This window comes from Cucumis melo, chromosome 8 (assembly GCF_025177605.1).
Source record: "Cucumis melo cultivar AY chromosome 8, USDA_Cmelo_AY_1.0, whole genome shotgun sequence".
In the NCBI taxonomy this organism is placed as follows: Eukaryota; Viridiplantae; Streptophyta; class Magnoliopsida; order Cucurbitales; family Cucurbitaceae; genus Cucumis; species Cucumis melo.
In genome coordinates, this window is record NC_066864.1 from 29,484,337 (window position 1) to 29,772,694 (window position 288,358).

General features: G+C 33.9%; 13 protein-coding genes and 2 long non-coding RNA genes across 16 annotated transcripts; 9 read left to right on the top strand and 6 right to left on the bottom strand.

Annotated features, from left to right (window-relative positions):
- Positions 1–28,206: 28,206 nt before the first annotated feature.
- On the top strand, positions 28,207–33,025 carry LOC103502448 (glycerol-3-phosphate dehydrogenase [NAD(+)] GPDHC1, cytosolic). Its single transcript, XM_008466383.3, has 5 exons — positions 28,207–29,927; positions 30,470–30,691; positions 31,260–31,507; positions 32,339–32,478; positions 32,718–33,025. The coding sequence occupies exons 1-5, from the start codon at positions 29,294–29,296 to the stop codon at positions 32,839–32,841; spliced, it is 1,368 nt and encodes a 455-aa protein (XP_008464605.2). The 5' UTR covers positions 28,207–29,293; the 3' UTR covers positions 32,842–33,025.
- A 12,329-nt stretch (positions 33,026–45,354) lies between these two features.
- On the bottom strand, positions 45,355–46,031 carry LOC107992083 (uncharacterized mitochondrial protein AtMg00810-like). Its single transcript, XM_017047733.2, has 2 exons — positions 45,914–46,031; positions 45,355–45,755 (listed from the first exon to the last, which is right to left on the bottom strand). The coding sequence occupies exons 1-2, from the start codon at positions 46,029–46,031 to the stop codon at positions 45,355–45,357; spliced, it is 519 nt and encodes a 172-aa protein (XP_016903222.2).
- A 3,808-nt stretch (positions 46,032–49,839) lies between these two features.
- On the top strand, positions 49,840–55,310 carry LOC103502459 (uncharacterized). Its single transcript, XM_051089226.1, has 11 exons — positions 49,840–50,120; positions 50,215–50,384; positions 50,482–50,763; positions 50,835–50,981; positions 51,090–51,321; positions 51,378–51,537; positions 52,006–52,294; positions 53,235–53,284; positions 53,379–53,699; positions 53,886–54,080; positions 55,224–55,310. The coding sequence occupies exons 1-11, from the start codon at positions 49,840–49,842 to the stop codon at positions 55,308–55,310; spliced, it is 2,214 nt and encodes a 737-aa protein (XP_050945183.1).
- A 3,818-nt stretch (positions 55,311–59,128) lies between these two features.
- Positions 59,129–68,748, top strand: LOC103502447 (S-formylglutathione hydrolase). The gene is made up of 7 exons (XM_008466381.3): positions 59,129–59,468; positions 59,802–59,919; positions 60,686–60,733; positions 61,717–61,913; positions 67,480–67,578; positions 67,661–67,726; positions 68,389–68,748. The coding sequence occupies exons 1-7, from the start codon at positions 59,322–59,324 to the stop codon at positions 68,569–68,571; spliced, it is 858 nt and encodes a 285-aa protein (XP_008464603.1). The 5' UTR covers positions 59,129–59,321; the 3' UTR covers positions 68,572–68,748.
- Positions 68,749–72,206: 3,458 nt separating this feature from the next.
- LOC103502446 (chromatin-remodeling ATPase INO80) lies at positions 72,207–87,158 on the bottom strand. The gene is made up of 23 exons (XM_008466380.3): positions 86,816–87,158; positions 86,428–86,515; positions 85,929–86,325; positions 85,414–85,846; positions 85,101–85,301; positions 84,869–84,979; positions 83,663–84,078; positions 83,451–83,559; positions 83,283–83,363; positions 83,028–83,200; positions 78,637–78,762; positions 78,027–78,188; positions 77,884–77,941; positions 76,881–77,108; positions 76,648–76,794; positions 75,250–75,801; positions 74,843–75,100; positions 74,639–74,746; positions 74,102–74,196; positions 73,814–73,970; positions 73,414–73,611; positions 73,172–73,324; positions 72,207–72,919 (listed from the first exon to the last, which is right to left on the bottom strand). The coding sequence occupies exons 1-23, from the start codon at positions 86,870–86,872 to the stop codon at positions 72,686–72,688; spliced, it is 4,542 nt and encodes a 1,513-aa protein (XP_008464602.3). The 5' UTR covers positions 86,873–87,158; the 3' UTR covers positions 72,207–72,685.
- Positions 87,159–98,960: 11,802 nt separating this feature from the next.
- Positions 98,961–101,963, top strand: LOC103502445 (probable calcium-binding protein CML49). The gene is made up of 5 exons (XM_008466379.2): positions 98,961–99,539; positions 100,547–100,593; positions 100,680–100,855; positions 100,991–101,009; positions 101,659–101,963. Exons 1-5 carry the CDS (start codon positions 99,011–99,013, stop codon positions 101,761–101,763), a joined length of 876 nt encoding a protein of 291 aa, XP_008464601.1. The 5' UTR covers positions 98,961–99,010; the 3' UTR covers positions 101,764–101,963.
- A 19,354-nt stretch (positions 101,964–121,317) lies between these two features.
- On the top strand, positions 121,318–168,840 carry LOC103502458 (uncharacterized). The gene is made up of 7 exons (XM_051089227.1): positions 121,318–121,646; positions 164,616–164,840; positions 165,714–165,783; positions 165,935–165,970; positions 167,845–167,973; positions 168,093–168,138; positions 168,288–168,840. The coding sequence occupies exons 1-6, from the start codon at positions 121,318–121,320 to the stop codon at positions 168,123–168,125; spliced, it is 822 nt and encodes a 273-aa protein (XP_050945184.1). The 3' UTR covers positions 168,126–168,138; positions 168,288–168,840.
- Positions 168,841–198,600: 29,760 nt separating this feature from the next.
- On the top strand, positions 198,601–202,482 carry LOC127150467 (uncharacterized). Of its 2 annotated transcripts, XM_051088260.1 has the most exons (9): positions 198,601–198,742; positions 198,912–199,608; positions 199,688–199,834; positions 199,901–200,332; positions 200,530–200,657; positions 200,749–200,974; positions 201,048–201,455; positions 201,657–201,752; positions 201,840–202,482. In XM_051088260.1, exons 2-9 carry the CDS (start codon positions 198,913–198,915, stop codon positions 202,428–202,430), a joined length of 2,724 nt encoding a protein of 907 aa, XP_050944217.1. In that variant the 5' UTR covers positions 198,601–198,742; position 198,912; the 3' UTR covers positions 202,431–202,482. The 2 variants fall into 2 exon arrangements, with proteins under 2 accessions (XP_050944217.1, XP_050944218.1); XM_051088261.1 differs by lacking the exon at positions 198,601–198,742 and having other exon boundaries at positions 198,911–199,608; positions 201,066–201,455.
- Positions 202,483–203,025: 543 nt separating this feature from the next.
- Positions 203,026–204,830, bottom strand: LOC127150468 (uncharacterized). Its single transcript, XM_051088262.1, has 5 exons — positions 204,509–204,830; positions 204,355–204,420; positions 203,887–204,276; positions 203,704–203,799; positions 203,026–203,612 (listed from the first exon to the last, which is right to left on the bottom strand). The coding sequence occupies exons 1-5, from the start codon at positions 204,809–204,811 to the stop codon at positions 203,055–203,057; spliced, it is 1,413 nt and encodes a 470-aa protein (XP_050944219.1). The 5' UTR covers positions 204,812–204,830; the 3' UTR covers positions 203,026–203,054.
- Positions 204,826–206,439, bottom strand: LOC127150469 (uncharacterized). The gene is made up of 2 exons (XM_051088263.1): positions 205,335–206,439; positions 204,826–205,071 (listed from the first exon to the last, which is right to left on the bottom strand). The coding sequence occupies exons 1-2, from the start codon at positions 206,046–206,048 to the stop codon at positions 204,910–204,912; spliced, it is 876 nt and encodes a 291-aa protein (XP_050944220.1). The 5' UTR covers positions 206,049–206,439; the 3' UTR covers positions 204,826–204,909.
- A 17,107-nt stretch (positions 206,440–223,546) lies between these two features.
- LOC127150470 (uncharacterized) lies at positions 223,547–226,387 on the top strand. Its single transcript, XR_007822811.1, has 3 exons — positions 223,547–223,752; positions 225,534–226,047; positions 226,151–226,387. It is a non-coding gene; the product is annotated as an uncharacterized LOC127150470 (long non-coding RNA).
- Positions 226,388–232,128: 5,741 nt separating this feature from the next.
- LOC103502443 (eukaryotic translation initiation factor 3 subunit E) lies at positions 232,129–236,165 on the top strand. The gene is made up of 8 exons (XM_008466376.3): positions 232,129–232,488; positions 232,577–232,731; positions 232,962–233,189; positions 233,280–233,401; positions 234,147–234,366; positions 234,594–234,736; positions 235,426–235,563; positions 235,834–236,165. The coding sequence occupies exons 1-8, from the start codon at positions 232,281–232,283 to the stop codon at positions 235,931–235,933; spliced, it is 1,314 nt and encodes a 437-aa protein (XP_008464598.1). The 5' UTR covers positions 232,129–232,280; the 3' UTR covers positions 235,934–236,165.
- Positions 236,166–240,437: 4,272 nt separating this feature from the next.
- LOC103502442 (uncharacterized) lies at positions 240,438–242,249 on the top strand. The gene is made up of 3 exons (XR_540551.3): positions 240,438–241,058; positions 241,156–241,223; positions 242,002–242,249. It is a non-coding gene; the product is annotated as an uncharacterized LOC103502442 (long non-coding RNA).
- An 11,875-nt stretch (positions 242,250–254,124) lies between these two features.
- LOC103502440 (uncharacterized) lies at positions 254,125–263,786 on the bottom strand. The gene is made up of 11 exons (XM_017047734.2): positions 261,115–263,786; positions 260,762–261,001; positions 259,461–259,590; positions 258,759–258,911; positions 258,341–258,576; positions 258,180–258,249; positions 257,237–257,443; positions 256,195–256,415; positions 255,854–255,932; positions 255,605–255,742; positions 254,125–254,978 (listed from the first exon to the last, which is right to left on the bottom strand). The coding sequence occupies exons 1-11, from the start codon at positions 263,559–263,561 to the stop codon at positions 254,778–254,780; spliced, it is 4,122 nt and encodes a 1,373-aa protein (XP_016903223.2). The 5' UTR covers positions 263,562–263,786; the 3' UTR covers positions 254,125–254,777.
- Positions 263,787–275,623: 11,837 nt separating this feature from the next.
- On the bottom strand, positions 275,624–277,947 carry LOC103502439 (cytokinin dehydrogenase 1). Its single transcript, XM_008466372.3, has 5 exons — positions 277,296–277,947; positions 276,844–276,971; positions 276,487–276,747; positions 276,137–276,399; positions 275,624–276,047 (listed from the first exon to the last, which is right to left on the bottom strand). Exons 1-5 carry the CDS (start codon positions 277,945–277,947, stop codon positions 275,723–275,725), a joined length of 1,629 nt encoding a protein of 542 aa, XP_008464594.1. The 3' UTR covers positions 275,624–275,722.
- Between the last annotated feature and the right edge of the window lie 10,411 nt (positions 277,948–288,358).

Here is a 288,358-nt window from a genome sequence, read left to right on the forward strand (position 1 = left end):
TTGAACTAAATAACAATTTGGAAAAAAAAGAAAAAGAGGAAGATAAGAAATACGATGAAAAGAAAAATAATAATCGCAAAGGAGGAAGAGAAGAAAGACAATGAAAGGAAAAACAAACCTGGAATATTTTAAATAAATGGTCACCTTCATAGACTTTTTCATTTTGTTACATCACCATAAATATTTTGTTGGTTTGCTATATTTATGAAAATTTTCCAATCTTAAAATTATATGAAAATAATTATGTTAATTAATTAATGGACTAAATATGAGAGTTTTATTGTAAATAATAAATCTGCAGTAAAATATTTATGACAATAAATTAGATATATTTTCGAAAATATATAATATTTAAACTTAATGTGAAAGACAAATTAGTCAATAAAAATCTCGAAATCTTATTAATGAAAATAAATGAGATTTTATGACATTTGTGTAAAATCATAGCCAAATTAGGTGTTTTCTCTGATTCCTTTTTTTTTTTTAAATATAAGCTATCTTTTTTCTTCCTGAATAAGTCTTGACATCTCTTATAATTTTCTTTTTGGATTATTTTTTAAGAAGTTGAGTTTTAGTACAAAATGGGATATGAAAAGTAAAAAATATCCCATACGAAAATTTTCTCCCTTTTTTTCCCTTCTTTTTACCTAAAAAAACATTAGAAAAATCTTTTTCCCCCCACATTTTCTCTCAAGTTCTCTTGTTATTTTTTAGAATTTTAAACACGATTAAATCTTAAATGGATAGCTCAAAATTAATTTTATAATTATTATAAGTGATTTATAGTTGTTGAATACATATTTAACAACTTTTTTTTGTTTTTTTGTTTCATCTCGCAAATATCTTTCAACTTCCAAACTTCAAAGATCCAATCTCAAATAAACCACGTACTTGTTTTATGTAATTTATGGTGATTTTAGACCTATTTTAGGAAGTTTTTAGTTACTATATTTGCATGTCACAAACATTTCGCAATGTCTAAGTTTAAAATACTCAAATTTAAATCAATTATATACTTGTTTTAGGTGATTTATTGTCATTTTATAACATGTTTGAGAAGTTTGCTTAGCTATTTTTAATCTCGCAACTTGAAAAATAAAAATACCAAACTTATCCAAATCCATTATATACTTATTTTAGACAATTTAGAGTGATTCTTAACATGTTTTAGCACATTCCTAAATACAATATATATATATATTTTATTTTACAACCATCTTGAACCTATCTCACAACTATTTTGCAACTCTCAAAATTAAAATTTTATTGTTTAGTTACAAATTGTTATCGTGCAAGCATCTCGCAACCTTGAAAATTGAAAATTTTAACCCCAAATAAATTTTATGTGTGCGTTTTAGGTGATTTAAAGATATTTTGGATATTGCGAGATGTCTACAAGATGCTTGCGAGAAGTTTGCGAAATTAAAAAAATTAACTAAAACATGTTCATAATGAAAGTAGAGGTTACAAGTTTTTGTGTTGGAAGATAAAAAAAAAAAAAAAAGTAACCTATAAAACCTCAAGCATCTCGCTGTATTGAATTAGTTTTGAAGTTGGACAAAAGTTCACCTAATTTTTCATATTCCACTATATAATGAACAAAATTTCAATCATAGGTCATCCTTAGATTATTATGAGGTTTGCAATATGAAAATCAATATATACTTTCAAATTACTGTTACACTCCGATATCACTTATTCTAGAAAAAACGATTTATCTAATGAATGAAGATTTTAATCCACTATTGTTATACATCAAAAGGCTCACATGAATGATGATCCAGCGCCATACTGGGACAGTTCATTAAAATGTTACGATCTTTTCACTAAGTGAATTAGAAACAACTGAAGAGTTCTAATTCTTTGTGCTCTAACAACAAGCAACCCACCACTTCGTGATGTGAAGTTTTTGTGAGGATCTTGTGTCAAATAGAACGTTGAAGGAACAACCTTGGGAGAAGAAACTTGAGTTCAGAGCAGCAATGTTGCTATATGATACTAAAATATATAAAAAATAAATATCATTGTGTTTTTATATGTGGCTTGTAAACCAACCACATTGACTACTTCAACAGGTTTTCACAAATGACTCATGAGAGATAATAAGGGTAGTAAGAGGGCATCTAATCCTCACATACACCACCTAACCTCAGTAAAACAACAACCAACGCTCATCTCCAAAAAAAAGGCGACTAAAATCTTGATTTGTGACCAAAATTCTAACTTTTTTCGCTCACATACTATGATAGCTCAAAATTAATATCAGCACACGAAGGATGGAGAATTTCAGTTTTTGTTGTCAAAATACAATTTGAAAATTCTAATTGAATGACTTGTAGAAATAAAAACCAGAGGAAAAAAACAGTTGAAATTATATGCTAAAACACCCTCAAAATGATCCAATACACTGTTTGAACACGTTTTCAAAGAAGTTCTATGCCGTACAATAGAGTACTCTATATGTCAAAATATGAATCAAATACATACTTAAATAATTACAGTCTAAAAGTAAAGAGTAAACCAGTTAAGTAATTCTATAACAAGTTTACAATTTTTTTTTTTTTTTTGTAGGATCTAACCATAATAGCTATGACACTACAAATTGTGATGTGCTAGCAATAAGAACTATGCACACTGAGAATAATTGAGAAACCTCAAATGACTTATGGCTACATATGGAAGTTGAAAAGTAATAGATAGAGAGCATGAAAAACTTACCCTTATTGGATGGAGGATATCTTATTTGTTGAAGGTCTTAGCATGTGCTGAGGACGAATTCCCCATTGGGTAATTGATGTACTTCCATAAGGTATAATGGCCATACTGAAACCATGTTAAGTGATGCAGGATCTAATATGAAAAGGTTACTTACTCTTGATTGGATTCCGCAATTTAATAACCTAACCATGAAATCTTCCACCAACCATAAGACCCTTCACACTGAACCCAATGCAAAAGACAGTTTTCTTTTCCAATGGACAAGTTACCAAACATTTTGTTACTTGTAACAAGTTCCAATAGGATCACAAGATTTAAGAAAAAGCTTAACTAGCAAAAAACTCTTGAAGCAACTAATCATCGATACCATTCTAGGTCTCTAACACCAAAGTTTCATGGTAGTCAAAAGCACTAAATAACATCAAAAATGAACTCTATTAACATTCCTAGTCTCATATAACACAGCGAATAAATACAAATAGTTTGGAGGGGAGGGGGGAACTCAGAAAAAGAAGTGAAGAGTAGTAACGAAACTTTATCGCAGCATCACATTCTCTTCCTTTTGTTGTTGCACTTCGGTCTTCAATGCAAAAAATCATCCAAGTCCGACAAATAGTGGTGAAAGAAACGAGGCAACAACTGAATGTATTGTTAAAAGGAATAGAGACTGCAAAACAGAAACTGAATTAGTGAAAGGCTGAGTCGCGGAACACGCTCTCTTTAAGATGTTTCGCGGCTCTACTCTGAATCGTGCAAATGGAATTATGCCTCGTTGTCCCCAGGATAAAACAGCCATTTTTCGTCAATTAGTTTTTCACAGAAACTAATTGGAACCGAAATATTAAAAAAAAACACAGCTCGAGAAACTTTGTAAGAAATGAGAAGAATGTTTGTTGTGTGTTTTGAGAATGAGAGTGAGGGATCTATTTATAGTGTGGGCGGATTACCAACTGTCATATTCACAACGGTCACAAATTAATTTTGTAAACGGTCAATTTAATTCTTAACGGTCAAACGGTCAAAAAATTAATTTGTAATAAACGTTAATACGTTTCATAATTCCTTACAAATTTTTCATCCAATAATCCCCCACTTGAAATTTTTTTACTATCGGTCCCCCACTTGAAAATTTTTAAAAACATTTTCATCAAGTAGTGTCTGTCTCTATAATGTTGTGCTTAAATAAAGGTGTCTGATGACTTGAACCTTTATGTAGTGACAAAAGATTAGAGTATTGTAAAGTAACTCGTAGTTTTGAACTTTACTTCTAACGCTATCACACACACAAGATTATTTGAGTGAAGTTCTAAAATAGCCCGTGCTTTATGGCCTTGCACGTATATCCTAGTTTAGTGAATGCTTTAGGAATCTGCCCATAATTTCATAGAAAGCGACTCTCGTTTCCACATTCACAAAGGTGAATCTATCAAGAGTACTTCTGTAGCTAGGTAACCTACTTGATATCAAGTATAAATTTCATTAAGAACAAAGTTTAGCTTCATCATACGCTTCAGGATGTCATGCTAATCACTAAAACATAAGAATAAGACTTTTAAATATTTAGCATGATTCTCATCATCTTACTTGTGATCAGTTATTACCCATTGAACTTGTTTCTTGGGATCTCCAGTCTTTCAAGTTAGGTTTACCTCCCAGTAATTTAAATTTTAATAGGCTTGAGTCCCATTCTTTTTGAGGTTTTAAAAACCTTTTCTCTAGCGAGTCCTTTCATCAAAGGATCAACCAAGTTATCATCAGACCGTACATAATCCACTATCACTGCACCAGTAGTGAGTAATTCTCTAGTGGTACTATCACAATGGATTGGTATGGCTAAGTAATAACTGATCACAATGGATTAGTATGGCTGGTATCGGTCTTTCCCATGTGGGAATCTTTGATAGCAAGCTTCAAAGCCAGCTTGGTTCTTCACTAACAGTAGCTAATGCTATCATCTCTGACTCCATCGTTGATTGGGCTAAGATTGTCTGTTTCTTGGATTTCCAAGCCATAGCTCCTCTTGCTATATTAAAGATATAGCCACTTGTAGCCTTTGAGTCATTTGAGGGGGAGTTCCAATCAGTATCGCTGTAACCTTTAAGTACAGCGGAAAACTTGTTATAATGTAATCCTAGGTTTTGGGTTTTCTTAAGGTATCTCATTATTCTCTCTATCACATTCCAATGTTCTAGATTGGTCTGCTGGTAAACCTACATAGTAATCCTACGACATAAGCTATGTCTGGTCTAGTGCAATCAACAGCATACCTCAAACTATCTATGATACTAGCGTACTCGGATTGGTTAACACTGTCGCCAATGTTCTTGAATAATTTCACACTCATAAGGTGTATAAGCTAGTTTACTATCAAAGTAGTTGTACTTCTTTAGAATCTTTTCTATGTAATGAGATTGATATAAGAAAATTCTATTTTCAGTTCTTGTAATTTTGATGCCTAAGATTACATCAACTTCACCTAAGTCTTTCATGTCAAAGTTTGCACTCAACATAGATTTTACATCATTTATGACGTGCAAGTTTGATCCAAAGATTAACATGTCATCTATGTATAGGCATATGATAATACATAGCCTACCTTCAGTCTTATAGTAGATACATTTGTCACTTTCATTTACTTTGAATCCTTTTGACATGAGTAAGTTGTCAAACTTTTCGTGCCATTGTTTGGGAGCTTGTTTTAGGCCATAGAGGAATTTATCTAGTTTGCAAACTTTGGATTCTTGACCGTGAACTATGAAACCTTTAGATTGTTCCATATAAATCTCTTCTTCTAAATTACAATTTAGGAAAGCAGTTTTAACATCCATCTGATGAATTAAAAGATTGTTCAGGGCAGCTATAGATATCGACACTCTAATAGAGATGATTCTAGTAACTGGGGAAAAAGTATCAAAAAATCTATGTTCTCCTTCTGCCTAAATCCTTTTGCTACTAATCTTGCCTTATACTTATCTACTGATCATCAGGTTTGAGTTTCTTCCTTAAAACCCATTTGCAGCCTATAGCTTTACATCCAGGGGGTAAGTCAACGAGGTGTCAAGTTCTATTGGATTCAAGAGAGTCTATTTCATCATTGATAGCTTCTTGCCATAAATTGGCATCTACTGAGGATAAGGCTTGTCACACCCCTCCCGGACCATCTGCTGTCTTAGCCCGAAAGACGGCGTAAGCCAATAGACATCGTCTCCTCTAACGATCCTTGTTGACCCTACTGAAACATTAAACCTAATAAACATACTAATCTTAGATATAGAATATTCAACATGGAACACCACACGACGGAATCCACGGAAACCTTCCCAACATACACGAGATGCAGTCCTGACATCACTTGGTTTGTAAAATAACCTCATATAAATATCACGACCAAAACCTATACAACTAGAGTTTTACGACCACGACCTCTAGGACGATATTATACAAACCTTACAAAACATTTCAACATGAACAGACTCAAAATACAACTCCAACCACGTACTGGAGTTTGATCCGGAACTTTGAGCAGACGTTGGCAGTCTATCAGGCACTGGAAGCTCGATCTCTACCTGAAAAGTGGAAAACATTTTGAAAAGAATGAGCTATGAGGCCCAGTGAGTGACTAAATTTAAAACTCTAAATACGGACGTCAAAACATGTGATAAACCTTTAGACGTATAAATATGCTCAATCAAAGAATTTAACATAAACGTGTAATAAATAAGGCTTTCTAAAATATCTTCCAAGTTCATCATAAAAAATCTAGCAAGGCATAACAAGTACATCAAACGTTTTAACTAACATGACCGATCTACGTGGTGTAGGACACGCCCAGCACAACCAACGTTTACTAGTCCTACGATGTAGTGGGGCCTGCCTGACACTCCCATCGTCTTTGTCGTAGTGTAGCCCACCCAGCACTCACGACAGCATCGTTGTCACGGAGTACACTCAACGTCGACAACAAAAATATAACCTATGTGCATACAGTACCATATAGCCTCAGGCTCAATATCTCAGTCATGTAGTCAATGGAAATCTCCACGAAGTCACATGAAAACATTTAAACATGCCTGTTTATCGTTATCTTTTGTAAAACTCGAGTTTATTCAGCTTGCTCGTGAAAAACTTTAAATCATTATACAATATTTGCTAACCCATGCTTTACTTTAAAAGATATCATTTCAACTACTTTTCATAAAGCTATTAGCCACGTGCTCGAATATAACCCTCATTAAAAAATCTAAGCTCAAAACTCATGTTTGAAACCGTTCACAAAAACCATGTATCATTCATAGAAAAACATGTAAAATATATAATTATGAACAACTGTTTAATAACATTTTAGAAATTTGTTTTGTCACTCACAATCTTATCTAGTTCCCCGGTTTGTAGACTCGACCTATTTCCTCTTGGCCTGTCAACAACCAAAACCGAGCATTAGAACCATAGATAGCTTTGTCTTTCCATGCTCATGAATCTCTAAACAATTAGATTAAGAATCACATTACATCCCACTTTCCAGATTTTCCAGATTCGATATCCTAACTTCCAATACCCATAACTTCCTCAAAACTTAACAAAAAGTAATGAAATATATATAAAACTCTTCATTTTCGAATACTCTACAACTTACCTGAAGAAATGAAAACGAGATTCTCAACCAATTCGTTCACTATTGCCCCGAACACAGACAATACAGAATTTGAGGTTCTCTACCACTCTTTATCTATCTCCTGCAATTAACCCTACTTAAAGTCATTTTTGGCTCACAAAATCTTCATGAAAGTTGTAGGATATTGAATAAGCTTTCCAACTATACCTAGAGCTTCTGATTTGACTTGTGCACTTCCTGAACACTCAAAGCATCAGAGAACACTAGAAATCCTCCTGGTTTACTCGAAAATTCTGTGCTCTGTTTTCCATTTCAAAAACCATTAACTTCTCATACTATTCAACTCAAGCTTCCTTCATGAAATTTGTTGGAAAATGAACTAACTTTCAAGAAAATCAAACCTCACCTCTTAGTTCCTTCTGGATAGCTCAAACCCAACAAAACAAACCAGAAGTTAACAGTTGCACCCAGATTCTGCAATGGCTGGCTTTGCATGAACTTTTTCCTATTTTCTTCAACCTCAAACCACGAAATTCTTCTTCTTCTTCCTTCACTCTCTCCTCAGAGTGCTCTAAAAGTTTGGATGGAAAATGATGGAGGAATGAAATGAAATTGCGCTGAAAAATGAGCTTGTAGGTGGTGGGCTTTGTGCTGTCCAATTCCACTTCCTTTCTTTTCTTTTCTTTATTCTTTTAACTTAGTAATCCCAACAATAGATGACAAGAGAAAATGATCCTAGCGAAATCTTGGGTTTACAAGGCTTCTGTTAGATCTTTTGGATCTTCTACGTTGTACATTTCGAAGTCTTCTCAAAAGTCTTTTACTATTCTAGCTCTCTTGCTTCTTCTAGGTTTAGGATTTACTTTCTTGTCTTGGGTTTGGATCGTAATTGAAGGTAGACTATTGGAATTTGAGCCCCCACTAGTTTGACTATTTAGGCCCCCACTATTTCTAGATTTAAAAGGAAACCTATCCTCGAAAAAATCTACATCATTCGATTTTATGACTACTTTGTTTTCTAAATCATAAAACCTATAGGCTTTACTGTTTTCAGCATATCTTATGAAGACACGTTCACAAGCTCTACTTACTAATTTCCTTCTTTTTAGATCAGGTATTCTAACATAAGTTAGACAACCCCGAGTTCTAAGATAAGACAAATTTGGTGTTTTATGTTTAAAGACTTCGTATGGTGAAGTTTTACTATTTGATTTAGGAATTCTGTTAAGGACATAATTAATAGTCTTAATTATTTCACCCTACCAAGATGGTGCTGCTCCTAACTCAAGTAAGATAACAACTACTAACTTAGTTAGAGTTCTATTCTTTCTTTCTACTTTTCCATTCATTTTAGGAGAATAAGGAGTTATAAAACTCATTAAAGGCAACTGAATCATATTCAGTTCCTCTATTACTTCGAAGTCTCTTAATTCTTTTGTTAAACTGGTTCTGTATTTCAGTTACAAAAACTTTGAACATGTCATAGGCATCACTTTTATTTTTAAGCAGATAAATAAAAGTGTAGTCAGAATAGTCATCTATAAAGGTAATTACATACCTTTTACTGTTTGTAGAGATAACTTAGGTATAAGATTTAACTTACTCATGTTACTAATTAATCTTTTATTAACATGAAAAAGTCTAGCATGCCAAACATAAAAGAAGTCAACATGTAAGCAGAAGATGCAATCTTATTAATTTCCAGATTTAATTTGAACATGCCATCAGTAGCGTAACCCTTCTTCACAAATACATTGTTTTTAGTTAAAGTAAACAAGTCTGATCCTATGGTTTGTGTGAATCCAGCCTTGTTGAGGAGATATCTGGAGACCAAATTCTTTCGAATTTTTGGAGTATGCAGAACTTCCTTCAACACAAGCATCTTGTCGAATGTGAATTTCAGTTCTACTTCTCCAATATCGATCACCTTGGTTGTGTGATGATCTCCTAGAAGGATATTCTTATCCTTAACTTCATTATATTTTCTAAAAAGACTAAGGTCATGACAGACATGGGGGAATGCACCAGTGTCTAGCCACCAACCTTCAAACCCCCAATCATATTAACTTCAAATATCATAGCTACTAATTCATTTTCTATCAGGTTCGCCTGCGCAACAGGATGACTCCTGTTTCTACAATTTCTAGCTAAATGACCAAGCTTATTACAGTTATAACAAACAATTTGTACCGTACTTTTGGACTGTGGGTTGTTTTGTTTGTTGGATCCTCGTTTCATCTTGTTTCCTTTCGGCTTCAAGTCTGATTTCAGAACTACAGTGGGCTTCTTTTTGGGGATAGCGTTCACCTCTTCTTTTTTATCATGCTTCCTTACTTCCTCCTCTATTATCATTAGCCTCGTGATTAGGCTTTCCAGTAAGAACTCTTTGGTTTTGTGCCTTAGAGTGTTCTTGAAATCCTTCCATAGTGGAGGTAGTTTATCAATAATAACAGCAACTTGAAATTGATCATCGAGTGGCATACCTTCACTGATAATCTCGTGAGCTATTTTTTGGATTTCATGTGATTGTGCCTCCACAAATTTGTCATCAGTCATTTGATATCTCAGGTATTGGCTGATAGCGTACTTCTTCAACCTTGCTTCCTCGGTATCGTACTTCTTTTGTAGCGTGTCTCACACTTCTTTTGCAGTAGTCATGGTTTTGTAATAATCATATAGTTCATCTGTAAGACCTTAAAAATTAGGTTCTTACAGATGAAGTCAGTTTCTGTCCAGGTGGCGAGGTTCTTTAGTTGTTCATCTAAAGGATCTTTTTTTGAAACCTTCGGCTTTTCAATAGTACAAGTAGTGGCCACCTTCTTCAGTGTGAGGAAAAATAATATCCACCTTTTGAAGTGTGCTCCTTCAAAATGGAATGGACGGTTGAGATCAGAAGATATCAAGTCGGATTAGATTTGTTCAGCCATCACAGCAGAAAAGGAATCGTCTTAAAATTGTTGTTGCACTTCGGTCTTCAATGCAAAAAATCGTCCAAGTCCTACAAATAGTGGTGAAAGAAACGAGGCAGCAACTGAACGGATTGTTAAAAGGAATAGAGACTACAAAATAGAAATTGGATTAGTGAAAAGCTAAGTCGTGGAACACGATCTCTTTAAGACATTTCACGGCTCTACTCTGAATCGTGCAAACGGAATTATGCCTCGTCGTCCCCAGGATAAAACAACATTTTTCGTCAATTAGTTTTTCACAGAAACTAATTGGAACCGAAACACGAAAAAAAGAACACAACTTGGGAAACTTTGTAAGAAATGAGAAGAATGTTTGTTGTGTGTTTTGAGAATGAGAGCGAGGGGTCTATTTATAGTGTGGGCGGATGACCAACGGTCATATTCACAACGGTCACAAATTAATTTTGTAAACGGTCAATTCAATTCTTAACAGTCAAACGGTCAAAAAATTAATTTCGTAACGGTCAAAAAATTAATTTGTAATAAACATTAAAACGTTTCATAATTCCTTACAAATTTTTCATCCAATACCTTTCAACTACATTTTCTCTCTTGTAGATGTATTTCTTTCTTTCTCCCCTCCACGAAAAAGAAATGGGAAATTTTGAGAAATAGCACCTTTTTGGTTTTACATTTCAAAAGTAGCACACTTTGAGAAAACTCATAATTTTGTTTGTCTTGATCAATCTCAGTCGAGCTCGACCCCAAGATCATTCACAAATTTTGAAAAACACTTTGAACGAAATTTCTCAATTCTTTTCGACTGAGTTTTTCATCGAGATTGTGCATTTTTTATTAAAAATTTGAAAATAAAGTGATATATCAAATGACCAAAACACTCTTAGTACCCAAAACGTTACATATTTTTCTAAAACACTAAAAGCCAAACATTGTAGCCATTTTGGTGGAGAAGTGAACGATTTTGCCCCTAAATTTGAACGACTTTCGGTGATTTTTCCCTAGGAAACTTTTTAAACTCATCTGTCGATTTCATAATTCAGGGTTTAGTTTTTAGTTTGAAAGCTGAGGCGGATGGGAAACTTTGTCTCTGGTGGTCTGATGTAGTTAGATGTACAACATTAGTTTAAGTTAATGCATATGGTCTCCTTCAATGAATCTCGATGATTTCATTAATCCGGGGTCGTGCAGATGAAGAATCTTAGCCGAGATCTATTAAAATGTCTCGTGATTCATTAAAGGAGTTCCGAGATCTGATGCGTTTCACATGCATTCTATGGGGTAATCTCGGGGTCGATTTCGATTGAGATGGATCAAGATTTCCTTACAAATGCATGTGAAACTCCTATCTCGTAACACCTGGAACAATGTTTGCTGGGTTTAATAATTGTCATTTCATGTGGTTCTCGATCGAGTTTGCCTTTAGATTAACTAGGGTTTTAACACATAATACTTATTTTTGGTCAAATATGTAACTTTTGTGTTTTGCAGATGCCTCTTGTGACCAAAATCAACACTAAGGACTTCTTCCTTGCAAACTTGACATGTTGTTCACATTTATTGAAGATCGTGTCAAGTATAAAAAATAAGTTAGCCCCAAGACAACTTCAAATGTTTATGAAAATCATCTTTGGACACTTATTGGACGTAAAGTTGGTGTTCAATGAACCTCTCTACCATTACATTTTGTTGAGAGAGGTCAAGGAGGAGCGAGATAACACAATTAGTTTTAAGTTATTAGGTGAGAGGTTTTCTTTAGGCGGAAGAACTTGACATAATAATGGAGTTGAGATATAGGCTTAGATGAGAGGTCCAATTTGAACAAGATAAGGCCCGTTAATTAAGAAGGTTATATTTGGGGGATAGGATAAGCATGAATGGGTTTGAGTACGAGAAGGATTACCCAACCCTTCGATTTTGAAAATGGCGAGGATGTGGTGAAGATGTCGACATTCTACTTCATCGAGATTGGGATGATGGGTCAGGAGAGGAGGCAACACATGGATTGGATGATGTTGGGCCTACTTAACGAATGAGAGGACTTTATCATCTACAATTGGGGTAAGTTGGTATGGTATTATAAGACCATTGCTAGTTTGAAAGGGGCACTTCATGGAACAGTGACCTTGCACAAGAAGAAACCTGTGAATAACAAGTCTTTGGAGTCGTATAGCATCTACAGATTTGATGAGACCTATGATTGAAATGCAAGGGTCATTTTGGAATAAGAATTTTAAATGAAGGATTTTTGAAGAAGGCGTTTTGAGGGGTGGTTCACTTTGAAGCAAGGTAACATGAGAAAGGAAACTGTGAGCAAGATACAGTAGGTGATTTGAGGGCCAACCACGAGTTGAGACTAGGCATTGGAGAGTTAGGAAAATGCTGGAAAATTTCCTCATTGTACTTAATTACTGGGCCACATGTAAGAACTTAAGCTAAGCATGGTCATGAGAAATATTAAGATTACATGTGTAGCACTTAAGTAGGAGCTGGCGAGCTTAAGGGAAGTTATGGATGACTGATTCGATTTTGAAATAGTTAAATAGAGGTGAAAAATCCATAGAAATGAGAGTTATGCTGATGAAATTCTTAAAGTTACTCTGTTGAAAAGAAGAATCACTAGGCGAGAAGAAAATCTTTGGTGGACTAGGCGTTTTGAAGGAAATAGTGTTGTGAGTGATTTGTTCTAAAAGTTGTTTAACGATTTAAAGACTTTCCTTCAAAGTTCATGTTATTATGTAAAGTTGCTTTACACGTAAAAGTTAATGAAATAATTGATTTCTAAAGAAAGTTTGTATTATGTTTCAAGTAAAGTTTTACATGTGATGAATGTATGCTATGTTTGTGTGTAAACCATTAGTCTTATTCCTATCAATGAACTATATTATGTGCACTAAGGAGTAAAGGCAGCCATGTAGAAAAGGATTGCATAGTGGAGTGAAGCTAGCCAATGCGTAAAGGAGCGTATTGAGCTTATAGGCCTAAGGAATGAGAAATGAACTAGGAAATTCTCCAAGGGATGCTATTGATGAGAAGGACATTACAGTAGTGTATGCGTGGAAATGGTTCATGTTCTTGGAAGGAAGGAATATGAAAGGCTAATGAGAAATTTATGTTTTACGAAATAAGGCGAGGAAAGCCATGTTTATGAAAATAGATTTCATATATTGTATGCCCAAAAAGGTTTCAAAAACTATCACTCACTAAACTTTGACTTATGGTGTTAAGTTTTCCTCCCCGAGGTCACCATGCATTAAGGCCTAGTTAGGATAAGAAAGGCGAGCTATCATACATTGAAGCTATGCAAGACGTTTAAAGCTTAATGTTATAATTCATGTACTTGAAGGAAGCATATAATATGTATATTTGAAACACATATTATTAAGGAATAAAAGAAGTCTTTATTATTGATATCTTGCATTGTACATTTTCTTATCACTTAGTAGCTTAAGGTGTTAAGTTGAACTGGGCGATAAGGTCAATTATCTAGGACTTAAGTTGAGCATTCTGACGTTTCATCTTGAGTCGTCAGGGCTGCTTAAGTCGCATCACGTGCCACATAGCGAGGTTTAAGGTGCATGTGGGGCAGGACGTGACATACTTCCCTTCGCCTTTCAGGTTTGTGATTATATGCTCATTGTGTTCATTTTTCATTAGTTATATGTTTGTGTTAACGCTATCATTGTATTTGTAGGTTTGGGCCTATAAGATAGTGTCATCCATTAATGGGCAGGTTGCCCATAGGGAGTCATCATCTGTGATACCACGCATCATGCGATGGAGTTGCACACACTTACATGGGTTGAAGGTGATTGAGTCCCAAGTCCTTAGGTCGTAAATGACACGTTAAGATTTGTTTTTTTCCTCCACATTCACTATAGTATTATAGGGTTTTGTCTCTTAATTAGCATATGTTGATGTTCCACATTAAGGTTTAGAAACACGAGATTCAACTTATAGATGATGAGCTTGCTTACCTTGATCAAAGTTTTAAAATTCCGACGACAGAAGGTTATGAGAAAGGCCCGCATGAGCCCTCTCCTCAATACGTCGAGCATGGTTCACCACGCACTCATGTCGAACATCCCTCTCTTCCTCCTCACATCGAACATCCCCTTCTTCCTCCTCTTGTCCAACATCCCTATTCACCTCCTAGGGACGATGGTTGCCCTATGCATCTATAGAGCAACCTATTCAGACTGATAGACCTCAAGAGATATATGATTGTAGCCAACATGTACGTCGCCTGGAAATGAGATTAGATTTAATAGACAACTTCATACAATGAATGCAATCATTTGTGTCAGTCGAGTTATAGTTATAAAGGAGCTTCTAATGGAATTGGTTAAGGCATTATTATTCGCCCGAAACTTTTTATTGTTTTTGTCTTTACTTATGTTTCTTCTGCTTCGTTAATAGGGCAAGGAAATTAACTCCCAACCATGTTATGACAGTGGTGAAGTTACATCATTCAATATACCCGAGGTTGAGACTTTGGTTGGTGATATATTCGTAGATGTTTCTGTTCTAATCATTGATGACTATCCTGCTGACATGGAGACCAGAACATCTATCAGTGACGACCCTGAAGATGGAATCATGCCGATCAATGTAACATTGAAGGGTGAGGATGTGCTACCACCGCCTCCCCAACCCATATTAGAGTCGAAAGATGAGATAAATGGTTTCAGACTTTGCATTTCTTTATATGGTGATTTTAGTAATAATAAAACTAAGCAATATATGAATTACGAATTGTGCATCCCATCGTGTTTGACGTGAAGGTCATCTCACCTTCGATTCTTTCGGATGTTAGACCTAAGGAAAGGGTAAAAGGAAGAGAGGTATACCCTGGAAATTGCAGTCCCTAATTATCAAACAAGGACAATAGGCTAAGAGAAGAAAGAAGGTGTGCCTCACAATCTTGTTTGCAAAATTCCCATGAAGTTCGATAAATAATTCTCAACATACCTCTGGAACCTTGAGAGAGAGAAGGAGTTGTGGAAGATAGTTAGATCCTCGAGGGTGCTTCTGTGATTTCTGAACCTCCTAACCCCGCAGACATGCATGAATGATAATGTATGTACTTCCAATTTGGTACGTTTTCCATTGTGTATGTCATCATTTGACACTAATTAGGTGTTTCCCACCGTTTGCAAATGATCCAAACATTATTCCTGGTCACCCAGAAGAAGTTATAGGTCAATGCCGATCCCTTTCACTTGAAGAAATGATTCACTACGGCTGATCGTGCCATCACAGTATGTTTAAACAACTTTCAGTTCAATTGCTATTCTCAACTTCTTAATACTGTGTGTCTAGTAGGCATCGCCCAGGTCTATACGAGGACATCCAGAGGGGCACTCACCCGATTGACATTGGGTACATCTGGATTAAAGATGCTACTATATTAAAATACATGATGGGCAAGTTACCAGATTATGACAAGACATGGATGGACGTCAACTTCATATACATGCCTTACAACATCAAGGGATGCCACTGTGTTTTGATTATGCTTCACATGGTCGAGGGAAAAATCAACGTGTGGGATTCATTTATTGATTTGACGTTGGATCTAGACCTTGATAAAGAACTCGACAACATGAGGTGCGTTGTCTCTATTCTATTGCACCGTGGTGACGTGTTCACGATGAAGCCCAATCTACGTTCGATACCATGATGGTATATCATTATGGAATGCACCCTAAAAAATGGTGGTGGATAATTGTGGCATTTATTTGTTATAAATTTTTTGAATACGATGTAACTCGCACCTCCTTACTAATTCTAAACTCAGAAAACATCTTACTATTTCGTCGACAACTAACAATATAACAATAAAGCCTTCTTATAATTAAAAATACAATTAATTGATTTTTTATTGTTGCCTATCTTTGTGGTTTCTTAGAGAAATTGTAATGAGATTCACAAAATTATTTCAATATATTGAAATCATGTAAGTTTCTGGAACTTCTAATGAGATTAACAAAATTATGTATATATTGAAATTATGTAACTTGAATGATTTAAAAATTGAGGTTAATTGTTTTTGCGGACATCATGGCCCCGAAATGCACCAAGCTGAAAACATAAGCACTTATGTTAATGATCTTGGGCCAAAGTTACCTTGAAATCGGGTTTAGGGTTTAAGGCCAAAGTTCCTTCAAGAGCTCTTGAGATGAAAAATAGAAGCATTACGTTAAATGATCTGAAGTCAAAGTTCCCCCAAGTTTAAAAAAAAAAAGCATTTATGTTAAAAATCTTGGGTCAAGGTTGTCCTAAGATGCCCCCAGGTTGAAAAGCAGAAACATTGGATTAAAAATCTCGGGTTAGGTTTCCCCAAGATGTCCTCGAGTTGAAAAATAGAAGCATTAGATTCTAAATCTCGGGCTAAATCCTCTCCGAGTTGCACCGAGACACCCAATATATCTTTCTTTATCAATCATGTATAGGTCTCAATTTAATTTCCTTATTGTTTATGTACAAATGTAAAGCGTACTGAATGATAGCTTCATTGCACTCTTGTGTATGAAAATGAATTGAAAAAGAAAATGAGAGTTTTGATGCATTCTCCTGTATGAAAAAGAAATACATAAGTATGATATTAACTTCATTCATAAATTCAAAAGTAACAAAATACAACAACAAAAATGTATTATTGCTCAACAAGTTTGGTTCACATCTCTTTCTATTGTGACCTACGATTTTGAACCAAGAACACCGCTGAATCTTTTTCTTTATTTCACCGCTTGACCCGCGTATGGTTTACTAATGATAGTTATTCATGGTGGTAAGATGACTCTATTCACAAACCTTTCGTAGTTTTTCATTCGGAGACATGACATAACATGAAGATAGGTTTGGCATAACAGAGCAACCAAGATGTGACGTAGTAGGCACGAGAGCATAGTGTGTATAAATTGATGTCCCTCATCCTACAAGTAACGAGTGCTTGCGAATAGATAAATTCATAATAACTGAACTCGTCGCACATGCAGGTTTTATCGTGTAAATTGACACGAGGATTTATATGAACGTCCATAATCTCCAACTCATGGTGGTTTATTGGCCACACTATGTACCTTCTAGACCTTAAATCAACCAACTTCAATAGGGACTCGCCATGGTCAAATAATATAGTTTCTCGGCTTGATGTTATCTTCTTACGTTTGATGAGCCATACCTGGTGCATAGATTTGATGTGGTCCAAAAAAGCGGTTATCGGTAGTGCCCGTGTGTTCTTCAAAATCACATTGACACATTTTGCGATATTGGTCATCATTTGATCATATCGCATGCCCCCTAATATACACAGGCCCACCTTGAAAAATTCACTTTGGTTAGATACTTTTGCACTCTTTGGTAGCATGCCAACTTGTTCCAATGATACTGAAATATGTGACTCCCGATATGCTTTGGCAACTAGCATGAAAATCACACACATGTTGTCATTATTGAACTTCGTTGTTAGGTTCAATCTCAAATGATAAATATAGTGCGTGGAACTTATCGAGGAAGACCTGTGCAATGGACTTGGCTCTTATGTCGATCGGATGTGAACACTAGCCCATTCACATTATTGATAGTTGTTCGTAACCTTGTCATGAACCAGGTCCACAATTCGTCATTCTCTTTGTCAACCAACCCACTATTCAATTGGGCCCATTTACTTATTAGTGTCCATTGACATTGTCATGAGCAGAATACCCTTATACTTCTCCTTGCAATGAACTATATCAACCACCAAAACTGACCTTATACAATTCAACAAACCTTGGATGGATGCACCTAGTGCCAATACACATACCTGAAATGACCATTGAGATCCACCTCCAAATCACAATGAGTCCCTAAATTGGCAATCTTCAACGATTCTCCATAACGAGCCTATAAAGCGTAAGATTCTCTAAAGGCCAGACCCCCTTACCATTGGAAGTGCGGCCTCTTTCTCGTACAATAGATCAATGGCAAACTCCTTTCAAAAATCTTGAATTATTTCTTTAGATCTATAACCTCAACCAACATCTTCGTACTTTGACTAAATCAGTTCGACTATAACCCAACTCTTAGCTTGTTTATGCTCTTGTTTACTCAGAACTTTTTGGCACGTGTACATACTCTCATACTTAGAAGCCTTAAACATATCATAAATTGATCTGTTGTACGAGAGAGAGGCCGCACTTCCAATGGTAAGGGGGTCTGGCCTTTAGAGAAACTTAATCTTTATTTGCTCGTTATGGAAAATCATTGAAGATTGCCAATTTAGGGACTCATTATGATTTGGAGGTGGATCTCAATGGTCATTTCAGGTATGTGTATTGGCACTAGGTGCATCCATCCAAGGTTTGTTGAATTGTATAAGGTTAGTTTTGGTGGTCGATACAGTTCATTACAAGGAGAAGTACAAGGGTATTCTGCTCATGGCAGTATAAACTTGTACTTCTCTTTATTCAAAAATAAATAACTAAACTTGCACGTCTTCCAGGTTTGACTTGACTGATAAAATACTGTGTTCCAACAACTTTTTCATACACTTTCATTTTTTGTTGCAATTGATGGAAGTAATTCTTCTTCGTCACTTTCCACTTGATCGTCCTCAAGTAGTCACTGTGAAGGAAAAACAACAAAAAACATGTTGTAGCGGAAATTAAAGGATCATGCTTTACTCTATATGCATCTAAACGATTTAGAAGGCAACATACACATGCTATGCGATGGACCTAAACGAAGTGCTTAAAAGGTAAACGAAGAATTTACCTTTTATTGTTCTGTACTTCTTCTTCCCAAATCCTTTTTCTTCTCTACCTGAAAATCACGAACAAGGACAACCACCAAGTTGACCTATTATGCTCAGGACCAAGAACTGAGTTGTGGGACTCGGTTTTGTGAAGTAAAGCTTTAAGAGAGAAAAGATTGTGAATCATTTAGGTGGTTTTCAGTAGAACATCATCTCTTCTCATTCTGTAATGAGAAATGTTTTATATGAAATCTTCATGCAAATCACATGCAAATTATTTCATATATATTCAACACCTCATTAATCCATTAATTCTTAATGGAATTAGTGGCTTCAAATTCACAATAACTTGCCACATTTCCCATTAACCGTTAATTAATAGAATAATTAGTCAAAGGGGAATTATGGTCATTTGACCAATTAAGTTAAAGCCAAACTTTGACTTTTCATAGTCAAAAGTTAACTTTTTGACTTTTTTACTATTTTTCCCGTCTTGACTAATTCTAACCTCCCGAGTATGAATCCACATTCATTTTTCTAAAATTCAAATCAATTTTTAAATATAAATCCGATCAAAGTTTTGTTTCTTAAAGTTAAAAATCAACAAGTTGACTTTTACAACTTTAACCTTTTCAAAACTTTTCAAGCTTTTAAATATGAATCTATATTTATTTAAATCATATTTAAACACAAAGCTTTTATTTCTACCGACTTATATCTTATATAATTGTCGGTTTCTCTCTCTTTATTTTTAATTCAAACAATTCGAATTACTTCAACATACTTGTTCTTAGTTGAATATCCATATGAGCTAATAGGGGAACCTAATGGACCTATAGATCATGGGCTCCAACTATTCGAGATTAACTGACTAAACTCTTTTAGACCAAGCGTAATCAACATTCGTTAACTAAAGAGTCATTCCACTAAAAACTCTTAGTTGCACTCCCCTCACTATAGATATATTTCTGTCCACCTCATATAACCATGATAAGTAAGTTGATCCTTCACAGATTGTTCGTAATCTCGGTTAGGTCAAAATATCATGTTACCCCCGAGATTACATATTGTTCCTTAAAACCCACTGATCTACTATTGAACAATTGGTTTAAGGTTCAACCTATAAACCTGAATCCTTCTTGGACCAATGAGAAGGTGGGGCCCCTTGTTCAAGACTTGGCTTCAGTCCTTAAGGGAACAACATATCTACTATCCCAGAAATGGGTAGAAGTGAATTCCGTCTTGCACCCTATGTCCCTAGCTATCCACTCGATCTTATCCCTGAAATGGGAGGCTTATTAGGCCAGCGATGATGAGCTGCCCTCACCTATGTAGATCTAAGAATACTACTGAATGAACAAAAGTTCATAGTTAGCTCAGGATTAAGATCAAGTTACCTAGGTCATCATAAATGAAATAGTTAGTTTATAGTTTACGGTGTTATAACAAAAATGATAATTTCGTGGTTCCAGTCTTATGCAAACCATTTACATAGGATGCCCCCACTCTCATATCTCTACATGAACGATTCAGGATTACATCGTTTGTACTAACTACGGAGCGGGCCACATCCATAGTGTTTATTCAGAATAAGGCGCGACCTTATCCATACACTATGTTTCCATCTCAAAAGTTCTTCGTGGGTCTGTCTGTAGTTTAGAAGTTCCTTGCATTTTTGTTTTTCCTGGGTTTCCAATTTATCCTAGATCTACTGATTTGATTGAGAAGTTTTCTTAGCAAACTCAAGTTTGTGATAACCTTGAGTTTGAGGGAGGGTATTAACATAATTAGAGTATTTTTGGGAAATATTTTTTTTAGGAAATATTATTCTTGGAAATATTATTCTTATATATTCTTTCCTTTAGTATCTTTTAATATGGTTATATATACAGTTGTAATCTTTCATTATTATCAATGAGATACCAATATTCTATACAAACTAACAACTTGTATTCCTAATACATAAATTCACAATTTGATCTTCGAATATCTAAATTTCAAACTTCACCACCTAGGAACGTAAATTCACAAATTCTTAACTTAGAACCAATAATGCATACACATATTCCATAAAAAATGGGGTACTACAATGTTTAGCCTTCCAAAACTCAACAAGTTCAACCCTAGAAACTTGAAAGCTCTTGCTCGCTGAGCTCGTTCTTGCTAATCCCCCTTCCTAGTAGGATAGATATCCAAGTTTTGCAACAAATTTCAATACATACGGGTGTTCGTTCATAATTGGATGTATTTATATTATATGTATTAGTTAGTTGATATACTAATTACATGATTTTCATTTCTTTTTCAAATTTTATGTAGTATTATTAAGTATATGAACGATATAACTTAGTGTATCATTACAAAATATATTAACAATATATTATTAAAGTATATCAGCATATTAGTAAAATGAATCATTATTATCAGGTATTTCAATCAAGTTTACAAGTGTATATTAATAGTGTATCAATTGTATCAGTAGGACTTCAAACATATCAAGTGTATTTAATCAATCAAGTGTATCAATGAAGAATACTAAGTGTATCTGCAGTACATTAAGTATATCAAACATATCATATGTATTAAGCGTATCAAATTTGTTGAGTATACTAAGGAAGCATAACAAATTTATTAGCAGCGCATCAAGTGTATTAAATTTATCAGTGAAACATAAGTGTATCAAAGTCGAAAGGGTATCAAGAGTATCAAGAAAAATCAAGTGTAACAATAAGTATTAGGTGTATCAAAGGGTATCGAGTATATCAAAGAGTATCATGGTTCATCAAGTGTATCATGGTCCAAAGGTTGTCAAGAAGTATCAAATGTATATCAAGTGTATTAAGGAGTATCAGGTGTATCAATGAATATTAGGTGTATCAAGTGTATCAGGCGTATCAAATGTGTCTCAGTAACGAGGGGATTTGTGACATTTTACATTTTGTATATCTGAGTTGGGCTTTGTTTTTGCCATTTTTGTAAATTAAATAAATGTGTGTGCTATGGACTTAATTATTATAACTAATGAGTATTAGGTGTATCAAGGTGTTTTAGGTGTATTAAAGGGTATCGAGTATATCAAAGAGTATCATTGTTCATCAAATGTATCAAGGTCCAAAGGTTATCAAGAAGTACCAAATGTATATCAAATGTATCAAGGAGTATCAGGTGTATCGACAGATATTAGGTGTATCAAGTATATCGGCGTATCAAATGTGTATTAGTAACAAGGGCATTTGTGACATTTTATATCTTGTATATCTAGGCTGGAATTTTTTTTAAAAAATAAATGTATGTACTATGGACTTAAATTACTGTAACTTGTTTTGTCTATTTCGCAAGTGCCTCTATTCATATACTATAGATTGTTTAGGCTATATATTCAAACTTTATGTCTCTACATAAAGTTCAAGTTTACTCAAGATAGTTTTGGGACCTTAGTTTATTGAATTCAAGATTATAGTATTCAATTTCATTAATAACAACTTTATTGAATAGAATATGATTTTAAACTACAAACTACGAGTTTTAGAACATAAATTTCAACATTTAGATTGTATGATGATCACACAGTTCTGCAAGAATTCAATTCCTTTTGAGTCTAATATTTTAAACTACAAACTTTGAATGATGTACATCAATGCCTTGGGCTATCCAGTAGATTTCCTTTCGAATATTGTTAGCTCCTGCAGCATGAAACAATTTTTTTTCGAGAACTGCTTCTTCAACCCAATCCACATTGGGATTGATTTAGAAGGCTGACAACAAAAGCAATCTTTGATTTTGTCCTTCAGTGAAATAGGAAAGGGTCCTTATACTCCATTGTTCTTTGATAACTCCATGCAACCCCATACCATCACAACTTGCATACAAGTCCTTCAATTATTTGTAGGGTCCTCCCTAGCATTCCCCTTTGAAAATAGGCAGTAAATGGATAGATCCTAACTTCAGCTCAAATGGAACAGTGGTCTTCAAATAGAGAATGCACAACGGTTGTTGTGCCATGTCGGGCTCAACCAACTACATTAACATTCTTTAATGTTAATTGGTATTTGTCCCATGTCAACTTCAAGCCCTTCTTCTTCTTGAGTTTTTCTTAACCATTGGCTCATAGCTATAAATGAAGAAAATGTACCACAGAAAGAACTAATATATAAACCATCACCAAAAGGACACTATGCTAGTGGAACTAAATGAGCTTAAGCTTAAGTATATAAAGTTTATGGTATTGTGGATAGGTACAAAATACAGTTGGTTGCAAGGGCTATAGTCTAAGAAGGAGTTGATTTACTTGATACATTTTTTCTAGTAGCCAGGATTGTTACTAATTTTTAATATAGTTTAAGTAATAATTAATTTGGTTAATATTATACTCAATAGAAATGAAATATGTTTATAAATATTATTTCTATTAAAATTTTGATCCTTCTCTAATGTAGTTTGACATTTCATCCCTAAAATCCAAAATGATCATTTTGCACACAAAATTCAAATCCATTTCTACAAGTAAATCCACCAAACAAATGTTAGTTTAAACTATTCAATTCAATAAGTATGAAAATAAGACCAAAAATAATAATAAAGTAATAGTTGTAAATATAGCGATTTATTCAAAATATTAGCATATATATCAACATTTTAAAATATTGCAAATACAATTTATCCGTAAAAATCTATTAATAATAGAAGTCTATCACTAATAGACAATTTTACAAATATTGGTATATCACCGATAGATATAAGAATTTATTAGTGATAAAAGTCTATCACTAATTGACTTTGCTAGGGGTGTAAGAATAACTGAATAACCTGACAACCTGGACTATCAAACCCATATAGAGTTAGTTTAAAGGGCTGATAAGAAGAATGACAAAATAGGAGATTCACTTTGAATAAATGACAAAATAGGAGATTCACTTGGATAAATGACAAATTTATTTTTAAATTGATAAAATAACAAAACAAAACAATTTGAAAAAAAAATTGGAGAGTAATGCCTTAAATGTTCCTACCTAAATGACAAACTTGATTCCTAAATACAGTTTATTCAATAAACCCTAAATACCCTATAATTAAATAAATTTCTCCACCCACAATTAAAGCCTATGAAGATTCTACTTTCCCCCAAAACTAAAAAATAACACATCTCCTTCAATTTGTAAGATTTTCACATCTCCTTCAATTTGTGCAAGCATTCCACCCTTTCAAATTCCCACTTATTTCACGTTTGGAAATACTAGGAGATTTTGAAAGAGTTTCACACCATTTTGAACTCCAATCTTTTGTTCGTTCTTTACAAGCCTTCATACCTTGAGCGTTCCTTTCAAAATTTCATCCCTTCAGTGTTTGTTCCTTCAGTGCTCTCTGCAAGATTTCGTCCCTTCAACATTCATTTAGCGTTCATTCAACATTCCTTCGTTCCTTCGTCCCTTCCATTGCTTCCATCGAAATCTGCAACCCTAACAGAAAAATCGTGCTTTTCGAAATAATTAATTGAAAATTATTATCCTAAAATATTATTAAATTAGCAAAGATTTTAGGAGAATGATAAGAAATTTAAAAAGTATGAAATAAAAATAAATTCAAAATTGTTATCCTAAATTATTATTAAATCAGCACAATTTTAGGAGAATAAAGAGGACGTAAATTCAAATCATTATTTTTAGCATCATTTTAGAGATAATGTATAACATTTGAATTCAAAATAACGCTTACGTACATGTATTATTTATGAAATTATTATTAAATTGGCACAATTTTGGGGAATAAAGATGTCGTAAATTAAGTTTGTTATCTTTAGCATCATTTTAGTGATGATACATAAAATCTAAACTCAAATTTTTAATAAATCTCAAATATGTATTATGTATTATTTATGAAATTAATCAACACAATTTTAAGCGAATGAACATCTCGTAAACTAAGCTAGTTATCTTTAGCATCATTTTAGGAATGAGGTATAAAATTTGAATTCAAACTAACGATTTTAGGTGAGATATATATAAAATCTAAACTCAAATCGTTAATAAATATCAATTATGTGTTATGTATTATTTATGTCTACTTTTTATAAATAGTTTGAAGAATAAAAAATGCGAAATAGTTGAATTTATCTTTGGCATAATTTTAGAAATATGAGATAAAATTTAAATTCAAATGGACGATTTTAGGGAATGATATAAAATCTAAATTCAAATTGTTATTAAAAATATGTGTTATGTATTATGTAATAAAGTTTTGATAAATAAAATTCGAAGGTATTGAATTTATATTTGCTATTATTTAAGGAGTATTATCTAAAATTTGAAATCAAAACGTTATAAAACATATGTATTATGAATTATAGAAATATAAAAAAAATTAATTAATGTATTTAAATCCTAATAATTCGTAAATCCTGTGAAACTAGAACCATATTTTTTTGGTGATGTTGGTGCAATTTTTTCCAGCAAGAAAATATTATGTTTAGTTAAGATTGACATAAAAAATGTTGTTTACAAATATACTATATTCGTAATCTATGATATTCTGCCTCATTTTTTGACTTATAGAAATACTGTCTATTTCTATGAGAGGAATTGTCCTCTGTAAATGGGCATAATCGGGTAAAAAAAAGTAAACAAAAATCTCCAACAGGCAATTTTGCTATAAATCAAATTATTTTTTAAATTTTCTATTTTTCAGTTTGCTATCTATTATTTTGTTATTTATACGTTCTCTCTAGTTTAAAATGTGGGTTGACTTGAGTTTGAAAATTTTAATTTTTTTCGAGTTGAGTTGGGTCTCAGGTTGGAGGGTTGAAAAATTCGGGTCAACCCAACCCAACTCAAATTAATATATATATATATATATATATATATATATATAACAAAGTAGCAAAATATTTATATTGTATAGAACGATTTCAAAAACGGAAAAAGCCCACAAGCCTATAATGAAAAATACCAAAAATGTTTCGTCAACCACGTTGTCAACAACGCGTGTAATATATTTGGTACACGATCGTTTAGATATGACTATTGTTTGGTACACAATTATTTAGATTTGATCGTTTAGATTTGGATAGTCAACCTAAACAATTTTCTTTTTCAAGATTCTCTATACACGATCGTTTAGATTTGATCGTTTAAATTTAGATAACCAAATCAACCAAATCTAAAGGATTTTTTTTCAACATTCTTTAGTACATGATCGTTTAGATTTTGCTAAACGATTTTTTTCGAGATTCTTTTGTTGCAAGATCGTTTGAATTGGGTTACTTTAATCTAAATGATTTTTTTAAGATTCTTTGATAGACTATTGTTTTGATTTGGTTATTTCTTGTACACGAATCATTTAATTTGATTTAGGGTAGCTAAATCTAAACGACATTCTTTTCAAGATTTGTTATATTTACTACACCATCTTGAACAACCAAATAACAGTTTGAAAAAAAATATATCTTTTATATTTGATACATGATCTTGAACCAAATAACAGTTTAGACAAAAAAAGAAAAAGAGGAAGAGAAGAAAGACGATGGAAAAAAAATGAGTCGCATAGGAAGAGGAGAAGAAAGACGACAAAAGGGAAGACAAACCTAGAATATTTTAAAGAAATGGCCAACTTAATAGATTTTTTCATTTTGTTACATGAACCATAAATATTTCACACGTTTATTAGATTCATGAAAATTTCTCATATATATCATATCTATATATATGCTCGAAATTTTGAATTAATGGATGTTTGAAATTTTGAATATACACCAATTTTGAACTTTTTTTTAAGGAATAATTTTGAACTTTACAAACACTAGAATTTAATAACGAAAAAAAATAATACAATCCAACAACCCAACTCAATCCATATTTTACGGGTTGGGTTGGTTTGAAAACTTAATCCGGGTTGCCAACCCAACCCAATCAGAAAATATGAGTTGGGTTGAGAATGTCTTCCAACCCAACCCAACCCATTTACACCCCTAAACTTCACTATATTTACAATTTTTTTTTTTAAATATTGCTATAAATTTAATTATTATTCCTAAATGGTATGTATGATTATCTAAAAATAAATTACATACCAAACATGCCTAAATTATTTCTTGATCTGTGTAGATATAAGCTTAGGTTGCTCCATCTACTATAGAGGCATTTTAGAGTTTGGCTTGTCCAAGAAGCAATTTGTCAACTGAACAAGGCCGGCGTTATTAACCACCATTACTAATAACATATCGAAATTGACTTTCAAGATGTTTAACAAATACTTTTAGGTTAGAAAAGAAAGTGTTTTTAAGTATCCTTATTAGTGCCACCGGTAGTTCATAGACACACATTCAAAATTTAATTTGAAGTGAAACATTGGTGTACAAAATAGTTTACTAACATTCATTGAGATGGTTACCGAAAAGATAGAATTAAACCATTATAAGTTGATTATAATTTACTAGAAAAGTAATGTTAAAAATTCAAATGAACTCGACATATAATAATATTAAGTATGTACATGGACACTTGTTGACCGATAATTATAAATATGGTTAATGAATGATAAGTTTAGTATAGTATAACCTATATACTTTATATTTGATATATCAATCAAAACCCATGAATAATTCCAAATGCAATAACAATGGTTGACAAATAAATATGATATATAATTTTTATGTTTTACATTTGGTATATTATTAATAAGTTGAAATACCAAATTATAAATTATATCAATTAACGGATATATCAAATATAAGGTACATATACTTATATACATGTTGAACCACTGATTAAAAGAAATTTGGAATAAAGTGTAAATTAAGTAGGATTTTTTTTTCTATATTTGCAAATATTGTCGAAAAGGTAAAGTGGAATTTGTAATTTATTTGTTTTTAAAACTCGCAACACAATTGAGAAATTTTTGAAACGTAAAATTTATGATTTATTGAAAATATGATAATTAAGATTGATAAATCAAAATTAAATAAATTGAAAGTAGATAGATTAGGTTAATATTAACTCATTATAATTTACTAAATCTACCTTATTCTATTGGGGGATTTTATTTGATAGGATGTTATTAAATTAACGAATATTTGTCCAAAAAAAGAAAAAGGATGTGACGTTAGGGTTGGATAAATTTTTCATAAAACTACAACTAACCATAGACGCAATCCGAAAAGTGTTTCAACCATATTTGTAATTCACCATTTAGCATTTACTATTTAGTAGGTCTAAATAATTTGTTTCAAGGAAAAGAGACTCGACTAAAATTAAAATTACGAAATGGCCCTTAAACCTTAATCCAATTAGGGATCTTAGTAGTTATTAGAAGCATATGCATTTGCTTGTTGGGAAGTTGGCCCCTCTTCAGTTAATGCTGTTTTTGTGTACAGATAGATAGAGCAGCCTAAGGCCTTGACTCCAACATACCGTCATCAATGCCTCCTCCTCCTCCTCCTCCTCCTCCTTCTTCTTCTTCTCTTTTCCTCTTTACATTCTTCATCTGTGATAAAGACCCATATCTTACATCCATTTTTCACGGCTTCAATCGCCACTATTTTTGGCTTTTTTCTCTTCTCCTTCAAATGGCCTTTTCTCCCTTTCTTGTTCTCTTTAATTTGCTGTCTTTGTCTGATGGGTCTGTGAGATCTTGTGCTGTCCTCCATTAATCCTGGGGCTGTGGGATCTTCGAATTTTTTAGGTGGGTGTCGTTGTTTTGAATAGTTTCTTCTTGCGATTTCGAATTTAAACACCCCTTCCCTTGTAGTTTCCGTCGAGCTGAAGATTAGACCCACTTAATTGACTTTTTTTTTTTGGTTCCTTTTCACACTTACTGGGCTTTGATTTTTTTTTTTCTTTCTGTTTTCGTTATTTTAATTGCGTTTTGTTGTTGGGTGGGGGTAGATGAACGAACTCTGTCGGAAAGAGCAATGCAGCATTTAAATATTTCGATTTTTTTGAAGTTCATGATTTTTCATATGGTGGTTGGATGAAGTTTTTAGAAACTGGTGGAATTTGAAAAACCCTTTTCTTCTTTCGCTTTTCTTTAACGGTGATTAGAAGAAAGCAGAGCATTCTTGTCTGAGAATTGGAGTGAAGAATTGGCCAACAAGCTTGTCAACCAATCTAAAACTCTTGACATCTCTGATTTGGTTTAGATATTAGTTCCAACTACTTGATCTGTATGCTGTAAATTATTTGAACAACCCACAGAAGTATAAGCTTCTTGAAGAATTGCATAATTTAGAGTCTTCATCTTCTTCTCCTGGGGTTGTTTCTTTTCTTTTGTTTCTCTGGGACTGGTTTTTCTTCGTTGAGTGAGACAATGAGTCCCTCACATACAAATGGTTCAACTCATAACTGCAATGGATTGGAAGATAAGCTTGATGAACTCAGAAGGCTTATAGGTAAGTCTGATGGTGATCCATTGAGGATCGTTGGTGTGGGAGCTGGAGCATGGGGGAGTGTTTTTGCAGCTCTGCTTCAGGATAGCTACGGTCAATTTCGAGAGAAGGTTCAAATCCGGATATGGAGAAGAGCAGGAAGAGTTGTGGATAAAGTCACAGCAGAACACCTCTTTGAAGTGATCAATTCAAGGGAAGATGTGCTGAGGAGGCTGATTAGGCGATGCGCTTATCTAAAGTACGTCGAAGCAAGGCTAGGTGATCGGGTGCTGTATGCAGATGAGATTTTGAAAGATGGATTTTGCTTGAACATGATTGACACACCACTTTGCCCTTTGAAGGTGGTTACTAACTTGCAGGAGGCTGTTTGGGATGCTGACATTGTGGTCAATGGCTTACCCTCCACTGAAACCAGGGAGATTTTTGAAGAGATAAGTAAATATTGGAAAGAGAGAATTACAGTGCCTATTATCATCTCTTTGGCAAAGGGTATAGAAGCTGCTCTGCAACCTGTACCCCACATAATAACTCCTACTCTGATGATAAATCGTGCAAGTAAGATATTCTGACCAAGTTTAGCATTTCATCTGCTCTATTTTCGCTTATTCATTGGCATAACATGATCCTTAAATATGGGGATTATTTTCTTTGTTTGTATGTTAAAATTCAAAATGAAAATAAACAGACAAGAACGTTGCTACCTAGTGGAAAATGAGTGAATCTCTGTCTGAGTTTGAGTTTTTAGCAGGGGAAAGCATATTATCTCACAACGATTCTACTGAGACACTCGATTATTGAGGAAGTTTAAATTATGAAGTATGCATCTCATTGTGAGTTCAGTGAGTTTTGTGTTTGTGAAATTACGAACATAAGAGTTATACTTTAATACTGGAGTTAGAAACATTTTGTGCTCTATCTGGAATCTTTTTAGGTAATAATTTGTTACAGTCTCCCAATCCTTAGTTAAATGTTACCAAGTTGTTAATGATGGTAAATATTGGATGAAACAAAAAGATTTCTTCTTATTATCCCTCTCTTTTCTTCCTTTACATCTATCTGTACAACCACATCTTAACTTTGACATGTATTTCTCCCAGCTGGAGTGCCTATAGAGAATATATTGTATCTTGGTGGACCAAATATTGCCTCGGAGATTTATAACAAGGAATATGCAAATGCTCGAATTTGCGGAGCTGAGAAGTGGAGGAAACCCCTTGCAAACTTTTTGAGGCAACCTCAGTTTATTGTCTGGGACAATAGTGACCTTGTGACACACGAAGTCATGGGTGGTCTGAAAAATGTCTACGCTATTGGAGCAGGCAAGTGGTAGATACTTTCTAGTTAATTATCTCAATGGTGATGGAATTACCTCTCTCTATTCTTTGTTTTGGAACTGTGATTTTATATTTCTGATAATAAAAAATCACTTTTGATTGAGAAGGAGCTTGGTCATCTCTTTATACTCCAGGGGTATTTAGAATTTTGAAATAACATGCTATCTCAATCCTTACGAAAATAATCGATAACAAATTGACAACCAGTTTGGTTGAAATGGACGTGAAAAAGAACTAAAGCAATTGCTACAACAAATTGAAATGTGAAATATTTAAATAACTGTTTTTAGTAGCACTCTGGTGTAGTTGTTTTGACTGGATTCTGTTTTGCAATCGCCTAGCTTGAATAGTCGAATCCTTTTCAATGTTAAAGCAAATTCTTTTACAAATGTCTATCTGCCTATCTACAACTTTCCTTGCGGTCCAGTCTAGCATTTCAATCATTATCATCGTACACTCTCTCTCTCTCTCTCTCTCAAAATGGTGGTTTTCTTTGTGATTCAATTTTGTAAGTTTTGTACCATACTCATTGCTTTCCATTTTGATCTTTCAGGAATGGTGGCAGCCCTTACCAATGAGAGTGCTACCAGCAAATCAGTATATTTTGCTCATTGTACCTCAGAGATGATATTCATTACTTACTTGCTAGCTGAAGAACCCGAGAAGCTAGCTGGGCCTTTGCTCGCTGACACGTATGTGACCTTGTTGAAAGGTCGTAATGCCTGGTATGGGCAAATGCTGGCCAAGGGTGCACTTAACCTAGATATGGGTGATAGCATTAGTGGCAAAGGGATGATTCAGGTAAAATAACTGCATTTGTTTCTTGCGCCATTATGATTTCATGTGAGGATCATTTGCATTTTCTTGGTTAAAGCTTCACCAACTGCGTTTGGAACTTTGAAGCGCTAATTTCTGAGAGAAATGCCCCTATATTCAGTAATGATCCCCTCGAGAAAACTGATTTTTGTGGATGCACCGCACACACGTGTGCACACACACCTCTATGGTCTTCACAACCCACCTTGTGGGGGGAGATGGGTGATTTTTTATGGCTCTGTGCTATTATGGGTTTTGCGGGGTGAAAGGAAGGTTTTTCAAGGGAGGGAAGGGATTCTTTTGGGGTACTGGGTGAGAATTGAAGTTGTGAACTCTAAGGAATTAGGAGGCATAGTTTTAAGAGTTAATAAGGTATAAAATTGACATTTTTTAGTAGTAGGACCTACAAACTCCTTTGGCCTAAGACCCCTTTTGAGATTTGGTCCCTTGTTTGTTCCATGTTTCTTTTTTAGGCTTCAATTTCGAAGGCCTTTTGTAATTACTCTATGGTGTTATTTTGCATATTTGGACTCCCTTCTTTTAAACAGAGCTCCCTTCTGTGGATTTGTACTTTCTTATGCTTTGGGATTCTTTCATTTTCTCTCCATGAAAGTTGTTTTCATTGGAAAAAAACACACTCATCTATGCAAGCGCACACGCTAACACACATACACATGCACCCATGCATGCACACATACAAACTCACTAAAATACATCTGTATCCATGTACACACACGATCTCACTAAAATTCATACGAATTTAGGTACATATATACACTATATAGTGGTGAAAAGATCCTTTTTTCTGTTTTGCAGGGAGTTTCTGCTGTTAGTGCTTTCTATGAAATTCTGAGTCAGTCGAGCCTTAATGTGTTGCATCCTGAAGACAACAAACCTGTTGCTCCTGTGCAACTTTGTCCCATCTTAAAGACATTATATAAAATACTGATTAAAAGGTAATTCCCTTAAAAAACTTCAAAATGCTTATACAATACATAGTTGCTATATATTATAATTTGCACATCATTGTATTCCATTTCTTTTCTAAATAAAGAAAAATTTGCACGTCATATTCTGAAAATAACTAGCCTGCAGATATTGGTATGAGCTTTACTTCGTGCTCAATTAAACCTAATCCAAACCCTAAGTTTTTTGCAATGATCGTTTCCCTTTTCTCCGTGTTTTGGGTCATTAGGGATGGAACACCTCAAGCTATACTTGAAGCATTGCGAGATGAGACTTTGAATGATCCCCGAGACCGCATCGAGCTAGCACAAAGCCATGCTTTCTATAGGCCTTCACTTCTTGGTCAACCTTGAGTTGTAGATTCTATGAAAAAACTTAGAACTCAGTAAACTTGTGAACTGTTTAGTAATGTATAGTCTATAGGTTTCTTTCTTAGTCCTATAGACAATAGTTATATATCACATGGAGAAAGTTGTAATATCTTAATGCAGAATTTTATTCACCCATTTACTGATGTTTCACCATTGATGATTCAAATTATTTCTTGTGACACTCACTTTTGGTACCCTTTTCTTCCTCTTAAATATGCAAGAATTTTTACACATAGTTTGTTGGAAGGAAGTTGGGGTCAAAGTTCTCTCCCATGTATCTATAGTGTTGATAAGTGCTTGAGACGCATAAAAGTTTTGAAAAGAGATTCAAACTTACAATGAAACGAGTTTAAAACAAGGAAAAAAATTATATGCAAATAAAGAGTTTATCAATGATAATCGAGTAAAAAAATGAATGATCGGGAAATTCATTCAGACAAAATGAACTATTTCAAATCTTACTACTCAAATAAAATGTTCCTTTAATAAAATCTTTGAAGGAAATGGTGTTAGGCTAAGTTTGGTTTTCTTGAAGAGCTAAAGATAGCATTTCTTAAATAACTAAAATATATTAAGATTAAATTATTAAATTTGCTCCTATAATTTGAACATAAGGCAATTCCTTTAATCCTTGAATAAAAGAAAATTAATACCCCATTGTATAATGTTTCGATCAAAGAAAAGCAAGATTAGAATAGGTTATCTTTTAGGCAAGATTTGAAAATCTTATTCTAAATTGACTCATTTCACAATCAATTTTGACAAGATTGAATGATTTAGATACATTCTATCTAAAAATTGCAAGTAAAACTTGAAAAGTGCAATAGTCGATGTACAAATTTTTAAGACAAAAAGTCTAGAGCTCAAATTTGATAATAAAAACCTTTGATTATAAGTGAAATGATAGAAAACTTTGTTTAGCCTTAAAAGGGCGTAATTTGATCAAAATAAGTACAAAGTCAAAATAAAATATTAAAGAAAAAAGTGATCGTCTCAACCTCCATTTTTTCAACTGTCATCTTTAATGCATCTCCATTAAAAAAAGCATCGTCCATCTTTTCGACCAACATCTTTAATACATGTCCATTATAGTTATATATATATATATATATATATATATATATATATATATATATATGTATGTATCATCTTTCCGACCACAATTTTTAATACCTATTTTTTAAAAAAAGAAAAAATGACTAAACAAAAAAAAGAAAAGAAACTTGAATTATAAAGAAAAAAAAAGAATGTTATGAGAACTAATGAAACAAATAGGTTATCAAAATGCTTGGACTTGGTCTTCATGATTCTTTATCAACTTAGGTTTATCAATGACAACTGGGTCATGATTTATATTATAATTTTAATTTGAACTTTAGATGTTTAATTTTTCTTTTGTACAATGTAATAATTCTTATGGTTCTAAAAATTTCCATTCAACATCTATAGCTAATTATACTTCACAAATTGTCCATCAACCTTTTTCTCACACGAAAAACCTACTTTCTTGTATATATATTTTAGGGTTTAGTACAATCAACTAATCAAATCATTATCCTCTCAAAGAAAAGAAAACTAATTCATCCATTATCTCACTAAAAAGTTGTATCAGTATGATAATGGAACATGATATACATGTTTACATAAATCATTACAAAGATTGAGATCAAATCATTAAAAAATGAGAATGATTTTTGACGATACGAAAGTAATCAAATATATAACTTTGAGGTCGATATTACAGACATTATGACTTAGTGTTTTAAAAATAAGAAACACAATTTCAAGATTATGATAATGATTCTATAAAAAAAGAATATATAGACCATTTCTTTGTGTTAGGACGAAACAAATTGAGATTAAATTTATAAAAAAATGATTAATTAAACTTATGAAAGATCATCTCTCTTCGATTTTTACAGTTTTTTAGATTAGATATTGTTTTAAAATAGTTTTTAATTGAAAAATGGTTAGAAATAGCACAAAAAGTAAAACTATTCACAGAATATATCAAAAGAATTTAAATAAATGGAAGAAAGATGAATTTTACCCTATTTGGCTTTTATCTTTTAAATTTTCTATTTGATTCAGTTTTATCTTTTAAATTATCTATTTGATTCAATTTTATCTTTTAAATTTTCTATTTGATTCAGTTTTATCTTTTAAATTTTCTATTTGGTCAACTAATCAAATGATTCAAATATATCTTCTAATTAAGTTTAAAATTATATATGTCCTCTAATTTTCATGAGTGGAATGCATCCAATTTTTTATTAAAAAATTATACTGTATTAATTTCTTTCGAATAAAATTAATTCTCTTAATATTTAAAAATTAATCTTAAACAAACAAAATATATCAGGGTAAACAAAGAGAAAATTATAGATTATAAAGATTAGAATTTAATAATAGATCCATTTAGTTATTATATCTAAAATCAAACACTTTAGTATTTATTTACCAAATTATTTCAAGGTAAATTGTTGTAAATGGTAAATTTATTGATAGCACTGAAACGCCCAATCACGTAGGAGGATCTAAAAAGGACATGTGTCAAGCTATGTGTAACGACCCAACTTTTCCGGACTAAGCTGAGGTCACTACCAAATACCAAAACCCGACCATTCAACATAAAATTTAAAACGGACCAGATACGATTCATTAAAACGTTATAAACCTTACAAAAGACAGTTTCGGGCCCTATTTTAAATAATTCAAAAAAATCACAAAATAAAAAGTCACAAGATAAAATGTCAAGTCACCAGTCCAAAAATCACAATCAAAATATTCTGACAAAATACATAGCGGAAGCGAAAAGAAAACCAGACGTGTCCATATGGCCTTCACGCATCCTTCCTGCCTCTCGTCGGTCTGCCCCTCGCTGTACCCCTACCTGAAAAGTTAAAGAAGGGAAAGGGTGAGTATAAACATACCCAGTAAGGGACCCACTACTGGGCCCGTTAGGGAACAACAGTTAACTTCCTATTCGGGGGTACCCTACATAACAGTCTAGTGGTTCCGTAGAACGCACATATCAGTCTAGTGCTCCCGAAGGATGCACATATCAGTCTAGTGCTCCCGAAGGATGCACATATCAGTCTAGTGCTCCCGAAGGATACACATATCAGTCTAGTGCTCCCGAAGGATACACATATCAGTCTAGTGCTCCCGAAGGATGCACATATCAGTCTAGTGCTCCCGAAGGATACACATATCAGTCTAGTGCTCCCGAAGGATACACATATCAGTCTAGTGCTCCCGAAGGATGCACACATCCGTAAGGCACACTACCCCATAGATGAAGCTAACCGTTACCCCTCAGTCCAAACTAAACTGTCTACATCAGCCACATCCCAACAGCATTCATATTACAGTCCCGCCATAGGCTTTGTCAGTCAGATAGTATAGGTTTAAACATCTACACCCTCAGTTGCTATATGCATTACCGATTCGTACACCAATAGGGAAACCCTAGGTCCAATCGACTAACCAACCAAAACCGGACTCACTGTCCTTCCCCGTCCAAACTCCATGAACCACATCCAGACCAGTGTTTAATACATACTAAACCGTAACTTTAAGGTCCATCAACATATAATTTCGATCCACAAATAGCAGTCACAGTATATTTTCATCAGACAAAATATAATATCAGTACTTAACAGTCAACACGCATACAGATATTCAGTACAGTCACTAACGTGTAATCCCCTGTGGATTACTACGGTTTTAGCCTGGACTCGGGGTCCAGTAGTAGGAAAACCCTTACCTGAAACTCGGTTATGCCCCTCGATCGAAAACCACGCTCGACAGATCTACCTAACGAAACACGAAAGTTTAGTTGATGACTTTAGTAGCAGTTGTTTTAAAAGGTCAGAAGCGCTAACCGTTGACTTACCCAAGGAAAGGAAACTATCTCCAACCAGGCCTGCCGCGGAACCCGAGAACTTAAGCGTCAACCCTGTACTACCTTCAAGGGAGAAAAGTAGGGCCACATCTTAATCCAACATTCAAACTCGAATCGGACAAGGTAACATTAGGGAATTCATCAAAACAATCCTTACCGAAGACTCACCGTGAACCGAAGTGGAGGAAAGAAGGCTTAGGTGGCTTGGCGAAACAAGGAGCTCGACTCGGCTCGGCTCGGCTTGGTCTCGGCTCGGCTCGGCTCCACCTCGGCTCGGCTCGGCTTGGTCTCGGCTCGGCTCGGCTTGTGGCTCGGCTCGGCTCGGCTTGGCTTGGTCTCGACTCGGCTCGGCTTGTGGCTCGGCTCGGCTTACTCAGCTCGCGGCTCGGCTCACTCGGCTCGCGGCTCGGCTTGGTTCGGCTGGCGACTCGGCTCACTCGGCTCGCGGCTCGACTCACTCGGCTCGCGGCTCGGCTCACTCGGCTCGCTCGGCTCGGCTCACGCGGCTCGCTCGGCTCGGCTCACGCGGCTCGCTCGGCTGGCACTGGAAGCGGTTTCGGGTCGGGTCAGCACTGGAACCGGGTCGGGTTGGACGAAACGGGTAGCACGGTTTTGAGGGCTTTCTCTCTTCCGGCGACGGCGGCGGTGGCGAAACGACGCTGGGAGGCGTTCGACGACCGGAACGGAGGAGAGGAGAGGGACGGTGGCGGAGACGAAGGCGGAAGAGAATCGGAGTGATGCGGCGACGTCGGGCGAATGAAGCCGAGAGGGGATCCGAAACGATGGGGAGCCGCGGCGGACGACGGTGGCCGAGGCAGACGACGACCACACGGACGGAGATGGAGGAACCGGCGGCGGTGCAGAAACGAGGAAGAAAGCGATGGAGGAAGAAAAGGAAATGGATGGGGCTCGGGTTATCGGTGCCGCGGCGTCGGGGAGAGGAAGAAACGGAAGAGAGAGAAGAAAAATTTTTCGATGGGGGGGGGGGGGGGGGGCGGCGCGAATTAGGGTTTTTGATTTTTTAAAAAAATTTATTATATATATATATATATAAATCTTAATAAATATATAATATTAATAATTTAAATAATAATATATATATAAAAATATAAATAATAATAATAATAATAAAGTAATAATAATAATATATTTATAATATTAATATTAGATAAATAATAATTTATTTTATTGTTTTAGAATTATCACTATTTCTATAATATTAATTTATAATAATATTTATAATATTAATATTATAACAATTAAAATAAATATTAATAATAATAATAAAATCAATATTATATCATTATTATATCAATTTGCACTTTAAATAAAACGAGAAAAAAATTTTACCTTAAAAATTTCGGAACGTTACACTATGATACTACAAAGTGGAAGGAATCCAACCATTCACGAGCCAGACCCAAAATGTAGACCTTCTACTTTTAGGCCTAACGCCATGAATGAACAACCCACAAGTACTAATTCTAATCCCTTCGTATTCTTTAACTAATAATTCTTCTTCCTTGCAAAATCACGATGTTCAGAAAAACAAGAAAGTGGAGACTTCCAAATGAGATGCAGGACACAGAGAGACGTCAAAGCAGGCGTTATCTTCTAATCAATTGTCACTTCTACCATTCCTGATCATCTGAAAAAGAAAGGTGACGAATTACAATTTAACAAATTTCTGAACGTGTTGAAGCAACTTCACATTAACACTCCTGATGCGTTAGAGCAAATGCCTTCATATGTTGACTTTTTTAAGGATATATTTGCCAAGAAGCGAAGGATAAATGAATATAAGACAAATAGCTCTAACACTAGCAACAAGTGATGTATTCAAGAATGGGGATCCAAAGAAGATGACAAATCTTGGAAGCTTCACTATACCCTGCTATATAGGCAGTATGGATCTTGGTCGCGCACTATGCGACCTTAGAGCAAGTATCAACCTGAGGTTGCTCTTTGTTTTCAAGAACTTGGGGATTGGGAAGGTAAAACCTACTACAGTTGCGCTCCACTTGGTTGACATATCCATTGTGCAGCCTAAGGGAAGGATTGAGAATGCGTTAGTTAAGGTGGACAAGTTCATATTTCCCACAGACTTCATCATTTTGGACTATGAAGCTGATCGGGAGGTACTCATAGTTTTAGGACGACCATTATTCCCTACATGTTGAACCCTAATTGATGTCCACTAAGGAGAATTGACGATGTGGGTTAACAACCAAGAAGTAACATTTAAAGTCATTGACGCGTTGAAATTTCCCCAAAGATATAGAGAAATGCAGTTCAATTGAATCCTTAGGATGAGATAATTGTAAGGAAGAAGTCATTGTTGAGTTATTTAGCTCTGAAGAATTCATCAAAGAGTGCCCTAAAGATATTTTGGAGGAAGTGAACGTCGTGTCTGACGTGAGAAAGTTCGAGCCTCTCAATCTGCAAAATAAAGGTGATAAAAAGATAAAGCCATCATTTGAGAAGCAACCAGAATTTGAGCTCAAGCCATTACCAACCAACCTGAAATATGCATATTTGGGGAGAATGACACTTTTATTATCACCTTTTCCCACTTGAATGTCGAAGAATAGAAGACTTATGAAAATACTACAATGCCACAAGAAGATGATAGGATGGACCTTTGTGGACATTCAAGGAATAAACCCATCCTATTGCATGCAAAAGGTTAAGTTGGAAGAGGGGGACCCTGGTGTCACTCAATATCAAAGGCGATGAAAGAGGTAATTGTAAAGAAAGAAATCATTAACTAGCTGAATGCAGGGGTGATTTATCTAATCGCCGATAGTGAATGGGTCAGTCTAGTCTAATATGTGCCCGAGAAAGGTAGGATAACTGTTATTACTAATGAAGACAATAAATTGATTCTAATGAGAACAACCACAGGGTGGAGAATATGTATGGACTACCGCAAGTTGAATGTGGTAACAAAGAAGGACCACTTCCTCCTGTCTTTCATTGATCAAATGTTGGGTAGGCTTACAAGAATTAGGTACTAGTACTTTCTAGATGACTATTTTGGGTATAACCAGATAACAATTACTTCGAAAGATCAACACAAGACAACATTTACTTGTCTCTATGGCACATTTGCTTTTCGTTGCATGCTCTTTGGGATGTGCAACGTGCCAAGGACATTTTAAAGATACATGATAGCTATATTTTCAAACTTTCTGGAGAAATCAGCTAAGATATTTATGGATGACTTCTCAATTTTTAGAGCCTCCTACAATGAATGTCTGAATAGTCTAGAGGCAAAGTTAAAGAGACACGACTGGTGACTGGTGTTGAATTTGGAGAAGTATCACTTCATGTTTACTGAGGGAATTGTGCTAGGGCACAAGATCTCCAATACGGGCCTAGAAGTGGACCCTGTGAAGGTTGATGTGGTGAGCAAAATTGCCATTGCCTTTTGATATCGAGCTATTGTAGAGTTTTTTGAGACATGCAGGATTCTATAGCAGATTCATCAAAGAATTCTCTTAAATCGTCAAGCCGCTAAGAAACTTACTTAGTGCCAATTCACGCTATGTTTTTATGAGAAATTTAACCAAGCGTTCCAGACCTTACAAGACGTGTTGACTCAGCGCCTATCCTCATCACTTCTGACTAGTTGCAGCCTTTTGAACTAATTTTGTGGTTAACGAGGTCACAATAGAAGAAAATGTCATTTGCTACAAGGACAAGCACTAGGTAATTAAGAAATTGTGTACTTAAATTTCTTTTTATGCGTACCAAGTGGTTCGATAAACTTATTTTATATAATTAATTATGTAGCGGTTTTTTGTTGTACCTAGTTTTTTACTTTGTAATTAATATTGTCTATGTAGATTATGAGTTTAAACCCAAAATCGATTGATCCTAATGTTCTGTATGATCAATCTTTTTATCGATCTTTAATTGTATAGGACGATAGAACGATAGGTGAGTTGGGTTATATATGTAGAGAGGCGGTAGTCCAATGCAATATCCTACTTCACCATAACATATTGCCTCTACTTCAAGCTTCAGGATTTTATAGGGTGGCTAGATTGTGTTTCCTTCAGTTAAATTAGCACTTTATTACTGCACTCATTAGGAGATGGAGACTGGAGACACATACGTTTCATATGTCTACTAGAGTGTGCACTATCACCTCGCAAGAATTTCCAAGACTTAATGATGATGCAAAAAATGAAAGCATCATCAGATATGCAAGAGCATACATTCTACAATTAATGGGTGAAATTTTATTTTCTCATAAATTAGGTCATTGTGCATCTGATGTTCCTACCATTATTAGACGATTTACATGAGGCGAGTCGATACTCATGGCTAAGCAAGCTTAGCATGGTTGTATAGACCAACTATGCAAAGCATCAAAGTGAGATGTTCGTGAAATTGTTGGTCTCTTGATACTTCTTAAAATATGGGCTTGGGAACAATATCCCACAATGGCTCCACAACTTAGGCATACAAACAATCATCTACTACCTGGACGAGCACACTGTTCATGATATACTTTTTTATTTTAATTTAGGCCAGAAAGTAGTTTAATACTAGTTTAGTGATATAATTAATTTAAAATTAAAATATTAGTTTATTAATACAGATGGAGAGACTAATTTTGTGTAACCAGATCAACTACTCATGTAGTTAGTCAGTATAGCTACATGATTGACCTTCTTCAGCATGATCGGGTACGTTAATACTGAAACTTCAATCCTTTTATACATTAGTATACATATATTTATTTACTTCTAATGTGGTGTTTGATGTTTCAAATTATTTGAGGGCCTTACAAAAATGTAAATGATAATTTATCAATTTTTGTAGAAATGATCAAGATATATGGCGATGTTGGGTTTTATGTCCTAAAACTCGTAGATAGTAAATATAATCCATTGACTGTTATTAATAAAGTGTTTTATTATTATAATTTCAATAAGTGTTATTGATTATATTATTAGTTTTGTCTTACTAACCTAAATCCAATAAACTAACATCCTAAGCTATTTGATGAGTCTTGAATAGTATGTAGAGACATACGGGGATCAATGTTCAAGATCAGCTTAAAGGATCTATAGTATAAGGTTAAGGTTAGGTACCTTATCCTGGTAACACTATTGATATGGCTCACTTTGTATTTGATACAAATACATTGATCCAATGCGTTCATGTATGCGACATGCGAGTGAAGATATCCTATGCAATGAGTTTGCATAAGACCGAACCACGAAATAGTAATCATTAGATGTAACTCCGTTAACTAGTTGAGTTTCTATTTCATTAGGATGACCTAGGTAACTTAGTCTTAATCCTGAGTGTATTATGAACTCCTGTTTGTGAGGGATTGTCCTTTGATTTGTACGGATGAGAGTGGCCAGATTGCCGACTCAATATGCTTATCATTTTGGGGACAAGACTGAGTGGAGAGCTGGAACCTCACACAAGATGAAATTCACTCCTTCCTGACTTTAGGGTAAGTAGATAAGTGTTCCCTTAAATGGTGTCTACGATACTTGAACAAAGGGCTCTACCCTCTCTATGGCACGAGAGAGATTTCTGTTTAGTGGTTGGATCATAAACAGGTTGTTCATTAGAGGAGCACTGGTATTTAAGGACTAAAAGTAATCTAGGGGTAAAACAGTAATTTGACTCAGCTAGTGTTACAAACACTTGTGAATGACTAACTTACTGATAATTGGTCTATATTCGTGGACATAGAAATATATCTACAGTGAGAAGAGTTCAGCTGTGAGTCTTTAGTGGAGTGTACACACGGTTAACGAATAATGATTAATGTAGTTAATGAGTTTAGCCAATTAATCTCATATCGTTGTAGCTTATGATCTGTAGGTCTATTACGCCCCCTTCCTAGCTCATAAAAGGTAATGAGATTTATTTATATTGGTTGTAATTTGAAATGTTCAAATTTACTTTGGAAATTAATATAATGTATAGTGATACATTATAATATAAAGTTTATATTTTAATTAGACTTTAATATATAAATTTAATTTTGGATATGATTCAAAATTAATTTATGAGAGAATAAAATATTTGAATAAGTTCAATTATTAATTTAATGTGAATTAGATTCATACTAAAACTATAGGTTAAAATTTAATGTGTATATGATACATATTAAAGTTATAGGTTATGAGAGAAATTCATATTTGAATATGATTCAAATTTGGATTAAATTAAATATAATTAATTCATATCAAAATTAATTAAATTAATTAATTATTTTAATATTAATATTAATTAAATATTTATTTATTAAATTAATAGGGAACGTGGGTGGTTTTCCCACGTTTCCACTTTTCTCTCAACTTCCCTCTTCTTCAGTTACTAGTACAATACGCAGAAGCGAATTCTGTGAATTTTTTCGTACCTCCCATTCTCTCCGAATTTTTTTTCTCTCTGAAAAATTTCCTCTTCCAATTTGGTTCCCACAAACCATCTCAATCCAAAGAATATGAAGGTTTCCAAATGGTGGTGCTTCAAATTGGTGTTTAGTAGATTCAGAGACATCAATGATCATAAGTTCTTCCCAGTATTTTTTTCTTGAAAACATGTTTAGCCATAATTAATTTAAATCTTATTGATATTTTTAGGTTCCAATTAAAATTAGGTTAAGGTCTATGTAATTGTTCCGTTGTGCAAAGGGCTTTCATCCCTTCAGGCAGACCATTAATCCTCTCATATGTTTTTTCTATTGGTGAGTGACACTATCCTGATAGGGTGTTTAAAATTCGGTTTAAACAAGATATCGCATCAGAATGCAATATTGAGCCACTTCTGTACAATATTGACTTGAGAGCTATGGATTAGTTAGACAAGGTTGCACATTAGGTAGTGTGATGACAATCTCATAAAAGATTTATCACAGAGATCAAACAACAGAATACTTCGTGATGTTGTAGATGATCCACAACAAGTCTTTGATGTGTGTAGTAATAATGACACGTACATGGAGGTGATGTGTTATATCTTTGATATACTTATTGTACCTCCACCAGTTCATAGAGGGCATGTTCAAATGGAAGAAGCTGAACTCGATGAAGTTTAACACATTGTAGAAAAAGTGTCTCATGTGACACAAACACAGACACAAAGCCACATAGGATATGGTAGTCCAATGATGATGATGCTAACATTTTGAGTAGGATATTGTGATTCTAAGGTCGATACAGGATATTATGATTTAGGGGTCGAACCATCTTCTTCGTACATGGATGCCAGTCCATCAACTTCTTACATGCATGGACATGGGGCATGATCGTGGAGAATATGAAGAATATTTGTACTATGAAGCACCTGAAGAGGTATCAGATCCATAAGAGTACCAACAAAAACCAGAGAATTAAAAGGAGTCGGGACAACGGAGTTTAGAGTCGACGACGATAACTAGCTCGAAATCGACAACGTCCGAGTTGTGGAACACATTGATTTTCTTTTATCCTTTAAATGAATGTAATTTTTTTATTAAAAAAATATTTTAATTTACCTTTAATTTTTTCAATTACTGGTCAATATAAAAAAAAAGGTTCAACAATAATATAATTGTAAAATTTCATAAACTTAGTGACAAATAAATGAAAGACAAAATACATAATCTATAAAAGAATTGAAATTTCAATATGGTTTGATGTAAAAGATTCTCTAATTATTTAAGTCTACATATTAAAAAAAGAAGACAATGTCTTTGGTTTGGAAACAAGTAAGATTGGGGTTTCCAACCGAAGACCTTGGAGAAAAAAAAAGGCAAAACCACTCTAAATCTCTAATTATTTCCAAAACTACAATATTTGTCTAATTATTTTAAAAAACAACATTATTCATAAAAACTGGAAAAAAAAAAAAAAAAAACCTTTTTAACACTATGATTTTCTTGATTATTTGTTTATTCTCATTGATATTTTACCAAATATTCAAGTCTACATATACACAAAGAAATAACCATAAAAGGAAAGAATATGCAGATTGATTATAAGAATAAGATAAGAATAATATCAAATATAATATCTCTAATTACAGTAATTAGAGATAAACAGCTTAAGAATAATACTTTAATTACAGTAATACCCTCCCTCAAACTCAAGGTGTTAGAGTAGAGACCACTTTGAGTTTGTGAAGTAACTGAGTGAAACAAGGAGAATAAACAGCTTTGGTGAAGATACCTGCTGGTTGGTCAGTGGTGGAGATAGATTGGAGATGGAGAGTGTTGCTCTGAAGATGATGGCGAACAAAATAGCAATCATTCTCAATGTGCTTTATTTGGTCATGAAATACATCACTATGTGCAATCTAAATAGCACTACAGTTATAACAATGAAGAATAGTGGGTGACCTTTGTGGGACCCCATATCAATAAAAAGCCAATGAAGCCATAGTAATTCTAAAGTGGCATCAGCCAAAGCACGATATTTAGACTCTATGCTGAACGGGAAACAATGAATTGTTTCTTATTGTGCCAAAAGATAATAACATCACCTAAATAGAAGTAATAACCAGTGGTGGACCTTCTATCAATAGATCACCCACCCAATAAAGAGAACTGTAGACCATAACCTAAAATACCATTAATATAATGCAATATGAAGGAAAACAGTGAAGTGAATAGTACGAGGAGCAACCATGAATTGACTAACAATGTGAACTACATATGTAATATTTAGGCGGGTCACAGTTAAGTAAATCAGGCTGTCAACAAGTTTCCGATACAAAGTGGAATCGTCAAGAAGAACACCATCAAAAGGAGTGAGTCGCACATTTGGATCCAGAGGTGTTGAGGATGTGATAGAGTCAGTAATACTAGATCGACTAAGGAGGTCAGATGCATATTTTGCTTGAGATAAGTAGTAGTCATTAGACGAGGATAAGATCTCAAGACCAAGAAAATAGTTTAGGGTGCCTAGATCCTTCTTCTCAAAGTGCTTACTCAGGTAACATTGCAAATCAGATATGGTTTGAGGGTTATCCCCTATAATAATCATGTCATCAAACATAAAAGAAGAAGAACAATACCACTAAATATCTGGCGAGTAAATAAGGCCGAATCGTGAGAGCTAGAGGTGAACCTAAGTTAGGTAATAGTGAAACTAAACGTCACAAACATAGCTCGAGGAGCCTATTTGAGACCGTAGAGAGCATGAGGAAGAAGACATACTTTCTGAGCTGGCAGAGTAGTACCAGGTGGTGGTTTCATATAGGCTTCTTCATATAGGGTTCCATTGAGGAACACATTTTTAAGATCCATTTGAAGGAGGGGTCATCGTTTTGCAGTTGCGATGGCTAAAAGACTGCGAACAAGTGTCATTCGAGCTACTAGAGCAAACTTTCTTCATAATAATGTCATTTTCCTGAGAATATAACATTTGGCCACAAGTCGTGCTTTGTATCGTTTAATAGAGCCATCAAGACGCGTTTTGATTTTAAAAATCCACTTGAAACCTATAGGTTTCTTTCTAAGAGGTAAATTAACATAGTCCTAAGTATAAATCTTTTCTAAGGCTTGAAGTTCTTCATCCATTGCTTGTTGCCACAAGGGGTTAGTACTGGCTTCCTTATATGAGGAAGATTCAACCAAATACATCTGAAAAAAAATGGTAATCTTTAAAATGAGGAGGTGTTTCTCTTACCTAGGTGGATTATCGGGCAAGTGTAAATTCAAGTTCCTCGCAAGAGGCAGATGAGAGATTTGGGAGCGTAGAGGTAATATTAGATTGAGTGAGCTCTGATATGGGTAGAGAACAAGTTGTAGTGTCGGGTGGTGAGTCAGAAGTAGGGAATAGGTCGATAGAAGGATCAATGAAGAATGGATGAGGACTAGATACAGATGCATGAAATGAAGAAAGACCAGAAAACATACGATGTTCCCAAAAGTTATATGGCGAGATAGACGTAATCGTTGAGAGATGGGATCCTAACAACGAAACCCTTTATGTTTAGTACCATAACCCAAGAAACAATAGAGACGAGTATGATGTTCAAGTTTGTTATGTTCATGAGGATGTAATAACATAAAACATGCACAACCAATAAGTTTAAGATTAGAGTAAGGGAGAAGTACCGTATAGTCGTTCAAAGGGGGAAACTTTGTGAATAACCCGAGAAGGAAGACATTTGATGACATAAATAGAGGTGAGGGCAGCCTCTCCCCAAAATTTTTCAGGACAGGAAGTGGAGAGAAGTTGAGCAGAAACAGAGTCTAGAATGTGACGATGTTTGCATTTTGCTCTTCCTTTTTATTGGGAGGTGTGTGGACATGAGTGTTGAATCAAAGTGCTTTGTTGGGCAATAAAGGAAAGAAGGTGAGAGTCCTTATATTTCATCGCATTATCGGTTCGAAGAATTTTAATTTTGCTAGAGAATTGTGTGTGAACCATATTTACAAAATCAACGTAGATTTGATATAGTGTAACGCCCCAAGTTTTCAAGGCATATTCTCAAAATATTTACCTTATGTTATGAAAATTTTATTTATTTTTAATGGGTGTTATATTTTTGGATTGGTAAGAAAAAGGAAAAGAAAATGAAAATGGAGGATATAAGATTTATAATAAGACAATATAATATAATATGATATAAAAAAATATGATATAAATTATATTATTATTATTATTGTTATTATTTCTTATTTTTTTAAAAAAAACCTAAATTCATCTTCTTATTCCTCTTCCCAGCCGACACCTCCCCCTCAACTCTTATCTTCAATATCTTCTCTTCTCTTCTTTGTCTGTCGCTACAGCCGTCGATTTCATATCTTCTCCTTGTGAGTCGTTCGACGAAGGCTAGTCACCACCACCGAGCATCTCCTCGTCCGTCGACTAGTTTTGTCTCTGTTTGTGAAGTTCGACAGCCGCATGGTGGAGCGATTTACGTCGCGTCTACGGTCTTCCTCTATCTTTCGACCATCGTCCATCTCAATCCCTCTCTGTCCTTCGTCCATCGCATCCTTGCAAGTCCCACCCACCGCTTCTGTCTTTATTCGATCCGACCCAAACCATCCCATCTTCCCAACCGAGCCACATTGTTTCTCCCTTGCTCAACATAGTTTGAACTTAGTGTTCTGCCACTTTTGTCTCATTGTAAGTTTCGAGGTAAGGACAAAATTATGAGTTTGGTAGTTGTTTCCTTAGCCATTTTAAGCGTAAAGGTCGGATTAAAATGTTGGATTAATTGGTTGAACTACAATTAAATCTTTGAAGGTGTTAGCGCTCGAATCCCTATGAATTCCGGCAAGCTTGAATTGGAGTCGTTTTGACCATTTACTTGGATAAACTTGTGAATGTACGTTGATGTGCTTTAGATGAAAGGATTGGTTTATGAGAGTAATTGATTTAATGCTTGAACTCGTCATGTTATGTTAGGTTGGTTCATTGGATCTTAGTATTGGTTAAGGAGCGTAGCTAAATATAAGGTAAGGCCTACTACTACTGCACTAAAAAACGAGATTTAAACATAATAAATGAAATGAAAGAATGTTTTAAAGGCTAAATTAGATTAAAAGTTATGTGTTCATGTAAAAAATGAGTAATGATATGCTCTTGACTGGTTTTGAAGGACACAATTGCTAATTGTAGTTTAATTTACATTGATGGGTCATGTTGTTGACTTATTATTAATGATGAGGAATTGATTGTTATTCGTAACTTGGGTTACCGTTGGTTTGTGTTATCATTGATTAGTGTTATCTGGATGTTCTGTGTAATCCATGCATACTGTTGAGCTGTATTATGCATGGACGATGGATTTTGGAACCGTTACGTGTAGGTTGTGTATTTATTGATGAACGGTGCTACAAGACTGAATATAGACTTTAGGTAAGATTTAGATCACTTGTAGTTCATGTTGTGGAATTGTTAGGTGTAAATTGCATAGTGATTTTTTGTGTTGTTGATTGGATTTAGGTAGCATGACTGTTCGGTGTGATTTGACTGTATGTAGGCTACAGAAAATACTGTTGATTTACTTAGACTGTTTGACCGATTATTCTTAGAGTCAGGACTGTTAATTGAGCTATATTGTGATGTGATTGTTGTAGACTATTGAGACTGAACTTAGGGAATAACTATTACCCTTATCTATGGGGTAGCGTACTATGTAGGCACAGTGTCCTACAAGATCACCTCATGTTGTGTATCCTTCGGGACCACTAGACTGATATGTGGATCCGACGAGACCACTAAACTGATATGTGTATCCCATAGGATCACGAGACTGTTATGTTGCAAGGTACCCCTTATTAGGAAGCTAACCGATGTTTTCCTTAATGGGACCAGTAGTGGGTCCCTTACTGGGTATATTTTTATCCTCACCCTTTTGCTTAACGTTTCAGGTAAAGGCATCGTACGAGACAAACCGGCGATGGGCAAGAGGGATGCGTGAAGGTCATACAGGAATGTCAAGTTTTATTGCTTCCGCTAAATGTTGTTATTTTTCTTTTGAGGATTTTAAATTTAAGTTTTGGTTAGAACATTCATTCATTTGTTTCGTTTGAAATTTCGTATACTATGTTTTGAAACTTTTGAAATTTATTGAAAATAGGGCCCCCGAAGACAATTTTTATTATATCTTGAGTTTTATTGAATCTTGAACAGGGTCTTTATTGAGTTTTTATGATTAGATGTCGTGTCTTAATAGTAAGTAATGACCTCAGCTTAGACTGAAAAGTTGGGTCGTTACAGTTGGCATCAGAGCTTAAGTTTTAGGTTCTGTAGACTGACTTATGATGTAAGTCTATGTTTTTGTGTCTCTATGGCTAGAACGATCATTTGCCGCTCGTCAAGTACACTTTCATGAATTATATGTATAACTTTATATGTATTACCTTGCCTAAGTTAAACTGCGAAGTGAATTATTGTTTGAGACTAAAGGAGTCACTGATGGTTATTAGGAAAATGTTGTCAAGAAGAGGTGCTTGCAGGGGAGGCCGTGGAGGTCAAGGAAGGGGAGTAAGACGTGTTCAACTCGAAGTGCAGCCTATAGCTCAAGCTACCAATCTTGTTGCACTGGTCACCCATGTGGACCTCGCTGCTATGGAGTAGAGGTTTCGGGACTTAATTATGCAGACGCGGGCACCGCAGCAGCCTGCCTCTCCCTCTCCAGCTCTTGCTCACGCATCAGCCGAACCCTATAGCGTGCCAGACCAGCTCTCAGCAGAGGCTAAACATTTGCGGGATTTCAGAAAATACAATCTTAAGTCATTCGGTAGGTCTTTGGAAGACCCCATCAAGGCTCAGATGTGGTTGTCTTCTATGGACACCATATTTCGGTATATGAAGTTTCCTGACAATCAGAAGGTGCAATGCACCGTATTTATGTTGACAAACAGAGGCACCGTCTGGTGGGAGACGACAGAGAGGATGTTAGGGGTGATGTGAATCGGATCACCTAGGAGCAGTTCAAGAGAGTTTCTATGCGAAATTCTTCTCTGTCAGCGTAAAGTATGCCAAACAGCAAGAGTTTCTGAACCTGGAGCAAGGTGATATGATGGTGGAGCAGTACGATGTAGAGTTTGGTATGCTGTCTCGTTTTGCCCCTGATGTGATAAGAAATGAGACTGCTAGGACTGAAAAGTTTGTTAGAGGCCTCAGACTAGATATCCAGTGTCTCATTCAAGCCTTCCGACCAACCACCCGCTGATGCATTGCGCCTGAAAGTGGATATCAGTTTACAGTAGAGGGTTAATTTGTCCAAGTTAGCAGGGAAAGGGTCGACCTCAGAACAGAAGAGGAAGGCTGAGCAGCATCCTATTACAATTCCACAAAGGAATTCAAGATCAGATGGCGATCTTCGTCGTTTTCAGCAGAAACCTTTTGAGGCAGTGCAAGTTGCCAGAGAGAAACCTTTATGTACAACCTGTGGGAAGCACCATCTGGGTCATTGTTTGTTTGGGAATAGGACTTGCTTCAAGTGTAAGCAAGAGGGGCATACAACTGATAGATGTTCTATTAGGCTTACTGGGATTGCACAGAACCAGGGAGCGGGTGCACCACATTAGGATAATGTCTTTGCTACAAATAAGTCTGAGGCTGAGAAAGCAGGTACTATTGTGCAGGTACGCTTCCACTGTTGGGGCATTATGCCTTAGTTCTGTTTGATTCTGGTTCATCACATTCCTTCTCTTCTGTATTCGTATCACATGCATGCTCAGAAGTAGAACCCCTAGAACATGTTTTATCTGTGTCTACTCCATCTGAGGAAAGTATATTGTCAAAAGAAAGAATGAAAGCATGCCAGATTGAGATAGTGAGTCACGTAATAGATGTAACGTTGTTAGTTCTGGATATGCATGATTTTGATGTGATTCTAGGTATGGATTGGCTAGCTGCTAATCATGCTAGTATAGATTGTTCCCGTAGAGAAGTGCTGTTTAATCCTCCTACAGGGACGAGTTTTAAGTTTAAAGGGGTAAGAACGGTAGCATTACCCAAAGTGATCTCAACTATGAAAGCCAGCAAACTACTCAACGAGGACACTTGGAGTATCTTGGCCAGTGTGGTGGATACTAGAGAGGCTGATTTTCTTTGTCATCGAAACCTGTGGTGAGGGATTATCTAGATGTTTTTCCTGAAGAACTTCCAGGATTACCCCCTCATAGGGAGATTGATTTTGCTATCGAGCTAGAACTTGGTACTGTTCCTATATCTAAAGCTCCTTACAAAATGGCCCTAGCAGAGTTGAAAGAGTTGAAAGTGCAGTTGCAGGAGTTGCTTGACAAAGGCTTCATTCGACTGAATGCGTCACCTTGGGGTGCACCAGTCTTTTTTGTTAAAAAGAAGGATGGGTCGATGCGCCTGTGTATTGACTATAGGGAGTTGAATAAGGTAACTGTTAAGAACAAGTATCCTTTTCCCAGGATTGATGATCTATTTGACCAGTTGCAGGGAGCTACAGTGTTCTCTAAGATCGAACTTCGATCAAGATATCATCAGTTGAGGATCAAGGATAGTTATATACCGAAGATAGCCTTTCATTCGAGATGTGGGCATTATGAGTTCATTGTGATGTCCTTCGGATTGAAGAATGCTTTAGCAGTGTTTATGAATTTGATGAACAGAGTGTTTAAAGATTTCTTAGACACTTTCGTGATTGTATTCATTGATGATATCTTGGTGTTTTCCAGAATAGAGGCAGAGCATGAGGAGCATTTACGCATGGTTCTAGAGACCCTTCGAGCCAATAAACTATATGAAAAGTTTTCAATATGTGAGTTTTGGTTGAAGCAGGTATCTTTTCTGGGTCATGTGGTTTCTAAAGATGGTGTTTCTATTGATCCAACTAAGATAGAAGTTGTTACCAGTTGGCCCCGACCTTCCACAGTTAATGAAGTTTGTAGCTTTCTGGGTTTAGCGGGCTATTACCAACGGTTTGTGGAGGATTTTTCTCGTATAGCTACTCCTCTCACTCAGTTGACCAGGAAAAGAGCTCCATTTGTTTGGATCAAAGCATGTGAGGATAGTTTTCATAACCTTAAACAGAGGCTCGTTACTGCATCAATTCATACCGTAGCTGATGGTTCAGGGAGTTTTGTGATCTACAGTGATGCTTCTAAGAAAGGTTTGGGTTGTGTTCTGATGCAGCAAGGTAAGGTAGTCGCTTATGCTTCTCTTCAGTTGAAGAGTCATGAGCAGAATTACCCTACCCATGATTTAGAGTTGGTAGCAATAGTTTTTACAGTGAAGATATAGAGACATTACTTGTATGGTGAGAAGATACAGATCTTTACGGACCTTAAAAGCTTGAACTACTTCTTCACTCAGAATGAGTTGAATATGAGACAGCGAAGATGGCTTGAATTAGTAAAAGATTATGATTGTGAGATATTGTATCATCCAGGTAAGGCGAATGTGGTAGTTGATACTCTTAGTAGGAAGGTATCACATTCAGCAGTGCTCATCACCAAACAAGCCCCTTTGCATCGAGACCTGGAGAAAGCTGAGATTGCAGTGTTAGTGGGTGCAGTCACCTCACAGTTAGCTATGTTGTCAGTGCAGCCGACCTTGAGATAAAAGATTATTGTTGCACAGCGTAATGATCCTTATATAGTTGAGAAGCGTCACATAGTTGAAACAAGGCAAGGTGATAAGTTCTCCTTATCCTCTAACGATGGGCTTTTATTTGAAAGTCGTTTGTGTGTGCCAGCAGACAGTGCAGTTAAAACAGAATTGTTGATCGAGGCTCATAATTCTCCATTTTCTATGCACCCAAGTAGTACGAAGATGTATCAGGATCTGAAACGAGTTTATTGTTGGCGTAATATGAAGAGAGAGGTGGTAGAATTTGTTAGTAAATGCTTAGTGTGTCAATAGGTTAAAGCACCACGACAGAAACCAATAAGTTTATTACAACCTTTGAGCATGCCAGAATGGAAGTGGGAGAATGTGTCTATGGATTTCATTACAAGATTGCCTAGCACTTTGAAGGGTTTTACTGTGATTTGGGTTGTTGTTGACAGACTTACGAAATCAGCACACTTTATCCTGGGGAAATCCACTTGTACTACTAGTAAGTGGGCACATTTATACTTGTCGAGATTGTGAGATTGCATGGGGTGCCCGTATCGATTGTTTCTGACAGAGATACCTGTTTCACTTTCAAGTTTTGGAAGAGACTTCATGCTACCATGGGCATGAGGTTAGATTTCAGTACAACTTTTCACCCTCAGACTAATGGTCAAATTGAGCGTTTGAACCAAATTTTAGAGGATATGTTGCGAGCTTGTGCATTGGAGTTTCCAGGTAGTTCGGATTCTCACTTGCATTTGATGGAGTTTTCTTATAACAACAGTTTTCAGGCTACCATTGGCATGACACCGTTTAAGGCTTTGTATGGAAAATGTTGCAGATCCCCTATTTGTTGGGATGAAGTTGGTGAGCAGAGATTGATGGGTCCTGAGTTAGTTCAGTCTACTAATAAAGCAGTACATAAAATTAGAGCACGTATGCAAGCAGCACAGAGTAGGTAGAAAAGTTATACTAATGTTAGACGGAAAGATCTTGAGTTTGAGGTGGGAGATAAAGTATTTTTGAAAGTGGCACCTATGAAAGGTGTTTTACGATTTGAAAAGAAAGAAAAGTTAAGTCCTCATTTTGTTGGACCGTTTAAGATTCTGGAGCAAATTGGCTTTGTGGCGTATCGTTTAGCATTGCCACCATCCCTCTCTACAGTTCATGACGTATTCCATGTTTCGATGTTAAGAAAGTACGTGACAGATCCATCTCATGTAGTGGATTACAAGCTTTTAGAGATGGATGAAAATTTGAGCTATGCAGAACAACCAGTTGAGATTTTGGCTAGAGAGGTAAAGATGCTGATAAATAGAGAAATTCCTTTAGTTAAAGTCTTATGGCAGAATCATAAGGTTGAAGCGGCAACGTAGGAAAAAGAAGACGACATAAGAGCTCGTTACTCAGAGTTGTTCGAGGATTAGAACTTTCGAGGACGAAAGTTTCTTAAGGAAGGGAGAATGTAACGCCCCAAGTTTTCAAGTTATGTCCTCAAAATATTAACCTTATGTTATGGAAATTTTATTTATTTTTGTTGGGTGTGTTATATTTTTGGGTTGGTAAGAAAAAAGAAAAGATGAAAAGGGAGGATATAAGATTTATAATAAGACAATATAATATAATATGATATAAAATAATATAATATAAATGATATTATTATATATTATTATTATTATTATTATTATTATTATTATTATTTCTTCTTTTTTTTAAAAAAAAAAACCTAAATTTATCTTCTTCCTCTTCTCAGCCGACGCCTCCCCCTAACTCTCATCTTCAATCTCTTCTCTTCTCTTCTCCATCTGCCGCCACCGTCGTCGAGTCCCTGTCTTCTTCCCGTGTGTCATTCGACGAAGGCCAGTTGACACCGCCACGCATCTCCTCGTCCGTCGGCCAATTTTATTTCTTTTTGCAAAGTCTGACAGTCGCGTGGTGGAGCGATTTGCGTCGCGTCTCCGGTCTTCCTCTATCTATCGACCACTGGCCATCTCAGTCCCTCTCCGTCCTTCGTCTGTCGCGTCCTCGCAAGACCCAACCACCGCTTATGTCTTTATCCAACCCAACCAGAACCATCCCTTTTTGCTAGTTGAGCCACATTGTTTCTCCCTTGCTCAACATAGTTGAATCACTTAGTGTTCTGCCACTTTTGTCTCATTGTAAGTTTCGAGGTAAGGACAAAATTACGAGTTTGGTAGTTGTTTCCTTAGCCGTTTTAAGCATAATGGTCGAATTAAAATGTTGGATTAATTGGTTGAACTACTATTAAATCCTTGAAGGTGTTAGCGCTCGAATCCCTAGGAATTCTGGCAAGCTTGAATTGGAGTTTGTTTCGCCATTTACTTGGATAAGCTTGTGAATGTACGTTGATGTGATTTAGATGAAAGGATTGGTTCAGGAGAGTAATTGATTTAATGCTAGAATCTGTCATGTTATGTTAGGTTGGTTCGTTGGATAGGTATTGGTTAAGGAGCATAGCTAAATCTAAGGTAAGGGCTACTGCTACTAGACTCAAAAACGAGATTTAAACATAATAAATGATATGAAAGCATGGTTTAGAGGCTACATTAGATTAAGGGTTATGTGTTCATGTAAAAAGTAGTAATGATATGCTCTTCACTGATTTTGAACGACACAATTGCTAAGTGTAGTTTGATTTACATTGATGGGTCGTGTTGTTGACTTATTATTAATGATGAGGAATTGACTGTTATTCGTAACTTGGGTTACCGTTGGTTTGTGCTGTCATTGATTGGTGTTATTTGGATGTTCTGTGTAATCCATGCATACTGTTGAGCTGTATTGTGCATGGACGATGGATTTCAGAACCGTTACGTGTAGGTTGTGTATTTATTGATGAACGGTGCTGCAGACTGAATATAGACTTTAGGTAAGGTTTAGATCACTTGTAGTTCATGTTGTTGCTTGGGCTGAGATGTTGGAATTGTTAGGTGTAAATTGCATAGTGATGTTTTGTGTTGTTGATTGGATTTGGTTAGCATGTCTGTTCAGTGTGATTTGAATGTATGTAGGCTGACAGAGAATACTGTTGACTGACCTAGACTGTTTGATCGATTATGCTTAGAGTCAGGACTGTTAATTGAGTTATATTGTGATGTGACTGTTGTAAACTGTTGAGACTGAACTTAGGGAATAACTGTTAGCCTTATCTATGGGGTAGCATACTCTGCAGGCACGGTGTCCTACGGGATCACCTCATGTTGTGTATCCTTTGGGACCATTAGACTGATACATGGATCCGATGAGACTATTAGACTGATATGTGTATCCCACGGGATCACGAGACTGTTATGTTGCAGGATACCTCTTATTAGGAAGCTAACCGTTGTTTTCCTTAACGGGACCAGTAGTGGGTCCCTTACTGGGTATATTTTTATACTCACCCTTTTGCTTAACATTTTAGGTAAGGGCATCGTACGAGGCAGACCAGCGAGGGGCAAGAAGGATGCGTGAAGACCATACGAGAATGTCGAGTTTTATTGCTTCTGCTAAATGTCGTTATTTTTGTTTTGAGGATTTTAAATTTAAGTTTTGGTTAGAACATTCATTCATTTGTTTCGTTTGAAATTTCGTAGACTATGTTTTGAAACTTTTAAAATTAATTTGAAATAGGGCCCAAAGACGATTTTTATTATATCTTGAGTTTTATTAAATTTTAAACAGGGTCTTTATTGAGTTTTTATGATTGGATGTCATGTCTTAATAGTAAGTTAGGACCTCAGCTTAGACTGAAAAGTTGGGTCGTTACATATAGGGAAGAACGATGTTTAAGAAAGTAAATCCAAGTAAAACGAGAATAGTCATCAATAAATAAAATAAAATATCGACAACCATTAACAGTAGTACATGGAGCAGGACCTCAAATGTCAAAATGCACAAGGTGAAATGGTATATCACATAACGAATTAGAATTAGAAAAGGATAAAGTAGGTTGTCTCACAAGTTTTCAATTTAAACAGTAAAAAGGACTAAGTTTTAAGATATTATTCAAAGCTCTAGTAGAAACTAAATTACGAAGTTTATTAGAGGATGCATGACCTAGGCTAAGATGCCTCTAATATATAGTATTATTAGTGACTGAAGCAGAGATGGATGGAAACACAGGAGAGTGCTGGAGAGATGTGAGCTTAAATAATCATCTCATCTTTCGTCTTGTACCAATCACTTGCCCCGTTTGAGGATCCTGAACCTGACACCCATGAGAAGAAAAGACAATGGTTAGTCTGAGATCACATAATTGGTCAATAGATGCGAGATTGAATGTAAGATTTGGGACATGATAGGTGTTTGGTAGATTTATGGTAGATGTATTATCAGTGTCAATGTGAGAGATAGACATGTGATTATCATTAACAGCATGAACTGGGAGAAGGGATTGAACAGGAATATGGAAGGATAATAACAAAATGTCAGAAGTTATGTGATTACAACAAGCCGAATCAAGGAGCCAAGAAGTACATGGGGTGATAGCAAGAGCAATAAAGTTGGAAGAGATCACTTATTTTAGTAAGTCATGAAGATCATTCAACTGAAAGTTCAGAGGTACAGTTATATCAGATGGTGTGGCAGCAACAATAATAGATTGAGAACCAATTTTAGAATAAGACTTGGGTTTATACAAGTGACCAGGAGGGCAAAGTGGGCGAGTTGGACAGTTTTTCAAGATGTGACATCGCTTATGACAATACCTACACTCAATAGTAGGACAATTAGCAAACTTATAACCATAAGTTTACAATTTTTGCAAAAAAGTGGACTCATTAGCATGTTGTGGATGAGTGCTTGTAAAAGCAACATCAGAGGGCAGAAAGGAGATAATGCCAAGTTATTTTTCTTCAAATAAGATTTCTTGAACGACGATGTCGAGAGATGGCAGAGGGTTGCAATGTAACAAAGCAACACGAATAAATTCATACTCTGGGCAAATACCCATAAGGACTTTTATGAGGTGAATATGGTTAGGATTGATTTTTGCATGGTCTAACTAAGTCTAGATTGGCTGAAGAGTGGCAAGACACTCATTCATAGATTGTCCTCCCTCCTGGTTTAGACTAACAAGTTGAGAATGTAATTGATAATAGTGAGCAAGCCCAATAGATTGAAAACATGTGGACAGAAAATCTCAAAGTTCTTTTGCAGTATCAAATGTATCAAATTGAGTATGAATAGCCGGAATAGAAGTGTTACCTAACCAAGTGATGATTTGATGATTTTTGCTATCCCAGTCCTCAAGTCTTTCAATGTACTTGATGTCCTTGCAGTAGTCTCTTGAACAATGATACCATAAGTGTCTGCACCATTATTCTTAGGGGTATCCTTACTGGTGTTTTTCACGAGAGGAGTGAGTTTGACAGGTTTGGTGATAACTCCAATAACTATACGCCATAACTTTTGACTGATAAAAAAATTCCTCATTTGGTGGGCCCAGGTAATATAGTTCGTGCCACAAGAATAATGCTAATAGGACATAATACATTGTTTTTCTCCATCACAAAAGAAAAAAAACATAAATTAAGTCAACACATAAAACACAAGTCAAATACAGTTTAAATAGGATATTCTGAGCAAATGATTCACCACACACAGAGCATAAATCGAAGCATATCAAAACTGGAGCAAACGGAAACGTATTTAAATCGAATATGTAGGCAGAGCAAATGAGAAGTAAATCAAAAGTGGATCTATGGGTTATGCGCAAATGGGAAGCAAAACAGAAGTGTAGCAAAGTGAAACCGGAAGCGAAAACCGATCAAGTAGGAATCGGACTGAGATGTTGAACAGATCTGATAAAAAATCTAATCATAGCATCAGTGAATCTTTAGAAACACAACATGAAAACGAAGCAGATCGAAGATGGAACACGAAATCAAAGCACGATCGAGAAATTAGAGCTAGGCAAACCATAATGGATCAAAATCTAAACGATGTCGCAGGTCGTCGAGACGATGGTCAGAATGGATTTGGTTGGTCGGTGTAGAAACAGAAATGGATCTGACGAACGTTGTGAAGGACCTCACAATCATCCAGCCTGGACGGGATGTACTCACGATTTGAAGGACATAAGTAAGTATGTTCTTAAGGGTGGTGGCGGATCCTCAGACATGAAGGGTGACAGGTTTGAAGGTCTTAACGTGCGATGACTAGGTTAAAATATAGATTTTCTTGAATATTTGTTTATTTTCATTGATATTTTACTGAATGTTCAAGCCTACGTATACACAACAAAATAGCCACAAAAGAAAAGAATATACTGATTAATTACCGGAATAATTTGAGAATAATATTAAGAATAATATCTCAAAAAAAACAAAAAAACAAAAAAAATACCGCTAAACACTTCAAAATTATCCTATTCTTTACCCCATACATACAAATCCTCCTGATATTTGTGTGATCCTTGAACAAGTGTCACTCTATTGCTCTTCCATTTCCAACTCAAGCCTCACTCGAACGACGATCTCCCAGTATCAATCATCTCTCCTTTCCATCCCCAACATTTTTCTTCGAACACTCTGAAAATGGACCTCAAGCCAACCGAAATCACCTGCTCCAAGATGTTCGGAGGATACAACCGGAGATACCGCCATTACAGCCCAACTCTTGGCTGCTCCATGACCTTCTACATTTACTTCCCTCCATCTCCTCTCCCGTCCCATAAATTTCCAGTAAATTCTCTCATTTCCTCTTTCAATTCAATTTCGTTGATACCCATTCGATTACAATTTGATACTCGAATCCTTAAGTAATTTTTTGAATGTTTCTGATCTTTGATTTCTGGAACGATTTGTTTTCTGTTTGATCTTGGGGTTTTCGTGTTTGTATATGTTTGTGTGATGTCATTTCAAATTACCGCCGTTGGATGTGAGTTTTTGCAGAGTGAATGTCGCAGTTATTATTCTGGGTATTTGATTGTTGTTGGAGTATTTCCAAGCCCCCCCCCCCCCCCCCCCCCCGAAAATCTATTGGAATCGTTAATGATTGATTTTGTTATTGGCTAGGTACTGTACTGGCTCTCTGGTCTTACGTGTTCGGATGAGAATTTTATAATCAAAGCAGGAGCACAACGCACTGCTTCCAGTGAAGGTGTTGCTTTAATTGCACCTGATACATCTCCAAGTAAGAACAACTTCGGAACTCATTTTCAAGTATTGATGATGTTAAGAAGGGAATTTCTTATCCTTGTGCTCTCAACTCATCGACTTTGGAACTCATTTTCAAGTATTGATGATGTTAAGAAGGGAATTTCTTATCCTTGTGCTTTCAACTCAACGACTTTGAACTCACTTCGATTTTGCTAATAATTCTTTTAAGTTCTAATGTATTATAAATTAACAAATTTTGCATTCTAAAATATGTGTTTTGATGATATCTAGTTGACCCAGCAGGGTTATATGTTTTGAATTCTTCTACTGTGAATGTAAAATAACTATAACTTTAATGAACTACTGGTTGGAAGGCCATGAAACGATCTGCCATGGTAAATAACTGCAATAATTTATGGGATAAAGGAAAATCTTTTGTTTGAAGTGGACGGGATGTCTCACAACGTTCATAAGATGGAACCTTCATTTTTTTTTCCAGCAATTTCAAAGCATATTTTTGTCGTATCACACGCATTTATCTTCTTTATAGGTATTTTATGAGGAGTGATATTTGAAACTTGGCAATACGAAGTGAAGTTAACTTTCCTGCAGAAATCCATTTTTCCCCTTTTAGCTTAGATTCATTGGTTTGGCAATTGTGTTTAATTTTTACTGTGCTTGACATGTTGATATGAAACTTATCTTATTTCTAACAGTTTTTCAATATGGAAGCGAGTACTTTCTATTGATGAAATGTGGCCTGGATCTTATGTATATATTTTGGCTCATTCTTTTGATAGGAGGCCTGAATGTCGAAGGAGAGTCAGACAGTTGGGATTTTGGTGTCGGTATGTTACTTCTGACTGTCATATTGTAGTCAAACAAGATAACTTCGATATAATATTTTGTTGCTTTTCAAATTGAACCAATGTACATTAAAAACCTGGCCCTTACTATTACCAATTTTTTCTCATTTATGGAGTTAAGTGTATGCTAAGAAGCACCGACACTCCTACTATGGCCAAGTATTAGTGTCGTACACGTTTTTGACATTGACACGCCTCGACACACCGCCAACACGTCCTTGACACACCCGTTGGCGTGTCAATTATTTTTCTTTTTTTTTTTTCTTAAATTTTGGACACACTCCGAACACAGCCAAGACATGGCCCTATCACAGCTGGAGAAAAGAAACCCCATAGAAATGGCCCATTAGTTCGGCCCAATGGCAATAATGATTAAGTTTATTTTTTTCTTTAATTTTCTCTTAAAACGAAAAGCTTTACGCACTCCACCCTCTCTTCTCTAATTGTTCCCACTAGGCCACCAACCCTCTGTGCCCTAACCCTCTCACCGGTTGCCGTCGCCACCCATCTCTCTCGCCGGTCACATGAACTTCTCCAAGAAGAGTTGACATATCTTTTTTTTTTAGTTTTATTTAATTTTATAGCTCTCAACTTGTTATTTTGATGTTTTTAATTTAAATCCTTGTTATGTAATATGTTTATATGCATAACATATATTTAATTTTTTTTAAATTGACATGTCCCTGACGTATCGTGTCCTACTTTTTTTAAAAATGGCGTGTCGCCATGTGAGTGTCGTGTCGCCGTGTCACTGTATCGGATGTCGGTACCTGTGCTTCCTAGAGTGTATGTATAGTCCTATTACGAATCCTACTTTCGATGTATTTTACATCTTGTTCTATATGGCAGTTTAGGTTCTCTATATGGCAGTTTAGTTTCTCAAAATAAAATGCATTCTTGTTAGCACATACAAAATTATGAATTTAGTTTAACCTTTTCCTTCTCTTTTTCTTGTTCTTAAATAGGTGCTGGATTTTATCTCAATGCTACACAAGAGAAATGGAAAAATTGGCGTATGTATGATTATGTTGTCAAGGAACTACCTAAACTTCTGAGTGAGAACTTTCAGCAGCTTGATACATCGCGAGCATCTATATTTGGTCACTCTATGGGCGGGCATGGTGCTCTAACGATCTACCTGAAAAACTTGGACAAATATAAGGTATTTGTTGATATAATCTTGTTAGAATTAGTGGGCTTGATGTGTGTTGAAAGCTCAAGGATTCTTTTGTATTTTATGTAACCCTAATTATTCTTTCCTTTTTTAACTAAGGATCTTGTTGCCTACTAATCTTCCCCCCTTTTATTATTTTGTTACATAAGAAAATATCAAGAAAACTCTCTCCCATGGTTTTTCTCCCAGTACTAGGATTTCCACGTACATCAGTGTGTTTTCTCTATGTCGTTACGTTTAATATGGTATTAAAGCAAGATGGCGACGAAACCCTAGACGACACTGCACTTAATGGAACCCAAATAGAGGAGGCTACTGTGCAGCCAATATTCAAGCCGCCGTTGTGGATGCGAGGATCGTCGCCGCCATGGAGGACCTCTTCCGCCGCCTTCAGACCATGCCAGCGAATGTCCCTCTTTAGCCGCATGGGCCCCCGCATGAAACTTTCCTCCAATTGCAGCCGTTTGAGGTCCATGTGACGTTGAATCTGCAACAACATGCCATGCATGCGACACTGAATAGCATTCAGACCATGTTGGTGAGTGTTCCCTTGCAGTTGCACGCACCAACAAGTGTCGTTTACAGCCAACCAGAACAATTTGCTGCCTGCACACCATTGCATCAACAGGTGCCCCAACCTTGATAAATTTTCAATTGAGCCATCTTCTTCCTCATCTCCACCCTATACAAGAAAATCCTTTTCAATTGTCGTGGTGTTGGTGATCTCCATACCTAGTCAGGATTTGAAGTTGGTGAGTTTTCAGCTCAATCCAAACCAAAGGTGCAGGACACCATCCAACAACAGTTGGCTATGCTTCGACAGCAACTTGCAACACTTGAGGCAATGTTTGGAGCCCCTACACACACATCTAGTCCTGACATTCGACCAATTTGCTTATGTATTCTAAGAATTCAGTAACTTCGTTCCTATTATCTTCTTCTTACGTGTCTAGTTCTGTGACACAAACTACAAGAGTCTTTACAGGGGAGAAGCTGAATAACCAAAATCACTTATGCTAGTCCCAATATGTTAAAATGATCCTTGAGGGTTGCCACAAATTTGGTTTTCTAACGGGAGAGATACCACGCCCTTCACCAGGAGATTCCCAGGAACGTTACTAGAAAGGCGAGGATTCTCTCATTTGAGCCACGATAATCAATAGTATGGAGTCACAGATTGGCAAGCTCTTACTGTATGCTACTATTGCTAAGGATATTTGGGACACTACTCAAAAACGGTATTTCAAGCGTTAGAAGCCTCTTGGCTCTATGCACTGCGCAAATAAGTTCATGAATGCAAGCAGCGGTCAATGTTACATCCCATTTTAACAAACTTTGCCTCATATGGCCGGAAATGGACCTATGCAGAAAGATTGTCTGGAACTGTTCCAGTGATGACATACTACATTTTAGAATTGAAGAGATTGACAAAACTTATGATTTCCTTGTTGGTCTCAACTCCAAGTTTGGAGACCTATTCCCTACTTGATGGAGGTTTGTTTTGAAGTCCGTCTTAAGGAGGACCGTATAAGCCCTACGAATATTCTAACCACCCCTACCATTGATTCTGTTGTCTTCTATGTGAGGTCCTCTACTCATAACAGTGAGAAGCACAATGGAAAACTGGTCCCTATATGTATGCATTGCAAGAAATAGCGGCACGCCAAGGAACAATGTTGGAAATTACATGGTTGTTCCCCAGAAGGTAAGAAACATCCTCCGAAGAACAAACATAATTCAGTGCGAGCTTATGTGAGTGTATCTGCCGGAACTTCTCAACCATTTAGTCACACTAAAAGTTCGACCACACTAAGAGCTACCCAGTCAGGTATGCCTTAGTCCCTTAGTCTTGTCAATGTTGATGGGAAGAATCTTTGGATTCTAGATTCTGGTGCAACATATCATTTGACATGTTCTTCTAAGAGTTTTGTTTCTTATGTTCCTTGTGCCGGTAACGGGACAATCAAAATTGAGATGGTTCAATGGTCCCCTTAGCTAGGAAGGGGCAAATTTTTCCCTTTGAAGGGCTACCCTACAAAATGTGTTGCATGTGCCCAAATTTTCATATAATTTGTTATCTATAAGCAAGATTACTTATGAGTCGAATTGCAAAGCAACTTTCTTACCTGATTTTGTTTCTATTCTGGATTTGAGCTTGAGGAGGATGATTAGCACTGTCTGGCACAATAAGGGACTTTACCTCCTTAACGATGATGCTTCCTCTAGTAGTACTTCTAGGACTAGTTTTTATTTTCATATTTTTAACTTCTGAAAAAGATGGTTTTGGCATTTCCCTTCGGGCCAACCAAACATTCAATATATGAATTATTTATTTCTCCATCTCTTCTCTAAAGTTGATGTTTCTACCTTATCTTGTTATATGTGTGTTCGGGCTAAACAACATCGGGTCTCCTTTCCCTCATAACTATATAAACCAACCCAAACTTTCACCCTTTTCCATAGTGATGTTTGGGACCCATCCAAGGTTACCACCTCTTCTGAGAAACAGTGGTTTGTAACCTTCATTAATGATCATACCCATCTTACCAAGGTCTTTCCTTATTTAACCTATAATCAATTCTCTTCTATGGTTTCTTGTTCTCTAGTCTATTGTCATTGGAAGCGTCACATTGGTTTGATTCTCTCTCTCTATTTCTCTCTCATTCAGTCGATTCATAGTTTAGAGAGAGAAACTGAAGTTTTTCACTGTTGATTTCTTGTTTTGATCTTGTTTGCTTGTGAAGGATATTTGGGGAGGTGAGAGTATTGTTGTTTCTTGTGCATCTGTGGATTAACGACTTCAATTTCGTTTTAATTTGAATGATTTGTTCAAAATCATTATCATTTTGTTTTCATCAAGTTTTTAAGGAGCATTTTGTTAAACAATCATGTAGGAAGTTAAACGATCATATGGAAAGTTAGCCGATTGTGTAAGAAATAAACGATTGTCTGAAGGTAGAAAGCTAAACGATCACGTAAGAGGATAAACGATTGTATAGAAAGCTAAACGATCCTGTAGGAAGTTAAACGATTGTATGGAAAGTTAGCCGATCTTGTAAGAAGTAACGATCGTTTGAAGGTAGAAAGCTAAACAATCGTGTAAGAGAATAAACGATCATATAGAAAGCTAAACGATCGCGTAAGAGGATAAATGATTGTTTAGCTGGTAAACGATCATGATATCATTTCCTGCACAACCAAACATAGTTATAATTAATTCCCAGACGTCGTATTCCCATGCATTATATTCTCAGGCATAATTTATTCCTAGCAATGTTATTTTTATCCATATTCCCTCTATCCAAACAACCCCTAAAAAGAACAAGACTTGGGAGCTGTATGCTCTCCCCAAAGGGCATAAAACTGTGGGATGTAAATGAGTGTTTACATTCGATTACAAAGCAAATGGGACTCTAGACAGACACAAGGCCATGTTAGTTGCAAAAGAGTTTACTCAAACTGAGGTCGACTACTCCGAGACTTTTTCTCTTGTTGCAAAGTAAAACACCGTTAGGGTCCTGTTGTTTATTGCTGTGAATAAAGATTTACCCCCATATCAACTAGACGTTAAAAAATGCGTTCTTGAATGGAGATTTAGAAAAGGAAGTCTATATGAGTCCCCCTCTAGGTTTTGAAGCCCAGTTTGACCATCGGGTTTGCAAGCTTTAGAAATCTTGTTTGAGAAGTTGAAACAATCATTGAGAGCATGGTTTGGTAGGTTTACCACCTTCATCAAGTCCCAAGGATATAGTCAGGGGCACTCTGATCACAGTCTGTTTATAAAAGTCTCCAAGGTTAGGAAGATTGTTGTATTGATCGTCTATGTTGATGACATTGTGCTATTTGGGGATGAAATTGTTGAAATCGTCCAAATGAAAAAGAAGATGGGAGATGAACTTGAAATTAAAGAACTGGGGAATCTAAAGTACTTCTTTGGGGTGGAGATAGCTAGTTCGGAAGAAGGTATCTTTGTATCTCAAAGAAAGTACACTTTTGATTTGTTGACTGAAACAGGTATGATGGGATGCCAACCTGCTAATACATCTATTGCGTTCAATGCTAAACTGGAAAATTCAGTTGATAAAGAAAAACTTCAACACCTTGTGGGGAAATTGATCTACTTATCTCACACTAGACTAGATATCTGCTATGCTGTTAGTACAGTTAGTTAGTTCATGCAGGCTCCTTGCATTACGAGGAACAAATGGAGGTAGTTGACAGAATTTTAAGATATTTGAAAACTACTCCTAGTAAAGGGTTGTTCAAGAAAACTGACAGACAGTGTATTGAGCCCTATACTGATTCAGACTGAGCAAGGGTTTATTGTTGACAGAAAATCTACCTCTGGGTACTGTACTTTCGTGTTGGGCAATCTCGTATATTGGAGGAGAAAAGCAATACATTGTGGCTAGAAACAGTACTGAAGCTGAGTACAGGGCTATGAGTTTGTGAATATGTGAGGAGATTTGGCTACAGAAGTGTTATTTGATTTTCGTCAAGACTATGAGGTACTTATGAAATTATTTTGTGATAACAAGGTTGCTATTAGCATCGCTAATAACCCGATTCAACATGACAGAACCAAACATGTGGAGATTTATACACTTTATTAAAGAAAGACTAGGCAATGGTGCTGTATGCATTACTTACATTCCCTCAAGTCAACAGATTGCTAACGTTCTCACCAAGGGGCTTCTCAGACAGAGTTTTGATCCTGTGTTAGCAAGTTGGGTCTTATTAACATTTATATCCCAAATTAAGGGGGAGTGTTAGAATTAGTAGGCTTGTTGTTTGTTGAAAGCTCAAGGGTTCCTTTGTATTTTATGTAACCCTAATTGTTATTTCCTTTTTGAAATAAGGAACGAGATGCCTATTAATCTTCCCCTCTTGTATTATTTTGTTGCATAAGAAAATAACATGAACACTCTCTCCCGTGGTTTTTCTTCTTATACTAGGGTTTCCACGTAAACCCGTGTGTGTTTTCTCTTTGTCTTTACTTTCCATAAGGAGAATCTCTTGTTCGATTTTCTGTTTAAGATTCAGAATAATGTAAATTACCATTACCATTACAATTACTTTAAGGGGCGTTTGGGGCGAGGAGTGACTTATAATAGTCTAAAGATTATAATAATTTGAGAATTATTATAGTCTGCGTTTGAGGTGCAGACAATTATAATCTGTGTTTGGCGGCAGACTTGATAAATATTTAGAGCTTAGTGAGAGGAGTGAAGTGAGGAAGAGGAGAAAGGGAGAGTGAGAACAAGTATTATCATAATACTAGGATTAGGAAAATCCTAATTGGCCAAACATGGAATGGGCTAACCACTCCCTCTCTAGTCCTAAGGGCAAACACCCTAAAGGTCTTTTCTTTTGAAGACAAAGGTATTCGCTCGACAGAATTCTGTATGCTCTCCCCATCCCCAAACACTCCGAGAAAAGAAAAATAGGGATAAGTTTACAATTTGTTGCTTCCATCTGATAACTAAATTGTTGTTTATGTTATCTTGTGTTTAGTTACTTTTCACCCATAAGCATTTTCTGCTTAATTTTTCAGTCAGTGTCTGCCTTTTCACCCATTGCCAATCCTGTAAACTGTCCCTGGGGCCAGAAGGCATTCACAAATTATCTGGGTAGCAACAAAGCTGACTGGGAGGTGAGTTTTCATGAGATAGCAATTTTCACAATTTAATGTAAGAATGCAAAATTTCTTAACTATTGAAACTGGATAACTGTAGGAATACGATGCTACTCATCTAATTTCAAAGTTTCACGATCTATCAGCTACAATTTTAATCGATCAGGTAATGCTTTTTTGTTCGTCCAACTTTCACATTGCAAATTATTTCTTTACGTCTGTGCCATTGGCGGCATAGAAAACTAAAAACCTATCATTTGAAGCTTCCTGTGTTTAAATCAAAACATCTTGTTCTGAAATTTAATTTGTTTTGTTCTTGAACTCTTAAATACATTTTTAACAATTTTTTTATTTTAATTTTTGAATTTCATTTAGGGTCTCCGAACTCTTAAACGCTTTGTAAATGTTTATTCTTTCAATTTGCATTTAGTTTCATCATAAAAATTGTATGCTGAATTACAAAAGTACTCTTGAACTTTGTTCTTTTAAAAAATGCCTCTATTCTCTTTAAAATTGTAATAGCACCCAAGACTTTTCATAAACATTTCAAAATGACCCTTGGAGTTGATATCCGACTACATTTTAAGTGGAAATTGGGGTGGGTGTGACCTGAAAAGGAAACTGAGACTCGAACACCGTACACCGCCATACTATTTCAAGTCACCACCACAACATTACAGTCACTAGCAAGGTAACGAACCTGGTGAAAAAGTCTTCTGTGCTCATTGAACGACACGATGAGGCTTTACTAGTTAACTTCCCTACCTCCTTATATTGATAAGCTTGCGAGACGCTGATTTTACTCTTTTTTGTGTTAAACACAAACAGGGAGAAGATGATGAATTCTTACATGGACAGTTGCTGCCGCACAAGTTTGAAGAGGCATGCAGAGCTGTGAATGCTCCTCTCCTCTTGAGGCTGCAACCAGGTTACAATCACTCTTACTTTTTCATTGCTTCCTTCATGGATGATCACATCCGGCACCACTCTCAAGCTCTTAGGCTTCCTTAAGACCTTGTGCTGCTTATGATCTGCTGTCTCTTATCTAATTTCTATTCTGTGAGAAGTTAAGAAAGGCATGGTGACTTTATAATTTTGGTGAATATGATGATGCTATTTTCAGTATGTGTACTGGGGATATCTGGTAATGTGAATGTGAATGTGAAAACTTGTCCTTTGGTTGGTGAACCTTTTGCTATTTGGTTCCTTGCTATAGAGTTTATAATAGAGTTGGTTTTCGCCTAATGATGTTACATTCTTTATTCTTATGATTAATAGTCTTTAGTTTTCCTGAGAAATTGTGTGTGGTTTAGTGAGCTGGGTCAAGCAAAGTTTGTGTTGTGTTACCAGGATTAAAATATTAATGTTGATAGAAAGTTTTGAATCTAATGGATATATTGACGGATATATCGATAAAACATCGATATTGACAAATATTTATGTAAGTTACGGAATTCTAAAATTTATTTAGATTAACAAGTATGTTGATTTTACTCTCAAACTAAATTACAGATGTTGGAGTAAATAAATGACATTTTTTTTATGCTTTACGAGCAATTCTAAGAAAATGTTGGAGATATTAGTGAATATTTATTTAATATTGATATTGAACCCTTCGATTTATGAATATAATGACATATTCATGAATATTTTCATCTTTGGGTTTTACTATCCTTCGGAGTTAGTAACCTTCGGAGTTAGTAGTTATTGTAACCATATAATTACGGTGCTAGGGAAAAAAATAAGTTATGTAGTTACTATATCAAAAGTTTAGTACATGTTTGGTTACGATTTAATCATTTCAAAAAAATTTTAAGATACATTTTTAATCTTTTAAAATCAATTCAATGTTTCATTTACAAATGGTATTTGTAGTATTAAAATTGATTTTGATTAATTAAAAGTATTTCTTTAATAATTTAAAAAATCAAAAGTGATTTTTTGAGACTGAGTTTGTTTGGATGAAATCACTGAAGACTATGTTAGTTTGTTTAGATGCTAACTCTATCTCACTTGACAATTGTTGATCTTACAACAATATTTGGTCTTCATAACTTGTCTTGGTTTAAATTCATTCTTTAGTACTTTTTCTTTTTTCTTCTTTTTCTTTTTCGGTTTATTCTCACCCGTACGCCCTAATATCTTGAAACTCATTGAATAAATCATTTTGATTTTTCACCATTTTGTCCGACTAATTTTGAACTTTCGAGCATGAATTCGCATTCATTTTTTTGAAATTCAGATCATATTTAAATATAAAGTTGAACAAAGTTTGACTTTTTAAAGTTAAAAATCAACATTTTGATTTTTTACAACTTTTACTATTTCCATCAATTCCAAGCTTAATTCACATTTTTAATATTTAAATCACATTAAAACATAAAGCTTATCTGAAACTTATAACTGATGGTTATATGACACATATCTGTTGGTTTCTCTCTCATTACCTAAACATTGTTATAAGTTAATTTCATATGATACAAGGGAACCTAATGACCTATAAATCATAGACTCTAACGATCCAAGATTAATGCATAAACCTTTTTAGATCGTGCTAATCAACATTCGTTAACTAACAAATCATTCTACTAAAATCTCATAGTTGCACTTCCTTCACTTGAATATATTTGTATTCATATGATATAATCATAATCAGTAAGTTAATCATTCACAAGTTGTTCGTAACATTAACTGGGTCAAAATACCATTTTACCCTTGAGATTATATCTTGCTTCATAAGTCCTACTAATTCACTATTGAACAATTTGTTTAAGGTGTAACCTATAAACCGATGGCGAACATTTGGTTAAAGTCAAAAACTACAAAAAATGCATTCCCAAAAAGACGATGGGCCAGGTTTAAGAACTATTGGTTTCAGACCAAAAAAAAAGGTGAATGATGATGCCTCTGATTCAGCTCTTACTTTAGGACCAAAAGTGGTCCTTCAACGATTTTTTTATTTTTTTCTTGGTCCTAAGCCTTTCCATTTCAGGGATTCCAGGACCAAGGACTTTCGCCTACGTTCCTGATGTGGTCCCTTACATATTTACCCAAAGTATAGGCCGGAAAACGAATTCATTAGGGGAATAATAAGGTGCCAATCAAAATGATCGAAAAGTTGCCGATGCTTCCAAAGAGTAGCAAACATTTGGCGTGTCAAAAACCATTGAAAATACATTCCCGCAAAAAAAAAAAAGGCCAAGTCTAAGAACTTATTGTATCGGTCCCAGAAAAAGGTGAATGACGGTGCATTAGACTTAGCTCTTATTATGGGGTTAGAAGTGGTCCTTGAACGGTTTCTTTGTTCGTCTTGGTCTTAAGCCTTTTCAGTTCAGAGATTCCATAACCAAGGACTTCCATCTAAACATTATACTTACACATTTATCCAAAATATAGTTTGGGAAGCGAGCTCATTGGGGTGTACTAAATGATTTATAACTTAACTAATAATTTTATACTACTACAAATTGAGTTGAGTTGGGTTAACTCAAGTGAATAGGAATAAATCAATGGAGAAAAAGTTGAATCTATCTAATACAGATTAATTGTCATCTTGTTCAAAACAATATATTGAGTTTTTTTATTAAATATTAAAAGTACAATTGTTCCACGTTAAAAAAGTTCAACAAAATTATGAATTTTAAGCACAACAAAAAGAGTTTACCTCTTTGATTTCAAATCGTATAAACTCTTAAATATTAGGCTAGTTAAATTTGTTTTGTAGCCTTTAGTTTGAGAGTGGATTGAAGGGGATGACTAATACAAAAGCTTTCAGAGGATACCCGTATGGTTGGGATCGGGGGAGAAAATATTTTATACGATTGTAATAACTTTTCACAAAGTAGAATTTTTTGGTTCGTGGTTTTATTGTTTGGTTTTTAATTTTTTTGTTATTTTTTCGTATTTTGTTTAGCATACTTTGTATATCTCCATTTTTCCTATTTGGTGGATGAGAAACACTTGTCACATCTAAAGAGGTCGATAGAGAAATCTAATCACGGAGTAAAAGTCGAGACCATGGATGAAGATGATGATGTTACCTTGATTGTTGAAATTTTTGACGAGTGCAAACCAACTTATTTGATAGAGAATAATGTTATTCATTGAACTTGGTTAGAGAACAAAACTAACCAGTAAAAATCCATCTTGTGGCATTTCAACAAACAGTATTAGAGCATTATCAACATCATGCATTTTAGCGATATATGATTGAGGTAGAATTAGGATTTTAACTGTTAGGGTTATTTGAACTTTTATAAGTACTATATCTATTTCCAACCTCCTCCAATTTTCTCTTCACCAATATTGTCTAAAACTTATAATTTAATTTTTTTCAACTCTTAAATTTTCATACAGCAATTGAAATTCTTGAACATGTATATATTCTTTAAATATCAATTTTACAAAATAGAACATTAGAGTAAATGTTTGAAAACAGAAAATATGACTTTATACTCCAATTTAGAAATTTAATCGATACAGTTACAAATTTTCTACAAAATTTTTCCAAACGGTAATGGAATGTCCAAAAGAAAAAAAAAACCTGTCAAATTGAGGAGTTTAAATTAATATTTTCTCAAAATAATAACTACAGATAATCAAAAGAAATGAACTGAAAATATTACATAGAGAAGTAAATAACAATCTGATGAAGATGCTCTCTTTTTCTTTTTCTTTTTTTCTTTTTTCCTTTGGAAACTTAGTAATATAGCAAAAGAACATAGCTTCTTCTCAAGAAGCCGAAATATATATACAAATATCAATATAATTACAAAGGATTTCCCCGCCAAAAAGAAAGAAAAATAACAATACAGAGAATTTAAGTTACCTTGAAATGGTAAGTGATGGCCCCAAGCTTCATATTGAATAATATATACACAAGCTCTCCCAAAGCTTCTCCCATTTGCTTCGCTGAGCTCCTTCACTGGCTATCTTAAAAACAAACGAACACCATCCCAAATTAGAGAACCGACCGTGTCACAAGGATGACGAGTGAGTTCTACCATCTTCTCTTCGGTGTCATGTTACGACATCAATCAATCTGATCAAATTCCGCAACCGAAGTTCAGTTGCTTTGTAGGATGGCAACATATATGCCAGCACTGAATCCAGCTTGCGACTGATGCTAGTGTGGATATTGAGTCTGTTCTAAAATTCCCACGTTTGAGGAGGTAGTTGTTGGTACAAGGTTTTCATTTACACTCTTGGTTGGTCGCTTTTGTCTCTTTGGTTTCTGAGTTTGAGGTTCAAGATTTTGCCGGGAGTCGTCCAAGTCAAAGTCGACCACTGGGTTCATTTCGTTTATCTTTTGTAAACTTCGAGCTTTTGATGAATTTTGCTTTTCAGAACCACCTTTTCTCTGCAAGAAGTCAATTTATATACACATGTTATAAATAGGCAAACAAATCAGGTTTTCCCCCCCGCATGAAGCTAATGGATTCCTACTCAGGTTTTGGAAATATAAAAAAGCGGACAGAGATGTGCAATACTGGAACAATAAAAATAAGACACACCTTTGCCCAAAATTCCATAAGCAATATTCACACTATAATTGAAACCCCCAAGTTTGGAATACAAAGTGTCTAATAACAGAACAGAGAAAGCTCAGTACCTTTTTACTGTTAGCTTTAGTCTTTTCTGGATCAGGAGATGGATCGTATTCAGTAACCCGGGTTTCCGGGTTCGTTAAATCCTCCAATGACGCATCGCCCTCAGCATCGACTCTTATACCCTTTGCTTGTTTTTTCTTTTGTCTATCCTTTGCCTGACAACAAAAAGATTTTAGGGAACTGAAGATGCAAAAGTATACAAATGGGAGATAAGAAAATGAAATAAATACTAAATCAGACCCACCACAATAGGAATCTCTCTTAGTTTTTGCTCCAACTGGGCATCATCCAGAAGTAAGGATACAACATCCTCAGGAGCTAAGATGTCTCCTTGAACATGGCCACCGGTCATGACCAGCTGCTGAACAGTGTTTTTCTGACTAGCTCTTTGAAGAATTTTCTCTTCAACGGTCTCTTTGCATATTAGTCTGTACACAGTGACCTACAAAGCAAATTTCAAGCAGAGAAGGTTCAATGACAAAATATCGAAAGAAAGGGGAAAAAGAGAAAAGAGAGACAGTAAACAGTTCACAAGCCCAATAAATTTACTCAAAGACTCAAGAAATGATTTTTTTTTTTTTTCCAAAACTTCCAGCAGCATTCTCCCCTGAAATCTCAAACTCCTTGATGAAAGGAAAACTAACATCTTTTGTCTGTCCCAGCCGATGAGCTCTGTCCATGGCCTGCAAATCCAGTGTTGGATTCCAATCACTTTCATAAAAGATGACTGTATCAGCAGCTGTCAAGTTGATTCCAAGTCCACCAGCTCTTGTGCTCAACAAGAATACGAAAATATCATTCCTACAAATATAACACAATTGCATTATAAAAAAGGTGCTAAGATCCAGAAAGCAACCAAAAGCAAGGAACAAATTGACTGAGTAGAAAATGATATGATAAACACTTCATTTTAATGTCACGAGAGTCCATACCGGAGTTGGAAGTCCCTGACCATATCTCGACGATCCATTATAGTGGAGGATCCATCAAGTCTAAGGTATCTATACTTACGATAATTCATGTAGTCCTGCAAGGACATGGAACAATTGTAAAGTAAAGCGATCAAATGAACTCTAGAAACCCTTGTTAAACAAAAAGGCCAAGTGCTTAAAAAGGTAGTGCCTTGTTTTAAAATTTTAAGTACCAAGATTTATTGAAAAAGCTCAAGTAGCCAAGATAAGCTTGCAACTCAACACAACAGGAACGAAAAGTGGTTTAAAGTTCAAGGGCCACAATTACACCTTTAAAAAGAAAAACAAGGAATTTTGACTCACTATCAAGCAATGCTCAAATATTTAATTCTTTCCTTCTTCTTTTTTATCTTTTCTTCGCAAGTGTGAAATAAAGGAGGGACCAGCCAGTAAAAAGTCAGCTTAAATCTCAAATTTAATTAAGTAATTTTGATAATTTACTTTCATGCCAACAAAGGAAACCATAAAGCCAGAGCAGCACTGATAAAGAATGCGTACCTCAAGAATATTCAACATTTTTGTCATTTGCGCAAACAAAAGCACACGATGGTTTTCAGCCCGTAAGCGTTTCAGTAAGATATCTAGTGTTTGTAGCTTTCCGGAGTCCTATATAAAATTCATTATAGGACAATATGGAAAAATATAAATAATTTAATACTTCTTGAAGGATAAAGTAAAGTGAGAAGAGAAAGAAACACCAACTGTGAGCAACTTTGCTGGATCAAAACTTTGCATTGGAGGACAAGACCCAAAAATACTGTACGTCAACTGAAGTGCAGGCTGGAAAACTGGTAGTTCAGAATCAATCTCTTGAATCAAAGGGTGGGGTCCTTTTGGCTTTCTTGGTCCATTAAAGTCAGATGTGCGTGCAAACCCAATAAATAATCTCTTCACCCAAGGGTCATGCAATTGTTCGACCATTTGGTAAGCAAAGTTTCTATCTGAGCAGTGGGTACCTATCTGCAAAATAGATGCTGTGACTAAGCATTTAACAAGTACCTCAAATTCTAAAGACAACTTCTCATTGAACCTCAAATTCTAAAGACGGCGCTTATTGTTTCTTACAGAAATAAAAATAGCAACAGATTTTTAGAAAAGAAAAAATATACCGGTGGAGCTCTAGTTCTTGGAATAAATGTGTATGCTGAATGAAGCAGCCCAACATTCAACTGAAGCCGCTCCTGTTGAGGAATGACTAAAGCCTCAAAAGGAGCATCACCAGGCCCTGTTGCAAGTTTTCTCCTGAGTAAGTCCGTCTGAGATATGGAAGGCATCAACAACATTCTTGTGACAGCACGCACTTTTCCCAGCTCATGAGGACCATTTTCCGGACCATAAATAGATTCCGTAACGAAGTCTACGATTCCATCCAGAAATTGTCGGTCCCATCTCATTATGGAAAAAAGTAGCTGTTCTAAACAGGAACCATTGGCCAAAAATGTAACTTCTGCAGGAGATAGATCCATCAAATGGGTGAAACCAAAAGTACCACTCTGACGATAAGAATGACGTAAATTGTCTCCTTGCATGAATATGGATCGGAAAACATTTTCCGAAGAAAATATGTTAAAATGTTTCGAAATACATCCTCCACCAATGCCATGCGCAGCTGCAAATGATTTTGAACATCGAAGAACCTCTTGGTGCACTAATTTCGGTAACTATGAACCAAACAATCAGATTAAAACAAATATCAGTCACTTGTTCCAAGAAGCAAGGGAGGAGTAAATAAGAAACCTGATTGTAAGCTGACTTATTGTGCAGATATAAAAACCCTCACGATGAAAGATATCCAACATGTGGAAAATACACATAAAAAGGAAAAAAATAAACATATATGCTTCAAAGAATTCAGTAGTAGTACGGTCATTTGTAGCTTCAAAAATTGAGACCTACAGTTTTTCTCTTCTTTTCTTTTTTCTTTTCTTTTAATGAAAATAACTTTCATTGAAAAAAAAAAGTAGGAATACAACAGCTCACCATTTTTCCAGTGTTCTTGCCTCCTTGGCCTTGTATCTAAGAATGGTGAGCCCAAATAGGCACTACTTTGAGGGGACATGTTGAGACCTCAAATTGGAAAAATCAAGCAACCTCACAATTTTTGTAAGATAAATGGGCTAATCCTTATTATTGCCAATTGGTTTTGAGATGGAATCCATGTTAACTAATAATAAGTCTATCTACATCTTGTATCAATTTGAAAAAAAAATTGTAACTCCTTCAGCTTGAACTTTGCCCTTCAGTAATTTTCTACATCAATAAACTTGTTTCCAAAATAAATAAATAAAGCTTGTGAGTAACACCCGGCACACTAAACTACTAATAAATTTTTTGGGCCCACAAGCAAAATGAAAATACACATGACATTCATAATATCTTAGGAAAGCTGTTAATGGATGAGGGTTACCCTCAATTGATAAAATGGATGAGGACATAACTCTATTTTCTTCTATAAATGAACGTGCACTATATTAACTAGTAAGTAATAGAGGCAAAACTGAGATTACCTTAAACTCAATGAGGTTGTGACCTCCTGAGTAGTGAATGTCCTCAAGTTCCCCAAAAGGTGGGGGCAAAAGAGGATTTGGAACGTCTGCAAAGTACAGGTATGTGCTTCCCTCATTCCTTTCAAACAACTCTGGGTGATTGCACACCTACCCATTTACGTAGTTAAAACACTTCTCTAATTGTTAAGAAAAAGGTCCTTGTGAGTGTGCGTGTATCGAGAGAGATCAAATACCTTTCTTAGCTGAATAACAATGTTCATAAGATTGAGAATTTTTTTCTCATTAAGATGCCTATTGCTGTCAAACAACTCAGCAAGAGATATCTTGTTCTTGATAGCTTGATAAAATGCTTGCTGTCGTGAGCTTAACTTGCAATGCACTGTAATCTCAGTTTTTCTTGTTAGCTCAGAGATTACGTCCTTCTTGACTCTCCGCAGCATAAAAGGCTTTAATATTGAATGCTGTTTAAAAAAAAATGAGAAGCGCATACAATGTCAACAGAGTGCTTTACAACATACTGAATATTTTATAACTCCCAACGCTTGTTTTCTTCCATGATCCCAGTTCCATTTACTAATACAAAATAATTGAAAAAAATGCTTAAGGTGCAGACTGCATCAAGACAGGTGTTGACCACTCAATTGTCTAACCACGTCTGCTCCAAGGAGCATTTTTTTCTTTCAAATATTTTTTTACCTTTTTTCCTTTTAACGTAAAAATGGTTACAGCCCAGTAAGCACCCAAGTATTACTACTATAAAATATATATGTGTGTGTGTGTGAAAGCTTTTGTAATAAACATGAAAATAGAGTATATGATCCAATTCCAAACCAGATAAAGAACAACGCTGTCTTGAAAGAAATGTCCTTTCTTTAAAACTTTCAAGAACGACAAATATATAATATCCACATGAAAAGGAAGTTCTAATAGAAAGCAATTCTAAGGTCATTTGTGACTCAACAAGTACTTTTTCACCAAGGTGACATGGATAAAGTTTTTTTTTTTTTTTTTTTTTTGAAATGGGAACAACCCTAGATCTAGCTTTATTGACATCAAAGTTTTAATTTTCTACATAAAAATTTTTGTAAGTCCATGATAAAAAGAAGGGGAGAAACATCTTGTCACATTGAATTATTCAAGTAATTCATGAGGATCAAACAAAAGTGCAGTTTCATTTTATATAACAGAAAAACTGAAATAGTTGGTAGATTCCAAAGTTAATGAATAAGTACTCACTAAGCGGTTGAGCTGGTGCTCGTTCAAAGTACCTCCATGCTCTGCATGATTTTCAATTCTGCAGGAAAAGACCATGAATCAAAATAGCGTTACGCTTAGCATAGTTTGATTAAATCAATGTAGCTCAACTAATTAATACTGACCCTTTCGAAAACCACTCATTGAACTGTTCGTGGCTATCAAATAAAGTAGGCATGATGAAATGTAGAAGGGCCCACAACTCAGCCATATTATTCTGGACAGGAGTTCCAGTAAGCAGCAAGCGATTCCGACAATTGAAGCTTAGTAGTGTCTTCCACCTTATGCTGTCCATTTAATGAAACCAACATAACACATTACTGTGTAGCCTAAACAACAGCCACCCTAACCATGGTATTCTTTTAAGTAATATTTTTTATTCGTCGCAGACTACAGGACTTATAAATGAGTATAAACCAGCTAGATTTTCCTCATAACTCTTGTTTTCTTTTTCTTTTTCTTTTTTTATTAATGAAAATCTGGTCTTCCATTTAGAAAAAAAAAATTGAAAGAATACACAAGCATTAGAAAAGAAAACCCAAAATCTGACGTCCTAAACATCCTTATATAGACTGGAAGACTGCAAGGAGAAGTCTAGGCTGATATTCAGGATAGGCTGAAAGATAGATCTATTCTTACATAGACTGGAAGACTAAATAAATAAATGCATCTATGCACCAAGACCACATCAAAGTATATCAGCTAAAGCCATATGCAAAGTAAAAAGGAATAAACCTTGTAGAACTTTTGATTGCTTGTGCCTCATCCAATACCATATATTGCCACTTCACACGTCGAAAATACTTTTCATCAGAAACAAGTAGCTGATAGCTGGTAATAAGGATGTGAAAACCAGCATCCCTAGAAAGAAAACAAAAATAAGTAACGTGAAGAAATAAGATTATGAAATGCATTCATGGAAGAAAAGATAAAGAAAATAACAGAGATAAATGTAAATAAAATAATAAAAGAAAAAAATAAAATTAAATAACATGGTGAAATTTAATTAAATTAAATTAAATGAATTGACATAAATAGATTTTAATTTATAACTGAAGAAACTATCCAATGGAGCCTAGCAGGGATACATTCCCTCAAGAGGCCTCTGCCAAGGACATAGTGCTCTTTCCTCTTCATTACACTAAATAGCCATAAAATGCCTCAGCCACCTCTTATCCATCTCCCCGCAGGGACAGACCACTGACTTCTCATTAAGTCAGTCCCCTCTTTCCATAAACCATCATCAGTTGCCATGCTCCTCTCCACTTTTCAGATGAACAGCAATGAAAACTTATTTATTGTCATAGACATCTTCGCTACAACAATTATCCAATACAACATTCTCTTGTACTCCTTCGTCAAAAAACAAAGTAGCTAATCGAAGCAATACAATTTTGGAAGGATTATAGAATTGGAATTGGAATATGGGCCACTTTTTGCCTTTTTGCCTTCTATATCTTCGCTTTGCTTGGACATGAACTAACTCTACTACATGGGCTACTTTTTAATACACTCCTTACTTTCTTTCAAACAGCAATCTATGAGTGATCAAAAAGTTTGGCACCGTTAGTTTTAGGAGACATCTACAGGTCAATGAGATCACTGGATGGGCTACCTTATCCTACTATTCTCCTCTTACCAGTAACCCTTTCTAAACGACAACTACATCTTGCCCCCAAATTCGGTGTTGTAACATGTGCAATAAGGATGCTTAAAGGATAGGTCCATTTATTTGTCTCCTGCCTCTATATCTACGGATTTTAGTCCTTCATTTAAGATGCCTTTAATTGGCACATTGAGCACACTGTATCCAAGCAACCAAAGAAATTTTCTTGCCACCACATTGGTTGACCATTCTACAAAAGGAGAAAGCTTAGGTTGGCATGCAGATTGGAATCAAATTCCTCGAAATTAAATGTCTCGGGCTTATCCGATGGGGTTCTAATGCCAGAGAAATATGAATGCCTGTGTTGGGCATGCAGGACTTGTGCCTATGTTTGGCATGCAGGACTTGGAAATCTGGATTTCTAATTCCTGTGTTTGGATTGTTGGCTTTGAATTCCTAGATTTAGTTAATTTGTTTAGTTTTTTTTAGTTGTACATCCTAAGTTTATCATGTATCAATTTTTTAATCGATTTTTTTTCATATTGTGTACCTCTGATTCAATTTCTTGACTATTAATTTCCATGTCAATAATGTAAAAACGAGAAATTTTAACATTTAATAACAATAATTTTGATTACAATTGCATTAACATGAATGGTCTAATTAACATGAACGGTTTAATTAGAAATATTACAAACCATTCACAAAATATATAAGAAGTCACGTAATATGATGGGGTTAACAAAAGTTCCAGTTAAGCAATATTAAAAATGATCTAATAGGTTTCAAAGTAAGCATAACTAAAAGGGTCAAGCAAAAGCAAAAGTCAAGTGGAGTTACTTTTAGCCATGGTTATGGTGCCTTCCTACGATATGCATGCAATGAATTTTAAACCACTTTTATCAAAAGGGTTTAAATAACAATGGGTTTTTTTTTTAAAAGCACTTTTTTCTTAAGTCAATCCAAATAAGTCTCAAGTCTTTTAGTTAAATTGACCAACGAAAAAATGAAAAATGTTATTAAACTAAGAAGAAACCATGGTATATGTGATATATATTTATAATTTTCACTATATTACCAATATATTAATATTTGATTTATACTTAAGATCATAATAGATAGGTTATCAGTCTTCACCTAGGAAAAATATAAAAAGACAAACAAAATATCCTAAAATGAAGGAAATATTAATTTTAAGCAAAGAAGAGAAAAAAGATGATCTAATAATAATTATTATTAAAAAACCTAGAAGAAAATAGAATAGAAGAATGAAAAAATGTGTATTTTAAAAAATATTGTCGTGATTAAATCTAAGGTGTATTTGGATGACTCAGAAAAAAGAGTTTTTCATAAACTCATTTTTATTAATTTTTAAAGGTTGGTGATGGTCGTCGGAGTGGTGATTGGAAGTTCGACGGCTGAATTTTCAGAAATGACACCCAATGGTCGATTGACAATGGTCACCGAGGGCGGTGTCCGAAGTTGGCCAACAAATCAAAATTAGGGAAAAAAAGGGTAATCCATGGGCTTGAATAGTGTTTACTATTCAAACCCATGGGGAAAAGTGTAGGAAGCCTTGGTGAAGACAGTTGTCAATCAATAGTGAAGACAGTTAATGGTCGTCAATTTTTAAGGCAATTGGTTGGTCGTCAACAATTATGACAATCGGTCGCCAAAGGTCATGGCTATTGGTCATTGGCCATCACTACGACCGTTTGTTAACAGGCATGACGATCGATCATTAACGATAACTATTGTTCACCAACGATCAAGATGTTCACCCGACGACACTAACGTCCAAAGTTGTAGATCGCTAACGATCAAGATGATTGATCACCAACAGTCAAGACGGTCGATAATCGACGATCAAAACGATCTAGAGGCAATGTTCAAGATGATTCAGAGCCGACAATCAAGATGATCCGAAGCCAACAATCAAAACAATCGGACGTCATGATTGTCGATCGATCACAATCGATCACTGATAAAAGGTTGAAGTAAAATTTTTTCTAAAACATGTGGCATTCAATAAAAAACATATTCCAAACCCATGGGTTTGGTTTCTTAATCTCATTAAGTTTATTCCAAGAGTCCAAACATGGGTTTAGCTTCAAATGTCAAACCCCCTTAATTCCATTATAATGTCAACATTCTTTTGGCCAAATGGAAGGTCTTTTTGTCTTCTTTCCTATTTTTATTCCTCCATGAAATGTCTACTTCCTTTCCTTAGAGCTAAAGGACATAGGTGAACAGCTAAGAAGCACGAACACGAATATAGGACACAGAAACGGATATGAAAGGACACGGCGATACGCCAATTTCTAAAATAATAGAACACAGACACATTGGGGATCCGCTATTTTTTAAAATTAATTTTTTTATAATATATGTAAATTTGCTACAAAATACTAAATATTCTTCTTCTCCTCAACAACAAAAAAAAAAATACTAAATGTTCTTCACTAAAAAAAGCATAAAATGTCAGTGTCATTGTCAATTGTCAAGTTAATATTTAACCATCGTAGTTTGTAGGAGTACAAAACATATTATGTATATTCAACATTTAACCTATACCTAAGTTAGCAATTTAACCGAATAATAGAGAATAGTAAGTGAATTTCCATACAAAAGAATAAAATATTAAAGACTAATAAAAGTCAGTCATTGGAGAGCAACGGTTTTCTTCTATTCCAATGAGAATTCAAGAATGAATTTTTCCAATGAACCACAATTAATGAGGAAAGAGAAGGAGATGGCTGACCCTTTCAGTTTCCAATGAGAATTCAAGAATGACTTTTTCCAGTCTCGTCCCTCTCCTATCATTTTCTTCTCCTCTTATATTTATGTTATGACAAGTTGTAGGGAGCAGGAGAGAGAAAGCAAAGAGGTTAAATTTTTAATGTTATGACAGAATGGAGGTGAAAGAAGTGAGCATGTCCGGATGTGTTTGAGACGTGTCCGGAAATTAAAAAAAAAAACACGGGATTTGGCGTATCAGACACGTGTCCAGATTGTGTCTGTGCTTCCTAGGTGAGCACTGAACATTGTTTCTTCCGAACTCCCCACCCCCCAAGAAAAAACAAAGCAGCAAAATGGGCTAGACATAAATTCAATTCAACTCAACCAATCGCTGCAAGAAAACAATGACAAATCAAACCAACAAACAGTTTTGGTTGGTTAAAGTTTTTATCCTACATCCTGACCCTAACCCTAAGCATATGCATATCTCGACTGATCTAATCTGACCAAATAGTGGTCTACTATTACATATTTGCTTGTCTAAGAAACTCATATGATATTAAATCCCAGGTTAGGTCGGTGACCACAATGGTTTAAACTCCCATCATTATTATATTTTTTCTTCTCTACTCTTTACAACTGTTCTTATTAAACACTAGGCAAACCTATGAGACATTTAAGTTATTATAACTTTTAGCTTAACATGAATCAAAAAGGTCGGGCTAACCCTTCAGTTTCATTCTTTTAAAAATACTTTTGAAAATTTACAACTTCAGATTACCTGCGATATAGATTCTTGGGGTTTATCTTTTTCCTGAGAACTGTACGCTCTGAAAGCCCACCCCAATATGGAAGAGCTTTTAGGTCAGGGCAGAAACGATTGATTTCATCAACCCAATTGTTCAAGACAGATGCAGGTGCTACAACCAGAAAAGGCCCCCATATATTTTTATCCTGATATGAGTAGGGTAAATAGTCAATAAAAAGAAATATTAGACAACTGAGCCAAAAAAGAAACTTAGTATGATCATTACACCTCAGCCAAATGAGCCAAAAAAGCCATTGCCTGTATGGTCTTTCCAAGCCCCATTTCATCAGCAAGTATGCCATTTAAACCCTGTAAATAACCATGCGACGAAAGCTTAACTTTCTTCCTTTAAGAAAATGAAACCATGATAATCAATTCACAAGAACTTCATACAACCTGCTCATAACAATTGACCAGCCATTGGAGACCTTTTAGCTGATATTCTTTAAGGCTACCTTTAAACAGCTCAGGTGTCTGAACTGTTGAAGTTACAGGCATGGTTGAGCTGCCAAATAGCAATTTAGTTCCATTAACTTCGACTAAAAAACTAGAACTGCCTCAAACTCCAAAATGGGAAGAAAATTTTATAGAACAAAAAGGAAACTCACGGGTGAAGCAGATCTATGTTATTAGCTCCTGCAACCTCATTTTGATCAGGTTCAGAAGCTTGACGTAGCCTTGAGCACTCATCATCAAATGCACTTGTTAACCTTTTTTGCTTCGAAACTGCATCTTGAGCAACTCTCAGAGCTTCCTTCTTCAGTTCAGCCTCTTCAGGATCTTCTTCCTCAGCAGGCGCACTATCTGAAGCCCAAGTCCCTTCTTGGTAATCTGGTTTTTCATCTCCCGAAGGCAGAGCTTCAGAAGAATGCAAATTTGATTTGTTCTGCATAAAATGACTATAAAGTTCTGTTTGTTGTATAAGAAAATTGAGCCTCTGCTGCTGTCTCTTAGCTTCTCGAAGTTCCTGCTCTCGCCTCAAAGCTTCGGCAGCTTCTCTTTCCTCTCTTTTCCGCACTTCAGCCTAAAGGATGAATGGAGAGAACTAAAGGATCAAATAAACATCTTTATACAATGAAAAAGACTAGAGAAAGGTAATTTTTTTTCTTACAAATAAAAAAGAAGGGTTTGCTCAGAGACGATTTTCTGTTTTCAGTTTAACAGCTTTTTATTTTTACATTTTCACATTGTTGTTTGGAGGTTAAAACAAGATGCATAATTTTATTGGATCAGAGCAACGAACCCACTGCCAAAAATTAGTAGCAGCCTGCAAAAATCAACCCTCTGATCTTGTGACTGAAACAGATTCGAACCATTCAGGAAATAAATCCTTCCTATATTGAACGAATGCAGGGGAAAACAAGCCAGGGAACAAGATTGTGTTCAGATGGTGGAATATGGCACATTGCCAACCTACTAAGATTAAAATTGGAAATTTTCCTTTAATTTATAAATTATACCAACCATGCTTTCACAAAGCAAGCTAAATGTGATGGTTCAAAGAAGAAACACATTGGGCTAAAATGGAAGCATAGGTTTAAAGGAGGTGATATAGATAGTTATTTAAATGTAAAATAAATAAATATGTCTACGAGATTGTTATCACAGGCATTATGTCAATTATAGTTTCTGATGTTAGAAAAAGAAATTGAGGCCAGGTAGAAAGAACTGAGGCACAAGCCGCAAACCCAAAACATGTGCCTTAAGGTGTCACCATCATACCAACTCATGAAGCATGGGGTAGAAACACGTTTTAGAACCTTATGTACAACCAAAATAAAATAATTACTTCATAAAGTAGAAAAGAAGAATACCATCTCCTTATCAATTCGCTTCCAAAAGAGCAACATGTCTCTAGCTAATTTCCGTGTTCGAATAGCTGCACCTCTCATCATTTTAAGAGATCTGCTGACCTTCATTTTCACCTGTTTAAGATAAAGACACCATGTTCAAGAAGCCACACTACGAACATTCCAAATAAAGAACATAATTAGACTAAAGTTTAACCAAATTCCCAAACTCTAATAAGAAATAGATAATACATGCCTCCCTTTGGCAAGTCTCTGAAAACCTCTTGGCATCAATTAGTTGCTTGCGATGAAAGGCTGTGAAGTTACGATGATGTTTTGGCAAGTCTCTCCTAACAATGTTGACCCAGATTTTTCCAATCTTCTCCATCTCCTCTCTCTCTATGACAGAAGGGTCTTTCTTTATTTTTTGTTTCTTGGGCAGGCTTCGTTCAATAATCTGCAGAACTAAAGATATTAAAGGAATATCCAATCCTTCCCAAATATGAAAAACAAATAACCCAAATAAAAACAATGCAAAAACTGAAAACATAGTGTAATAGATTAAAAACCTCATAAGTGTCTCCCTTCTCCAAAACCTTCACATAATATATTTGTAGCATACCACCCTCGGATAAAATAGCTCGCTTTATACTTCCAGCAGCCCCCTCTGGGATGGATGAATTCAGCCCAACGTCAGATACTTTGAGACTGAATTTCTGTGATGAATTTGAAAATACCAAGGCATCTAATCTTGCCTGAAGTGATTCATACTGGGGCTGAGGGTCCCCCATCCCTGCTTGGCTTCGGAATCCAAACCTTTTGTCCTGAGCAATCATAGATGCTATGGACCCCAAATCCAATGTACCTTCTAAGTAAACTTCCTCAACTTGGATGTCAGAGAAGCTTGGCAAGTTCAGTGAAGCAGCCAGCTTATCATAAGTTGGGGGAATTTTGAAAGTGATGCCATCCCCAATATCCAAATATGCAGGCTCGTATATTACTCTGCAAAAGCAAAAAGATCTAAAAATAATGTCCACAACTAAAATATTTCTCACAACTAACATAATCATATCAAGAAGAAAACCTGTCAGGGGTACGCATCAGGGCAAAATCTGCCTCATGGTGACTTCCTGGTCTGTGAGCATTATAATCGTTGGTCCAATCATTTGCAGTTTCCCCTTCAAGAAATCCTGTGTGTTGCTCACTCCCTGACCTCCTAGCTCTTGTACTTGAGTTACCCTTGGGAGCTAAATTCCCCATGTGTGTGGGCATGGGAGATGAGGAATCTTTAGACCTTCGTTTATACTTCTTAATGTGCTCTCCAAGCATTTGTCGATATCGCTCTTCAGTAACGTGTGTCCCGTAGTAATCGTCCACACTGTCGTCCTCTTCCTCACTATTCAGGGACTGTCTTCTTTTCCTCGCTAAGCTCAACTCTCTCTTAGTCATGGTACCATTACCATGTTTTGCAATTGTTCTACCTGATACACATCCACCATCAGTACAAATTACCTCAAAATACATATTTATATCCATAATCTTCACAGATGAGATATCACACATTCAATCAGAGAAACATGTACCTGGGCTACCTCTGCTCTCATCCTGACTACTATTCGCATAATAATCAAAATCATCCTCCGGTTGCGGAAGTTGGAAGTTCAGCAACGGCTGCAGGGAACCCAAAATTCTCAAAAGGAAACTAGAAATTCTAGAATAGCAGTACATCATTCAACTAAAACCCACATTCAAAACCAAGAAAAAAAAAGCAACTAAACCAGCAGAACACGAACATCAAACACTACAGTCCCAAAAATTAAGAATTAAACAACAAAAGAAAAAGAAAAAAAAAAAAAAGCTCCAGGCACTGCAATTCAGAACAAGCCACACACAATACAATGATTACCAGAATAAAAGAAGGCAAAAAAAGAGATAAATAGCGAAAAAGAAAAAGAAAGCGAGATGGGTAACCTCGAGGTTGAAGAGGTTGGAGTAGAACAAGTCCTTGGATTGCCTGTTACGGTCCATGTGAAAAGGGGCAACAACAAGGCAAGTAAGGACCAGAGAAACGGAACGCAGAATCTGCGCAGTGCATCGGGAGAATGAGGGAGATGAGAGAGAAAGAGGAAAACCCTAACCCTAGAAGAGGATTGGGATTTTGGGAATTGGGAGTGGGGACGACGTCGGAGTGTTGAGAATGGCGGCGCAGGATAAGGAAGACGGAGAAGAAGAGGCGTCGAGTGATGCTAACGTGCGCCCGTCTTTTTAGTTTTAAAGACGTTTGTCACCGCCGTAGCCAAGAGAGGCCAGCCAATATCCAAACATCATACTTTGTTTTTTGGAACCTATAGTACTTACTTTTTTTTAACATTATTATTGAATTACAAATAATATTGATCCCAACATTTTGTTTTTGTGTTTGTAACTCTACATAAGATTTTAGTCCACCAAATTCATAAGTCGGTGTTAAATAACTAACTCTATAAATTTCAACAATATTTATAATTAAAGTTTATATATTTACAAAATAATTTTATATTTCTATGACAATTACTATCAATGACTAACTTTACCCACCAATAGTGGTTGATCCAAGATTTTCATCTAGGGAACACGAGTTAGTTCATATAAAGTCATAATATCGCTTAAATTTCATCATAAAATCATAATATCACAACAACTAACCTACCAATATTGGCATATCCAAAATTTCATCATAGAGTCATAACTAGGGGCGTACTTACTAGAAGGCCAGCGAGACACAAATCTGATATTAATGGTGGATGTGTTCTCACTTCATAACCATCAAATTAATGGTTCAAATATTGTTTATTGCAATTATTTGTATATTAATTTTCTTTCCAAATTTCAATAATTTTATTTCTCTAAAAGACTCCTAATGTCATAAAAGGAAGATAACTTTTTAAAAAGAGCAAGAAAAACCTAAATAAGATAAAACTCTAACTTATAGCCATCATTTGTTAGGAAAAGTGTATTATTCTTTCTTTTTTCTTTTTTCTTTTTTTGATGCAATTTTTAAATTCACATTTTACATTATTTATGTATATATTTATTTTATTTTATTTCATAATTAAATACTACGAGATAATTTTATTGAATTTGAATAATTCATTTTACTAAAACAAGTACGGAATTGTTTCTCTGTGTGGCCTGTTTGAATTCAAGTAATTCATTTGCTGTTTTTGATAGACAAAAACTTAATCAACTTATTTAGTTTTATCCAAGAGACTTTTCAATTATTGAACTCTCTATGCTTAAGGATCAACTTCAAAATTACATTGTTGATACATGTTCAAAGTTTGTTGAACTAAAAAGTTTTGGTGACCATGCAGTGAAAATGGTCATTACAAAAAAAGATAAGGTCTATCCATTACTTTATTGGTTGCTCACATTGGCATTGATTTTACTTGTTGCAACAATAGCTACTATAGAGAGAACCTTTTCTATTATGAATATTGTGAATACTCGGTTGCGTAATTAAATGAAAGATTAATTGATGAATGATTGTCTTATAACTTATATTGAGAAAGATTTGTTGGATAAATGAGATAATAAACTTATTATTGATCGATTTCAGAATATGAAAACTCGTATAGAATAATTGTAATACGTATTAAATTAATTAATCTTTGAAGCTATTAATATATTTTTTATATTTTTTAGTGTGTTTATTATATAGCGCTCCCTATATGAAATTCATGGGTCCGCCACTAACCACAACTTTACATAAGATTAAACTTTTAGTCTCTTAAATGCTAAATTTGTTTCATATAGTTATCGAACTTCAAAAATTATATACTAAATCACTAATATGTTCATTGGTGTGTCTAATTATACGTTATACCAAAAAAAATTTTAAAAAAATGTAACTATTAACTACAAAATTGAAAAGTTGAGGTTGGATTATAACAAAAAAAAATGTTTAATACATCGATTATTTTATTAAAAACTATCTAATACAACAATTAATTTTTAAGCATTTTAATATTTTAAAAGATTTTTATTTAATAAATTAAAGGTTTTTTACATTTATTAGACACCAATATATTACCACCTGCAATGCACGTTTTTCTATTTTTTAAATTCTATTTTAACAGTTATTTAAATAATATAATTGTATTCAAGATATGTTTGTACGAATTTAATATATTTCTATAAAGTTTAATTTTAATTAATATTGATTATAATTTTGATTATCGTGTGTAACTGGAAAAATATGTATTTCAACTATTGTTCTCTACGTAATACAAATAATAATGCAATTTTTTAAAAAATAATAAAAATATCAAACATTTACCTTTCATGGCAAATAACCAAAAAATGTAAATGAAAGAAAAATTACTCACTACATTTGATTTTGTTGAGTGTAAATATTTTGCTCACTTTGTCAATTTTTATAATTCTCCATATAATAATTATTATTATAATAATAAAGAAAAAACGAATTAAACCAATTCAAGCTACAAATTCAAAACTTCTTTATATACAACGTTTTTTGTCTAGAGATTCTTTGATTTCACCGGTTCTTTGTTGTTGTCATAGAAATTCCTCTTGATATGGCTACGTATTGTTGACCATGAGACAAGACATCCTCAGGAAGATAAACTTCTACATTTGGTATTGTCTGTCCTTCAGCCTTATTGATAGTCATTGCAAAACATAATCTTATTGGGAGTTGTTTTCTTTTGAACTTGAATCTTTCGTCGTTTGCAAGACTCATTGGTATTCGTAATAGAAAAACTTTTTCATTACATTTTGTCCAATTGCAATTTCTGCATAAATTATATTTTTGCGAAACTCATGACAAATCTTTCTAGTTCCATTACATAGACCATTGTCTGGGTCTAAGTTTCTTAATAATATGAGTTGAGAAATTCCTCCTGATAATCATTATGTGTATCATCAATTACTTCATCAAAACTCATGAATTCTTCCATTTTTGCAGGAAACAGATCGATCATTCTTTCATTGACCTGGTCAACATACTCATTTGTTGTCGATAGAATTGCTCACTAGTCATGTATTCTGTTGAAGTAACGTATGTTTTGAGATCAAGATAACAATATTCAATAACTTAAATGTAAAATCTTCCACATCTACACCTGTAACAGTAATATTGGCAGGAAAGCGAATATAATCATCTTTTGTTGACATTTTAGTTCCATTTCCGATATTTAACAAATATTATGCAAAATGGGTATCACTTTGAGCTCTCATATTTTTAGTTAGTTGGGTTTTCTCCATTTTATTCCAAATGTATGACTTTACCAAACTTTCATTAATAGTTTGTTGTCTTGTAGCTCGTGGGACAACATGTAACACTTCTCAAAAATCTCTTCCAAATACAACAACCTTTCCACCTAATGGTTCTGGATTATCCATTATATCTTTAAAAGTTGTCAACTGCTTCTATTGTGGCCTATATTTTGCTATTGGCGCTTCATCCCAAATTATTACTTTTGCTTGCTTAATCATTTTTGCCTTATTACTTTGCTTAGAAATATTGCATACATATGACTTATTTGTTTCTAATAGTTATATTAAATCTTGAATGAGTTGTTAGTCCTCTTGGCATAACTGAAGCAGCAACGTTTGATGTTGTTGTTGTAATTGCAATCATATTTCTGGATCTTATAGTAACTAATAAAGCACGATACAAAAATGTTTTTCTTGTTCCTCCCGAACCATCAATAAAAAATACCACCACTTTTATTACTCACAATTCTGTCAACAATAGTATTCGTATGCAATCTTTTGATCTTCATTCAACTTTGATAAAGCTTGAATATCTTCATATGATACTACAATTGATTTTTCGTCGATTATTTCTTTTATACATAGGAATTGTTTCCACCTTATGGCATATGTTTGATTTTAGGCAAATCATACATAGTGATTTGTTTGCCCATTGACTCTAGGAACACTTTTATGTCTCTTAAAGCGTGTTGCATTTGATATTCTACATTCTCTGGCTCATCTTTTCTATAATCATCTAACAATTCGTGAGAATATCTTTCCTATAGTTTTCTCACATCTACACGGGTTCACAATACACGAAGATTGTTGCAGAAAGTCTTCAAAAAGCATAAGGCATCTCAAACGAAGCTACTTCATGCACTTTCATTAAATTCTAGAAGCCATCTTTTGTTGAATCTTTCAATTTTTGAACTCTTTTTCTATTGACTATCAATAAGGACTCAAATGACGTCGGTCCCCCGACATGGTTTAATAACAAATGCAAGTAATATCTTTCTCCTTCCTTTGGATTTGCTCTTACAATGTGTAATACAACTATTCCTTTTTTCCCCTACTTTCAAATCCATAGTTGTTTATCCCATACATAATATTAAGGAAACTCTTCATATAACAATTTTCAGGTTGTTTCAGATGTTAGACACATATGAAAGTACTCTATTAACATTGTTTTTTTTAGACATGATCCTAACGTATAAGTTTCTTCAAAATTTGATTTCCCAATAAGAAACACACCATATATTTGGAAGGTGAAGTTGCAAGTTTATAAATGGAGAATATGTCTCATTCAGTTTAAGATCATAAATTCTCCATAATGCCTTTTGAACTGATACTTATCTTACATCTAGATAATCTCTTATTTCATCAATACTTTTATTGTCATCATCATGTGATATATAAACCGATGCTCTATCATGCCCCTTATAAATATACTTGTATAATATTTAACTGCTTTCACCCCGAGCATATTTCAACATTAATGTGATAATTGTATCTCAAAAGTAGGTGTAGATTATAAGGCACAACACATTGATTATCAAAAATCTTTTTCTTATTGTTATCTGATATAATTGAAAAGTTATATTTTTAAGAAAATAAATTGAGTAACTTATCACTATTATGAAACATATTATAAAAATAAATATAAAACAATAAAAATTAATATTATTGTAAATACTTGTTTTCCGTCATCTCTCCTTCTACATGTATTGGGTACGCATCTTTCTCTTGCATTGTTTTTTATGAAAACTATCGTGGATAATGGAATTTACATTTTCCATTGATCATGCAAGGACACTTTTTGTTATCTTCTCCAAAAGGGCCATGTAACATATGATTTACAACAACGTTGTGAAGTGCAAGATTTGTTTGAACTAGCATCATCTCCTCCATATCGTGATTTCAGGGTGCTCTAGATGTCTTTGACAGATTTTTGAGCTACGAACAGGTCAAACATCGGGTCTGACATGTGGTTTAACAGATGTCCACGAACAGTCTTGTTATCCTTTGCATATTTTTCAAGATCGATCACTTGGTCCTTCTTTACTTGGTCAGCGACAGTAGCAGAAGGCCATGTAGATGACTCTAGATCAGAAGATGTTGGAGTGGTAGCTGGGGGATCAGAAGACGGCAGATCTGTGGTGAGGACATAATCAACTTCTAGTTGCTAAAAAAGATCAATAACTTTTGGGACCAAAACGGTAGTTCGTTCCATTAAGTGGCTCAAGTTTGGACAGGTCAGGTAGAATTTTGTTGGAGGTCTTGATCGACATACTTGCTTTCAGATTGTTAGAGAAATGTTAAAACTATCGACCAAGATGACTGTTGTGCCTTGACGAACTACTGCCTTGAAAGCAAGTTCGGCTGACCATGGTGCTAATCATTATGTCGATTGCTCCCCAAGGTTAACACAATTTTCCAGTATTAACGTGCACTCATCAGAACTGGGAATATAAACAAAAGCTTTTATGTAAATGCTCAGAAGGTGGAGGAAAGAAAGATGAGAGGAGGAACTCGAAGGAGTGATTTGATTTTGATGTGTGTAAAACAGAAGGAGGCGATGAAGGCGTGGAGGAGAATGATTGTCGACAAAGAGAGGACATGAGCGAATATCGTAAAATTATGGCAGAGAGCAAAATTCAGATAAACACGTTGATTGATTATATCCCTTTTTTAGTGCAAGCGCGGTTGCCCCGAACAGACAGACGGCGACGTGCGTATGGGATAGGGTTATACTATCACCACTTACTTAGTTTGTAGTCCCCTTTGAATCTTTGAGATTATATATCCTCTTCCTACTTCAAGGTTTATCAATGTGGGACAATTTATTGTTACTTTGCTATTTGGGCTAAAGCCCATAAGTCATTTCCAACAAAGCGTTCTGATTAATATATATAATTTTTACTAGACGGTATACAAAGTGTAACACAAACTACCAGGCGATACACAAGGTGAGACATCAAACGAATAGTCTAGGAGTTCTGTTTAGAAAAGGAGATCTACAAGAAGAGATCGTGTAAAATTAATATGAAATAGGTAATATGAAAGAATTAAGGTATAGATTATACTATATGTGATATAATATAAACTACGTGTTGTATGAGATTGGTTTAAATTTATTCATATTAAGTAAGTCAATAAAATATAAATTTAAAATTTGTTTAATAACTCACATAACTTTGGTGAAAGTTACTGACAGTGAGTTATTTCATATCAGTGGGGAGTTTAACTCCCTCGTGTCTCTCATATATTAAGGTATCAAGGAGTTGGGAAATTGGATTGTTACAATTGTCTGAGTCCAATATCTCTCTTTCTATTTTATATTCGTTCTCTAGATTTTTCTCTAAAAAAAAACAACACTTACCTTTCCACCAAAATTAATCATGGAAGCTCACAACTCTTTTTGATTCTCACCTTGAGAATAATAAGGTAATTTTGTTGCAATGTTCCTTTTTGAATATTGCTATGGTTATTGAATCGCTCGATAAGAATCAGGAAGAGGTCGTAATTATTTACTGCGGAGGAAGTGAAAAGAACAATTCTTTAAAAGGGCTAGTATTTGGTATACCTTTTTTATCTAAAATTGTGTAAAGAAAGCATGCTTTAGAGTGTATGCCAAGTTTTAGTTTTTCTATGTTTGATTTAATTTTACAAAGGAAATTATAACACAAGCCATTCATTTTCTTTCGTCGTGGGAATTTCAATCCTTTTAGAACATTGACCTTTTATGTCTCTACATACAATTTAAGGCTCATTACACTGTTTAGGATGTTAGTTTATTAAATTTAGTATTATTAACACAACACTAATATAGAATAATCAATAACTCTTATTGAAATGATAACAATAAAATTTTTTTTTGTAATGACTATTTACATTAAATATCTACGAGTTTTAGGACATAAAATCCAACATTCTCATTCTTAACTCTCTAATGAGATGCTTGTAGTATGTAGTATGTGATGTTCTTTTTAAGTTTATCTTTGGTGCCTAGCTTTTCATGTGATGTTGCCTATGTAGGGGTGGGCAACGAATCGAAAAAATCGAAGAACCGAAGCACACTGATCCCATCCAAATCGGTTGGTTTGGTTTAGTTATTTATAAAATTTAAAAGTCTTTGTTTAACACCTTAAAAACGCATATTTTTTCAATTTAAATTCATTCAAAAGCAATAAAACTAAATCAACTGAACTTAATTATAAATAATAATAAATAACTACACTAAAGTCCAACCACATGTCCCAACACGCATTTTAAGATACTTAGCCACAATATTCTCTGTTCATCATTATCTTTTCCTTTGATTTCCCTTTTTTACCACGAAAATTTTCATCTTATATTTTCTCCGAGAAGGAATCCACTCTCTCATCTTAAATTTTCTCTTCAAAGTTTGATTCCTACATCTTCTTTCTCTACCTTTTCCCTCTCTAATAACTCTTTTCTCCATTCTCACATTCCCATTTTCTTCTGCAACCCACAACCATATAGATTAATGACTATTGAGAGAAAGGCATAGACTCCCTTTCTCTCAATAGTAATTTTCCACTCTCTTTCTTTCAGTTTCATTTCTTCCCTTTCTCTTGCTATAAAAAAGTTGAGACTTCATCAATAATGGTGGTTTATATTATGTAAGTAAATGTTACTTCTTTATGTGAAGTGTAAATAGTTTGTTTTTTTGTGATTTTTTACGAAATCCCCTTTAAAAAATTATACATGTAAACTTGATTTTTAATAATTAAATTCAAACTTTAATATATATTAATTAATAGAAAATAGTTATAAAATGAAAATTAGTAAAACCTAATTAATCAAAATTCTCGTAAGCTTTTAAAAGTAATAAATAAATAGTAACACCAAAATGAAAAGTGATTATTTAATGAAAATTTAATATACTAAAGTGTAAATTTTGAAATCGAAATATCAAATAAAGATTTTCAAATTTTAATCTTTTAAAAAATATAACAAAGGAACAAAATATTTTCGCTATATAGAACAATTCCGAAAATAGAAAAAGCACGTAGGCGCATAATGGAAAATACCAAAAATGTCATGTCAACCACAGCGTGAACAATGCGCGTAATATATTTGGTACACAATCATTTAGATTTGAATATTGTTTTGTACACGATGAGTTTTTTTTTTAAGATTTTCTCGTTTAATTTGGTTACATGGATGCACGATCGTTTAGATTTGGGTAGTCAAATCTAAACGATTTTTCTTCAAGATTATTTAATACACATCATTTAGATTTGACTACGCGATTGTTGTTTAGAGATTTGGCTAAATGATTTTTTTCAAGATGATCGTCATTTAGATTTGGCTCATTTATTTTTTTTACGCGATCGTTATTTTTTGTTTAGATTTAGCTACACAAATCTAAACAATGTTTTTTTAACGTTTTTTTATATTTACTACACGATCTTGAATAACCAAATAACAATTTGAAAAAAAAAATTAAAAAATCATTTAGATTTGGCTACACGTTTTTTATATGAACAACCAAATAACAATTTGAAAAAAAAATTTAAAAATAGATCTTTTATATTTGATACACGTTCTTGAAAAGAAAAAACAGGAAGAGAAGAAAGACGATGGAAAAAAATTGCAAAAAAAAAAAAGATAAAAGGAAATGATAAACCTGTAATATTAAAAAAAAAAATAGTCAATTTTATGAGGTTTTTCATATATTACACGGTGCTAAATATTTTATCCATTTGTTATATTTATAAAAAGTTCCCTAAAATTATATCATTTTAATAGGGTAGGAGTAATATAAAATTGTATTTAAAACTAAAAGGTAGAATTAAAAAAAAAAAAGTATTTTGTTCTTAAGAAAGAGAGAAACTTAAAAAAAAAAGTGGATTTTGGAGAAAAAATAAAATAAAAAAAGGAAACATTTTAAAAATGGATAAATTAAGATAATTGAAAAGTATAGGAAAGTTGGAGGATATATTTTAGTATAATTAATTGTTGTTGAAAGTGAGGATGAAATTCAAATACCGTATGTTGGTTTGGGAGAGAAAGGAGGCAGCGGAGGCGGAGCCTGTTATGGTTGACTTTTCATTTTATATTATATATATTATTCTATAAATAAATTTAGAATCAAAGTGGCTAACCCGTGTCAAACTCAAAAATCCATTTACGCGCATCAAATCCTGCCCCCATGTATTTGTCGTTTCATATTACCTAAATTACACTCATACCCTTCTTCCTTCTCAATAAATTCAATACAACCTTTCTACCTAACAGAAAAATATAAACAAACATATTTTAGATAAACGTTATCTTTGGATATAAATAAGTTGAATTCTATTTTAGATAGACATAAATAACTTCTATTTAAGATGGAATTTTGAGTTTTGATCAAACAAATATGACCAATTAACTAGTTATTAATAACGTTGCTATTTATACTATAAGAAATGTGGGATCTTCTGAAACACAATATCGTCAAGAGATATATGAAAAAGTGTTGAAAAAAGATCTCTCAACGCATAAATGTCCGTTGAAATCTTAGTCAGGTGAAATGCGTCAGAAATTGCTTTCCTGATGTCGAAAACGCAAGTAAGGAGATCGTATACGACTCCTAATATCGTATGTCCAGTGGCAGGAGATCATCTCCGAACACCGTATGTATGGCATCGGGATGTATTCCCAACGACGTGTGTACCATGTCGGGAGTTGTATATGATCTCTAGGCACTGTATTTTGTACGTCCGAAGATCTTTTATTTTTTTTTTATTTTTTAAAGTAGCTTTAATTATTACAATTGTTTTTTTTTTTTTGTAACCTAAAATTTTGAACCCATTTATATACACGAACATTTTTATGGATTTACATATTTCTATTAAGCGAAAACTTATTCATTATATCATATATGTATATATATGTATAAAATAAAGGAACTTATTTAGAAACAAAAGTAAAGCAACTTACATAGAGAAATAAAGCAACAACGACTAAAGTGATAGATCCTTTCAACTTATTTCTATTAAGCTAACAACTACTTCAACAAAGTCTCCAATTTGTTGAAACTTGGAAAGTTGTTGAATCATGAGGGGAGAAAAACAATATTTATTAGTTACTTAATTAAAGAAAGAATGAGCAAATGCTAGAGGCAATTCTAAAACATTGAAAAAAAAAAGTATGGTTAGAATAGAAGGAATTATATCACTAAACAAAATGAGATGTCAATCCTCTTGACGGATTGAAAATAGACTCATAAATTCAACCACCATTTTAACAGCCTCATCTTGGTGATCATATCATTTGAAAAAAATCATTAAGTACACAATGGTGAGTGCCTAGAAGGATTACCATTCCCATAACTAAAATCAGACAAGCAAAATGCATTCTAACCTTAGACAGTGTGTGTAGCAGTTCAATCAAACTCTTTAGAAACAGGGTAAGATTTTCAACTCGTAGGTTTTTCCTATATTATTTTCTATACAAATATAGTAAACAGTAAATGTGGTAGATTCATAATTCTCCAACTAAGTAACAATATTGTAAGCAATAATGATAATGACAAATATAGTGGATTATATGTGATTTTCAAACAATTTACAAGTATTTTTCATTTAGATTTTGAATTTTGATTACAAATTTGGAGGCAAGTCTTCAGAATATAAATAGACACCACCAAACATAATCAATTAGTATGATCGCACTTAAATAATTATAAAAAGATAATTAAAAATATGATAGTGTGAGAAAATTTTAAATTTAGTGAAAATAAAAATATATGATTGAGATTTAAAAAGAAAATAAAACTTGTGAAAAGAAGAAACATCGCATAAACCAAGTATGGGTGGGTTATTGTTTATTACTTTAATTGTAACAAAGCATTTTAAAATTAAAAAAATAAAAAGAAAAATTATCTCACATCTCACATCTTCCTCCTCTTTCATGTGAAATAGGTAGCATTCTTTTCGTTTTCAAAAATATCACATTCTTTTACACTCTCTAAAACTGTTTCGTCAATCTCTAGCGAATAAAAAATAGGATTAAGATTCTACAAATTTTCAAATATTCACAAATCTTATTTAATTTTTTTATCCCTTCAAAATATTATTCAAACCTTCACAAATCTTCCCTAATTTACTTTGTTAATCTTCCAAATTAATTTTTTTTTATCTTTTCAAAAAAAATTATTTAAACCTTCCCAATCACAAAATCTTATCTATATTTTATTTTGTCAAATTCCCAACTATTTTTTTGTAAATTAGGCGGAAAAGTTGGGAAGAGGAAAATAAGAAAGAAGTAGGAAAAATAGGAAAATAAGAAAGAAGTAGGAAAAATAGGAAAATAAGAAAGAAGTAGGAGAAACAATACCGTCCATGAGAGGTAGAAGAATTGATTAGATAGAAGCAAGAAAGAAAGAGAGTGATGACATTTTGATGTGGCCGAGTAATGTGAAAGAAGGTTTTGGGTAGGAAAAATAGAATTGATTAGGCAGAAACAAAGAAGCAAGAAAGAAATGGAAGGTTTTGGGTAGTAAAAAGAACAATACCGTTGATGGGAAGAATTGATTAGGTAGAAGCAAGAAATAAAAAGAGTGAAAAAAGTTTTAGCTGAAATGAATTTTGGTATTTTGCTGATTTTAAAAATGTTCCATAATTAGAAGAAAAAGAGGTAATTGCAATTATTAACAGAAAAGCAAAACAAAATCCATTTCTTCTGCTTTAAGAATATTTTTATACTTTCTAGTAAAATAATGAGAAACCATGTCCCTATTGGTAATTTAGCATCAATGATAGGCCATGGCATTTCCGTAAATATTCTTCAATTTGTCCAGTTTCACACAAATCCATTCATATATAAACCCTTCCAAGTCGTTTCAGATCACATTATTTACAACTTGGAATCAGTAATTTCAACTTTTTTCTGAAAATGTCAGGTTACCCAAATCAACCTTCCGGTTACGGTTACGGCTACGGCTACGGCGGCACCGGTGGCTACGGAGCTCCACCACCGACTGCTCAGCCTTACAATTCTTCAGCCTACGGCCATCCACAGTCCCAGACTCAGCAGCCCTACGCTCCGGTGGCCGCGCCATATGGCGGACCGTCCGCACCGTACTCAGCTCAGGGCGAAAAACCGCCCAAGGACAAGCCTAATCAGTCTTACGGCGGTGCCGGTGGTGGTCATCAGTCCTACGGCGGAGCAGCTGGTGGTGGTCATGGTTATCCACCTCCTTCTGCTTATGGAAACCCTTTTGCTTCACTCTTGCCATCGGCTTTTCCGCCTGGTACTGATCCGAGCATCGTTGCTTGTTTTCAAGTAGCCGATCAGGATGGGAGTGGGTTTATTGATGATAAGGAGTTGCAAGGTGTTCTGTCATCGTATAATCAGAAGTTTAGCATCAGAACTGTTCATCTTCTCATGTACCATTTCACCAACACGAATACCAGGAAGATCGGTAATCTCACTTTTCCCTCTATTGTCCTTTTTGTTTTCTCTGTAAATAAGAAATTTCTTGTGGTTTTCTTTAAGTTTCTGAAATAAACAACAGTAATGATGGTAAAAGAAAAAAAAAGGGGAATCTGTAGGAATCTGGAGGGCCCAGAACAAAAAGACAAACAGTTAGGTTAATGGGGGCAGGAGCAATCATGATCGGGGCATCTACTACTCTTAGTTTCAACTGATTTTATTCGAAAAATGAATTAGAAGCTTTCAGAGATAAATGTCTGATTATAACTTGAACGGATTGGAACAGTGCCCTTCACTGTCATTTGTCAAAACTTTGAAGAGAATTTTCATATAACTGCATAGAATAGTACGATTTTAATCTTCGACTCAAGAGACGAGTACATATAAATTCCAGTTGAAGCTATATGCTAATTTGACGTATAATTGCAAAGAACTGCAATGTGCCTTATTAGTGATTATGATTATTTCTTGTTACTGTTAGCTGATTAGTTCACGATGCTCACAAATCATACCTATGACTATGAGGTATTCAAATTCTCATATATTCGTATAGAACTTACTAGAAGATACCATCACATTCATCCATATAGTTCCTATTTTTCTTTTTCTTTTTAATCTGTCTGTACAAGGATTACCTCCGTGTGAAGTTATTTTATGTTTTTTTTTAAAATTTGTCTGGTCAAATTGCAAACCTGCTAATTGGATATATTAGTCGTGGTGGTTGTACAAATTTCACTATTTTCAAACTTGTGGTTAAAGACTAAAGTTATTGACTTTTCAAAACTCAGAAGCTTGTAAGTATTTTTTGAAATGATGTAAAACAGTGACGTTTATGCTTCAAATTAGAGCTAAAGTTAAATTGTTAATTCTTCATTTTGTTCAAACCATATTATCATCATTGATTTATGTATTTGGCTGCAGCGACCTTAATCTGAAAATCATGTTTTATACCTTTTCTTTTGACGTTGTCTTGTGTATTTTATTTCTGAAAAACAGGACCTAAGGAGTTCATTTCTCTGTTTTATGGACTTCAGAGCTGGAGGGTAAGTTGAAGACTTATTATTATTTTAGCCAACATTATTATTTGGTGTAATTCGTTTAAACTGAATATTTGTTGAATCTTTTTCAGGGTATTTTCGAGAGGTTTGATTCAGACAGAAGTGGAAAAATTGATTCCAATGAGTTGCGAGATGCACTTTTGAGTTTGGGCTTTGCAGTCTCACCAATGGTCTTGGACTTGCTGGTGTCTAAGTTTGACAAAAGTGGTGGGAAAAGCAAGGCCATTGAATACGATAATTTTATCGAGTACGTTTGTCTTCTTTACCCTTGACTTTATGGTGGTACTTTTTTTATAATGAGAGGTTTTGAGTTATGGTTTAAATGTTAAGTTTTCACTTGTCATTAATCACTGTTTTTTTCTTTTTCATTTTGCAAATGCAGGTGTTGTCTTACAGTCAAGGTGTGTGTTTCTGACTATGTTTGCATTTTTTTTCGTATATTGAAACATGTACTGTTTAGAGGCAATGACATCATTTTTGAAGCTAAATGATTATTCTGCAATTTGTACTTAGAAGTAATTTTGAAATGGTTAAAATCTCTTTTTTCATGCACCTTTAGTAACTTAAAATTAGTTAAATATTTAATTTTATGCTTGTACACACAATTTTCATTTCATCAATATTGGTTTTGAATCATTAAAAGCATGTCTCATAATGATTTTAAATTAAAAACGACAAAAGTGATTTAACAGTTTTAGAATCACTCACCAAACATGCCTGGACACATTTTCCTAGTTGTCTTCATTCTGTTCCACTCATGTTGATAACTATGAATGCGCCAACGTCTGCTACACCCAGTTTGACTTCTGTTGCTGCCAAGTAGTTACTTATAATCCAATTTCACTATATGAGATATTGCTGTTGTTATTTTCATTTTTTTCTCCCCTCCGTTTTTCACACACTGATAGTTTAAGCTCCTTGTATGAACCTTTAACTCAATTCTCCAGCAACGGAACTGTTTTGATTTTTATGAATTCCAGAAACATTTTGTTTGCAATGGGGAGAAAGAATAGACTAAAACTGAAGTGATTTTGATGTAATATTTTACAGGGATTGACCGAAAAATTCAAGGAAAAGGACACTACATACTCTGGTTCTGCAACCTTCAGTTATGAGGCTTTCATGTTGACTGTCTTACCATTTCTCATTGCCTGAGGAGTAAGCCTTGGTTCGAGCACGTTTGTTCAGTGTAAAGCTTGAGTTTTCTTTGGCCTTTTCTTTTGATTTCCTTTATGTTAGAATCTATTAATGTAGCCTCATCCTTATCAATGTTATAAGTTATGTTCTTTGTATAAATTATGTATCTTAAGTATTCAATGATAGTTCTATGAATATCTCAACTGTTTACCTGTTTCTCCTCCTGGATTTCCAATTTGGCATTTGACAGTAAAAGTTAGGTCGTTGAATCATATATGTAATGTATCCTCTTCTGCTTTATATGATAAATATTGTGGATGAAGTTTGGACAGTTCAATTGCAAGTGGTTCTGGGTTGATTTCTGCAAATAATTGTCATTTGGACAACTTCAGTTTTCAAAAGAAGAAAATCCTTTTTTTTCTTTTAGCTTCTTTTGTAGCTTAATAGCAAATAATTGAGCCCATGGTCGTTAGTTTTTAGGAATAATAAGGGATATAGCTTTTTCTTTTTGATTTCTAGCAAATGACATAGTCTATGGTATTTTATAAGATACCAAAATATCCATATTTTTGAATCGTAGTTATTTCGTTTATACAATGTAATTAATCTATATTATACATTTATGAGTTTTTAATTATTTTTCAACGTGATAAAGATATAGCAACTCATATCACAACTTCTTCTTAAGATCTTGGGACTCAATTAATTGATTCAACATCTTAACGACTTTGTTCAATCTTATTAATTCTAATATAACCAAAATATTATTTTCTTTTATCATTTTTTTTATGCCTTTTTGTTTAAATGAGAACTTGCTTATTTGTTTCTTATTAAATTTAAATTAACTTATTTTACAGAAACATTGTGTTTATATATATATATATATATATATAATCAATTGTAAACATGTTCACCTGACTGAATAACATTAATTAAATTATAATTTCTATCAATATTGATTTGACGTCTATAATTAAATGTTCATGTGATTGAAGAAATAACGTACCAACTAACATGATTTTGGGAGTGCCACATATGCATGACATTTCATATAATACCACAACACTCACATTCGCAAACTATAATATATAACCAATTCAAATTAACTTATTCTAAAAATATAGCATTGTGTATACATACTATATATATATATATATATATATAATCAATTGTGTTTAGAAAGACTTTTAAACCAAAACATATATTTCTATTAATATTGATTTGACGTCTATAATTGGATGTTCATGTGATTAAAGAAATAATGTACCAACTAACACGATTTTGGGAGTGCCATACATGCATGGTATTTCATACAATACAAAAATACTCACATTCGCAAACTGTAATTATTTCTTTTAAAAGTCTATTTAGTGTAATTAATTTGTGATATGCACTTATGAGTCCGTAATTAATTTCGACGTATTAATAACGTATACAACCCCTATCATAACATTTTCCTAATATCTCGAAATTTAACAATTTTGTTGAAGATTTTAATAATTTTATTCATTTTTTATTTCAAAATAACCATATTATTATTAATTTTTATTGGCTAATTCTTCACATTTTTTATTTCAAAATAACTTTGAATCTTTTGACGCTTAATAATTTGAAAATAAAATTAGTTTTTGTATTACATCTTAATTTATTTTTAAAATTTGAATTTTTATTTGAAAATTAAAATTAGTTTTCATATTAAGATCTTAATTTATTTTTAAAATTTTAATTATTTTCGAATAGAATAGTCTAAGATATTATGTTTTTTTAAATAAAATCTCCCAAATTCCATCTACATTTTATTAATTAAATAATTATAATAATTAAGAAAATCAACTAAAATTTCCCGACAAAGAAATGCAACTTTTGTATCTTTGTTCTTATAACTGAAGGGTTTTTTTTCTTCCTCCCCAAGCGTGATTGTAGGTTGTAGACTTGAAAATCATAGATGGAAGAGGAAAATGAAGATAGTCTTTACGTGCTTCAAAGGTTTATATTCTTCTTGAAGATGTATATGAAGTTGAAGATGAAATTGAAACTTCCATTTGAATAGTAATTTGCAAAAAGCAGGATGGATATTGATTTGCAAAATGGAATGTTTAGAAAGACTTTTAAACCAAAACATGTTCATTTGACTGAATAATATTAATTAAATTATAATTTCTATTAATATTGATTTGACGTCTATATATAGATATTCATGTGATTGAAAAAATAACGTACCAACTAACATGATTTCGGAAGTGTCACACATGCATGGTATTTCATACAATACAAAAATACTCCAATTCACAAACTGTAATTATTTCAATCTATCTAGTGTAATTAATTTGTAATCTGTACCTATGAGTATGTAATTAATTTCTACTTGTTAATAACGTATACAACCCCTATCATAAGCTCTTCATAATATCTCGGAATTTAACAATTTTGTTGAAGATTTTAACAACTTTCTTCATTTCTTTATTTCAAAATAACGATATTATTATTTTATTGGCTAAATCTTTACTTTTTTTTTTAATTTCAAAATAACCTTAAATCTTTCGACCCTTAATAATTTGAAAATTAAAACTAGCTTTGTATTAGATTTTAATTTATTTTTAAAATTTAAATTTTTATTTGGAAATTAAAATTAGTTTTCTTAATTCATTTTTAAAATTTTAATTTTTTCCAACAAAGTATTCTAAGATATTCTGTTTTTAGATAAAATCTCCCAAATTTCATCTACATTTTATTAATTAAATAATATAAATATATTTTTTTAAAAAATTAGCTAAAATTTCCCAGAGACAAAGAAGATGCAACATTTGTATCTTCTTTGAATTTAGGGTTTTGTTATTCCAAATGAAGGTTTTTGTTCTTCCACCCCAAGCGTGATTGCAGGTTTTAGACTTGAAAATCAAAGATGAAAAAGAAAAGTGAAGATAATATTTATGTGCTTCAAATGTTTATATTCTTCTTCTTGATGGAAAGATTAGGGTTTGTCTGCTTGAAGAAGATGAGATTGACGTTTGAAGATGGAAGAAGAAGATAAGGGTGGACATTGGCGTTTGAAGAAGATGAGATCAAAAAAGAAAAATGAAAAATGGAGAAGAAGGAAGATGGAGAATCGTAAAATGGAGGATTGAGAATCGAAAAACAAAAATGGAGATGAAGGGTTCTAATTTTCATTAGACAAGTAAGTAGCTGTAATTATATTTTAACATTTATTAATGTGTATTTATTTTATTTTAGCTTAAGAAAGTAGCTTATGTTCTATGTATATAGGGGTACTTTGGGGTTAATTCTTATTTATTCTATTTTTTTTTTCATTTTGCCATTTTTGAAAAAAAAAAACGTTTTTACTATTTTTCAAAATGACAATTTTAAAATTGCTATTCTTCTAGTTGACCCTAGTTTTTAAAGTGAAACGGACGCCAAAACAGTTTGTTGGTCAATTTTTGGTCATTTATTGGCCCAATTCAATGTTGCAATTCAACAACGTTGTTCAATATGGAATCATAACTTAACCACTTTGAACCAATTAATTGGTTCAAAGTGGTTAAGTTATGATTCCATATTATTTCGGTTGGTAATGATTTTGTATATATTTGATGGTTTGTTTTGATTTTCCTTTGTTGGAATAAAGTAATGTATAAGGAAGAGGAGAGCTGATGAGTAAACAATATTTGACACGACATTCAAAGTAGAATTACTACATTTTTATAACTTAACCTAATAATCAATAGTAGACTCATCTTCTCATACATGTCGACCTTCTCTTTAGTTGACACAAGATTTTGAGGTTATGATAGGGCTGAACGTGATTATTGATCTTTCATATTTGAGAAACTTGAAAATTTTTATATAGAGAGAGGGTATAGGAGGTAAAACTTTAGTTTTATGATAATAGGCACAAACTATTCGGACCTTTGCTCCAATATGTTCATTAGGTGTCTTTGAAGCTATTTTTTTGTGCAGCTTTGTTTTTGAAGAGTATTGTGGTGCATCATAGGTTGGAAGACGCGTGCTGTATTTTGACTGTGGACAGTGCCTGAATGGCACGGTTTAGAAGAAGCGGTACCGGAAGGGAGGAAGTGTTGAGGTAAAAACTTCGATTATCCACCTCTCTTTGATTTTTACATGGTGGGAGATAAGTCTAGACGAGAAGATGATTATCCACCTCACTTTGATCACTGGTTGTTGGTGGTGATCAATTAGAGCTTTGCTTTGACTATGATCAGGTGCCTTGAAATTTCAGTAAGATTCATCTTTTCATACGTCTTATTGTTCAAATTTTCTCATTTTTACCTCAACTATCTCTTGTGATAACTATATGGTTTTTTTTTTTGTTTTAATTTCAATACGAAGTTTACAAATTCTTTTTTTTTGTTGTCTATTTTCTACCAATTTTTTCATAAAAAATCAAGTCAAAGTTTTCAAAACTAAAAACAAGTAGTTTTTAAAAGGTGAGTGTTTAAAAAATATAAAAAACTGGTAAAATATTTACACTATATAAAACAATTTCGAAAACAGAAAAAGTCTATAGGCTCACAATGGAAAATATAAAAAATGCTACAATCAACGCTCGATTAATTGATCACACGTGCTCGTGTAATTCTTTTTTTTTTTTTGCTAAATGAATATGATACGCAATCGTGTATCGATCATGTAGGAAATGATACACGATCGTGTATGTCACGCCCTGCCTCACTAGCCATTTTATGCGATCAGAAGGAGGCGTGCAGCCTAGACACCCAATGTGTACTTCTTCGAGAGATAACGAGTTGAACGTCTAATAGTGAAACTTTTCTTGCCAATCTTCAACACAAAGCTCCACCTTGAACTCAGGAGATCTTTACAACTCAATGCAGCGGAAAACACTTGAACAACCAACTTAGCTTAATCGCCTAATCTTCAACGCTTAAACTCTTTAGCTACTTAGCGATAAGCACAACAGAGATACATAACCTACCACAACGGAAAGAAAATAGAGAACACAACTTTGATCTTATTACTTGATCCAATACTTTACAATTACATTTCTTTTCACGCAAGGCACAAAAATAAAACTTAAGCTCTAAACTCCCCGCTTTCCTTCATCCACTAGATTGCTACTCTTCACATCAAAGTGTTTAGGAGTGTAAGGACCCCTTTCTTATCCTCCTTGATTGCCTAGCAATCCATCTTGATGACAAGACTCATCCCACACACAGAACTGGGATGCAACTCGCTCCTTACATGTAATAACTTTAAACCATTCGAAGACGGATAACTTGATCAGCTTTCTTGCGTCATAATCCTTCTTACCTTTCCTTACTTAGCCTCAACACCTGAGGAAAGAAAACTTAAACACATAAGTCAAATACTTTGTGAGTGAAAATTTTGGAAAACCTTTTTGGGAATACAAGTCAGACACATATTCATTTTCATTTCTCAAAAGCGCCTTTCGACGCCTCAATTCATAAATTATAGAAATCTCCCCCTCGCTAAGCCTACTACGATTCACTCTCACCAGTATCTTGCGATTGAGCTACTGTGATGTTCACTCCATCCACAACATCTAGAAAGTTTTCTGATTCATTTCTTGTTACATCAACTGTTCGGACGATGCCATTCACATTATGTGCACACCATATAATCACCACTTTTTTGATAGGTATAAGACTAATGGTTTGCATGCATTCATCACAATCAGCACATAGAAAGTAATAGTTTTCTTTTTTCAAACAACAACAACAATAATAACATAAAGAGATATAGAACACATTATACATAACGTGACTCAGAAATAATCTATTAAGAAAACATTACAAAACGTTTAGTTTACAAGTCACCCACGCAGGCGTGTTTAGTTTAAGAAAGCCACTCACTTAGGACTGTTTAGTTTAAGAAATTCACTCATGAAAATGTTTGATCCTCTTCTTCCCCAAACGCCTCTTCTCGCCTAGTACTTCCTCAGCACAATCAACTCCTTGCACTCTTTTGGCAAAACCTCCAAATAACAGTACTTCACTTAAGGCCTCCACCCTTATTTATACTAATGCTTTGGACCAGTTAATTTCTTTACCAGCTAGTTCTGAATTACCACTTTACACGTGTCACTTTACCGCTTTACCGCACCATGCAACCAAATCCAAACTCGACACTTAAGCTTTACTATTAACTCCATATTAGATATTCCCTCGGGACACAAACCTTACCTTCTTTAGAAACTAAACTCTTCCTTGCCTACTCTTTCTCGGTAAGCCAAATTCTTTTTTTTTCCATCTTTCCTTCCTCGCCTTTTCTTTCTCGTAACAGACCACAATTGCCCACTTCTTTTCTGACTTCACTTCGCGTTACTTCACCAGAACGCCTAACTCTCCTTGCAATAGAACTCCTTTGCCGTGACACTTCCTTCATCGCCTTCTTTCAAACACAACTTCCTTCTTTCCTTTGAACTTTATCTTTAGAATAATCATTCCTTTTATTTTAGAAGGATCATCCCACTCCTCGGCGCCTTTCTTCTTCAACAAGACTTCCTATTTTCAATCTGGGCCTCACAGTGTAGGTATATCAACACTGGCCACAAGCACGTATGAGATTTTTCTTCTAAACGATCATGATACGTGATCGTGTAGATACACGATCGTCTAGGAAATGATACACGATCATGTAATTCTTTTTAACAATGGAAAACATGCTTTGTGTAATTCTTTTTCTAAACGATCATGATATGCGATCTTGTAGGAGATGATACCCGATCATCCAGGCAATGATATGTGATCGTGTAGTTTTTCTTAAGGATGGGAAAAATTCTTCATGTAATTCTTCTACTCTAAACGATCATGATATGTGATCGTGTAGGAAATGATACACGACCGTCTAGGAAATGATACACCATCGTGTAGTTCTTTTTAAAGATGGAAAAAATATTTCGTGTAATTCTTCTTCTAAACAATCATGATATGTAATCATGTAAGGAATTATACATGATCATGTAAGGGATGATACATGATCGTGTAGGAAATGCTTCAAATCTAAACGATCTTTAGATCATATCAAAATGATATTTAAACAATCTTGATATTCTGGAGGAGAAGCTGTAAGAAACAAAGAGAAGATGAAGAAAGAAAGAAAGAAAAAGGAGATGAATAAAAATAGAAGATAGAAAATCTTGGAAGAAATTGGTATTTTATTTACCCAAAAGAAGATGAATGGAGGAGCCGAAGAAATCTAGAATAAAAATAAAAATAGAAGAAGAAAGAGCTTAAGAAATCTAGAATAAAAATAAAAATAGAAGAAGAAGAAGAAATAGAAATGACGAATTGTCCGCAATATCAAGGACAAATATGAAATTTATGAAAAATTTCTACCGATTCAATGGGCTTTTTGATTTTTTTACACAGACCATAAATATTTGGTGTTTCATTATATTTATGAAATTAACATTTTAAAAGCTTATATTTTTGTTTATGAAGTTTGGTCAAGATTTCAACTTTTTTCACGTAAAAAAATGAAAATCATAATAATAAGTGTCATCCACAATATTAGTGACGTTTATTTTTGCTTACACAGCAGAATAATTTTACAGAACCATAAACTCAAATTTAATTGAAAAATTGAAACATCCAATATATTGAAAAAATTATATAAAAAAATAAATGGCTAAGTAGGTTTTTTTTTTAGGAATTACTGGAATTAAAATCTTCAAACTCCAAATTTGGAGTCACGAATACCACCATTTGAAATCTTTTCGAAAATTTTCACTAAGAGAAGACTACAACTATTGTTTCTATATCTATCACATATTCTCTTTTTCAGATTATTAATTAAGGAGAGAGGAAAATTTGGGAGAAGACCATGTAACAAATAACTTCGACCCCATATAGGGGAGTTACATTCCATTTAATATACCATTTAAATTAAATTAAATAAATAAGAAAAGAAAAATTGTAAAATGTAGAAAATTTGATAAAATATTTACACTTCATAAAGAAATCAAGTGTAATAAATTTAGTTTTTTTGTAATTTTGTTCTATGGAGTATAAATAGTTTCTCAATTTTTTTCTATTTTTGAAAAAACCACTATAATTTATTTAATTAATTAGTAAATAATTATTTATATTAATAATTAATTAAATATAATTTAATTAACTATTTTCTTCAAAACATATTTAAATGAACCTCTCCAATTTTACTTCAACTAATTCAATTAAATCAAACTTAATTAAATTTACTTAAATAGAATAATTAAGTAACTCTTCAATTACTTAATTACTAAAATTAAATATCTCATATTTAATTTAACCTACAATTGAATTTTATTTAATTGCATTCTCTACTAACCAATTGTATAGATAGTGCAGAATCGCTTTAGAAAATGCTGAATGAGTCAAAAAACACCAAAAATCAGGTTGACCTAGCCCAATCCACCAAGCAGGAATGCTTTAGGAAGGCTAGTTAAATAGGGGGCTGGATTAGGTCGGGTCATGTGAAGTGGGTACATAGACATGAGAAAGACCAGATGTGTGGCAGGTAGGATCTGAGTCACAGGTTAGTGCATGCGGGTCGAATTGTACTTTCTTTAGCTTTCTAAGGCAGTTCCTTAGATATATACTCTGCACAACTCTTTAGTCCCTAAAGAACTAACTTTACTCGTACTATTCTCAACAGCTAACTGCTCTGTTCTCGAAGAACTAACCTCGCTTTAATACCAAACTGTCACACTCCCTCCTCGACCACTTACTCTAAGTCTAAGAGATGACGTGAAGCCAACAGATATCGCTCTTCTTCTAACAATACATGCTGACTCTGCTAAAACTAAAACTGAACTAAACATGGAATATACAACACATAAAAAATATGAACAATCTCTATATAAACAAGAAGTGTGGCCCAAACCATACAACAATTATAACAAGTCTGATATAGACAGCACTATAAGAAATCAGAACTCTCTCGACATATAAAAAATCGTCAGAAAAAATGTTGGGGGAAAGGTCTCCCACGATGCTGTCAAGGATACGTCGGGAACATAAATCATTCCCGACATATTGTTATTGACATCGAAGAAGACTAAACCATCTTTGACGACTAACACCTATATGTCGGAGAAGGTAGAACATTTAAATAATAGTTTCATTTTCCCCGATGCATTGTAGAAAAATGTCGAGACTAGCTTCCATAATGTCGACGTCTATCTATTTGACATTGAGAAAAATGAAATTATCGTTTAATTACTCCACCTTTTTCCATGCCACACACGAGAACATCGACAAAATGGAATCCGATCCTAACATAATGCCATACAACGTCGGAGAAAAGAAAACAATTAAATAATATATTTCGTTCCCCATAACGCTTATTGCATGGTGTTGGGAACGTGAACAAGTTGTCCTGATGCCATTAATAATATGTTAGGCATAGGGGGTTTATTCTCGACACATTACCAATGACATCGAAAAAATGGGGGTTTGTTCAATGTTTTCGTGATGCATCGGAAGTTTCTTATAAAAACTCCCCTCCAGTTTTGTAAATCTCAGAACCGAAAGAGAAGAAAAAAAAAGAGAGATTGAGGGATATTAAGAAGAAGAGAAGAAAAGTCTGCTGTGCTTACCTATGCTCGTCGTCGTTCCATTGTCGTCGTTCATTGTCGCCTGCCGCCGCCCTCTTAAGTCCGGTAAGTTTTGGTTTAGTTTTGAGTTAGTTTTAGTTTTGGTTTATGCTTAGATTTAGGATTTAGAATTAGAATTAAAATTAGTTTTAGGATTTAGATTTTAAATTAGTTTTAGGATTTAGTTTGAATTAGTTTTAGGTTTTAATATTGAATTTGAATTTAAATTGTTTTTAGAATTTAAGAATTAATTTTAGATTGAATTTGAGATTGTGATTGATATTGAAAATTTGAGAGGGGGAGGGGAGGGGTTGTATTGAATTTGAGGAAGGAAATGTAATGATTTCAATATTTGAGGGGTGGGGGCTGTAATTGTTTTAAAGTTTTTGTAATTTGTGGTTGAGATTTGTTTTGGCTATCCTGTAGTTATGGTAGCATTTAGATGAAACTTAGTTGTTTATTTCTTAGTAGTTTTGTTTTTTAGAACTGTTAGGTAGCTTGTAAAGATTAAAGTAATTTGTGGTTGATTTCTTATGGCTATCCTGCAGTTATGATAGCCTCTCTAGTGCAAACTTAGTTTTGAATTTGTTAGTAGTTTGAAGTGTTAGTAGCTTGTAAAGTATGTTGGAAGGGGTTGGTAGGTTGTAAATATTGAAGTTATTTATGGTTAGTTTGTTTGGACTATCCTACAGTTATGGTAGCCTCTGTAGTTTAAACTTAGCTTTAGTGAAAAATTTGGAAGATTGAGCATGTTGGAATTTATGTCCTAAAACTTGTAGTTTGCAGTTTAAATTATATGCAATTCAATAAAGTGGTTATTAAGGACTTATTAGTGAAAATAAAATACTATGATCTTGAATTTAATAAACTAAGATCCTGAGGCTATCTAGTGTAGACTTGAACTTTGTGTAGAGACATAAACTTGGATCAAGTTCTAGTATATAGCCTAAATGGTCTATAGTGTATGAATAAGGTTGGGCGTCTTATTCTGGGAATACTATAGATGCAACCCGCTTTGTAGTTAGTACAAGCAATGTGATCCTAAATCGTTCATGTTGAGACATGAAAGTGGGGGCATCCTACGTAAACAGTTTACATAAGACTAGAACCAAGGAATAGTCACTTTTAAGTTATAACACTGTTGACTGTATAAAAATGACTATTTCATTTAAATTAGTTTAAATGCATTTAGAGTAAGATTCAATCTTAATTTCGCTGTGCATTTTTTAGGGTCTTTAACAATAGACAAGGGTTGGATGAAACTTAGGAATACGTTCTGGTTGAATATAGAGAGTGAGTGACCTAATTTTTAGAGGTTGCCGAGTTGTACATCAATGATTACGAACGAATAAGGTGCCGATGCAAGAGATGTACGAACTCAAATTGGGACTCATTAGAGGGTGTGGAGCGGCAATTATTAACAATTGGAATATCCTCTTTCTATATACAAAATAGGTGTATCATGGAGAGCTAGTGAACTTGCATAAAGGTATAAAAAGATTTGATAAAGGAACTAGTAGTAACCCTTTAGATGAAGGAACTAGTAGTAACCATTTTCATGAAGAAGATGAAATGTTTGGTATGCTTAATGATTTACAAGCTTCGTTTGAAAAAGAAGAGGAAACGGAGGAAAGTTTGGAGAATGAGATGCCGTTTAATATTGTAGTAGATATAGAACACGAGACAAAAAAATATATTTTAGGACTTATTAAATGTAGCACGTAGTGAGTTATACCCTGATTGTTCATAATTTTCCTCATTGAATTTTTTGGTTAAGTTAATGCATGTAAAGGTTCTCAACGGTTGGAGTAACAAGTTTTTCGACATGTTGTTAGAGATATTAAAACGTGCATTTTCAATGTGTAGTACCACTATTTGTAGTTCATTCTATGAAGCCAAATGAAAATTGCGTGACTTGGGCTTGAGATATGAGACTATTCATGCTTGAGTACGATTGTGTATTGTACTGAAAGAGTTTGGGAATTTGCAACATTGTACAACTTATGGTAAGTCTTCGGTACAAGGTTAGTTTTAACAGAGGGGAAAAACTCTGCATAAGGTATTGCACCACTTTCTGTTGGTGTCAAGATTACAATGCTTGTTTGTATTGCAAGAAGGGTCCGTTGACATGAGATGACATAAGGATAAACGTGTTGAAACAAAGGATGTATTGAGACATCCAGCTGATGCAAAGGGATGGAAGCATTTTGATTGTGAATTTCTTGATTTCACTTTAGATTCACGGAACGTTCATCTGGGGTTAATTCTTTACAATTTGCCACCTTAAAAATGCATGAAAGAGTCAAACTTCTTCATGTCATTGCTCATACCCAGCCCTAGATCTCCTGGTAGGGAAATTGATGTTTACCTCAAACCATTGATTGAGGAACTGAAAGAGTTGTGGAATTTTGGTGTGCGTATTTATGATTCTCTTACTGGTCAGTTCTTTCAGTTGTATGCAGCCTTATTGTGGATGATTAATGACTTCTCGACATATGGTGACCTATCCAGGTGGAGTACAAAGAAGTATCAGGCATGTCCCATATGCATGAGAGATAGATCATCATTTGGGATATGAGGAAAAATATCTTTCATGAAACATCGGTGCTATCTTCCAGAGAACCACGTTTGGTGTAGAAGTAGGCTATACGATGGAAAGGTTAAACGTAGGGCTCCTGGCTTCTTCAGTGGTAATGAATGAGCCTAAAATATTGGAACAACTAGTCGGTTAGAGTTTCCAGTTATGAGTAAACATCATTTATTAAAAGATAAGAAAAGAAAGAAAGCTCTTAATTGGACTAAAAGAAGTACTTTTTCGAACTTCCTTACTAGTGAGACTACTGTTACGTCACAAACTTGATGTAATGCATGTTGAAAAGAATGTATGTGACAACTTTGTTGGTACATTGTTGAATATTGAAGGAAAAGTCAAGGATACCATAAATGCTCGGTTGGACCTACAAGATTTGAAAAGAAGAAAGGATTTACACTTGATAGAAGTGGGTAACAGATTGGTGAAGCCACATGTGGGTTACACGTTAACTAGTAGCGAGCAAGTTACGATTTACAAGTACTTAAAATCAGTTAAGTTTTTTGATGGATTCATTTATAATATTTCATGATGTGTGAATGAAAGAGAAGAAAAAATATCAGGTCTCAAAACGCATAATTGTTATGTTTTGCTACATCGACTTCTACCTATTGATGCTCGAGCATACTTACCAAAAAATATGTACACTACTATTACTGAACTATGTAGTTTTTTCTGTGACTTGTGCACAAGAAAGATAAGAGTAAGTGATTTAGACAGATTGCAAGCAGATATCATAATCATACTTTGCATATTGAAAAGAATATTTCCACCTGCCTTCTTCAGCTTAATGGTACACCTTACCGTTCACTTACCATATGAAACAAAGGTTTCTGGTTCGTTTTCTTACAGTTGGATATATCCCATTGAAAGAATTTTATGCAGTTTAAAACGGTTTGTTTGGAACAAAGCACATCCTTGGGGTCTATTCAAAAGCATATCTGATGAATGAATCAGGGACATTTTGTTCGAGGTATGTACCTGAGTGGGATTGAGACTCGATTCACTAGAGATGAGCAAAATGATGATAACATTCCAGATGATGAGGTGATTGGTGAGTTTGAAGTTTTCATGAAGAAAGTACGACCATTAGGGGTGTCTGAAGGGATGAAAACCCTTTACAGCGGAATAATTACAGAAACTCAATTTTAATTGGAACCTTTAAAAATACCAATACATTGGTAAAAAATTACAAAAAATAATTTTTATGGTAAACATGGTTTGAATAAAAATACAGAGAAGAAAACTCACGCTCGTTGACGACTCTGAATCTACCAATCACCAAATTTTGGAGCACCACCACTTGGAAACCTTCCTATTCTCTGATTGAGATGGTTTGTGGGAATCAAAATTGGAAGAAGAGAATTTTTTTTTGTAGAGAGAAAATTTTTGGTCAGAGAGAAAATGGAAGAGGAAAATTTTTCGCAGAACTCACTTCTTGTTACGCAAAGTATTCCCACTTCTTCAGACGAAAGAAGTGGGAAGTTGGAGATAATAAGTGGGAACGTGAGAAAACCACCCACGTTCCCTATTAACTTAATAATAATTATTAAGTTAATATATATATTAAACTAATTAATTAATTAAATTAAATAATTAATTAATTTAATAATTAATTAAATCATATTTAATTAATATTTTCATTTAAATCATATCTAAATGAATATCTCTCGCATAACCTATAGTTTTAATTTAATTAATTTAACTAAATCAAATTTAATTAAATCAAATCAAATTAAACTATTAATTAATTCTCCAATTAATTAATTTCTAAATTAAATATCTTATATTTAATTTAATCCATAATTTGAATCATATTAAAATATAAATTTCTCTTATAACCTATAGTTTTAATATGTATCATATACACATTAAATTTTAACTTATAGTTTTAATATGAATCTAATTCAAATTAAACTAATATTTGAACTTATTCAAATATTTTACTCTCTCGTAATTTAATTTTGAATCATATCCAAAATTAAATTTATATAATAACGTCTAATAAAATTTATATTATAATGTATCAATATACATTATATTAATTCCCAAAGTAAATTTGAACATTTCAAATTACAACCAATATAAATAAATCTCATTACTCTTTATGAGCTAGGAAGGGGACCTAATGGACCTACAGATCAGAAGCTACAACGATATGAGATTAGCTAAACTCATTAACTACATTAATCAATATTCGTTAACTGTGTGTACACTCCACTAAAGACTCATAGCTGAACTCTTCTCACTGTAGATATATTTCTGTGTCCACGGATATAGACCAATACCAGTAAGTTAGTCCTTCACAAGTGTTCGTAACACTAGCTAGGTCAAATTACTGTTTTACCCCTGGGTTACCTCTAGTCCTTAAATACCAGTACTCCTCTAATGAACAACCTGTTTATGGTCCAACCACTAAACAGAAACCCCTCTCGTGCCATAGAGAGGGTAGGGCCCTTTGTTCAAGTCCCAGAGACACCATTTAAGGGAACATTTATCTACTTACCCTAAAGGTGGGAAGGAGTGAATTCCATCTTGTGTGATTATGTTCCCAGCTCCCCACTCGATCTTGTCCCCAAAATGATAAGCATATTGAGTCGGCAATTTGGCCACTCTCACCCGTACAAATCAAAGGACAATCCCTCGTAAACAGGAGTTCATAATACACTCAAGATTAAGACTAAGTTACCTAGGTCATTCTAATGAAATAGAAATCCAACTAGTTAACAGAGTTACATCTAGTGATTACTATTTGATGGTCCAGTCTTATGCAAACTCATTGCATAGGATATCCTCACTCGCATGTCGCATACATGAACACATTGGATCAATGTTTTTGTATCAAATACAAAGTGAGCCGTATCCATAGTGTTAACAGGATAAAGTACCAAACCTTGACCCTATACTATAGACCCTTTAAGCTGATCTTGAACATTGATCCCTGTATGTCATTACATACTGTTCAAGACTCATCAAACAACTTAGGATGTTAGTTTATTGGATTTAGGTTATTAAGACAAAACTAATAATATAATCAATAACACTTATTGAAATTATAATAATAAAACACTTTATTAATGACAGTCAATTGATTATATTTACTATCTACGAGTTTTAGGACATAAAACCCAACAGTGTCAAGTGCTCGATCTCTAACACAGGATGAGAAATGTCTCTTTCATTGACATCCTCAATAATGTAAACGAAATATCAGAGTACCCTAAGTAAGTATTTCTAATCTTTGACCGCTTAAGTATGTGTTATACATTATTGTTACATAAACTCATAATCATTGACTTTAGGAAACACTTGAGGTTGATACGTCGACAAGTTCAAAGTGCTTTTGAATTGTACAAAAGGAATCAGTGAGCATTTTCTGAATTGTTCAGAAATTAGGTATATAGCGTACACGAATTTGATAAAGATGGAGCACTAACTTATTTGAGAATTGTGTATATAATCATTGACGCATGGATTTTGGGTTATAGAAATGCGTGAGAGAGAAAAACCGTCTCATATTTCTTCTCACTTGCAATGGGATCTTTACTTAACGTTCTATGTTACAGCGGATGCATTGTTGGTGGGGTGAGATTTCACTTGGTAGAACGTGATTTTCAATGCACTATACAAAATAGTGGAGTCATGGTAATCAGTGAAAGTAGTGGCGGTGGAAGTGGCGACAACAATTTCTATGGTGTTTTGAATAAAATGTTGGACGTTCAATATTCGATGAGGCGACGTGTTTGGATATTTAAATGTAGGTGGTTTGACATTGATAGCAATAAAAGCCAAAGGACACATGTGGAATTAGGGTACAAATCAATCAACACATCCTGTTTTTTGTTTGTCGAGGAATCGGTACAAATAAGTATTTTATCTAGAGGACCCAAAAATGGTATCAATTGAAAAGTTGTTCAAGTGATCCAAAATAAGCGTATATGGGACATGCCCGAAGTGGAGGATGTTGAGAATGAGTAATTAAATGTACTGGAAATTGTTGTCGGACATCGTGTGGATGAACACATTGAGGATGACACAGTGGTTGAAAGACCGGTTGTACGTCATGTCGCTGACGACTTCATAGACGATGATGATGAATAATTGTCACATCAAAGTGGATCAAGCGATGATGAATAATAATGACGAATCACGTATCCACATATTTTAATACTTTTTATATTCAATCTGATCAGGTACTCGTATTTGTTTAATTAATGTTTGTTTTTATGTCCTTAGGTATTATGTCATCATCCCCGAGCAGTTTCAAGGAGACAGATGCTCTTTTTCTCGTGTTCGTTGATGAGTTCAACAACGCGGGAAGATCGTCCTCGATGGACGACAATTCGGGTGAGTCTTTGTACTTTGACGATAATTATGAACACATAGATTATTTTTAATTTGTTTTCGATAGTGTTTTCTTCAGCAGATGGGACTCAACCTTCACCGAATCCTAGGAGACGTCAACAATCTCGAAACTTGGAGTTGGAGAGATACATTCATAAGCATGGTAAGATTTTGATTACCATAGCCCAAGAGCGGAGAAGCCAATATCTCATATGTTGTTCGGTTCAGCAACACCATTGGTGTGTGTGAAAGATACATTTCCAATCTACTACCTTAGATAAACTGATGTAAGATGAGAATGTATTGAGGTCGTCAAGGGCGTTCTACAGGTACGTTGAGTAAACAATTCGTTTTCATTTTAAACATACATAATTATAAACCAAGCTAATATAAGGGGTTTTCTACTTTATGGTGCTTTTTTGTGCTTGGATTTCAATGATCAAGCACTGAATAGATTTGTTAAGCATCAAATGCTCACATCTTTCAAGGAGTTTAGAGGTGACTGTCATAGACATTTCAAAAAGTACAATGACCCTGAACAGGAACGTGCCAACTCAGTGTACAGATTGGTAGGACGTTTGAAAGATTGGTCATTCCTATGCGATCACTATATGAGCCGCATTTAAGGTGAGATTTACATATTGTAATGGTAAATCATTTCATATAACTTTTTGTATGCATGTATAACTTTAACAATTGTTTCTATGCAGGAAAAATCATGGACGAACAAGGCTACTAGACAAAAGCAACCTTATAATCATAGTAGCAGGTCCAAGTCGTTGCTACAACAACAACACGAGCTCACTGAGAAACGAGATCAGCCAGTCAACCTTGTGGAGTTATTCGGAGAAACACATGATCAGAGTAACCAATTCGTTTCGCAGGCGGCTGAGGATCCACATGTAAGTTCATGCGGTACTTTTGTCTTATTTTGTACTTTTCTTTATGCCTTCATATCTAATTACAAAATTTGGGGACGAGATATGCGAGACCGTTTTGGGTAGACGACCAAGCTACTCATAAGGTTTTGGTTGGGGACCTAAGCCCAAGTCTCGCAAGAGTTGTGCTAGCAGTTCTTCGACCTCATTTTTGCAATCTAAGGAGGTCGAAGAAGCTAAAGTCCTGATTGAGCAGCAAAGACTCGAGCTTGAAGAAGCTAAATGCAAGATTGAAGAAAAAAGAAGGACGTCAAAGTTGCACACACAACAAATGGAAGAAATGAAGAAGATGATAGAAGAAATGAGTCAGACACAAAGGTGACCATGAGCACTTGCAGTACGTATTTTTAAACTTTTATCTATTCAATTAACAATGTTTATCTATTCAATTAACGATGTTATAAAGAGAAATTAGACATTTCATGATGCAATCTTGTGCAACCTCTTTACATAGAATACCCCCACTCTCATGTCTCAACATGAATGATTAGGATCAGATCATTTTTAATATTTTACAACTCTTGTAATAATTACAAAGTAGGTCTTATCAATAGTGTACCTAGGATAAGATACTCAACCTTATCTTTATAATACAGTTATTACTTAAGCATGATTAATCTTGTATGTTTAACTCATATATGTTTAAGTTTACATACACACAAATTTTAGTTTATTGGATTGAGTTTATGCAAATAAACAAAATAACTCATTATTTTATTGAATAGATAATTCATGCACAAATTTACAAACAACGAGAACCATAAAATTTAGGACATGAAACCCAACACCTCATTATGTAATAAGATACCGTTGAATAAGAAATTTTGGACTAATCACAAATTGCCATGTGATGTACCAAATTAATGACGAAAAATACAAATAATTGCATTTAGGACTAATTAAAAGTTGACATGCATCCCAAATTGAAATTAAGTACATAAATTGGCCAATTCCGATGATGTCACATGTTTTCATTATGACTATTAGATCAAGTTAATTGTTTTGGTCCAATTAAATATTATTTTACTTGGGCTAAAGATCAAATTAGCAAAAAAAAAAAAAAAAAAAAAGCTTAATTTAGCTCAAATGCTAAATATGACCCAAATCTATGTGGTTAGCCCATGGGTCTGATCCACGGGCTAACCAGGCCTAAGCCCATAAAGTCTATCAGAGAACTCTATAAATAGAGAAGTTCTCTTCATTTATGGAGGATAAAATTTTGACTTCAAAAGGTTTAGAGAGAATTCTTCCGACAATTAGAAGACTCCTAAAGTCGACCACCCTGAAAGATTGAAGTTCCTTTGAAGATACAAGTTTTATTCCAAGACTCCAACTTTAAGAACATCATGTGCTCCGCTTCCTCAAATGAAGCGTAGGCATTCAACCGGGAGAGAATAGAAGGATAAATACTAGAGATCAAACCACATCGCATCAAATCAACAGAAACACAACATAAATACAAGTTCAACTCCATGAATTAAATTTCTTAGGAAATCTCGTATGAAATAATTGGCACGTTCGATGAAACATCTCTACCTCTCATCTCTCTCTCGAAACTCAAATCAACAAATCAACTAATGGCACTAAGGAAAGTTGCATTGAAAGCTACCGTCGCAAAAAGCATTGACTCTAGACTTGTCACCCAAAGTCACTTAAAAAGAAGCATGAAAGAACAAGAACAAAGTTTTGTCCTCATAAAGAAAAGTTGGGAACAACTTGTGAAATCTCTTAAAGGTGGGATCATCATTAGAGAAAATCCTTTGTTCGATAATTCTACTCCTGTTTCTGATCTATCAGAGAAAGAACAAAATCTTGAAATAGTGTTTGTCATGATGGCAAATGTAACAACTGAGGCAGCTGTTACATATATTGAGAGGAAAATAAATTTCCTAATGAAAGCGGTTGAGGAGCAAGATCATGATATCACTACCTTGAAAGGACAAATGAAGGCTTGTGAAACTGCTGAGTCGAGCAAAACTGAACAGTTAAGCAAAACTTCTGCTGTCCAAGCTTACGATAAAGGAAAAGCTGTGTTGCAAAACAACCATACGTAACAGTTCATCTCCGTCACTTCCCTGTCAGTCCAAAACTATAGGATATGGTCACAAGCTCCAAAAGAGCTCAGTATGGAGGACTGCCACAAACTTCTTTTTATGTACTCCAAGGCATATACCAAGGGAATCAATGACCTGCAGATGCCTGTTAAGTACCAATCTCTAAAGTTCCAACAATTCGAAGGAAATGGAAATCTAAAGCAACACATTTCTCACTTTGTTGAAACATGTGAGAATGCAGGATCAAGAGGAAATCAACTAATCAGGAAATTCGTTCAAAGCTTGAAAAGAAATGCTTTCGAGTTGTATACTGATTTGGAGCTAAAAGTCACTAGCAGCTGGAAACAGCTAGAGAAGGAGTTCTTCAATCACTTTTATAGCACTAAGCATATCGTCAACATGTTGGAGTTAACAAACACCAAACAACGGAAGGGAGAGCTAGTCATCGACTACATAAATTGATGGAGAGCTCTAAGCCTAGATTGTAAAGATAAACTCACAGAACGATTTGCAGTGGAGATGGCACCCAAGGCACACATTGTGAACTTCTCTATATTTTGCAGAGAAAAAAACCTCACATGTTTGAAGAGTTGGTGACTCGTGCCCTTGATATGAAATTGAGCATTACCAATATGTGAGCAAAAGATTTCTTGGTTCCAAGAATCAGGAGTGACAAGAATGAAGTCAATCACATTAAAAAATTGTGAATAATGTCATAAAAGAGTCTATGGTTGTTAATGCAACTCCATTGAAATCTTTCTCTAAAAGAAAAAAATACAAAAGTCGAAAGAAAGCATAGTAGGGATGAAAATTGACGCCCAACTCTTAGAGAAAGACAAGAAAAAGTTTATCCATTTTTCGACTAAGATGTTGCAGATATGCTGGAGCAATTGATAAAAAAACAACTTATTCAACTGCTAGAATGCAAATGACCAGAACAAGCAGAAAAAGTAGATGATCCTAACTAGTGCCAATATTATCAGGTCTTAGTCACTTTGTTGTAAATTGTTTCGTGTTGAAGGTACTAATTCTAAAGGTTGCTCGTGAAAAGAAGATTGAGCTGGATATTGACGAAGTAGCCTAGAAGAATCATGTTGCAGTTGAGATGACTTCACGTGTTCCTTCATTAACACAACTTTATGATCAAAGGAAAAGCTTGATTCAGTTTGAGATTTTCGAACCTATAGTTTTTTTTATTCCAACAAAAGATCGTGACAACAGACTTCTAAAACAAAGAAGAGCCTGTTTAAGATAATGACAAAGGATGGATAGTTGTGACTCACTAAAAAGGGAGACAAACAAATTCCATTCAAACAATGTCGCACTTCCATAAAAAAACATGCAAAAGGAAGCATCCCATATAAGAAGAAGGGAAAAAGAAGCAAGAAGATGTGGGAGCCTAAGCCTATCAAAGGAAAAGACAAGGATTTCCTCCAACCTCGGCAGTCGATAACTTTGACAGAATTCCTCCAAAAAAACTTCCTTGATGATCATCAAGAGGAAGTATTAGAAGTCATTGCATGTCATGTTAGCATTGTAGAAGTTGACAACAATTATGAATCTTTTGAAAAAGTCGACAATTTAAATGAAATTAAACAAAAGACTTCTATCTTTGATCATATCAAACCTTCAACTACTCGAACTTTAGTCTTTCAAAGGTTGAGTATGACCATGAAATTAGAAGAAAACCAATGTCCATCGTCTACCTCAACTCGAACTTTAATTTTCAAAAGGTTAAGTATCTCTACATCAAAAAAGATCAACCTTCAACATTTGCTTTTGATCGTCTAAAGACGACAAGCTGTCAACATGAAAGAGAGATGAAAACATTTAAGGTGAAACCATAAAGAAAACAATGACGATAAGATTCTCAGTCATGTCTCATCACGAATGAAAATGATGTTTTCTCTTGACATAAATACAGAAGGTTCCTTGACGGTGAAGCCAAGACTTTAATATTCACTAATTCTACAAATGAAGGAGCTGAACAAAATCCTTGATGAAAATATGAGCTGCTAAATATGAAAAGTTCCTTATCTCAAGAGCCTAAGCTATAGGGTGCTCCTAACCTACAAGAGCTTAAAAGGCGAATGGTAAAAAAAAAAAAGAAAAAACTTCAGTTGAATTATCTCCAGTATATTGCAGCCAAGAAGGTCGACATCTCCAATATATTGCAGTCGAGAAGGTCGTCATCTCAAATATGTTATTACCGAGAAGATCTTATCTCAATTATGTTGCAACCGAGAAGGTCGTCATCTTCAATATGTTGTAGCTAAGAAGGTCGTCATTATATGTTGTAGCCGAAAAGGTCATCATCTCCAATGTGTTGCATTGAAAGGATCATTCATCTCTAATATCTTGCAGTCCGAGAGGGTCATTCATCTTCAATATGTTGTAGTCGAGGAGTGGCATGATAAAGTGCATGGACCTTTCTGGGGTCGTCTTTAACATGAGTCAAACTGAGTTGTAGTAGGAAGTTAATGATTGGCATGATAGAGTGCATAAACCTTTATAGGGTCATCTCTAACATGCACAAAATCAAGTTGCATCATAAAGTCGAGGAGTGATACGATAGAGTGTATAGATCTCCTTTCTAGGGTCATCTCTAACATGAAACAAACCGAGTTGCAATAGGAAGTCGAGGAGTGGCATGATAGAGTGCATGGACCTTTTAGAAGTCATCTCTAACATGAACCAAACCGAGTTGTAACAGGAAGTCAAGGAGTGGCATGGTAGATTATATAGATCACTTTTCTAGGGTCATCTCTAACATGAACCAAACCGAGTTGCATGTCCCTTTATATGTGCTTGTAGGAGGCCTTCAAGGAAAAGTCTAAAAAAAAGCCTTGTGTTTGAGCTTCAATAAGTTTCTTTCAATAAATTTCTTTCAATAAATTTCTTTTAGTAAATTTCTTTCAACTTAGTGCAAATTACGAGTCGTTAAACCTATAAAGAAAGAAAAAAAAAGAGGAAAAAAGAAAAGAAAAAAAAAGAGAGAATATAAGTTTTTTTTTCCATACCTTCCTTCTTAGGATTGTTTTCTTCTCCTTATTGAGAAAAGAATGATGAAGGTTTGAGTCTACCTATAGGACCATCAAGTCCAATTCCTAATAGGATTTGAAATGACATCAAATCTTTTTTTAATAATAAAATAGAAAAAATCCAATTATCTTAGGTTATTCTAAAAGATTTTATCTGGGGATAAATCTAGAATTTTATATTTGAGATAATTAAAATCTCTAAACCATTCAAAATTTAGATTTTATCCCTAATTTTAAATTAAAATTTGACCGTACCATAATCTTTATTCCAAATTTCACCTAAAGTTCAAAATCCAAGTCAAATTACCTCCATTTTTATCTCAAGTTTAAATTGGAGAGCTATAAATCCAACTTTTTCCGTCCAAGATTAAGGACTACTATTTATCTCAAATTTAAAATTAGTCATATTCTAACTTTTTGTGCAATCTCAAGGCAAATTAAATCTCTGATAAAATCTTGTCTTAAATTAAGGATTGACCATGTTCCAACCCTTATTCCAAATTTCAAATCAAACTCATGTACTAAATTCATAGTTTGATTATTTTGGATATGTCAAATTGAGCTAAAAATTTAATTTTTTTTTAGTATTTTGACTTCAACTTTATCTTTTTCGAGATTCATCCATCATGCATAAATCTAAAAAAGGACCTTTGTTGAATAAGAAATTTTGGACCAATCACAAATTTCTATGTCATTTACCAAATTAATGGCAAAAAAAAAAAAATAATAATTGAATTTGGGACTAATTAAAAATTGACATGTGTCCCAAATCAAAATTGAAGACATAAATTGGCCAATTATGATGATGTCACATGTTTTCATTATGACCGTTGGATCAAGTAAATTATTTTGGTTCAATTAAATATTATTTATTTGAGCTAAAGTTCAATTGAACAAAAAGATAAGCTTAATTTAGCCCAAATGCTAAATATGACCCAAATCCATGTGGTTAGCCCATGAGTTTGGTCCATGGATCAACCAGGTTCTAAAGTCCATCAGAAAACTCTACAAATAGAGGAGTTCTCTTCATTCATGGAGGAGAAATTTTTTTACTCCAGAAGGTTAAGAGAATTCTCCCAACAACCAAAAGACTCCTGAAGTTGACCACCCTCAAAGATTAAAGTTCCTTTGAAAATACAATCTTTCTTCCAAGACTCCAACTTCAATAACATCACATGCTCTCCCCTTTTTCAAATCAAACATAGGCATTCAACCGAGAGAGAAGCGGATAATCAAATATTAGAGATCAAACCACATATCACATTAAATCAACACAAACATAACATAAATACAAGTTCAACTCCACGGATTAAATTTTTTCGGTAATCTCCTGTGGACAAATACTTTATGAGATATAAATATATTAACATTGAACATTTTTTTATCATTTTATTGAATTAATTTCCCTTAGACTTTGTGTTTAACCCACCTAAATAAATAAATTAATAAATTAAATAGATAGAACCATTCACTTATGTGGAGTATAAAATTGAATCCTTCTTCCATCTAATGCTTGTATGGGCCTTGCATTTTTCTTCGAACCCTAAAGAGCAAAACATGCAATTCAAAAGATTGATATGAAAGAATTTAATATCCAAAATAAATTATATATTGGGAAACTTTCCTAAACGTAACAAAATACCAAATTATTTACGATCCGTGTAAAAAAACCCATAAAGTTAGTCATTTTTTTAAATATTCTAGGTTTGTCATTCCATCTTTCTTCTCTTCCTCGCGATGAAATCGTCTTCTTCCTATGATTTCTTTCATCGTCTTTCTTTTTTCATTTTTTATGTGATTTATTTCCATCATCTTTCTTATTTTTTAATTTTTTATTTATGTCGTTTAATCTGTCTTTCTTATTTTCCTCTTCTTTTTTCGATTTCTTTCCATCGTCTTTCTACTTTTCCTCTTCTTTTTTTCGATGCGATCGTGTAACAAAATTAAACGATGGAATTGAAAAGATAAATTGTAGCCATATCTAAATGATTGCGTACCAAACAATAACCAAATCTAAATGATCGTAAATATATTACGCGCGCATTATTGACGACGTAATTGACGGGACATTTTTGGTATTTTACACGATAGGCCTCTGGGATTTTTTCGTTTTGGGAATTATTCTATAGATTGTAAATATTTTGCCGCTTTTTTATATTTTTGGAAAGATCCCTTATATATTTTCAAACAAAATATTAAAATGGAAATAATGAAAAGAAAATATTTTTATTTTAATATGTAACATAATTCATAAAAATAGTAAAATATCATTTTCATCTAGATATTAAAATATGTAAAAAATAGTTTTATTTTGATATCGTTATTTTTTAATTTTAATTTTAGTCATTGTATTTTCTCTTAAATTTAATACTTACTCTAAGTTAACTTTTGAGGTTTTTTCAAAAATAGAACAAATTGCGAAAATATTTACACGGTATAAAACAATTTTGAAGAAGGAAAAAGTTCGCAAGCCCACAATGTGAAATAAGAAAAATAACCTCCAATTAATCATTCCCACATGTGTGAAAAAACGATTTTTGTATCCAGTCTAAATGATATTGATATTGTACCCTTGTATCAAGTCTAAACGATCTTGTACCCGTGTATCAAGTCTAAACGATTTTGTACACTACAAGAAAACGGAGGTTTTTCGACGCCAACAAAGACGTCAGCATAAAGAACGTCGAGAATAAGTGTATTTCCGATGCTATGAACATGGCGTCGGGAGAGGCATCGGGAATATACTTTTTTCCGACGCATTAAACACGCGTCGGCCATACGAGGTCGGGAATAGGCCAAATTAATTTAAAAAACACCTTATTCTCGACGCCGTGCAGAGTGCGTCAAGAACGACGTTGGGAATAATGGTATTCCCGACGCCTGCGTCGGGAAATCCCCTTTATAAACGATTCAGTTCTATATTTCACAGAACTGAAACTGAAAGGGGAAAGGGAGGAGAGAACCGCGTCGAGGCTTCCGTTCCGTCGTCATTGCCGTCCCTCGCCGCCGTCTGCCACCTTAGGTAAGTTTAAATATAAAGTTTGTTTAGTTTAAATTTATGTTTTAGGGTTTTTTTAGGAGAATTGTTTTAGGATTTTCTTTTGGAATAGATTTTTGTTTGTTAAATGTATTTTTGTATAAAATGTGTGTAATTTGTGGTTGAATTTAAATTTGAAGGGTTTAGGGTTTATGATTTATAGTTAATTTCAAAATTGAATTGGGGGGGGGGGGTTATAGTTAAATTGAAATTTGAATGGTTTAGGGTTTAGGGTTTATAGTTAAATCAAAAATTGAATTGAGGGGGGTTATAGTTAAATTGAAAATTGAATTTGGGGGGGGGGGAGAGAGAGAGAGAGAGAGAGAGAGAGAGAGAGAGAGAGAGAGGGAGTTATAGTTAAATTGGAAATTGACTTGGGGGGGTATAGTTAAAATTGAAAATTGAAATTGGAGGGGGTTTGTAGGATGCGAAGATTTAATGATGCGAAAAAGGGTAAAGTTAAAATATTTTTTCACCATTAAATATAGAATAATACACTATAAACTAGTTTAAATCCTAGTTATCTTCTTACTGTTGATATTCATAAAGAAAGTAGCAGATATTTAATTACTAGGCTTATGGTACGGTTTATTATATTTGTATATATTTAACAAGGATAAAAAACAATGTATTAAGTTATTGGAGGAATGAGGAACCAAGCTCTCACATTCTATTAGATAAATACTATTAAAAGAAAAGGATGAATGTGTTGTAAAGTTAAAGTAGAGATAGTGGGCTACATCCTGCTTTTTCACCCTTTTTTTATTATTTTATTATTTTTAACAGAAGCTTTCTTTTTGTGCAGCATAAGTGTTATATCGTTGCTACTTGTGATAAAGATTTGAAGCGTAGAATTCGCAAGGTTTTGTTTAACTAATGGCACTTGGAAAGGGGGAAACCAGATTATGGTTTCTAGAGTAAGTTGATGGCATGGGAGAAGTTACAGTTTCTCTTTGGGTTTCTATTGACAAAACTTCTCACCTAGTGAGTTTTGTGGGGACGTTGGAGAGGAATAATAATATGTGTTGATAGGGTTTCGAAGGTGTTCGTATTTCGGTAGATTCTATGTGATGAAATAATTGGAGAGCATCTTTTTTAGTTTCTTTAGTTAGCTCCCTTTTTGCGGGCTTGTAGTTTCATTCTGAACAAAACTTAGATCAAATAATTGGTCACATTACATGAGTGTTTATTATTTTTGACATTTCAACTATTAAGTACATTCTTTTGAAATTTTCAAAAGTAAGAATTCCCATGAATATTATTTTGAGTTAATAATTTTTTGGACATCTGTTTTAATTTTAAATTTATTGTTAATGCAACTCCAAGGATGTGATTGTGGGACTTCATAGTGATGGACAAGAAAAAAAATTCTTGAAGAGGTTTTTCCCCTCGACCTCCAACCAACTTTCCCCAAGAGAAGATTAAGTTAAAAGAAAATATTAGAAGGCCTTGGTATCATGTAAATTTCTTTTGGCTTTAGGATATGTTTCTTTTTGTTGTCCCTCATTTTTACAATTATTTGATTTTCTTTTTACGTCAAGTTTATGTACCCTCTAAAGAAGAAAAAAATGCTTCTCCCTGCTTTTGGGTTGTTGAGATGCGTATGATCATTTGTTGTACTACAACTATGGTATTAAAAATAGAAATGAAATATTAAAAAAATATATAAAAAGAAATTCCCGACGCAATGAAACGTCGGGACTATGATGCATAAGAGACGTCGGGGAGGGTTGTCCCGACGCACAAAAGACGTCAAAAAACGTCGAAAGAATGCCTCTCCCGACTCGGTTCTCCCGACGTTTATTCCAACGTCGTTTTCCGACGTATTTTTATTTTCGCTGACGTTTTTGAGCGTCGGGAGTACCCCCGTCTCTTGTAGTGGTACACTTGTACCAAGTCTAAACAATCTTATACCCTTGTACCAAGTTTAAATGATCTTCTACCCAATCTAAACGATCTTGTACTGAATCTAAACAATCTATTAGTGATGTGGTCTATCTTTATCTATTTGGAATAAACAACTAATCGTTTAGATATTGGTACACAATCGTTTAGATCCTGTATCAATATCGTTTAGATCTTGTACCAAGAAGAAAAAAAGAAGATGGGAAATGACAAATAAGGAAGAAATTCTAGAAGAGATGAAGAAATCGCGAACTAGAAGAAGAAGTACTTGGAACATGAAGAAGGAGAAGAATAAATCGTAAAGAAAAGAAAAAGAGGAGAATTAGTGAAGAATGTCTCAGCAATATTCAAAACCAACAAAGAGCAACTTTGAAATTTATGAAAAACAATGGTAACTTTATGGGTTTTAATTTTTCTTTTGTTACATGGGCCATAAATTTAGGATTTTTTTAAAATAAAAATAATTGACAAATTATTTATGATCCAGAGAATAAAACCATTAAAAGATAAAATTAATTGCCTTTGATCTTTTTACGAACGTAAGTATTTTATGAAGGTTCTATTTCTTGACAATTTTCTTAAAATTTAAATAGGAAACAATATTTTAACCTTTATATAAATAAGATTTTTATTTAAAAAAACTACACTAAGAAAAAAAGAAAAGAAAAGGATAGCACTCACATCATGAATAGCAGTCTTCAAAGCTCTCACTTGTTCCCTTGAAACTGTTCTCACCTACAACACCCAAATAATGTTTAGTTGAAATAAAAAGAAAAAAAGAAAGAAAAATTATTTCTAGTTCTTCAAATTTACTTTCTTCCTAGTTTTCAAAGTTTAGCTATTTTTTTTTTTTAATTTTTTAAAATAAGAAATGTTAAATTAGAAATAAGTGTTATAAACTACCATATAAAATTAGAACTTTAGTAGATAAGGTATTATTGTCAAAAGAACCTCTAATTTTAGAAGTTTGGGTACAAAAATATCTTAAACAGAAAATTACATAAATAATAAATAAGATTAATTCTGGTTAAAAATCATATTTGAACCTTTCAACTTTCATAATACCAACTTAGTTTACTGTGTATTAATTTTATGTAAATAATATAATCCCATGTTTTAACTTTTGTAAAAACGAAAAAGGCAGTCCAATATTGTGAAACATCGTGTGGTTAAAATTAAATGAAATCTCTTAAAAAAGATACGTGTGGTTATATTTATTAAAAGTCGGGATTAATTTGATATAATTTTCCTACATTAGGACTTATTAATAATTTATTTGAATTGTCACAGGTAATTAATTATGAGCATAATTTTTGAAAAACCAAAAACAAAAAAGAAAAAGGGAAATGATTTTGAAGAATATAAAAAGAAAGAGATTGGAAAAGAAAAGAAACCTTCTTTTGTATAGTCCAAATGACACCTTCAGTACAAGGAGGAACAGTGAGAGAACCAATGTATCTGTAATATTTTCTGCCCCCAAACTTGATGTCTCCTGGATTCACTATCCCTATTTCTTTTTCTTCTTTTTTCCCTATTGATTTTATGTGGTGGAACAACTATACTTCCACCAAATAACAATATAATCATCCTATCATCAAAATAACATAATAATAACAAGTTTCAAAATATTACAACGTAAAGTAAACGTACTCTTGAAAGAAAGCGATCCGGGCGTCCAAATTTGTATAGAATTGCAACTACAGCTGTCTCATTATGATTGCTTGTATGTACTATATGCATCTCCAAATCATATCTACACAAGTTTGTTATAAAACTATTTTTAATTTATAAATTAATCTAATTATTTCAATCTCACACACCAAAAATATCAATTTAAACCCTCATGATTCAATTTTCACTTTCATAATTCTCCAGTGCAGATAAATAAATAAAAAGAAGAAAAAGAAAATCTTCTTTGAAACGTCTTTCATTCTAATTTATCACCGTGCAAAGGATGTCATTTGGGATCATGTCTTTAGAAGTACTTTTTAAAAGGATATTTTAAAGTGAAATAAAGTGGTTTTAGATACTTAAAAGTCATTTTAAATAGGGCAAAGATGTCAAGGATGTATTGGAAATGCAACTAAATGTTTATGTTAGGTAGATATAAGAAGATGATTATAGGTATACGACGAAGGACAAATATATCCATCAATATATGAACAGACCTTTTCTGATGAAATCAAAAGCAAAGTCATGAAGGGTTGTTGACCCAACAAAATCAACAGGAGCACGTACTAAGTAAAGCGAGAAGGAATTGAAATCTAGAAAAATACATTAGAGTAAATAATATATGGTGTTTATAATAAAAAATGTGTTCCTAGTTTTTATGGCATTTTATGTATCGACTTTTATGTTACATTTACATAAATGGATGATATAGTCATAATAATGTGAAGGCAACAACTGTTGAAATGTCTCATGGAATGTTTAAGGTTTCATTGTTAGGCTATATAAAGCTATGTAATTTGTATATATATATAGGATGAAAGGTTTGGAAATACAGAGTTTTGGGTTTTTTTTTTTTTTTTTTTTTTTTTTAAATCTATGAAATTCTTTTAAGCTAGTATTGTTTGTTGTTGTGATATAATGCATGAAGCATTCAAGTAAGAATTGTATTAATCTTTATTGTAGAATTGTTTTTGAAGATAAATAATATGGTTGATGGGAGCAACAAGCTAGGGTTTCTGTGATCTCTGTTGGTTTGTTTGATCACATGCACCAACAAGGTTCCAAGTCCTTTTCTTCTTAATTATATGGTTAATTAGTAAAACTAAAGTAACTAAAAGAGTAGAAATACAAGTGAACAAATATCATTGTAATTTGCAATTAGCTAAAACCCTAAAGTTGAGAGACAGAATTAGGGGAAACCTTTTTCCATTGAAGGAGTGTTCGGATGGGGCATGCCAATGACATTGGGACAATTTGTATTTAGTCCCATTCATTGTAATTTTTCCAGCATCTTTTTCCCACCTTATCTAAACATAGAATAATTATTATTTTAAAAGATTAGGGAACAAACAATTCAAAAAAAAAAAAAAAAAAAAAAAAAAAGAAAGGAAAAAAGATTTCATCTTAGAATATTACTAATTTAATTTGAAACATATATTGTAATAAAAGAACAAAAAAGCTATATGATAGGAAAAGAAAGGACATAAAGAATGATGAGAGGAATATAACCAAAATGTCGTGTCCTCGATTCTTGAGGATAGCGGGAGCTGGATTGTAATCCCTTGTAAGTTTTCCAAGGTTAGGAAGAACTTGAACATCTCCTTCAACAATATTAATGGGAGACTGATACTTCCCTTTCCCACAGGATTTCCATTCCGGTTTTAGCTTTCCCCATTCTTTTGGTCCATTTCCATTTCCCTCATTGTAACTGAATAAAGATTCATCACCTGTGTATAATTTCCAAAACCGAAAATAATAATAATAATAATAATAATAATAATAATAATAATAATGATTAGAGAGAGACCTTCGCTTTCATAATACTCCTTTCATAACGATTTTGTTTTTATCATTGATTCAGCTGAAAACTTAAGTTGATAAGTTAAGGTAAATTTAGTATCATATCACTCAATTATACACCGACTTGAAATACATAAAAGACTCGATAGATAGAAATCAATTATTGTATGATCGTTGAATTTAATAGGATAATTATAATAGACAATAATTTTAATTTAGAGATAATAATCAAATATATGACATCATTTTGAAAAGTTTTGCAAATATAACAAAATCTATCAACAATAAACTTTTATCATTAATAGACTTTTATAATCTATTAACGATGTACTAATGTTTTTGATATGGTCTATAACTCTTACAAATTTTGCTATATTTATAATTTAGATAAAATAAACTTTATCAAAATTTACAAATGAAAAATTAAATAGTTATTAAAAAATTATTAACCATAAAATCCAGTTTCTAGACAGGCTCTATCTATTTTTGTCATTGCTTATCTATAATCTTGGTATCTTAAATATATATATATATATATATATATATATATATATATATATATATATAGTATACTAAGAATTTAGTCTGAAAAGATATTTTGGGGGAACATAAGCGAAAAGATTGAAGTACATATGCAATCAAACTAATTGATATCAAAGTCATGAGTATATATCAAAAAATTTGAGAACCAAAAATTTCATTTTCTTAAAAGAAGAATTCTTAGAAAGGTTTTGTTGTTAGATTAAGGACAAAAGAGTAAATCTAAAACAAATGATAAACTAAAACACGAAAAATAATTAAGAGTTTCACATTTGCACCATATGTCTTTATTATTTTTATTTTTACCTTATTTTATTTATTTTTCCTTTATTAAAGTATGTGATTAATTAAATTAGTTCACACAAACAAATACAAACTTCCTTGGTCTAAGAAAATTTAGCAGCAAACACCTAATCGCCACAAAATAACAAATTAAGAAACGAAATCTCACTCAAACACAATGCCTTCTCCAATCACCATGGAAGAGCTTTATAGATAAAATAACAAAACAATATTTCACATACAATTGATTAAAATGCCCATTCTCATAGAAACTAAATTTCCAAACAAAACAGTATTAAACCATTCAAAAAAACAAAATAAAAATAAAAAGAAGAAAGTAAAGCATACCTACTTCAGATTCAGAAGCCATGGAAGAGAGAGAAAATGAAGAAAGAAGGAATAAAATGGGAAAGAGAATAAGGAAATTGGGTTTGTAATTTTTGAAGAAGAAGAAGATCAACAAGGCCATGGTGGTTGCCTTTGCAACTCCAAGGCTATTCCCCAAATTCAACATTTTTCTTTTTCTATTTACTTGGTGTTTTTTTATACCAATTCTTTAGACAACCATAGGGACAAATCTTTATTTAGCTGGAATAATTATTGTCTTTTTTCTTTCTACAGAAAAGAATCATTAGTTCTTTTTTTTTTTTTTTTTTTTTTTTTTATAGTATAATTTTGACCCTCTCTTACCTTAAAACTAGAAACAATTTATATTTTAATTTTTATCCTTAAAATCTTTGTAGATTTTAAATTTAGTATTTCTTGTAATTAGATTTATTTCGAAAAAACTAATTTTAAATAAGTAAATTTGAGATTTATTAAAATGGAAGTAATATGGAAATATAGGACAAGAAATTATTTATATTCTTTTGATATGAATGAGGAATTTTAACAAACGGCAAGCGAAAAAAAGAAAACTGAAAATATTGAATTACACGTTGAGATGTGGTGTGTATCTTTAAAATTTTTGCTTTTATTGAAACGTTACAAATTGATTAATGCTTGGGGGAATAAAAAGGAAAAAACAATATTTTATTAATCCAAAAATTTAATGTGTTTCTTCCTTAGTTGCTATATGGATAATTGAAATTTACATTACTTAAAATAAGATACACATACAATAAAATAGGTAAAATACCATTTTCATTACATCAATTTATGAACTTTAAAAAATCAAAAAAGAATAAACGCTTAAAACTAAAATATGTTACTACTCACATTTGATATATAAATATATAATTCCAATGATGGTAATAAAATAGAAATAAGATATCAATTACATGGCAATGAAATAATAAAATGGGGTCTTTTTAATAATATAACAAAACAACAAGTTATTTACACTCTATAGAACAATTTCAGAAACAGAAAAAGTCTATAGGCTCATAATACGAAATACCAAAAATATCCCAATAACCGCACGATTAATCATCCGCGCGCGCCCGACTAATGTTAATAAACGATTATTAGACGGCATCGTGTAGAATAATATACAATTGATACACGATCTTGTAAATTACCAAATACATAAACGATCAACAATAAACACTAAACGATAGCAAAATACTTTAATGATTATCTTTAACGATCGCTTAAATTATCTTTAACAATTATATCATATGTGCGTCTGATCATGTTTGAAAATATAAACGATAATCACACACGATTCTTACATTATATAAACAATAATCATATATATAAACGATAAGGTAATAAACAGTAAAAGATGACGAAAAAGTTTAAGTATACATGATTGTGGAGAGAAATTTTAACGATCGTTTATATAAGTATAAACGAACATTTACAGAAGCTCCAATAACTCGTAATTACAAAAATGCCATCAAAATGAAGAGGCTATAAAAAGGTGAAGGAACTTGCTCAGACTTTTTCTTTCATCGTGTTCCTCGTCAATCGTTTATATCCTGGTAACTACTTCAACAGAACTATCGCGATCGACGATCTGACTTGCTTACAAAAAGGTTTGAATCTATATTCATTTCGATCTATCTCTATCATCCACATATATCTAGCACGATCTATATTATCGCATACAAAGAGGTCTTAATCTATATTCATTTCGATCAATCTATATCTATCGCGATTTATCCCACATACAAACATGTTTGTTTCTATACTGATTATATATATTTCATTCAATATAATTTATATTAGTCTTCTTTTTTACAAATAAATGGTGAGCAAGAATAAAAAAGATCTGAGTCTATATTCATTTCGATCTATCTCCATCATCCACATATATCTAGCACGATCTATATTGCATACAAAGAGGCCTTAATCTATATTCATTTCGATCAATCTATATCTATCACGATCTATCCCACATATAAACATGTATGTTTCTATACTGATTGTATATATTTTATTGAATATAATTTATATTAGTATTCTTGGTGAGCAAGAATCAACAAGCATCGTGTAGCAAATCAATAAGGTGTAAAGCAAAGACAGAAAAAAGAAAAATAAAGAAAGAAAAAGGAATAAAGGTAACAAACTAGAATGTGAATATTTGTCTGTATAACGTTGTATATTTGTGTATATTTTTCTTTACAGTGCTTTGCATTTGTAAATTTGTTTAAACTTACCCTTGTTTGAAACATACTATTTATTATGTCATTCAATAGGTGAAACACTATCCAAATGACATTATTATGGAAGATGAACAAAAAAACCTTTAGAGTTACTGTATACTACAGTTTAGAAACATTGAATCAGATCAAATAAAAAATAGACAAAAGAATTATCTCTTGAGTTTTGACAAACAGTCTTTTTGGCCAGTTCCTTAACATTAAAATGGCCAAAATACCAACACAATTCCTGAATTTTCTATTAAAAAACAATGTCATACAAAAAAAAAAAAACTAATGTCTTTGCTTTCAACTTCAATGGACATATAACAGAATTTGGGCTGAAAGATTTTTGTTTTGTGACTGGACTAAAATGTCATAAATTCTCTGAGTTAAATCTAGGAGAAAGAAAAGAAAATGGTTTGAAAAATGCACTTTTCCATCATGATGACTTTATAACAAGAAGAGATATAGAAAGAACTTTCAAAGCGTTGTGCAACAAGGAAGACTCATTGAAAGAAAAACTAGTTAACCTCTATATCTTGGAAGCATTTTTAATTTCCAAGCAGCAACACAACCACATAAATCTCCTACATCTAGACATATTGGATAATGAACGAATCTTCCAAGGCTATCCATGGGGAGGTTATCATACAACCTAACATATCAGTTCTTAAAAAAAGCATACTACAGTGACAAGGATGCTATATACCTTCAAGGGTTTCCCCTAGCTTTAGTCTATTGGGCTTTTGAGAAAATACCAAGACTTTCCAATTTAGATGTTGGGTTGAAGAAGGCTTGCAACGGAAGGGTCACCAATTGTAACATGGGAATGTTTGGAAATAAATGACTGGAGGGCCCTAAACATCAACATTTTTAAATCTGAGAATGTAAGTAAACTTAGAGCATGCTTTATATATGTCTATCTAGATAGACAACAAAAGATTTTCTATCCATGTCTATCTTGAATAGATGATGATATAAATCGATCAATGTTTATCAATACCTTTACTACTATTTTTCACTAATAATTTAATATCATTTTATTTGTAGTTCTCCATGACACCTCTAGACTCATCAGAAGAAAAGTCTCAAACAATTTTGAGATATTTCAAAGATATTGAGAAGTAGGAAAGAAAAGAAAAAGTAGAGCAACAGGAAAAAAAAAAAAGAAATGGAAAAAAAATAATGAAACAAATAAAATCTTAAATGAAATAAGTGAAATCAGAAAAAATCAAGAACAAATAGAAACAGAACAAATATTATTAAGACAAGGAATAAAAGAAATAAAAAACATGTTGACAATGGTTATGACAAGCTTGAATGTTCTACCACCATCAACCAAACTTCAACAACAATAAAATGAGAAAGAAATTGCATATACAAAAGTCGTGGAGAAAAATAGACCACCTACTTGTAGCCTTGATCTTCTTGATGATGATGATGAACAAGTTAATTGTAATGCCTCGAAATTTAAGGTAATTTATTTTTAATTATATTAAGTTTAAAATTTTGTAATTTTAGGTGTTATTTGGCTGATTTATTTGATTTATGAAGACTAGATTTTACTAGATATTAGGAAAATATCTAATTGCTGTAGTGTTTGGAGTTTATGATTTATTTAGTTGTATTTGAGAAAATTTGATATTTGATTGTGTAATTAATTAAATTTTGAAGGTAAAATAATTATATTATGTGGATAATATAATTAAGTGGGGATATTTATTTTTGAAAGATAATGATGATTGGATTGGAGAAAGAGAGAGATTTGAGTTTAAAGAGGAGATTTGGTGGGTTTTTAATGAAGTGAGAGAAGATTTGTTTGGTTTAATTGGGAAATTAAGAATAATAATAATAATAATAATAATAATAATAATAATAATAATAATAATAATAATAATAATAATAGTTTATTATTATTATTAATAGAGCCTCGGGAACACCAATCATCTCCTTCATTGAGAAAAGAAAAGGCAAGCCTAGCCACCTTTTTCCTCCACCGTCGCCTCTCATCCGTTCAGTAGCCACCACGTTCGTTGCCTCCTCTGTCGTCTACTGTCTCTATCTCGGTTTGCCATCGTCCGTCAGCTGGTGCCCTTACCCGAACTCGCGTGAGTCCGCACCGCGCAGCCAACCCGATCTACCTTCCTGAACTCCCACCCGCAGTCTTGAGGCGAGCCTCACCGCCGTCAGTGTCTTTGTCGACGTTTCGTGCGTCATCGGTGAAGCCCAACTGCGTCAGCCGTTTGTCGTAGCTCCTCTGTCGTCGCCATGCAGCAGCATCGTCGTTAAGTAACCTTCAATCGACGATCGTTGCACACCCGGGCCACGCGTGCGCAAGCCCACCTACGCGAGTCGCGCTTAGAGCCTACCCCCTACCCGAGTTGATTTCCTCCTTCAACCGAATCGTTTCCTTACCGAGCCGAGCCGCCTGTTTTCCTTCCGCTGAGCCACCTAGCCAGTTTTTCCTCTAGCCAAGCCATATTGAGCCACCAAGCTTATTTTTGACTTTTTACCTATTTTCGGTAAGTTGAGTTGGGTCTTGGTTAGTGCCCAACAAATATTGATTTGGATCATAAATAATTTAATTATGGATTTAATTGAATTATTTTTATGATAGATTAATTGGAAGTTGAACTGTGGAGCCTTGTCCTAAATTAAGGTTGAGTTGGATCCGCCCTCAACTTTAGGTAAGTTGAATTAACTAGATTTTTTTGGATCCTAAAGTAACTGCAATTTGAGTTATTTCCTTGGCATTTTACCCTTAATGTTTAGGATTTTTCCTTGGGAAACGTGACCACGACTGTTAGAAAAATCTCGGTTTAATTAATCTTTAGGTAAGATATTCTCCTAATAGACCTTTGAACTGAATTTAAGAGATCGCATGTGTATATGGTTAAATTGTATAACTCGATGTTACTGATACTGACTAACATTGTAATGATAATTGATGCTGATGACTGATGTTAGGGGTACCACTTTACAGGACTCTAATAGGAAGTTAACAAGCACCTAGTGGGACTAGTAGTGGGTCCCTTACTGAGTATATTTTATACTCACTCTTTCTTGTTTAAATTTTACAGGCAGAGGTAGAGGTAAGAGCAGAGGGAAGCTGGCGACTAACAAGAAGTGACTGTGGCGAGCCATAGGGATCTCTGTGCTTCCACGTTATGTCGTTTGACTCGATGCACTTTTTATTTTATTTATTTTCTTTAAAAACTAGATAGGGCCCGAGATTTATTCAAATTTTATCTTTACAAACATTCGTTTATGATTTTTTTATAATTATTAGAGGTTTTGGTTTATTTCTCATTTTTTTTTAAATTTAAGAAAATTTTATTTATCTTTAATTAGTAATGACTTCGGCTTAGTATAAGGAGTTGGGTCGTTACATTAATACAATGGTGAAGTATGCAATAACACATTGTCCTACAGTTAGTGCCTTATTCATTATGCACTCCTTTGTTTTGTTTAATGTTCCTCAATTTTCAAATAAAATAAAACACGATTATGTTGTTTTTTTTTCTTTACAGGAAACTCCTGTTTTGGAAACACAAAGTAGTTTGGAAACAATAGCAACTACAGATTTAGAAACACCCAAAACACAAATATTGCCGCAGGTTTAACTCTTTTTCAAACAATAAATATAACGCGTATAGACAGATATTATTTATCTGTCTGGATGTGTTTTCTTCATGATGTCTCTGAACATTCTTACTTTATGTGCTTGTAGATAGATGAAGAAGACGAAAAGAACAACTAGTTTATTCATTTAGGAACACAAAAAACACACGTATTGACACATGTTTTAATTTGTTTATTATACAACTGGTTTCATGATTGTTTAAATATAACTAAATGATCGTTTAATATATATAAACGATCGTTTAATATATATAAACGATCGTTTAATATCGTTTATATATTTCACACGACTGTTCATTTAGTTAGTAATTCTTTAATTTATAAATTTTTTAATTCTTTGCTACTCAACTGGTTTCATGATCATATATACATATTTAAACGATCTTTATATTGCACGACTGTCTACATTTTCTTGCACAATGATTTTGACAGCACATTCTCTTTTTACATTCAGATAATTGAATTTAAAGATGGAGAAAAAGAAGACGAAGTTGGAAATAGGAGCCAGGAAGACAGAACAAAACAAAGCCAGATTCAATTGAAAAATATTGTAATTGTTGAAGAAAAAAATAGAAAAACAAGGGAAAGAAAATACAAAAGATATAACAAAAGGAAAACAAAAGTTAATTGAAGAAGATGAGGTTAATAATAACGAAACTGAAACTGAAGAAGAAATTGACACTGATAGCAGTCAAGAACCACAAGAAGTTGAAACAAAAGGAAACAAGATAGAAATTAAAGAAATGCAAAAGGAAAATAATGTTAGTCAGCAAAAGAAGACAAAAGTTTCAACATAAGAAGAAAGCAGCAAGAGAAACGAAAAAAGAATGTCAACTCAAGAATACATTGATATTGCTTCGTCCTTCGACATACAAATTTCTCAATATTTTAGAGATGACTTATAGTGTTTGTAAAGCTTCAAATCTTTAAATTTGACTTTTGAAAATTCCTTTATTTTATACTTGAGAAATCTGTATTACATTTCGCTCTTTATATCATACACTATCTTGTAAAATGTATAAAGGGATCAATTACATTTATCACCATGATCGTTTATATTCAACAACACCATCGTTTAATTGTATAAATACATAGTCGCTTAAATAATATACTCCACGATTGCGTTAATTGTACAACATCATCGTTTAACAACATCTTATAAATGATATCCTACACGATCGTTTAGTTGTACAACATCATCGTTTAACATTATATGTTTTTCCCATCGTTAACAATGCAATCACTTACATTTTTTTACTTAATTACACGATCGTTTATATGTATATATATTAAACAGTAAGGAATGCGATTCAACATTTTAAAAAAAGCACGCAAATTTACAATATTGCCCCTTTGGTAAAAACAACTAATATATACATACCACCTTCTTCGTTTTCCATTACTTCGCAATACACAAACACACTGATCACTCAGCATTTCATCTCAAAGTTTTCCTATTTCATTTTTCTCTCAATCCAGTTTTCTCTTCAACGTCAAAAGGTATTTTGCTGAACTTTTCCTACTATAACGTTACGCTTCGTCTTCTTTATATTTCAAAAGTTTCCACTTCTGTCTTGAAAACTATTGTTATGTTCTTAAATTCTTATTCTCAAGCGTTTAGGTTTTCAGATTCATTTAAACTTCTATTTCAGAGATTGTTAAATGTTTCAATTTATCATTGCTTGCCGATTAACTATATTATGAATGTCTTTCTATTTGGATTAAACGATATGTTACATTAAGTAAACGATAGTTTAATTTTAGGGTTAATGGTTTAGTGTTTTATAAATGATCGTATATATAATGAAAGTATATTATGATCATTATTTTTAGGATGGTTATACTTAGCGACAAGTACTTCCCTGCCATTGTCTCATGCCAAGTGCATAAGATTGGCAGTCTTATTAAGGATAAACTGACCAAGGAAGAACTACAGATGTTCGACAAAATAATTTTTGGTCTATTACTGAATGTCAACATGGTCTTCAATGGTAAGTTGATCCATCATTTCTTATTGAGGCAGATACCTGAAGAAGCCAACGCAAATGGAATGTATTTTTCAGTTTTGAGGAAAAACGCTCGTTTCACCCAAAAGAAATTCAACATCATTACTGGATTGTGGCCAACAAATATAATATTGGAGAAAGATTATGATAATAAGCGCCTACAAAGCCTTCTATTCGATCAGAAAACAAGAAAATAATAATATGCTTGAAAGTTGAGGAAATTTTCAAGAATTTTGAGTTTACAAATGATCACGATGCTGTGAAGATCTCCTTGGTCGTTTTTATAGAAAATGTGATGGTCGGGAAGGATAAGAAAACACAGTTTGACATGGATATTTTGGGAAGAGTTGATGATGAAGAAATATTTAAGAACTTTGATTGGTGAACTTTCTTCTACACTCATCTGCTCAACAGTTTAAAAACAAGTCTACAAGGGGAAAAAAAGCATACGAGCTAAAGAAGACAAAAAGTTCTAAAGTAGTGGCATACTACAACATCAAAGGCTACGTGCTTGCTTTTCAAGTGATTTTTATTTTTAATTAAATTTTAATTAAACATTAAAGTTTAACATATTTGTTTAAATGTTTTAGGTGTGGACTTGTGAAATACTCTCAACTACAAGTGAGCACTTAGCCACAAAAAACAGTAAGGGATCAATCCCTAGGATATTGAGATGGAATTGTACACAAGCTCCATCTTACAAAATGCTGCAGAAGAACATATTCGACAACAAAAATGTAAGTAAAACTTGTCAGCGATCGTTTAATACAATTACACGATCGTTTATATTTTAACATATACGATTGTTTAGCTTAATGCAATATCGTTTATATTGAATACCATATGTAGTATCATATTATTTTATAAGCAATCGTTTATATTAATAATTTTTTGAATGTAACATTGCTGACTGTTGTTAAACCTAAACTGGAACTATTAACCCAAGAGAAAGCTTTCATGAAGAGTCAAATTCAAGGGGATGATAACATGGAAATGGAGGACAATGAATCCATTCCAGATATTAACAATAATGATACCAATACTCCTGATCGTGTAATGAACAACCAATCATTGGAGTAATCAGACTATCTCCACAACTGTCACCACGAAGGAAACAAAGTCAAACAGTGGCTGACCAGTCTGAAATGCATCCATCACCAACAAGAAACGTTGCAGATCAAAGAAGTCCAATGAAAAAGAACAACAAAGTCATTCGAAATCCTACAAAAATATGAAGGAAATAAAGAAGTTCGTAAGGATTTATCCACACTGACTTCTATAATCTCTAGGATGGATGAAATAATCAGAAAGCAGTCATTTTAGCTGTCTGAAATGAAGCAGATGCTGGAGAGATTGGTCCAGGTAAACTTTGTTTTCATAAAGTATTTCGTTTATCAATTGTTTAAGTAAACGATCATTTAACTAAAATATCCAATCGCCTATCATATTTCAACGATCGTTTATCAAAGTTACACGATTGTTTGTATATGATACATCATCGTTTATTTTTATATACACGATTGTTTAACAATCCATTATTTTTTAATTTAATTTAATTTTTATTTGTTTATTAGAATCAAAATTAAAATCAAGAGAATGATCATACTCATTGGAATGACAATGATGATAATCAGAATAGAGAATATATGATCACTAATGACCAACCATATATTGAAGAACAACATACTGAACATCAAGAGGAAACCCAAAGGTTAACATTTCATTCATTGTTTACTGCTTTATATTGTTGAAAATTGCTTACATTGTTAATAAGTAACTGTATTTTTTCTTATTATCATTTTTTTCTCATTTTATTTAGGGAACATCAAGAGGAATCAGGTAGTGATATTAGCATAGATGGTAGGGATGCAGACTTGTTATTGACTATAAGACATTTATTGGATAATATAAATAGTCAAAGTAAAAAAGAAAAAGATCTGCCAGAAATGATTACTACCCTTCCACTTATGAGCCAACTTCTTCCACTTTGTGAGATACTACCTTCATCAAGTAGTACTCTCAAACAACTTAAAATGGCTACATTGGATCAAACTGTACAAATTGAAGTGCCACCATCAATTTCAATTATAAATGAAGAATTTCAACCGGTATGTATACACAAAAACTGTGTAGTCCTTTGAATTAAGAGTTTGTTTCTTATCTAATATTATGCATTGTAGGAAATATAAAAAAATGATCAAGCAGTTACTTTGGCTGAGATAGAAAAAGAAAATGAACAAGTAACTGAGGATCAAACAATTGGAAATGTATAACAACCTACCTCAACTGAAAAAATAGAAGCTCAATTGGTATGTATACACAACAAAATGTGTAATTCTTTAAATTAATAGTTTGTTACTTGTCTAATATCATACATTACAGGAAAGACCAAAACAACAGATTGAGATTCAAAAAAATGATGAAGCAGTTACTTTGGTTGAAAATGAACCAGTAACGGAGAATGAAAGTTCTACAATTGATTTAGAATCTCTATTGGTATGTATATAAAAGAACTCTGAAGTACTTTGTATCAATTATTATTGTTTTTTTTATTTTTTCCTTAGTTAATAACATTGTGCAGTATGGGAAATAAATGAATAACAAAAACCAATTAAGAGAAGGAAGCTATGAAAAATAGCAAATGAAAAGGTGCCTGATCAAGACCAACAAGTTAATCCATCCACAACATCTACTGAGGTCATATCAGAACCTACAATACCTATCCCAGATGTCGAAATCAGAAATGTAGATAGATATGATCCCATGTGACAAGTGGATCCAAAATTATGGAAGGCATACTTATCTTGGAAAAGATAAAAAAAAATAACTCATGAAGAAAGACAAGTAGTCTCTACAACTAGAAAGAAAGAATTTTTCAAAAAAGCTTGAAGAAAACACATGGATACTAGGAGATATGAGTACTCTTTCCAAATTTTATTTTATATATAAAACTACATGATCGAGTACAACATACTTTATCCAACCAAAGGATCATTTATATATATTACACGATTGCTTAGTAAGGAAAAGAATGTTGTAAACGATCACTTGTATTTGCTAAACGATCGCTTCTATTTACTAAACGATCATTTATATATATTACACGATCGCTTAGTAAGTAAATGATCACTTGTATTTGCTAAACGATCGCTCAAACTCTCGTTTCTATTCACTAAATGATCGTTTAATTTTTTTTGTAGACCATGGATTTGCTATTGTCCCACTTGGAGAAAAAAATGTTGCATATCAAGCAACTTTGCAAGTATACTTTTAAGTAATAGATTCGACATTTATAGTAAGTGGTTCTTTAATTTTTTTTTTCTATAAAAGCTAAACTGCATAATTATACTTTGACTAAATTTTTTTACTTGTTCTTCAAGACTGGAATCAATAAACCACAATGCATAGTTTGGCAACGATTTTTTGATACTCATGTGCTGACAGCAGACAATAAGAAAGCTTAATGGACAGACACAACAACAAACTTAAATCTATGTACAGAAGAAGATTTGGAATATTATTTTAATACAGCTCTTGGTGATTTCCAAGATAAACAAGGGTGGGGAGATGTCAACTACGTGATTGACTGTATGAACATAAGAGAACACTGGTAGGCTATTGTAGCTGATATGAGGAAATGCAAGATCTACGTGTTCGACTCAATGTCAAATTATGTTGAGAAAAAACTTGTTGATGAAGCTCTTGAAATGCCTGCACGATGCATCCCCTCACTCGCAATTGCAATTGGAATGAATCTCCATTCAAAACGCTTCAAATATAGCCCTTGGCCAGTAGTCAAATCGAATACCACATTACAGAAAGGGCGTTCATTAGATTGTGACATTTTTTATTCAAAATATATTTGGTTCTTGTACTTTTGATTGAATGTTTGTATTCGTTTGGATAGATATCACAAAACAATTGTATAAAGATATAAAAATATTCGTGTAGAGAAATGTTCATCGTGCATATATCTTTAAGCGATCGTTTAGTAAAGTCTAAACGATCATCTTAATACACATAAAAAATATTAAGTGTTCGTTTATAAACCACATTAATATCTAATAAACATGTATGTATAGAATATTAAGCGATTATTTATGTGTATCACACTAATGTAAAAGATCGTGCATATATCTTTAAGCGATCGTTTAGTAAAGTCTAAACGATCATCTTAATACACATAAAAAATATTAAGTGTTCGTTTATAAACCACAGTAATATCTAATAAACATGCATGTATAGAATATTAAGCGATCGCTTATGTGTATCACACTAATGTAAAAGATCGTGCATATATCTTTAAGCGATCGTTTAGTAAAGTCTAAACAAACATCTTAATACACATAAAAAATATTAAGTGATCATTTATATATCTAATGTCTAAACGATATCAACTCTCCATCAAATTTAATATCAAACGTGTATACATAATAATGAAAGAGCAAGAGTACGCATTTTCATTAATTGTTCAAACCTTGCCTTGCTTACAAGTCCTACTATTATGTCCTTTACGATTACAATTGGAACATCTGGTTGAACTACTAAATTCGGCAACAGTTGGAATTCTTTGTTTTCTTGGTCTTCCAGCCTGCCGTTTAAAGATTGGAGGTAATATTTTCATGACAGAATCTACAACTCTCCAATCAAAATGAGATCTAATAGGTTGAATACAAGCATTGTATATTGCTGATAGTGTTTCTCTATAATAAAACTCAGATACATAAGATTAGGTATCTAAATTAAGCATTCGTAGAACCGCAAGAGCATGTGCACAAGGAATTTCTTCAACATCCCATACTCGACAACTACAACATCCCACGTTTAACTTCACAATAATCTGTTGATTTCCATCCGTTACTTGGTATTTAGTTGTACTTATTGGATCAACCTAATACATAACACAAATAAGGACAATTAATAAAATAAGAAGAAATAGATTTCAATCTCTGTATACATCATATATATATAGATATCAATCTATCAGTGCCTATCTGAGACACGAACAGATAAATTGCTATCTTTATTTATTGGATAGACAAAGATTGCAATCTATCTCTAACTGTCTGAGATAATTTTTTTTTACCAATAATATTCTTGACTTTTCATATTCTAAACGCAAAACGTTCTCAGCCCAAGAAGTCAAATGACTCTTCATTGTAGAAACAGCTTTACTTCGTTCATAAAACCATTTTTGCAATACATCCCTAATTGAACAAAACATCGTTGCCACAGGTAGTTCTCTAAGATCTTTAAACACTGAATTTACACTTTCTGCACAATTTAATGTCATCATTCTATACCTTCATCTACGTGAATATACCCGAGACCCCTTCTCAAAACCAACACTACTTAGATAATCTCTAATATTTGAACAGACTCTATGCATCACATATGGTACTCAAATTCTTCAACAGTGTAGACATAAGCACAACTAAAGAAATATTTATCAAGTAGTGGATCCTTAAAATGAAGTTTCAAGTTACTTAAAAGATATTTTGTGCACACACAATACTCAACATCATAAAACACTCTTAAAACTCCTTTAAGGATGCTAAGATGCCTATTAGAAACAATGACTAAATTAGCCTGCTCTGAAAGCTACCTCGTATCTTCTCAAAAACCCATGTCCATGATACATCATTTTTAGAATCTACAATGACAAAAGCAAGATGGAAGATTTGATTGTTACCATCTTGTGATGAGACAGTTAATAGGATGCCACCAAATTTACACTTAAAAAATGTCCCATCAACAGAAATAATAGGTCTACAATATTTTCACCCCTCAATTGATGCACCAAAATCCATAAAGCAAAACTTGAAATGACCACTATCATCCATTTCTAAAGCAGTGCATGTACCTACAATAATTAAAAACACATTTCTATCAGCACAAACAAAAAAGAACAGAAAGAATGTGAAAGATGATAGTGGTTTAGATTCATACCATCTACATCTATCTACATATAAAATTTAAATTTGATATAAAAAATTGATCATACTTGGGTTAGATTCAACCAATTTATTAAAGAATTTTGGAATCAGTGCATACGATTCAACTGTGTCACCATGTAATATCTTTACCATATGTTCTTTTGCCCTCCAAGCTTTCTAGTAACTTATATTAACTTTAAGATTTATACGAGCCTTATGCACAATCTCTATAGAAATGAAACGATCAGTAGATATGAATCTAAAATCATCTATCAAACAATTGCTAATTACTGTTGAAGAAGCTTACATGTGAGAACTTTGGATAGTACTCAATGAATAATCATGGTTAGAAGTGTATTTTCGTAGCATCCACAAATCACTCTTCTTATAACGAGATGCCCTTACATACCATTTGCAACCTTCTTGCAGACATCTAAATTCAAGAGACCTCAAATTTGATACTCTAATCCTAAATTGAAAGTTGTTCTTCACTGGTATCATGCAAAAACACTTTGAAAGCACTTATTTACTTTCAAATAAACTTTTTTCCTTTAAATCAGAATAATAAGAGATGTCTCTTATAACTTCATCATTTGAAATAGAAGAAGAAAAGCCTATATTGAGTGACATATCAACACTCTCCCGTACACTACTAGATGAAGAAGACGTTCCCAAACAATTAACACTTACATGGGCAACTAATGAATGTCTGCTAGTTACATCTTTAGCAAAAGCTAAATACCAAGCAACATCATTGTCCTTCTTTATCGATACCACAATTTGAACATTACTTTTACCAAAATTAAGTAAAACAGATAATTCTACTGATTCATCCAATTCAAGTTGTTCACATGTCAAAGCAACCAAAGAATTAAAACTAACTCGCATATCTACCAAAATTCCGGATACTGAGTTTTTCTCATAAACATTGCAGCCATTCCATTGACCTCCATAAAAAACAACAATAGGAATAGACATTCTAATATGGAAAAGAAAAAAATATAATTAAGTATTTAGATGTAATAAGAGAATACTAAACGATCGTGCAAAGAAGTTAATAAATACTAAACGGTCGCTTAACACCAATAGATGATCGTATATAATAAATTAAATCATCGTATAAAATAAGCTATAGACGATCGTTTAAAGACACTAATCGTTTAAACCATCGTATTAAATTTGATACACTATCGTTTAAAGATACTGATGGTTTAAACAACCATATTAAATTTAATACACGATCGTTTAAAGACGCAGATCATACAAAATATTGAAAATTTTCGTGTTCATAAAGATGAACAATCATGTTCATATAACAAAACAATCGTCTGTATATTGTTAGACGGATCATGTTGATAGAGGTAAATGATCAAGTAATTCGATGAAAATTATCCTAAAAAACTTCAAACTATCGATCTTTATAATGAAATACATAATTCTTACAGTGATTCTTAAAATTGCAAAAAAAAAAAAACCTTAAACTCTTACAAACAACAAAAAACTCAAACGACATTCATAATGAAATATAAATTCTTAAATCAATGTAAACAGTAATCAAAATCTTTAATGATCTTCATAACCAAATACAGGATGTCTTACAGTAATATCTACATATTCTAAACATTCTATCTTCACGCCGAAATATATAATTCTGAACGAAATTTTATAATCAATTAAATAGTTCAAAGAAAAAACAATAGCTAGAATACTCACCGAAATCAAACTAACTGAGACGATATTAATAGAGAAATATACATGATCTTGATTGTACAAGATGACAAGAAGAGAAACAATGTTATCGAAGATGATGGATATGAGAGCAAATGTTGTCGAAAATTACGGAAAAAGCAAAGAATGATCAAGATGAAAGATATATAAAAGACGAGATGAATAACTCGAAAACGATGATCGTGAAAAAATCGGAAAGAAGAAGAAAATCATATTTGAAAGATCGTTATAAAAGATTAAGGGCAAATAAGGAATTCTGAAAAAATAATTTAGTTTTGTTACATTTATGTAAGTTTCCCTAATAAAATACTAATACTAATGAAAATCACATGACAATCAAATAATAATCACATGACAAAAAAATAGACAAGTACTTGACACACAAAAATGGTATTTCGTTTTAATAGTATATACTTGATGCCTTTTACGTGTTAAGTAAGATGTTGTGTTTGACGGTTTTTGCACGTAAAGTAAGATCATATACTTGACACTATTTACACGTCAAGTAAGATTGTATACCTGACACTATTACACATCAAGTAAAATTGTATAGTTGACACTATTATCCGTTAAGTAAAATTGTATATTTGATTCAAGTCAGATATTATACTTGACATGACTTTTCCAATTCCCATTTCTTGCATTATGTACATTCGTTTCAATAAAGGCATATCCATCAACAAAATAAACTTTCCAACCAGTAGTTACACAACAAAAAAAGGACCAATAGTGTAGTATAATAAGTAAACCAACAATAATTTCATTTTTCTCAACAATGTCATCAACAATTACATAATTCTAATCCAATATAGCCAACTAAAATTTTTTATATGTGGCCTATTCCAAAATAGCAATAATAATAGTTATCTTATATAATAAAAAACATGTGTACCAAAACTAAAGTCTATCCCCTTACATTTTTTGCCTTATGTATATATGCGAAATGGCTATGAACAAAACACTTGCACAAAAAAGGTTATGAGCGTTCCCATATGTTAGTCATTTATAAAATTAACAAGAACATATCTAGGTGTGTCTATCATATGTACCGAGCTAAAAATTCAGCCCACTCCGCTTGTACTTTATTCAATTCAACCTGTAAGTACGGGCTTCTCGTATCAATCTATAAAACATAAAAAGTCGAGTATACACTGTTAAAAATAAAAATTGGTCATAATATGCTATTTGTAACGTTACAATGTAAGTAGTTTAAAAACATACCGCATCAATGTTGATGCTTGTGTCTTTAGTCACAATTTCTTGCATGTATCTCATGACATAATATCCACATTCAACAATCCCTACTTGTAAAGGACACTATAACACAAAACCAATTAACAAAGCATATTATATTATGTTAAATTAAAATTAAAATTATTTTATAAATATATTTACCTTTACCGCTTTCCAGAATGTGGGTTTTCTGGTCTTTTTCAAATTCTTATAAGATTAGATCTCGTATGTTGACAGCACAGAGCAGACAGAAGAGTTATGCTGATGAACGACGTAAGGAGCTAAAGTTTGATGTGGGAGACATGGTTTTTCTGAAGGTAGCACCTATGAAGGGTGTTTTGGTGTTACCTCCAGCGTTTTCTGCAGTTCATGATGTATTCCATGTCTCTATGCTGAGGAAGTATGTCGCAGACCCGACACATGTAGTTGACTTTGAGCCATTGTAAATTAATGAGAACTTGAGTTATGAGGAGCGACTCATTGAGATTTTGGCAAGAGAGGTCAAGATGCTTCGTAATAGAGGAATTGCACTGGTTAAAGTTCTTTGACGAAATCACGAAGCTGAAGAGGCCACATGGGAGAGAGAGGACGACATGAGAGCTCAGTAGCCTGAGCTGTTCGAGGATTAGAACTTTCGAGGACGAAAGTTTCTCAAAGGAGAGAAGATTGTAACGCCCCAAATTAAGGTAATTTAATTTTAATTATCTTAAGTGTGATTTGGAAAATTTTGGGTGTATTTTCTTTCATTTGCTGGAATATTAGATTTGTGGAGATCAGAAATTATTAGATATTTTGGAAAGTATCTAATTGTTTAAAGTTGGAATTTTGATTAGGGTTGTTTGTTTTAAGAGATTTGTATTTGGGAGAAATTTGATTAATGATATGTGGTTATTAAATAATTAAATTTGAAGTTGAAATAATTATATTATGTAGATAATATAATTATGTAAGAGTATTTATTTTAGGAAAGATAAAAGTGATTGATTGGAGAGAGAAGGAGATTTGAGTTTAAAAAGTAGATTTGAGGGGTTTAAATGAAAAAAAGAGAGGGAGTTGTTTTATTGGGAATAAAATAAAGAAAGGATAAAAGAAAAATAATAATAATTTATTATTATCTCATTAAATAGCCTTGGAAAGCATGGAAACCCTAATTGATCTTCTTCTTCCTCATCACAAAAGAAAAGTCCTAATTCCTTACCTTGCTCCACCGCACCACCACCCTGTCCGATCACCACCGCGAGCCTTCAGCCGCAACTGCCCGAGTTTCCTTCATGCGAGCCGTTCTGCCTTGCCGTCCGTAGCCGTCAGCGTCCTCACCGTCGCATTTTCGTAAGCCAGCCGATCGTCCATTAGCCAACCCGATCTGTCGTCGTCCGTCAGCTGGTCGTCTTCACGTCAAATCGTTTGCAAGCTGCTACGCCTCCATTATCCATCAGCTGATCGTCCGCGTCCGCCCAAGTCGCGCAAGCGTGTCCTTTAGTCGAGTCTCATCCTTGCGATAAGTGGAGCCGTGCACGTGTTCTTCAGTGGAGCCGCGCCTTGAACCTACCCCTGCCCAAGCCGATTTCCTCTTCCAGCCGTGAATCACGCCCAAGCCATCTTGTCTTCCATGCCGAGCTGCTAGTCTTAACTTTTGGTCCTTTTTCCCACCTATTTTAGTAAGTTGATTGGGTTTTTTGCATGCCCAAGAAAGATTGGTTTTGGACCATAAATAATTTAATTTTAGATTAAATTGAATTACTTTTCTTAAAGGACTGGTTAGATTAATTAGAAGTAAGCTGTGGAACGTTGTCGTAAATTAGGATTGAGCTGGATCCGACATCAACTTTGGGTAAGTTGAATTAACTAGATTTTTGGATCCTATCTTAACTACAAATTTAGTTATCTTAGTATTTTACCCTTAATGTTTAGGTTTTTCTTGGGAAACTTGACTTTTCTGTCAAGAGAGTAATTTTGTGAATTGAGTTAATCTCCAGGTAAGAGATTCTTTTACTAGACCTACGAACTGAAGTCAGAGCTTGCATATAATTTTTCCCTTTTGCACTGATGTAATTGATATGCATAATGTGTTTATGCTTATGATAATTGCCAGTCATGATTAGTCTAGGTTATAATGACTGATAGATTCGAGTTATGTTTATAATGATGATATTTGATGTTGTTGATGCTTATGCATGAAGTATTAATCTCATGATCAAGAATGTTTCGATCAATGCTCATGCCATGTTTATGATGATGCTATGTATGGATGTCCCTTAGGATCACCACCTTTTTTATGACTGTGTAGTCCGACGGTATCAATAGTCCAGTATGAGATGATATGTTTATGAGTGGCTCGACAGGGTCACGACGACCCGATTGTCTTAGTGTTTTTTTCGAGATTCACTAAAAACCAGTTTGTCCTATGTGTTCCTTTGGTTCACCGAAGACTAGAGATGTTTCTACGGGATCACAGATTGCACGTGTTCAGGAATGTGCCAATTAGGGGTACCACTTTACAAGACTCTAATAGAAAGTTAACAGCCACCTAGCAGAACTAGTAGTAGGTCCCCTACTGAGTATATTTTTATACTCACTCTCTTATGTTTAATTTTTCAGGCAGAGGTAGAGGTAAGAGCAGAGGAAAGCTGGTGAATGACAAGAAGTGACCGTGACATGCCATAGGAGACCACTTTTGCTTCTGCCTTATGTTACACTTTTAGGTAAAAATAAACCTAAGTGATCGTGATTTCAGTATTTATACACTTTTATTTATTCTGCTCTTTTAAAACTAGATAGGGCTCGAGTTAGGAACTTACTTTTAGGTTTATTTCTACTTATGTTATTTATATATGATTTTAAATAAGTATTTGAAGTTTTGATCATGAACTTTTGTTTTACCTTCCATTTTAATTTAAGAAACTTTATTTTCCTTTAAATAGTAATGACCTCAGCTTAGTATAAAAAGTTGGGTCGTTACAATAACTAATTCCATGTTATAGCTTTTCTCGTAACCAAGATATGAAGATTCGATTGTGTTCATCTTAAATCCCGGTGTTGTTGCAATGTGATCATATGTTTTCTTGTGAAGTAAAACAAGATGTTAAAATGTAATTACTTTAAATTTCATGAATTTCAATGAAATAAATGGAATATAGACAGAAGAACTTACTCTATATATGGTTGCACATCAACGGTATTCTCCAAAACATATCGATGAGCTTAATGTAAAAGCTCTCGTTCAGGTATGTTAGTAACTCCACTTGACAATGGTTTACCAAGTGGTGAATTCTTAGAATTGTCTTTTAACTTTTGACAAACAAGTCCAATAGGATCTACTCCACATAAAAATTCTGAACAAAATTCAATAACTTCTTTTAATATATAATCTTCAGTAATACAACCCTCCGGACAATGCCGATTCCTCATAGTGTTTTTTATAACCTTCATGAACCTTTCAAATGGATACATCCATCGCAAATAAACGGGCCCACAGAGTTTTACTTCTCTAACAAGGTGTATAGTGAGATGCACCATTATCTTGCAGTATTTGTTGTCTAGTAAACATAATGTAATCACAGTGTCTTCTTGCAGCTTCTTTACTTGTATAACATCTATAACTTTGTTATATATAGAATTGAAGAAAAGACACAAACGAGTAATAGCATATCGAACATGTTTTGGAAGCACAGATCTAATGGCAACATGATGCAATTGTTGTAAGAGGACATGACAATCATGAAATTTTAGACCATTCGGTTTTGAATCTTCTATTGACACAAGATTCCTAACATTGGAAGAGTAACATCGAGAAACTTTCATTTTTGATAACATCTTCAAAAGAAAACGTTTTTCTTTTTTAGTAAGAGTATAACAAACAGGGGGAATGAATTTTTTTTATCCCCATTAATAGGTGTGAGCTCAGGTCGAACCTTTAAATCAGCTAAATCACGTTTGTCATTCAAACTGTCCTTAGTTTTCCCTGGAATATCGAGAAGTGTGCCTAAAATATTTATGCAAACGTTTTTCTCAATATGCATCACATCTAAACAATGTCTAACATGAAGATGGCTTCCAATAGGGGAGCTCGAAAAATGCTAACCTTCTATTCCAACAACTTTTGGTGCTTCCTTTAGAGTGTTTTCTTTTCTTGTTTATTTTTTCTCTTTGAAAGTCAAGATCGTTAATTCTTTTCAAATACAACCTCCCCGGACAAAGGTTCGAGAGTACTTCCAAGTTCTGGTTGACCATTAAATGATTTCTTTACACAACGAAAAGGATGATTATGTGGTAGAAATTTATGATGCCCAAGGTATGCCATTTTTTTCCATATTTCAATCGTATTGAAGATGTGTTATCTCCACAAATTGGACATGCCTTATACCTTTTCACACTACATCCACAAAGGTTTCCATATGTTGGAGCTTATATCAATATGTAGATTTCTTCCATCTACTGACAGTGCTAAATAAGATTCCTAGGTTCAGAACTAAAATTTGGCCACATGGTGTTGACTAACTTCCAAGCTGGAGATCAGTCAGCAGGGTGTCATAATTTATCATTAATTTCTCTTTCATTGGCATGTCAAGTTAAGTTTTTAGCACATTTAACACTTCTAAACATCCGTTGCAATCGTGGAATAGGTGGAAAGTACCACATTATTTTAGCATGGATTTTCATTTTCTTATTTGCATCTTTACCATATTTTCACCTTGACTCACTGCATTCAAGGCACACAATTGCCTTGACATATTCCTTTCAATACAAGCAACAATCATTAGGTCATGCATGAATCTTTTCATATTCCATTCCTAGTCCACCTAACATTTTTTTTTTGCTTCGTACATTGATGTAGGGAGGTCATTAGTAGAAGGTAAAATTTCTTTTAATGCTTTTAGTAGTTTTGAGAAACTAATGTTACTCCATCTATGTCTAACTTTTAAGTTAGACCAACTTCACTAATGTAGACAATTTGGTGAATTTTTTGCATCCTTCATGTAACAGCTTCTCTGCATCATTAAGCAATTTCTCGAAGCCACTTGGATCCTTTGAATATTGCTCATGAGCAATTTCAACCATTTCCTTTATATTTCCAACATCATTCTTTTCATACATACACTTATAGGATTCTCCATGGAAGGATGAACTAGGAAGTTTTTCACCATGCCAAAACCAAATCTTATAACTTCCGATCCATCAAAATTAAATTATAAATGATCTCTAATATCATTAGCTTTATATCTTTGACAATTTCCACACTTTAAACAAGACAATGTATATATAAGTGTTATTTGTATTGGAAATTCCAAATCTGGTGAAGTTCTCTACACCCAACTCAAACTCTTAAGATAATCTACTCTTTGACATCCATGATTTATCCTTACTTATAATATTCTAATCTTGGAGTTGCAATTTTTTACAATATTCCAAATTAGGTAACTCATACAACTTATAAATATGGTACAAAACTCGTATTTCTATAGAATGTAACAACTTTAACTCACAAAAACTAGAACTTAAGTACTTGTGATCAAAATTACATAAGAGTTAGTAACACTCATTCAACATATTGCTACCTAATTCCAAATCAAGAGAAGAATAATCATCATGTCATTAAAGGAAAAGGTAAAAAATAAAAAATTAAAAGATAGGGTTTAATGTGATTAATTAATTGGGCATTTGAGCTAATTAGATTTCTAATTAAGACCTACCAAGTAAAATCTCAAGGTGAAATTTCCCAATGTTCCAAAAATTTCTAATTAGGAGTACTTATATGAAATCCCAAGCGAAATCTAACAATGTCACAAAATTTCTAAGTAAGATTACCCAATTACAAAATTTCTAAGACTGCTCATGAAACTTTTTTTTTTTTTGAATAAAAAATGAACCCCATTTTGCAAAGACCAGAATCTTTTTGGATGTCAATTTTAAGCTTTATTATTATGCACTTAATAAATCATTTCAAACCGAATTTTAAAAACAAAACAAGAGGGTTATCCGTGTGATTAGTAGACCTATATGCTCAAATATAAAAATGAAAAAAATAAACAGTTTATAAAATATTACAAAAAAGATCATTCAAAACAAACTAAAAATGACAAGTTGACCAAGCAGTGGAAGAACTACTATTTTGAAAATTCCAACGATCTGCAATTCAAAAGAGAGCTAAAAGCATTATTTTCTAACCTCGTTTATTTTACTTTATAAGTCTCGAAGATAAGTAGAGAAATGGACAAAAGAGAATTTAACTGTGGCAATATAAGTGGAATGGTATTGCTAATATAAATTTATTCATTCATTACCAATGTAAATAAAGTTTCCACTAAAACATGGAGAAATGGTGGCTATAAAATTTATTAGGTTCTTCTTTATTGAATGAAATATTTGTGGGTTCATACAAAGAGTGAGAGATCAACAACCTAGTTGAGTGATCTTGATTATTCCTAAACGATCATAGCGAAAAATGTAATAAACTCTTTTGTGTTCTCATGAAATATTGGGAAGGAGATAGAAAATGAAAACAAAAAACGAAAACCCATCTTCTAACCTCTTGGTTTTCTAAAATGGTTTACATAGTTTCAATTTAATTCTTTTTCAAATTCTAAAAACAAAAACGAGATTTTTTTAGTTTTCAAAACTCGTCAATTTTGAAAACATGGTGAAAATATGCATGGTGACAAAACAAACTAAACAAAACGTCAGAAATCTACGTATTACCAAATTGTAACCGAAAAGAAACTAAAATAATCAGAATCAAGAGCATGGAAAGCAGAATCAGAAAAATTAAAATTCAACAGTCGTAAGTATCTAAACATATTAAAAAAAAGGCTACCATTTGCATAGTTCCATTAAAGTAAATAGCTTGAGGGCAAATGGCATTTTGAGGACAAAAAGCATGAGTAATAACATCAACCAAAACAGAAACAATCATTTCTTCAGCAATCCAATGAACACATAAAGGCAATAACAAGTGAATCAAAGGCCTCAGTTCTTCAAACTCAATGATCACATAATATGTAATATCTAAACATCAGTCATCAATATGGACAAAGTTGTGATACTTTAACGAATTAGCGCTTTGACCACCCAAAAGTGAAATTAGGGATTGGGTTGATTGAGTTTGAGTTCAAGTGCAATAGACACTGTTTGCTAGCATCATCGGAGTGGATTGGAGTTGCCGAAATTGAATTTCGCGTTCGGGTGCAATGGACACCCAAAAGTTCATTCGCGTGGAACCACAAATCTGATTCCGTCAACCATGGGTAGTTGTGGATTGCACAAGTTTATTTTATTTAATTTCAGAATTAAAGGCTACAAGATATTTTTTTTCGTTCATCGTTAGAATATACATATCCTATCAATAATTCACCAATAAGTTCAAATTCTTCTTAATCTTTTTAGTTTTAATACTTTTCAATCTATGTGATTGTCTTATAACTTATATCGAGAAAGATTTATTGGATAAGTTAGATAATAAACTTATCATGGATCGATTCCAAAACATGAATAGAGGACAATTGTAATACGTATTAAATTAATTAATCTTTGAAGCTATTAATATTTTTTAAATATTTTTTTAGTGTGTTTATTATATAGTGCCCCTTTATAAATTTTTTGAATCCGCCACCGGTTGTCCGTCATTAGTGGGTTGCCATCAACTTTTATGTGGTTGGCCGAAACGAGGCTTCCATGTGACAGCCGAAACGTCACCTAATTGAGGTCAACCGAAGAGTTCATGGGTCCCCATCAATTAGAGAAAGCAAGATGTATGGTCAGCCGATGGAGATGGAGAGAACAAAAACATGGGATGAGAGAATGCAAGGTTGAGGATTTTTTCGTGGAGATGGTAAGAGAGAAAGGGAAAGATAAAATTAGAAATTTATTTAATGAAAAGTTTGAGAGAAATAAAAAAAAATATTTTTATATATTTTATTTTTATATTTTTATACTTGACATTTTCAATATGTCAAATAAAATATGTTAATTATACTTGACGTTGTAAAAACGTAAAGTAAAAGCTTACGTAAAATAGTTCAAAAAATTTAGTGAAAACTCTGCTTTTTTAAAAGTATACTGGATGTTTTTTCTTCAAAACGTGTCAAGTAAAGTAAATTTTGTAGTTGTGAGAACTTTTTTATTTATAGAGTTCTCTAGTGGGCTTGGACCTGGTTGGTCCATGAACTAGATCCATATGCTCAACCACATGGATTTGGATCACTAAATTAATTGAATTGAACTTTAGCCTAGTAAATAATAGGGACAAGAAGAATGACAAAATAGAAGGTTTACTTTTGATAAATGACAAATTTATTTTTAAATTAACAAAATAGCAAAACAGAAAAATTTAAAGAAAAATTTGGGGAGCAATGCCTTAAATGCCTCTACATAAGTGACCAATGTGATTCCTAAATATAGTTATTTACTAATCTCCAAATACTCTATAATTAAATATTACTTTTGATGGAAACGAAACAAGCGCAGCGGATAAAAGGATCGGATTTTATTCTAATTGCATCTAAACACTAAGAGATTAATATGCATTAAACACAACCCTAATTACACTAGTTAGGGTTCAAAGAAAACATACCTTTGAAGCTTTTTTCGACTTATCCAAATTTTCTCCCGAACTTGAAACGGACCTCCATTAGAGTTTACCCGCTAATCTCCGGACCAAGAACCAGGTTGTGGGACCTGTTAATTGAAGGAATTAAAGAGAGATGTGGAAAAATTGGAGGGAATTAGGTTGAGATAAGTTTTATTTTGAAGAGAGAGAGAAAAAATTTGAAAATCAAAATGGCAAAAAAGTTTTTTTCAATTTGAAAAGAGGACTATTTATAACCTAATTACATGCAAAATTGCATGTAATTAGTTGGCCAAAATCTCAACACTTTGCATTCCACTAACATTTAATAGAATTAATCTCCATTCCATTTTCTCTTAGTGGGCTTGGTCTCATCACCATAAGCTTCCACATAGCCCACTAAAAGTCGGTGGAATTATCCAACAAAATGTTGGATTTTCCCACTAACTCTCAGGGGGCAAAATGGTCATTTGACCATTCTAGTCAAAGTCAAACTTTAACTTTTTGAAGTCAAAAGTCAACATTTTGACGTTTTACTATTTTGTTCGTATTGACTAATTTCAACCTCCTGAGCATGAATGAATCCACATTCATTTTTTCCAAATTTAAATCACATTTGAATATAAAGTTGGTCAAAGTTTGACTTTTCAAAGTTAAAAATCAACATTTTGACTTTTTACAACTTTGACCATTTCCATTAATTCTAAGCTTTCAAATATGAATCTTTATTCATATTTTTAATATTTAAATTGAATTTAAACATAAAACTCTTGCTCAAAGATATAAACGATGACTATATCACATGTAGTTGTCGGTTTCTCTCTCTTTACACAATTTGAATTATTCGAACATGTTGTTCTAAGTTAATTCCATATGAGCTAGCAGGGGAACCTAATGGACATATAGATCATGGGTTCCAACAATCCGAGATTAACTGGCTAAACCCTTTTAGACCAAGCTAATCAACATTCGTTAACTAACGAGTCATTCCATTAAAGTCTTGTAGTTGCACTCCTCTCACTATAGATATATTTCTGTCCATCTGATATAACCATGATCAGTAAGTTAGTCCTTCATAAGTTGTTCATAATCTTGGTTGGGTCAAAATATCGTTTTACCCGTGAGACTACATCTTGTTCCTTAAGTCCCATTGATCCACTATTGACCAATTGGTTTTAGGTCCAACCTAAAAATCGAATCCCTCTCGGGCCAATGAAAGGGTGGGGCCCCTTGTTCAAGACTTGGATTCAGTTCTTAAGGGAACAACCTATCTAGTAACCCTAGAACGGGTAGGAGTGAATTCCATCTTGCATCCTATATCCCTAGCCATCTACCTGGTCTTACTCCTGAAATTGGAGGCTTATTGGGCTAACGCCATTGAGCTGTCATCACTTATGCAAATTTAAGTATAATACCATTTGATCAGAAGTTCATAGTTAACTCAAGATTAAGATTGAGTTACCTAGGTCATCATAATTGAAATAACCAGTTTATATAGTCAACGGTGTTATGACTTAAAAGTGACTATTTCTTGGTTCCAGTCTTATGTAAACTCTTTTCATAAGATGCCCCTACTACGAGTTTTAGGACATCAATTCCAACAACTTTGCACGCAAATAGAATAGTTTACTATATCCCCAAAACAGAAAAAAAAAAAAAAAAAAAAACTCATCAAATCACATTCAAAGCTCTGCAAGAGATTACATCTGATTCAATTTGTGCAGGCCACCATTTCAGATTGTCCATTATTTTGAATTTGGAAACAAAGGTTCGTCCATTCGGATTCACTTCAAATCTTCAACATTTCTTCAAATTTTCAAAATTCGTTTGTCACACTTTCCCTTTGTCTGCTACAAAATCATCAAGTTTGTCAATTCATTCACATACCTTCATCTGCTGCAAAATCTTCATTAAGTCCTTCAAATCGGTGAATTCTCCAAATTCTTCAATGTATTTTCTTCTTCGGATTTGTTCTTTGCATTGTAGTTTTTCCATTGTTGTGATGTCTGCTCTTCTTCTATTTTGAAAATAGAGTACTGTTTTTTTTAACTCAAATGTTATATTTATAGATATAGTTGAACGAATATTTACATTTTATTTGTTTATTTAATTATCTTTTTAGATTATATAAATAACATAGGAACATATATGCCCTTTATTTTAGAAAGAATAATCGGGGTTTGTTGTGTACCTATACATGTATATTGTTTTTATAAATTGTAGAGAATATAAAGATGAAAAAGTGAAGGAAGATGTCAAGAACAAGTGATTGGTTAAAAGCTAGAAGAAAGACTATGGAGTTCATGGACGAGTGAACAAGATGAAAGACCAACGAATAATAAAAAGAAAAAAAGACTGTGGAAAAAGGAAAGAAAGTAAGCACATGGTTAATTTGATAAAGTGTTGATTATTTTCTGTATTGGCTATAAATTTTCGTTTTCAAACAAAAAGTTGAAGAAAACTTAAAACAAAAATATTGTAAGAGTAGAACATTAATATAATTTATTTTAAAAATATTTTTTAATAATTAAAATAAATAATTTTTCAAGAGAAAGAGAGTTTGAAAGAGAGGTTAGAGAAAGAAGATAATAGGTGGGAGAAAGAGAAGAGAAATTTCATTTAAGAGTAAATCGGACTTTTTACTTGTATTTTGTTCTAAAAGTCTATTTTCTCCCAAATCCCGTGACCAACCGTCAAAATAATTGACTATATTAAAAAGAATAATTAGTTAGAACGTAAATTTGGTTGTTTGAGGATCAAACCAAATGACTTTGGAGCAAAATAGAAACATATATTTGAACTTTTATACCCTCCAAAATTCAAACTAATTACCAAATGCTTTTCCACCGCTTTGTTTACTCCAAATTTTATTACTCATTTATTGCATATTTGTTAAATTACATTAAATATCCATTTCCATTGACTATATAAATTTCTCATAAATTACAAAGTTAATGACTATATTAATTGTATTTAATTTAATAATGGAATTTAAAGGAATTTTGTAACCTCCTCTTCTCCTACTTATAACATACCTATCATCTACCCTTCTTTCCAAAAACAATCGAGTATTTCTTCTTCTTCTTCTTCTTAGTTTGTTTTATTTGTTCTCATGTTTTCGCTATTTGTTTGAACATGTGAAGTTGTGTAGTTCTAGGAACGTATCAAATCTATTTTCACATTCTATTAAAGTACCCCTAAAAGCTACTTTTTAGTTCGTTACAATCTACTTTTACCCATATTAAGCATATCATTCTCAATTTTTAATTACTTTAATTTACACGAATGTAAAAATCTAATAACACGAAAATTTGATTACATAAAAAACGTTGAATGTGAGAAGTTTTAAAACTTATTTTAAAAATAATTATTTTACATTAATTATATTTAATCAAGAAATTTCAAAAGTAACGTGATCATTTTTTTCATATTTTTAAATATATGTATATATTTATACTATACTTAAAAACAACAATCCAAACAAAAAGAATGGACGACCATGCTTCTCACTCTAATTCCAACTTTTACAAAAACGAAAAAATAAAAAATGTCATCAACAAAATTTGAATAACAATTTTTTTAAAAAATAAAACATAAAAAGTACACGTCAACAAACATTTAGTTTTGGTACAATGATTTTTTTCGTTTGATTTTGGTTAAACGGTTTTTTTTTTTAATTCTTTTGGTACACAATCATTTAGATTTGTATTCAATGATTTACTTTTTTTACACAATCGTTTACATTTGGCTAGCCTAATCTAAATAATTTTTTTTCAAGATTCTTTATACACAATCTTTTAGATTTTGTTATTTTTTGTACACGATCGTTTAGATTTGGCTACCCAAATTTAAACGACGTAGAAAAAGAATCAGAAAAGAAAAAAGACGATGAAACAAATCGTAGCGAAAAAAAAAAGAGGAAAAGAAGAAAGACGATGGAAAAATTAAACGACGTAAAAAAATAATCAAAAAAGAAGAAAAACGAAATCGCAGTAGAAAAAAAGAAGAGGAGAAGAAGAAAGACGATGAATCGTAGCGAGGAGGAAGACGATGAAAGAATCGCTACGAGAAAAAGAAGAAAAGTAAAAGGACAAACCTAGAATATTTAAAAAATGATTAATTTCATGGGCTTTGTTATAGGGGGTCATAAATAGTTTAATGATTTTTTACACTTATGAATGTTTCCCTAGAAAAAAAGAACCACGTATAAAATCCAATAAAAACATTAAAAAAAACTTCAAAAACTACCCTTTCCCCATATTTAAAATTCCAATATCGAAGTAGCAGATGGAACGGAACATCAAAAGGGATTTTATTTTTAAGGAATCGTAGAGATAAATAATGAAAACACGTCGATTTCTCCATGATTGTCAAATTCTTCCTTCGGTTACTCCAGCATCTTTTCATTCTTCATATTTGTGGCATTAGGTACACTTCTTTAATTCTTTCTTCTTCTTATTTTTCTATTTTTGACAATTTTTCTTTCTTCTTCTTATTTTTCTATTTTTGACAACTTTTCTTTTCTTTTTTATGGGGAGGATGAGACACCATGACCGTAGGACCCTAGAGAATCGAAGAAATATAATCCCTAAAGAGCTATGTCGATTAGTTTGGCGTTACACTTTAACCACTCTGAATCACAGTTTACACGCAACCTCACGTACATACTTCCTCCCCCTTGCCACCGTCAATTGAAAGGAGTAGTGATATGGTAACCATGGCTCACACTTCAGCTCCATATTCCACACTTGGCATCCACTCTGATATTTTACCTCAAATTATTCTTATCTCCAAACCTATCAAGCACATTAAATTTTCAAGAACTTCCTCGATTAAATTTTCCTTAATTATAGTTTCTTCAAAGAGATAGACAAAGATAGAATTCTATATGGTCTATCAACGATGATAGAATTCTATATCTTTCTATTTAAGATAGAACTCTAATAGTCAATGATAGACTTCTATCTTTGTCTATCACAAAGCCATCTACCTAGACTCTTGAAAGATTTACGCAGCTGGTGCTTGGAGAAGAGGAGGTTGATCACAGAACAAAGAGAGCGATACACTTCTATATCTGTCTATCACAAAGCCATCTACCTAGACTCTTGAAGGATTTACACGATTGGTGCTTGTGGAAGATGAGGTCTATCACAAAACAACACTACAAGAAAAATCACCTATTATGACAGTTGGTTCCATCCCAAGTTGAAAGGAGGGAAGAAATAACTATCATCAAATGTCAAAAAGCGCGTTTTTGGAGGAAAAAAAACATTGTTTTCAGATTTTCCAAATACATGATAGTTATTTGTTGTCATAGTATGTAAAGGCATTAAAAAATTAAATAAATATTTTTTAATTCAATTTTATTAAAATAAATCTAATTTTAAAATAAAAAAGAAAGAAAAGGGACCAAACCCCCTCGTGCTCCTCATGCAAAAACCCTCCATCTTTGTCGTCTCCTCCCATTTTCGTCTCCTCTCTCAACGCCGTCGGTCGTCGCTGCTACCCTTAACTTCTCTGTCTTTGAATGCAGGCAACCGCTGCTACCGTTTAGGTTCGAAAGTCGCTGCTACCTTTTAGGTTCAAACGTCGCGTCTCCTCTCCCTCAACGCCGCTACTACCCTTTGTAAGTCTTAGTTCATCTCCCTTCTCTTGAATCCTCGAAGAATTTTTTTAACTTTTTCTTCCATGGTAATGATATTGTGTTGAGAGTTGAAATTCAAAGAGCTAAAATATTAAGGAAATTCTTCGAAATTCTATTGCTTTTGTGTTTTTGATGGCGGAGAGTGAGGTTAAATTAGGGTAGAGGTTGATTGATAGGAAGGTGGGGGCTGAAGAACCATTGTTGGTGAGACTTCAATAGGCAGTGAAGCATGTTAAAAAGGAACAACATAATGTTTTACTTTTGATGATTGAAAAGGCACATGAGTTTCTTTCTTTGGAATGTTTTACTGTTGAATCTTTAGCTTCCTCTATGCAAGTAGTTATCGCTTTTATTTGTTTGATGGTAATATAGTTTTGCCTGAAACTTGCATAGTTTTTGTTTTGGATTCTATTTCAAATGCTTGGTAATGGTATGACTAGAGAAGTTCTCACTATTCATGTATCCTAGTTTGATAGATTTAACATATAGTTCATTTTTTGCAATTGAGTTTGATATCTTTAGTAATTTCTTTGATCTATCTGAAAAAGTAGAACATATATGTATTAATATCAATTCAATGTCTTCTGTTGCTTATTCAATATGCAAATGTGACATTAAGAGAGGGAGGAGGACAGATGTTTGGATTAATTATGACTATGCTACTTTGAATTTGAGTATTACTTTTACTAGGTATGAGAATAATAAAACTATATTGCAAAAACTTAATCATGATGTAGACTTTAAGTTGACTCTACCTAAACCCAAGTACTTCATCTTCTGTGTGTTCTTCTAGTTTGTAGTGGGTTCTATACATATGTATCAATATGCTCATTCTATCTTGTAATGTGTTTTAAGGTTGAGATTATCTCTCTTTTTTGGGTCTAGCGATGGTGCATTTCAGTTTGCAGATGTGTGGTTGTGTGAGGTGACCTTATATGTTCTTTGATTTGTTATTCATTTGTTATAATTAATAGCAAAGTTAGATATTGTTATTGGTTGCATATGTTCCCTTTGTGCTCCTAAAAAAATGTTAGGGTTGGTCTTCATGTTGACAACAAGATATTGTTTTACAATAGGCGCTAACTCAACAACGCCATTATCCATTCCCTAAGGTACCTAACTCAAAAACGCATTTTAACTATTTTGTGATTCTTTAAAAGGTGTATTAATGGTTTTATGAAATATATTGATGGTTTGTGAAATATATTGTTGGCTATGTGATGAAGCATTTTGGTTGCTTACAATGTGTATGATGAAATGCCTTAATTAAGCCTTTGGTTGATTTGTAATTGATTTTTAATAGATTTTAAGCTTTGATGATGTGTAGGGCCTTTAAGAATTTTCTAGAGTTTAGTTGTTACGGTCATACATGTTTAGTGTTAGGTTTTATTTCTAGTAGTGCAGGAATTTCAATCTTCTCTCTTATTGAAAAGAATATTTAGTCTTAGGATGTATTTAGGATTGTTTCTCAAGTAATGACTTTTGGAATGAATGGAAAATTATGTGGATACTTGGTTCTATATTCTGCTATGGTTTCTTACATAGCATTATAAAGTGCTTACATCTTTTTTTAAAACATGAAAATTTTTAGAAGACTGTTGCCAAAGACACTCTTAAGGATGGTCTTCATCACACATTCATGTTCTTTAAAAAATGTCCAAAAAGTTGTGAGTGAAGTTGATGGTTACCAACCTCATTTAATTGCTCCGAAGCAAGGATACAGGAGGCTTATTTATGGTTCAATAAGCTAATTAGTTTCTAGATTCACCATATTGTGTTGATAATCTTACTTTTTGATTATTGTCTTAAAATCACCTCTTTGTTGCAAAAATTTATTATTAGGATGGTAAATATTTTATTTCCTTCACTTGATTATTCTTTGGCAGTGTTGATTGAATGTGCTTTAATTTCTTAAAGCTCTCAATGCAAAATTGTGAATTTTCTTTAACATTTGTTGTATGCTATTGTAGTTCGAAACTCTCTATTGTAGTTTACAGTGGATTAATAGTGTTGATTTAAAGTGTAACTTTTGAGAATGGGATAACTTTGTTTGGTGTTGCTAGCTATAACTATTTGTAGATTTATTAGAAAATTTTAGTGGATATTAATCTTGTTGTACTTGAATTCTTTAACTTAGAAAACCATTAATTTGCGCTTTCATATGAAGAAATCTGGAAGGTGGACTACATGCACTCTATTTTTAGTACAATAGGACGTGAAGTCATTAAGTTGTGTTCACTTTAGCATTTACATGTACTCTGTTGATGCTGACTTCAACTGTATTTGTCCGCTTTGGCTTACTAAATTTGGTTTTAAGAGGAAAAAAGGTCAATAAACCATGTACTAAATTTGGTCCTAAGAGGAAAAAAGGGTCATTCGTTTCTGGCTGGGTTGCTTTGCTTGGAAACTGGATTTCGTAACACCTTACTTGAACAGGATCAAGGTAAACATTTTTTTTTATGTGCACATTATTAGGAGAAAAAATAGTAAATCAGAAAAAAAAATTTCCTCTACTATTGGTGAGTGAATATCCTTTTTGTAACCAGTGTGACATGTGTGATACATGGTATTTAGAGAATGAAAATATTTATTTGTTATTTGTTAAATTTTCATACGGTTCTGCAGTGTGACATGGTTAATACTGATTAGTTGGTTTTTCCCCTTGAAATCAGTTTCGCAACAATTTCAGTGAAGAGAATGAGATGAATGCTAGGATATGACTTTTTAATTAATTCTCTTATACATATATTTGTTATTTATTTCCTCTTTTAGAAGTGGTCATGTGGATTTTCTTATCTATTCCCATCTCTCTAATCAAATATAAATTTTGAGATTCAGCTTATATTGGACATATTATTGTGCTGCTTTTTAAAACATGTTGTTTATATTTGCATCATATCTCTTCTCATGGTGCTTTTTTTTTTTCTTCAGCTTTCATTTTCTTTCACTCATTTCATATAATCTCATTGCTTTCTAAATCATGTAGGTGAAAAATTCAACGAAGCAAAAAATGCAAGAGCAGATTTGGTTTGGAGGTGAGGATTTGACAGAACAGATCAAAGGAGGTTTCATGGAGTTTGATAAGTTGATTGCTTCACCAGATAAGATGCCCAAGGTATGGTTCTTAAATCTTTTTACTGCTATACATTGTGGTGGATTTCCAAAAATATAAGTATTTCTAACAACATTGTCCATAGTAATGAAGTAGTTTTCACACATACTTTGATTTTTTAGGTTCTCCATTTGATGCACGTTAGTATGACTTAAAAATGAATGAGTTGTAAGTTTTCTGTTTTAACTTTTCTCGACATCCAAGACAATTTGAGTTGTGAAATTATTAAGCTTCATCATTTTATCTTGACAAAATTCTTTTTTAACCTTCTAATTCTAGTTTTCTTCTTATTTGTTTTTATCTCTTGGTCATTGTAGACTTTCAGTTGATGGAAAGGATTTCTTCACTTCATACAATGAAGTTTATGACAATTTTGATTTTATGGGCCTGCAAGAAAATTAAACCTTCTTAGAGGGATCTATGCCTATGGTTGGTATATAGCACTACTTATTTTCTCCTTAACTTGTGAATTGTTTTCTTTTTTTCTATTTATTAATTAATAATTAAGCAATAACTATGGATTTTTAAGTAGTAGTGTACTATTTATTGTTCTAGTTGGTTTGCGATGTTTTGTATTATAATTTCAATGTCATTTTAAAGATTTTGAGAAGCCATTTGCAATTCAACAAAGGGGAATTGTTCCTCTTTGCAAAGGGCTTGATGTAATTCAACGAGCCCAGATTGGAACTAGAAAGACTGCAACTTTTTGCTCTGGCATTTTTCAGCAACTTGATTATGGTCTTGTGTAGTGTCAAGCATTTTACTTCCATTTAAGTTTGTATTCTGGTAATGAATAAGGTTTGTACGTATTGGTTTATTTTTTAATTTGAAGCACATATACTAAATTATTGATACAATCTTTTCATTCTAGTGTATGACACCTATAAGTAGACACCTCTTGAGGTATGCATTTTCTACTAGGAACGTACAGACCCACTATTTCCTCCATATATTTCTAATTTACCAAAAACTTAGATAATAGTCGTTTTTATTTAGAAATTGGTTCTTGAGGCCAATATTGAACAATTTAGTTAGTTGGTGGAAAATATAGCAATTATATAGGTTAAATGAATGGCTTTAAAACTTAGTGCAATCTATCAAAATGCTTTCAACATGTTTGTGTCTCATGATTAGACATGTGTGGAAATCTTTTTTATATTTATGTGCTTTAATTATATAGTAGATTGATTTATTGTCTGGTCTCGTGTATGATTTTGACTTCAAAATATTTTTTGCAGCTAATTTTAAAACTTGGTTCTTATATTGAGGAGCTGAGCAAAACACAAGGTGCTATAAAGGAATTTGTCAATCCCAAATATTTTCCAACTGTTCTATTGCTTACTATTGAGTTGCAATTATTTGGGTCTCTTCCTACTTCCTATTGTATATTCAGGATGTTTCTCGCAACCAGAAATACCATGAAATTTCTTCATAACTAATTTTTTTGCATTTTCAGTTCCTAACTCAATTCCTTTATGATGACTGTATTTATCAATTAATAGATAGTTGTTCCAAGTTTTACTTTGTGTTTATAACTATTGAATGCATTATATATTTACATTTTCTTTGCATCTCCAATCAAGTTCTTTAGACACCTTTTCAAGGTTGGCTGATGACTATAGTGAGTTCCCATTCTGTAATGCTTTACGAGAGAAATGTGGTGTATGTTTTGTGGGAAGAGTGATCCTTAAAGTACTTTTTGTTTTTATGGTGGTTTGTTTTTGTAGATCATGACACTCTTGAGTGGGTTTGCTGGAGTGTACACTGAGGTGAATTACTTGTGTTCATTTATTACGGTTCTCATGATCCTAAATCACGCCCTTAGGTATTAAACAATTGCACTGTAACGACCCAAACTTTTTAAACTAAGTTAAGGTCATTACTCAAAAAACAAATAACAAAATACACTTTCTTTGAAGAGACAGATGACTAAATTCTTATAAAATCAAGATACTCATAAAATATAAGATTATCAAAAACCAACAAAAATAATTTAAAAACGTGACCCGCGGGTTCTAATAATAAAAACAAATAAACACGACAAAATCTTAAGTAAAATGGTTAAAATTTAAAATACTAAAAAACATATAAATAAGTGCGGAAGCTAAACTGTGTCCCCATATGGCATGTCATGGATCCCTTTCTGTCACTCGCTAGCTTCTTAAGTTCTCTACCTTAGCCTGAAAAATTAAACATAGGAAAGAGTGTGTATATAAATATACTCAGTAAGGGACCCACTACTAGTCCCGCTAGATGATCTATTAACTTTTCAATAGAAACATAAGTGTAACATCATGTGTCCAATGGAGCACACTTGAGTGAGAGAGACCGTACGAACACCCCTAAATCGTGCGAACGATTCCGTAGGAACATCCCTAGTCGTGCGAGTGATCGTAGGTACACACTCCATAAATATATATGTAATGCGTAGGTGCACCCCTAATCGTACGAGTGGTCCCGTCAGAACACCCCTAGTCGTGCGAGTGACCTCGTATACACAATATAACTATCCCTTAACTGTGCACGTAATCCGTAGGTACACTCCTAACGTGTGAGTGATCCCGTAAGAACAACCCTAGTCGTGCTAGTTACCCTATAGGTAGGATCACAATACAGGTGGGATAAGAAACTTATTATATAAAGTTAACAGACACATCATAAATCAAAAGTATGTGACATCATCATAAATATCATAACATAACATGAATATTAATCGTAACGTCCTTAAGCATGTGATTAATATATCATGTATCATAATAATCATAAACATATCGATCATCATTAGCAATATAACATCAGTCATCACCATTAACTTAACATCAATCATTATCTATAGTGTCGCCTTATGCATCTTAGCTACCTTCAATGTATAGTCGTAATACATGCAATCTCTTAACTTCCGTTCGAAAGTCCAGTAGTAGAATCTCTTACCTCAAGATTTTTTAAACGTTTATTCCCTATCTAGCACAGTCGAAGCTTTCCAATAGACAAAACCCAAAGTTGAGGTTGAAAACTTATTGGGAGAATTCCACAGATTATTTTTCCAAGGTATTATCCAATTGAACTTTAAAAGGAAAAATCCAAATTAAATTAATTAGAGTTTAAAATTTCCATTTAATGGGTATTACCCAAAACCTATTAAAATTTACCATAATAGGTCCAAATAGGTCAAAATAAGTGTAAAAAGTTGTTGGACGACTCGGCTAAAGACAGAATTGGCTAGGCGCGTCGGCTGAAAGGAGTGATAGCTTGGATCGGTGGCTTGCAAGGAGGGATCGGCTCCCGGCGTGGCTTGCAGATGACGTGGGGTTCACGTGCAGCTCGGCTCGATTTTTGGCTCGAGTAAATGCTAACGGTCAGAGAAGACGAAAATGAATAGCTCGTTAAAGAAGCAGCGAAGGACGGCGTGCGCAGAGACTAATGGAAAACCATAAGCGACGATGGAAGAGACGCGGAGAAAGGCAGACGGACAGTGCGGTCGTTAGCGATGCGTGACGATCAGCATCTAACCTGTGCATGAGACGGAGTCGGACGAAGAATGCAGCCGGCGACGGTGGTTGGAGCAAGGCGACGGCTAAGGTTTGGAGAAGAGAAAGTGAAGAAGATGAAGGCACGTAGAACGAGGGGCTTATTTATAATAATAATAATAATATCATTATTAATATTGTTTCTCTCTCCTTTTCCAAATACATTCAAATCTTATCTCCCTTCATTTAAAACCCCCATCCAATCAAACCTTTTCTTTCTCCTCATAAATTATCTCTTATTAAATAATAATTATATTTTCCATTATATAATTATTACTTTAAACTTTTTTTTCTCTCTCCACAATATCTTTCTCTAAAATATTACTCTTCAAATAAATCTTTTTATCTTCTTTTAAAAATACAATATCTTCCCTAAATAATTATATCTCAACAAATATAATTATCTTAATCTTCTTCTTTCCAAAATACCATATCTTTCCCTTAACAAATTATATTTTAACAAGTATAATTATCCTTTTCATTTTCCATAATAGTTATATGTATATAAATCCATAGATACATAAAATTTCTAAATCTCTAAAAAAAAGATTTCTCCAATTTAAATAAATAAGCACCCAAAATTATTTAATTAAACTCCAATTTCTAAAGAATAATTAATAAATCATTAAAGTAACATTCACTATTTTGAACCTAATTACACAAAACTAAGATAGTCAATTTGAGAAGTTATCTTAATTTTCGGGGTGTTACATGCACTCTTAGAGTTACTAGTATTAATAGTAAATCTTATCTTAGGTTGACTTTATGGAAGTCTTCGTTATTTAGTTAACTAAGTCTTGTGGGTTTATGCAATAGTGTAGAAATATACACTACAAAAATAGCACCAAGTTTATTTTCTTAATTTTCTTATATTTAGAAAAATATGGTGACAACATTTGTTTTTCAGTGGCATTGTTGTATCTATGGTGTTGATGTATGCTGTAACGCCCCGAATTTTCGAGGTAAATTCTATCATTTTGTGCGATTTTTTTTATTTATTTAATTTAAAATTTTGGTGTAAATTCTCGGTTTCCTTCGAAGAGGATAGAAAAAGAAATTTAGGGATATGATTTTCTTTAAATTTAATATTTGTAAATTGATATAATAATAATATAATTAATTATATTATTATTAATATTATTTATTATTATTATTATTATTATTTAATATTAATATAATTATTATTATTTAACATTAATAATATCATTATTATTTAATATTATATTTATTTTTGATATTATTTTTATTATTTAATATTAATAATAATATTATTATTATAATATATATATATATATATATATTTATTTTTTTAAAAAAAATCTAACCCTAGCGCGCCCCACCCCCTCCCCGGCATCTCCTTCTTCTTCTGCGTTCTTCAACCGACCAAAGCCGCCGCCTTGCATCCATTTTCCTCTCCGTCCGCGTGTCCTCGCCTGCCTTCCGACCACACACAGCCATCTCTCCATCCATTTCTCTCCGTTCTCTGTCCCCGTCTCAATCGTCGCCTCCGTCTCAGCATCGAGTAGCAGTCGCGGCTACCGCCCTCCCATTTCGGATCTCCTCTCGGGCTCACGGGGCCAGCCACCGGCGTGCGCCCCTCCATCGATCATCCGCCGCGTTGAAGCAGAGCCGATCGTCGAACGCCTCCAAGCCGCGAATCATCCCTGCCATCGAACGCGGAAGATCCGTCGCTCGTGGCTGCCCCGGTTTCAAGCTGAATCAACCCGAGCCGCGAATCCAAGTCGACCCGAGCCGAAGATCGAACTTAGTCGCGCCACAAGCCGATCCGCGAGCCGAGTCAAGCCGAAGACCAAGCCGAGCTGCGAGCCGAGTCAAGCTGAGTTGAGCCATGAGCCGTAAGCCGCGAGCCGAGGGTGAGTCGAGCCGAGTCGAGGATGAGCCAAGCCAAGCCGAGCCACCTAAGCCATATTTTTCTCCCTCCACTTCGGGTCACGGTGAGTCTTCTGTACTGAATGAATTGATGCATGTTTGACTATTACATATCACTTTATGCTCTTTTCTGATTTAAGGTAGCGTGATCGCTAGTGGTAGCTTGTGTACCATCGTGTGTAATGAGTTGTTTACGGATAGACACCGATGCCCGGATGTTCTGTGCACAGTAGTTATGTTAATGGGCTATGTTGCGAACTGGAATTGATTGTCGATGGACTTAAAAGTCTTAAGGTTAGGTATGTGGTAGTCTATTATCTGGATATTGTTTATGGAGTTATGTCGTCGAAGGACTGTGAGTCCGATCCTAATTTGACTGGTTGACTGGATCTAAAGAATATCACCATGATGTGTGAATTGGATACGCATGTAGAAATTGAGGCTGTGGTTGTTTAAACCTTTACTATCTGACTGACGAAGTCTATGACGAGATTGCAATATGAATGTTGTCGGACTGTGACTGTCGTGGACGGTTTAGTTTGGACTAAGGGGTAACGGTTAGCTTCATCTATGGGGTAGTGTACCTTACTAATATGCGTATCCTTCGGAAATACTAGACTGATACGTGCATCCTTCGGGATCACTAGACTGATATGTGCATCCTTCGGGATCACTAGACTGATACGTGCATCCTTCGGAATCACTAGACTGATAGATGTATCCTTCGGGAACACGAGACTGATGTGTGTGTTCTACGGAACCACTAGACTGTTTACGTAGGGTACCCCTGAATAGGAAGTTAACAGTTGTTCCCTAACGGGCCAAGCAGTGGGTCCCTTACTGGGTATATTTTATACTCACTCTTTTTCCTCTTTGACTTTTCAGGTAAGGGTACAGCGAGGGGCAGACCGACGAGGGGCAAGAAGGATGCGTGAAGGCCATATGGACGCGTCTGGTTTTCTTTATGCTTCTGCTGATGTATTTTGTTACTCGTTATTTTCATTGTCGGGTCGAGTCATGTTTAGAATATTTGGTTGTGATTTTGTTGTTGATGAGATGAGTACTGTATTTTGGAACTCTCGTGATTTTGATTTAAAATAGGGCCCGAAACTGTTTTGTTTATATTATATCTAAAACGTTTTTTTTAATGAATCGTAACCGGTCCTTTATGAGTATGTGTTATGTGGTCGAGTCTTGGGTACTGAGTAGTGACCTCAACTTAGCCCGGAAAGTTGGGTCGTTACATTTGGTATCAGAGCCTAAGTTTTAGGTTCTGTAGACTGACTTATGATGTGAGTCTGTGTCTTGTGTCTTTATGGCTAAAACGATCCTTGCCACTCGTCAGGTACGCTCTCGTGAATTTATATGTATCACTCTATATGCATTACCTTACCTAAGTTAAACTGCTAAGTTAATTATCACTTGTGACTAAAGGAATCATTGGTGGTTGTTAGGGAAATGCCGCCAAGGAGAGGTGCACGTAGGGGTGGCCGAGGAGGCCGAGGAAGGGGAGTAGGACGTGTTCAACCTGAGGTGCAGCCTGTAGCCCAAGCCACCGACCAGGTTGCGCCAGTTACGCATGCAGACCTCGCTGCTATGGAGCAGAGGTTCAGGGATTTGATTATGCAGATGCAGGAGCAGCAGTAGTTTGGCCCGCCAACTCCAGCTCCTACTCCAGTTCCAGTTGTACCCCAGGTTGTGCCGGATCAGTTGTCGGCAGAGGCCAAGCACCTGAGGGATTTCAGGAAGTATAATCCTACGACGTTCGATGGGTCTTTGGAGGACCCCACCAGGGCTCAGCTGTGGTTATCGTCCTTGGAGACCATATTCGGTATATAAAGTGCCTTGAGGATTAGAAAGTGCAGTGCGCCGTCTTTATGTTGGCAGACAGAGGTACTACCTGGTGGGAGACTACAGAGAGAATGCTAGGGGATGACGTGGGTCAAATCACCTGGCAACAGTTCAAGGAGAGTTTCTATGCGAAATTCTTCTCTGCTAGTTTGAGAGATGCCAAGCGGCAGGAGTTTTTGAACTTAGAGCAGGGCGACATGACAGTAGAACAGTATGATGCGGAGTTTGACATGTTATCCCGCTTCGCTCCCGAGATGATAGCGACTGAGGCGGCCAGAGCTGATAAGTTTGTTAGAGGCCTCAGACTGGACATCTAAGGTTTGGTTCGAGCCTTCCGACCCGCCACTCATGTCGATGCACTGCGCCTGACAGTGGATCTCAGTTTACAGGAGAGGGCTAACTTGTCCAAGGTTGCAGGTAGAGGTTCGACCTCAGGACAGAAAAGGAAGGCTGAGCAGCAGCCTATTTCAGTGCCACAGCGGAACTTCAGATCAGGTGGTGAGTTTCGCCGTTTCCAGTAGAAACCTTTTGAGGCAGGGGAAGCTGCCAGAGGGAAGCCGTTGTGTACCACTTGTGGGAAGCACCATCTGGGTCGTTGTTTATTCGGGACCAGGATTTGCTTCAAGTGTAGGCAAGAGGGGCATACAGCTGATAGATGCCCGATGAGACTTACCGGGAATGCACAGAATCAGGGAGCAGGCGCTCCACATCAGGGTAAAGTCTTTGCTACCAATAAGACAGAGGCTGAGAGAGCGGGCACGGTGGTGACAGGTACGCTTCCAGTATTAGGGCATTACGCCTTAGTTTTGTTTGATTCGGGTTCGTCACATTCCTTTATCTCTTCTGCATTTATGTTGCATGCCTGCTTAGAGGTAGAGCCCCTACACCACATTTTAACAGTATCTACTCCTTCTGGGAAGTGTATGTTGTCGAAGGAAAAGGTGAAAGCATGCCAGATTGAGATAGCAAACCATGTGATTGAAGTAACGCTGTTAGTCCTGGACATGCTCGACTTTGATGTAATTCTGGGTATGGATTGGTTGGTCGCTAACCATGCCAGCATAGATTGTTCCCGTAAGGAGGTAGCATTTAACCCTCCCTCGGTGGTCAGTTTTAAATTTAAGGGAGAAGGGTCAAGGTCGTTACCTCAGGTAATCTCAGCCATGAGGGCCAACAAACTGCTCAATCAGGGTACTTGGAGTATCTTAGCGAGCGTGGTGGATACTAGAGAGGTTGATGTATCCCTGTCATCAGAACCAGTGGTAAGGGACTATCCGGATGTCTTTCCTGAAGAACTTCTAGGGTTACCTCCCCACAGAGAGGTTGAGTTTTCCATAGAGTTGGAGCCGGGCACGGTTCCTATATCCAGACCCCATACAGAATGGCCCTAGTAGAGTTGAAAGAACTGAAGGTGCAGTTACAGGAATTGCTTGATAAGGGCTTCATTCGACCGAGTGTGTCACCTTGGGGTGCGCCAGTTTTATTTGTTAAGAAGAAGGATGGATCAATGCGCCTATGCATTGACTATAGGGAGTTGAACAAGGTAACCGTTAAGAACAGATATCCCTTGCCCAGGATCGATGACCTGTTTGACCAGTTACAGGGAGCTACAGTATTCTCTAAGATTGATCTTCGGTCGGGATATCATCAGCTAAGGATTAAGGATGGTGATGTACCGAAAACGGCCTTTCGTTCCAGATACGGACACTATGAGTTTATTGTGATGTCTTTTGGGTTGACGAATGCTCCGGCAGTGTTTATGGACTTGATGAACAGAGTGTTTAGGGAGTTCCTAGACACTTTTGTGATCGTGTTTATTGATGACATCTTGATATATTCCAAGACGGAGGCCGAGCATGAGGAACATTTACGTATGGTTCTGCAAACCCTTCGGGATAATAAATTCTATGCTAAGTTCTCGAAATGCGAGTTTTGGCTGAAGCAGGTGTCCTTTCTAGGCCATGTGGTTTCTAAGGCTGGAGTTTCTATGGATCCAGCTAAGATAGAGGCAGTCACCAGTTGGCCCCGACCTTCCACAGTCAGTGAAGTTCGTAGCTTTCTGGGTTTAGCAGGTTAATATCGACAGTTTGTGGAGAACTTTTCCCGTATAGCTACCCCTCTTACTCAGTTGACCAGGAAAGGAGTTCCTTTCGTTTGGAGCAAGGCATGTGAGGACAGTTTCTAGAACCTTAAACAGAAGCTAGTTACTGCACCGGTTCTTACTGTACCTGATGGTTCTGGCAGTTTTGTGATAGTGATGCTTCTAAGAAGGGTTTAGGTTGTGTATTGATGAAGCAAGGTAAGGTAGTTGCTTATGCTTCTCGTCAGTTGAAGAGTCATGAGCAGAATTACCCTACACATGATTTAGAGTTGGCAGCAGTGGTTTTTGCATTGAAAATATGGAGGCATTACTTATATGGTTAAAAGATACAGATCTTCACGGACCATAAGAGCTTGAAATATTTCTTTACTCAGAAGGAATTGAATATGAGACAGCGAAGATGGCTTGAGTTAGTGAAGGATTACGATTGTGAGATACTGTATCATCCAGGCAAGGCAAATGTGGTAGCTGATGCTCTTAGTAAGAAGGTATCACATTCAGCAGCACTTATTACCCGACAGACCCCATTGCATCGAGATCTTGAGAGGGCTGATATTGCAGTGACAGTAGGGGCAGTCATTATGCAGTTAGCCCAATTGACGGTACAGCCGACTTTGAGGCAAAGGATCATTGATGCTCAGAGTAACGATCCTTATTTGGTTGAGAAGCGTGGCCTAGCAGAGGCAGGGCAAGCTGTTGAGTTCTCCATATCCTCTGATGGTGGACATTTGTTTGAGAGGCGCCTCTGTGTGCCGTCAGATAGTGTGGTTAAGACGGAATTATTATCTGAGGCTCACAGTTCCCCATTTTCCATGCACCCGGGTAGTACGAAGATGTATTAGGACCTGAAGCGGGTTTATTGGTGGCGTAATATGAAGAGGGAGGTGGCATAATTTGTTAGTAAATGCTTGGTGTGTCAGCAGGTTAAGGCACCAAGGCAGAAACCAGCGGGTTTATTACAACCCTTGAGCGTACCGGAATGGAAGTGGGAAAACGTGTCCATGGATTTCATTACAGGATTGCCAAGAACTCAGAGGGGTTTTACCGTGATTTGGGTTGTGGTTGACAGACTTACCAAATTAGCGCACTTTGTTCCGGGTAAATCCACCTTCACCGCTAGTAAGTGGGCACAGTTGTACATGTCTGAGATAGTAAGATTACATGGAGGGCTAGTGTCGATTGTTTCTGATAGAGATGCCCGTTTCACTTCCAAATTTTGGAAGGGTTTGCAGACTGCTATGGACACGAGGTTAGACTTTAGTACAGCCTTCCATCCACAAACTGACGGTCAGACTGAGCGTCTGAACCAAGTTTTAGAAGATATGTTGCGAGCGTGTGCATTGGAATTTCCAGGTAGCTAGGACTCCCACTTGCATTTGATCGAATTTGCTTATAATAACAGTTTTCAGGCTACTATTGGCATGGCACCATTTGAGGTGAGGTGGGGTGAGGTGGGTGAGCAGAGATTGATGGGTCCTGAGTTAGTTCAGTCTACTAACGAAGCGATACAGAAAATTAGAGCACGTATGCATACCGCACAGAGTAGGCAGAAGAGTTATGCGGATATGAGACGAAAGGATCTTGAGTTTGATGTGGGGGACAATGTGTTCTTGAAGGTAGCGCCTATGAGAGGTGTCTTACGATTTGAAAAGAGAGGAAAGCTGAGTCCCCATTTTGTTGGGCCGTTTGAGATTCTGGAGCGGAGTGGTCGGGTAGCGTATCGCTTGGCATTGCCACCATCACTCTCGGTAGTTCATGATGTGTTCCATGTTTCTATGTTGAGGAAGTACGTGTCGGATCCATCCCATGTAGTGGATTACGAGCCACTAGAGATTGATGAAAACTTGAGCTACACTGAACAACCCGTTGAGGTGCTGGCTAGAGAGGTGAAAATGTTGAGGAATAGAGAAATTCCTTTGGTTAAAGTCTTATGGCGGAATCATCGGGTGGAAAAGGCTACATGGGAGCGAGAAGATGACATGAGGTCCCGTTATCCCGAACTGTTCGAGGAATAAAACTTTCGAGGACGAAAGTTTCCTAAGGAGGGAAGAATGTAACGCCCCAAATTTTCGAGGTAAATTCTATCATTTTGTGCGATTTTATTTATTTATTTATTTTAAAATTTTGGTGTAAATTCTCGGTTTCCTTCGAAGAGGATAAAAAAAGAAATTTAGGGATACGATTTTCTTTAAATTTAATATTTGTAAATTGATATAATAATTATATAATATTAATTATATTATTATTAATATTATTTATTATTATTATTATAATTTAATATTAATATAATTATTATTATTTAACATTAATAATATCATTATTATTTAATATTATATTTATTTTTGATATTATTTTTATTATTTAATATTAATATTATTATTATTATTTATTATTATTATATATATTTATTTTTTTAAAAAAATCTAACCCTAGCGCGCGCCGCCCCCTCCCCGGCATCTCCTTCTTCTTCTGCGTTCTTCAACCGACCAAAGCCGCCGCCTTGCATCCATTTTCCCCTCCGTCCGCGCATCCTCGCCCGCCTTCCGACCACACACAGCCATCTCTCCATCCATTTCTCTCCATTCTCTGTCCCCGTTTCCGTCGTCGCCTCCGTCTCAACGTCGAGTAGCAGTCACGGTTACCGCCCTCCCATTTCGAATCTCCTCTCGGGCTCACGGGGCCAGCCACCGGCATGCGCCCCTCCGTCGGTCGTCCGCCGCGTTGAAGCAGAGCGGGTCGTTGAATGCCTCCAAGCCGCGAATCATCCCTGCCGTCGAACGTCTAAGATCCGTCGCTCGTGGCTGCCCCAGTTTCAAGCTGACCCGACCCGAGCCACGAATCCAAGCCGACCCGAGCCGAAGACCGAGCTGAGCCGCGTCAAAAGCCAAAGACTGAGTTGAGCCGCGAGTCGAGTCAAGCCGAAGACCAAGCCGAGCTGCAAGCTGAACCGCGAGCCGAGTCAAGTCGAGTTGAGCCGTGAGCCGTAAGCCACGAGCCGAGGGTGAGCCGAGCCGAGCCGAGGGTGAGCCAAGCCGAGCCGAGCGGAGGGTGGGCCAAGCCAAGCCGAGGGTGAGCTGAGCCGAGCCAAGGGTGAGCCGAGTCGAGTCGGGGGTGAGCCAAGCCGAGCCGAGCCACCTAAGCCATATTTTTCTCCTTTCACTTCGGGTCACGGTGAGTCTTCGGTAAGGATCATTTTGGTAATTTACCCAATGTTGTTATAACCGTTTCAAGTTTGAAAATTGGAGTAAGACTGGGTCCTATCTTTCGTTCCTTGAAGGTATTAGGGATTTGACGCTCAAGTTCTCGGGTCCCACGGCAAGTTCATTTGAGGATAGCTCCCTTTACTCGGGTAAGCCGACGTTTGTTGTTTCGAATGATTTAAAAGGTGACTTTTACTAGTGTCATCGTTTAGGTGGATTCGTTGAGCGTGGACTCGATTAAGAGGCATAACCAAGTTTGAGGTAAGGGATTTCTTACTACTGAACCTCAGATCGAGGCTGGAAACGTAGTAATCCACAGGGGATTATACGTTAGAAACTGTACTGAATGAATTGATGCATGTTTGACTATTACATATCACTTTATGCTCTTGTCTGATTAAAGGTAGCGTGATCGCTAGTGGTAGCTTGTGTACCATCGTGTGTAATGAGTTGTTTACGGATAGACATCGATGCCCGAATGTTCTGTGCACAGTAGTTATGTTAATGGGCTATGTTGCGAACTGGAATTGATTGTCGATGGACTTAAAAGTCTTAAGGTTAGGTATGTGGTAGTCTATTGTCTGGATATTGTTTATGGAGTTATGTCGTCGAAGGACTGTGAGCCCGATCCTAATTTGACTGGTTGACTGGATCTAAAGAATATCACCATGATGTGTGAATTGGATACGCATGTAGAAATTGAGGCTGTGGTTGTTTAAACCTTTACTATCTGACTGACGAAGTCTATGACGAGATTGCAATATGAATGTTGTCGGACTGTGACTGTCGTGGACGGTTTAGTTTGGACTAAGGGGTAACGGTTAGCTTCATCTATGGGGTAGTGTACCTTACTAATATGCGTATCCTTCGGAAATACTAGACTGATACGTGCATCCTTCGGGATCACTAGACTGATATGTGCATCCTTCGGGATCACTAGACTGATACGTGCATCCTTCGGAATCACTAGACTGATAGGTGTATCCTTCGGGATCACGAGACTGATGTGTGTGTTCTACGGAACCACTAGACTGTTTACGTAGGGTACCCCTGAATAGGAAGTTAACGGTTGTTCCCTAACGGGCCAAGCAGTGGGTCCCTTACTGGGTATATTTTATACTCACTCTTTTTCCTCTTTGACTTTTCAGGTAAGGGTACAGCGAGGGGCAGACCGACGAGGGGCAAGAAGGATGCGCGAAGACCATATGGACGCGTCTGGTTTTCTTTATGCTTCCGCTGATGTATTTTGTTACTCGTTATTTTCATTGTCGGGTCGAGTCATGTTTAGAATATTTGGTTGTGATTTTGTTGTTGATGAGATGAGTACTGTATTTTGGAACTCTCGTGATTTTGATTTAAAATAGGGCCCGAAACTGTTTTGTTTGTATTATATCTAAAACGTTTTTTTAATGAATCGTAACCGGTCCTTTATGAGTATGTGTTATGTGGTCGAGTCTTGGGTACTGAGTAGTGACCTCAGCTTAGTCCGGAAAGTTGGGTCGTTACATATGCGGATAATATTGTGAAGGTATTATTTATTACAACTACAAGGCCTTAATTCATTTGATGAATTTATTTGCACCTTTAAGGTCATACTACTTAAAGTTGTTATATTGCAGTCCTAATACAATCATCATCAAATGTGTATGTGTTGTGTTGTTGAAGTGTGTTGATGAAGTGAATGTGCTATGTTGTTGATGCATAGAGTCATACTCTAAAATTTCTTTTTCTTTTGTTACTAGGTTTTGCAAGAATCCATTGGAGCAGTGAAGCCATATTTGCGGCAATTCATTAATGTATAGGCCTTTTTGTAGGTTTGGTAGCAAAATTTTGGTTCAAATATACTTGTTTAAATCTTGTTCGTACCAAAACATATATGTTCGTTGCTTTATTGTACAAACAATTTACCAACAATTATACAAATATTAGAAAGTGTATGTTAAAGTATATATATTAAAACGTTTGACGTTTCTTTCCACATGGGTTTGTTGTATAGTACTTTGTGATTGTATTGGTTTGTGTAATGGCTAGGTGGTAAGAAAAACAGGGATTCAATAAAAAAAAATAAGGCAAGAAAAACAGGGACTGAAAATACAATTATGACATTTGAATCTAAAAAAACTATCATAAAAAATATTTTCTTGATAGTTAATTAAACTCATGGTAGGTGAAATGATGGCAGTTAATAAGTGTCATAAATGATAAATAATGACATTTAATATCTGTCAAACAAGATTAATAATGACACTTATTCGCTGTCATAAAATATAAACAATGACAGTTATTATCTGTCATAAATATAAGTCATGACAGTTATTATCTGTCATCAAATCTAAATAATGATAGTTATTATCTGTCATCAAATCTAAATAATGACAGTTATTATCTGTCATCAAATCTAAATAATGACAGTTATAATCAATCATAAAATAATAAATTTGTGAAATTTATTCTCTGTCATAAAGAATACATTTCGTGACTGTTTTGTAGAACTGTCATAAAATACTTTTCATAACTACGGTATCAATGACTGTAAATAACTGTCACGAAATCTTTCTATGATAGCATTTAACTGTCATCGTAGGCCATTCTACTAGTGCAAAGAGATAGATCTATGTCTATCACAAATCTGTGATAAACTCCTATCTTTGTCTATCTCTTTGTTTTGTGATAGAAAGAGATAGAACTCTATCTTTGTCCATTTGAGATAAATAGACAGCGATAAAACTCTATCTTTGTCGACAAAGATAGATAGACAGAGATAGAAATCTATTTTTATCTACCACTATTGTGAATAATTAATTTCATTATGAGTTTCTTAGATAACTTTAGTGATAGTTTCACTACGATTTTCTTATATAATCTTTTTTCATTTTGAAGAATGCCATGTTTATTTCTATTGAGTTTTGTTTATATGTACATCAATGGAATGAATATAGTGTCTATTCTTATGTAGCTGAGTTTTATTATAGAAGCAATATATTATGTGTTCGACCAGTTGGACATCATTTGGATTATAGAGTTTAAGATGATGTCATGAAAACATCAACTCCCATTGTTAAATGTAAAGCTAAAAGGCCTAGAAAACAAAGAATTTCATCTGTAGGTGAATCTAAAAGTTCATCAAAATGTACTCGTTGTAATCGTAAAGATCACAATAGTAGAGCTTGCAAACTTGACCTAATAAACCAAATGATCTATTCATTATTTTTGCATTGTAATACCACTACTACAAAAACAGACTCTCTTGATGGTTTTAAATTGTCAAGAATGATTATTCTTGACGGTTTTAAAACCGTTGTTGAATCAAGTGTCAAGAAAGACAAAGTTCTTGACGGTTGGTAAAAACATCAAAAATAGTGAACGTTGACAGTTTATAACCGTCAAGTATTCAATTTTTCATGACAGTTTAAAACCACCAAGAATATGAGTATGCATGACAGAAACCATCAAGAATATGAACATTTATGACATTTGAAAACTGTCAAGAGTATGTTTTTTTCATGACATTTAATAACCGTCAAGAATGTCGTTGTTTATGACATTTTAAAACCATCAATAATGCTATTGTTTATGACATTTCAAAACTGTCAAGCATTTTTCTATTTTTTTAATTGTAATTTAATTATATTTTTGTTCATGCATTATGCTCCCATTGGTTCTATATAGCAGTCCAACCATTGTTCCATAAATACATATAAACGATAATATTCATCAAATATAAAACCTTTCACCATATCATTTCCAAAACTTTGCATCATATTCATATCATTTACAAAACCAATATAAACAATTCCATCAGATTTCCAAAAATTCAACTCAACATCATCCTAATTAACTAACTTAATTCAAAAGTATATCATCTCCATACATAAAGTTTCATAATGGCAACCCCCTACATATGAACAATTCACCTACCAACAATTCACCTAAACCCTAAACCACAACAAAGTCTCAAAAGTATATCAATCAACCCCTCTCCCCCCCTCCATATGAACAATTCAAAAAATCAGCCACAACAAAAAGTTTTCTACTTCAGAATCACAAATAAGTTGCAATCATATGTATGAACCCAAAAGATCAGCCAATTCAACCCGCATCTCATCTAACTCGGCCTGTGAATATGGTTTTCGTGAATCAATCTGTAAACATGCAAAATAAATGAATTAGTATTCATGAAAATTATTATACCCACAAAAGAAATTAGAATAATGGACTAATCCTCTTACATATATCTTTGCAGCAAGCTTGTTTGGAAACTGGATCCTCTTTCAAATGGTGGTAGAGACTAACTCGTTAGAAAGTATAAGAATTGAATTGATACTTCCATAAAAGTATGTTCAAGGCCAAAAGTGGTTCTCATAAAACGTGTTACAATATTGAAAAGAAAGATTCACATGCAGAATACATACTAGGATTCATGATGAGAGGGAGCCCAAATTCATATATCGATAGATGAAGTGACATTTTAGTTTATGAATGATATTTTCTGCTTTATTATCTTCTTGAGTTGTAAATATATTCTAATTGACAAAGTTGCTTCCTAATAAGAATTTAGTAAAGCTATATCTCACATAACTAAGTAGAATTAAACAAAAACACAAAACTCAGAAGAATTAAGAAAGTTTCAATTGACAATGATAGAAGTAATTGGTTTTTTTTATGTGAGTTAGACAATGATAGTGCTCTATCTCTATAATGACCCAACTCTTTATACTAAGTTGAGGTCATTACCTAAAAGATAAATAACAATTTTGACATCTTTCTTAAAGGAGAAAACTAAATCGTTATCAAAATAATTTTCAAACAAATATTCATAAAACAAATTTTAGCGAAAATTTGAGAAATACCATGAAAACATGTTGCAACTGGTTTTACATATTGAAAATCAAATAATGAAATGCGGGAGTAAGACTGGGTCTTCAAATGATATGTAATGGGTCCTTCCTATAGCTAGCAAGCTTTTCATTTCCTTTACTTTTGCGTGAAATATTAAACTAGAAAAATGGTGAATATAAAGATATATACCTAGTAATAGACCCACTACTAGTCTCGCTAGGTGATCTATTAACTTCCTGTTAAGAGGTACCATAAAAGAATAATATCATATGGCTGATGGAACACGCCTGAACTAGTGATTCCGTAGGAAAACTTATAATCTGATGATCCTCAAGGAACATACAATAATTGGCTTGTGAGTGATCTCTTTGAACAACCCAAAGACTGACAGACTGGTGGTCCTGTCATGCATACAATTATAGAGTTGTGTAACGTGGTGATCCCAAGGGACTCAGTACATGCGGGGTATACAATCTAATAGTCAAAGTTAACAGACAACATAATCAAAAGCATGTAGCAAACATCAATAACATGACATGAAACATCAATTATAACAGTCCATAGTCATGTTAATCCATAAAACATACATAATCATTCATAATACACCAACCATAAACTACAACATGTCATTAAACTACATGTCATTATGCATTTTTAGCTACTATCAATGCATAACAAGTAAATACATGTAGACTCTTAAATTTAGTTCGAAGGTCTAGTAGCAGAATCTTCTACCTAGAACATTAGCTCAAATAATTATCTCCTAACTGACAATTAATTTTTCCAATTAATTAGATCCTAAACAATAAGGGAAATTTCAATAACTTTATTTAATAAAATTACAAATGGCTATCATCCAAGAATTCTCCCAAATTAACTTACCAAGAACTGTGGTTGAAACTAATTCAACCTTGATGGAAAAGTTCTACAAATTAAATTCTTTAAAATTAGCCAATTAATCCTTCTAGGAAAAACTCCAAATTAGAACCAAAATTAAATTATTTTAGCAAAAAATTAGCGTTTGATGGCTATATCCAAAACCCATAAAAAAAAAAAGACTTACCAAATGTGGCTTGAAACGGTTGAAAAAAGGGAAAAGAAGAGTTTACGGCTTGGCTAGAAGAGGAGGGATGCACACGACTCAAACAACTTGGGAAAGGAAGGGTCAGCTCAAACGGTGAGAGTGCTTGGTGTGAACGAAGGGCAAGAAAAAACTTGCACGGGACTTGGCGAAACTCGAAATGGAGGAAGTCGACTTGAAGATTGGAAGATTGGCGTGATTGGTGACTCGCGAGAGTAAAAGGGCTCAAACAAAAAGCTTTACGCATGACAGCTTGGCGGCTCGATCTTTGTCGATGGAACACAACGACACGAGCAGGGATTGGTTAACGATGATTGGGTGTAACGGAGAGGAAATCGGTGAGGAAAGGCAAGCGGCAGTACTAGGGTTTTTATCGTTGAAGGAGAAGAAGATGAAAGGACTTTTTTTTCCCTTTAACTTGTACGCAAAACGAGGCTACATTTATAATAATGATAATAGATCTTATTATTAGAAAAATTTTCATAAATATTACAAACCGGCAAAATACTTACTGTAACGCCCCAAAAATTAAGATAATTTATTGGGCGTTATTTTGAATCCATTTAATGAGAATTATTTGATTTATGTGGGAATTGAAATTAATTAAATATTTCTTGGATGAATATTTAATTAATTAGAGGTTTTGGCACGTGGTGTTTGTTAAGTTTTTGTTTAAATGGTAGGTTAAGAGAATTAAGTAAAGTTGTGGATTTTTAGTGTTGTTGAAGTTGAATTTAATTAAATAATTATGGATGTTATTTAATTAAATTGTGGGGTGGAAAGTTTGTTGGAGATTGAATAATTATATGTATATGTGGAAATATATATATAATTATTATGTTAAAGGAAACGATAATTATATTTGTTGAAATATAATTATTTAAGGAAAAAATAGTTGTGTTTTGGAGAAAGGATATTTATTAAAGGAGAAAAAGTAAAATAATTATATTTTGGGAAAATATAATTATTTGTAAAAGGATAATTAATTACTTTGGAGAAAGATAAACAATAATTAATTATTTGTAAAAGGATAATTACTTTGGAGAAAGATAAACAATAATTAATTATTTGTAAAAGGATAATTACTTTGGAGAAAGATAAACAATAATTAATTATTTGTAAAAGGATAATTACTTTGGAGAAAGGTAAACAATAATTAATTATTGTGGAAGATAATTAATTATTTTTGAGAAAGATAAATAATAATTAATTATTGTAGAAGATAATTAATTATTTTGGAAGAAAGGTAAATAATAATTAATTATTGTGGATGATAATTAATTATTCTGCAGAAAGATAAATCTTGATTATGGAGTGAAGTTGTTATGGTTGGTTTAAGATAATTCATGTTGGAAGTTATAAGTGATTTATTAGAAAAGATTTGATTGATTAAATTAATTGAGGACTTAAGTTAATTTGAGATTTTGGAGGGAAAAGTTAGTTTTGGTGGAATTGTAATTAATTGAGTATATATATATGGATATATATATTTAATTAATAATTTGGAAAAGTGTAGTTAATTATATTATGGAATATAATTATATTTATTTGGAAAAGAAAATAATTCATGAAGAGAGAGATGGTTGATTTGATTGGACGAAAAAGATATATATTTATTTATAAGAGAGAATAATGGTTTAAATAAATATATATTTATTGTAGATTTTGGTGAGAGAAAAATAGTAATAATAAAGAAGTATTATTATTATTACTAATGGTTATAAATGCCTAAGATTAAGACATTTATTTAGGAAAGATAATGGGAATAAAGATATATGTATATTTTTTTGGTATTATATATATATATATATATATATATATATATATATATCCTAAAAGGAAAAGGAAATAATAATTATTATTATTATTGTTATTATGTGAGTCTATAAATAGCATTAGAATGCTTAAGATGGAAATAAAGGAAAAAGAAAAAGGTTCTTTATCTTCTTCTCTAAGATAACCCTCTGTTGTCGCCGCCTCAGTTAAAGTTAAGATTGGTCTCTTTGGAAGCTTGAGGATTTAAAGTGATGAATTTTTCATCAAGGATAAGAGGATTTTCCAACCTCCATCTGAGTAACCTTGGTAAGCTAATGAAATTAAATTAATATTTTATTAATTTAATTTTGGATCTATTTGAGGTTTCTTTAAAGGTTCAATTGGCTAAACTTTTTAAGATCTAAATCTTGGATTTTTCCCAATCAAGGTTGAATTGGTTTCAACCCAATTTTTAGAAAGTTAATTTGGGAGAATTTTTGGGTGTTAGTCAATTGCCAATTTCATTTAATTAAGATACTAAGTGTTCCTTTTATGATTAGGATCAAGTTAATTGGAGAATTTTACTGTCAACTAGGGAGTACCTTTGTTTGGCTAAAATCTCCAGGTAAGAGATTCTCCTACTAGACCTTCGAACTGAATTCAAGAGACCGCATGTAATTATGATTATGCATTGATGGTAGCTAAAATGCATAATTCGATGATAATGATTATACTGAGATTATGATGATAGTTGATGTTGATGACGATGACTGAGATTATTATGTTGATGATTGATGATGATGACTGATGTTATGTTAATGACCGGTAGTATGTTGTTGATGACTGTTGATGATTGTTAATGCATGATATATTAATCACATGATTAAGGACGTTAAGATTAATACTCATGCCATGTTATGATGTTATGTTATGCTACATGCTATGGATAGGGTGTTCTGTTAACTTTGTCTATTAGAGTCGTACCTGCATGGGTGTCCTTCGGGATCACCACCTATTTAGGACTGTGTGGTCCGACGGGACGCCAGTCTAGCATGGATATAGATATGATTCGAGTGATTCGACGGGGTCCTCGCATCCCGATTGTCTTAGTGTTACCCCCGGGTTCACTATAGACCAGCATGTCCTAGGTGCTCCCTCGGGACACCGAAGACCAGATTTTCGTTCCTACGGGAGCGCATGTTGCACGTGTTCGGGAACGTGCCAGAGATTGGGTACCATTTTCAGGACTCTAATGGGAAGTTAACAGACACCTAGCGGGACTAGTAGTAGGTCCCTTACTGAGTATATGTTTATACTCACTCTTTCTATGTTTAACATTTCAGGCGAAGGTAAAGGTAGAGGAAAGCTGGCGAGCGACAGAGAAGGATCCGTGACATGCCATATGGGGACTCAGTTTTGCTTCCGCGTCTATGTTTCAATGTTTTAATATTCCATTTTTAATGAAAATTTATTCTTCCCTCGTTTCAAAAAAAGTGTCTCTTGTCATCGTTCCGTTTTAGTAACGACCTCAGCTTAGTATAAAGAGTTGGGTCGTTACAGTTGGTATCAGAGCGTCAGCTTTTAGGTTCTGTAGACTAACTTACGATGTGAGTCTTTGATTTTTGTCCCTATGGCTATTACGGTCCTTCGTCACTCGCCAGGTATGTATTTTATGATACATGATTATGAATATGCACGTGACCTTGCCTGTATTAAACTAGAACTGCATGAATGTTATGATTTAAATGGTGATGGTTTTGGTGTTGAAGTTTAAGAAAAATGTTGCCACGTAGAGGTGCTCAAAGGGGTGATTAAGTAGGCAAAAGAGTTGGACGTGTTCAGCGTGATGAACTGCTTTGTGGCTGGATATCTAAGACATTAGTTATGTTGGTGGTTTTAAAGGAAACTAAAGGCATGGTTAAGTTCAAGTATATCAAACACATTTGACGGTGTTTAGAATTGAGTTGCTGGAGAAGGAACAAAGTAAACTTTAGTGCATAGTTATTTTGGTGAGATTTCAAGAAATTGTTTTGAGTTTACCATGAAGGATAAGTTACATCTAGTTTAAAGTACAAGTGATGAAATAACGAATTTCTTTAGAATAACTAGTTAAGTTGATGTCATTAAAGAAAGCAATAGTTGGACATGAGTTTGAACTTTATCAAACAAGAAAAGAGAAATTAGTGACTTCTAAAGATTGCTAAATGGTGGAGAATACCTTTTTGGTCGAAGTTTGAAGTTGGAAAATAGAACGTAGTTTTTGAAGGTTTATGAATTAAGTTTTACTTGGATAAGTGTAAAGGAAAGAAAAGTGTTTGAGAAAAGTAATATTTTGTCAAGTGAAGTAAAGCATTGCGCAACATGAGAGTTGCACTTAGGAAAATATTATGGCAAAGTTACCAAGTTGACAATGCTACTTAGGAACAAGAGTATGACAAGAGAGCTCGATACTCGAAATTGTTCAAGAACTAAAACTTTCGAGGACGAAAGTTTCTTAGCGAGGGAAGATGGTAACACCCCATAAATTTAAGGAACTTATTATGGGTATTACATTAAGTGGAATTAGAAGTTAAGGAATGTATTTGGTGTTTTGTGTTAGATTAATTAAATATATATACATGGGTGTGTATATTTAATTAAAGATTTTGGAATTTGGTAGAATTTGTGAGAGCCAAGTATCCCAAGCTGTTCAAAGATTAGAACTTTCGAGGACGAAAGTTGTTAAAGGAGGGAAGATTGTAACGCCCCAAAAATTAAGATAATTTATTGGGCGTTATTTTGAATCCATTTAATGAGAATTATTTGATTTATGTGGGAATTGAAATTAATTAAATATTTCTTGGATGAATATTTAATTAATTAGAGGTTTTGGCACGTGGTGTTTGTTAAGTTTTTGTTTAAATGGTAGGTTAAGAGAATTAAGTAAAGTTGTGGATTTTTAGTGTTGTTGAAGTTGAATTTAATTAAATAATTATGGATGTTATTTAATTAAATTGTGGGGTGGAAAGTTTGTTGGAGATTGAATAATTATATGTATATGTGGAAATATATATATAATTATTATGTTAAAGGAAACGATAATTATATTTGTTGAAATATAATTATTTAAGGAAAAAATAGTTGTGTTTTGGAGAAAGGATATTTATTAAAGGAGAAAAAGTAAAATAATTATATTTTGGGAAAATATAATTATTTGTAAAAGGATAATTAATTACTTTGGAGAAAGATAAACAATAATTAATTATTTGTAAAAGGATAATTACTTTGGAGAAAGATAAACAATAATTAATTATTTGTAAAAGGATAATTACTTTGGAGAAAGATAAACAATAATTAATTATTTGTAAAAGGATAATTACTTTGGAGAAAGGTAAACAATAATTAATTATTGTGGAAGATAATTAATTATTTTTGAGAAAGATAAATAATAATTAATTATTGTAGAAGATAATTAATTATTTTGGAAGAAAGGTAAATAATAATTAATTATTGTGGATGATAATTAATTATTCTGCAGAAAGATAAATCTTGATTATGGAGTGAAGTTGTTATGGTTGGTTTAAGATAATTCATGTTGGAAGTTATAAGTGATTTATTAGAAAAGATTTGATTGATTAAATTAATTGAGGACTTAAGTTAATTTGAGATTTTGGAGGGAAAAGTTAGTTTTGGTGGAATTGTAATTAATTGAGTATATATATATGGATATATATATTTAATTAATAATTTGGAAAAGTGTAGTTAATTATATTATGGAATATAATTATATTTATTTGGAAAAGAAAATAATTCATGAAGAGAGAGATGGTTGATTTGATTGGACGAAAAAGATATATATTTATTTATAAGAGAGAATAATGGTTTAAATAAATATATATTTATTGTAGATTTTGGTGAGAGAAAAATAGTAATAATAAAGAAGTATTATTATTATTACTAATGGTTATAAATGCCTAAGATTAAGACATTTATTTAGGAAAGATAATGGGAATAAAGATATATGTATATTTTTTTGGTATTATATATATATATATATATATATATATATATATATATATCCTAAAAGGAAAAGGAAATAATAATTATTATTATTATTGTTATTATGTGAGTCTATAAATAGCATTAGAATGCTTAAGATGGAAATAAAGGAAAAAGAAAAAGGTTCTTTATCTTCTTCTCTAAGATAACCCTCTGTTGTCGCCGCCTCAGTTAAAGTTAAGATTGGTCTCTTTGGAAGCTTGAGGATTTAAAGTGATGAATTTTTCATCAAGGATAAGAGGATTTTCCAACCTCCATCTGAGTAACCTTGGTAAGCTAATGAAATTAAATTAATATTTTATTAATTTAATTTTGGATCTATTTGAGGTTTCTTTAAAGGTTCAATTGGCTAAACTTTTTAAGATCTAAATCTTGGATTTTTCCCAATCAAGGTTGAATTGGTTTCAACCCAATTTTTAGAAAGTTAATTTGGGAGAATTTTTGGGTGTTAGTCAATTGCCAATTTCATTTAATTAAGATACTAAGTGTTCCTTTTATGATTAGGATCAAGTTAATTGGAGAATTTTACTGTCAACTAGGGAGTACCTTTGTTTGGCTAAAATCTCCAGGTAAGAGATTCTCCTACTAGACCTTCGAACTGAATTCAAGAGACCGCATGTAATTATGATTATGCATTGATGGTAGCTAAAATGCATAATTCGATGATAATGATTATACTGAGATTATGATGATAGTTGATGTTGATGACGATGACTGAGATTATTATGTTGATGATTGATGATGATGACTGATGTTATGTTAATGACCGGTAGTATGTTGTTGATGACTGTTGATGATTGTTAATGCATGATATATTAATCACATGATTAAGGACGTTAAGATTAATACTCATGCCATGTTATGATGTTATGTTATGCTACATGCTATGGATAGGGTGTTCTGTTAACTTTGTCTATTAGAGTCGTACCTGCATGGGTGTCCTTCGGGATCACCACCTATTTAGGACTGTGTGGTCCGACGGGACGCCAGTCTAGCATGGATATAGATATGATTCGAGTGATTCGACGGGGTCCTCGCATCCCGATTGTCTTAGTGTTACCCCCGGGTTCACTATAGACCAGCATGTCCTAGGTGCTCCCTCGGGACACCGAAGACCAGATTTTCGTTCCTACGGGAGCGCATGTTGCACGTGTTCGGGAACGTGCCAGAGATTGGGTACCATTTTCAGGACTCTAATGGGAAGTTAACAGACACCTAGCGGGACTAGTAGTAGGTCCCTTACTGAGTATATGTTTATACTCACTCTTTCTATGTTTAACATTTCAGGCGAAGGTAAAGGTAGAGGAAAGCTGGCGAGCGACAGAGAAGGATCCGTGACATGCCATATGGGGACTCAGTTTTGCTTCCGCGTCTATGTTTCAATGTTTTAATATTCCATTTTTAATGAAAATTTATTCTTCCCTCGTTTCAAAAAAAGTGTCTCTTGTCATCGTTCCGTTTTAGTAACGACCTCAGCTTAGTATAAAGAGTTGGGTCGTTACACTTACTGCCTGTGTAACAAAATGAAAAGGCCAATGAAGGTGGCCAGTTTTTTTAAATATTCCAAACTTTCCCTTCCTTTTCATCATCTTTCTTTTCTTCCTCTTCTGTAATTTTTTTTTTCATCTATCTCTTCTCTTCCTCTTTTTTTTTTTAAACTTTTATTTGGTTCAAGATCGTGTACCAAATATAAAAATCTATTTTTTTTTCAAACTGTTATTTGGTTGTTCAACATCATGTACTAAATTTAAAAGATCTTGAAAAAACCGTGTTGCTAAGATTTTGTTAGCCAAATCTAAACCATCGTGTATAAAAACCAGCCAAATCTAAATGATCGTGTACCAAAGAATTTTAAAAATTCATTTAGATTTGGGTAGCCAAATATAAACGATCGTGTAACCAATTCTAAACGATCGTGTACCAAAAGAATCTTGAAAAAATCGTTAAGCTAAATCTAAATGATAGTGTAGCCAAATCTAAATGATCATGTAACAAAGAATCTTGAAAACAAAATTGTTTAGATTTGGCTACCCAAATTTAAACGATTAAATCTAAAGAATCGTGTACCAAAATCTAAACGATCGTGTAACCAAATTAAATGATCGTGTATAAAGAATCTTGAAAAAAAATGGGAAATTGCCAAAAATAGGTTAAAAAAAGAGATTTAAATGAATTTTGGGACAAGTTTTCAAAAGAAAGACTTTTAGGACAATTTGGGTGTGAATAGACAAAAATGCCCTTCCTTTCCTTTCCCTCTTCCACGTTGCTTTCCCTTCTCTGATTCGTTCTCTTTCGCGTATAGTTCCGTTTCCCTTCTCTTTTCTTTCGTGTAGAACACTTGAACCTACTCCGGCCATCGTCAGTTGTTCATCGTCACTTGCCCATCGTCGCTTGCCCATCGTCGTTTGCCCTTCGTCGCTTGCCCTTCGTCGCTTGCCCTTCGTCGGTCGTTGTCCAGTGCATTTCGTCGCTCCTATTCGGACCATTCAATCAACTTCGAGCGTCTTATTTAGGTGAGTTTCATGTATAACCGATTTTCAATTTATCTGCTGTAAAAATGTTTGTTAGGGTATTTGGTGCTATTTTCATCCGTAATTGTCTGGTTTTTGGAATTGGACTTATTTGCCGTAAATTAGTTTAGTCAAATTTTGGTTTTAGGTTCTTAGAAAGTTCAATGTTCAATGGCTAGTGAAAAATGAATTGAACTAGAGGATGAGGATTTAGTTGGATCAAATAGAGGAGGAGTAAGCAATAGGAATAGAAGGAATTAAGGTTTTTTTTTTTTTATCTCGCATTTTTTTTTTTATCTCGCACTTATCTCGCACGTATCTCGCACGTTCCAAACTTTCACTATTTATTTCAAAATCAACTTGGTACACCTCCTAATCCATTTAGAGCTATTCTTTGCATGTTTAGTAACTCTCTTAGGCCCTCATGCTTTATCTCGCACGTATCTCGCACGTATCTCGCACACATCTCGCACGTTCCGAACTTTCACTATTTATTTCAAAATCAACTTGGTACACCTCCTAATCCATTTAGAGCTATTCTTTGCATGTTTAGTAACTCTCTTAGGCCCTCATGCTTTATCTCGCACGTATCTCGCACACATCTCGCACGTATCTCGCACACATCTCGCACACATCTCGCACGTTCCAAACTTCCACTATTTATTTCAAAATCAAATTGGTACACCTCCTAATTCATTTCTTTACATCTTGCACGCATTTTGTAGGTTCTTAAGTTCAAATCAATTTTTTAAGATACAAAAGTACTTAAGGTAGTTTAAGGATGGCACATGTTCGGATTTTAGTGCGTCACGGTGGTGAATGGGATGAGGGACGAAGAAAATATGAAGGAGGAGTGTTAAAAGGCATTGTTGTCCCTAAAGAAATAACACACAAAGATTTACAGTCTGAACTATATGACCTTGCAGAAGTTGACCCTACAAAGTTTGACATAAAGATAAGATGTATATATGAGATCAAAGGGGAAAAGGAAGCTCCTCCATTTGAGTTAAGCAATGACCGTGATTTGAAGTTTTATATTCTTAGTGAAAATCCATTGGAGGTCCCCCTATACCTATCGTTTGAGCCTACAAGCAATCGAAGCATGAAAGTGTTAAACAAAGATTACAATTCAGTATCTGGGAGCAACCAAGTTCAAAATTTAAACCCTCATCCTCCTCCAATTGGAATGGATAGATTAGATGAGAATGAAGTTGATATTGGTGAAGTCGAGGGTGGCTTGTGTCATAACATGATAGGGACCAATTCGGCTATATGGGAATCATATGAGTCATATCATTCAATAGATGATACTTTTACATTGGAGTCAGTTGAGATGTACAATGAATTGTTTGACATCCCAGAACAAAGAGATGCTCCTACAAAAGATTGCAAAGGAAAAGGTAAAGTTGACTACAGGTCCTCTAGTCGGAAGTTGAAGACAAAAGGAAGTGGCTGGTCGGAAGAAAGCTCTACAAGTGAAGAGTTGGATGTAGGACAAATATTTTTTTGCAAGAGAGATTTGTCAATGAGATTAAGTGTGTTGGCAATGAAAAAAAATTTTCAGTTTGTAGTAAAAAAGTCTACAAAAGAGGTTCTTTTCGTTAGATGCATCGACAACAAGTGTGGTTGGAGATTGCGAGCGGTTAGACTGAAGGATTCAAATATATTCAAGATTAAAAAGTATGTGAAAGTTCATTCATGTTCTCTTGAGTTTTTGAATCGTGACCATAGGCAAGCAAAATCTTGGGTTGTTGGAGAATTAATCAAGTCCAAATTCAAGGGGCCCGGTCGCATATACAAACCACGTGATATCATAGAAGACATGAGGCAAGACTATGGCATAAATATGAGTTATGAGAAAGCATGGCGTGCCAGAGAAAATGCATATGAACGAGTGCGAGGGTCTCCTGAAGAGTCATATAATCTTTTGCGTAGATATGGTGAAGCACTCAAATTTACAAATTCAGGTACAATATTTCACATGGAACTCGAAGATGATCGTTTCTTTAAATATCTTTTTATGGCTGTTGGTGCATGTGTTAGAGGATTCTTAAATTGCATTAGACCGGTCATAGTCATGGACGGAACATTTCTTAAGAACAAATATCGGGGTCAGTTGATAGTGGCCGTTTGTTTAGATGGTAACAATCAGATCTATCCTCTAGCCTTTGGAGTAGTTGATAGAGAAACAGATGACTCAATACAGTGGTTCTTAGAAAAATTGAAAGGTGCAATAGGGGAGGTGCCTAATCTAGGCTTTGTGACAGATCGGAAAACATGCTTCGCCAAGGGTATTTCATCAGTTTTCCCATCTGCATTCCACGGCCTTTGTGTCCAACATTTGAGTCAAAATTTGCATGATAAATATAAGAATGACACGGTTGCTACTTTGTTTTATAATGCATCGAGAACATATCGTGAATCAACGTTTGTTGAAGCGTGGAGACATCTTCTTTCATTTCCTAATGGTTCAGGGAAATATTTAAATGATGTTGGAATAGCACGATGGTCTCGTGTTCACTGCCCAGGAAGACGGTATAACATGATGACAACAAATATAGCGGAGTCCATGAATTCTATACTGAAAGAACCTAGAGATTTGCCTATTGCTTCATTCCTTGAAAATGTTCGAGCTTTGCTACAACGTTGGTTTTGGGAGCGTCGAGAAGAAGGCATTAAAGTGACGTCTACATTGACCAAATGGGCAGAGTTAGTTATTCAAAAGAAACAAGAAGGAGCTTTGACAATGAAGGTCAACCCAATTGACTGTTACCAATTTCATGTCAAAGATTTAGATAAGGAGGAGGTCGTAAACCTTCAGACTAAAGAATGCACTTGCAAGGAGTTTCAAGCTGAGCAACTACCATGCTCACATGCCATTGCTGCAGCACGGGTTCGTAATATAAATGTTTATAGTTTATGTGCTAATTATTACACTAATGAATGTTTGTTGGCTGCATATGCGGAGGCCGTCTACCCAGTTGGGAATCAGTCAGATTGGAAGACAAGCGAAGACTACGTACATATGACTGTTTTACCTTCAAAAGTAGTCAAAAGAGTTGGTCGACCGAAGAAAAAGAGGATTCCAAGTGTTGGTGAAGCTCCGAAATTGCATAAGTGTGGTCGGTGTAAACAAATAGGTCACAACAGATTAACGTGTACCAATCCAATTTCATATACCGACAAGTCGAGCATACAAGATTAGAAATTTCCCTACCAATGTACCAAGTATTACACTAATTAATGAATGTTTGTTAATGATGTGTTTTCTTAATGATTTGTCCCAACATTCTTACTTTCTGTGCGTCCAAATGGATGAAGAAGACGAAAATAACGATTGACTTATTCATTTAAGAACACAAACACTGGTTTTATGATCGTTTAAAAATAACTAAATGTTCGTTTAAAAATATGTAAACGATCGTTTAAAAATAACTAAACGATCGGTTAAGAACAACCAAACGATCGTTTGAAAACAACTAAACGATAGTTTAAAACAAAACTAAACGATCGGTGAAACAAAACTAAACGATTGGTCAAACAAAACTAAACGATCGTTTAAAACAACCAATCGATACCTTGAAATTAACTAAACGATCAGTTAAACAAAACTAAACGATTGGTCGAACAAAACTAAACGATCGTTTAAAACAACCAATCGATCGTTTGAAATTAACTAAACGATCGACTATAAAAAACTAAACGATCGTTTACATAAACTAAACGATCTTTTGAAACAACGAAAGACACCCGCGAATTGTTTACAACCGCGATTCAACATTTCAAAAAAAGTATGCGAATTTACAATATTGCCCCTTTGGTAAAAACGACCGATATATATATACGTTCCGCCTTCTCACTTTTCGTTTTTCGTCACTACGCAATACACAACCGCACTGATCACACCTTCGTTTTCTCTCAGTCCATTGTTCTCTCAGACCATTTTTGTCTCAGTCCATAGTTTTCGTCAACGTTAAAAGGTATTTTCCCGAACTTTTCCTACTATAACGTTACACTTTTCCTTTGTTTATATTTCAAACGTTTCAACTTCTGTCTTCAAAAACTATCACTGTGTTCTTATATTATTATTGTGAAGCGTTTAGGGTTTCGGGTTCGACTTCTGTCTTCAATATATTATATTCATTTCAGGATGGCTGTACCTAGCGAAAAGTATTTCCCTGCCACTGTGTCATGCCAAGTGCACAAGATTGGCAGTCTTATTAAGGATAAACTGACCAAGGACCAGCTGCAAATGTTCGAAAAAACAATTTTTGGTCCATTGCTGAATGTGAACATGGTATTCAACGGCCAGTTGATCCATCATTTCTTGCTGAGGCAGATACCTGAAGACGGTAACGCAGATGGAATCTGTTTCTCGGTTTTAGGGAAGAACGTCCGTTTTACCCAAAAGGAATTCAACATCATAACTGGATTGTGGCCAACAAACAATCCATTGGAGAAAGATTGCGATAGCAAGCGACTGCAAAGTCTTCTATTCGGATCAGAAAATAAGAAAGTAATAACATGCTTGGAAATTGAGGAAATTTTCAAGAATTTTGAGTTTACAAATGATGACGATGCTGTGAAGGTCGCCTTGGCCGTCTTTATAGAAACTGTGATGGTCGGGAAGGATAAGAAAACACAGTTTGACATGGACATTTTGGGAAGAGTTGATGATGAAGAAGCATTTAAAAGCTTCGATTGGTCAACTTTCTTCTACACTCGTCTGCTCAACAGTTTAAAGACAAGTCTCCAAGGCAAAAAAGAAGCATACGAGCTGAAGAAGACACGAAGTTCCAAAGCAGTGTCATACTATAACATCAAAGGCTACGTCCTTGCTTTTCAGGTGATTTTTATTTCTTCATACACTTTAAGTAAATGCCAATTGAACATCAAAGTTTAACATATTTGTTTAAATGTTGTAGGTGTGGGCTTATGAAGTACTCTCAACCGCAAATGAGCACCTGGCCACAAGAAACAGTAAGGGATTAATCCCAAGGATATTGAGATGGAATTGTACACAAGCTCCATCTTACAAAATGCTGCAGAATAACATATTCGACAACAAAAATGTAAGTAAAACCTGTCAGTCATCGTTTAATATAATTACACAATCCAATAATACAATTACATTGCAGACTGTTGTTCAACCTAAACTCAAGATGTCAACCCAAGAGAAGGCTTTCATGGAGAGTCGAATTCGAGGGGATGATAACATGCAAATGGAGGAGGATGAATCCATTGGAGCAATGAACAACAAATCATTGGAGCAATCAGACTCATCTCCACAAAGAGAACAACTCTCACCCCAAAGGGAACAAAGTCAAACAGTGGCTGAGGAGTCTGAAATGCATCCAATCACCAAGAAGAAACATTTCAGATCAAAGAAGTCCAATGACAAAGAAGAACGAAGTCATTCAAAATCCTACAAGAAACTGAAGAAGGAAATAAAAGAAGTTCGTAAGGATTTATCCACACTGACTTCTATAGTCTGTAGGATGGATGACACAATCACAAAGCAGTCATTGGAGCTGTATGAAATGAAGCAGATGCTGGAGAGATTGGTCCAGGTAAAATTTGTTTTCATCATACATTAGATAAACGATCGTATAACTTTGATAGACGATCGTTTATCAAAGTTACTCGATCGTTTAACTTCGATAGACGATCGTTTATCAAAGTTACGCGATCGTTTACTTTTATATACACGATGGTTTAACAATACATTATTTTTTTAATTTTATGTTCGTTTTTATTTGTTTGTTAGAATCAAACTGAAAATCAAGGGAATGATCATACTGATCAGAATGACAATGAGTATGTTGTTCAAGAACAACATACTCAACAACAACCTACTGAAGAACAACATACTGAACGTCAAGAGGAAACCCAAAGGTTAACATTTCATTCATTGTTTACTAGTTTATAAATACCTAACAATTGTATTTTTTTTTCTTATTCTCATGTTTCTTCTCATTTTGTTTAGGGAACATGAAGAGGAACGTGGTAGTGATATAAGCATAGACGGTAGGGATGCAGACTTGCTAATGACTATAAGAGATATATCGGATAGTCTAAGTCATCAAATTCAGAAAGAATCAGACCTGCCACAGATGATTACTACCCTTCCATATGTGAGCCAACCTCTTGCACTTTGTGAATTGGCTCCAATGGATCAAACTGTACAAATTGTAAATGAAGAATCTCAACTGGTATGTATACACAACAAATTTGTAGTCGTTTGAATGAATAGTTTGTTACTTGTTTAATACGATTACATTGCAGGAAACAACAAAAAAACAGGTTGAGATGAAAAAAAATGATGAAGCAGTTACTTTGGTTGAAAAAGAACCAGTAACTGTGCCTGATAAAGATGTGGAAGAAAAACCAATAAAGAGAAGAAAGCTATGTAAAATAGCAAATAAAGAGGTGCAACATGAAGATGAACAAGGTAATCCACCCACAACATCTGCTCAGATCATATCAGTATCTACAACACCTGTCCCAGATGTGGAAATCAGAGAAGTAGATCCATATAATCCGATGTGGAAAGTGGATCCAAAATTATGGAAGGAATACTTGCAATGGAAAAAATCAAGAAAAACAACCCATGAAGAAAGGAAAGTAGTCTCCACAACCAGAAAGAAAGACTTTTTCAGACAGCTTGAAGAAAACACATGGGTACATGGAGACGTAAGTACTCTTCCCAAACGATCGCTTATATTTGATATACGATCGCTTCTATTAACTAAACGATCGCTTCTATTAACTAAACGATCGTTAAGTTAATATTACACGATCGCTTACTACGTAAACGATCACATGTACATTTCTTATGCGATCGCTTATCCTCTCCTTTCATTCATTAAACGATCGTTTATTTTTTCTTTGTAGACATTGGATCTGCTATTCGCCCACTTGCAGAATAAAATGTTGCATCTCAAGCACCATTGCAAGCGTTCTTTTAGAATATTACATTCCTCTTTTCTGGTAAGTTGTTATTCTTTAATTTTTTTTTTTGTATACAAGTTAAACTGCATCATTATATTCTGATTAAATTTTGACTTGTTCTTGAAGACTGGAATCAATAAACCAGACTGCATTGTTTGGAACCACATTTTTGATACTCATCTGGTGACACCAGATAATAAGAAAGCTGAATGGACAGACCCAACAGCACACCTAAGTATATGGACAGAAAAAGATGTCGAATACTATTTCAACACTGCTGTTGGTGATTACAACGACATACCAGGGTGGGGAGATGTCAACTACGTGATTACCTGCATCAACATAAAAGAACACTGGTTGGCTATTGCAGCTGATATGAGAAAATGCAGGATCTACGTGTTCGACTCAATGCCAAATTATGTTGAGCAGAAACTTGTTGATGAAGCTCTTCAAATGCCTGCACGATGCATTGCCTCACTCGCGATTGCAATTGGAGTCAACCTCCATTCAGATCGTTTCACATATGGCCCTTGGCCAATACGCAGATCGAAGGCCACATTACAGAAAGGGCGTTCATTGGATTGTGGAATTTTCTGTACCAAATTTGTTGAATGCCTTGTAACTGCTAGTGACCTTGGTTGTCTAACTGTGCCAAACATGAAACTGTTTAGACAACAATATGTGCTGGAACTTTGGGCCAATAAATACTTTTGTTAATATTTGTATTCGTTTATATAATTTTTTTATGTAATTTTTATAGAGAGAATAACATATTATAATTTTAAACTTTGTTATAAAATAAATACTTTGTGATATTTTCAATTAAACGCGACCAAAATTGAGAAAGAATATTTGAGTTAATATTTGTATTCGTTTAGATACATATCACAAAATATTCGTGTAGAGAAATACTCATCGCGCACATATGTATAAACGATCTTCTTAATAAACGATGTCTAAACGATCTTCTTAATAAATGTCAAAATATTAAGCGATCGTTTAGTAAAGTCTAAACGATCGTTTGGTAAAGTCTAAACGATCGTTCGGTAAGTGTAAACGATCTTCTTAATAAACGATGTCTAAACGATCTTCTTAATAAACGTCAAAATATTAAGCGATCGTTTAGTAAAGTCTAAACGATCGTTTGGTAAAGTCTAAACGATCGTTTGGTACAGTCTAAACGATCGTTTGGTAAAGTCTAAACGATATTCTTAAAATCATAAAAAAATTCAGCGATCGTTTAGCTACAAGTAGTTTTGCAACATAGAGAATAATCGATACTACTAATTGAAATGCAACATACACAATAATAGAACAGCCAATTGATACTTGTGATTTATGTTAATATTTCAATACATAGGAGTGTTGGTTGGTCCATACTTGAAATGCTAATTGTTTTCTAAAGTATGACATGTTTTCTTGACATAATGTATCTAAACCAACACCAGCAGCTATGTACTCAAAATACTTAATTGCGAATACGCCACAATCACAATTATTTCGTTGAAGTGGAATTGGGTCAACAATGACAACTGGCCAAGGTTCCTTGTATGTCGATGATCTACCTCTCCTATCAAAGAAGCCAGTACTATCTAACAACTTTGGCACCAACTGTCGAATGGGCAGTAATATGTTTGTCATCTCTTCGGCAGTTGTAAGTGACGGAAGCGAATCCCATACCTTCACTTGACAACTTACCAAATCCAAGCATAATAGAACCCAATGGTTGCCATGGACATTGAATGGAGAGTAAACGTAATCAACACTTGCCCAAGGATCTTGGAAGTCCACTTTTGACCCGACAACATAGTCAACCAACCTATACTCTTCGTCCCAGTCAAACGGGCGATTCTCTTTAATACATTCTTTGTATAGGGGCCACTTCGAAACTAAAATGCGCTGCAAAGAAAAACATACAAACGCAAATATCAGACCGAAAGACAAATATCAAACGCAAATACATACATAAAGTAACGAGACGATTACAAACCATAAAGATTGTGTCCGCAGTTGTGAAGTTCTGAGAAGAAGGTATCCCGGCTGCCTTAATCTTCAAGCGAATGAAAAGAAAAAGTGCATCCAAATGCTAATACAAACAAAAGTAAGCAGTAAATGTATAGAACCATAACAATGATAAAATTATAATTGCATAAATGATAAGATAATCCCATACCTCATCCGACAACCACCGGCGACACATAAACAAGTCTCTGAAAAAAGCCTTCGATTTTTTCCCATGAAAGGTTTCACGCAGCTCATCGTCTGTACGCTTGTCTGTAATCCACGCTCGAAGTCTATCTAAATGGACGTCAAGTATTTTGTGCATAGGATCATAAACAATTGCTTCAGACTCAGAGGTGCTGGTGGTTGATGTCAGAGACCGTTTAGGTAGAGTTGTGAATGGGGTTGATAGGTAAACACTTGCACGCTTCCTACGGGCGGGCCGAACGTGTGGTCGTTGAGTGAGAAATGGTTCTATCTCTATGACGTCCTCATCGTCAACGACATCTATTGGCTCCTCTAAACCAATATCAACCTTCTTCTCCAACACATCTTCGTCACCCTATGGAAGCTCATAATGCATTAGTGTATATAATGATAGAAATTAAACATCAATATTAGCATGAACATGGAACCAAACCTTCTTTTTAACTTCAATGTGTTCATCCTCCAAGCCTTCGGACACCTTGTGGTCCCCTTCGTCACCCTATGGAACCTCAAAATGAATTAGCGAGAACATGGTTACCAAATATGAAACAACTAACGTGAATACACTTAACAGTTTCATTCCTAACCTTTCTTTGAAGTCCAATGTGCTTCAATATGGTTGACATCAGGCCCTTCAATTCGTCAATATCGGATTTTATAGTATTAAGTTGGCCTTCAACAACCGCTACTCGATCTTGGAGATTTCGAATAGCCTTTTTCATCTTAATCTTGGACTTCTGTTTCTTACTCTTTTTCAACTCATCTTCATCGTTAACAACTTCTCGTACTCTTTTTGAACCACCATTCTTCGACTGAATAATGGTAGATGAGCGGAAGTTTTCAAAAAGTTCACCTGAAGCAATTTTCAATTGCTCCTCTTCAGGTGTCATCTCAATGACCGCCTTAATTATAAACTGCAAATAGAAAAAGGCAAATGTATTTAGGACAAAGAAATAAGCACAAAATCACGCGATCCTTAAGTAAGTTACTATTGCTTGCTACTTACCATTGGCGAGTCAAACACCTGGCTTATAGTTTGGGACTTTGGTGATTGTTGGCACACCCACCTCAGCATTCGTGGTATGGCATGATCGTTTACTTTATCTACACCACATCCAATGATGGTTGGTATAGACTCATATGCCCAAACCTATTCCACATTTGACAAACAAGTTTAGAAAGTGCCACAAGATATATATAGATATATAAACAAGTGGTTATACAATCGTTTGAAAACAACTATACGATCATTTAACATAACTAAACGATCGTTAAAAAGAACTAAACGATCGTTTAAATAACTAAACGATCGTTTAAAATAACTAAACGATCGTTTAAAATAACTAAACGATCGTTTCAAATAACTAAACGATCTTTTTAAAGTTTTGAAGTAAGAAGTAAGAAGTCAAATACCTGTAATGCATGCGGAAATCCATTGATAGTATATTTTTTTGTCTGTGTTGATTTCTTCTTTCCCTTGGCATATTGCTTGTCCAAGGCTCTTTTCAATGCACTTAGCGTGCGTACAAAAACAATCCGACCCCAATCATAATTATTAAATGAATTCCAATCATCAGCAATCTTCAAAAAACCAATGTCCACTTTGGTTCGCCTATCTTTTCCCAACAAAGATATCTCTATAAAGTAGACTAAAGCTAATTTGACGATATCATCGTCATCACCCTCGTATTCCAAAAATATATCTTCTAAGTCGCTAACGTAAACACAGTCCTTGTCTTTGAAAAACTTCTCCAACAGTCGACTGTTCCCACCCAACTGAATATAGTCCTCTTTAGGACCCCATAGTCCAGTTACGATGTTAAACTCTCTCCTACCGAAAGTACAAACAACGCCCCCTAGTAGGAAACTTATAGAATCCTTTCCTTCATCTTCCACCTCCCTTAACAGTAAGTAGTGGATGAGTGGCCCATTGAAGACAATATTTAGGTCCAAAAAGTGCCCAAACTTTGTTTTCCTAAATAAGGCTAATTGATCGGGTTTGAGTTTGGCCTTAATATTATGTGTTGTCTTTTCCAAATGAGACAAACAGCTTACTAGGGAATAAAAATGATGGGAAGGATTAATCTTGTAGAAGGGTCCGTCGGTCGATGTTGAAGTCGATGTCATGATTCAAGCCAAGAAAAAGCAAATATATTGAAAATGGGTTACAGATAAAACTCACTGAAATAAGAGAACACGCTCAAAGTTGATTCTTAGGTTCGAAAAGGAGAAGCGACGAAATGCACTGGAGGACCGACGACAGACGAACAGTCGGAGTATCTTCGAAGAGCAGAGCGGGAAATTTGAAAAGCCAAAGAAAGGAGATGTTTTTTTTTTTTTACTTCAGGTGTTCTATGCGAAAGAGAAGGGAAAGCGAACGTGGGTAGGCGAAACAATCAATAGAGAGCGATAGAAATTTAATGAAGGGCATTTTTGTCTATTCACACCCAAATTGTCCTAAAAGTCTTTCTTTTGAAAACTTGTCCCAAAATTCATTTAAATCTCTTTTTTTAACCTATTTTTGGCAATTTCCCAAAAAAAAATCGTTTAGATTTGGCTACCCAAATCTAAACTATTAAATCTACATGATCGTGTAGCAAACAATAGCCAAATCTAAACGATCGTGTACCAAATATATTATGCACGTTGTTGATAGCATTGTTGACGGGGGTATTTTTGGTATTTTTCATTGTGGGACTATGAGCTTTTTCTGTGTTCAAAATTGTTCTATACTGTAAATATTTTATCGCTTTGTTATATTTTTGAAAATAGCTCTTATTATTTCATTTTCCTTATTACTTATAAAATAAAATCCAACTTTTCTCTTCCCTCGTTTCTATCAAATCAACTCTTTTTCTCTTCCCCAAAAATGATTATCCTCCAATAAATACTTTGAGCTATATTAATTATGTATAAATATATAATTAATAATATTTCCACCAAAATTTTCCATCTTTACTTTAATTAAATATACATCAAGAATATATTTAATTAATTCCAAATTCAACCAAACTAAAATAACTTCAAATTTATTAGGGGTTTTTCATAATAAAAAACATTGTCAAACTATTTACATTTCATAGAACAAAACCACTAAAGACATAATTCATTAAGCTTGATTTTTTTATGCAGTGTAAATATTCTATCTACCTGGGATATAAGATGATAGATCTCTCTCATTGTCCCTCATTAAAAAAAATCAACAAAACTCAGCAAAATTAAGCAAATAGATTTACATTAGAGTTTAGGCATGATATTTTCTAATGTATATTTTGTTCTTGAGTTGTAAATATTTTTAATGGTATCATCAATTTTAAGCAAAAAAACTATTACGTACTATGTCACCATCTATTTCAAATAGACTATGATAGTATTCTACCTTTGTCTATCTCATATAGACATTCATAGTTGTCTATGTCTATCTAGGATAAATAGAGATAGAGATTTACCACTTTCTATCTCTATCTATTTGGAATATAAAATGATAGATCACTATGATTGTCCAAGATAAAAAAAAAATCAGCAAAACTCATAAGAATTAAACAAAAAATAGCAAACCAAATAACCAAACATCTTAAGCAATGCACAATTGTTAACTTTATAAATTTAAAAGGCAAGTTGATTGTCTATAAACTATATAAATTAGAAAATGAAGAAATGTTCGATTTGAAACTTTACAAACTTGAAGCTTTACAAACTCTATAAAGTAATTCTGCAATCAAGATGTAACGCCCCAACAAATTTGATTTCTCATTTATTATTAATGTTAAGTGTGGTTATGGAAAATTCAAATTTTGAGGAACTTTGTCATTTTGATTTGTGATTAATTAAGGGTTGGAGTTATTTTATTTTATTTTATTTTGGTTGGTTTTTAATTGTTTTATTTGGAAATAATTTGGTAAAGTTTTGGTTGTTAATTAAATGTTGGTTGGTTAAGGGAGAGATGTGAGGACCTAATTGAGGAAAAGAAGGAAAGAAATTTTCAAAAAAAGAAGAAGGAAAAGAAAAGGGAATTTTGGTGAGATTTAGGGAAAGAGAGAGAAGATAGAGTAAATGGATTTAAATAAGTATTGGGACCCGTGTACCAAAAAGGTAAAAAGTTATTTTTGGAAAAGAAAAGAGAGAGCAACTAAAGATTATTTTTGAAACCCTAGCCGCCAACCTCAGCCTCGCCGTGCCGCCACCTTCGCCGCCGGTTTCAAGCCAAAACGTTCGGGAGCCAGCCGCAATCTCAAGCCGAAACCCCATCTGCAAGTCGTCGTCGATCTGCCAAAGCTTAGTTGTCGCCCGAAGTCGAATCACCCGCGTCACCCTTCGCGACCCACAGCCGAACCGTTCGCAGCCGCCTGCCGTCGCGTGAAGCTTCGTCCCGCCGTGTCGCCGAGCAGCAACGGTCGTCGGTCGTCAGCCAAACGCCTCTAACCGTCAAAGCCCGAACCTGCATTTCGGCTGTCACCCGAACCCGAAGCCGAACCCGCGTTTCGTTCGTTGCCCGAACCCGAAGCCGACCCGCATTCGCTCGCTCGCCCGCACACCGCTCCGCGCCCGCGCGCCCGCCCCGAGTCACAAGCCGAGCCCGCGCGTGCCCAACCCACGCCGTGAGTCGCGCCTGTCTGCGCCACGAGCCGAGCCGATCTCCAGCCTTCAAGCAGAGCTGGTTCCTGCTCGTCTAGCCGAGCTGATCCGCCTGCCCTTGAGCCGTCAGTCTGCTCCGGTTCCTTTCCACCTACTTTGGTGAGTCAAAAGTGTTTCTCACACCTAGCCAAGATTTGAAACTTTAATCTAAATAATTTTATTTGGACTAAATTAAAGTATTCCTTTAAGGAACGTCATGGACCAATTTACTTGGAGCGTTGGATTTCTTCAGCAAGGGCAAGCACTGCAACCTCGATCGTAGGTAAGTCGCCTCCAGTAAGTCTTGGACCCAATTTTCCCTTGAGGGCAAATTACTAAATTGTGAACTTTTGACCCTTTAGGACTTGCGCCGCTTGGGAAAACGTGTTGTCACTGTTAGGACTCGTCGAGCAAATCTCCAGGTAAGAGATTTCTACTACTAGCTCTGTGAATAGAACCATGAGACCACTTACACCTCCAGTTACGCATGTTAAGGACTAGACTGCATAACACATGTAATTAATGAGAGCGTGATGTGATTAATGATGTGGTTACATGATGGTATGATATTGCGATGATGTGACTTGTGGTAATTGTATGTTGGATATTGTGATGGTTTGTGAACTGGCGATTAGACTGGTTTGATTACACGATGATGTTGTGTGCATATATGTTATGGTTAGGGTACTTGTTAGCTTAGCCTATTAGAGTCGTACCTGCATGGGTGTCCTTCGGGATCACCACCTATTTAGGACTGTGTGGTCCGACGGGACGCCAGTCTAGCATGGATATAGATATGATTCGAGTGATCCGACGAGATCCTCGCATCCCGACTGTCTTAGTGTTACCCCCGGGTTCACTACAGACCAGCATGTCCTAGGTGCTCCCCCGGGACACCGAAGACCAGATTTTTGTTCCTACGGGAGCGCATGTTGCACGTGTTCGGGAACGTGTCGGAGATTAGGTACCAGTTACAGGACTCTAATAGGAAGCTAACAGGCACCTAGTGGGACTAGTAGTGGGTCCCTTACTGAGTATTTTATACTCACTCTCTCCATGTCATGTTTTTCAGGTAGAGGCCGAGGTAGGGGCAAAGGCAAGCTGGCGAGCGACCAAAAGTGACCGTGGCGAGCCATAGGTATTTCTGCTTTCGTTTACACCTATTTTGACGTTTAGTACTTGAGTTTTATTTTCTTCACTATTTACTATTTCATTTCTTTAAAAGTAGATAGGGCCCGAGTAGGATTTTAACATTATTTACATATTCCATATTATCCTGATTTGATTTTCATAAATAAAATTCTGAAGTTTGATTCGTTTTAACTAAACTTTATGGCTTAAATCATGTGTTTTACCTTTAGTAATAACTTCGGCTCAGTATAAGGAGTTGGGTTGTTACACAAGATTTAGACTTGGGTTGAGATTAAGTTTGAGAAATGTCCAAGTCAAAGCTTAAAGTAGTTTCATGCATAATATTCATATACTCTTGAGTTGAAGTTTTTTCTTCCTTCTTTTGAGGTTTCTTTCTTTATGGTTTCTTTTTTGGAGTAACTTTTAAATTTCTGCTACCATATTTCAATTTCAATTCATGTCATGTTGTTTCTGTTGAAAATATGTATTTAATAATATGTTCTTTGAAATTGAAAGCAACATAGAAGCAAAGTATGATGGACAATAGACGATAAAACACTATTTATCACAGCCCCTTCATAAGGCCTCCTCATGCGACCAAATGAGGTGTGGCCACCTAGACACTCAACATCTATCTCACAGTGAGGTAATACGTTGAACACCTAGTAAGCGAAATTCTACAACTCATTTGCTCTTTAACTCATGCCATAGACTAAGTTAACTTAGGGACTCTAATCGAAGGCTATATCGCCTAAGGGTTATACCACAGGGACCAACTCCAAGATATGTCATGCAACGTATTCAAATCACTAACTCATAACACATCAAACGTTTAGACCAAAAAATTTAAGAAAGAAAGTACTTTGTTAATGTGTAAAATAATTTACAAAATGTCAACGTCAAGGTGAAACGCAAGTACCAAAACTTAAGTATGAATAACTGAATTACAAAATCCTTCCCTTTTCCTAGCCAATCTACATGCTATACCAGACTGGTAGTTACTAACAAGAAGATATGATGCAACAAGGCACAACAAGCGATCAAGACGGGAAGTCATGTTGGATGTCTTTCGCTACCTTGAGGAAGAAAAATAAAACATTTGAACGTTAGACAAAATGTCTAGTGAGTGGGGATTTCTCCCAACACATTTCATTTTAATAACTGGCTTTCATAGAAATAGCGCATAAGTCATAACCTTGAAATTCATTTCATAAGCTCAACGTGTTTTATCAGAATATACGTTTCAAAATCTAAAATTTTTTTATCGACCATCCTATGTCAAACATTTGAAATCACAATGCTTAGTTTGCAAAGATTTTCATATAAGTCATAAGGCATTAATTCACAAGTTATCACAAATATACCCACCACCTCGATTGAGATGTCATTTATGCATTCCCATCGTCGAGTTATGGTTGTGTGGAGTAATCTTATTACATCAGCAAGTATAACCACTTACCATATATGTATAGAGTATTTTCCTATACAAGATCACAAAGCAAGTATAGGATACGTTTACACCAAATCACACAACAAGTGTATGGTTCCTCATACCAAATCACAAAGCAAGTATGAGTTGTTCATTACATAGGGAACTAGAGCATTTTACAAAGCACAAATCATAATCCATTTTCAAAACGTACCATTTACAAATAAAATGACATTATTAAATAAACATCAATACTCAAAAGTTCAAATATGATTCAAAAATTGTTTTGGTTTCAAAACATTTTAAAAACCACTCACAGTCGAGATGAGATTTTGTGAGGGCCTGATCGCGTACCACTAACGCGATAAAAAATTTACTACAAGGATGCTAAATGAAGAGACTACCGATCAAAGAAATGTTCCGTGAAAGGAGTATGCATAAGGCCCTGATCGAAAGAAAGGAAGTTCGAGTAGAGAGGATCCTTGCTAGGAAGTCAATTTGGATAGGAGTATTGGAAATTCTGTGAGGGAACGTGCAAAAGGAAAGAAGTCAATGTGGAAAGAAGTGCTTAAGTCTAAGTTCCATCGTGAGAGGGCAGGCGATGCGATAAGAATAAGCTGGTGAGGAAGAAGCGTGCATTGGACGCCAAGAGTTAAGCGTTTAGCATAGTAATACAAGAAGAAGTGCCTATGCCTGAGGAATGAGGTGAGGAAGTGTCTTGCTAGGATGACTTGACTGCTCGCAGAAAGAAAGTAAATGTCTGCTACTTCCGAAGAAGATATAGGAGGGTCAGACAATTAAAGAGTTTGGCTTCCTAAGAAGATAAGGTGACATCTCGAGAGAATGTCCAATCCCTGCTGACGGATAGCCTCTATGTTGTGGTTAGGTTGGATGCATGACGCATTGAATCGATAAGGAGACACTGGTAGAGTGTTGAAGCGACCCTTGGATGTGTGAGGTCACTATAAAAAGAGACAAAGGCCAAAGAGGAAAAAAGGGAGTTCTAATCGAAAGAATTAGATTTTCAGATAAAAGTGAAGAAGGGAGATCTGAAATGCTAAACAGCTTGACGAGGGAATCGCTAGGCGAGAAGAGGCATCCAAAAACAGAGAAGGAAGGAGTTGAAGTTAAGTATGCTCGTGAGTGATAAAACAAGATTCGACGTGATTACTAACCAGTCACTTATTGCTGAATCTTTTATGTGTTTGTTTACGAATTGTGAATGAATATTGCGAGTAGTTCGTCCTAAACAGATGAGTATCTTTGTAACAATGTTTTTTAGTATCTCTCATAAGTAGAATATTTACAAATCTTCCAACAATGAAAGATAGGTCTCATGAATGACTTCTATGAATAGTTAATACTATGCTTAAGGTATCCTATTGACAATCATCTGAAAGTATTCTTTCGTGATTCTTATTGTATGATATTGTCACTACAGAAATAATATGTAAGGAAAGTAAGCTTAGAGCTAACCTTTCTATTTACTATTTGTAATGATTGTCTATTGAGAGAAGATAAGATCTGTGAGAATCCCAAGTCTAGGTGAGGGGAGAATGTAAATTCCCAAATTAAGGTAATTTATTGTTAATTATTTTAAGTTTTGAAAATTTTGGGTGTATTTTTCTTTCAATTGTTGAAATATTTGATTTGTGGAGATTGGAATTTATTAGATATTTTGGAAAATATCTAATTGTTTAAAGTTGAAATTTTGATTAAAGTTGTTTGTTTTAAGAGATTTGTATTTGGGAGAAATTTGATTAATTATATATATGATTATATAATTAATTGAAGTTGAAGTTGAAATACTTAGATTATGTAAATAATATAATTATGTAAGGATATTTATTTTGGGAAAGATAAAAGTGATTTGATTGGAGAGAGAGAAGGAGATTTGAGTTTAAAAAGTAGATTTGGTGGGTTTTAATGAAGAGAGAGAGTATGAGATTTTTGGGGAAAAGAATAAATGAAAAAAGAAAAAATAATAATAATGATTTTATATTATTATTAATTTTATTTATTTAAGGCCTTGGAATGCATGGTAGATATTCATCATCTTCTACACAAACCCTAATCTCAATTTACCATCAACTCGCTGTCCTCGCTGCCACCCATCTCCAATCATCGGTCGTCATTTGAGTTATCGTCGAGATCTGTGAGTCTTCAGCCGCAAACACCTAAGTCGTCTCTGTCCATCTCTGTCTTCGTCTTCGTTCATCTCTGTCTCTGTCCATCTTTGTCTTCGTCTCCGTCCGTCTTTGTCTCCGTTGTTCACAAATCACCGTCGCCACCATGCTTCACCACCGTCCGTCAGTCGTTCATCCGTGTCCACCCGAGCCGTACAGGTCGCCCGTAGCAATCGTGTCTTTGCATAAGCGGAGCCGCATGCCGTTCTTCGCACTGAGCCAATCCGTCCTTCCAAGCCGCTAACATTAGCCCTTCATTTGTGCCATGCGAGCCGCGTCCTACACGAGTTGTACCTGACCGAGCCATCCCTACCCAAGCCATTCTTACCCAATCGCCCCAGCGTCCACGAGCCATTTTCTGCCTTCAGTCAAGCCAGTTTGAGCTACCTAGCTTATTTTTTACCTTTTTCACCTATTTTTTTGGTATGTTGATTGGGTTTTTGGCATACCTAACAAAAATTAATTTTGGACCCTAATTAATTTAATTTTGGATTATTTAGCTAGATTTTATCTGAAAGTTTGAGCTGTGGTTTTTCCCAACCAAGGATAAGTCGAACTCGACCTCAACTTTGGGTAAGTTGAAATACTTAAACTTGTGGGTCTTTAAGTAACCATTAATTTGTTTTCTCAGTATTTTACCCTTAATGTTTAGGATTTTTCTTGAGAAGCTTGATTTTGTTGTCAGGAGGGTATTTCTGTAAATTGAGTTAATCTCTAAGTAAGAGATTCTCCTACTAGACCTACGAATTGAAGTCGGAGCTTGCATGTAACTTTTCCATTATGCACTGATGTAGCTAATATGCATAATGTGTTTATGTTTATCATGATTGCTAGTCATGGCTAGTCTAGGTTATGATGATATTTGATGATGTTGATGCTTATGCATGAAGTATTAATCTCATGATTAAGAATGTTTCGATTAATACTCATGTCATGTTTACGATGATGTTATACTATGCTACATGTAAGGGATAGGGCGTACTGTTAACTTTTTCTATTAGAGTCGTGCCCACATGGGTGTCCCTCGGGATCACCACCTTTTTATGACTATGTAGTTCGATGGGATCACCAGTCCAGTATGAGATGATATGTTTACGAGTGGCTCGACGGGGTCACTCACAACTCGATTGTCTTAGTGTTTCTTTCGAGATTCATGAAAGACTAGTTTGTCCTAGGTGTTTCTTGTGTTCACCGAAGACCAGTTTTATCTTAGGTGTTCCTTTGGGTTCATCGAAGACCAGAGATGTTCTTACGGGATCATAGATTGCACATGTTCAGGAACGTGCCAGTTAGGGGTACCACTTTATAGGACTCTAATAGAAAGTTAACAGCCTCCTAGTGGGACTAGTAGTAGGTCCCTTACTGAGTATATTATTACACTCACTCTCTTATGATTAATTTTTCAGGCAGAGGTAGAGGTATGAGTAGAGGAAAGCTGGCGAATGACAAGTGACTGTGGCATGCCATAAGGAACATTTTTCCTTCCGCCGTTATGATTTTAGTTTGATTTTAGTATTCTTGGAACTTTCATTATTACTCTTTGAAACTACGTAGGGTCCGAACTAGAATTTTGTTATTTTGAGATTTATTTTTATTTCTTTATTTATTTATGATTTTAAATGAGTATTTGAAGTTGTGATTATGAATTTTTGTTTTACCTTCCAAATTAATTTAAGAAATTTTATTTTCCTTTAAGTAGTAATGACCTCAGTTTAGTATAAAGAGTTGGGTCATAATAGAGAATCTCAGGTCTAGGCGGTTGCAATGAGACACTGGTTGAATGAACATCCTTGAATGAGAAAGGATGAGTGCGACGAGGCAATGTTGTAAATTCCAGGTAACTCGCATGGCATGGTTGAATATGAATCCCAGGCCCACGCGAAGGGAGAATTCTAAGTCTCGATGATGAGTTGGAATGCGTATTGACTTGAATTCGTGGAACTTACTCGTGCTTGTGGTGATGGTTCTTATGGTTTGATGCGATGAGAATTAATTGTCTGTGATCTGATCTTGTTATTATTATCTTAATCTTGTTGTTTTTCTCTAGAAAAATTGTAACGCCCCAAAAAATAAGATAATTTTGGAGTTAACTATCTTAGTTTTGTTTAATTAGATTTAATTTATTGGGGGTTATTTTGAATTCATTTAATAAGAAGTATTTGATTTTGTGGGAATTGAAATTAATTAAATATTTGTTGGATGAATATTTAATTAATTTAGAGGTTTTGGCATGTGCTGTTTGTTGAGATTTTGATTAAATAGTAGGTTAAGAGAATTAAGTAAAGTTGTGGATTTTTAGTGTTGTTGAAGTTGAATTAAATAATTATGAATGTTATTTAATTAAATTGTAGAGTGTTTGTTGGAGATTTGATAATTATATGTATATATGGAAATATATATATATATATATATATATATATATATATAATTATTATGTTGAATTTGTTAAAATATAATTATTTAAGGAAAAAATAATTTGATTTTAGAGAAAATATATTTTTAAGGAAGAAAAAGGAAAATAATTATATTTTAGGTAAATATAATTATTTATAAAAGGATATTTATTTTCGAGAAAGATAAATAATAATTAACTATTGTTGAAGATAATTAATTATTTGGAAGAAAGATAAATAATAATTAATTATTGTGGAAGATAATTAATTATTTTGGAAGAAAATAAATAATAATTAATTATTGTGGAAGATAATTAATTATTTTGGAGGAAGATAAATAATAATTAATTATTGTATTTAATTATTTTGGAGGAAGATAAATAATAATTAATTATTGTGGAAGATAATTAATTATTTTGGAAAAAGATAAATAATAATTAATTATTGTGGAAGATAATTAATTATTTTGGAGGAAGATAAATAATAATTAATTATTGTGGAAGATAATTAATTATTTTGAAAAAATATAAATAATAATTAATTATTGTGGAAGATAATTAATTATTTTGGAGGAAGATAAATAATAATTAATTATTTTGTAAGATAATTAATTATTTTGAAAAAATATAAATAATAATTAATTATTGTGGAAGATAAGTAATTATTTTGAAAAAATATAAATAATAATTGATTATTGTGGAAGATAATTAATTATTTTGGAGGAATATAAATAATAATTAATTATTGTGGAAGACAATTAATTATTTTGGGAAAAGATAATGAGAATAAAGATATATATATTTTTGTATTATATATATATCCTAAAAGGAAAAGAAAATAATAATAATAAATATGATTGTTATTATTTGGGTTTATAAATAGCATTGGAATGCTTAAGCTGAAAAGAAAAGGAAAAAGGAGAAAAGTTCTTCATCTTCTTCACTAATATAACCATCTGTCGCCGCCGCGTCACCAGTTTTAATTATGATTAGTCCCTTTGGCAAAACTTGAAGATTTAAGTGGTGAATTTTGTCATCAAGGTTAGATGATTTTTCAACCTTCATTTGGTTAAGTTTGATAAGCCAAGGTAATTAAATTAATAAATTGTTAATTTAATTTTGGATCTAAATGGGATTTCTTTAAAGGTTCAATTGGTTAAATTCTTTTAGATTTAATCTTATATTTTTCCCAATCAAGGTTGAATTGGTTTCAACCTTAAAATTTTGGATAAGTTAAATTAGAAATTTTTAGATACTAGCAATTGGTAAATTTTATTAATTAAGTTATTGATTTTTCCCTTATTGTTTAGGATCTGCTTTAATTAGGAAATTAGTGTCAGCAAATAAATATTTTTAGATAATCTCCAAGTAAGAGATTCTACTACTGGACCTTCGAACTAAATTTAAAAGACTACATGTATTTACGATTATGCATTGATGGTAGCTAAGATGCATAATGCGATGCTATAGATGATGATTGATATTGTGTTGATGATGATTGATATTATAATTGATGATGATGACTGATTTTATGAATAACGATGATTACTGGTATGTTTATGATGTTTAGGATACATGATATATTAATCACATGACTAAGGACGTTATGATTAATATTCATGTCATATTATGATGTTTATAATGATATTACATGCTTTGGATTGTGGTGTCTCTGTTAACTTTGTCTGTTGAGCTTTTTACCCCACCTGTATTGTGATCTTATCTATGGGGTCACTCGCACGATTAGAGGTGTTCCTACAAGATCACTCGCATGATTTAGGGGTGTACCTACAGATCACATGCACAGTTAGGGAACAGTTATATTGTGTATACGAGGTCATTCGCACAACTAGGGGTGTTCCGATGGGACCACTTGCACGATTAGGGGTGTACCTATGTATTACATATATGTTTATGGAGTGTGTACCTGCGATCACTCACACGACTAAGGGTGTTCCTACGGGATCACTCGCACGGTTTAGGGGTGTTTGTACGGTCTCACTCACTCAAGTGTGCTCCATTGGACACACAACGTTATGATTATGTTTCTAACGGAAAGTTAACAGATCACCTAGCGGGACTAGTAGTGGATCCCTTACTGAGTATATTTATATATTCACTCTTTCCTATGTTTAATATTTCAGGCTAAGGTAAAGAACTTAAGAAGCTGGCGAGCGACAGCGAGGGATCCGTGGCATGTCATATGGGGACACAGTTCAGCTTCCACACTCATTTATATGTCTTTAAGTATTTTTAAATTTTAATCATTTTACTTAAAGATTTTATCCTATTTATTTGTTTTTAGTTCTTTAAAATTGTTAGAACCCGTAGGTCACGTTTTCAAATTATTTTTGTAAATTTTGAAAATCTTATGTTTTTCGTGAACGTTTTGATATTAATTTTATAAAGATTTTAGTTATCCTCTTTTCAAAATAGTGTCTTTTGATGTTTATCTTTTGAGTGATGACCTTAACTTAATTTAAAAGTTTGGGTCGTCAAAAAAAATTTCTCAAAATCATCACTCACTAATTTTGTTTAACTTATGTTTTAAGTTTCTCCTCCTTAGGTTGTTAGGCATTGAAGCCAAGCGAGGATCTCAGGCGTTGTATCCTAGTTAAGGAGGAAAGACAGAGTTACTTTGTAGTCTTACATGACATGACAGTCGTCTCATCTGATCTCGCGTCTAAGGAGCCGGATGGTAAACGCATTGCTCCTTAGTACAAATGGTCTAGCTCAACAAAAAGGCAAGAGCAACACCCAAGGCTTAAGAAGGATATTCTTCATATTCATCTTATATTTCTGACTTTCAATTGCAGAAAATTGCGGATGAAATCGATTAAAAATTTTCAAGCCAATTTTCCTCAGATGAGGGACCAAAAGCATGTGGTTGTATCAAAGATCCATGTAAATGTCTTTTAAACGAAATAAATGTTTTAACTTTCGAACAGGATTTATTATTTCAAACAATCAACCACGTTTCAAATGAAAACTAAAAAAGATATTTTAGATTCTTTAACGGGAGAATCTTCTTTAAAACTATCTCCAAAGAAGAAAATTTCTGAAAAAATGTCTTAAAAAATTTTACAAACTCCAAAGGTAGAAACACCCGTTTCTATTGAAGATTTAAAATTTAAAATCAATTGTCTAAAAAGGAAAATTTCTCAACATAAATATGAAATTTTAGAAATTAAAAAAAAAAAACTTCTCAAATGAAACAAAATAACAATTAAGATGATTTAGACTTAGGAAAAGATTTTTTAAATGATCTAAATCCTGAAGTCAATTTAATTTCAAGAAGTTTTAAAAATGGTATTGTTTAATTAAATTAAAAATCGAAGTCGATTTCAAAATTGTATTCAAGAATGTTTATTTCCCACAAAATATTTTGAGAAGACCACACAGGTTCTTGCAGGAGTGGAAAAAATTAAATATCAAGTTCAAACTTTCAAAAATACATATTTGTAATAAACAACATTGTTTCAAAACATATTTTCTTTTAATCAAAAATCGATCTTTGCCAAAAATTAACTCTTGGAATACCTTTTATTACTCAATTATATCCTTTAACAATAATAGAAAAGGGATTATTAACAAAGGAATTTGGAGAAGAATTGATCGTTGTATTTATTGATTGTTGTATTTATCTCTCCAATTTTATCTCATAAACTTTTAGAAATTAATGTTTTGAAAAGTGTAAAAATAAAAAGAAAACAAAAACAAATTAGTTTTCTTAAAGAAGAAATTGATTACAATAGGATTGAAGAAAATTTGAAAGAATTTTCAATGCAAAATAGAATAAAAGAAATTTGATTCAAACTTGAAAAAGAAATTTGTTCCAATTTACCAAATGCATTTTGGGAAAGAAAAAAACAAATAGTTGATCTTCCATTTTCTAAATAATTAAAAGAATCGAATACCCTAACAAAGGCTAGACCGATTTAAATAAATTCAAACTTGTTAACACATTGTAAGAAAAAAATACAAAACGTATTAGATAAATGTCGGCCCTCAAAAAGTCCATGGTCGTGTGGCGCCTTTCATGTCAACAACGGCATCGGAAAGAATCGTGAAGTTCTGAAGTTAGTAATTAACAATAAACCTTTAAACAAAGTTTTGGAATGGATTAGATATCCAATTTCCAATAAACAGGATTTACTCAAAAGAATTGCAAATGGAAAAATATTTTTAAAATTTGATATGAAATCTCGATTTTGGCAAATTTAAGTTTCTGAAAAAGATAAATACAAAACTACTCTTAATGTTTCGTTTGGACAATACAAATGGAATGTAATGCGCTTTGGGTTAAAAAATGTCTCATTGGAATTTCAAAAAGTTATGAATGATATTTTTAATGATTTTTAATAATTTTCAAGATTTTACAATTGTTTATATTGATAATGTTTTAGTCTTTTTTCCCAGTTTAGAAAAGCATTTTAAACATATCAATATTTTTATGTATATCATAAAAAGAAATGGTTTGGTAGTCTCTCTACCAAAAGTCAAATTATTTGAAACAAAAATAAGATTTTTGGGTTTTGAAATATACTTAAGAAAAATCAAGCCCATTCATAGATCAATTGAATTTGCTTCAAATTTTTCTAATCAAATCCGTGATAAAACTAAACTTCAAAGGTTTTTGGGTTGTCTAAATCACGTGTCTGACTTCACTTAGAATCTTAGACCCATTTACAAACCACTATAGGAAAGATTGAAGAAAAATCCAAAACCATGGTCAGACGAACAGACGACTTCACTTAGAATCTTAGACCCATTTACAAACCACTATAGGAAAGATTGAAGAAAAATCCAAAACCATGGTCAGACGAACAGACCCAAACTGTTCAAAAAATTAAGTCTTTGATCTAATCAATCCCTTGTCTCAGTCTCATCAACCCAAAAGTACCTAATTGTTAAGACTGATGCCTCTGGTTTAGGATATGGAGGAATCCTCAAACAATATCTAGATAAGGCCGAGTCAGTAATCCGATTCCACTTAGGAATTTGGAACGATACTAAAAAATATTACTCAACGGTGAATAAAGAATTACTTGCAATAGTTCTCTGTGTTCAAAAATTTCAAGGAGAACTAACCAATAAAAAATTCGTAACCAAAACTAATTCTAGAACCTTAAATTTTGTGTTAGAAAAAGATATAAAAAAATCTTGTTTCATTACAAAATTTTTGTCAGATGGCAAGCCACACTGTCTTGCTTTGATTTGGAAGTTTTGCTTATAAAAGGATAGCAAAAATCCCTAGCTGATTACCTCTCAAGGGAGTTTCTAACTCCAAAACTCTCTCTCCTTTCTAAAAACTCTTTGGAAGGAAAATGAGTTTGGAAAGAGGAAGCACCAGAGGAAGTGTAAGTTCTACCTCTTCAAAAGGCGCACATCTTCTTCTTCAAACTCTGCACCCTCACCTTTGAGTGCCTATCAATATGCTATGAATTGGGGTTTACCAAGGTAACCCAATCTAGATAAAGATTATTCGACATATGGATTGGATATCCCTCAAAGTCTTCTTTTTCACCAAAGCCTTCAGAGCCAATCTCATCCGTCCTTTCGATGGAATCGTTCAAATGAGGCCTCTCTTGCCTCTCCTTCATCAAATAGGGAGTCTTTTACTCCTCCTCCTACTACTTATTCCCAGACGTCACTCTCGAAAAATGGTTCATGCCAAGACTCGAGATCTATAATCCTATCATAAAACCTGAATATCAAAGTCTTACTCTAGATGAACAGTTTAAAAAATCTTCCCATTTCCTTCCAAAAGACCTCAGAAAAACAAGAAAATTCTATGAGTTTAGTCTAATTCATACCAAGTTTGTGGAAATAACTCATGTCCAAGATAAAAATGATCCTTCAAAAAAATTTCAAAGCAATCGATCCAACCCATTGGAATTATGGAATTTTTACAAAAAAATCTCTTTCAAAGCCTTTTGTTCCTTAATCTTACTCTTACCAAAATTACATCAAAGCTTGGTTTAGAGTAATTTGGTTTTCAAGTAAGAACCATTCATGGTTCATTTTGCATTTACCAGAACGCTTACAAAATCATTTACCTTTTTGGTTCATTCAATGGTGAAATAATTTTGGTTTTACAAACGATATTCTACCAACACAGTTCAAGAATCTTATTTTTATTTTTCAAAAACAATTTAAAAGAATTCATTTCATAATTCGATAAGATTTTGCTTTTATTTTCAAATTCCATGGATATTTTGTTGGAGCTTTAATATGACACATTCCTCAGTACAAAATGTTAGTTAAAAATCTCAAGATCAAATAGTGGGAAAAATACAATTTTCAACATGCCACAATCAAACACATGAGAGAATGAATTGCAGAGAACAATTATCATCAAAGAATTAACATCGAGTTCCTAAATGATAAATCAAAACTACTTACAGTACTAGCTCATGCCACAACTAATGTAGATTTCCAAAGATTATTGTCTACAGCGGTAAATGCATCATTGTCAAGATTAGCATCTTCTTCCATACATGAGGACGAATAGCAACCAGATCCATAATACGATCTAAATGACCCGTTTCTCGACTCATAGTCTATGTGAGCTACGAATCCATATACCTATTTCAAAAGGAAAATAGGTTCAATATAGTCTTTTGAAAGAAGATTTCTATTCAATTATAATAATAGTTATTATTATTAAGAAAAAAGTAATATATATTCATATATTTAGTGTAATTGATTAGTAAACTCTGTACATATTCTAGTTTATTTTGTAAATATTGTTCTATCATCCAAAAATTCAAGAAAATTTTGAAGACAACAAGCACAATCCAAAAGCAAAAATGAAATTGTGTATATATTTCATGAAGTGTTCGACTATATTTGATGGTTCTGGCTATAAGTCGCAAAAGAGCGCAATGAATCTGTTAGTCAGTTTATAATCTACCATAGGAAATACGATTAATGCTATACATAATTAATCCAAACAAGAAAGGACATCAACAATTCTTTAATAAACTCACTTTATTAAAGAGTGTGAAGAAGATTGCTCCAATTTTCCCATTGAACTACAATTCTATGTTTTATTTTGTTAAAAAGTAAATATTTGTAATATTGTAATAATATTTTGTAATAGTATTTAGCATTTTGATCAAAATAAAGATCGTAACAGTATTAAACCATTATAAGACATAATGGACTAGCCATGATGTAATTTAACGGTTTAGATAAGACTTGGTGGAAATTTTCACCGATTTCCACCATTCTGTTTTGTTATAAATATAGGTTTAGCTTTTAGATTTTAAACAACGAGAATCTTATTATAGATAAGAGATTTTGTTATGTCTTATTCGATTTTATCTTATTTTTTAAAATCTTATCCAGTAAAGGGTGTTGTTCTGTCTAATTCAATATTATTGGTTAACTTTTTCTATTTCAATTTTGTTTGAAATTTGGAGTCTATAAATAGACTTCCAAATTATAATTCAAGACAACATGAAATATTATCGAGCTATCATTTAAGCTTCTAATATTTTGACTGTTTTCTTCTTGTAATTTGCCGATCCTAATTTTCTTTGTGGCAAACATCGAGTAATTGGTATCAAAATCTCCAATAAAATTCAAATTTATTTTACAAAAATGGTATCAGATGGTGAAATACAATATAACTGATTGTGTTTGTCGAACATTTTTAAAGTTTATAATCTCTAGTTAATATCTAACTAAAACTATTGGGACATTGTCAATAGCTTACTATCCTATCACTTTTGTTATGTGTTTGTATTTACAACCACATCATTGTCATTCATCCTCAGTTGGTCTTTGTTTGTACTGTCTTGCCACTGTTGTTTAATTATATGTATGCACGTTTATACAATTAATATACATTCCTATCTAACCACAATAGGCATCTGACATTGCCAATAATTGTACGCTGAACAAACCAATAGCTTTGATCGGGACCGACCTTCAAGAAAGATTAATTATGACTCAGATGATGACGGAGCTCACCTCCCAACACCATTGTTGAGAGATAAGCTTGGGGGTCATTCCGGTGAAGCAATCCAATGGGGATGAAATTGTTTGCTCTACTACTCAAGGTGAATGCAAGTAAGTTTATTTTTGAAGTATAAACATTTGAGATTGGATGTATTTTATGAATCTTGATCGGTAAACTGTAAATTTTTGTTTTTCGTATAGACAACCCCATTCAAGTTCCTTGATATATGAAATTGAGATTTACGTTGATTTTTTCAAATGACAATTCCACGTGAATATCTTATTTGTGTGCTATTACAAGGGACATGTGCTTCACCATGTGATATTTTGAAGAAGAATTCGCTTGGGCTCTTGAGTTTAACCTTTGATTACTACTTTAAATTGAAGAAATTGGCATGAATAAGCTAGATGTCAAATGAAACGTGGTATTGTTAAAACATTGGAGATCACTTTGTACACAAGAAGATAAGTGTCCTTTACTACATTTAGTGTTCTTGTTCTTGTTCTCTTATGCAGTTGGTGCTATTTGTTCTCTTATTCTCTTAAAGTGTAAAGTGTTGTGCTTTTGTGTTCTTATTATGTTAGGAGGTGATGTGGCAAAGGAAATTCCTCTAAACGTTTGTTGTTTGATACTTCTTTGAATTTTATCGTGCTTGGAGAAAGCTAAATAGTAGGTGATTTATTGTAATTTATTTTGTTGTAGATTTGGGAAGAAATAGAAAGGAAACATAATCTAAGTTTATATATGAAATTTTATCTTTTTCTTCCATTCCACTTGTTATATCAATGCCTTATTTAGCTTACTGATGAAATTTATTTCATTTCTCACCCTTTGAAAGTTTATTGTATTTTGTGCAATTTGCAATATATAAATATTTTGCAAACTTGGTTGGATTCACTTTTTTTCTTTTTTTCTATTTCCAAACTCTTCATGCAAGAACTACTTTTCATAATAGAGGAAGTCTTCTAAGCTCACATGGACAAACATGTAAAGATGCAACAGAAGAGAAGATATAAAAAGTTGAACTTATTTTTAATATGTATGTTGTTATTTTGAAACCATTCATCCTTGAATTTAGCCCTTAGATTATTGTTGATTTCACAATACTGTTGAAAGATTTCCTGATGTATCTCATATTTTATTATAGGACTTTGTTGTTAGTTATTTTAGGCTTGTTTACACATTTGGGAGTTTTCAAATAGAAGAAGAAACACCATTGATTTTGTTAACATGCATGATTGTTCTAATTTTTTGAAGAATGTATTGTAACATTGTAGGAGATACTAAGTACAAAGTTTGATTTTAAGTTCATTATTAGTAGTTTTCACATTGAATTTGATGTTAGTGTAGGAGTGGGCAAAGGGATAATTAACTTCATTGGTAAAAATTTGGTTGATTTAGTTGGATAAATTTGCTTAATTTAGTTCTTATGTTTATAAGTGCTAATGAGTTAAGTTTATTGCATTTGAGTGTTAGATGTTTGAGATTGTCTTAACTTTGAATTTGAGATATTGAAACTAGTAAAAAGAATTTTGGTTGGACATTCACTTAGTTTCCATTTTGTGTAACACTACACCTTTAAGTTTTTATGTATGAACAATTTGGTCAATTCTATGTATTCAATATGCTAATTTTATGCTGTTTAAATTAAAAATTGGTTCAAATTTGAATTTCTAGTCCAACCTCTTATTTTATATTTCTATCCATTAATATAATATATTGTTTATATGGTTAATTTGTTGATTATTAATGAACCACATATTTTTAGGTTGTTTTGAGAGTCAAAATGACAATTATGCACTTTGTATGTAGTTCTAAGATCCAAATTGATACTTAGATACTTTTCGGGTGGCCTTGGGAGCAAAACTAATGTTATTCACTTTTTATGTAGATGGATGAAATGGTACCTTCGCACACAAAAAGTTCAAAGATGAAGCTTAATTCCATGATACTATATAATCCTCATCACTTGATGAATTATGTATTTTGTGAACGTTGTGTAGTTGCTAATTCAATTTGATATATTTATTTTATTATTGGCTAATTTATATATAGTTTTTAATGTAGATTTCAATAGAGAAAGCCATTGTACTAAATACATAAATTATGTATTATTTCATGTCATAGTTTTAATGTTGTTTCTTATAATATTAAAACTATATATATAACTTTTGAGTCCTTGATGAAAATCAAGGGATTTGGGAGAGGCAAATGTTGCTACTTTTACCAGAAAGTTCCATAGAGGAAGAAGAATGGTGGTCAAGGAAATAAAGCTAACCCTGCTGCTGCTAAAACAAGCAAGAAAACCAAGGCTGCAAAGGGAATATGTTTCCATTGTAACCGGGAGGGACATTGGAAGAGAAACTGTACTAAGTACTTGGCAGAAAAGAAAAAGGCCAAACAAGGTAAACATGATTTACTAGTGCTAAAGACTTGTTAGTGAAAAATGATGATGCAACCTGGATAAAAGATTCAAGTGCCACTAATCATGTTTATTCTTCATTTCAGGCAATTAGTTCCTGGCGACAGTTGGAGACTGGAGAGATGACGATGTGGATTGGAACTGGCATGTCATCTTAGCAATTGCAGTGGGAGGACTTCGACTTTGTTTACAGAAATCTTTTCTTTTGTTAGAAAATGTATATGTTGTTTCTGATTTAAAAAGGAACTTGATTTATGTAAAGTTGCTTACTAAAACAATCTTACTCGTTAACTTTTAATGTAAATAAAGTGTTTATTTGCAAAAATGGTGTTGAAATTTGTTCTGCAAAGTTAGAAAATAATCTTTATGTGTTAAGATCATTAACATCTAAAGCCCTTCTTAATACTGAAATGTTCAAAACTACAGTGAACTCAAAATAAAAGACTTAAATTTCTCTAAAAGAAAATGCTCATCTTTGGCACCTAAGATTAGGGCACATAAATCTCAATAGGATTGAGAGATTGGTAAAGAATGGACTTCTAAGTGAGTTAGAAGAAAATACTTTACTTATATGTGAGTCATGCCTTGAAGGTAAGATGACCAAAAGACCTTTTACTGGAAAAGGTCATAGGGCCAAAGAACCCCTAGAACTTGTACATTCAGATCTTTGTGGTTTTATGAATGTTAAAGCAAGAGGAGGGTTTGAATATTTCATCACTTTTACTAATGATTATTCAAGATATGGGTATGTTTATTTAATGCAACATAAGCTTGAAGCCCTTAAAAAGTTCAAGGAATACAAGGCTGAAGTTGAAAACGCATTAAGTAAAACTATTAAAACATTTCAATCGGATCGAGGTAGAGAGTATATGGATTTGAAATTCTAAAACTATTCGATGGTACATGGAATTGTATCTCAACTCTTAGCACCTAACAAAATGGTGTATCAAAAAAGAGAAATCGAACCTTGTTGGACATGGTTCGGTCTATGATGAGTTATGCTCACTTACCTAATTCGTTCTGGGGTTATGATGTGCAAACTGCAGTCTATATTTTGAATTGTGTTCCATCTAAAAGTGTTTCTGAAACACCTTTGATATTATGGAATCGTCATAAAAGCAGTTTACGTCGTTTCAGAATCTGAGGTTGCCCAACACACGTGCTTGAGACTAATCCTAAGAAATTGGAACCTCGTTCAAAATTATGTTTATTTGTAGGCTACCCCAAAGGAACTAGATGTAGTTACTTCTATGATCCTAAAAATAATAAAGTGTTTGTATCGAAAAATGTTACAATTTTAGAAGAGGACCACATAAGGGAGCACAAACCGCCTAATAAGATAGTATTAATGAACTTTCTAATGAAACTACTGAACCTTCAACAAGAGTTGTTGAAGAGCCTAGTGCATTAACAAGATTTCTTCATGTCGGTTCATCTACTAGAACACATCAACCTCAATCATTGAGGGAACCTTGACGAAGTGGGAGGGTTACAAACTTACCTATTCGTTATATGAGTTTAATTGAAACCTTAATTGTCATATCTGATGGCAACTTTGAGGATCCATTGACTTTTAAGAAGGCAATGGAGGATGTGGATAAAGATGAGTGGATTAAAGCGATGAATCTTGAATTGGAGTCTATATACTTCAATTCAATATGGGATCTTGTAGATCAATCTGATGGGGTAAAACCTATAGGTTGTAAATAGACCTACAAGAGAAAAATGGGTGTAGATGGTAAGGTACAAACTTATAAAGCTAGACTAGTGGCAAAGGGTTATACCCAAGTTGAGGGAGTTGACTATGAGGAGACTTTCTCACTTGTTGCCATGTTAAAGTCTATTTGAATACTTTTGTTCATTGCTTCATATTTTGACTATGAGATTTGTCAATTGGATGTTAAGACTGCCTTTTTGAATGGCAATCTTAAGGAGACCATCTATATGTAACAACTAGAAGGATTCATAACTCTAGGCCAAGAGCAAAATGTTTGCAAGCTTAATCGTTTTATTTATGAATTGAAACAAGCTTCTCGATCTTGGAACATAAGGTTTAATACCGCAATAAAATCTTATGGATTTTATCAAATCGTTGATGAACCTTGTGTCTTCAAAAGAATCATCAATAATTCAGTAGCTTTCTTAGTTTTATACGTAGATGATATCCTATTCATTGAAAATGACATAGGTTTACTTATTGACGTCAAACAATGGCTGGCAGTTCAATTTCAAATGAAAGATTTTGAAGAGGCATAGTTTGTTCTGGGTATTCAGATTTTTAGAGATCGTAAGAATAAAACGCTAGCTTTGTCTCAACATCGTATATTGAGAAGATAGTTGTTAAATATTCAATGCAAAACTCCAAGAGAGGCTTACTACCTTCAGGCATGGAGTTACTTTGTCCAAGGAACAGTGTCCTAAGACACCTCAAGAGGTTGAGGAAATGAGACATATCCCCTATGCATCAGTTGTTGGCAGCTTGATGTATGCAATGTTATGTACTATACCTGACATCTGTTATGTGGTGGGGATAGTCAGTGGATATCAATCTAATTCAGGATTAGCTCATTGGACTACCGTTAAAACTATCCTCAAGTATCTTAGGAGAATAAGAGACTACATGCTTGTGCATGGTTCTAAGGATTTGATTCTTATAGGATACATAGACTCTGATTTTCAGACTGATAGAGATTCTAGGAAATTTACTCCAAGTTCAGTGTTCACTCTTAAAGAAGGAGCTGTAGTTTGGAGAAGTATCAAGCAAGGATGTATTGCTGACTCCACCATGGAGGCAGAGAATGTCGTAGCTTGTGAAGCTGCCAAAGAGTCTATTTGGCATAGGAAATTCTTGACTGGTTTGGAAGTAGTTCCAAACATGTCAAAGCCAATTACTCTTTACTTTGATAATAGTGGGGTTGTGGCTAATTCTAGGAAGCCTAGAAGCCACAAGCGTGGAAAGTATATTGAACGCAAGTATCACTTGATTTAAGAGATAATGCATCGAGGGGACGTGATCATCACATAGATAGCTTCGATGCACAACGTTGCTGATCCGTTTACAAAGTCCCTCATGGCTAAGGTGTTTGAGGGTCACCTAGAGAGTCTAGGTCTACGTGACATGCCACATTTAATTTAGGGCAAGTGGGAGATTTACTGGGTACGTATTGTATGCCCTAATTTCTAGTTTTGTGTATTATTATAGTATTTTAACTTTTATGTTGTACACCCCACTAGCTTTAAGACAAGTGGGAGATTGTTGGGGATGATGCCCTAAATCTTGTGGTCTTGTAGTTTGTAATTGTATATATTATGCATACATGTTATTTATCTAATAAAATAAAGTGTTTTATTTGACATTTAGTTGCATTGACCCACAAAACCAATAAACTAACATCCAAGGTTATCTTCTGTAACCTAAACATGTATGTGGAGACATACAAGTGGATCATGTTTAAGTGATAACAAAAATGGTCTGTAGTAAATGGATAAGGCTGGATACCATATTCTGGTGACACTACGAATATGACCTGCTTTGTAGTTGTTAAAATTGTTCTAAACTGCTACAAATGATTTGATCCTAATCATTCATGTTGAGACATTAGAGCGGGGTTATTCTATACAAAGAGTTTGTATAAGATCGAACCATGAAATGAATAGTCTCTCTTATTAACACCGTTACTAGTTGAAACTACATTTTACAGGATGATCATAGGTCCTTTGATTTGCATGGGTGAGAGTGGCCTATGTCGCCGACTCAATATGCCTACCATTTTGGGGATTCATCTGATTGGGGAGCTGGGAACACAGCTACACAAGAAGAAATTCATTCATTCTCTATAGATAGAGTATGTAGAGAAATTGCTCTCTTAAGGGCTGATTCCAGGGCTTGAACAATGTGGTTCCACACTCTCTCTTGGTTCGAGAGGAGTTCAGTTATAAATGGAACTATAATTATTGTTCATTAAAGAAATCAGTGGTACTTAAGAAGTTAGATGTAACTACAGGGGCAAAACAGTAATTTTTGGCCTAGTTATACTTACGAGTAATTTGTGAATGGTCATTACACTGTTGATTGATTATATTTAATGGACACAAAAATATATCTACAGTAAAAAGAGTGCAACTAGTAGTCTTTAGTGAAATGACTGATAGTTAATGAATGAAGATTAATTTAATTAAAGAGTTTAATTAATTAATCTCGTATCATTGAAGCTTCAATTTATAGGTCCATAAGGTCCCCTTGTTAGCTCAATAAGGATAAATGAGAATCAAATTTATTTTAGTTTAATTTGAATATTTCAAATTGATTAAAGGGAATAAATTGTATACAATACAATTAATATAATGTATTTGATACATTATAATATAAAGTTTTTATGAGGGAAGTTAATATTTGAATATGATTCAAATAATAATAATAATATGAATAAGATTCATAAATAAACTATAGGTTAAATTAATATAGATTCGATTCATATTAGCACTATAGATTATACGAGAGATTTAAACCATTGCTTATATTATATATGATATAATATAAAGTTTATATTATATGAGATATAATATGAATTAAATCTATATTAATTTTATTTTATTAATATATATTTAATTAATAAAATAACTCCCAAGTATGTGTAGAGAGAGTGAGGGAGTTATTTTGATAACTTTCCTCAATCTCTATTAAGCTGGTTGAGATCACTCTACATTCTTAGATCTTTGCTCTCTCTTTTTTGGACGATTTCTCTATTAAAAAAGAAAAAGAATTCTCTCTCAAATTTTTCCCTCACCAAATTACAAAAGCCTACAACTCTCTGTTAATTCTTTTCTTGAGAATAACGAGGTAGACTTTGTGGTGTTTTTGAAAGATTCAAAGAAGATTTTTTTGAGGTTCTACAAAAGTTGGTTTCTTTTTCTCTTTTATTCCATAGAAGCATGCTTAGGTTTTAGTTTTGTTTTATATAAATTGTTGATTTTGAGTTTTACAAATTGAATTCCATTTGCACGGTCTTCATACGCTTCCGTTTTGGGAATTTCATTCCTTCAATATCTTCATACTATATTATAGCATCCATCATAACTCTACAAAAAGGCTATAAAAAGTCAAACTTTTAATAACATGGGTTGTTAGGACCTTCGAAAAATGTTATAAAAGACCTTTCATAGCGTTTTTCTTTAGCTATCGTAAACACTACTTCTTGTAGTGAGTTTTTTTAAAACGATGGAAAAGAGCTTCAAATTTAAATGATTGTGTTGATCATGACAAACGATCGTATTGACAATAAACGATCGTTTAGATAATGTTAAAATGATATTTAGATTATCTTGATATTCTCAAATATGAGAAAGATGAAGTAGCTTCAAGGAATCTTATTGAAAACGGTGAAAATGAAATAGACGATTTAAACAGAAGAATATATCGTTTAAAAATAGTAAAGAAAAATTTGGAAGAGGAGATGAAGAAATTTGAGAAGAGAAGATCAATGAATAAATCGCAAATAACAAGAAGAAAGAAAAGTGACGAATAGTAAATATTTTAGTAATATATAAAATAAAAATTGTATTAAAAGAGAAAAGAGAAAAGACAAGAAGAAAACCCATCATTTTGGATGAATATAGTTCATGAGTATAAATAATGCATAAGAATAGTTTATTTCCATGCTAATCTACAAAACTTTATACCAAACAAGGGCATGTTTATCCCATACCCATTTTCACTCCTATTCCATCCCAATTCTTTCAATTCAAACGACTTCTTAAGTCCTAATGACGAAGGGCATTCGTTCAAATTTAAGAGAAAACAGTTTCATGTAGGACTCGATTTTGCAATGGTCATTGACAAAGCACAAAAAATAAAAAATGATAAAGGAAAAATAGTAAAAACTGTAGCAAATAGTAAATATAATAGCAAATAGGAGTTTTGAAAGTATTGACCGTAGCTAATTAGGATCTACAAAATAATATTTATCGTCACAAGAGACGGTTATTATAATTTTAAAGTGCCCCTTCGTTTAAAAAAAATTACAAATTGAGATAGGGGTCAAAATAGCATTTCTCAAAAGTGTAAGGGTAATATGGATATTAGGAAAAAGAATAATGCCCAAAACCTAAAAACATAGATAGCCTTCTTCGTGTAGCCGATTAGGGTTTTTATCCTCCTTCCTTCTCAAAGCACTCTTCTCTCTGTATCCACAGTATTCAAGCACAGGCTATACTACAATGGCGGATTACGATCTAACTCCACGAATCGCGCCGAATCTGGACCGTCATCTTGTCTTCCCTCTCCTTGAGTTCCTTCAAGAGAGACAGCTTTACCCCGATGAGCAGATCCTCAAGGCCAAGATCGAGCTTCTAAATAAGACAAACATGGTTGATTACGCCATGGACATCCACAAGTCACTCTACCACACTGAAGATGTTCCTCAAGGCATGGGCAGTTCTTTGTTTTAATTTTTTATTGCTGGGTTTTGATATTCGTGTATTTTGGGTCTAAGTTTGTGATGAAATTGATCTAGATATGGTGGACAGAAGGGCGGAAGTGGTGGCGAGGCTAAAGGCTTTGGAGGAGTCTGCAGCACCACTTGTTGCTTTTTTGCAGAATCCGGCTGCGGTTCAGGAACTGAGGGCTGATAAGCAGTACAATCTTCAGATGCTTAATGATCGTTATCAGGTTTAGTTTATGGTCTTAGATTTGCATTTGATATTGCCAATTGTTGTAGACTTTTATCTCCCATAAACAACTATACTTTCTTGTTTTGAACAGATTTTTTTCAATAGTTTCTTTGCTCGTTTTACATGAAATCCTTATTATGTTTGATTCATTTGGGGTTTCTTTTATTTTCCATCTAATATTGACCGTAGTTATCGATTTAACTTGTTGGCACAAAACACCAATTTCAGATTGGTCCAGATCAAATAGAAGCATTGTATCAATATGCCAAATTTCAGTTTGAGTGTGGGAACTACTCTGGTGCTGCTGACTATCTCTATCAGTACAGAGCCTTATGCACAAACAGTGAAAGGAGCCTCAGTGCTCTTTGGGGAAAATTAGCAGCTGAAGTATTAATGCAGAACTGGGATATTGCTGTTGAAGAGCTTAATCGTTTGAAGGAAATTATTGACTCTAAGGTGGTGTGACCTAACTCTAGCTTCTTCTCTTTTTGAATACAGTAACATGCCGTCATCCTGCTGACATTTTTCTTGTAATGTCTATTTAAGAATTTTTCGTCACCTATGAATCAAGTGCAAAGCAGAATATGGTTGATGCATTGGAGTCTCTTCATCTTTTTCAATCACGACAATGGGAGAACGCAGATCATTGATCTATTTAATCAAGATAAGTAAGTCTACTAAACCTTGCTTGTTTTCACTATGTTTTACATTTAATGATATTATATGGAGATGTGTGTTAGGTACTTAAGCACCTTGGAGAACCATACCCCAAAAGCCAACTATTGAGGTGGGAGAGCCAAGCCACTTAAGTACTACATTGGTCTATCCTACTCTAATCAATGTGGGGAAAAGGCATCCCATAACTACATCGGTTCCTAACAATGTGCTCTTCCAAGTTTCATGTGTTTGAAGCTAATTCTCAGTTGTTCAATCATGTAGAAGCATTTCTTTAAGAACAATGTGTCCCTTATGTCCTTCACCATCATGTTTTCCTGTTGGTTTTAAGGAGAAGGCAGTGTTCTATTTTGTTTTAGTAAAGGTATTTTCTAGGCATGTGGAGATGAGTTAAATCCTGTTAACAGGAAAACATGAAAAGCTAGTTGTGAGATAAGTTAAGAATAGAGGATCAAGGATGATCCAGTTAGCAACCAATGTAGTATGAGCTACCTTTATCCCATATTGGTTAGAATCGGATGACCATGCAGTACTAAAGTGGCTTGGCTCTCTCACCTCAATAGCTGGCTTTTGGGGTGTAGTTCTCCATGGCGCTTAAGCACCTAATAATGGTATTAGATCTGGTGGACTGTTCTGATCAGGTGTTTTTGGGTGAAGTATCGTTGGTCTCTCACCTTAATAGATGAGTTAATTCAGATTTGTCCATGTCATATTGAGGGTGTATTTACTATTCTGCAGGTATTTAAATGCCATTCAAACCAATGCACCACATCTTTTACGCTATTTGGCTACTGCCTTCATTGTGAATAAAAGGCGGAGGCCACAATTCAAAGATTTTATCAAGGTTATTCAGCAAGAACAAAATTCCTATAAGGATCCCATCACAGAGTTTTTGACTTGTGTCTATGTCAATTATGATTTTGACGGGGCACAAAAGAAGATGAGAGAGTGTGAAGAAGTAAGTTGCCTGCTTCTCTATTTTTCACTAGGAATTACTATTCACACAGTTATATGCTCATTTCCAATGGTGCTTTTTTGTTCATTGTTTTCAGTGTTGGGGTTGACACCTGTTTGAATGGTTTGGTTATTCTGGTGTATTTTAGCTGGCAGTGAACAATAGATGTAGTCAGTTTTTGGATTCTGTTGTGCTGGCAAGTCATAATTAACAACCTTTCCTCCATTTAGGTTATATTGAATGACCCTTTCCTAGGAAAGAGGCTTGAAGAAGGAAACCTTTCTACCGTTCCTTTGAGAGACGAGTTTTTGGAAAATGCTCGCCTTTTCATCTTCGAGACTTACTGCAGAATACATCAGCGCATTGATATGAAGTACGTACTTACACATTTTCTCGTTTAATTTATTATGTATACTCATTTTTCTTTCTTTTATTGGATGCATTATGCCACTATTTGCACATGTATGTTGAGAAAAGTATATCATGCAAGATTTTGAAGGGTAAAGAGTCTGATTGCTTTGAGTTTGTCATTGAGCGAAGAACATGCTAGTGTATCCATATACCTATTTGAGACCTTTGTGATAATTATCAAATGATGATGCTAGCTGTGTAACCAAGAGAAGGTTCCTAGCCTACCTCTTAGCCCTTTTAAAAATTGTCGTAGTTTCAACTTTTGAATGAGTTTATAATCGTTGATTTTTTTCCCAATGGAGGAGCTAAAGAAGTATGCATTTGGCATTGCAAATTTATAGTATACAAGTTGTATTGACTAGAACCTCAGAAAAATTTAATATTTCTAATTATGAGAAGCTCCTCTATGTTTCTTGGTTGTGTTCACTTTTGTTCTCCTTTTGTTACTCCTTGAAAAGGGGGCTGGGTGGTAGCAAACGAGGAAGAAAAAGAGTTGTTTACTCTATTCTTGTAGTGTTGGATTTCCACTTGGGATAATTGACCTATCCTGGACTTGACATTGGACTTCAGTTATCTCTTGATATTTTGTCATTACGGTTATCTTTTTTTTCATATTGTTATCGTAAATGATGTGGCGGTAACTTGTGGCAGTGTTCTTGCTGAGAAGTTGAACTTAAATTATGAGGAAGCTGAGAGGTGGATTGTCAATCTTGTTCGGACCTCAAAGCTCGATGCAAAGATTGATTCCAAGACAGGAACAGTTGTAATGGAACCAATCCAGCCGAACGTGTAAGTTTATTTACGTCATGTAGATGTCTTACATCAACAAAATGGTTTCTCAACCTTCAGAGTGCTTTATGCATGAAATTTTACAAGTTGGGTCCATGAACGTAGTCCTCTTGTACTAGAGGGAGTTCTACTAGATTCATACACTTTTCATTGATTAAAAGAAAAAGATCTCAAGTAAACCTTAAAATTCTATAAAGTTAGAGGTAGTATGCATTTTCTCGAAACGACTAGCTCCGTTTGTTTAAATGAATGCGGTGTATTTGGTTTCAGATATGAAGAACTGATAGACCACACCAAATCACTATCCGGGCGCACTTACAAGTTAGTCACTCAACTTCTAGAGCATGCACAGGCTCAGGCAACCAGATGAATTTTAGGTGTTGGGCCATTTTTTGTTATATCTATATTTTATGAACCACTCATCTCACAACAAAACAGCAGAGAATCAGAGCAAGATTTCCATATTTGATTCCTTGTTTTTAAGGAAAATGATATGTAACGCTCCATAGTTTTTGGTAATTTTAATTGAATGTAGAATTATGAATTGATTATGATGTTCCTTCCAAACATGTCGAATTAATTTTAGGCTGTCCTTTTCTTTCTTTTCTTTTTTCATTATTTTTCTTTTTCTTTTTCTGAAATGGTAATCTGTACACTAAGCAAATTTCTTTTTCAAATTATTTTCTGGCTAAATTCATGATTAACACGTCTATACTCGGGTTAATTTTGATCATTTGTCCACTTTTTACTTCGAAAATTGTGAACTCTTTTCATATTTTTAGTCAACTCATTTATAAATATAAAATTGACTAACCAACATTTTTATTTTATGAACGCTTTATTAAAATATAAATCAAAAACTATTTTCAATAATAGTCGGACACTTAAATATATAAATTATACCCTTGAAACTTATATGGTAGAATCTATAAATAATGCACTAGTTTTACATTAGATATTTTATAAATAAAATTATTTTAAAATATGTTCACATGGTGTGGAACTTCCATACAAATTCCGAGATTTTGAGGGACTTGAAATGTAGATATGCAGAGGGATAAATATCCTTTTTTCTTTTTTAAAAAAAATTTACTCATCGCTCCTTACAACTTTTTTAATTAGTTACGTTAACTCAGTTTAACATTTTCAATTTTGCAGTCCCGACTATGCACAAATCTATAGTTTATATATCAAAGGATGAAACTTGACCTACTAGTTTTTCTATTATTGTTGGGATTGACTATCGTTGAAGTCAATGTTACAATTGAAAATAGAAAAATTACATCACATAACAAAAAAAAAAATTAGAATAAAAAGTCCATAACATATATATATATATACACATTTTGCATATTGCGAATATGACAAGTAATTAACGATATCATAGGATTATCTGCTTTTAAATTTGTTATTTTTGCAATTTAAAAACTGTATTGACATGGATCATATTATTATAATTTTTTTGCTATTTTTACAAACACCCCTTGAAGATATGTTAATAATAATTATTATTATTATTTTGATGGTTATAAATATCACAATCGTTTTATGGTTATAGTCTTATGTTTTTAATATATTAACCATTATAGGTCTAAAATTAAATTTAGATCTAAAACTATTTTTCTTTTTCTAATTTGAGAATTTTTTTTGGTGTGGTTTCTATAAATTTGAGAAAAAGATTTTGGTGTGGGTGGTTCTCCTCCTATTCCGAACTTTTAACTTTTTCTTTAAACAATATTTTTCTTGATTCAATTCCTTATTTTGGAGAGTGCACGCTTGAGATGAGAAGTTTGTTAACCTTAGAAGCCATGTGCGATTTAGCATCGAAATCACGCCAAATTTTGTTTTCAAGACAATGGTTTCCATGGCACAATAACTATCTACATTTGACGCCAACAATTTGAGAGCAAAAATTATACAACAATTTGAATGACAGTCAAATCCATAAACGTAGATGATGAAGGTTGAGGAAGTCTATGCAATGTTGCGAAAGAAAAGCATTTGATTTCATTTTTTCCAGCCTTTTTTTTTAATAAAACACTTGATTTTAATGTTTGATATCCACCCCATATTTGATAAATATATGTTTGGATATTTTATGAGTAGCAATATATCTCATGATACATATGATATAGAGTCGAGTTATTTTAAATTTGGATAATGATGTTAGTGAAATTTTCTTAATTTGTTTCAAATCTCGATCCAATTTTTCATCTTTTTTTAAATTTCAAATGTGTTAGAAAACATTTTTGGTTGATAATTTCCTTTTTAAAACTTGTTAGCTATCTCGAGTTGATTTTTATTATGGGTTGGTTTTTCTTTAATTTAAGGCTCAACAGTATTTCAAGCTTTTTATATATGGTATGAGAATTTAGCAAGTTTATTTCCTTGCCACATTTGAGGATGATATTTGACCATCTACAGTCAGCGAAGTCCACAGTTTTCTGGGTCTAACAAGTTATTACAGGAGGTTCGTGGAAGACTTCTCTCGTATAGCCAATCCTTGACTTAGTTGACCAGGAAGAGGACTCCTTTTATTTGGAGCCCAGCATGTGAGAGTAGTTTCTAGGAGCTTAAGAAGAAGCTTATGATTGCGCCAATCCTTACAGTACCAGATGGATCTGGGTTTTGTGATTTACAGTGACACCTCAAAGAAAGGACTGAGTTGTGTTTTGATGCAGGAAGGTAAGGTAGTTGTTTATGTCTCTCGTCAGTTGAAGAGTTATGAGCAAAACTACCCTACCCATGATTTGGAGTTGGCAGCAATAGTTTTTGCATTGAAGATATGGAGACACTACCTGTATGGTGAGAAGATACATATCTTTACTGACCATAAGAGCCTGAAGTACTTCTTCACCCAGAAGGAGTTGAACATAAGACAGAGGAGATGGCTTGAATTAGTGAAGGATTATGACTGTGAAATTCTGTATTACCCAGGTAAGACAAGCTGGTAGCTGATGCACTTAGTAGGAAGGTATCACATTCAGTTGCACTTATTACCAAGAAAACTCCTTTGCTTAGAGACTTTGAGAAAGCTGAGATTGCAGTTTCAGTAGGAGAAGTTACTTCACAGTTGGCTCAGTTGTCAGTACAGCCGACCTTGAGGCAGAGGATTATTGTAGCTCAGCTAAATGATCCCTATTTGGTTGAGAAGCGTCACTTGGTAGAAGCAGGGCGAGGTGATGAGTTCTCCTTGTCCTCTGACGATGGGCTTATGTTTGAGAGGCGTTTGTTCGTCCCAGCAGATAGTGCGGTTAAGATTGAGCTTTTGACTGAGGCTCATAGTTCTCCATTTTCTATGCATTCTAGAAGTACAAAGATGTACCAGGACTTGAAGTGTCTATTGGTGGAGAAATGTGAAGAGAGAAGTGGCAAACTTCGTTAGTAAATGCTTGGTATGTCAGCAGATGAAGGCACCAAGGTAGAAGTCAGCAGGGTTGTTGCAACCCTTGAGTGTACCAGGGTGGAAATGGGAGAGTGTGTTGATGGACTTCATTACAGGACTACCTAGGACTCTGAAGGACTATACAGTCATTTGGGTTGTTGTTGACAGACTCACGAAGTCAGCTCACTTTGTCCTAGGGAAATTCACTTACACTACTAGTAAGTGGGGACAGCTATATATAACCGAGATAGTGAGACTGCACGGAGTGCCTGTATCTATCGTTTCTGACAGAGATGCTCGTTTCACATCAAAGTTCTGGAAAGGACTTCAGCTTGCATTGGGCACAAGGTTAGATTTCAGTGCAGCCTTTCATCCTCAGACTGATGGTCAAACGAGAGGTTGAACCAGATTTTAGAAGATATGCTGCGAGCTTGTGTGCTAGAGTTTTCAAGGAGTTAGGACTCTCACTTGCACTTGATGGAGTTTGCCTATAATAACAGCTACCATTGGCATGACACCGTTTGAGGCTCTGTATGGTAGGTGTTGTAAATCTCCCGTATGTTGGGGTGAGGTTGGTGAGCAGAATGTTAGGTCCTGAGTTAGTTTAGACTACCAATGCAGCCATACAGAAGATTAGAGCTCCTATGTTGACAGCACAGAGCAGACAGAAGAGTTATGCCGATGAACGGTGTAAGGATCTCGAGTTTAATGTGGGAGACATGGTTTTTCTGAAGGTAGCACCTATGAAGAGTGTTCTAAGATTCGAGAAGAAGGGGAAGCGAAACCCACGTTTTGTAGGGCCATTTGAGATACTTGAGCGGATTGGCCCAGTAGCTTACCGTTTGGCGTTGCCTCCCGCATTTTCTGCAGTTCATGATGTATTTCATGTCTCTATGGTAAGGAAGTATGTCGTAGACCCGACACATGTAGTCGACTTTGAGCCATTGCAAATTAATGAGAACTTGAGCTACGAGGAGCAACCTGTTGAGATTTCGACAAGAGAGGTCAAGATGCCCCGTAATAGAGGGATTGCACTAGTCAAAGTTCTTTGGCGAAACCACAGAGTTGAAGAAGTCACTTGGGAGAGAGAGGATGACATGAGAGTCCAGTATCCCGAGCTGTTCGAGGATTAGAACTTTCGAGGACGAAAGTTTCTCAAAGGAGGGAAGATTGTAACGCCCCAAAAATTTAAGTTAATTTATTTTGATTATCTTAAGTTTAAATTTTCTTTTTGTAATTAGGGGTGTTATTTGGTTGATTTTTTTTTTATTTGTGAAGATTGGATTTTTTAGAAATTAGGAAAATATCTAATTGTTGTAGTGTTGGAGTTGATGTATTAATTGGTTGTATTCGAGAAAATTTTGATTAATTATATGTTTGATTTTATAATTAATTAAATTTGAAGGTAAAATAATTTTGTTTGTGAATAAGATATCTGGGTAGAGATAATTGTTTTTGAAAGATAATGATGTTTGGTGGAGAGAGAGAAGATTTGAGATTTAGTTTGTTTTGAGGTTTGGATTAAGGAAAAAAAAAGAAATAATAATAATAATCTCGTAAAGCGTGAAAGTGGAAAAAAAAGTACTCATCTTCCCCTTCAAACCCTAGTTGCCGTGCCCAACCGACTACCATCCCTCATCCGCCGCCGTCGGCCTTCTCCACTCATCCTTTTGCCGTGCAGCAGCACCACCAGTCAAGCAGTGCAAGTCGTCCGTCTCCACGTCGTCATCGAGACGGATTCGTTCCCTCTTTGTTCGATCGTTCGCGAACCATCGAACGCCGGTACCGGACGATCTCCGCTCGCCCTTCCGCCGAGCAGCAAAACCGTCACAAGTCTCTGAGCCCTCCGTCCATCGCACTGTCGAAACCGTCAAACATCTTGTGCGTCGCCGCGCAACCGAACCCGCACCTTCACCCAAGCCTGCACCAGCTGCTCATGTGAAATTCGAGCCGCGCGCGCCTTAGCCCAGTCGCCCTCCTGCGTCCGAGCTGCATGTCTGCGCCAGTCGCCCCTTACCCGAGCCGTTTTCAAAGCCTTAGCCAAGCCACCCTTGTTTTCCAAGTCGTTTGAGCCACCTAACCTTTTTTAGTCATTTTCCATCTATTTTAGGTAAGTTTTGTTTGGATTTTAGTTGTTTCCCAACAAAGATCAATTTTAGACCTTAAATAATTTAATTATGGATTTAATTGAATTATTTTCTTGATAGGTCAATTGAGGCTTGAATCGAGGAATTTCCGAAACCAATGATAAATTTGGAATTTTCTCCAACTTTGGGTAAGTTGAGATAATTGGAGGTGGACCTAGGCAATTAGTAATTAGTTTATTAATTTTAGTTATTGGGTTCATTTGTGCTTAGGGCTTGACTGTGGGGAGCTTGATTGTGACTGTTAGAATAATTTTGCTGTGAGCTAATCTCCAACTAAGAGATTCTACTACTAGACCTCCGACTGAAATTAAGAGAGCGCATGTATTTATGGACTCAATGTTATTGATGACGACTGACATTGTATTGATGATTGATGTCGTGAACTGATGTTATAATATGACTAGTAGTATGTTGATGAGGGTGACTGCGGTATGTTCATGTTTACAATATTGTTTAAGTATGCAAGATTGTTATGTTATGTCATGTTTATGATGATGTTATGACACGTTACATGTTATGGATAGAGTTACTATTAGCTTATTCTATTAGAGTCGTACCCACATGGGTGTTCCTCGGGATCACCACCTTTTTATGACTGCGTAGTCCTATGACATTGACATAGACATGATTATGAGTGATTCGACGGGGTCCTTCACAGCCTGATTGTCTTGGTGTTCCCTTCGGGTACACTAAAGACCAGTTTGTCCTAGGTGTTCTTTTAGGTTTCCTCAAGACCAGATATGTTCCTAGAGGATCACAGATTTACACGTGTTCGGGAATGTGCCAGTTCAGGGGTACCACTTTACAGGACTCTAATAGGAAATTAACAAGCACCTAGCAAGACTAGTAATGGGTCCCTTACTAATTATATTTTTATACTCACTCTTTCTTGTTTAAAATTTTCAGCCAAAGGTAGAGGTAAGGGCAAAGGCAAGCTGGGACTGATAAGAAGTGACCATGGCGAGCCATAGGGACCATTTTGCTTCCGCTTTATGTCATTGTTTGGATTCCAGTATTTGCATTTTTATTTTATTCTTTTATTTTTATTTTATTTCTTTAAAACTAAATAGGGTCCGAATTAGGATTTTGTTTTTAGACTTATTTCTATATACATTTATTTATGCTTTTAATGAGAAATTCGAGGTTTTGTTTCATTCTTTTCTATTTTAAATTTATAAATTTTATTTATCTTTTAAATTAGTAATGACTTCGGCTTAGTATAAGGGGTTGAGTTGTTACATTAATGAACTGGGTACCCCTGAAAAATATTAAGTATGAAAAAGGGAAAAATATATTACTCATATTTAGATTTTTGTTGCTGCAGTCGTTACTGAATTATCTACATATTATTGTTATGATAATAATATACTTATTATTCCTATTTTTACGAAAGATATGATTTGGCTGTGATGTGTCTTTATATTCCCTGACAACTATCACTGTTGTATTGAGTGAGAGTAACATTGTAAACTTCGTACTGACTATCATAGGTGCATACTTATGATAAATTATTAAAGAAATAAAATCTCTAATCTCGGGTCAAGTACCCCCTAGACGTAGATGTAATGTCATCGAACTGGGTTAACAAAAGCTTTGTGTTCCTACTGTCTCTACTACGCGTGCTTATTATTGTATCTTCTATTGTTAAGAGCATAACTTATCTCCAGCTATAGTTGTTGACTGTTTCGTTGTTTTTCCAACAAAATAGAGCAAAAAAATTTAAATAAACTATATAGAGTTTGATTTATTTCAAGTTCAAAAAAGTCTTTTTATGGCTATCTGAACATACTAATTAGAAAAAGTAGTTAAAATAAATTTTTAGCTGTTCCAAGGAGCTCTTTTGACTATATAAATATTCATTTTCTTCAACAAACAAACCAACATAATATAATAGAGAGAAAAAAACTCTACAGAGATTACAGAAATGAGAGAGAGAATATGCAGTGGAAATGTTTTTACACAAACCCTAGGGAGATGTAGAGAAGAAAACAGTGAGCTTGTGATGATCAAAATCCTCCCAAATTCAAAAATTCATAAACAAAAGAGATGTAGCTTTGTTGGAGGTTGCACTTGGTAGGACAGTTGCCCAAAGAATCTGCACCCCAACCGACGAGCAACTTCATGTTTTGGATCCCAACCTTAAACTTTTTTCTTCTTTCGAGAAAGAAAAGACATAAGAAAGATTTGCTTTTTATTTCTTTTGTTTATTCTATTCTTTTATTATTATTATTATTTGAACATTATTATTGTTATTATCATATGAGAAAGAGATTTGAGTTTAGTTAAAGGTGGCAGATGGTAGGGCATTCGCCCAAGGATCCACTCCGTAAGTAACAACCACTGGTCTTCCTCTCTTTACCTAGTTTTTGAAGTTAAAACCTTATAGTAATTTTTCCTCAAAAAGCCTTTTTATCTCTATAAATCCAGAAAAAACAGATAACACAAAGGTATTTTAAAATCCTATTTCTGCCTTTCTCATATATTCTCTTACATCCTACTTTACTGGATCTATGTTTACATTATTATTATTTTTAAAAAAAAATCCCATTCTTACACTCATATTCTTTTCTATCACGTGACCTAACAAACATGTGCCGCTAAATATATAGTTTAATAAAAAATGTGTTACTAAATGCTTACTTTTTAGTAAAATATTGTTTCCCCCTATTTAGTTTTTGCAGTGACAATCTAAATTCGTCTCTAAATTTAAGTTTAAACAACATATAATATTGTTTGTTAAATGTCAACATGTGACCATTAGATAACTCTTTTGCAACATATTTAAGCGTCGGTAAAATTAATCATTTCTGCCACTAAAAAATGGATATTATACTTTTAAAAAAAAACTATGATTTACTGACTGTATAGAAAACGTCAATAAAAGTACTTTATTAATTAAAAAATAATATCCAATACAAACATAATAATTCTTAGACATTATCATTAAACAACATGCAATAACACCAACTCTACCCCAAGTTTACTTAAGAAAGTTTTTGTTAACAAAACTTCGAAAACTTAAGTTATAATTATCAACCTAAGGCACAAAGTTAGTCTCAAACACCAGTATACTTGGTTTACATAACAAAAATTCATACAAAAGTAGTTTCAATAACAAAAATTCCTACAAAAGCTTGGAAGCATGAAATGGTTTTTTCAAACAAAATTATAAATACCAACCAACACTCTTTCCACTTTCATTCAAAGTTAACATCAAAATCTTGTATAGAAAACCATTTGTGCATCAAATCTAACAAATAAAGAAAGTGGAATATGTAAGCGTAAGAGGATAAAAAATTGAACAAAACAAAGCAAAGTAACTCAAAACATATAATTCCGCAAAGGGTAAAATAAGACCAATTTAATTTGTTTGTCTTTTTAAAAATTTGGGTAACTAATCACACCCTTAATATGGCTAGTGGCGATTCCAAACCTTTTCACCTCAAGGAGAGAGATGACAGCCACTCTCTGTCACAATGACGTTTGTGACTACTATTATAAACCAAACTAAAATAATTTACACCCCAAACACAAACTATATTATAACTGAACTCACTTTTTACCTTAAACACAATCTCACGAAGTGTTTCATTTTTATTTTTATTATTATTCTTTTTTTTTTTTTTTTTGCTCTAAAATTGATAAAGATCAACCTTATTTACAAAAACAAAATCACATTACTTCAAGAAAAATTTAGGAAAAAAACCTAATCTAGCTACAATTTTACATAAATGTCTTAAATTCTCAATTAATTTCAATAATAAGATTTTGACTAATTTTATGAACGAATTTGACCTAATCATTAATTTTAAATATTATATATAAACGAAAATTGATATAATTTTTTGCCATAAATATTTTATATTACATTATTATTTGTATTAAAACTTACATATTTATATTATTAATTATTTAATAGATTTCTTTTCATTTAATGTAGTTGTAGTCATTTAGTATTGATTCTATATAATATGTTGTGTATTGAATACTATTATGGTAATATTTACAATCATTTTTCTCTTCCTCCATTTCTTATTCTTCCAGTGAATTAATCTACGTTAATATTTTCAATCTCTCTCTCCGTCCATTTTTTATTCTTTTAGTGAAAAAGCTAAGGTTTTTGGCGTGCGCATACTTCTCTCCAATCATCCAACTAATCTCTCTCGGTCTATTCTTTCTTATTTTGTTCATCTTCTTCAGGCTTTCCGGTAAAGTAAATTATAGTATGTCGATAAAGTTTTTCGGTGAAGTAAATTTGTTTCATCTTATTCATATTTATTTTTAGGTATTTCAATTTTTTTCTTACATTAGTAATCAATATTTTTTTTTTATTTGAGAGTAATGTATTTCGAATTATAGAATTTTTTACCGTATATATATGAAGTTGGTTTCAGTTTACATGCTTGTTCAATATATACCAGGGCATATTGTGTATAATACATTACAGTATATATATATATATTATTCTTTTTTAGGTAAGACCAACATTGTAGTATATTCTAGTCCATGAACATGTGTCGTTTCAAGAGTTACAAAATAGTTCATAAAAATTATGTTTTCTAAATCAACCATGTATGTTGTTCATAATTTTCATTGAATTGCAGCTGAATATATTATATTCATGGGACAATATTATTCTTATATTTAAAGTTTTGTTTCTAAATTAACACATTATATTTTTTATTTTATTCGTTGAAGTCAACCTAAAACTACATATTCAATATACGTTAGCATACGAAAAATTCGGTACATACAATATGTGAAACGAATATATTACAGTCATTAACAACTAATTTTATTATGTGGTATATTATAGGATCAAATTAATTGGGTCTTCAAGATATATCAGGTTTTATATAGAATATTGTTATAGTTGTTTATTATATAATATGAAGTATATATATGCGAAATAATTAAATATACATGTATATATGAGAAAGTACGTAAAATATATATCTTACAATTATGTAATTTACTAAAATCTATAATTGTTATAATTATATTTGATATAAACAAATATATATTTGAAATTAATAACTAAACCAAATAAGTGCACAGATATGACAAATTTATAATATATCATCTTATATACCAAATAATATATGAGATGTATATTTTTATTTTTCAATATATTTATTAACCCAAAAACTAGACAACATAAAAACATAGGAATGAAAAAAAATGAAAAAAATATGTAAAAAATCATATAACAATGACAATAAAAAACTAAAAATAAATAAATTTATTTGGGAAGAAAAAATAAACCAAATATTTACCATTACAAAATATTTAATATCTCACATTAAATAAATTAAATCTCACGCAGTTAAAACAATATATACGTATTATCTCATATTAAATAAGGAAACTTTCATAAATGTAACAAAACATCAAACTATTTACGTCCCGTGTAACAAAGCCCATTACCATTTTTTAAATATTCCAGGTTTGCCCTTCCATCTTTCTTCTCTTCCTCGCAATTTCTTTCTTCCCCTTACTCCTGCTTTTTTTATGTGATTTTTGTCCATATTTCTTTTCCTTTTTTTTTTCTAATGCGATTTCTGTCCATCATCTTTCTTCTTTTCTGATTCTTTTTTTACATCGTTTAATCTTTCCATTATATTTCTTCTTTTCCTCTTCTTTTTTTTTGCTGTAATTTCTTTCCATCGTCTTTCTTATTTTCCTTTTTTTTACGTCGTTTAAATTTGGGTAACCAAATCTAAAAGACCGTATACAAAAAATAGCAAAATCTAAAAGTTCGTGCATAAAGAATCTTGAAAAAAAATCATTTAGATTAGAGTAGCCAAATATAAACGATCGAAAAAAGATCATTTAGATTGGAGTAGCCAAATGTAAACAATCGTGTAAAAAAAGTAAACGATTATGTAAAAAAAAATAAAAGATCTTATATAAATAATCTTGAAAAAAATCATTTAGATTGGAGTAGCTAAATGTAAGCAATCGTGTAAAAAAAATAAAAGATCATGTATAAAGAATCTTGAAAAAAAATTATTTAGATTGAAGTAGCCAAATGTAAACTATCGTGTAAAAAAAGTAAACGATCATGTGGAAAAAATAAAAGATCGTGTATAAAGAATATTGAAAAAAAATCATTTAGATTGGAGTAACCAAATGTAAACATCGTGTAAAAAAAAGTAAACGATCGTGTAAAAAAGTAAATGATAGTGAAAAAATAAATAAATTATTGTTTAGAGAAATCTAAATGATCATGTACCAAAAAAATTAAAAAAAATTGTGTACCAAATTTTGAAAAAAAAAATTGTTTAGATTTGGGTTCCAACCTAAATCTAAACGATCGTGTAACCAAATTAAACGATCGTGTAACAAAATTAAATGATAGAATTGAAAAGATAAATTATAGTCATATCTAAACGATCACATACCAAACAATAACCAAATCTAAACGATCGCAAATATATTACGCGCGCGTGGTTGACGGGGCATTTTTGGTATTTTAAACGGTGGGTCTCTGGACTTTTTTCGATTTTTGGAATTGTTTTATACAGTGTAAATATTTGTCCACTTTGTTATACTTCTGAAAAGACCCAATTAAATACTTTAAACTAGAATGAATAATAAATACACACGGTCAAATTTAAAATTAACTCAATAAGAAAACTATTTTTAATTTTTTTCATATTTATGTCATTGCGAATTTCTTTCATTTTTTTAATCATATCAATCGTAATAATGGATAAGGTTGTCATTTAGACTTTTTTTTTTTAAAATTTGAAGCGTAATGTGCTTTTAAAAAAAATGGTAATTTTAAGCTTCTTATGTAATTGAGCCTATATAAGTTAAAAACCCCTTAATTTATTTACCCAATTGTCTTAAAATCAAAGCATAATTGCTTGTTCTGAATTGGAAAACAGGTTATATAAAATGAAATTCTTTTAGATACTGAGTTCAAAGTCTAGGCAATTACAATGTGATTATTGTAAATCTAGTCTGGGAGCAAAGCTTCAATTTGGTTGAGTGATAGTGTCATCGATAAATGCAAGCTTGTTGTGAATAGATAGTGTCAAGATCATCGATCAACACCAAGTTACATAGTTCTCATTCATGAGCAACTCCGAAACCAACACATAATTCCATGTATTGCCATGATGAAGGAAATAAGAGTTTTGGGATGATTAGAAGAAGCCATTGTGAAAATATATTGTTAATTTAATTTAAATAATTAACTAAACAAATAGTCAAATTTATATTTATTTGATTTGAAATAAATAATTTGAATATTTAAATATAATATTTGAATCATATTCAAAATACACGCTCTTATTTCATTAATTAGAAACGAGCTTTAATGGCAGTAAAAGACTCTTCCTCAATGTGTTCTCATTCTCATATCGATTGCCAACATTCGTTTGTCTCAAGCTTGATTTGAATTGCATCTGTCACAGTACAACAATTTTTACGATCACCCTCATTACAATCTCTCTTCTCTTACTTTTCAACATCCAATGTCACCTTCATCCTCCGTAAAACTGTTGATGGGCCAATTAACTACAACTACTACTTTATTGTACTCATGGCGCGCCAATGCCATATTACAGGCCCCAGGCGCGCCAATGCCAAGCTTCGCATGCCTATCGGGTGCACCTCTGCCCATTTGTGTGTGCCCTAATAACGATCAACCTCGCCCCCAAGCATATGGCTCACGTGCCTCCCAACGCACGCACCCCATAAGCTCGACGAACGGGTGCACATGGCCCTGCGCATGCATGCTCTAGACGTGCGTGACACCCTGAAAGCGCGCCTGTGTTCAGATAGCTCGAGAACATCCGAGAGCATCCGAGAAGGTCCCAAACCCTCTAGAAGATTCCATGACGGCGAGGAGTGTCTGGAAAGGTCCAGAAGGCCAAAGGACATCCGAAGTAGTGGCTGAACGTGCAAAGGATCCAAATGGCTCAAGAAAACATGCGCACGCACATGCTAGGCACATTCAGACACATCTAGAAGCTTCTATGACGGTTCGAAGGATACAATGATGGTCTTAAACCGACATGGTAGGTCTAGGAGTGTTTAGATTGTTCTAAGCTAAATTGTAAGGGCCGAAATGTACAATATATTTTTAGAAAAGTCCTTGGCCGACCTTCTTAAGGCCCCTAGGTCGATTGGCATGTCTATATATACTCAAAGGGGGCTCATTTGTATCCAAGCAAGGGAAAGTATCATTGAGAATTCTAATAAAGCCTCTCACCGATTCTCCTAAATTCTCACTCACTCACTTGCCTACTCTTTCACGAATTCTAAGTGTTTTATTACAATTACTTTCTTCCGCTGCCATATTCAATCATAGTGCTTGGTATACTAACCTCTAAAGGGTTACTTGGCTTTGTGGGCGTCGAGATTAGCCAAGTGTTGCATGTTTGGTTAGTTGAATACTCTAACTGTGTAACAATTGGTATCAAACCCAACATATACCAACAAGGTGGCATTAGAGCATCGTATACCACAAGGTGGGATTTAAGATCCCTAAAACTTGAAGCTACGTTCTTAGGCAGTGTCAGAGCAACAGTTTCCCTTTATGTATTGCCCTAATCATTTGTTGACTTGATGGCTTCCCAAGAAGGATACGAGTCACTCGTTGAGCAAGTTGTTGAAGGGCCAACGATACGAGGACTTACTACACAACGATCTCCTTCCAAGCGACCCAAGACTAAGGCCTTGGCTACTAAAGATACAACCGACACTCACCTAGCCAACTTGGAGGAACTTTTTGAGGATGTGCAAAGTACGGTTGGTAGGTTGAGTGATGATTATGAGGGGCTAGTCCGAGAGAATGTCGAGATCAGTGCTGCTGCTAAAGAAATGATTAAGGAGATTGGAAGATCATTTTGTAGAGACTTAAATGCTCTATCAAAAGATGTGGCCAACCTAAAGAAATTCGTAGAAGGGGAGATCTACGAATTACATAAGGAAGTTGAACGCATCTATTTTGAGTATAATACTCTCCGTGCCACTACAAATGGTCAAGTGTTGACCATGGCGCATTCATTGCGTAGGAACAAGGGCAAGTTACTCACGGCTTAAAAATGACAAAGCCCAACACATATGATGGCACGAGGAATGTGACGATTGTAGAGAACTTCTAATTCAACCTAGAAAGTTAGTTTGAAGTCATTAGTGTGCATAATGACACTACAAGAAATTGAGTTTTTAGTGGCAAAAAAAAAACATTACTAAAATGAAATAAAATGTTGCTAAAAGTATTAGCGACGCCATGCTATTCGTCGCTAAGACAGTCGCAATATCCGCGTAGCTAAAAGTTTCAATGACACAACAATTGAACGCCGTAAAATGAAGCACATGCCCCAACATATTTACGAGATGCAACTCAACTTTGGTGGCGTCGAAAACATGTTGAACGAGAGCGGGATCGAAGTACCTTCAAACATGGAAACAATTCAAATGTGAGCTCCGAAAACACTTTGTCTCATATAATGCAGAAATAAAGGCTCGTGGTAGGCTAAGACGATTGAGACAAACTGAATGCATCTCAAGTACGTCAAGAAATTGATAACCCTCATGCTTGAGATAGATGGCTTATCCAACAAAGACGCACTCTTTCATCTTAAAGACGGACTCAATAATTGGGCAAGACTTGAGTTCAGTCGACGCAATATGCAGACCCTTGATGATTGTGGAGATGTTTACGGACTACAAGTCTAAGGGAAAGAGGACCTATGAGAATGAAGGGGAAGCCTCAGAGTCATAAGCAGAACATGTTCATAAAGCGAGGGAAAGCCAAAAATTTGGTGGAAAGCACGAGAAGACCTCGGAAGGGAATGCGTCTTTCAAATTCAAGCCTCCTAAACCATGTTTCTTTTGTGGAGGATCGCATTGGACGAAGGATTGTCCAAATCGAAAGACATTAAATGTCCTAGAGGAGTTCCACAAAGAGTTGCAAGGAGAAAAAGAATCCAATGCACAAGTTAGTGCCTTACAATTTCTTAACACCGTGACCCAAGAAGACTCCTTGAAGAATGAAGAAGAAGAGAAGGCTAAAGGAGAAAATGAAGAAAACAAGGGAAGTTTGTGTGTCATAAAAACAATAGATGAAATGACCACAAGCCTTCCTCAAATAAACCCGAAGGTATTGAGGTTTGCTATTCGTGGATATCACACTCAACAATAAAAGTGTCAAGGTGATTGTTGATTTCGGCGCAGCCCACAACTTCATGGACCCAAAAGAGGCCAAAAAAACTAGATCTCAAAGTCATTCGAGGAAGCAATGCCACGATCAAGGTAGTCAATGCTAAGGCTACAAACATCATTGGTACGGCTTGAAAATTCAAGACCAAAGTGGGTGAGTGGCAACACCGCATTAGATGAATATAAGACTGTCCTAAGGTTGGATTTCTTGGATAAAGCCCATGCACTTCTTGCTTCCTACATGAATGCACTTCTCCTCTTTAAACCATCAAATGTCATGAACCTTCAATGCATGAAGAAGGTCAGTCAACAAACAATCACAGCCATGCAACTTAAAACAAATCCCAGAGGCGAAGATGAAAGAGGAAAGATGCAAAGGGTACATTGCTAAATCAAGTGGAGGAGGGTGTCACATTCCGCAAAAATCACCCTAAATTTTGTGCTAAATCATGCCACAAGGCTCTTTTAGCAAAGCCAAGGAGGGGTTATGACAACTGCTAAGACGTCCCAAACGACAGCCCCACGACACCCATGTGCTGCCTAGACATGTGCCCATGACACTGGAACACGCCCACCACAGGTGTCCCACATGGCCGCACACCCATATGATGTAGCCTCATTTCGGTTTTCAAGAAGCGAATAGAGTTAGAACTTCCACTAGGTAAAGCATCTGCTCTTCAAGCTCTACTAGTCGGTCTACATGGGCCTTGCCCAACTGTTTCACTGTGGACATGTTTATGTCTTAACTGTCAATAAGTCAACCTGCCTTTGATACCACTTGTCACAATCATAATCCTTCGAACACAAGATGGGTGATTGTGCAACACTTGCTTTAACTCAGTCAACAAGTCAATCGTGCTAAATCAAAATTTGCAGGCAAACTCACAGTATGATGTAGCCTCCCTTCACGTTCTTGAAAAAATTGTTTTATAAAACGTGAGAGAAGAAAAGCATTGAAAACATCATTCAAGAAAGCATTGAAGAACGTCAATTGCAAAGAAAGCTTAGTTTGCAAAGAGTACGACAAGGCTTGGTCGGGGATTCAACTAGTAGGACTCCTCCGTAGTATAATCTTAAAGATTTTTAGCTTTGACAGGCTTGCATATGAAAAATGCGAAACATCACACCTATGGTCAATGACATCAAAAGGAAAGCAATAGACTAAACTAAGTACAAAACATAAAGGTAAAGTAGATTGAGGATGTTTAGGCGTGCGGCCTTAAGCAAATAATGCCTGGGCATTCAACCATAGACTTTAAACCATCGAAGGTGGCCTGACATTCAAGGGTCCAACCTCATTGGATGTATTTTTTTCAACAACTTAGTCAGCGGGCTTGCCCTACGCACCCATGCCCCAAATGCATGCAGTACCCTACATGTGCACCTGTGTTTAGACAACCCGAGAATGTCTGAGAGCATTCGAGAAGGCTCGTGAAGGCTTTAGAAGACTCCATGACGAATGAGAAGTGTTTGAAAAGGTTAGAAGGCCTAAGGACGTCCGAAACGGTGGCTAAAGGAGCGCAAAGGACCTAAATGGCTCAAGAAGATGCGTGCACGTGCTAGGCACATCCAGACACGTCTAGAAACTTTTATGGCAGTCTAAAAGATATGATGATGGTCCTGAAGCGTCATGGTAGGTCTAAGAGTGTCTATATAGTTCTGGGCTAAATTGTAAGGGCCAAAATGTACAAGTTATTTCTAGAGAAGTCCTTGGCTGACCTTCCTAAGGCGCCTAGATCGGTTGGCATATCTATATATACTCAAAGGGGGCTCATTTGTAACCAAGCAAGGCAAAGTATCCTTTAGGATTCTAATAAAGCCTCTCACCGATTCTCCCAAATTCTCACTCACTTACTTGCCTACCAGGCTAATATGCATATTAATTGTAATAAAATGCTTATATATTTTATTATTAACTTCCTATTAGGCTAATACGCATATTAATGGGAACCAAGATTTAAAAGATGTCATGCTCTGGCAGGTAATTTTATTTATGTTGTATACCGTATCATATTTTCCTTCGGTTTTCCCCCTCGAATATGAATCTAGGTCTTGTTTAACATTCTAGAAACTAGGTGCATACTCTATTGAAAGGTATAGAGAAAATAGTGGTGAGTGCAAATATTTCAATGTTGGTTTGTGAGGATTTTAATTTTGTTCCTGTAAGAATTGTTTTCTAATAAATACGATCATACAATAATCTATACAATTATTATTATTATTTATTTATTTGGGATAAAAGGAAAGAAAAAAGGATATGTTCAACTAATTATCTTCGTCATTGAACTTTATTGCGGTGCTCCACATGATGTTCTTGCTAGGGGGAAGGTAGAACCAACACATCCAAATTTAGCGGTAGATCCTCTGAATCTACGTCAACCACATAGCAAATTGTCACATCAACTATTTCGAGTAATTCTTCTTTCAACATTGTCAATGTATCTAAACCAACACTGAAGTTATGTTTCCTATCGGAACAATGATTTCTCCACAGGTTAGTGTTTACTCCTTTGCGATAAAGGGAGTTTCATAGTGCTTGGTACACTAACCTCTAAAGGCTTACTTGACTTTGTGGGTGTCGAGATTAGCCAAGTTCCGCACATTTGGTTGGTTGAAAATTCTAACCACATGACACATAGCTCTAGTAAGCTAGCCCATCTTCTAGTTGAACTTAAAATCATATAACTTGATACGTTTAGGGTTCAAAAAATTATTATTATTATGTTTTTAAATTTGAAGTAATTTAGATAGATTAATGTACATGAACTTCACCAAATATGTCGTATGATTGAGATTCTCTAATAATTGTTTCTACTCGCGAAAGAAAAATCTGAAGTAGACCCTAAGATATAAATTTTAGAAACAAAACTGTTTTAATACCCTAACTCAATGGGAAAGTCTTTGCCAATAGAATGCAACATTGAACTAAAGAAAAGAAAGTAAAACATTACAATCTCGGTTTAACTAATTCTCCTAATGTGTGTTGAAATGAAGAAAAAATATTTCCTCTATGGTTAGCTCTTGTTGAATTCCAGCACAGCTTGGCTCATCAACATTAGCCTTTCTTGCAAAAACTCGCAACTCTATCTTCTCTCTTTTATTCTTTCTTTTTCATGATAATGAAGTTTGTACAAATATGACCTTTGTTCGGATTATGGCAATGGCGGCAGAAACTGTAGCCAATTTCTAGCTATTATTTAACTACTTCACGCTGAACCTTCAAATGTGTTGGAAACAAAAGCTAGCTATTAATTCAACCTTCTTTCCTTTTCTCCTCTGTTTCCTTTGTCTTTGCAGAAAATCTGTGAGAGAAGCATGCGGTTGAACCCGGAAAGGCGAAGGAATGGCAAGAACATGTAGCAGTTGTAAAAATTGATGGCTACATGCTTCTTTTTAATACGGAACTGAAGCTCAGGAGGAAGGAGTTTGTCCTCTCTCTCTCTCTCTCTCTCTCTCTCTCTCTCTTTCTTTTCTTTTAAATGAAAAAAGAATTGCAAATTATCTTACAAGTTTGCATATTGATGCTGGTCGTACCATGCAGAATGTGAACTTCCCCATGACTTCCAATTATACCGGTAGTTTCGTCCATTAGTACTTCTCTCAAATGGAGAGCCATAGACATTGGAAGATCTTCTATTGTTGCTGCCTCTGTTGCTTTCCTTTGCAACTTTTCTCATTTCCTCTTCAAGATCGTAATGCGATCTCTGTAAAGAAAAAAAAATGTATTAGTCTAGATTAAACGTATTTATAAACGACCAACAGGTCCAACACTAATTTCCTGCTTAACGAGCTTTGTTTACATGATTAACATTCCTTGGAGATGGAATGGAATTAATAAGGCAAGAATCAACAACAAAGCCAATGATCAAAATTCGGAAGTTATAACAAAGTTAAATTAGCTGCACCATAAAAATGAAAGCATCAACACCTTGTCTTTCATTAAAACGCATAATAAGATCAACAGATGCAATGTAGATCCAACCCCTACTGAGTCTGTACATCTGAAACTAAATGGATATTCAAATTGAAAATTTTTAGGCAGTTGGTTCTTCCTCATAGGGAGCATTAAGCTCAAAGGCTATGTGAAATCCCCCAAAACCTTTATAGGAAACAATGATTACCACTCCAATAAAAGAGGCACACGATGATTTATTTTTAGAAGATTATTCCTTGAAGATACATCACCACAATACTTTGTAAATATATTGAGTTAGGAAAAGCAAAGAGACTGAGCTCAATCTATTGGTTGCTCATCAAAATTCAACAAAGTTAAATTGAATAGAGACTATGTACATAAAATTACTCAAGTTTTAGATATGAAGTTACAAACCTTGCTGGAGTCTGAGAGCGCAGCATAAGCCTCACCAATGAGCTTAAAAAGCCTGTCAGAATCCCTATAAACATCCTGCGAGATATCTCTCCAGAGTCGTCCATCATGACTGCTGTCACCTCTTAAGAACTGACCAGCCTGAGCTCCAACAAAACAATGGGTGGTACACCATAGTGTTATTACGCATCAAATTAAAAGACCTATCATGTATCAACAAAGATAAATTACAGGCATAAAACACTTCCAAACCTTGTCAGGATGATGCTTGAGGGCTGCTCTACGATATGCCTTTTTGATATCAGACGCAGTGTCAGTTGCTTTAACTCCCCTGACATCAAAAAGGAATTGCAATTGTAAATTTTAAGGTTTCCAACCATTAGGTGATCAAAGGGAATACAAGCTAAATAAAAATTCTTGAATAGAGAGAACAACACTCTGTTATAGAAGAGACGGAAGAGATAAAACACAAAGACTGTCCGATTGTTATTAAAGCATTCCCTTCAGACAATTGGATCAAATGCTAACATTCAAGGAAGATTATAAATACTATGGACCAGGAAATAAAAGAATCAGCAAAAAGAAAAACTCACAAGATAAGGTAAAAATCCAAGGAAATTTCCTTTCTGGCGGCTTCTTCCATCAAAAGCTTGTTCCTACGAGCTTTCTTTAATTCTACACGGCCAGCAGATTTACTAGAAGTGACCTTGTCATCCGATTTATTTTCAACAATGAAGATATATTTCTTGAGATCGCTAGCTGCTTGACCATAATCTCTGATCATCTCATGTAAATTTGCTCTTCTAGAAAATGCCTGCACAAGAAAGCATCAGGAAAAAGAAATCAAAATCAAAAGAGATGTATAAAATGGAGGAAGCGGAAGCCTAAACCAACTAGCCACACAACAGAGCATTGGTCAGGCAACAGAGTTAACATTATCTCCTTCCAACGAAAATTTTATTGCACATCGCATTAAATATCATGCTAGGAACTAATGATTTTGTCATGTATTCATATTACTAACCAACAGATGCACATAAAACCCCACTAAAGAAAGCGTATGAAGGAATAGAAGGCGTATGAAATAACTTTTTCCACCTCACACCCTCGCACCATATTTTTTGGAAGGCGTAAAAAATGAATGAATAGAAGGCGTATGAAAAACAAACCCATAAAACCCCCAGTAAAGAAGGGTTTCCAACTAGGTACGTACAATGTTTTCAAGAGAGTAATTATAGAAAGCCTTCAAAATCAAAGCCCAAAGAGAAACATGAAACCGTCTCAAAGATGAAACCTCACTATGGTCCCTGTCTGCACCTGGGAACACTTTATTGTTCCTCTCTCATAAAGATCCCACAATAAAGCCCACATCAGAAACCAAAGAAAATGGCCTTTTATCTTTGAGAGGTGGATGAAGGAGCCCCCACCCGATGATCCTACCAAAAGTATCTACTATCTAAGATTACCAAAGTACAGTACTTGATAATCCTAGATCACATGACGCACCATCAAATGTTAACAGTCAACCAATTTCTTCAACCAATAGTAAGTTTAAGTAAAGAAGAAGAATTGAAAAATCAAGCTCCACGGTAGACGATGCATATTCCACCAGCATATATGTTCATAAAAGCCTACCTTGGAGTAGTTTTCATCAAGGGCAATGGCCAGATTACAATCTGCTATGGCATCAGCAATCTGACCCAAACCTTGGTATGCTGCAGCACGATTACATAACAAAACTGCAGTGAAAGATCTGGATTCAACATTTATAGATAATGCATCTGTATAATGCTCTACTGCTTCAGCATATTTCCCTGATCGAAATGCTTCATTCCCTGCACTCTGTTATTTAAGACCATGTATGGGTCAAGTGGAAGATTGTAATTTATACACCCATGCATACACAACATATTACAGAGATATGGCTTCCCCAAAGACATTAACTCTGGTTTAATTTGAAAGTTTCAGACATTTATATCAAATGCTCTAGATGTCAATTTGAAGAAAGGTTGAAGCTATAACAGTTATATTGACAATGGTAAAAATCTTAAAGATGGGTTTTAGAACGCACAGGATCAAGTACATATTCAGATTGGGTGTTCATGAGCACAATAAAAGAACCCCCCATACTGACCATACTTGAATATAACTTATTCCACCTCACACCCACACAGCTCTCTCTTGAAAGAGTGGAAAAATTCAAGCCAAGGAAGTTATGAACCTCCTTAGTACTCAACATATCAATAGCAAGGTACATGATAGTATAGTAGATACACAGCATGTCTGGATCATGTAAAGGGAGCATAAAAGCCCAACTGCTTAACTCAGGTACCATGGAATTGTACCGCATTTCAATAGTTCCATTAAAAAACCCCAAGACAAAATCTCAAGATTGGTTTGGTAAATACAGTTCAGTTCATGCCATGAATTTAATATTGCTAATTAAACATACAAATTCACTTGATGAAACTACTAAAAACAAAATTAGAAAAGAGATATATCTCAAAAACAAAAACAAATAAACAAATAAAATAGAATAGTGTCAAATAAGGCTAATCAAACGCTCAAAGTTGCATACCTTACAACAGAGAAGCCCCTGTATCGTGTCTGCTAATGCGAATGATAATTCCAAACTTTTAATTCTGGACCTGAATGATAAACATTAGCACCAAGATCAAAGAACTAAAAGAAAGGAATATCTTAATTGATTTAGAAGTACTCAGGAAGGTTATATCTCACTTTTCTTGATTAAAATTTTCTTGCTTAATTTTCCCAACTGTTTCAAGAGCAGCCTCAAATTTTCCAAGATAGAAAAGAGATTTGGTTATCAAGCACCATCTCCATAACCTAGCAACTGAATGACTTTGACACCCAGAAAAATCCGTTTTGAAAATAGCACTTTCTGCAATACAATTTTTCTCGGCATGACAAAGACTCTCCTCACACAGCATAATTGCCTCTTCATACCTTTGAAGCTGCAGGAGAAGATACCAACACCATGAAAGATAAACAGACAATCATGAGATCAAGGCAGAAGAATAAAAGACCACAATTGTCTAGTAAAGGCAGAACCATCCATAACATAAATGATGACATTTTCGAAAGGGAAAAGATCAGACTGGATTGTACATTAAAATTAAGTAGAAATGATACAGACCAAAAAGAGAGCTTCAGCTTTCATTTCAAGTAATTTTTCTGAATACACACTGATGGATATAGCCTCAGCAATCAAATCCAGGGCACTGAGAGCTGCATCGTCAGTTTTCTGCTCCAAAAGTTCAGAAGAACGTCTTATATATTCGGCTACTTTCTGCAATAAAAGGTGCCTCACAATCATCAGATACACTCAGAACGCTGTTAACATGAACCCAGGAGCAGACTGAGAAGGAGGGCAGTTCAAAGGTTGAGAGGGAAAAACTCTACCCACTACCCGTTATGATGTAAGAAGATACTAACCTAACCAAAAAATGCACTGGATTTCTCATGCTAAAACGTTGGATTAGGGTCACTTTTGTATCTATTAACTCTCCTTTTATACATATACTCAGCCCACGGCCCACAAGAACATTTAAGAATAAATGAGAAGAGAAAGATTGCCATAAAATTCTAGACCATAAGGACATCGATCAGGTAGCAAATATTGTAGTTGACAGTTGCGACGTACACAATTTAAATTGCAGTCGTAAATGACGTCACAATATTGATATTGGTATATCATAGAAAATTAATATTACAAAGAAAAGAACAATATATATATATATATATATATATATATATATATATATATATCTTCAACTGCTTTCTCATCTACATTTCCCACCTACCACCCCCCCCCCCCAAAAAAAAACAAAGTCCGTACCTGAGCCTTCTGGAGGCCATCAGCCGCTTCAATTATCATCCTCCGGTCTAAACATATACCATCTCTAGATTGTAAGCACTTGCTAAAATATTGTAGTGCACTTTCAGTTTCCCCAAGAAGAAGATGACAACTGTGAAGGGAGGAAAAATCTTTAGAACATAAATATAGATGAGTTGAAATGGACCAAGCAGTGCAGATTGTATTGTATCGATACATAAATAATGGTAACGATGATCATTGATTAGATAAAGTACATTTCTTGTGATTTAATGGATAAGAATTTTCTCTGGCTAGGTGCTCAAATAGATATATCTAGATGAAACAGGAAGTACATTAAAACAACTTTGTAATCAAGTTTGTAGAGATAATTAATTTCCACAATCAAGGCTAATATACCTCTCACTAGGTTGGTGCGGAAAAGTAAGTGCCCTAAAGTAAGTTCATTTGGCTTTTGAATATACACTTCTGTTTCCTATTTTAAAGAAAAAGAATGGCAAAAGAAAAGAAAGTTAAAGACCATCTACAGTCTGTGTTTTTTAGAAGCCTTAATACCGGTGATGTGATCCAAAATTAGTTTTAAAAAGTCAAGAAATTGGGTTTTAACCTCATCTAGGTGCAAATTATATTTGAGAGAGGTGGAAGATTTGGACCACTTGTTTTTCCATTGCTCAAGCTTTTAAGGCCGGGAACTTTAATTTTTAGAAGCTAGGTTTGATGTTGTGTCTCGACCAAAGAATTGACAATTGGCTCCTTGAAGGTCTTCATGGTTGGAATTTGATGGGCAAAGCTAGAATTTTGGATAACTGTGCTACTAGAACATTGGGTAACTGTGCCGCTAGAATGCTGCTGTGGCATTTATGGACCGAATGAAACACCAGATGTCTTTAAGATAAGCCTCTTGATTTAGATTCCTTTTGTAATCTTGAAAAAAAATATGGCATCTTGATAATCATCAATGACTAGAAAGTGCTAGTCATATAGTTAGGTTTTCAGGTGGGGGTGTTTCCTCTACCGCAACCCCTAGTTTTGTGATTTAATTTCCATCCCAATGATTATAAAAAGACTGGGACCACTTTGGAACCCAAAAGATAATTAACGACCATAAGAAGACATACTCGTAAAAGCAGATTCACATTGATTAATTGGAGCATACCATCATGTACTTGGGCAAAGTTGAGATTGCTTATCTACTTTAAACAGAAACATACAAGGAAAATATACAATAATAGACAGCTCGTTCTGCATAAATTGTTAGAACAAATTTATAAATAAAACCTCAAATTGCACAATAAAACCCTTACTTTGCAGCCCTCACTTGAACTTTAAGAAAGTTTGGATCTAATTCAGTAGCCACTCCACAATCTTCCAAAGCTTTCCTAATCTTTCCAAGAGACATTCGTGTGGCTGCACGATTGCTGTAGCAGAGCATGAGAGAGTTCAGGCAAGATGCCAATTCTTCGTTATGTGGAACAGAACCTATCCCCTGCGTATAAAGATCCTCCGCCTTCGAAAGTTCCCCATTTTTGTACGCCTGGTTTCCTCTATTACAGGGTTAAAAGAAAATTTGTTCAACATCAACTACATAAACTGGAGCTAATGATGTGATTAAAATCAGTGAGAAAAGCCATGCTAAACAGGTCTGTCAGAAAAGTACCTAAGTCGCCACTTCTCACATGTCTCTTGAATTGCAGTCGAGAAAGGATGCCCTTGCTTAAGCTTTCCTTCTGCTTCCAATTTACTTGAAGCCTCTGAATGCAATGATGTACTGGCAATGGATGAAAACTCATAAGATTGTCCAAACATAATATCTGGACTTGGGGAGATGACAAAAGTATTGTGATTAGATTTCTTCTTATTTTTCTTTCTTTGCCGACTCTTTGTTCCTGAAACACTAGCTTGGATGGAAGAAGATGCGGAAAATGTAAAACTTTTGCCACATATTTCTCCTGAATCTGCAGTCTTTCTGCAATTCGCTGTAGGTCCTGAAGCAAAACCACTGCTACAACATTGCTCGGTTTTGAGACTAGAGCAGACTCTTTCATTTCTAGAATCAAAACCTTCAAAACTGTGAACAGAAATCCCATTTCCATGGTGTCCAAAACTTCCCTCGCTAGGCTTACTATATTTCCAGATGCCATCATGTGCATCCACAACTTTTCTTCCAGTTAAAAGAACATCATTCTCATTGGTACAGACTGTAGGATTGGTCGTGTAAGGTGCAGAACTATTGACCAGAGGGGAGGATTCACCAGGCATATCTCTTGGATGTTGGTCAACGGATATAGTTTCCTGATAGGGGGAGAAATCCATAGGGGTGCAAGATCCAGGAGAGTCCAAATTAATTTCGAAACTTCCATTGTCCTTTGACACTTTATCTTGCAATTTAGTTTGCCTCAGACTTCCCCTTACTTTCTTTTTCTTAGTTTTGTTCTGTTTACTCTTAATACTAGATACTGAATTTCGATTAAGATCTAAGAACAGATTTTCTTTGAAAGACAAAGGGTCCCACTGTGGAATTCTAAACTCGCCGGAGGCATTTAAATTATTTGAAGCGTCAAAAGGACAATGTTCATCATTTTTTCCAACTTCATCCAAATGAACTTGTGGATTATCATTTGATTGACATTGAAAGTCAGCTGATGAGAATGATGGTGATGTTGAGGCTTTTTGTACATGCAAAGTATCATTTACACAGGGTTGAGGAGACTGACACCCATTACAACTTACAAAGCATCCTGGCATAAAATTAAATGGCTCGGCGCTAGAACAACTCTCAAAACCACTTTGAAATTCAGTTTTGCTCTTGCCACTACTTTCAGGATTATCCTCAGAAGTCCTACCAGTAAAACCTGCCGGAACTTCAGAAGAGATGGAGGTATCATTTCCAAGACATCCATTAGAAGAAACAGATGGCTTGTCACAACAGTTAAAGCTGGAACAGGTCTCAGGAAAGGTAGCATTTGAACACTCAGGTTTTTCCAATGCCTTAATATTCCCAGAATCATTGATGTTCAGATTATCCATCTCATCCAGAAGAGTAAATAATGTCTTTGGCCTCCCTTTCCAATGCCTCCCTTTCTTTACTTCGTTTAAGCTGGAACTTCCGAATACAAATACATCTATACCCTCTTCACAACTAAAGTTAACACTATTAGATTCTACCTTCTGAACCTCTGCTATGCTTTCTGTTTTCATCTTCACTCCAAAATCAGAAACAGAACTTTCTATATTAGTTTTTGCATCAAACCAATTGTCACCAAATACAAACGTTGAATCAAAAGATTTCTTTAGACAATCATAATTTTCAGTTTTAAGATTGCTACAACTATCAGCACCCGCCTTCCCCACAGATTCATCAAGTTCTCCCTCTTCTGCATTTATCGTGGATGCCAGATCAATCGTTTCAGCAGCTGATACAGACTCCGCATTGTTATTCATAGCATCAGTTGTTACAGAATCTATTTTCATTTCTACACCACCGGAGTTGAGCTTCTCAACATTCATACAATTCTCCCATTTCCACTCTGCTTTCTTCTTCCCGCCATCATCCGCTAAAAGGTTTTCACAATTTACACTAGACTGTTCACATTTATTGTCTGAATTTTCCGAGTTGCTCAGTTTAGCACCAAATACGAACACTTGATTCTCAACCTTCCTACGATCCAATTTCTTATGCACATTGTCACAGGACACTCTATTCCCAAAATTCAAATTTTCATCCCGATTCCCACCAAACACAAAACCGCTATCAAACTTCAAGGAATCGCCAAAAGACAAAAACTCGTCGTTCGAACTAACCTCGCAAGAGCCAAGTTTCCACCTGGCATGCTGCGACGCGACCCGTTTCCTGACCTTCGTAAGTCTCGGCCGCAATCGAGCTGGTCGTTGAGAATTGAAAGTGGACTTCAAATCAAGTTCACTCGGATCACTAGCGGGGAAGGTGCTCGCTCCCTGCTGTGAATCACGGGCAGAAAAAGCGGGGAAACTAAACGATGAGTGGAATTGATGGGGTTCAAGCTCAGTGTTTAAGAGTGTGGCTGATGAGCATTCGGGTGGTGGGGATATCACCGGAGATCGTAGTTCTACCGCCGGCGGCGACATTAAAGGAAGAAAAGCAATCACCTGATAAAAAGAAAAAAAGAAAAAAAGGAAGGTTTTAGATCAAAAATTAGGGTTTAAAGGGTTGTGAATATTTGGAAATCAATCGTGTAAAGATTGGGATCGCGTGGTTTAGGGTTTATTGGGTAAAGAACAAGGAAAGGAAAGAAAGCAGAGAGAGAGAGAGAGGAACTTGAAAATCTGAACGCCTTACAAGTTTTGATTTCTTGATTTCTACAATACAGTGAAAGAAGAGACGCGAAATTGGGACACGTGAAACCAAGAAATTTAAAATTAAAAGTTAAAAGTCAAAAATTAAAAATTAAAATGTTTGAAGGTGTTGCTTAAACGGCTACTTTTGTGTCTTTAAACATATTTTAATTTGTTTTGGTGAATAAGCTCTAGTTTAGTTTAGAAACTCTCCTTCTCAAATTAATTAATATTTTTTAGCATTAAATTAAAATACTAACTCAGATTTATTATACTAACAATCCTTACTTTCAACTCTAATTACATCCACTTCCCTCAAATAACAAAAAGGACTATGTTTGATAATTATTTTTATTTTTTATTTTTTGAGAAAAGGTAAAAGTAAAATTTTATTTGATAATCCTTTCTTGTCCTAATATTTTTACTTTTTTTGTTTAAATATAATTTAATTATGTAAAATAAAAATAAAGAATATATATGATTCATTAAAATACGAAGAAAAAATAATTATAAAACATTAACATTATCAAATATACATAAATCTTGCTACAAAATTAATAACTATAATACGATAATTTTTATTAATCATATGTCGTTAAAATTTGAGTTAAAATATTATTTCTCATTCAATTCATTTCCCTTAAATGATGTTAATCCAAATTCAACTCAATTATATTATTATGTAAATGATAATTGTAAATGTTGTGGTTTTAAAATATCAAAAACAATCTAAATGATGAATTTAGTAAAAAAATTATATAATGAAAAGTTTTAACTAATTTCGATAATACTAAAAATAATAAAGTTAAGTCTAAAATAACATAAAAACATGTGTATTGTAAAATTTAAATTTAGAAAATATTTAAATAAATATATTCACCATTTAAATTTGAATGATAAAAATAATATATAAATTTAAATATTGAATAGATTAAAATTCAAAATTAAATTAAAATAAAAATATAAAATTAATAAATATAGAATATAAAATAAATATAGCTAAATAGAAAGAAAAAAAATTAGATCTAAAATTTGGGTTTGTTGATCTTCTTGAATCTATCTTACAACTTTAGGAGAGATATACTATTTGGACTTTTAGAGTTTTGACCATATGAACTTTAATTTAAGGGGTTTAGAGTCTCGATCTTCACAATTTGAGAGTTTTAAGGTGCATTTTGGAGAAGGAAAGAGTCATGGGAGAAAAGGATTATGATAATCCTAATGTTATGATAATATGTGTTTTAGGGAAATGTTATTATTGGCAGTGTTGTGGTAATTTGTGTTTAAGGAGAGGAATATGAAAGGTAGTGTTATAATATTATATGTATTTGGAGAAGAGATTATGATAATAGTGTTATAATATTATATGTATTTGGGGGAAGAGTTATGATTGTAGTATTATGATAAGAAGCGTTTGGTGCAAGGATTATGTTAATGGATTTAGGATAATTTTTTTTTTTAAAATAAGGAATATTAATATATGAAGTTAAAAAATATCATATAATTTTTTTTTAAATAAACGATATTAATACATACATGTAATTATAATAAACCTTATTTTTTTTAAATTCGTTTTCAAATATTTTTCTTACATATCCCGGAATTACCAAAATATTTGTTTTATAAATCGTTACATTGAGACCCATTTATTTTTAGTTTTTCTTTTCTTATGTTCTATGGTGCACAATTAACACGTAAATAATTTAAATAAATTTTTTGACATGAATGCAACTGTGAAATGACAACTTTATTGTTCGTCATCATAGTAAGAAAATCATTTCACAATTTGTATATTGTCCAATATGAAATTGGAAGTTGGGAAAAAGATTTAAAATTTTATTTTCATAACTTGAAATGAGTGGAAATTACAATGATTCTCTAAAACGACTACATTGAAGTTCCTACATGCATGTTTTATTCTATTTATACGGCTGAAATTCGTTTTTCATAAGATACATAAACATGTAAATGAAGTGCGATTTATATATTGGAAAAAAATAACGCCACCACAGGATGTTGGAGAAATACAATGGTGTGTATATATATATATATATATTTCTTTGATCACTCTTTTTTAAATCACTCTTTTTTAAATCACTCTAACACAGTATGAATATGCAAAAAGGAAACTATTGTAAATGTAACAAAACAAAAAACTATTTACGGCTCGTGTAACAAAACCTATAAAATTAGTCATTTTTTAAATATTCCAGGTTTGTCCTTCCATATCTCTTTCTTCCGTGATTCGTCTTCCTTCTTTATTTCGTCTTCTCTGTTCTTCACTGCGATTTCGTCTTTCTTCTTTCCTCTTTTTCTTTTCTGCGATTTCTTTCCATCATCTTTCTTATTTTTCAATTCTTTATTTACATCGTTTAATCTTTCAATCGTTTTTCTTCTTTTCCTCTTCTTTTTTTTTCGCTTCGATTTCTTTCCATCGTCTTTCTACTTTTCCTTTTTTTTTTTTTTTGCACGTTTGCATTTGGGTAACCAAATCTAAATGACTTTGTATAAGACTGTGTAAAAAAAAAGTAAAATCTAATGTGTATAAGACTGTGTAAAAAAAAAAGCAAATTTTAGAAGATTGTGTATAAAGAATCTTGAAAAAAAATCATTTAGATTGGAGTAGCCAAATGTAAACGATCGTGTAAAAAAAAGTAAAGAATTCTGTAAAAAAAAATAAAAGATTGTGTATAAAAAATCTTGAAAAAAAATAATTTAGATTAGAGTGGTAAATGTAAACGATCGTTTAAAAAAGTAAACGATCGTGTAAAAAAAATAAAAGATCGTGTATAAAAAATCTTGAAAGAAATTCATTTGGATTGTAGTAGCCAAATGTAAACGTGCAAAAAAAAGTAAACGATCGTGTAAAAAAATCTAAACGATCGCATACCAAAATAATTTAAAAAATCGTGTACCAAATTTAAAAAATTTTAAAAAAATCGTGTACCAAATCTAAACGATTGTGTAACAAAATTAAACGATAGAATTGAAAAATACATATCTAAACGACCGCGTATAAATTATAGTCATATCTAAACGATCGTGTATAAACTGTAGTCATATCTAAACGATCGCATATAAATTATAGTCATATCTGAATGATCACATTGTAGCCATTATCTAAACGATCACATATAAATTATACTCATATCTAAACGGTCAATAACCAAATCTAAACAATCGCAAATATATTAGGCACGCATTGTTGATGGCGTGGTTGACGAGACATTTTTGGTATTTTACATGATTAGCCTCTGGACTTTTTTCATTTTTGAAATTGTACTATAGAGTGTAAATATTTTGCCGCTTTTTTATATTTTTTAAAAGACCCCTATGAAAAAGTATATTTATGTATATATTTTTAAAAATCTAATCACAAATACTTGTAAACATGATTTTTTTTCAACCAAAACCAATGAAGTAACAAAGTGGTAGTTGGTCACAAATTTTAGGCAATATGTTAAGCAAGAAATGAATCAAATGATGTTTCCATAATATTACAAAATGAAGGCAGTAAGCAAATGTTTTTTACATGACAGAACAAATTGTTTAACAAACAGTATGAACAAAATAAAGGGAATTATTGCATTCCATTAACAAAACGTGAATAGATTGAGCTTGAAAAAGTACATGGTTATAACCATAGTACCTCGTAAATGAATTGTTTAACTTCTACAACCTGAAATAAGAAACCAAAGATTACAAAACATATCTAAGCTGGTCATTATAGATTACATAATGGAAAAATAAAGAAAAGTTGTGAGAACATTCCTTAACTGAAATCTTCCCTTACAAATCCATACAACGGCACAATAAAATTTAGAAACATCAATAAATAATGTAAGGGAAAGGAAGTAGCCTCAGAGTTAAGAAATTCACACAAAGTCATTCAAGAAGAATTTTGGTAGAATTTCGTGTAGTGGACTAAATGACATCACAAGTAAATGCAAAGCAAGCAATGACAAGAAGCGTTTGTATAAAGTTTCTTTTCGATAGTTTTCATGCTTTAAAACTACAACAGGGGGATGAACCATAGGGATGACATAGACAAATAAAGAACCTGAAATAACAGTAACTAATAATTCATGCTAACATTATAATGAAGTATGGTAAACATATACAATACACTTAACAGAGGAATAAAAAAGGGCCCCAAATAGAGGGACAAAACAGAAAGGGAGATCCTAGAGAAGTCAGTGTGTGCTAAACAATGGAAGCATACTTTTATTTAAACATATCAAAGAGGGAGAAGATAGTGAAAATATCTAACACGAGGATGCAATGAAATAGGAACCATGGGGCATATATATAGTAAAGGAAAAATGGTAATAAATAAGACACCAAGCATTAAAAAACCAATTGATTAGATCCAAAACCATACATCAGGTTAGGACAACATAGATAATTGGGGGGGGGGGGGGGGGCTGAAACAGAAGGAACTCATTGATGAAGCATAAAACTTGTTGAAAACATAATACAAAGCAAACCTAAAACATGTATCAGGCAATGAAAAAAAGTAACAAAGAAAAAAACCAATAGGCCCCAAACAAGATCGAATGGAATGCGATTGAAAAAAAAATTGCAGTCACACCAATTGATACCAAAATGAAAGGCATACATGTGCACAGAAAAAGATTAAAGTGGTCGAGAGAGGGGGGTTCAAACATGAATATGTTATACCCAAAGGAAAAAAGCAAACCAAATTGAATACAATATACAATGAAGCAAGAAACAAAGGAGTTGGCCAAAAAAATGTATGCAAACAGATCGAAAACAACCAACAATCAAAGATTAGTGATTATGTGAAAAAGGAATCAGAGAGTGTCCATTAGCAATGGACTCATTATGGGTTACACAAACCTTCGATGTTGATCGACAACCCCTACCGTGCTCCATCAGGGCCCTACTTGTTGATGAGGATGATGATAACCCTAATCCTCATTTATGCAAAACCTAAGCCCAAACGGGGATTGAGCTTTAGTTCCAATCCTAACCCCCCATTACCCTTACCCCAAATATACCCTTAGAGTTTCAAGAGAGTTACAATCTTAGATGCTTTCATAATCTTTGCAATTTAAGAGCTTCAGAGTTTCATGAGTTATAATCTTAGGAGCTTCAATTATCTTTGGAATTTCAGAGCTTCAGAGCTTCAGAGCTTGAAGTTATATATTTTGGAGATCTACAGAGTTTCATACAGTCTAACATGGCTTCCCTAGATAGAAACATCATCAGAATGTACAAAAAATGCACAATATAATCCAAGATATAAAAGGGAAAGAAGGCATATTTCGACATTCTGATCTCGTCTCTATGGTGGAATTGACTCTCAAAACGATCTCGATACAATTGACTCTAGTGATAAAGAACTATTGAAATATAGCTCTTTTTAACTCCAATCACATTCTCTTGCTCATGAAATTTATCGGCAAACAACATCAAAGTGAATAATATCAAACATAAATAACTTTAAATGAAAAGCAAATAAAAATAATTTTTAGGTGTTTTTAAAGGGCTCACGAACAACACTTGTTTGGATTCCTACTCCTATAACTTTTAGCCATATCTACTTTGTATCTACTACATTTTTTTCTCTCTCCCGATTTCCTTCAACTAAGATTCCAAGGCTATTTTAAGTGAAATTGAACTTTATGTAGAGACATAAATATGGATTAAGTTCGAGTAAATAGCCTAAATAGTCTATAGTATATAAATAAAGGTTGGGCGCCTTATTCAGAGATACTATGGATGTGGCTCGCTTTGTAGTTAATACAAATGATGTAATCCTAAATCGTTCATGTAGAGACATGAAAGTGGAGGCATCTTATGTAAAGGGTTTACATAAGACAAAACCATGAAATAGTCACTTTTGCGTTATAACGTCGTTTACTGTTCAAAACTGACTATCTCGATTATTAATGACCTAGGTAACTTAATCTTAATCCTAAGCTAACTGTGAACTCCTATTTTCATGAGATTATCCTTAGATTTGCATAGGTGAGGGAAACTCATTAGCGTTGGCCCAATAAGCCTCCCATTTCAAGGATAAGATCGGGTGGATAGATGAGAACATAGGGTGCAAAACGAAATTCACTCTTACTCGCTTTAGGGTTAATAGATAGGTTGTTCTCTTGAGGACTGAATCCAAGTCTTGAACAAAGGGGCTCCACCCTCTCATTGGTCCGAGAGGGATTCGGTTTATAGGTTAGACCTTAAACCAATTGTTCAATAGTGGATCAGTGGGACTTAAGGAGAAAGATGTAGTCTTGGGGGTAAAACAGTACTTTTCGACCTAACCAAACTTACGAACAATCTGTGAAGGATTAACTTACTGATCATGGTTATATCAAATGGACACAAATATATCTATAGCGAAGGGAGTACAACTACGAGACTTTAGTGGAATGACCCGTTAGTTAACAAATGTTGATTAGCTCGGTATAAAAGAGTTTAGCCTGTTAAACTATGATCTATAGGTCCATTAGGTTCCCATGCTAGCTCATATGGAATAAACATAGAACAGTATGATGAAATGAGTCGAATTGTTTGAACTAGGAGAGGAGAGAGAAACCAACAAGTATATGTGATATAGCTGTCGATTTTAGATTACTAATAGAGCTTTATGCTTAAATGAGATTTAAATATTAAAGATATGAATGTGGATTCATACCCGGAAGCTCGAAAAAGATGGAAATAGTCAAAGTTGTAAAAAGTCAAAATGTTGACTTTTGACTTTGAAAAGTCAAACTTTGACCGGCAATATATTCAAATGTGATTTGAATCTTGAGAAAATAAATGTGGATTCATGCTCGGAAGGTCAAAATTAGTCAAGATGGACAAATTTGTAAAAAGTCAAAATGTTGACTTTTTGGTTTGAAAAGCCAAAGTTTGACTTTGACCAAATGACATTTTTACCCTTTGACTAAAGTTAGTGGGAAAATCCAACATTTTGTTGGATAAACCCACTAACTATAGTGGACTAGGTGTTAGCAAACTATAAAGACATTAAGGCCACTAATGGTTAGTAGGTTATGTGTTGTTGACCCATGTGTTTGCATGCAACCTTGCATGAAAAGCCTCCATAAATTGGGCTCTTAGGGCCTCAAGGAAAAGGGTTGGCTTATTTTCCAAAGAACAAAATTGAGTTATTTTTTCTAAAAAAATCAAACCTAATCCATTTCCATATTTCCCATCTTTTTTTCTCTCTCCCGATTTCCTTCATCCAACGAGTCCCACAACCCAGTTCAGAGTCCGGAGGATAGTAGGTCAACCCTAGTGGTGGTTCAAGCACCAATCAGAGCTTCGAACGAAAGTCTTTTTTGTTAATTAATTGCAATTAGGGTAGAATTTCGGTTTTTTCTTCCGTCCTACTCGTTTAATATTTATCACTACATCTAAATGTTCCATTGTGGGAGAGATCATAAACTGATTCATAATGCTTACTGAATGAGCTACTATTTAGTAGTGTTACTGAAAGGTAATTCAACTTCCCAACCAGTCTTCTCTCAAGATCCTAATGTTTTTCCATTTCTAAAAGTTGTAGATCAAGCATCATTGAAGTACCATATATATGATGGTACTTCAATTTTCCTATCTCAAATAGCAAATCAAGCACATATTTTCTTTGTGACATAAAAGTACCCTTCTTGCTTCTCATTACTTAAATGTCCAAAGAATACTTTAGCGCTCCAAAATCTTTAGTATGAAATTGACTCTAAAGGAAAGACTTGAGAGGCAATATATATGATATATCGCTTCCAATCATGACAATATCATCAACTTATACACAAAGTAGAATAATTCCATTAATACATCTTGGGTAGAAAACCGAATGCTCCGATTTCCTTTTCTTTATTCCAAATTGCTCAAGTATTTGTCTAAAATTTTCAAACCATGTGCGTGGACTCTATTTCAGCCCATACTAAGATTTGTGAAAGTGACACACTTTATCATTCTTCTTCTGAGCAACAAACCAAGGTGGTTGTTCCATATAGACTTCTTCTTGAGAATCACTATGGAGAAAGACATTTTTATGTCAAGTTGATATAAAGGACAAACATAAGTGAACTTATTAACAGGAGATAATGTATCAAAATAGTCAACCTCATACGTCTAAGCATAACCTTTATGTCACACCCCCCTCTCGAGGCCAGCCCCCGCGACCAAGAGAAAGTGTGTCCGCCTAGACACTTAACGCCTATCTCACCGTGCAATAATGCATTGGACGCCTAGTACGCGGAATTCTACCACAACTCACTTCTTTAATGTGTGCCATAGACTTAATTAATTGAGCGAAAGACTTCCTTATCTATGAAACGCTTAGACTTCGACTTAATGCTATGTCGCCTAATGTTTGTATCGTGTGGACTAATTCCACATAAGGCATGCAACATATTCAAATGACTAACTCATAACACTTTAAGCGTTTAGATTGAAATCTTAAGAAAGAAAAACTCTATCATCGAGTAATAGGGTTTACACAAGACTTTAGGACTAAAGTGAAATACAGATACAAAATTGTTTAAGTATAGATAACTTGGTTACAAATATATATCCCCCTTTCGCCCAACTAGTCTATATGTTGTGCGACAAGACTGATGGGTGTCACTAACAAGAAAGTGTGATGCGACTATGGACAATAAGCGATCAAGACGACAAGTCAAATGCTAGATGTCCTTCGCTACTTTGGGAGGAAGGAAACAAAACATTGAAAGATTATACAAAATGTCTAGTGAGTGGAGATTTCTTCAACACATTTCATTTAAATAGGTTTTCATAAACACAACGCATAAATTATAAACTTGAAATTCATTTCACAAGCACAACATGATTGACAAGAATATTTGTTTCAAATTCGAAAACCGTTTCAAATTCGAAAACGATTTCAATGCCTTAAGCAATTTCAAACATTTAAAATCTACAATACTTAGTTCACAATATTCTTTATGAAAATTCATATTTTCCTCATGTAAATCATTTCACCCAAATGCAAAACCCAAAGTTTGTGAGAAGTGCAAACCTTTAAGTAACACCCACCCACACACACCCACACACCCACACCCACACCCACACCCACACACACGCACGCACGCACGCACGCGCACACGCACGCACGCACACGCACGCACACAATTTTCTTGAATTTGAACTTTGATTTTGCATGATAGCACAAAGGCATAATCCTCTTTTAGTTGAAACTAGATTGTACTTGAAACTAGATTGTACTTCTCCTTTATCAACTATTTGTTTACTATTTTTACTTCTCCTTTATCAACTATTTGTTTACTATTTTTTCTTGGTAGTTAAACTCATCAACTTTTCTATAATTGTTACTATTGGTTTCATATTCACATTATTTTAACGAAATCTAATTAAATCTAATCTCGTCGGATACTGACAGTCAGAACCTATTTAGGGTTCTAATGATCAAATAAAATTTGTAAATCCCGATTTCTACTACTATTACTAATAAAATGAAGATTTACCTGGTTCTATATAATGGTCAAATAAAATAAAATCCTAAACTAAGAGAAAAGAAGAAAAAGAATTTTCCTTAGCTTCATCAAAATTTCATCTGAAAAACCATAAAATTTAATGATAGTTTTGTAATATTACTTTATCTATCGTATACTTTTAAAAGTTTCGATATTTTTCAATTAAAAAGCAAAGAATACAACCTCAATCGTAATTAGATTACTTTTACAAAATATCTAAATAAATGGAGAAATTGTCAGAAATAGGTGTAGATGACGTTTCACTATGAAAAACTAGCACGATTTCTTGGTCATCTCAAACGAGATCACTGAGATTTAGTTAATTTTTTTAACCTATTCATTGTTTTGGGTCTTCTCAATACATCTCATCATATTACCATCACAATTTGCTAGCTTTTTATGTAATATTTCCAAATCTTATGTTAAATCTTATCTTTTTTTTTTCCAGTTATCTTGATTAAATATTATAAGAAATTATAAGGTAAATTTTCAAATCTTCAACAAATTTATGTTCAAAAAATTATATGAATTTCCAAAATTTTATCCAATTATATATAAAAAACAAAAATTCGAAATTGATTCAACACTTTTAAATTTTGAGAAAGATTAAACATTTACGAATAAGTTTTGAGATATAAATAGAATTTTGATGTTAATCTTACTCGAGAATTCATCAAAAAGGATCAAACATATAGAATGTCGGTGTTAAGTATATTCAAGATATCATTGAGAAAGTTCAAACGTATAGAATCTTGCATTTATTTTGAATGGAAATAACACGAAGATTCACCTAATTTTTTAAAATTACGTGCAATCTCATCTCCCAAATTTTCTTTTCCAATATTCCTCAAATCTCATATAAAAATTTTGCAAATCTTATTTACAATTTATATTTACACAAAATTTTAAATTGATTTCCTTGCTATGTAAATAATTTATCAGGTATCGTGTGATTTTTAAATTATGAAATATTATCTAAATAATTTATCAATTATCTTGATATTTTGCAATGTGATTTTTAATTCTTGAAAAGATTCTAGAGGATTCCGTAATATTTGAATTTTTTTTTTACCAAATTTCGATGGGTGTATCGAGAAGACGAAAATAATCGATAATTAAGAATTTTTGTAATTAAATCTAAAGATAAACAAAGAAAAAAGTAATGAATTAGTTTTGTATGGTGAAACCTATTTCCGACCGGAGCAATCCCCCCCCCCCCCCCCCCCCCCCCCCCCCCCCCCCCCCCCGAATTACGACTATGATCGCCATTAATTCATCAATCCAATCCCATCACCATAATTAATTGGTGAATGTGGCGTAAACGAATCTTTGGAATCAAACCGAGCTAAAAAATGGTTAATTTTGTAATTAGGCCTAAACAAAGTTGTATGATTTTCAAATACCTCCAACTAATCACTCTAGAGGTTCCTTCCCAGGAAGGAAGGTACCCTAACATTTTTGCTCACTATGATTTAACAATATTTGTAACTTTGATTCTCTACCTTCAACGAACAATCTACAGTTTCATTCATGTTCTATCAAAATCTTTAAGTGGGTATGAAAGGCGATTCCATTTTGAGGCCAAAATTTTATCGGAATTTGCTCTTCCATCATCTTGTGGTCTGAACTTTTCCATTGAAAATTTGTCATGACAGGGCTTCATTTTACTCAGAGATGAACAGTACTGTATTAGCCCATGTTAACAATCTCAATGTACTTCGTCATAACTATCGTTTGTTGGTTTTTTTTTTTTTTTTTTAGAATTTTCCTGTTTTCATGGACTGCTCTTCATTTGAAATCTAGGGCAATTGCTATTCTCTTATGTTTCGTTTTGAGTTTATATGCCGGTATCAAAATGGGAAAGTTGAGAACGAGAATTACGATAGAAACTTGATGTTTGAAAAATGAGATCGTTGAGAATATGGTGATTGTGTTTGGAGAGCTTGGCGATTATTTCAAATGTTGTGTTTGTTTGTACGAGAGAATTATAATGTTGTTTATTGATGATAATTCAATGTTTGGGACTTGGCATGAGATGCCTTCACTTCTATGTGTATACGACATATAGATACACATGCATGTACATTGCACACATGGTCCTTTACTGCTTCTATATATTTGTAATTAACTGCCTAACAGTACACCTAGCATATAAACATACGTGTATATACAGAAGAATACATAAGGAAGATGACTGTCCTAGACTCCCAGCTATATTATTAGGGACATCAACAGGACAGCTTTTCAAAGTTCTCTAAGTCGGTACAATATTTTTGGTGTTTTTGTTATGCCTATCAGGGTCATCAAGAAAACTCACCAGAATGGCTTGTCTATTTTTTCTGATAATTGATAAGATCCCCAACAGCATAATGTGATTTCTCATTTAGTTTACAGTTTTCTTGTCATCATAGCTTTCACATTCTTCAAGGAACTTTTTATGTGTTGCTTATTTTGATACATCTATTATAAGAAGGGAATAATACCCTTTTGGAATATCCTCTGCCCAGGAGCAAGAATTGCCAAAGGATCGTAGATTGATTTCCTTTGCAAGATAGTCTGCCACTTGGGCCCAAAGTGAGATCTCCATTCTTCTTGGTTGCTGTAGTGAGGGAGATATTGCTTAACACCAGGGAGAAAATCAATACAATAATCCAAAATTCTTTGATTTTGTTCTAAAATGTGTTCTAAGCCATCTGTTCCTACAGAAGATGGAACTGCAGAAGATAAAAATGCCACTAAGTAGAAAATATCTTCATCTGGAGTGACCAATGACGTTCTGTTATTCCACCTAAACCAATGAAAAGTAATGAAGAATGAGACTATGGACATGATAAAATGCAAGTTTTCTTAATAATGAGTAAGTCGTGAGACAATTACTTGGATTTGTTGACTGGGTAGATTATGATGGGTCCATTGCTGGTATCCTTGAGGATGTTTCCAAACACCTCTTGAGCAAAATCATGTATTTGGCTTTTGGGAATCAGAAGATTTAACCATGGATGAGGAACTTCCCATAAACCTTTCGCTCGGAGCTTGTTCTCTGAGACGTGTACACGATCGAGGAAATCCAGGTAAGTAACTTCTGATGTGAAGAGAGTTGATGGAATATAGCTCAATTCTGACATCAAGCTTTCAACTTTCTGCATTAGAAGAAAAAGAAGTTTAGGAAAGCAGTATTTTATGGGGTTGTTTTTGTTTAGATGGCACAATTTCTGATGATTCCTTACCTTGTTCATAAAGTCGATTTCATCCGGGTTGAAGTACTTTGCCATTTCCAAGCAGAAGAAGATTTTACCATCTGAATTGAATTTACTGGCTTGCAATGGTTCTTTGGGATTAAAAGAAGATCTCCAGTTATTGAGAAGACCTGTTCTATTAATAAATACAAATCCTTCAATATAATCAAATTGATCGTTGGATGATATCAAATACTCTTGGTCTCTTGTAAATTTGGAAAAGTCTGAGTACAGCACTCTTATCCATTTTACCTGAAAAAAAAAAAGAATGGGTTGTGTATTTCAAACTATGAAACATCACTCGAAAATTTCAGTATCCCGATGTAGTGAAATGGAATATGTACTTACCATTTTTGGTGCCTTTTCCAAAGAAATTCTTGCTCTTGTTATGATGCCAAACTGTCCAAGCCCACCAAGAACAGCATGGAAAAGGTCTGCATTTTGATTCTCCGAACAGACAACGACCTCTCCTTTTCCTGCAAAAATTTCAGATTTCAGGCTTTCTAAACTTTATGTTTGTGTTCAAAAAGATTTCCAAGCCTTGAAACATTCAGTTCAGCAATACTCTTAAAAACATTTTTTTATTAAGATCAACGAGATGAAAAAATTAGAACAGTGTATAGAAAGTAGTCAGTGTTGTCATTTTAAACTAGAACATTACCAAGAAAGAAAAAAGTTGCCTCTTTGTGAAATGACAAGTGATGTTACATGATATGTTACGATATCAAGCTACACTATTTTGGTAAAAAGAAAAAAAAAAAGAACTTTTGGTAAGGAATAAAATGAACAGTAGAAGGTACCTGTGACAACTTCCAGCTGATAAACATTGCTGATTTGGGGTCCATGCCTGAAAGCCTGCCCACTAATGCCAGCATTTGACAAGGTGCCTCCAACAGTAAGATGCAAATAATCTGTCCAAGATTTTGGTGCCAGCCCTTGTTTAAGAGTTTCATGCAAGATATTTATCCACAGCTCTCCAGCTGAAACATCCACATAAGGTAATTCCCCTGCATTTATTTTCATTTCTGTTCCCTTAAATGATTCCATACTTATAACTACACCATTATAGGCTTGAGCTTGACCTTGGATGGAATGTCCATGGCCTCTAGCTGCAACCGTCAAGTCTGATGCATATCCCATTCTGAAAATATGGTTTATCATGCTCGAAATATCAGCGACGGATTTTGGATGCAAAACAGCTAATGGGAGTGAATGGTATCGGTTTCCAAAATCTGTTGCTGCTTGATGATTATTGTCAAAACTAAGGTAACCATCCAATTCAAGTGTTTGGAGTGCATAAGTTGATATATCAGAGGAACCAAAATGAGGAGGAATTGTTGAGGCTGCAAATAAGCGGTTGGTACTGTCAGGTATGTAACTGATATATAGAATTATGTATAACTCGAGGAAAATAATGGTTTGTTTGATGAAGCCAGAAGGTAGTGACTCCATCTTTCCTTGAGAGTATGCTTTGCGAGAGAGAGAGGGAGAGAAAAAAGAGTGAGTGAGAGAGAGAGAGGTAGAGAGAGCTTCACTGTTTTGTTCTTTGTGAAGCAAAGCAAAAGGAGAGGTGTAGAGGAGCCTAAGAGATTGACTGGAATGAAGGGGAATTTAAAGAAGTTCTTGGGGGGTATTGTCAAACACATAGTTAGTGGTGAGTTTAGGCAAGCTAGCTACAAGTACTCCTTTTGTCCACCTTTTTGATGTTAAAAAAACAGAGAGATAAAAAAAGATTGGTTGCAAATGTTGCAACCATGTCCAAAGTATTAGCAAATATAGCAAAACTAAATTTGAACTCTTGAAGCCTATCAGTGATATAGCCTATCACCACTAAGAGTCTTAACGGTGACAGAGTTGGATAGATTTGTTATATTCGCAAGAAAAAAATTGAAAGTGGCAAAAAGAACGGCCAGAAAACAAGACCATAAAATATATTGGCTTTTCCTTCCATCTATTTGGCACTTTCTAGAAACAGTTCTCAACAAAATTTCACCTTGACCATTCACTGAGAAAGGTGCAAGGTGGTGTTTATTACTACATGAAGCAAAGTTTTTATGTTTCTCCTAATACCGATCACTGCCTAAATTCACTGTTTTATCTTCTTTAACACATTGAATGAGACTGCAAAACTACTGTAATTGGGTGAATTTTCACTGTTTGTCTGCTATATACATCTAATGTACAATCTGAATTCAATTTCCCTATTGTAGAGTGAATGGCGGGCTGGCCCCTACTAAGTTTCATGCTTCTTCAAGCTGAGTGTCTGTGGAGTCAGATTACTGGGTCCCACTCCAGTTTTTTTTTTCCCAAGAGTATATTTTATGCTTTGACAGTTCTTACCAATTACTTATACTGTTGTTTCTACATAATTTTCATGAGGTTTTCTTGACATATTCATCATTAACTTTAATTTGCATATTATCATCAAAATTCCATGAGGTTAAGCACAATCTCATGAGCTTTCTCAAATTCAATTTTCATAAGACCGTCAAGTTTCTAAAGGAAAACACAGTTTACATTGTATACTAAGTTAGACGTGTGAGTTCCATTGAAATCGTCTTAGGAGATTCTGTGATGCTGATTTTTTGTAAGGTCGAATAATCGAAAGATTCATACAGGCGCACGTGAACTAGCTCAATTCTTCACAGTTGTTAGGAAAAGTAAATAGAATAAGCATGATAGATATGTTGAATGTTGACAGACACATTTTTCAAAAGGGAAATAGGAATGGACGTACAAACAAAAGCTTCATATGTCGATATTTTCGACTGTTCTTAAATCTCTCCATTCGATGTCATTTCGAATAGTGTTTCTATTAGACTGAAGTTGTTTAAGTTAGAGGTACATTTAATCATTTAGATTATAGTTTTCAAAAGATATTCAAAGACAGTCAAGGGGCTGTTTGGTGTCAATTCTTTTTCTTAAGTGAAATGAAAACCAGTTCCACCAAGTGAATTGGATTCAAATTCAACTGCATCTAGACTTTGTTTTGATTTTATGTGTTCTTTGATTCACTGAGTGACAAAAGTTGATCTTGTGGAAGAACAAGTGTTTGAGAAGGAAAGATGAAAGATATACGACCAACATATACAATGAGTGCATAGCAACATTTTAGGCGTCAAATTATTATTTATATTTTATTTAATAATTTTGATATAGTTTTAGTATTTTTCAATTTGTCCTTTTTACAATATATAAGGTAGGTGCCTTTTTGTCAATTCTACCTTATTGTCAATTTACTTTGAAGTATGATGTTATATTAGGGTTTTCGTTGGAATGCTATCTAAAGTCTTGCCTTCGTGTTTTTCATTAGTTTTGCGATGAATTTAATTTTGACCGCTTTTTGTTTTCTTTCAGCTTTAGTTAGGAGAGCTTCTTGAATTTTGCAATTCATGCATTGAATTGCATACCAAGAAGATATTGATAGCTTAATTTGTGTAGTATTTGAATCTAGGTCAATAAAGTTTTTTTTTTTTTTTTTTTTTTTTTACCAAGAGCATTGATCTGAAGGGAATCCATATTGACTGAATCCATAGATCTTAGGGTTGAAATTAAACCGTATCTGTTTAGGGTTTTAGCGAGTAAGAATTAGGGGTTCTCAAACAGGATTCTTAATTCTAATTTGCTAGTTCTAGTCAATCCAATGTAAAGAAAGCTCAATTTACTAGCATGTGAAAATTCATTATCTTTTTCTTTTAGTGTGTGGATTTAAAAGGTATATGGTTTCATTTTCAATCATCTAATGGAGGTTTATGTGTGAGAGGAGTTGTGAAGGAGTGGGGCCCTAGACATGTGATCTTCATAAGGGGGTGTAGTGGCCCAAGAAAAGGAAGATAAAGAAAGATTTTGAAAAGAGAGGAAGAAAGAGGCTTAAATAGAAGAGTTGGGTGAGGGTATACGTTTGGGTTTGGTAGAAACGGAATTACAAAAAGAAAAAAAAAAAAAAGAAAAAAGAAAAAAGAAAAAAAAAAAGAAATAAAAATGATTCCATTGTTTGATTGGATGTCATTGATTCTAATTTCAATTTCAGTTCCCCCAATATTATTTTTCTTTTGTATGGAAAGTTGGACTATGGCCCATGAGGGTGGTTGAGTTGCTAGAGAAAACTTCTCAAAATGGGTTGCTTTTTGTAACCTTCATGTGTGTGTATGTATGTACAATTATCCTTCAGACTCACATCACCAACTAAAAAGAAAGGAAGAGAATATTAAAATTGTTTGGGAGTTGTTTTGAAAAGTAGCTTTTCATTTTTATGTTCTCACAAGAGATATGATTGACTTATTATCCAGTTTAAAGTTATTATGCACTTCTAATTACTGCATATTCTAGAAAAGAAGAACAATTTATGTCGTTTCATAAACCAGTTAAAATAATGTTTACATGGATAAAAATAGTATCTATCTTGTTTATGAGGCTCCTATTATAATGATTTAGGAGTCGTTTGGGTGGTCTTTTTTAGTTTTTATAAACTTCTCTTTTTGTACTTATGAATACTAACATTTAGAAAATCAATTCAAACATATCTTTTCATTTTAGTTTTTTTTTTGCTCACTTTTATCCTTCAGATTTCTTTATTGTGATTTTTATCTACTCTAGATAAATTATATTTTTGAATTGTTAGTCAAATGTTAAATACAAAAGCATCATTTTAAAACTACCTTTTATGGTTTTATAAGAGTTTGGAAACATTTTGTAGAAAGACATGCTGGACTAGGTCAGTCTCTTCTTCCCAGTGTGGTTGATCATATGCTTGATTTCTTATTGTGTATTAATATTATCTTTTTGCTAGATCTATACACATACTAAAAACGCTCTCTTTTATTGTGTATTAGTATTATCTTTTTGCCACTGAGATGTCAAGTCTCTCATCCTGTTTAAATTATTAACAATTCTAACTTCTTTAAGTTGCTCTACAACCAGTCGATCCCACATCTAATCATAAATACAAGTGTAGTATTTATTTATAACCTAAATCTTTAATAACATACAACCAAAATGGTTATCACCAAGATGAGCCTTAACTTGGTCCTAACACTAATGATAGCTCAACTAAAAAAATTCGATACAAGATCAAAAACCCATCCCATTAGAAAAGAGAAAAAGAAGAGCTATAGAGAAGAATATGTTTGGTGCATATTCACATGTGAAGGGCAGTCCTATCATCAAAATTTTCCATGGAAGCTCCATTCATGGTTGGTGGTGTTAACATGTAGGGGCCTGTTTGTGTGTACTTTGTAGAGAAGGATATGGCCTCTTCTCTGGTTGATGAAAAAAAGTAAACAAACAAATAAATAAATATATTAAAAAAATAAAAGTTATGAAAAGAAAGTGGACATAGAGATGACAGTTTGAATGGAAAAAAAAAAAAGAAAAAAAAAAAATCACACACACACACTAAAAAAGCTATGTGTATATATATTTTCTAACACCTAGATATTGGCTTTTCTCTATGAAAATAATGCTCTTCTAATTCATTGCATTGCAGTATGTACCCAATAAGCTTCTATTTTGGAGTTTATTTAAAACACTTAGCTTTTCTTTATTGGCGGACCTGATGAGCATCATCTTGAAAATGATTAGCTATTGTTTTGGAGACAATTATTTATTTTATATATGTATTTATGTCATATTAAGCGACTTTATTGTCTCAAATATTGGGATCAATGACACACAATCTAATTAGAAAATTCAACCTTACCCTAAGAAAAAAAAAAAAAAAAGAAAAAAGGTCAAATCTCTATGATAGTAGATGGTGAAAGAATGTTGGTTTGTAAACTCTTAAGAATTAGTGTTTATCTTTTTCTTTTTCCCTTCACACTATCTAGATAGAATCTTCAAGGGTTTTGAGTGAGTCTCTCTGATCTAAAAGAAATTTGGATATAGTTTACCTAAAACAACCCCTATAAAGAATCTCTTTTGTGGGTTTTATAAAAATGGAAAGTTTTTTCATCTTTCTTTTTATACCAAATTGTATCCATAAATGTCTTCTTATTCAAACTTTAATTTCTTGATCAAGAAACTTCTTGCTCAGTAATAATTATGTGAATCCTAAAATGAATACTAACTCCATTAATATATGAATGTACTAGTGACTAAAAAGTTAGTGTGTTCGCTTATTCCTATGTTGTGATCCTAAGAGTTTGATTCAATTATCCCGTTTATAATTGTTGAACTTATCGAAAAATTAAAAATAATTATTTATGTTAGTTTGGAATAAATCCAACTAGTTTTGACATATGCCTTCGATTAAGAAGTTTAATTATTTTTAGGATTTATCTATAGTATATATAAAATGATGGAAGTGGAGAAACTTTTTGTTTTTAATTTTGTCAATTATTTAGTTCATTAATTTTTTTTTCCTACTTTGGTTTTATTGTAATTTGTTTTTTAACTTTATTTTTTAATTTTAAATTAATTATTGTCTCATTTTCTCCCAACTATTCACATTCTCTCCATATTAACTCTTTTGTATTTCAACCTTTCAAATTCTTCCTTTTTGCATTTTAACTTTATTTTTCAATTTGAAATTAATTATTGTAATTATTAATTATCTCATTTCTCCTAACTGTCCACATTCTTTTCTCATATTAACTATTTTCTATCTCTTTCAACCTTTCAAATTATTCCTTTTCAAATATTTGGGTATAAATATCTCATTCTTTTTTCTTTCATTCATGTTCACAAGTCACAACAAGATGCTAAGGGAAAAAGAAATTAAATCATGCTTTTCTATTTTATTCTTTTATTCTTTTTTTTTTGTTGTCTATTTTTTATATAGAGTATGTTTATGTATATTCCCTCATTCATAAGTTTGTTTTTAGTACACAACATAAATTGGGGAAACTTAAACCACCAATTTCGTCGTTGGCATGTATATATATTTATGCTTTTTATGTTTAAATCATATAATATTGAGAATATTTTTTAAATGTAACCATAAGAATCTTGCTCATAGTTTTTCTTTATTTAGTTTTTTTTATTAAAACTATTTAATTAATGAAATGAATTAGTAACTTATATTTTGATTTTGTTAAAACAATGTAAATATTGTTGTAATTTATTAAGTATACATAAAGGTAATAAAATGTGTAGACCAAAAAATATTAAAGTTTTTCCTTTAATAAAATGCTATAAATATGAAAGTATTAAAATGACTATTCCAATTCTATAAAATTAAGTTAAAACTATAATTTTTTCGTGTGTGATTTTCACGTGCATCGCACGCATGCATTCTTTACTGGTATATGTATATGATTGATGACTTGAGGGGAAAGATTATCGATTATAATCATTTAAGTTGGGTATAATTCTGAATGAAAGTGAAATGAGAGAGGATCGAAATTTTGAAATATTGCGATGCTAAACATTAAACTTTGTTTTTCCATAATCAAAGATTTAATCCCATCTCATAATTGTTGTTAAAAAAATAAATTTTAGGTGAGAATTCTAATAATATATCTTAAATCCGAAAGAAAGTATTTTCATTTTTTAATTTGGAGTATTTTCTTATTTACGATTTTATTTTATTTTTCATAAAAATGATAGAGAGATAAAATTTGATAGGTTAAAGTGCAAAGGAACACTACATGTGAGTTAATGAGTACAAAGAAAAAAAAGAGAAATTTTAGAAGAGAAATTATAATGGATGACATCTAAAGTTGCATGCATTTCATTGATATGTGAAACATTAGGGATATGAATTTTTTTTTTTTGAACTCAATTACTTTTTTATATTATGTATTCCAAATTTAACTTTTTAACAAACGCATACTTTTGTTCTTACTTTTTTCTCCCATCTCTTTCTCTTCCAAGTTTTTATTCCCTTTTTTCTTCTACTTTTTTCTCTTCTATCATTTTCTTCTCATATATTCTCAATTGCAAGGTAGTTTCTCATCTTTTCTATCCATTCTTCTTGGTTTTTCTTCTTTTTACCATATTTTTAAAAACAATTGTTGGTCACTTGGGGTTTTTTTTTTTTTTTCTCTCTATGTTATTTGGGGGTAGTCGACAATTGAGATGTTTTAGGGGAATACTTTTGTTTTATAAAGAAAACTAGAAAAAAAAATAGTATTATCAAATTGGTAGTGAACTTATTAGCATTTTAATTATAACATTTTTAACTCTTTTAATTTAGATTAAAAATGAAAGTGTAGATAGATGGATCCCTATTGTTGAGCATGTTTATTTGCTTCTTGATTTCTTCTTTTCTTCCCATTAAATTTAGTTGCAGTCTTAATGTTATCATCTCGTTCTCTTATAGTGAGGAGGAAAAAAAAAAAAAATGAATGTCATGGTGTGGCTATTTGGAGATTTTAAAATTGATACTTATGCATTAAATTATAGTTTAATTTTAGTTTTATATTTTAAGAATTATATTGTACTTAGTAAACTAATACACTTATGTATTAGTGTGAGCAATTAGACAATAATCAATATCATTAACAATTATATAGCAATCAATATGAAAAGAAAAAACAATTAGACGATGATAATTTGTAGGGATATATAGTTGCGTATATAACAACATTTTAAAAAAATTGTAAATATAGTAAAATTTGTCAAAGTCTATATTTATGATTGAAGTCTATCATTGATAGACCATGTTGTGATCATTTAGATCATGTCAAACACAATCGTTTAGATATTTTTAAACGATGAGAAAAAGACTTCAAATTTAAACAATCGTGTTGACCATTGGTAAACAATCGTGTTGACAATGGTAAAAGATCGTTTAGATTACGTCAAAATGATATTTAAATGATATTGATAATTTCGAATATGAGGAAGATGAAGTAGCTTTCAAGAATCTAATTGAAAATGGTGAAGATAAAATAGAAAATTTAGAGAAAATTTGGAGAATGAGATGAAGAAATCTGGAAGAGAAAATGATAAATCGCACGAATCGTCCGCAATATTTAAGGGAAAATCTGAAATTTATGAAAGTATTGTACCAACTTCATGGCTTTTGCTTTTTGTTACACGGGTTGTAAATATTTTGTGTTTTGTTGCATTTATAAAAATATATCTTACATAAATGTAATAAAACTAAAAAATATTTACGGTCTGTGTAACAAAAAACAAAAGTCCATGAGCCAAACAAAATATTTTCATAATTTCAGGTTTGCCCTTGCTGCTTCTCTTTCTTCTTTGCGATTCATTCTCTTCCAGATTTCTTCATCTTGTCTTCCAAATTTCCTTTCTTCTACTTTTAAACGATTTATTCTTCTATTTAATCCTCCTATTCCATCTTCACCATTTTCGGCAAGATTCTTTGAAGCTACTTCATCTTCCTCATATTCGAGAATATCAAGATCGTTTAAATATTATTTTGACATGATCTAAACAATCGTTTACCATTGTCAGCATGATCGTTTAAATCTGAAGCCCTTTTCCCATTGTTTAAAAAAGAACTACATAATTGTGTTGATATGATCTAAACAATTGCTTACCATAGTTAACACGATTGCTTACCATAGTCAACACGATCATTTAGATTTGAAGCCCTTTTTCCATCGTTTAAAAAGAACTAAAAGATCGTGTAAAGATAATCTAAACGATTGTTTACCATAGTTAACACGATCGTTTATCATGGTCAATACGATCGTTTAAAATTGAAGCATTTTTCCCATTGTTAAAAAGAACTACACGATCGTGTATCATGACCTAAACGATCATAGATCATTCGTTTAAATTGTATTACACAACCGTTTAGAAGAAGATTACTCACGGTATTGTGGCCGATTAATTACGTGTTGATTGTGAAATGACCCCAACTCCTTATGCTAAGCCAAAGTCATTACTAATTTAAAAGATAACTAAAATTTCTAAATTTTAAAAAAGAAAAAAAATAGAAAATAAAAACAAAACCTCCAATACTTATTAAAATCATAAACAAATGTACGTAAAAATAAAATTAAATAAAATCCTAATTCGGACCTTATCTAGTTTTTAAAGAAAATAAATAAAATAAAATAAAATAAAATAGAAAATGCATCAGATCAAATGACATAAAGCAGAAGCAACAACGATCCCTATAGCTCGCCACGGTCGCTTCTTGTCGTTTGCCAGCTTCCCTCTGCTCTTACCTCTACCTCTACCTGTAAAATTAAGAAAGAAAGAGTGAGTATAAAAATATACTCAGTAAGGTACCCACTACTAGTCCCCCTAGGTGTATGTTAACTTCTTATTAGAGTCTTGTAAAGTAGTACACCTGAACTGGCACGTTCCCAAACACGTGCAATCTGTGGTCCCGTAGGAACATATTTGGTCTTAGGTGAACCCAAAGGAACACCTAAAACAAACTGGTTTTTAGTGTACCCGAAGGAAACACTAAGACAATCGGGCTGTGACTGACCTCGTCGAATCACTCATAATGAGGTCTATGTCAATGTCAATGTCATACTGGACTGGTTATCCCATCGGACTACACAGTCACAAAGGTCGTGATCCCGAGGGATATCCATGTGGGTACGACTCTAATAGATGAAGCTAACAGTACGCCCTATCCATAGCATATAACGTGTCCTAACATTATCATAAACATGACATAACATAACAATCATAACATAATTATCCAAATATCTTAATCATAAACATAACGCAGTCGTCCTCATCAACATACTACTAGTCATAACATAGCATCAGTCATCAGCATCAATCATCATTACAATGTCAGTCATCATCAATAACATCGAGTTATGCAATTTAGCTATCATCCATGCATAACCATAAATACATGGTCTATTAATTTCAGTCAAAGGTCTAGTAGTAGAATCTCTTACCTGGAGATTAGTTAAACCGAGATTTTCCTAACAGTCGTGGTCAAGCTTCTCAAAGGAAAAATCCTAAGCAACAAGGGTAAGTAAGTAGTTTAATAATTTAGCTCGCATATGACCAAGGATCCAAAAATCCAGTTGGTTTAACTTACCCAAAAATCGAGGCCAAAATCGATTTGGACTTAGTTGGACAAATTCCCAGCTCGGTTTCTAGTTAACTCTAGTCAATTTAATCCAACAATTATATAATTAGAGTCCGAAAATAACCCTTGATGGGTATGCCAAAAAAACCCAATCAAAACTTACCAAAAATAAGTGAAAATGACCAAAATAGACTAGGTGGCTCAATATGGCTTGGCTAGGGGAAAAACTGGCTAGGTGGCTCAGCTGAAAAAAAACAGGTGGCTCGGCTCGGCAGGGAAACAACTCGGCTGAAGGCACGACTCATGGCTGGAAGAGGAAATTGACTCGGGTAGGATAGGCTCCGAGCGCGGCTCGGCTGAAGGTCACGCACTTGGCTCACGAGCGGCTTGCACGCGTGGGGGAGTGGCTTACGGCTAGGACGTGCGGCTCGGGAGTGGAAGGCGCTCGGGCTTCCAGCGATGCACGGTGCGGCTCAGGTTTGGGTTCGCGCGATCTTTGATGGTCGACGACGCTCGGTTGAACGGAAAGATGACGATGGCTACTTGGCGGTCGATTGACGGACGTTTGGCGACGCGGCGGAAAGCGAACGGAGGCGACGATTGACGAACGATCGGAGACGAATGGAGGATACGCAGACGGAGGTGGGGCGCTTGGGACGGTCGGCTTGCGAAGATGAGGAGATGACTCGGGTCGATTAGGTCGGGCGATCGGCTGAAGGAGGGGCTCGCAGACGGCGGTGACGGCTGACGACATGAGAAAACGCGACGACCTTTGTGGCTTCATGCGGCGGCGGCTAGGGTTGATGGAAAATTATTTAGGGTTTGGTTGAAGAAGATGATTGATGTTCTCGAGGCTTTTATAATAATAATAGTTATTATTATTATTATTTTTTCTTTTCCTTAATTTCCAATTAAACCAAAGAAAACTTATCTCACCTCATTTAA

Coding starts and splice junctions, on each gene's coding strand:
- LOC103502448 (XM_008466383.3), top strand. CDS start 29,294: ATGAGTCCCTCACATACAAATGGTTCAACTCATAACTGCAATGGATTG. Junction 31,508..32,338: donor GTGGCAAAGGGATGATTCAG/GTAAAATAACTG, acceptor TCTGTTTTGCAG/GGAGTTTCTGCTGTTAGTGC. Junction 32,479..32,717: donor TATAAAATACTGATTAAAAG/GTAATTCCCTTA, acceptor TTGGGTCATTAG/GGATGGAACACCTCAAGCTA.
- LOC107992083 (XM_017047733.2), bottom strand. CDS start 46,031: ATGGATCTTAAAAATGTGTTCCTCAATGGAACCCTATATGAAGAAGCC. Junction 45,756..45,913: donor TCTTCCTCATGCTCTCTACG/GTCTCAAATAGG, acceptor TGATTATTATAG/GGGATAACCCTCAAACCATA.
- LOC103502459 (XM_051089226.1), top strand. CDS start 49,840: ATGCAGACGCGGGCACCGCAGCAGCCTGCCTCTCCCTCTCCAGCTCTT. Junction 50,385..50,481: donor CCTCAGACTAGATATCCAGT/GTCTCATTCAAG, acceptor CCAAGTTAGCAG/GGAAAGGGTCGACCTCAGAA. Junction 50,982..51,089: donor GTCTACTCCATCTGAGGAAA/GTATATTGTCAA, acceptor ATGTGATTCTAG/GTATGGATTGGCTAGCTGCT.
- LOC103502447 (XM_008466381.3), top strand. CDS start 59,322: ATGGACCTCAAGCCAACCGAAATCACCTGCTCCAAGATGTTCGGAGGA. Junction 59,920..60,685: donor TGCACCTGATACATCTCCAA/GTAAGAACAACT, acceptor TTCTTTTGATAG/GAGGCCTGAATGTCGAAGGA. Junction 61,914..67,479: donor AAAACTTGGACAAATATAAG/GTATTTGTTGAT, acceptor TTAATTTTTCAG/TCAGTGTCTGCCTTTTCACC.
- LOC103502446 (XM_008466380.3), bottom strand. CDS start 86,872: ATGGACCGTAACAGGCAATCCAAGGACTTGTTCTACTCCAACCTCTTC. Junction 85,302..85,413: donor AGAAGGGAGACACTTATGAG/GTTTTTAATCTA, acceptor TTAGTTCTGCAG/ATTATTGAACGAAGCCTGCC. Junction 77,942..78,026: donor AATGAGTGGTTTTCGAAAGG/GTCAGTATTAAT, acceptor CTTTTCCTGCAG/AATTGAAAATCATGCAGAGC.
- LOC103502445 (XM_008466379.2), top strand. CDS start 99,011: ATGTCAGGTTACCCAAATCAACCTTCCGGTTACGGTTACGGCTACGGC. Junction 99,540..100,546: donor CACGAATACCAGGAAGATCG/GTAATCTCACTT, acceptor TCTGAAAAACAG/GACCTAAGGAGTTCATTTCT. Junction 100,594..100,679: donor ATGGACTTCAGAGCTGGAGG/GTAAGTTGAAGA, acceptor AATCTTTTTCAG/GGTATTTTCGAGAGGTTTGA.
- LOC103502458 (XM_051089227.1), top strand. CDS start 121,318: ATGGAGGACTGCCACAAACTTCTTTTTATGTACTCCAAGGCATATACC. Junction 121,647..164,615: donor ACTAAGCATATCGTCAACAT/GTTGGAGTTAAC, acceptor TAAAAAAGAAAG/AAAAGGGACCAAACCCCCTC. Junction 164,841..165,713: donor CAACGCCGCTACTACCCTTT/GTAAGTCTTAGT, acceptor ATGTGTTTTAAG/GTTGAGATTATCTCTCTTTT.
- LOC127150467 (XM_051088260.1), top strand. CDS start 198,913: ATGGCTGTACCTAGCGAAAAGTATTTCCCTGCCACTGTGTCATGCCAA. Junction 199,835..199,900: donor ACATATTCGACAACAAAAAT/GTAAGTAAAACC, acceptor ATTACATTGCAG/ACTGTTGTTCAACCTAAACT. Junction 200,658..200,748: donor CGTCAAGAGGAAACCCAAAG/GTTAACATTTCA, acceptor CATTTTGTTTAG/GGAACATGAAGAGGAACGTG.
- LOC127150468 (XM_051088262.1), bottom strand. CDS start 204,811: ATGACACCTGAAGAGGAGCAATTGAAAATTGCTTCAGGTGAACTTTTT. Junction 204,277..204,354: donor ACATTGAAGTTAAAAAGAAG/GTTTGGTTCCAT, acceptor GAGCTTCCATAG/GGTGACGAAGATGTGTTGGA. Junction 203,800..203,886: donor GCCGGTGGTTGTCGGATGAG/GTATGGGATTAT, acceptor TGTTTGTATTAG/CATTTGGATGCACTTTTTCT.
- LOC127150469 (XM_051088263.1), bottom strand. CDS start 206,048: ATGACATCGACTTCAACATCGACCGACGGACCCTTCTACAAGATTAAT. Junction 205,072..205,334: donor GATTTCCGCATGCATTACAG/GTATTTGACTTC, acceptor AATGTGGAATAG/GTTTGGGCATATGAGTCTAT.
- LOC103502443 (XM_008466376.3), top strand. CDS start 232,281: ATGGCGGATTACGATCTAACTCCACGAATCGCGCCGAATCTGGACCGT. Junction 233,190..233,279: donor AGGAAATTATTGACTCTAAG/GTGGTGTGACCT, acceptor TGTCTATTTAAG/AATTTTTCGTCACCTATGAA. Junction 235,564..235,833: donor GAACCAATCCAGCCGAACGT/GTAAGTTTATTT, acceptor ATTTGGTTTCAG/ATATGAAGAACTGATAGACC.
- LOC103502440 (XM_017047734.2), bottom strand. CDS start 263,561: ATGTCGCCGCCGGCGGTAGAACTACGATCTCCGGTGATATCCCCACCA. Junction 261,002..261,114: donor TGTGAGAAGTGGCGACTTAG/GTACTTTTCTGA, acceptor ACCCTGTAATAG/AGGAAACCAGGCGTACAAAA. Junction 258,912..259,460: donor ATGGCCTCCAGAAGGCTCAG/GTACGGACTTTG, acceptor CTTTTATTGCAG/AAAGTAGCCGAATATATAAG.
- LOC103502439 (XM_008466372.3), bottom strand. CDS start 277,947: ATGGAGTCACTACCTTCTGGCTTCATCAAACAAACCATTATTTTCCTC. Junction 276,400..276,486: donor AAATCGACTTTATGAACAAG/GTAAGGAATCAT, acceptor CTTCTAATGCAG/AAAGTTGAAAGCTTGATGTC. Junction 276,048..276,136: donor TACCCAGTCAACAAATCCAA/GTAATTGTCTCA, acceptor TCATTGGTTTAG/GTGGAATAACAGAACGTCAT.